Here is a 279,727-nt window from a genome sequence, read left to right as displayed (position 1 = left end):
TAGATGCTGCAAGATGTGTCAATATCAACATGGATACCATTATGCATGGGGACACCTCCCACCATGTATGTTGCAGGTACTTGTGTGACTCAGCCAACTTTGTCTATCTCATACACTGTAGCAAGGATGCCCTGAGGCATGGTGCATTGGCGAGACCAAACAGCTGCTACAGCAACAGATGGAATGGACACCGCACAACAATCAGCTGTCAGGAGTGTTCCCTCCCAGTCAGAACACTTCAGCGATCCAGGACATTTTGACCTTTGGGATCCTTCAGGGCAGGCAACAACGAAAAGTGGCTGAGCAGAGGCTGATAGCCAAGTTCGGTACCCATGGGGATGGCCTCAACTGGGATTTTTGGGTTCATGTCAGACTACAGGTGACCCCATTGCACTAAACACACGCACAGACAGAGGTGCATATACACAGACCCTCTTACTGGCTTATACCCCTTTTACACTCTCGGTCACTCTCTGTCACTCAACCACCATCTCTTTCCCCTCCACTGCCACCCCCCCCCCCCCCCCCCCCCCCCCCAACCCACATCCACACACAAGTTTGTGGGATGAATTTGTATTTGCAGTATTACCTTTTACTTTGCTCAAAAACTGCATGAATCCATGTAAGAATGTGTAAGTCTGTTCTTTTTTGATTAGAATCAGTCTGACCATTGTGGCACAGACAGCCTCACACAAGGCAGCTGATACCTTCAATACCTTATTTGGGTTGACATGGTGCCAACTGTTTAAAGTTCACTTGCGAATGTAACTTTTAAAAAATGTATTGCAATTAACATAACAAAAAACTGAAACTAATCTGGTCATTCTAAAGAATGAGAGACTTAACAAATAATCCAGGTCTTTTTCAATATAAGTTCAGTTGCATCACGCTGTGAACTTTTGCTTTAGATTCTGTCTTGTGATCTTATGCTCCATGGCCACCTGGTGAAGGAGCAACATTCCAAAGGCTAGTGCTTCCAAATAAACCTGTTGGACTATAACCTGGTGTTGTGTGATTTTTAACTTTGTCCACCCCAGTCCAACACCGGCACCTCCAAGTCATATTTTCCTTGAGGCTGCATCACAGCCAAGATCAGACACCCACATTCCCCTTTCCAGTGTGTGGATCAAACGCTGAGAGGTTCTCTTCTATGGTTTAACAGTGGAGTAGAGAGTTAATTTCTGATGGAATATTCATCAGTGTTTGTGGGCTATTTATTTTGATCATGTATAAAGACTGAGCATTATCTTTAAGCTTCTAACAAAGCTACACAAGTAAAATTTGTTTGACTGAAAGTATGTTTTCACCCTATAGGTATATCCTATTTAATTAAATACAAACATTTTCAGCATTAGGTGAGAACAGCAAGGTGGAATGTACCCCACCCTGGCCCACTACTGTAATTAGGTGGAAAGAAAGAAGAAGAAAAAAGGAAAGGGAAAAAAAAACAGGAGAAAAAAAAGGTGCTGCTGTAGTTTAATGAGCTGACCAGCACAAACTATCCATTGGCTTTCTTCTCCTAGGACCATCTGACCTAATGGGGCTTTAGCTTGTCTGTTTTCACAGGACTTAGTAGGTCAAAAAGTCCTGAGTGGGCAGAATATCTCCCCAGATTCTATTAAGTAACACTTGGCCAGCAGAGTGGCTGAAGTTCCGTGAACCTTAAGGGCTCTGGGGAAAAAAGAATTTGAAGGTTTAACCCAGGCTTGATTTTCCATTAAAAACAAAATATTGGAAGTGCTGGAAATTTGAAATTAGAATATAAAATTCCAGTGTAACTCAGCAGGAATAGTCATATGGGATTTGACCTGAACTCTGCAGATCTAGCAGCATCAGTCCAAAGAGAAGCAGAGTTGCTGATCTGATTTTCCATTGTTTGATCTTGGAGTGGCAGTAGCTTACTGACTTACCCTTTCTAGTCACAAGGGGAAAGTCAGTACTTTGTGTGGTGTGGGCCAAGATAGGAGAAGGCCTTTCAGCCTCTAAGTTTGTTGTTCCATTCAGTTAGAGGACTGCTATATACCTTAACTCCATCTGTTCATCTTGGATCCCTAACCTTTAGCACCCTTATGGAACAAAACCCTACATTCAGTTCAGACATTTGCATTTTCACCAGTTTTCAGGATGCAAATGTAATCCAGAAACAAACCTGTAGTATACGGCACCTTTCAGTTCACAGACTGTTGCAAGATATTCCAGTATCAGTTAATTAGTCCTGCAGTTATTGTTGTTTTATGCTCTACTGCAGCGATGGATTGGCAAACTGGAAGGCTGGGTTTTTAAATATATTCAAGGTTGAGTTAGATTCTTGTGATTTATTTACTCCATGGGAAATGGGCATCACTGGGTGGCCAGCATTTATTGCCTGTCCATAGTTGCCATTGAGAAGGTGGTGGTGAGCTGCCTTCTTGAGTCACTGCAGATCATGTGCTGTAGGTGGACCCACAAAACCTGCAGGAGTGGTATTCCAGAATTTTAATCCATTGACACTGAAATAATGGCAATTATATTTCCAAATCAGGATGGTGAGTGGCTTGGATAGGAACTTGCAAGGTTTGGTGTTTCCGTCTATCTGCTGCCCTTGACCTTCCAGATGGAAGTGGTCATGGATTTGGAAGTTGCCACCTAAATATCTTTGAATTTCTGACTATCTTGTAGAAGGTACCTACTGCTGCTACTGAGTGTGGTGGACTAAGTGGATATTTGTGGATGTGCCAATCACTCTTTATCCTGAAGAGTGTCAAACTTCTGGAGTTTCCCCCTCCAACGCTATTTTAATTTAGTCCTTGCCCTCCCCTTCACAAAAAAAAATAAAAAAAAAATCAAACTTCTGGAGTGATGTTGGAATTGCACCCATCCAGGTAAGCAGGTAAGATGCCATCACCCTCCTAATTTGTGCCTTGTGCATGGTGAACAGGTATTAGGGAGTCAGGAAGTGAGTTACTCACTTCAGTATTCCTGGCCTCTGACTTGTTGTAGCCACATGTTGGAAAACCCCATCTAGTTCACTTATGTTCTTTAGGGAAGGAAATTGCCATCCTTACCCGCTCTGGCCTACATGTGACTTCAGACCCACCGCAATGTGGTTGATTCTTAACCATGTTCTGTGCAATTAGGGATGGGCAATAAATGCCTAGCCAGTGGTGTCCTCGCGCTATGAATGGATTTAAAAGAAAAGACTATTTATATGGCAAGTCCAGTTGAGCTCCTGGTCAATGGTAACCTCCAAGATGATGATGGTGGGGGATTCAGTGATGGTAATGCCATTGAATATCACTTCACAAAAGTAAGAATGATAAAAGGTGGGATTATGAACAAGTGGCAGAGGGTTAAAGGGGCATTGATTCCATGCAAGTTGGGAAGTCAGCTCCAACTGGCATTTTCCAACTGGGTTTTACCAACTGGAAACCTAAGTGTTTCACTGAGGCATGATAAGGGAGTGGGCAATTCTAAAGTCGGTTTCAGGAATGCTGTCGCAATTAGATAAGATCAGGATGAGGAAGACAGCAAGTGATTTCATCGCATTCCACATGTGAATACCATTCATTCACCAGCGTTCAGGATTCAGATGGAGTTGTGGATGTGATTGACTGGAGGCCAAACCTGTCACAATCCAGAGTTAAAATTCCATTGTATGTAGTGAAACCCAGGAACTGATCACCCAACCTTACCCACGAATTACCAAAATCAGGTGTCTCATTTCCACGCTGTTCCAGCAGACTACAACTACAAAAATAAAGTACTTTATCTCTCTCCAGGTATGACTCCCTCAATCTGTTGTGAAACTTAGCACTCCAGTTTTCCCACTACTTTATTCAATAAGTTAAACTTCCACACTTGCTCCCCCAAGTGTAGCATACCTTCAATATGATAATAGCTATAATACCGTGCTTGAGTCCTGGCATAGGCTTTGAAGTTAAGAGTTTGTGACTCCAAGGCAATAATCTATCACATGAGCCAGGATTGGACCTTTAAATCTATTTCTAGTCTTGTGCCTTAAACATCATAGGGCTTATTGAGTAGGAAAGCAAATGTTCAAAGACAACACATTATTGCAGCAGTTGTATTTAAACTGGAGCACTGCTATCTCAATAACAAAGGGACCTTGGTACAAAGGTAAAAGTCTGGTTACTAAATGTATAACATTTGATAATCAGTTACCTTATACTTCCTAGGTATCCATATTCAGAACAAAATTGAAGCCACTCTCCCTTGTAAGAGATGGAAGAGTTGATTTTCTGACATTCTATATATGAGCTGGAAGTGCAAACTTGTCAGTGGCCACATAAGAAGAAACAATTATTTGGACAGTTGGTAGGGCATGTAAGCATCTATAAGTATGATTTCGATAGATGACAAAAAGGATTAACACAACATACACTTGTCTCCCTTTTAGCTCCTGCACCTGGAATTGGGAAACCTGCTGTACTACTTCCCACTGAAATCAGCTCATTTAGAAAGACAATGATTCCACATACTGGAATTCTTATGCTGTCCTGTGCTTAAATATTTAAACATTGGCTACAAACATAATGTTAGGCAAAGTATTTGTCCATTTCAATTCAATTGTTGCTTTTGAATAAAGATACAATCAGCTCTTAAACTCTGCTTTTTTTTTGTTTGACTTATCAACAGAAGGTCATCAAACAGATGTGCAAATGAAGCATACTGTAAGTGGAAAACTATTCGCACAAAGAATACTTACTACATCCAAAGGTTGCAAAGTATCTTTTGTGCAGAATTAATTTTGCTTCAGAACAACAGTGTACTGTGATAAATGTAAGCTTGTGGTAATTTGAGCAAGCAGATTTTATTTTACTGTGAAAAGTTGCTGACTCACGGCAGTAATTTCACTTTACAATGTCTTTTTTTTAACTGTTATCAACAGCTGCTTCAGTGACTAAAGAAGGCAGAGTTAGCACAAATGGAAACTTCCAGAAGCCGCCTCCATGGGCAGGAATTTCATTGTCCACTGAATGGACCTATTTGTCCAGCTTTTACAAAAGGATGTCAACATTTGGGGAAAGTGCCACTTATTAGCAAACAGTGGTTCTATATTACCTAAAATGAGTGGCCAAGAACTCTTGCTTATCCCACATTTGTCTGTTCAGAAGGCATTGACTTATGTTGGCACACCGATCCATATCCACTCCTAAAATTTCTTTCCCGAAAGGTGATTTGTGCTTTCACCCATTTATTTGGGGGGAGCAAAACAAAAAAAATGCCTTCCGTATTGGAATACCGGACCTTTGCGTATTCATTTGATGAGCACAGTTCTAAGTGTGTAAAGTGTTCAACTGAAAATTGGGTCAGGCCCCAGGCTCTGCTTGGGTTCTCTAATTGTGAATGTTGTCCTCAGTTGGAGGTGGTTCTCTAAGAGGGGATAGGCGTCTTGCCTACATCTTTTTGAGTACTGGCAGAAATTGAGTTGCCATGCATGGAGTAAGGTACAGTCCACCTCTGCTGAGATTTTGCAGCTGCAGACGTTGCTTAATCAGAGACTATCACTGAAAAAATAAGTTTAATTTTGAAAATAAAAACTAATTTGGAGTTTGGAATTTGAAAATCCTGATAGCCAGTTGGTGAAGGATGAAATCAGAGTCCAGCTATGCTCACCAAAAGTGAAATTTTACAAGTACATAACTTCAAGCTCAACACTCCCTCAGTATCATTTACACTCTTCTGCAAATCAAATTAACCTTGAAAACGAGGTGAACTAATTAACTAAGTAACTAGCCCTTAAAAGGGGAGAGTGTATACAGTTTTCTTTTGAATCATCATTTATTTTATTCAACAAATCTCCAGTGCCAAGTGATAGCCTCCTTACTTGCTGAATTTATGGTGATTAGTTGTCACTTAGTCTGCAGAGGGTACAGACCTTGGTAATATGCAGCATTGCTTATGTCTCTTCATTAGTTCACAGAGAGTTTGTACTGGGGCCTTAGCAGAAGAGACTGGATGACAGAAACGTCTGAATTTCTGTATTATTCTGCACGTGTTGACTCCAGAAATTAGACCATAAGACATAGGAGTGGAAGTAAGGCCATTTGGCCCATCGAGTCCACTCCGCCATTCAATCATGGCTGATGGGCATTTCAACTCCACTTACCAGCGTTCTCCCCTTAGCCCTTAATTCCTCGAGGCAACAAGAATCTATCAATCTCTGCATTGAAGACATTTAGCGTCCCGGCCTCCACTACACTCTGTGGCAATGAATTCCACAGGCCCACCACCCTCTGGCTGAAGAAATGTCTCCGCATTTCTGTTCTGAATTGACCCCCTCTAATTCTAAGGCTGTGTCCACGGGTCCTAGTCTCCTCGCCTAATGGAAACAATTTCCTAGCGTCCACCCTTTCCAAGCCATGTATTATCTTGTACGTCTCTATTAAGTCTCCCTTTAATCTTCTAAACTCCAATGAATACAATCCCAGGATCCTCAGCCGTTCCTCATATGTTAAACCTACCATTCCAGGGATCATCCGTGTGAATCTCCGCTGGACACGTTCCAGTGCCAGTATGTCCTTCCTGAGGTGTGGGGACCAAAACTGGACACAGTACTCCAAATGAGGCCTAACCAGAGCTTTATACAGTCTCAGTAGCACATCTCTGCTTTTATATTCCAACCCTCTTGAGATAAATGACAACATTGCATTCGCTTTCTTAATCACGGACTCAACCTGCACGTTTATCTTTAGAAAATCCTCGGCTAGCACTCCCAGATCCCTTTGTACTTTGGCTTTACTAATTTTCTCACCCTTTAGAAAGTAGTCTATGCTTTTATTCTTTTTGCCAAAGTGCAAGACATCGCATTTGCTCACGTTGAACTCCATCAGCCATTTCCTGGACCACTCTCCCAAACTTTCTAGATCCTTCTGTAGCCTCCCCACTTCCTCAGTACTACCTGCCTGTCCACCTAACTTCGTATCATCTGCAAACTTCGCTAGAATGCCCCCAGTCCCTTCATCCAAATCATTAATATATAATGCGAACAGCTGTGGCCCCAACACTGAACCCTGCGGGACACCGCTTGTCACCGGCTGCCATTCCGAAAAAGAACCTTTTATCCCAACTCTCTGACTTCTGTCAGACAGCCAATCCTCAATCCATCCCAGTAGCTATGTTATGGATTGTTATGGATTTCATCAAATACTGACAATTTCACCAGCTTTAATGATAAGTAGTATCAATAAGCTCAAAAACAATTATGATAAAATATATTTATATCTATATTTTGAGGACATGTCAGCCATGTAGTATACAGTATTAGTGACAGCACCTCATTTGGCCAATGAATTATTGTTCATAATTAGGAAATTAAATTTTGGACATTGTTGTTTTCCTATGGCTTCTTCTGTTCTCCATACAAGCTGAGGCCTGTCTTTTAGACAATGTTTATTAATAATATATACATGAAGCTGATCAGCTGAGCTCCACATTCTGATCTACATTAGTTCCAACCATCCAGCAGATCCTATCACATACCTACAGAGGGCCCCATTACATCACAACACATCTCCAAGGCTCAGTTACATCCTCATTAAATCCCATCTCTTTGACAGTTAATTATTCTGCTAGCATTTCATTAACAAGATACAGCAGACTCTGCATAAAGTCTGGGTTGCTCGCAAATTATAACAGTTCCCCTTTGTTTAAGATGATAATTTAAAATGGAAGACAATGCATAAGAAATTGCTAATAGAACACACCTGTTTAATAACCATGCCCAGTAATTCATGATTTATGTTTCAAAATGTATACAATCGGGCCCAAAATAAATCAGATTACCATTAAACTGTTTCTGCTACTGTCAATCGTCACAAGCATCTGTCTCCTTCTTACCCTTCTTCGTTTGTCTAGAAAGTCAAGTATTAGCCAATAAAATTCAGACCTGGCCCCATAAATGGCATGATATGTTATATTTTGCAAATAGATGATCTATATTTGGGTGGTCAACTAACTGAACGTGCTATTTATTAGAAAGACAGTAATTGTACATGGACAACTTGTACCCCAATTGTGAATCGTGAACATTTTGATGTGAGAACTCAACAAACACACTTAGTAGGGGTGCCAATATGCATAGCTCATGCTCCCTGTGTCTTTATAAATAATTCTCACAGTCACCTAAACCAACCACTGATACTCTAGCAAATGTCAATAAAGTCCTAGTTGACTTCTCTTCAGAAAATATCATGATTATGTTACACTCATTAGTATGAGCTAATAATATTGTGCAATATAATGGTATCAAATATTTCAATTACTTTGGGAATGCTAAATATTTTTTAATTAATTAAGGCCTTTCTAAGTAGAAAATAAGGATTTCGGGCGAGTAAGTGAAAGATCTATGAACAACCTGTACTCTTCCAAACCTGGCAGTTGAGCATCTCGGGCCTCCATTGGTGGCTATGCTCAGCTCACAGGCACCCCAAGATTTGCCTGCATTCTCTAAATATCTCAACCTTTCCTGTTTGAAAATAAACCTTTAACACACCTCTTTGATCAACCTTTTGCTCATCGCCTGAAAATCTACTCATTTGGCTTGGTGTCAAATTTGATTTGATACCGCTCCTATGAAGTGCCTTGGGATATTTTACAACATTAAAAGGTGCAATACAAATTCAAGTTGCTGTAGCTAAGAATAGGGCAATAAGTCCAAACCTAAAGGGACCATGCCTCACAATATCAGAAACAAAAGTTATATTTATAGTACTTTTAGTTTTGGATGTGTAGTGACACACATCTGGGGTAGGTGGGACTTCATCTGTACCTTCCAGGCCAGAGGTAGGAACACTATCACTCAACTCAAGAGTCCTAAATCACGTTGTGATTATAATATTGAGGAATGACAGTACTTTTTGTCACAGTAAAAAATATTGCACCTTCCCAAATTACCATTCGAGATTCCTCCTACACTGGTGTTATCATCCTTTAACACTGGGATATGATTTGACGAGTGATAGCCAGAATTCCAATTTGTTCCTTTGTGTGAGATCTTTTGTGGATAGGGTGGTAGACTGGTATTAACATTAGCATTCAGCTATGATTTTACTGAATAAGAGAATAGGCTCAATGGACCATAGACCTTCTTATCAATGCTCTCAGGAAGTCAACTGCAGTACTTGTCTCCTTTAAGGAGGTGAGGGGTTGGGAGGAGTCATATGACCTGCTAATCCAATCAAGGGTGGAGTGAAGAATCTGAAGGTGGTATGCAGACTTCCCCAGTAGTTGAATTGGAGAGGAAGGAATGTAAAGATCATGTATTGTGCTCAGTAAATAAGTGTTATTAGTTGTACTTAATTGTTGCACTTTATAAATTAACTAGCACAGCCAAACTTTGAACTACTTATATCAATATATTAAACACCCCTGAGGCACCATACTTACAGACTCCTCAAAATAATTCCCTGTATCTGAGAGTAATAATATATTTATCATACTCATGCTCGATCGAATTCCTTCAAAGATCATTGGAACAAATAGAACTATAGAAAAGCTACAACTAGAGACTATTAGAAATAAACTATTCAGCCCATCGTGTCTGCGCCAGTTCAACAAACTAGCCACCCACTGTAATCCCACTTAACAGCACGTGGTCTATAGCCCTGTAGGTTACAGTGCTTCAGGTGCAGAAACAGGTTCCTTTTAAATGAGTTTCCACTTCAACACCGTACTGGGCAGAGAATTCCAGCCACCCCACTACCCTCTGGGTGAAAAAAAACTTTCTCAAGGCCCCTCAAATCTTTCTACCAATTATCTTAAAACTTTAGAGTTCACAGGCTGTGGTCATCAAAATCTATACACAAATGAATAAGTACAAGAGACCAAGTGGCCTCATCCTGCTGTTGTTCTGCAGTTCAGTAAGATCATGGCTGATCTCATTACTCAGCATTCCAGCCTAGCCCTGGTTATCTTTCACCCCCTTGCCTATCAAGAATCTATTTACCTCTGCTTTAACAAACCGGTTGGACTTTAACCTGGTGCAGTGTGATTTTTAACTTTGTCCAACCCAGTCCAACCCCAGCTCCTCCACATTATTAAAAATATTCCATATTTCTGCTGCCTTTTGAGGAAGAGAGTTCCAAAAAACTCCCGACCCTCTGTGAGAAAGAATTCCTTCCTATCTCTGTCTTAAATGAGTGATATCCTATTTTTCAAGTGATCCCTGGTTCTAGATTCTTTCATTTTTAGCTGCTATAGACTCTCCCAACCACTCTTCCTGACAATTTGCTTAAGTGCTGGGAGGATTTAGTCACTTCACTTAAATGTCTTTTTCTGAAGTTCTCTCATTTTCTGTTCATCACCCAGAAGGAAAGCAATAGGAAAGCTGGCACATGAGACATAGTGGTTCAACGTGTCTTATATATTTCAAAACATAGAACCAGTAAATTGATTTCCAAGTGTTAGTATTTTTGTTCTCCAGACAACTATCTTCATAACGAAACTAAAGTTTTCAAATCTGCATCAATCCTAGCTTCCACCCCTCATAGCACACAAACATCAACAGGCAACCTGATACACCTGGGTTATAATGCAACCCTTGACATTGTGGTGGCTCAGCAACTCTTAGAGTTGACAGTCATGTTGTGATATGAATTTTCAGGAATACTTTGTACAACACACATTAACATACTGCTGAATATCAGTTGAGTATACATCATCATAGGAAGTGACATAAGTTAACATGTGGCATAGTAGTTGGAGCAAGATTCATATGCAAGTAGTAGATATACAGAATGAAGTGCTCTCCCAGAAACCTTCAATAATGAATCCTTCATTTAGATTACTGTCAATCATTGGCTGAGTGTTTAGCAGTTATTTTTAATCGACCTGTTCAGACAAGTTATGACACACCTCTGGGACAGGTTAGACCTGAAACCGGACCGCCCAGAGGCAGAGATACTATCACTGCTCCCCAATAGGTGTTGCAACGCATCTTGCCGTCACACAGGTTAGTTGCAGTTTTAGTTATGTTCCAGCCCTCAGAATGTTTGCTACATGTGTGTTAAAAACCTAATATCATATAACAAGTTCCTACTTCCTCATTCATTCCTCTTTCATTGTCTTTTTAAGTTTTAGTTCTGGCTTCCATCCATTACAGATACCATATGGAAACCAACATTCAGTGTGATCTAGTGAGCTGGGAGTAAGAGCAGGTCCATTGACAGTTAACCCAGTTTTAATCTATATCCATCAAATGAGAAGTTTGTTACAACCTGGGTCAATGTGGTGAGTGGTGTTACCATCTTCCTGTTTATAACAGAGATTCAGTTTCATTTTTTGCCATTTGCAATGGGGAAAGTATTGGTCAATCAGAAATTCACTGTAGTACATTCCATGAAAGGCTGGTTACACTGCCAGCACTGAAACTGGTGTTAGAATGATGTAAAACACAAAAAAAATTAAATGGGATCAAGGTGAAATAATATCCTTTCTGCCATCAGTGCAAAGTTCAGAAATCTCTCTTCCTTTTAATAATTTGAAAGTGTTAGCTTCTGAGTAGGAATATTATAGATTTACAGGGTAGGGTGTAGGTTTGCTCGCTGAGCTGTAGGTTTGATATCCAGACGTTTCATTACCTGGCTAGGTAACATCATCAGTGGCAACCTCCAAGTGAAGCGAAGCTGTTGTCTCCTGCTTTCGATTTATATCTTTCTCCTGGATGGCATTCCTGGGGTTTGTGGTGATGTCATTTCCTGTTTGTTTTCTGAGGGGTTGATAGATGGTATCTAGATCTATGTGTTTGTTTATGGCATTGTGGTTGGAGTGCCAGGCCTCTAGGAATTCTCTGGCATGTCTTTGCTTAGCCTGTCCCAGGATAGGTGTGTTGTCCCAGTCGAGTTGGTGGTTTTTTCATTCGCGAGCAGGGCTACGAGGGAGAGAGGGTCATGTCTTTTTGTGGCTAGCTGGTGTTCATGTATTCTGGTGTCTAACATTCTTCCTGTTGTCCTACGTAGTGTTTGTGGCAGTCCTTGCATGGAATTTTGTAGATGACATTGGTTTTGTCCATGGGTTGTACTGGCTCTTTTAAGTTTGTTAGTTTTTGTTTGAGAGTGTTGGTGGGTTTGTGTGCTACTAGGATTCCGAGGGGTCTTAGTAGTCTGTCTGTCATTTCTGAAACTTCTTTGATGTATGGTAAGGTGGTTAGGGTTTCTGGCTATGTTTGGTCTGCTTGTCGTGGTTTGTTCTTGAGGAATCTGCGGACTGTATTCTTTGAGTATTTGTTCACCACGTAATGAAACGTCTGGATATCAAACCTACAGCTCAGCGAGCAAACCTACACCCTAAACTTCAACCTGAGCTACAAACCTTCACAAAGCTTGCATTGTAGATTTATGTCCCTTCTAGGTAATGGGCACATAAAATCTAACCTGTGCTGTAAAAACTGCATACTATCTGAAAACAATGGAGTTTTGATTATTCTGTGTAAACCTGAAATAAGGAGTGTTTTTATTGCTGTTGCTGTTATACAATGCCACCTACTGGCTACAATGAGCTACAGCAAAACTTTCATGTGGAAATCTACTTTTCTCCTAATTTTTGCAAAGATTTTAATCCACTTAATTTAAATGTGTCAATGAGTTGGACATTGGAGTTTGAAACAGAACCCTCAAGCTTGCTCCACCATACAATAGGAACATTGTTGATCTAATCGCAGTCTCAGATTAGAGTGGCGCTGGAAAAGTACATCAGGTTAGGCAGCATCCGAGGAGCAGGAAAATCAACATTTCAGGCAAAAGCCCATCATCAGGAAAGCCCTGCATTATCATCACTATTCCTGATGAAGGCGCGTTTGCCTGAAACGTCGATTTTCCTGCTCTTCTGGTGCTGCCTGACCTGCTGTGTTTTTCCAGCACCACTCTAATCTTGACTCTAAGCTCCAGTACCTGCAGTACCCACTTCCGTCTGATTGCAGTCTCACTCCACCTACCCCTTGTTGATCACCAGTCTATCAATTGAGTCATCAAGATGGCAGTGGAGTAGGGCTCCTGAGCTGGGGCTCCTCCGCTCTGACCGCTGTTCTTTTATTTATGTCTTGTCCTGAGCTTGAACGGCACTGGCAGTGGTGAGGAATCCCAGCACGGACTTGAGCGAACCCAGTGTGGACTTCATAGTGGTGGCAAGTGGTCCCAGCACAAACATTGTGGTGACAACAAATGGGCCTAACGTAGAACTCGTGGCAGTGAGGGTGGGGGTGGGGGGAGGAGGATGGTGTCACAGGTGTCATTGATGATGAGCTAGCTCACAACTAATGTACTCTCTTTACACTAGATGTTTCTATTTTTTTTCTTCATTAGAGTCATAGACCAAGCATATATAGCAAGGAAATATACCCTTCAGTCCAACTTGTCCATGATAGATATCCTAAATTAATCTAGTCCCATTTGCCAAAATTTGGCCAATATCCCTCCAAACCTTTCCTACTCATGTACCCATCGGATGCCTTTTAAATGCTGTAATTGTACCAGCCGCCACCACTTCCTCTAGTAGCTCATTCCATACACGCTCCACTATCTGTGAGAAAAAGTTGCCCCTTAGGTCCCTTTTAAAACTTTTTTCCTCTCACTTGAAACCTATGCACTCTAGTTTTGGACTCCCCCATCCTGGGAAAAAGAGTAAATAGCCAAGATCTATCTATGCCCATCATGATTTTCATCAACCTCTGCAAGGTCACCCAATCCTCTGACTCTCTAGGGAAAACAGCCTGAGTCTATTCAGCTTCTCCCTATAGCTAAAACCCTCCAACACTGGCAACATCCTTGTAAATATTTTCTGCACCTGATGCGCCTGACCTGCTGTGCTTTTCCAGCACTACATTTTTCAACTTTGCTTTCCAGCATCTGCAGTCCTCACTTTCTCCTGTATCCAAATGGCTAGTTCTCCTTGTATTTCATGTGATCTAACTTTATTAGCCAGTTTACCATGTAGAACCTTGTCAAACACCTTGCTGAAGTCCATATAGATAATAGGTCAGGCAGCATCAAAGGAGCAGGAGAATCGACGTTTCGGGCATAAGCCCTTCCTCAGGAAGATTCCTGAAGAAGGGCTTATGCCCAAAACGTCGATTCTCCTGCTCCTTTGATGCTGCCTGACCTGCTGCGCTTTTCAAGCAACACATTTTTAAGCTCTGATCTCCAGCATCTGCAGTCCTCACTTTCTCCATATAGATAATGTCAGCCGCTCTATCTTCATCAATCTTCTTTTTCACTTCTTCACGTATTCTTAAAACTATTTAAATGGGCACCAGATCATAGTGACAATGGAAAAGCTTTTCACTGTATTTTAAAGTTTTTTCACCATAAAATACACATGACAATAAAACCATTAATTCGTTCATTCAGTTTTGAGTGCACTCAACGCCCCTGCCTCCTACTGTTCTCTGTAGCAGAGAATTCCACAGACTAATAACCCTTCGATTAAAAAATTCTCATCTAAGTTGTTGTGGTTCTGTTCTCCGAGCTGGAAGTTTTTGTTGCAAACGTTTCGTCCCCTGGCTAGGAGACATCATCAGTGCTCTGGAGCCTCCTGCGAAGCGCTTCTTTGATGTTTCTTCCGGTATTTATAGTGGTCTGTCCTTGCCGCTTCCGGGTAATCCGGAAGCGGCAAGGACAGACCACTATAAATACCGGAAGAAACATCAAAGAAGTGCTTCGCAGGAGGCTCCAGAGCACTGATGATGTCTCCTAGCCAGGGGACGAAACGTTTGCAACAAAAACTTCCAGCTCAGAGAACAGAACCACAACAACGAGCACCCGAGCTACAAATCTTCGCACAAACCTTCTCATCTAAGTGTTCAGATTCTTTTCAAACTGTTTTTCTCCACAACCAGGGGTCACAGTCGAAGAAGATGGGGTTGACTACTTAGGGCAAGGGTTTTCTTCACCAAGAATGCTAAGCCTGTCAATCATTGTCCTGGCGCTAATCTCCTGTCAATCATTACCCGGAGGCAGGGCTCCTTATCCTGTCAATCATTTGCCGGAGGCGGGGTTTCTTACACTGTCAATCACAGCCCCGGAGGCAGGGCTCCTCATCCATTGAGGATGTAACTCTGAAGATGGACAAGGGAGATCCAGTCGAAGTAGTGTACCTGGACTTTCAGAAAGCTGTTGATAAAGTCCCATATAGGAAGCTAGTGAGCAAAATTACGGCGCATGGTATTGGGGGCAAAGTACGAACTTGGATTGAAAGTTGGTTGGCTGAAGGAAACAAAGAGTAGTGATAAACGGCTCCATTTCGGAATGGCAGGAAATGACCAGTGGGGTACCACAGGGATCAGTGCTGGGACCGCAGCTTTTTACAATATACATTAATGATATAGAAGATGGTATTAGTAATAACATTAGCAAATTTGCTGATGATACTAAGCTGGGTGGCAGGGTGAAATGTGAGGAGGATGTTAGGAGATTACAGGGTGACCTGGACAGGTTAGGTGAGTGGTCAGATGCATGGCAGATGCAGTTTAATGTGGATAAATGTATGGTTATCCACTTTGGTGGCAAGAAAAGGAAAGCAGATTACTACCTAACTGGAATCAATTTAGGTAAAGGGGCAGTACAAAGAGATCTGCGTGTTCTTGTACACCAGCCAATGAAGGTAAACATGCAGGTACAGAAGGTAGTGAAGAAGGCTAATGGCATGCTGGTCTTCATAACAAGAGGGATTGAGTGTAGAAGCAAAGGATTCTTCTGCAGCTTACAGGGCCCTTGTGAGACCACACCTGGAGTATTGTGTGCAGGTCTGGTCTCCAAATTTGAGGAAAGACATTCTGGCTATTGAGGGAGTGCAGCATAGGTTCACGAGGTCAATTCCTGGAATGGTGGGACTACCTTACTCTGAAAGACTGGAGCGACTGGGCTTGTATACCCTTGAGGGCGGCACGGTGGCACAGTGATTAGCACTGCTGCCTCAAAGCGCCAGAGACCCAGGTTCAATTCCCCACTCAGGCGACTGACTGTGTGGAGTTTGCACATTCTCCCCGTGTCTGCGTGGGTTTCCTCCGGGTGCTCCGGTTTCCTCCCACAGTCCAAAGATGTGCAGGTCAGGTGAATTGGCCATGCTAAATTGCCCGTAGTGTTAGGTAAAGGGGTAAATGTAGGGGTATGGGTGGGTTGTGCTTCGGCGGGTCGGTGTGGACTTGTTGAGCTGAAGGGCCTGTTTCCAGTAATCTACTCTAATCTAATTGAGACATATAAGATTATTAAAGGATTGGACACTCTGGAGGCAGGAAACACGTTTCCGCTGATGGGTGAGTGCCGAACCAAAGGACACAGCTTAAAAATACGGGGTAGACCATACGGGGACAGAGATGAGGAGAAACGTCTTTACCCGGAGAGTGGTGGCTGTGTGGAATGCTCTGCCCCAGAGGGCAGTGGAGGCCCAGTCTCTGGATTCATTTAAGAAAGAGTTGGATAGAGCTCTTAAGGATAGTGGAATCAAGGGTTATAGAGATAAGGCAAGAACAGGATACTGATAGAGGACGATCAGCCATGACCGTATTGAATGGTGGTGCAGGCTTGAAGGGCAGAATGACCTCCTCCTGCACCTATTGTCTATTGTGTGGGGCATGTTTCACCAGACAAGGTAACCCACCCCCGGTCCATGATTGTCAGGGAAAGACACCCCGCCCCCAGGGCTATAATTGACAGGGAAAGGAACCCCGCCCCAGTCCATGATTGACAGAGAACGAACTCCACCCCAGTCCATGATTGTCAGGGAAAGAAACCCCGCCCCCAGGGCTATAATTGACAGGGAAAGGAACCCCGCCCTGGTCCATGATTGTCAGGGAAAGAAACCCCGCCCCCAGAGGTATGATTGACAGGGAAATGAACCCCGCCCCAGTCCATGATTGTCAGGGAAAGAAACCCCGCCCCCAGAGGTATGATTGACAGGGAAATGAACCCCGCCCCAGTCCATGATTAACAGGGAAGAAACCCCGCCCCCGGTCCATGATTGTCAGGGTAAGAAACCCCGCCCCCAGAGCTATAATTGACAGGGAAAGGAACCCCGCCCCGGTCCATGATTAACAGGGAAGAAACCCCTCCCCCGGTCCATGATTGACAGGGAAAGGAACCCCGCCCCCGGAGCTATGATTGAGAGAGTAAGAAACCCCGCCTCCGAGGCCGTGATTGACAGGATGCACAGCCCCGTCCCCGGGACAGTGATTGACAAGACACTGCGCCTCCGCCTCCTGGGTCAATGACAGAGAATTCAGCCTGACCTCCACACTGGCAGCCGCAACTGCAGTCAGCGGGTAATCATGGCGTTCGTCAGCCGCCAGTTTCTCCGCTCCATGTCCTCCGCCCAGAGCGCGGCCATCAAACACATCACGGTGATCGGCGGCGGCCTGATGGGCGCTGGCATCGCACAGGTCCGTGCACTCGCAAACGTTAACTCTCTCTCTCTCTCTCTCTGCGCAAATGGGCTAATAGAGCCAGCTGCGTTTCGCCAGCAGTTCTCTCCGGGGGCGGGGAGGAGGTTCGCAAGACTCTCCCCCACCGCCATCCCCCACCGCCATCCCCCACCGCCATCCTGGGCTCCGAATCTCGGTGAGAGGTCATCATCCCGGACTAGGCCCCGCCCCCCCACCATCGCCGGACAGGGCTGCGCCTGCGCGAGCCTCCCCTCACGTGGTCTGCTGGCCAGCACGTGCAGGGAAAGGGGGCAGGGTTTGAAATTTGAATGTCAACGGCATCTGGGCGTGACCTTCCAATGGAGCAGCTTGACCCCTACAACAACAACTGGCCCCCAGGGCAGCTGGGGATGGGGACTGGGACAAGGTGGTACAAAAAGGTGGCATAGCACCACTTTCCCAAGGGCATCTTGGTAGGGGTGGGCAAATAAATTAGGAGAAACTGAGGACTGCAGATGCTGGAGTGCCAGAGTTGAAAAATATGGTGCTGGAAAAACACAGCGGTCCAGGCAGCATTGAGGGCGGCATATGCCTGAAATGTTGATTCTCCTGCTCCTCGGATGCTGCTTGGCCCGCTGTGTTTTTCCAGCACCACATTTTTCAACGTGGGCAAATAAATGCCAATGATGCCCACTTGACGTCCCAGTTATGAATCAGCTTGGCGGATCAGTGATTAGCATTTCTGTGTCAGGGACCCAACTTCAATTCCGCCCTCGGGCCCCTGTCAGTGTGGAGTTTGGACATTTTCCCTGTGCCTATGTGTGTTTCCGTTGGCTGCTCCGGTTTCCTCCCACAGCCCAAATATGTGCACGTTAGGATGGATTGGCAATGAGAAATTGCCCATAGTGTCCAGGGATCTCAGATTAGGTAGGTAGCCTAATGTAGGTTAAGTTCGTTAGCCATGCAGGATTAAAGGGAAAGGGTAGTGTGAAAAACAAAGCTCACGTATCAATAAATTTCAGTCCAAGTCAAATTCTGAAGCAGCGAATTTTATTGAAGCATTCTTGCAAGATGGGTGGCTAACGAGTAGGTACACCGGTCCAAAAGTTACTTCACAATTTATACAGTTTAATTGAGTCTCTCTCGGTACTTCCCTATTTACTCATTGGCCTACCATATTACGAGTCAAACCTATCACTATTCCTGATTGTATTCCGCCCCTGCCTAGCTGCAATCTGCCCCTGTTTACTTCTCCCACTACTCTAAGCCTGGCGCCCCTCACTCTTGTTTGTTTTATCCCTTATTTGCAACTAACTTGGCTTGTTCTGGTGCCTACGTGAGGGCAATCTGCTGAGTTGGCATGGCTTCAGTGTTCTCTTTCCTCCTTATCTACTTGTCCATAACATATTCCATTGTTGCTCATCCTAATCTTAACTTTTGCATGCAAGTTTTAGCTAACTCAGCTCTTTATTTCAGCAAAGAGCTGAAGTTACAATTATACAATTGTGTAAGTTAGTTCATTACCTTGCAGAAGCAATTATGCATTCCCTTCATAAAGTTTCATCTTTGTATGCAAGTTTTAGCTAACTCAGCTCTTTGCTGAAACAATTATACAATTGTATAAGTTAGTTCATTACCTTGCAGAAGCAATTATGCATTCCCTTCATAAAGTTTCATCTTTGTATGCAAGTTTTAGCTAACTCAGCTCTTTGCTGAAACAATTATACAATTGTATAAGTTAGTTCATCACCTTGCAGAAGCAATTATGGCTGCAGAAGCAACACTGCTTTACCTATATCCCACAGTAGGGAGATAAGTCTGGGTGAGATGATCTTTAGAGGGTTAGTGTGGACTTGTTGGGCCAAATGGCCTATTTTCACATTGTGGGGATTCTATGATTTTGATATAGACCAATGATGTACTTGGGCAGGGAATAATTGATGAATAACAGCACCCTGGAAAACACTTAAGGGTCAAAGGGACCTCGGCGTGCAAATGTACCAATGCCTTAAAGTAGGGGGAACAGGTGGATAAAATGGTTAAGAAGGCATATGAGATATTTGCCTTTATTGCAGGAGGCATAGAGTGCAAGAGCAGGGGGGTAATGCTGGAACTATATAAAAATGTTCATTAAACCCCAGCTTGAGTGCTGCGCACAGTTCTGGAATCGACATTGTAGTAAGGATGCGATGGAAATGGAGAAGGTGCAAAGGAGATTCACCAGGACGGTGCTGGGCTGGAGAATTACAGTTATGAAGGGAAATTGGTCAGCCTGGAGTTGTTTCCTATAGACCAGAGGAGATTGAGAGGGGACATAGAATCATACAGCATGAAAACAGACCCTTCGGTCCAAACATAATCCCAAACTAAACTAGTGCTACCTGCCTGCTCTTGGACCATATTCCCTCCAAAGACATGATTGAGATGTATAAAATTGGACAAGAAGGAAATTTTCCAATGACTGGAGGTATATACTTAAGGTATGGATTTGGAGATAATCTGAGGAAAAACTTTTTCACCCAGAACAAAGAATCCCTACATATGGAAGCAGGCCATTTGGCCCATCAAGTCCACACTGATCCTCCAAAGAGCATCGCACCCAGACCCAATCTCTATTTCCTTAACCCCACGTTTTCCCATGGCTAATCCACCTAGCCTGCACATCCCTGGACAATTTGCACAATTTAGCATGGCCAATCCACATAACCTTCTTATTTTTGGAATTTGGGAGGAAACCAGAGCACCTGGAGGAAACCTATTTGGACTACAGGGAGAACGTACAAACTCCCCACAGACAGTCGCCCATGGGTGGAATCAAACCTAGGTTCCTGGCACTGTAAGGCAACAGTGCTAGCCACTGAGCCACCATGCAATCCTAGAGGGTGGTAGTAATCTAGAACTCACTGCCCACAAAGGTGGTAAGAGGCAGAAACATTTATATGTTCACTTGTCATTCCAAGTGCTGGAAAATCAGATTAGAATAGTTAAATCCTTGTTTTTGACCAGCACAGATCTGATGGGCCTTTTTTCTGTATACCTCTGTGACTCCATTGTGAAATCAGCGTCAGCAGTTATTTCGAGTCAGTGTTTTCAAACAGCAAACAAAAAAGTACTTTAGTTCATCATGTTCTCATCAGTTATCAACCATCTAGTCCAATCCTGTAGTCTTGTAGATATTTTCTCATCAGCCTGTTCAGCAATCTCATTGCACACTGCTGGAGCAGATGGGATTTTAAGCCAAACCTGCTGGCTCAGAGGTTGGGACACTGCTGCACCGCATATGCTATAAGATTCATGTTCTCATCTAAAAATTTAATAAGACCACAAGATATAGGAGGATGTGGGTTATTCAGCCCATCAAAGTCAATGAATATCAATTTCAATGAATCCAGTTAACAACTTTAAACAAATGAATCAAAAACACCTGGAATGAAAGCTTATCTCAGTACTGGTGACTGTGAAAATAGTTATTAAATTCAAATTAATGAAAAAAAGACGGAAAACGAGTCTCAATAAAGCTGATCATGAACCATTGTCATAAAAACCCATCTGGTTTACTAATGTCCCTTTTAGAGAATGACTCTTAAATGCTCTCAGAAATTGCCAAACAGTCTACACTGAAATGTGCATCCAGTTTATGTAGCAACTGAAATGTAGCAAAAATCCAACGATAGCGATGAACTAATTGATTCACCATTGATTTTCAGTGATTACTAAGCAGGAAAAGAACTGCTGAAATTCTGAAATAGAAGCAGATAAATTTCAAAATACTCAACAATAGTTTTGGACATCTATGGAGAGATAAACAGAGTGAACATTTCACATCTCTAACTTTTCATCAGAAAGCTTCCTCAATTTTTCTCTCCAAGATGCTGCCGGAGCTAAGTATTTTAATCATTTTCTGCTTTTATCTTTTTCTCAATATTGATTTAGTAGAAATATTAGATGAATACATATGAGCAAAAAACTGATACATTCACTGAACTTCACCTGTCTTATGGTAGAATAGTTTTCAGTGCAGCTATTGTACATAAATTTCAATCCTCAGTGCCCTAATTCAATTTTTAAAAAACCCATAAAGTTAAGTTCGAGAAAAGGTAACTCAAATTCTATTAGGCACTGAAAAAGTGGAATCCTATGGTTCTGCTCATAACTATCTATGTAATTCATATATGGAATTCGTGTGGGTAGACAGCACCAAAGTTTTAAGAACTGCTGTGAGATTTCAATGTCTCCTGGATATTTTACTCTAATTTGTTTAAAAGATTATTGGCTTTACTACTCACTGTTGGATCTGATGATTTTTAAATAAGTTTGATTGTGAAGACGTAATGATCTCCATTTATCAAGGGTTTAGCTCAATTAATCAGAAATAAAAATTGTACACTCTGTGGGAGACAAGCCAGCTTGCAATCTGCAGTGTTTACTTTTAGCTTGAATAAATATTAATTGATTTTTATTTGCCTTTGTGCACTAAATTTTGCTGCCACAGTGAATCCAGAATTCCAGTTTTAAGAAAAAGCTGACTAGTTTGAACTTTAATCTTTTCGTAAGTTGTTTACATTTTGAATGTCCGACTTTCATTTCACAACATTGTAGCGATAGCTGGATGTTAATAGGGATAGAAAAGCAAACTTTGTACTTGTACAGAACTTTATCCTGCTGTAGTTTTCTTTCTGGTAGTTCAGGGAAGAATAATTCGCTGTACAACAGGAAACTTCAGGATGGTGTCAATGTCTGTGTATCTATGGAATTAACATACAGTTGTTCTGTTTAATGTCTCAACTCAACTAAAAGCTGAAATCTCAGTAAAATACAGCACTTCCAAATGTTCAACCTGTCATGTGTTCAATTCTTGGAGTGGAACTTCAACTCATAGTGTTCTGATTCCAAGGAATGGCAGAAACTAGAATACTATATCACAAAAGTCAGAGATGAGCAAAGGCCATCAATTACGTCACCATTCCTGTTCCTCTGTCATTTCAACTAAGCATCCAATTGCATTTTGAACATCTTAAAGACCTCTCATCAGCTGATATATAATTCCAAACATTTGTTTACCTTTCAGCAAAGATTTTGTTTTAAGTCAGTTTTCTGTTTACCCTTCGTCAAGTCAATAGGTCTGACAGCTTCTGTGGAGAAACAGGACTAATGTTTCAGCCCAGTATAACTCTTCTTCAGTTTCACTGCCAGATCTACTGAATTTCTCCAACGTCCACAGTATTTTGATTTTATTAAGGGTAAATGGAAAACTTTAAAACAAAATCTTTGCTGAAAGGAAAACAAATGTTTGAGATTATATCTCAGCTGATGAGAGGTCTTTGAGATGTTCAAAGTGCAATTGGATGCTTGGCTAAGTGAGTTGGATTGACAGAAGATCTGGAATGGTGAGGTAGTTGATGGCCTTTGCTCATCACTGACGTTTGTTGGAGAAACTAAGTAGATTTGGCAGTGAAACTGAAGAAGAGTTATAGTGGGCTCAAAACAATAATTCTGTTTTCCCACAGAAGCTGTCAGACTATTGAGTTTCTACAACATTTTCTGTTTTTACTTCAATTTACTCTTGTTGAAGTTGAGATTTCCTCTTGATCAGAGTGGCTTTAAAGGTTTCTTCTGGATTCACCTTGTGCTTAAACTTTAGATTCAAGACTATAAACTTCTCTCATCTTTCATCATAAATATCCTGTTTACACCTCACATTAATGTATTTGCTTTAATTTACACCCTTTCCAGTGCATATAATGGGGTAACCAGAAATATAGTATTTAAAGTGACATCAGACGTACTTGTTAATATCTGTAAAATAATTTTGTACTTTTCTGAATTTCTAAAAATTGTTTTCTATTCAGTTTTGATTCAAAATAATGCTTTTACAAATTTGCAGCTTTCCAAGTAATGACTAAAATCAGCAGCCAGGATGAAAGCATAAATTTTGTTTTGTTAACAGTTTACTGTATTTTTCAAACTATGACAACAGGAGCTACTGGTCCTGCATTCTTCAGACTTGAGAGGACTTACAGACAAGAACAAAATCACTTATAGCTTGGGAATACTCAATCAGGAGGCTGCCACCAAGCGATCTGCAGCATTTGTCTATAGTGTTGTCCATATTAAGCATTCTATTCAGACATCCACACCAAACAAACCTCATTAGGACAAAATTAAAATAAAATTGAGATATTTTTCTTCCCAATAGTCTAAAGTGTGGCTTGTTTTAGAATGATACTGAGTTCTGTGTAGTATGTGAGTAAATGCATGACTTCATAAAGAAGTGTGTTACTTTTTTTCAGAAAAATACTTGATATTTTAAACAATGCAATTAATAAAGATTGCATTTCGTTTATTTGGTAATGACTAAAATAAACCTTATGGAGGAACTGTTAATAATAAAAATAATTCTTCTCAATTTATTACCTAATCCATTGACAGCCTGCAACAGGTTTAAACCAGTTCTTGTTATTTCGTTCAACAAGTTGGTCTAGTCCTCAATATAGAATTTTTGAATGGCACAGAGAAAACTATGTTCATTTGACAGCTCCATGTTTTAGCTGGTCTGCATTTGTTTGAGAGCTCTTTTTCTTTCATCATGTTCACCAGAATTATTTGGGAAATTCACAATTAAATGCTATTTTGTAGAGGGAAGAAATTCTAAGTTCTTCTTTCCATCAATATTTTGAGCATTAAACCCAAATTTTCGATCGTGCAGTCTATGGTCCAGGAGGCTACATATAGTTTAATACAATACAGACGGCTTCTTTTGTTTCCAGATTAATTAATTCAATTGTTGCCCAGATTCAAAACAGAGAAAACCCCACCCAAATAATACGACTGGAAAAACAACACTGAATCCTGTAAAACAATTTTTAGAAATTCAGAAAAGTACAAAATTATTTTACAGATATTAACAAGTACGTCTGATGTCACTTTAAATACTATATTTCTGGTTACCCCATTATATGCACTGGAAAGGGTGTAAATTAAAGCAAATACATTAATGTGAGGTGTAAACAGGATATTTATGATGAAAGATGAGAGAAGTTTATAGTCTTGAATCTAAAGTTTAAGCACAAGGTGAATCCAGAAGAAACCTTTAAAGCCACTCTGATCAAGAGGAAATCTCAACTTCAATTTGGATGAATTCATCAAATGCATTATTATTGACTTGGGAATTCTATTGATAATTTGAGAGTAGACTCTGTAAAGCAGTTTGTTTTTTTTTGAAGACCACTGTCACTTTCTGAACACAACTAACTTTCACATTTTTCCCCTCTTAATGTTGATCTTTTCTCCATTCAGACCTCATCATTTGAAAATCTGCCTTTCTAAGTGAGCATTTTAATTGTACTCATTCATGTTTTCACTGTGATCCTAACATTATATTCCTCCATGTTGTAGTGCTGGTTTCTTACATTGCAGCAGTGGCTACACTTTAAAAAATGTTTAATTGGCCACAAAGTACGATCAGATATCTTGAAACTGTTCCCTACATGCAAGTTTTCTTTTCTGTTGCCAAGGTATTTTCCAACTCTTAAGATGTTCAAATACCAATTCCTATAAGATTAGATTACTTACAGTGTGGAAACAGGCCCTTCGGCCCAACAAGTCCACACCGACCCGCCAAAGCGCAACCCACCCATACCCCTACATTTACCCCTTACCTAACACTACGGGTAATTTTAGCATGGCCAATTCACCTGACCCGCACATCTTTGGATTGTGGGAGGAAACCGGAGCACCCGGAGGAAACCCACGCAGACACGGGGAGAATGTGCAAACTCCACACAGTCAGTCGCCTGAGTCGGGAATTGAACCCGGGTCTCAGGCACTGTGAGACAGCAGTGCTAACCACTGTGCCACCGTGCCGCCCATAAAAAGTCCAGTGTTACACTTGTTTGTGTCTAATACTAACATAATCGCTAGGATTATAGGCCATCTTTTTAGGAATCAGGAAAACTCCGCAAATGTTTGCAGGTGGGACCTGCCCCATTTCCAACAGATCAAAGCTTTGCTAGTTGGGGAAATTGGAGTGGATGCGAACTACAAATGAGGGAAACCTGACCTCAGCAGGACCATTCAAACACACTGCTGAATTCAAAAAGATACCAAAAACAGAATCTGCTAGAAAAGCTCAGCATTTGTGGAGAGAGCTCAAACTTATAAAAAGAGGCTGTGGGTATTAGTGATAGTTGTTTTTACAAAACACCTGGTGCTGGATTGCTTAGATTGACAGGGCGTGGACAGCACGGTGGCTCAGTGGTTAGCATTGCAGCCTCACAATTCCAGCCTCGGATGACCGTCTGTGTGGAGTTTGCACATTCTCCCTGTGTCTGTGTGTGTGTTTCCTCTGCGTGCTCCGGTTTCCTCCCACAGTCCAAAGATGTGCAGGTCAGGTGAATTGGCCATGATAAATTGCCATAGTGTTAAAAGTATTAGTCAGAGGGAAATGGGTCTGGGTGGGTTACTCTTCTGAGGATCGGTGTGGACTGGTTGGGCCAAAGGGCCTGTTTCCACACTGTAGGGAATCTAATCTAATCTAATTTGGTGTAGATTGAAAATAAAATCATTTGACACCTGCGCATATTATTACAATGGAGCCTTTTTAAATCAAACTATTCAGACATTACGAAACAAATCCAGAGTAGGAGGGAATTGAACTGATCTCTGACCCAGCCGTAAAAGCACAATCACTGCACCACTTAAGGCCTGTTAACATTATGAGTGCTTAGCTGAGTTTCAAAAAGTGGAATTTATTTTAGCAGGTTTACTGATCTCACAGTTTGACAGTTTAAAGATGTTATTAAAGAATTAGCTATCATTTATGTGGGATCTCAAAAAATTGTTTTACAAGAGATTAATCACTCGAGATTTAAATGTTTTGTACAGATTTTATGAAAAGGCATTTTTCCACTGTCTCACTGTGTAGAAGTGAGAACTGTATTAGACTGTTGTGAAAGTTACTTTTCATCTCCACATGGTTCCTGAGGTCAGTCTGTGGTGAATATAATCTGTGTAGCCTATTCAGGTGGCCTGGTGGTGGTTGGGAGCATGGAGAGAATGAAGGGATGAGTTGGTATGGACAATATGAGAACTCTCAAGGGTGGATAAGGCTTTTTAAGTAGTATTCCTCAGTATCTGCTTGTCTCTTGCCAGCACTTCTGGTACCAACAAGCCTGATTCCTTCTTGCATCTGCTGCTCCATCCACTGAGCGAAAATTACCCATATCAGGGTAGTTTTTACCAAGGCAGGACCAGTGAGATGGAAAATTTTCCAATCAAAGCTATCTGTGTCGGTAGCCTAAATCCAGCCCTTCTTTTTTCTGTTGCATCTATTTTTACCAATTTTCCAACCTGCCTCAGCTTCCCTTGTTTGAATCTGAATTTCTTGGTTAATTTACGGGAGTTGGAAGATTGCTGTCTGGGGTTGGTGTGACTGATGCAATGTTGTTTCTGCTTCCATTAGGTAGCTGCTGGAACAGGACACACAGTGATACTGGTCGATCAGGCTGACGATATCCTGAAGAAATCATTGAAGAAAATTGGAGACAGTGTTGCACGTATAAGCAAAAAGAAATTCACAGATAAGCCTGAGGTGATGTTTTGACCTTAATGAACTTTATAAGCATTTGTAAACTAATTTACCAAACGTCTTAATATGTATTGACTATGGTAATTTCAATGTAAGCTTGTCAATCATATTCTTTTAAGAGTTGATTATGAATTTCCATGTCACAAGTAACATAATTGGTCATTTTGAAAAATAATTAATTAAAGGAGACTGATTATCAACCAATTAGCAGTTCCGTCTCATAGAGTCATAGTCGTAGAGTCAGAGAACACGGAAACAGATCCTTTTATACAACCAGTCCATGCCAAACGTAATCCCAAACTAAACTAGTCCCACCTGCCTGCCCCTGGCCCCTATTTGTCCAAACCTTTCCTATTCATCTAGCTAACTAAATATCTTTTAAACATTGCAATTGTACCCGCATCCACCACTTCTTCAAGAAGTTCATTCCACACGTGAACCACCCTCTGTGTAAACAATTTGCCTCTTATGTCTTTAATGTTGGTTTATCCCTTAAATTGGTAATCTTGCAATGATCCTGATGAGTGGAAGATGAAACATTTCAACAAAATGTTTACTTTTTTCTAAAGTAATCCAGCAACAGTGAATTCCACATGTTTGTGGGGTTTGTTTGTTTGTTCAAAATAAATGAAATTTGGAAACCATGTGACCAGTAAATCTCAGCTGGTTGTTAATTGTTAGTAAGGGCTAGTTTTTCTTATTCCCACTTACAGCACAGTTTCTTGTCTGTATTTTATAAACTATCAATGTTTTGTATGTACTATTGGAATCATCTCAGGAGCGATAAACTGAGTTTGAATTTAAAACAGAAGGTAATATTGCCAACTTATTTACTAAATAAATATGTGAATGTATTTAGCTTACTTTAAGAATTAAGCCAGCCCAATCCCTTAAATCAACATGTAAAGAGTTTGTTTTATTTGCAAAGCTGTATAAATTTCTAATAAAGAGTTTGAAGTGCACAATTACATGGAATTACCCACTATTACAAAAAAACACGTACACAATCCATCCAAGCAAGGGAAAAAAAAGACAGTTGAAGATCAAATCTTAAAACTTTGCCAAGTAACAAGTAAAGGTGAGAAAGAAAATCATTTGCTGATTGTGCAGGTACCTGAATACAATTGAAAGGCCACTTTCTGAACAGCAGCTTCTGGTATCAGAGTTTCTTACTGAAGTAGTTATTCTGCAGTTGTGTTTTGGGTGATTTTCTTGGAGACAATAGTATGGATCTGGAATTCTCCATTAAGAACATTTACTTTGCAGCTAGAAAGACTTATTGTAGACTTGCAGGTAATAAACTGCTTTGATGATATTTCAAAGAGAAAGGGAGCAAAGAGAGTCCTGATCCAGTCTTTCTGATACTGAGTTCAAAATCCAACAGTTATTTTTAAACAGCTCAAGAGCTGGGTCACATCACCTGTCTGACAGTTAACCTGTGACTCTACAAAAACAGTTTGTTCTCCACAAATGCAACACTAGCTACTGTCAGACAACATTCTTTGCTTTGAAAGTGTTTGTTTCAAAATTCATATTCAGTTGATGACATTATAGATTATTATTTTAGTTCACATCTTCAAAACGAAGCAGAATTCATTTATCAGGATGCAACAAGGAATGAGCTGTGACGATAATGGGGAAGTTGGCATTATTCTCTTTGGAGTAGAGAAGACTAAAAGGAGATTTAATTCTGATTAAGTTATGAAAGATTAAATAAGCAGGAGATTTTGTGGTGCAGTACATTGTGTTCTTATCTCTGCACCAGAAACTTTGTGTTTAAGTCCTACACCAAGACTTCTCGGCCATGGACGATGCATATATAATGTGCCCAAGCAGATTGATTGTCAGCTTGCAAATCCTTCTAATACAGCTGTTGTTACCAGGAAACTGAGAGGAGAGAGTTTTCCGGTCAGCCTTCTTGTGTAAGGCAATGTCAAACAATTTACTATTAAGTGTGGACCAACCCAATCGAAGCGAGGGCCCAGCACTTGAAAATGTGAATTGTAGAAAAGACAAATAAAACAGACAAAATAAAGGGAAATTGTTTCCCAATTACCTGAATGATCAATGACCAGTGAACGCAGAAACTGAGATTACATACCAATGATCCATTTTACATAATGAATGGTTAGGATTGTCTGATGCATTATCTGATGAGAAGGTGGAGTTGATACAAATTCAAAATTAGTCTTAAAACATGATTTTGGATAAATACTTGACAGGGAACAAATGGGGGGTGATTAACTGGATTTTTCTGCAAGAGAGTTGACATAGATTTTATGGACAAAATGGCTTTCTTCTGTTCTCTGCTATTCTATGATTTTGTTTGGCACTGCATTGACATTGCCATTCTAAACCTTCAATTTGTCTTAATAGGTAAGCAGTTATTCTGTAGTCTCTTATTAGTCACGGTTTGCTGATCTGTTAAACAGTCCAGCATTGATTTGGAAACCACACATTGAAAAGCAACAGAACAAAATTCGTCCTGTTTGGTCTGTTGCCAGCAACACGTACAGTTTCAACAGATTCAGAGACACGTATGAAGGGTAACGTCATCATAGTTTTACTAGTCCAACGGGCTGCTCTCTCTTTAGAGAGAGATGGCTGGTGGTGATTTAACCCAAGGGTCATCATGCCTCAGGTGAAGGAAAGGTTGAGAAGGAGAATCCTTTATGGTAACATTCAGTGCAGGAATTGAACCACGTTATTGGCATCATTCTGCATTGCAAACCAGATGTATACATAAACAGATTAATTAATTTGTAATTTATATTTTAGAGCAGTAGTTATAAATGTACAGTTCCTAGCCAATGTGTTACCTTTTAATGAGATATGATTCCATGGGTTTTGCTCGGAATTATTTTTTAGTCTTTGAATTGAATGTAACTGGGCTGAAGGTATTGCTTTTTACATCACAGTTGATCGTAACCCTGCTCTAGTGTGCATCAATGCGCTTCAGATCAGGAACTGAAATCATGGTGAAATTCCCTGGCTTAACCCCAGGGCGCAAAGACCTATCACCCCACTCAGCACAATTGATAATCATACGTGGTATCATTGCTAATTTGCACAAGTGAAAACTATACAAGTGATGTTTAAATCAATTTTTAGTCTCTAAAATAAATAAAAGAAAAATGCTGGCAATAAGAACACAAAAATCTAAAAAAAACTGAGTAGGTCAGGCACCATCTGTGAAGAGAAATGCTTAACGTTTTGACCTCTCAGTAGTTGAGAGCTGACCTTTCATGAAACACTAACTCTATTTATCTCTCCACATGCTGTCTACCTTGATTAGTTTCTCCAAGATGTTTTTGTTGTTATTTTGTACAAATTGAGTATTTCCTCATTGGTATTTAACTTTTATTTCTTGACAGGTTTGATTTTAGGAAACTCTCTTAATTGTACCACTACTATAAGGAGACATGGATGTAAGAAAATGATTTGATGTTATTCAATTTTATGCTGTGCTTTGGGGGCCTCTGCTGGCAGAAGTCACAAATGCACAATTTCAACTAAAGTTTTAAACAAAAATTCTCTGGCAATTTTCTGCTGTCCTGTCATCTCCTTCAAAGTTTAATTCTGAAATTCCCTTCTTCATCTGTAAGCATGAAGGTGAATGCTGGTGTGCTTTTTGCTGATGGAGGGATTTCAGGCTGAGCTTAGTTATAGTAATGAAACAAGTTATGGTGCCCCATTTCCAATCTCGGTAAAATCTGCTACTTCAGTTCAGATGAGGGATTGAACCCATCACCTTCCTGGACCCAAATGAGTCATGGTTCCCTGACTGCACCTTCTGGATTACGTATGACAATCATTCTTAAAATTAGAAAGTGACCTTGCACTGTGGGTGGTACGGTGGCTCAGTGGTTAGCACTGCTGCCAGGGACCTGAGTTTGATACTACCCTCAGGCGACTGTCTGTGTGGGGTTTGCATGTTCTCCCAGTGTCTGTGTGGGTTTCCTCCGGGTGCTCTGGTTTCCTCCTCGCAATCCAAAGATGTGTAGGTTGGGTGGTTTGGCCATGCTAAATTGCCCATAGAGTCCAGGAATGTGCAGACTAGGTGGATTAGGCATGGAAAATGCAGAGTTACAGGGATAGGGTGTTGGCATGTGTCTGGGTGGGATGCTATTCTGAGAGTCCGTGTGGTCTCATTGGGATGAATGGCCTGCTTCCACACTTTAGGGATTCTGTAGTTCTTACATACATGCTGGATGATGCACCAGCCATTTTATTTTCCATTGTCTTGTGCTAGTTAGAAGGAGCTTTTGGAGCAAATGTTTGTGTGTTAGCATGGCAACATAAAGTTTGGTTCAATGTGTCATAACTGGAAGCCACTTTATCCAGTCACTGTTCTAAATATGTACTGTTCAAGGTTATTCAGTAATTGTAATGCAAAACAAACCACTGGACATGTAATAACATCTGGTGAACAGGTTGATTAGAAAAATAGATTACAAAACCAACAAGCCTGTAATGTCACCAGCGTCTCTTTGTAGAATGTCTGCATTGTCAAACTGACTCTATGGTGATCCTCACATTAAACCACAACTAGTTATCTCTCTCTAAGGAGATAGCATTTCTGTAGCAGCTTTCAATATAGATAAATGTTCCAAGTCACTTCAGAGATGTATTGAACATTGATTTGAAGCCACAATAGAGATATTAGGAGGGTGGCTTTAAGCTAGATGAAAGATGCTAGTTTTAAGAATGGCTTTAAAAGGGCAGCGAGAGATGGTGAGTAATTCAAGTGAATTTGACTAAAGTAGGTGAATAGTGAATTAGAGAGAGGGAAGATCCGTTAAACTTGAGTGAATTTCTTTTAAAGAGTTTGTCCTGCTGAAAGAAGTTGCATTGATGAGGATTGTGAGGTCATGGGCTGACTTAAATACAAGGATTTTAAATAGGAAACATGGCAGTTAATGTAGGATAGCAAAGGTAGGGGTGATTGCAGATCACAAGCTGATACAGGATAAGATACAGGTTATAATGCTGTGGATAAGCTGAGGATAATAGATTGCAGGAGACCAGCTAGAAAACTGGAATAATTAGTCTTAATCTGACAGGAGATTGTGGGAAGCTTTCAGTGGATAGGTGAGGGTTGCAGTGGAGATGGTCATGTTATCGAGATGGAAAAAGTCTATCCTTATGATGACAAGTGGTTACAGGAAGGAGCTTAGCTCAGAGTTAAAAATCACACAACACCAGGTTACAATTCAACAGATTTAATTGGAAGCGCACTAGCTTTCGGAGCGCCGCACCTTCATCAGGTGCTCAGCTCAGCAATGGTTAGGATGCCAAGGTTATAAGCAGTTCAGTTTAACGAGAGGCAATGGCAAGGAAAGTGAAAGAATTTGTAACAAGTCTGGATAAAAGACCATGGTTTGTTTAACTGGAACACATTAAGGTTCATGTGAGTCTAGGTGTTGAATACATAACCTGATAATGTGGAGTTAGCAGATGACTTGAGAGTGGAGAAGTAGAACTAGGTGCTGGGGGTGGACATGTGAATTTTAATCTAATATCTGAGAGGCCATATGCAATGAAGGAAGCTGCAGGAACCAAGGAAGAATTGTTTAGGGAATTTTGGGCCTGAAAGTGAAAGATACAGATGATTCCTTATTAATGGAGTTGCTTTGACTGAAATGATAAGCTACGGTAAAAATGCGATTAAAGCTGGAGTGATGTAAACAGGAAGACGATCAACAGTTTTGTAGACTGCACAGATAACAAAGTTCTGGAAGATCAACAAGGCTATAACTCATTCAAAGACTTTAAAGAGGAAAGAGAAATTGGAGCTCCAGGGCATCATGCAGTAGTATCTCCACATTGTCTTATGTCTAACCGTCTTCAGCTGCTTCATTAATGACCTTCACTCCATCATAAGGTTAAAAGTAAGGATATTCGCTCATGATTGTAGTGTTCAATATTCACAAATCCTCAGATATTGAAGTAGTATGCAGCAAGAGCTGAACAATATCCAGCCTTGGGCTGACAGGTGGTAAGTAACAGTCATGCCATACAAGTGCTAGGTACTGACCATCTCCAACAAGAGAATGTATAACCATTGCTCTTGATATTCAATGGCATTAATATTTCCTGAATTCTCCCAGTATCGATATTCTGGAGTTATCGTTGACCAGAAATTGAACTGGATTGGCCATATAAATACTGCAGCTGCAAGAGCAGATCAGAGGCCTGTAAGTGAGTTACTTACTTCTTAACTCCCCTGAACCTGACTATTATCCATGAGGCACAAGCCAAGAATGTGATGAAATACTCCCCATTTGACTTAATGAGTGCAGCTCCAACAACATTCAAGAAGCTTATCACCGTCCAGGACAAAGCAGTTTGCTTGATTGGCAACATGTCCACAAACTGTCTCTGCCACCAACAACCATTGGTAGCGTGAATCATTTACACAATACATTGCAGAACTTCACCAAGTTTCCTTAGATAGCACCTCCAAACCCAGGACTAGCACCATCTAAATCTAATACGTATGAATACAATAACTTGAAAGTTGCTTCCATCCTGACTCGGAAATATATTGCTGTTCCATCAGTATCACCATGTCAAAATCCTGAAACTCACTCGCTCCAACAGTTTTGTGGATGTATCCACATCATATGGGTCGCAGCAGTTCAAGAAAGCTGCTCACTACTCTTTCTCAAGGACAACTAGGGATGGGCTATAATGCTGGCCCAGCCAAAAACACCCACATTCCCCCAAATAGATAGAGCAATAAATGCAGTATTGCCACAGTCTTTCAGTTGCAAATAACAAATTACAAAAAACCTTCTTCTACTTCCATTTCCTCTCCCTGTGTCCTTCAATGCGTGACCAAAATCAGGATTATCCTTTGTGGTAATAGATGTGTCTGAACTTTCATCGTACTATGGCACTATTTCTTTGGTACTAATGTATTAAGTTAATCATAAATCACAATTCTTTTTGTGAAGGTTTGTTCAGACTCATTATAGTGCTCCATGTGTGGAATTGCGTGTTAATGGCTGTGACTGTCTCGTCTAAAAATTAGACTTTTTTTTTCTTTTGATCTAAAACTTCAAAGCTTAAATTTTCAGCAGATTGAGTGTTTTGGAACAGCCATAATTAAACTTTAAAACTTCCTCTGGTTGTAGTCTAACCCCACTTATTTTTAACCACCATAATAAATTGAAACAGGCGTTATTATCTGGTTGTAACCATTCTCTTTAGACCAGTATGAGGGTTGTCTGTTCAAGCTGGTGTTAACATTGGTGTTCATGAAAATATTTCATTTCTACTTGTTTCTGTTCACAGCTGCAGAGGAAAGAATGTCTTGGGCAGCAGTTTTTTTTAGTGGACCAACAAGTCTGCAGTCTCTTAGGAGACTCGTCTTCAGTTTAGTAACAAATTTTCTTCCCTGTGCAGATTGATTACTTTGTGTCCTGTTTATGCCCAGAGCTGCTCTGATAACATGGTGGGGAACATCTTCGTTCACATATATCTTTAGCTGAATTGCAGGCACACATGCAGTGAATGTTAATAGCAAGATGACACTTCTGTATCATCATCCAGGTCAGTCTGGAGAGCTAGCTTCAGTCGGTACTGCAGGATGTGTGTGGACTGCCCTAATAAGATTGAAGATCCAAGTACTGAGGACAGAGGCAGTATAGTGGCTAACATTCATAGAAGGGAAGATTAATTCCTATTTTACTCAACTTAAAATATACAATTGATGAATTACTTTAAAACATTCAGCATATTGTCTGAATGTAGATATTTTTGAGCTTATAAAGAGAATGAAAATCCACCAAGGCACAAGGCAGCCACCTTATCCATCCCATTACCTTCCTAAAAAGTTTCCGGTAATGTTGTTTTAACTATTATATTATTTTGCAGTTAATCATTTTAGAACAAAACAATCAGTAACCCTACTTGTAAAAAATTGTTTATTTACAACGCTTTGTCTCAGGGTTGCTGTTGAGATTGATGCTGCCCATGAGTGGGAAGCACAGTTGGGTCTTGCTGTTAATGACTGCTCTCTTCCATCACCAGGCTGCTGCAGAATTCGTTCAGGAGACTCTTCAGAGAATCAGTACCTCAACAGATCCTGTTTCTGCAGTGCACAGCACAGACCTTGTCATAGAAGCAATTGTGGAAAATATTAAAGTTAAACAGGAACTTTTTGAAAAACTAGATAAGGTTGCACCAGTGTAAGTATTTGAATTATATTCTACTGTGCCAGTAAATAAAGAAAGACTTGCGTATTATATATAGTGTCTTTCAGGATCTCAGGACATCCCAAAATGCATTGCAAACAATTAAGTACTTCATTGAGATGTGGTCATCTTTGTAATGGGGCGCAGTGAATGCTCCACTATTGGAGGTGTTGTCTTTCTGATAAAACCTTAAACTGAGACCCACCCTGCTCTGGGCAGCTGTAAAATGCCAGGTGTAAAGCAGCAGGAGAATTACCCTCAGTTTCCAGACCAGCATCTGTTCCTTAAGAAAAAAATTCTGGTCATCATATTATTTGTGGGATCTTGCTCTGTAGAAATTGACAAAAATCTGTCTTTGTGATAGTGCAGCACTCTCTATGTCCTGGCCGTTAGTTTCAAGCTGGGGATTTTTTTTCCCTCAAGAAAATAAGCAATACTGTGTTAGTTTGTTAAATACCTGGTAAATTTTGTTTATAAAGTGTCTTTTCTCTATGTTGGGGTTTTCAAGACTAGGTGGCATATTTTTTGAGGTGAGAGGGAAAAGATTTTAAAAAGACATAGGCAATTTTTTCTACACAGAGAGTGGTTCATGTGTGGAATGAACTTCCAGAGAAAGCGGTGGATGTGGGTACAGTTACAATGTTTAAAAGACACCTCAATAACGACATGAACAAGAAATGTTTGGAGGGATATAGGCCAAGCGGAAGCAAGTGGGACTAGTTTAGTTTGGAATTATGATCAGCATGGACTGGTTGGACCAAAGGGTCTGTTTCCGTGCTGTATGACTCTATAAGATGCTGATGAATCCCCAGAGTGGGTGGAAAAAGGATTTTCCTGTATGTCATTTTGATTTGTTAGTGGACTGATGGGAAAAAAAGTTTTAGGGTGTTTCCCTAGTATTTCGCAAATACGTCACTTTTGTTATAGAGTAGGGCTATACTGATAATTCTCTGGTCAGAAATTCTTGAGTATTATAAATGCAGATGCTTCACTGTCAAATTAACATATTGCACAATATGGACTTACATTTTATTATGTTGAAATTGTGCGCTGTGGAAAGAGGACGTCAAGTGAATCTTGAAGAGCTACTGAAAGTGATTAAACTTGCAGCAATGATTTAAAAATTTAGTTACAATAGCAACTGAAAATCAGTAAACAGCCTTTTGTTGTTTTGAAGGAGTAATTCAATTTTCTTTGTTATCCTAATAGGGAAACCATCTTTGTTAGTAACACGTCATCATTGCCAATCACTGAAATAGCAAGTGCTACAACCAGACAAGACCGGTTTGGTGGACTGCATTTTTTCAACCCTGTGCCCTTGATGAAGCTAGTTGAGGTTTGTTTTATTTTATGACCAACAAAGAGATTGAAAGGAATTTATTTTAAAAACCTCGGGTAAAGTTATATTCAGTATTATCTGTTAAATTTAGCCGAGGAAGTCATCAGTCTGTTTTAATCAAAATATAATAAATAAGTTCTTAGTAATGTCACTTGTTCAAGATTACAATATAGAAACAGGCCATTCAGTTTAAGCCAACATTTTTAGGCTCCACATGATCCTCTATCACCCCTTTTCATCTAATGTTAGTAACAAACCTTTCTGTTTCTGTCTCCATTGTGTGCTTATCTAGCATTCCGTATATACTGTTTGCCTCAACTATTTCTTACATTAACATGTTTCACAATCTGACCACTCTCTAAGTGAAGAAATGTCTTTTTCATCACCGATGGGTTTTACGAGTAACAAGCTCACATTTATGATCTCTTGTATGAACTTTCTGCAAGTGGTAGTGCTTTCTGTACAAATACCTTGTATCAAACTCCTTCAAAATTTTAAAGCCCGCTTTCTCTAAGGAGGGTGCCTGTAACCAGAAAGGTGGATTGAAGTGTGTATACTTCAATGCCAGAAGTATAAGGAATAAGGTAGGTGAACTTGCAGCGTGGGTTGGTACCTGGGACTTCGATGTTGTGGCCATTACAGAGACGTGGGTAGAACAGGGACAAGAATGGCTGTTGCACATTCCAGGGTTCAAATGTTTTAGTAGGATCAGACATGGGGGTAAAAAAGGGGGAGGCGTGGCATTACTTGTCAAAGACAGTATCACAGCAGTGGAATGGACGATGGAAGAGGACTTGCCATCTGAGGTAGTTTGGGCTGAGGTTAGAAATAGGAAAGGTGAGGTCACCCTGTTAGGTGTTTTCTACAGGCCTCCTAATAGTCCTAGAGAAGTAGAGGATAATATTGCGAGGATGATTCAGGAAAAGAGTGAAGGTAGCAGGGTGGTTGTTATGGGGGACTTTAACTTCCCAGATATTGACTGGGGGAGCTATAGCTCGAGTTCATTAGATGGGTCGATGTTTGTACAATGTGTGCAGGATGGTTTCCTGACACAATATGTCGACAGGCCAACAAGAGGGGAGGCTATATTGGATTTGGTTCTAGGTAATGAACCAGGCCAGGTGTTAGACTTGGAGGTAGGTGAGCACTTCGGGGACAGTGACCACAACTCGGTGACTTTTACTTTAGTGATGGAGAGGGATAATCGTGTGCCGCAGGGCAAGAGCTATAGCTGGGGGCAGGGAAATTATGATGCAGTGAGGCATGACTTAGGATGTGTGGATTGGAAAAACAGGCTTCAAGAGAAGAACACTAATGAGATGTGGGGAGTGTTCAAGGAGCAGCTACTACGTGTCCTCGATAGGTATGTACCAGTCAGGCATGGTGTAAAGGGCCTTGTGAGGCAGCCGTGGTTTAGTAAGGAATTGGAGTCCCTTGTGAAAGGGAAGAAGGCGGCATATGTAAAGATGAGGCGTGAAGGTTCAGTAGGGGCGATTGAGAGTTATAAGGTAGCCAGGAAGGAGCTAAAGAGGGAGCTAAGAGAAGCGAGAAGGGGACATGAAAAGTCTTTAGCTGGTAGGATTAGGGAAAACCCAAAGGCTTTCTATAGGTATGTCAAGAATAAAAGGATGACTAGGGTAGGTATCGGTCCAGTCAAGGATAGTAGTGGGAAGTTGTGTGTGGAGGCGGAGGAGATTGGAGAGACATTAAATCAGTACTTTTCATCAGTATTCACTCAGGAACAGGACACTGTTGCTGATGTGAATATGGAATCACAAATAATTAGAATGGATGCCCTGGAAATATGCAGGGAAGAGGTTTTGGGAATATTGGAAAGGATGAATATAGATAAGTCTCCTGGGCCTGATGGCATTTACCCCAGGATCCTATGGGAAGCTAGGGAGGAGATAGCAGAGCCATTGGCCTGGATTTTTATGTCGTCGTTGTCAACAGGAATAGTACCAGAGGACTGGAGGATAGCGAATGTGGTCCCATTGTTCAAGAAAGGGAGTAGGGATAGCCCTAGCAACTATAGGCCAGTGAGTCTGACTTCAGTGGTGGGCAAAGTCTTAGAGAGAATGGTAAGGGATAAGATTTATGAACATCTGGGTAGGAATAACATGATCAGGGATAGCCAGCATGGTTTTGTGAAGGGCAGGTCGTGCCTCACAAACCTTATTGAGTTCTTTGAGAAGGTGACCAAGGAAGTGGATGAGGGTAAAGCAGTAGATGTTGTGTATATGGATTTTAGTAAGGCGTTCGATAAGGTTCCCCATGGTAGGCTAATGCTAAAACTTCAGAGGTATGGCATTGAGGATACATTAGAGGTTTGGATTAGGAATTGGCTGGCTGGAAGGAGACAGAGGGTAGTAGTTGATGGATTATGTTCATCTTGGAGCGCAGTTACTAGCGGTGTACCACAAGGATCTGTTTTGGGACCATTGCTTTTTGTTATCTTTATAAATGATCTAGAGGAAGGACTTGAAAGCTGGGTAAGCAAGTTTGCGGATGACACAAAAGTCGGTGGAGTTGTGGATAGTGAGGAAGGAAGTGGTAGGTTACAGCGGGATATAGATAAGTTGCAGAGCTGGGCGGAAATGTGGCAAATGGAATTCAATGTAGCTAAGTGCGAAGTCGTTCACTTTGGTAGGAATAACAAGATGATGGATTACTGGGCTAATGGTAGGCTACTTGGTAGTGTGGATGAGCAGAGGGATCTTGGTGTCCATGTACACAGATCTCTGAAAGTTGCCACCCAGGTAAATAGTGCTGTGAGGAAGGCATATGGTGTACTGGGCTTTATTGGCAGAGGAATTGAGTTCCGGAGTCCTGAGGTCATGTTGCAGTTGTATAAGACTCTGGTGCGGCCTCATCTGGAGTATTGTGTGCAGTTTTGGTCGCCATACTATAGGAAGGATGTGGAAGCTTTAGAACGAGTGCAGAGGAGGTTTACCAGGATGTTGCCTGGAATGGTAGGAAAATCTTATGAGGAAAGGCTGAGGCACTTGGGGCTGTTCTCATTGGAGAAGAGAAGGTTTAGGGGAGATCTGATAGAAGTGTATAAGATGATTAGGGGTTTAGATAGGGTAGATACTAAGAACCTTTTACCGCTAATGGAGTCAGGTGTTACTAGGGGACATAGCTTTAAATTAAGGGGTGGTAGGTATAGGACAGATGTTAGGGGTAGATTCTTCACACAGCGGGTTGAGAGTTCATGGAATGCCCTGCCCGTATCAGTGGTGAACTCTCCTTCTTTATGGTCATTTAAGCGGGCATTGGATAGGCATTTGGAAGTTATTGGGCTAGTATAGGTTAGGTAGGATTCGGTCGGCGCAACATCGAGGGCCGAAGGGCCTGTACTGCGCTGTATCCTTCTATGTTCTATGTTTAGGTTACATTTCTCTTTTCCAGAGAAAATAGCTCTAAACCTGTTTAGCTTTTCCTATTAGGTATATCCTCTAATTCTATTATCAGCCTTGTGAATCATTTTTGCACTTTCTCTAATGCCTTTTTTCTAGAGCAGGAGGCCAAACATGTGCACAGAGTCCAAGTGTTGCCTAACGAATACATCTTCACACCTTTTGTCAATTGGAGTTACTACCTTTGACTTGTTTAGTCTCTGTTTTGTAGTCACCATATATGGAATAATAGGTTAACATCATGTGTTCAAGAGATCATGGTGGAATGATGATGTAATGTCATATGACTAGAGACATAGAGCACCTCAAGGAGGCACTTTGAAGCTCTTGTTGAATTTTAACTGTGTAGATAGAAGCTCAATATATAAAAGGTTCTAGTTGAAATGAACAGACTTGAGTAGAAAGGCAATTAGGCCCCACGCGCACAAAAATAAGAAGATGAAACACTTTACATTATTTCTCCACCATTACACTCCCTCTGCAGAATATTCTTAATATTTAGTTAATTAAAACTCGGATGGATGAGGAAGGAATCACTGCTGTTTAAGTAACACATTAGATTACATGTTTTGTTCCTCAAAAATATAGGATGTCTTCTCGTGAGGACAATTTTTTTGTTAAAAAATTGATTTCAAGGACTATCCATAACCTAGTTCTTCCTTTCCTTTCAAATTCAAAAACCAATGGTGTGAAATGCAGAACACCTTCAGGTGTAAATTATTTCACAACGAGCATCAGGTTGGTTTAATTTTAAAGCTTTGGCTTGTCCCAGAGATTTGCACTGAACATAAAGCACTGAAGCAAACTACTTGGTCCAACGTGTCCATGCCAATGTTTATATGCCAATGGGAGACACTCCTTACCCTAATGCGAAATCCTTCTGTTTCTTCCTCCTTTGTGTTTCTTCAGCTTCCTCATAAATACACTTATGCTGTTCATCGCGGCTTCTCCCCACGTGGTGAATGTCACATTCTGACCATTCACTGAGTTCTTCTGAAATCTTCATTGAATCTATTAATGACAATCTTACGGCACTAATTTTGATTTCCTCAATAAGTAGAATCATGTTCTTTACATTTAAGCTACTAAATGTTCTCAGAATTGGTTAGGTTTCTATCAGGGTTATCCCCTTCCCTTCCTGCTCTTTTCTCAAGACAGGAGCCATAGGCTGGTTGGATCCTTTTACAATGATCATTTGTTCATCATTCTCTTGTTTGTTGCATTATCTTATATGGTTCTTTTATCTATTCCTTCTGTATTGCTTTCTACAGCTGTCAACTATTCTTGAATTCCATGTCTGTTCTAAGCACATGCCAGAAAGGTGGGGTGCATAATTCTACACTGAATAGAAGACTTAATGAGCCAGACTAGCACTTGTAAATTTAAGTGCTATTGAAGATTAGTTTTTAACCAGTGTTACCTCTGGTATGCTCAGTTTTCTTCATCCTTGTAAATAGTCTCTCATTACATTTGTTTGCGAAATCTTTTTGTATCAATTGATTCTAGAAAATATTAGGGTTAAACAGGGAACTTGTTGATAATGGGTTTTATGTTTTATTAGTTTTTAAAACCTATTTCTTGTAATTGTTGTGAATAGGTGGTTCAGACTCCAAAGACCAGCCAGCAGACATTTGAATCACTCATGAATTTCAGCAAAGCTTTGGGGAAGAAACCTGTGGCTTGTAAGGTAGATACCGCTCAGCTCTTGCTTCTTTGGCTAGTCTTTTTTTTCTTAACTTTGGATTTTGTCCAGTTAATGCAGTGATAAGGAGATTGGTGCTTCCTCTTTTGGTGCCTGGTTTCAAAGGCATCTCTGTGTTGTAACACGATCTCCCTTTATATGTGGCCTGTAAGTGTTGTATGCAACATCAATTTGAGCCGTTACAATTCAATTCCTAGGGCTTATAGGTTCTCAGTGCAAAAATATCCCTAATTTGTCAACCTTGCCTCAAAGGCCACCGTATCACTGACACCTTTGAACAAAAGAATGTCAAGAATACAAGTGCTTGCAAGTCATGAGGTGTGTCAATGTTTTTGAGGAAAAATTAAGACATAAACATAGATTCTGAGTTAAAACAGGAAGGGAAATAGTACAATTCTCATTAAATCATAAATATAAGAGAGAACGTTCCACAACAGTTTTGAAAAATATATAACGGAGCAAGTCTAATCCATATCCTTCACTCTAACGTGTCTTCAACTATCCCCACTTCATCACCCTGCCTCTACTATCCCCTTTATATCCAGCTCCCACCCACCCCCAGTCCTGAAGAAGAAGAAATGTCGATTGTTCCACCTCCTGATGCTGCCTGGCTTGCTGTGTTCTTCCGGCTTCCTGCCTGTTTACTCCTGACAGTATCTGCCATCTTTTGCTAATTCATGCCTGTGCTTCCTTGAACCCACATATGGGGCAGGCTTGGATGGGGGGGCAGTGAGGGAGGGGATCCCAAAATGCTGTATAGGATCAGCTCTCAAATGCATTTGCACAGTCAAGGAACTTCCCAGATATTTTCTAATTGTCCTGTTGAGAGATGTTATTACATGCCTCTGGAGCAAGTGAAACCTAAACCCAGGCCACCTGGTTCAGAGGAAGGGACACTTCCACTGCACTGCATGAGCCCACTTCTAGGAGCTTTCCAAGGGTCAACCTAGAATTACAAATCAACTTGATAGTTCCAAAGAGATGAACAACCATTTAAGATTCCCAATCAGTTTTATTGTTATTTATACAGTCTATAAATTCTATAGACTGTATAGAATTGGACTGTATAAATTCTATACAGTTTGAATACCCAATTTTCTCTGCCTTATTTAGTTCTGTGATCCCAAGTGCAAAATGCAAACTGCTCGCTTGCTCATAGAAAAGAAATCTGTACCCAATAGTTCTTAGATGAGTATTTGGATTTGTGTGATATATAAATTAATCACTGTTTCTTTAATTACTGGGTCAAAATTCTGAAGCTCCCTCTCAGATCTATGTAGATATTTTCGATAAATCTGTTCAGACGTCTTATGACACATAGGAGAAACTGAGCACTACTGATGCCAGAGATCAGAGTCGAGAGTGTGTTGCTAGAAAGAGCAGAGCTGGTCAAGCAGCATCTGAGGAGCAGGAGAATCAACATTTCAGGCAAAAGTTCTTCCTGATGAAGGGCTGGATGTTATGACATGTGTCTGAGACAGGTGGGATTTGAACCTGGAGCTTCTTAATCAGAGGTAAGGCCATTGCCACTTGCCGCAAGGTCCCTAAACAGAAGTGTATGTACTTGCAGTAGTTTGAAAAGGAGACTCACCACCATCTTCTCAAAGACAATTAGTTGCTGAGGAACAACAAATACTGACTTTACCATTTATGCCCACATCCCATGAAAGGGTTAAAATAAAGTTAGTCAATTTAATGAGAGCCTTATAAGCATGAAAGCAACTTTCGTATTGGTTGAAGGTTTTATTTAACTTACTGTCTCTCTGTAGGATACCCCTGGATTTATTGTGAACCGTCTGCTTGTGCCATACCTGCTGGAAGCTGTACGGCTACATGAGAGAGGTAATTAAATTGAAAGATATTTTAAAAGTACACATTTAAAAAATGTTTTGGAAGACTTGTTTCAAATAAAGTGCACCTTTCCAAAATGAAGAAAGTAGTGTCTATTTTTCTCCTGTTGCACTGTATGAATGTTGTATGTTTTAATTTAGTACAGGTGAAAAAGTATTTGATATTGTGTACCTATAATCTCTGCCAAAACATACCCCTCTCCCGGCTAGCAGATAGTGAATTTAATAAGGATGTAAACTAGAATTAATTCTTCATACAAAGAATCCAACAAGATCTTTATTTTCTTGGAAGAATCCCTTTGACATTAGAACCTCATTAGAGGTGTTAAATTGTCTCCCGTTTTACAACTTTCAAATCGTTTATGGCAATTTGTACTTTCTGTGTCATCTGAGCCACTGGGAAGATATTCCATTGTCCTCATGCATTCATTTTAGATTGGCAAAACACTTCCCTGGTAAAATTGTTAGTCCAGTTTTTAAATGTCGAATGAGACTGGATTAATAAAATGTTATAGCAAAGGTTTTTTGTGTGCATGTTTCAATTTCTGGCGCTAGTATGGCTATTGTTTAACTTTCAGTCTTAATAGCAACCTTGGTTTTGTATTTTTTGTTTAGAATACATTTTTGACTCTTTTGCCTTTTGAGCAATCTGTAGTTTGATTTTACCTTGTAAGTTAAAAGCATTGCTGTTGAGTTCCTTCTTTACTGTCCCATTCAATGTGTAACAGATCTGTCAGTCAAATCATGAGAGCTGTTAACTGAGATTGTTCTTCTCGAGCAGAGCTTCAACTGCAACATGTACAATCTAGACAGTTGGGGGAAACAGGTGTGAGGTTTGAATTCAGGCTGAGATTATTTGACAAGGCAGGAGGAGAAACTGAACAATAGGAGACGATAATGGAAAATTTCAGCTTGATCATAAAATTAGTGAGAAACTGAGTGAAGAATGATTGTTAGTTCTTTTACATGCAATGAAAAGATTTGAGATCAACTAAATAAGAAAGTAATAACAGGTTGGGACATTCCTAATTTTACGTGACATGTTAAGATGTCTTATAGTTGAAAATGTGTTGCTGGGTAAAGCACAGCAGGTTAGGCAGCATCCAAGGAATAGGAAATTCGACGTTTAGGGCATAAGCCCTTCATCAGGAAAGATGAAGGACATCAGATAAGATGTCTTATACCCTATGGAGGGAGGTGATGTGTGATAGTATTGTCACAAAAGTAACAATCTAGAACCTCAGGCTAGTGTTCTGAGGGGCATGAGTTCAAATCCCACCATGAAATTTGAATTCAATTTTTTAAAAACTTAGAATAAAAATTTTGCCTCGTGACAACCATATAACAACTGTTAACTGTTGCAAAAACCCACCTTGTTCACAAGTTTCTTCAAACAAATGAAATCCAGCTTATAACTGACTCCAGACCCATAGCTGGTTGACTGTTATCTGCCTCTAGACAATTCAGGATGGGTGATAAATGCTTGCCCTAGTCAGCAGTGCCCACATCCCATGTACAAACACAAGAAAAAGCTGTGCTTGGTAATGACATACCCATTAATTAGCATTGAGTAAATTGTGGGACAGAGTAAACAAAAAGAAAACACAAGTTCCCACTTTCAAAAAGTATCAAAAAAAATCTGGTTATATTGCATCTGAAATAATGAATTCATTTCTGAGTATCACACCTTAGAAAGGTTGTCTTGGCCTTGGAGGGCTGCAGTGTTGAATCTCCAGACCGATGTTCATGCTAAGAGAGTTAACTGTGAGGACAGCCTGTATAGGTTAGACTTGTAGTTAATTTCATCAAGGTGTATTGTGATTCACCTCTGGGGCTGAAGCTGGTCCAGAGGTTGGGTCACTACCACTGGTCCACATGATCCTTAAGAGGCATTCCTTATTATTCCTTGACTGTTAGAAAATGAGTAGAGAAATTTAAGATGATCAAAGTAAAGTGGTAGGGCAGATAGAGAGAAGCCGTTCCTTTCTTGGGGAATGCTGGGAACAATCGCACACCGATTTAAAACTGGAGCTAGGCTGTTTCAGGGTGTCATTAGGATGTATTACCCACATTGGGTTGTGAAAACCTGGAACTCTCTCTCAGAAAGCTTTTAAGATGAGGCCAATTGAAAATTTCCAAATTAAGATTACTAAATTGTTTTGTGATAGTATTAAGGTAAATGGAGTTAAGATGCAGATCAGCTATGAACTAATTCAGTTATGAGGGAACTTATGCTTGGAGGCAGAAGGTATGGGTGAGATCCCAAATGAGTGCATTGCGTCATTATTCACCCAGGTGAAGGATATGGGGGATAGTCAGATTTGTGTGGAGCTTGCTAATAGAGCATTTTGAGATCAAGAAAGAAGTGTTGAGTCTCAAAGAGCATTAAGATGCATAAGTCTTCGGGGCCCAATGGCATTTACCCAAGGTTATCGAGAGGGGCAAGAGAAGAGATTGCTGGGGCTTTCACCAAGATCTTTGTATCCTCACTGGCCACTAGAGAGGTCCCAGAGGTCTGGCAAGTAGCCAATGTTATTCCTCTATTCAAGAAGGGGAAATAGGGATAAGCCAGGAAACTATAGACAGGTAAGTTTCATATCAGTGGTTGGGAAGCTTTTGGAGAGAATTCTTAGAGATAGGATTAACATGTATTTGGAAAATCATGGCCTAATTAGGGACAGTCAGCACAGCTTTGTGAAGGGCAGGTCAAGTCTTAGCAATTTGATTACATTTTTCAAGAAGGTGACAAAGACAATCAAAGAGGCGAGAGTAGCAGGTGTCTACATTGATTTTAGTAATGCTTTTGACAAGGTCCCTTATAGTAGGCTCATCCAAAAGCTTAAGTTGCATAGTGATCCACAGTGACTTGGCTGCGTGGATTCATCATTTGCTTGCCCATAAAAGGTAGAGGGTAGTGGCGGAAGGGTGTTTTTCAGGCTAGAGGTCCGTGACTAGTGTTTGTGATATATATAAATAACTTGGATGATAATGTAGATGGGAACGTTAGTAGATTTATAGATGATATAAAGATCGGTGGAGTTGTGGATAGTGTACAAGGTCGTCAAACGATACAGCAGGATAGAGATCAGTTGCAGGTATGAGTGTAGAAATGGCAGATGGAATGTAATCCATATTAGTATGGGGGGTCAAATGTGAAGGAAAAGTATACAGTTACAGTAGGACGCTGAACAGACAGATGTACAGAAGGATCTTGGGGTTTAATTCTGAAGCTCCCTGAAAGTGGCCATACAAGTAGTTAGAGTGGTAAAGAAGGCATACAGCATGCTTGCCTTTATTGGCCAGGGAATTGAGTACAAGAGTCAAGGTGTCACGTTGCAGCTTATAATACTTTGGTTAGGCCACACTTAGAGTATTGCATTCAGTTCTGGTTGCCATATTACAGGAAGGATGTGGAGGCTTTGGGGAGAATGCAGAACATGTTTACCAGGACACTGCCTGGATTAGAGGGTATGAACTATGAGGAGAGGCTCAAAAAACTCAGGTTGTTTTCTCTGGAGTGGTGAAGGCTGAGAGGAGACTTGATAGAAATCTATAAGATTATGAGCTGCATCGATAGAGTTGACTGTCAGAATCTTTTTCTTTGAGTTAAAATGTCTAAAACTAGGGGGCATGCGTTTATGATGACAGGGGGTAAGTTCAAAGGAAATGTGAGGGGCAAGTGTTTTACACAGAGAGTGGTGGGAATGTGCTGCCAGGGGTGTTTGTGGAGGCATATATGATAGGGGCATTTTAGAGACTTTTAGCTAAGCACACACATCTGCAAGGAATGGCGGGTATAGACCAAGGGCAGGCAGAGGGAATTAGTTTAATTTGGCATCATGTTCGGCAGAACATTGTGGGCCGAAGGGCCTGTTCCTGTGCTGGACCTGTGCTGTTCCTGTTCTATGTCCTATGGAAGAAGCTCAAGGGACTTGAATCATCTATTCAAATCCTATGACGAAAAATGGAAACTATTTCAATAATGTATTCAAAGCAACAACAAATTGCATCATTTATTTCCTTGGCATATAATATTTCTTCCAAAAATGTTAGTAGGACAGATACCTATGAAAGTTACCAGTGATTTATAATATTTTCAGATATGAAATTGATAAATGAAATGTTTAAGTAAATAGGTTGCTATCTCAAAAGGTAAGCTGGGAGGTAAAATATCCACAAAATCCAAGGCTTCTCCTGGATCTAATGGAAAAACAAATCTATGTCATGTCCTATTGATGATCAGCTACCTTTTGGCTTTGATATTATTCCTGAATGTTTATGAGATATCAAAAAAATTGGATTGTAATCAGCAGGAACTTCTTGACTGTGGTAGCTTTTTGCCTTGCTGTAGAAAATAATAGTGACAGAGTTTTGACAAAAACAATGATGGTTCCAGTTTTCTCTGGGTTGTGCTTTTTCTTTATTTTCTGATTGAACACAAATGACCTTATATCTAAAATATGCAATAAAACAATCTTTGCATTGATATGTTTTGAGTAGATATCTGATTAGGTTTATATATTGCTTGAAATGTTTTGGATCTTCATTCCCTAAATTAGTAGTTTATTCGGTTTCGTTTACTCTTAAAAGAAACTTTTACTTTTGCTTTTACTTTGTTTCTCAGGTCATGGATCAAAAGAAGACATTGACATGGCAATGAAGCTGGGTGCAGGATATCCTATGGGTCCCTTTGAGTTATTAGATTATGTTGGACTTGACACCTGCAAGTTTATTATTGATGGTATGCAGAAGGAAAAATGTTGTTTCTTATGTAGCCTTTGTCTCTAATTCATATTATTTAGCTGATTTGTTCCTTGTAGTTGAGTCTTGCCATGGCTATATTTTATGACTTTAGTCCCCATTTGGCCTCTCCCTAATATTAGATATCCCTGAACTGTTCTTACTACAATAAAAGATATAGTGCTCAGCAAGTGAACATTAGGTGGAGCTATGGTGAAGCAGAAATCCTCATAAAATAAGTACTCTGGATCTATAAGAACAGAACACTACACAGACAGGCCATTTGGCCCACCATGTCTGTGCTGACCATGATACCATTCCAAACTAATCCCATTTTCCTGCACAAGGTCTGTTTATTTCTATTCTCTGCCTGTTCATATGTCTGTCTAAATGCTTCAAACTTTGCTAATGTATCTGCTTCTACCACCTCCCCTGACAGTGCATTCCAGGCTCTGTGTGTTATCCTCTGTGTAAAAAAAAACTTCCCTTGCACAACTCTTTTAAGCCTTTCTCCTTTCACCTTAAACCTATGACCCTCCTCTAGTATGTGACATTTTCACCCCCAACTCTCCAACCCATCCATGCCTCTCATCATTTAATATACTTCTATCAGGTTACCCTTCAGCCTCTGACACTGTAGCGAAAACAATCCAAGTTTGTCCCACCTTTCCTTATGACTAATACCCTCCAAACCAGCAACATTCTGGTAAACTGCTTTTGCATCATGTCCAAAGCCTCACACCCTTCCTCTGGTAGGGCATCCAGAACTACACACAGTACTCCAAATGGGGCCCAACTGTTCTACTCTTGCACTCATCTGACTTTTTAAGCCAGATAATAGGAACATAGGGACACATTTATAATTGATCAGTTTGAAGTTTTGGATAAATTTGGTAGCCTTATTCTTAATGACTAGGTGGAAATGGGTACTGCAGATGCTGGAGATTAGAATCAAGATTAGAGTGGTGCTGAAAAAGCACAGCAGGTCAGGAAGCATCCGAGGAGCAAGAAAATCGATGCTTCGGGCAGGACCCATTCATCAGGAATCCTGATGAAGGGCTTTTGCCCGAAGTGTCGATTTTCCTCTTCCTCTGATGCTTCCTGACCTGCTGTGCTTTTCCAGACCACTGTAATCTTGACCCTTAATCTTAATGACTGTTGTGCCATTATTTTGGTAAAATGATCTTTATTTCCCTTAATGTTGGTCATGAGATATTACATTGAACCACTTTTGAGAAAAGGAGGAAGAGGACTGGGTGGCAGGGTTTGTTTATTAAAAGTAGGTGAAAGCTGAATTCCTTGTGAATTAAGTTTCAGGTGTAGCTTACTGCATCTAATAGTAAAGCCTGCATTTGATAATCTCTTAAATAATCTTTATTTTCTAGCTGAGGTCAGTTGGTATAAATTGAAAATTCCATTCAGTCTGGGGCATACTTGATGCTAATGGGTTAATCTTGGAATTGCTGCTTTTCAAGATTTCTGTGTTTCTCTCTCCTTTGTGCTGACTCATCATGGGCTTCCGTTCCACTATTTCTGATGTTGGGTGACTCCAGAATGGCTGTTGGGACAATCTGATGATGGTCTCTGTTGCAGTAAATGCATCCTTTCCAGCCTTCTGGCTGTAATACTGTTCATCTGGAGCAGCTTGGTGATCTAAAATGATGGGTTTCCAAGAACTTGAAACATGGTCATATTTAAAATTTGAAACAATTCTCAGACAGATTTAAAGGGAAAGGAATGTTTTAAACACAAAAATTCTCCCTAGACTTTCCTTTGCTTTTGAAGATTCTTAGTTATGTAAAGCAGTGTAGTGACAAAGCAATGTGCATTGGAGAGGTGGAATATAAGAACAAACTCATAATCTCCGTAAGGTGACTTACTCTCTGTGCCATCAACGATTGGAAATATTTGAAGCTGAGGTCTCATCCATTATATTGAGAGAGCAACCAAAATACTTCCCAGAAGCAAGTGCAACAGGGCATAGAAGAAGCAGGCGTCAGTGATTTGTGTCAGGAAGAAAGCTGAGAGCACCTACTGGTTGTGCTACGTAGATTAGGAGCCTATTAATTCTGACCAGATATTGAAACCACCACAAATGTCCAAAGATGTGCAGGTTAGGTGAATTGGCCATGCTAAAATTGCCGTGGTGTGAGGTGCATTAGTCAGGGGTGAATGTAGGGAAATGGGTCTGGGTGGATTGCTCTTCAGAGGGTCGGTATGGACTTGTTGGGCCGAAGGGCCTGTTTCCACACTGTAGGGAATCTAAATGTTAATTTATGTTGTATCTGCCAATTACACATTGCTTCAACTGACAAATGCTGTTAAATATTTGTGCCACATCATTCAGTTTAGCTTATTGTTCCTTTTTTGGGGAAGGCAGTATAGCCATGGGTTTAAGCAGGTTGACCACTGTGAGTGCTAATCAGAATTGAGTCCTGCTGTCACTGGATTGCAGCCATCAATACCCAAATCAAGGAAACCACACACACCCATGCAAGGTTTTATTTTACATGAACTTGTTATATTTGCTCCTGTGAAGCTATAGATCATTTTTGTCCAAAATACAGACAATGTATGAATCCAAATTGCAGAGGTGCAGCAGTTGTGAATTTCTGTCATCAACCCTTGATTGTAATTTTAGGCTGTGATTTAATCGTTTAGGGCAGCTCTGACAAAGCAGTGCAACTTTCATGAATTTCTTTATTTTTTTTCTGTCCTCCCTGAGCCACACCAAAGGGAAGTGTTTTTAAGCATGTCCCGTCACTGATTGTAGACAATTTTCCTCCAACAGGATGGCATGAGATGGATCCAAGCAATCCCTTATTTAATCCAAGCGCTCTATTAAATAAACTGGTGGATGAAGGAAAGCTGGGTAAAAAGACTGGAGAAGGCTTCTACAAGTATTCCTAGAAGACGAGGTGTCTTGCTGGTGCATTTTTTTCAACACTAAATCATGCAAGCTGCCAGACTGTTGCCTTGGTGCTTAAGACTTCTGCTCTGGCACTTAATTGATATGTACACTGTAATATTAATATGTTTGCCAACTGGATAATGCTGACCCAGCTTGATACAGTGATTGTGATAATATAATCTGTAAAACAAGGTTATTTTTAAAATTAATTGCTTCTCGGCAAAGAAATGCCTTAAAAATTATTATACGTACGAAGATATTTTTGTTCTTCTTATTGATACACTTGAGCTTAGTTTCAATTTGTAAAATCTTTTTCACTCGTTAATAAAATGTCACTTGAATTACATAATGCAGTTTCAATTTAAATTGGCATTGTTATTTCTGTTTGCTTTGTGTGTTGCCTAATTCCCAGGATTCATTTAATCCTCAAATGAAATGAAATGACAGATAACCCTCCCACCCCTGCCTTCTTTCATCCACAACCAACCACCTCTTTAAACTTCTTGTCCCTGCCTCTTTGTTCTCAACTCCAACTGAGTTATTTTGGTTTCACTGCTGTGCTGTGTCTGCTTGCTATCATCTCTTCTTCTTCAAACAGACCACTCTTTCAGAGTCCTTGAGTCTTTTACTGTCTCCCAAATCAGTATTCACTGTGGGTGCCTCAAACAGGATCATTTAACTGATTTGGCAATATTATGTTATCTTCCAAAATATAAGAAATTGGATGTGACTGTCATAATATTGAATAATCCATTGGACGTTTATTCCAGCTAGCTATTATGTATTTGCATTACGTTCCTCAAGCACATGAGTGTCTGTGCTAATATTAATCTAGTATGTTACAACAGATATGCAAGCTTTCAGTTATCATGCTTCAAATAATCCAAGCTGAGAATGTGTTGCTGGAAAGGCGCAGCAGGTCAGGCAGCATCCAAAGAGCAGGAGAATCGACGTTTCGGGCATGAGCCCTTCTTCAGCAATCAGAAGGGCTTCAAATAATTTTTCCCTTCAAATAATCCAAGGTAGGGTTGAATAGGAGACATTTACATTGGAAGGTCACATGCTATAATACACTGATGATATCATAAGCATATCTCTTAAAGGAATACTTGACAAAATGATGCAACGCATCTTTCCTACAACTTTCCGTTCAAATCATAATTCTGGTTAGGCTCAAGATATTGTAAAACTCATCCAAGGTTGCTATTTTGGATGCAGATGGCATTTTTCAGGAAACACTTGAAGGGTGATGCAAAATGGTTCTAATATAGGAGATCATTTGATTTGTTCGGGGACAGAGTGGTTAGATGAAGGAGAAATGCTTGATGAAGTTAGAATTCTTTGAGGAGGCAATGAGCAGGATAGCAATGGGTTTAGTATATTTGTATCTTCAGAAGGCCTTTGATAAGGCATGACATATTCGTCTACCTAATAAAATATGACTCCATGGTTTTGGAGGTGGTATGTCAGCATGGATAGAGAATTGGAAAACTAACAGAAGACAGAAAGTTGGGGTAAGGAGGCTATTTTCATGATGGTAACCTGTAACTATTAACAGATTTCAATGCTGGGGCCACAGTTAATTACAATATATAATAACTGGGATGGGGACAGTAGATGCACTAAAGCCAACTTTGCAGGTGACACAAAAATAAGTGGAATAGCTGGTAGGTTAAGTGAGTGGGCATAAAATTGGCAGGATGGAATATAAAGTGGGAAAATAAGAGGTGATGCACTTTTGCAGGAAGAATAGAGGAGTGAAATTTAACTTTAATTGTAAAAACGACAGCACAGAGGAATTTGGAATCCTTGCACTTAAAGTTTGAAAAGATAAAATCCAAGTTAAGCAGGTAGTAGGGAAGGCACATGTAATGTTGGCCTTTATTCAAAAGAAATGGAGTACAAAAATAGGGGAATTCTTGATAAAACTATACCAGGCAGAAATCAGACCACAACTGGAGTACTGCAAGCAGTTTTGGGGCCCCTTGTCTCAGGAAAACTATACTGTCATTGGAGGAAATCCAGAGAAGGTACCAACCCTGATTCTAAATATAGAGGAACTGCCTTATGAGGAGATGTTGAGTAGATTGAGACTGTAGTCATTGAAATTTAGAAGAAAGAGAGACAATCTTATTGAAACATACAGCATTCTTAACTCATTTGAAGGAAGAATTTCTTCTCTCAAAGGTTAGTGAATTTGTGGAATCCTTTACCACAGAATGCAGTAGAGGCTGGGTCATTCAATATATTCAAGGCTGAGATAGCTTTTTAATCTGTAAGAAAATCTAGAGTTATGGGGAAAAGGCAGGGCAGTGGAGTTGAGGATTTTCAGATCAACCATGAATGGCAGAGCAGATTCGATGCCGAGATGTTCTATTTTAACGTCTTATGGTCTCGCTGTTTAATGATGATTACTGGATCAGAAGCCACAAGTGGTGTTGGGAGGAGGGGGTGGGTAGAGAAAATGTACCACAGCCATTTTGACAGATCATTATCAATTCCCTCCAACATCATCTGACCAATAAACACATCTTTCAAATGGACAATTCTTACCATTACATTCCTAGGTGAGACTTGCATCGCACACATCACCTGATCTTTTGTTATTTTCTTGGAGAAGGTCAGGAGATACAACATCCGCCATTGATCTCCTTTTACACTATTTCCAATGGCTGTTTTAACATTTGATTCAGTCATGGGATAGGAACATTGCTGGCTACATTAACATTCATTACCCATTTCTAATTAGCCAGAGTGCAGGTAAGAGAGAACCATGTTGTTGTGAGGCTAGTATCATATGTAGGGCAGACCAGTTAGGAATGGCAGATTCCCTTCTCCAAAGGGCATTAGCAAACCAGATAGGTTTGCATGGTTGACATTGGGTTGGTTTTATTTAAATTTCGAGAGTTTTTTAAAATTTCTTTTTATCTAACATGGTGTGATTTGAACCCATGCCCTGTAATATTTGCTGAAGATTTTGGATCGCTAGCCCAGTGACATTGCCACCACCTCCCAGTTGCAATCACCACAGCTCTTGGCTGAACCAAAGTTTATATCTTCTTCAAGCAACCTAGTGCAGTGCTTCCCAAACTGCATTTCACCAAACTCATCTGGTGTATTGCTGAATGGTTTTTGTAATGATTAAGTCATTTTTATTTAGTCAGGTAAGTTTATCAACACTTTGATAAATCTTAAAAATTTCAATTCTGAATTTGTTTTGTCCTTGACACCCAGTAGGACAGTAATTTGTGTCTGTCGTTGTCAGAAGGCCTGCCTTATAGGCTACACATATAGCCACATTAGTTTCTTGGCCAGTTGCTAGGCATTGATCATGTAACTGGGAAAAAGTGAGGATTACAGATGCTGGAGATCAGAGTCATAAAGTGTGGTGCTGGAAAAGCACAGCAGGTCAGGCAGCATCTGAGGAGCAGGAGAGTTGACGTTTGGAGCATAAGCTCTTCATCAGGAATGTCATGTTACTGTCAATTACATCAGCAATCAAAAGTGACACCATCTGGTCATTCTGATGGTGTTATTCATGCATGATTGAAATTTTGGTTTCCATTTACATAATGAGGAGTAGTCTGGTTTAACTTCATTGATAGTCTTTGATCGGTGTTGTTGATGTATCATGGTTTGCAAAATAAATTTTTGCAGCGAAAAACAAGTTTTTTTTCAAAAATAAAGGTCAGTTAATAATACACTATAATAATAATAATATACAACAGCTATAATTTAAATTAGGGAGTCCAACCTCTGATGGAGTGAGGGCCATATCAACTAAAAGGCAATAAATGACAGACAATATCTATATTAATCTATTTTCCATTTCATGGAATTGCAGACTGGAAAATGCATTGAACACCATGTAACAGTGTTAACAAAAACCATGAACACTGTGACCACAGTGTGTTGGGTACAATGATTAATGTAAGGTGAAGCTGAGACTTTGACTTCAATATCTAGGTGATGTCAGATTCGAGACTTCATGGTTAGAATATCAGCAGGATTGGTGTTGGTTAAGGTCCCAGGCAATTCTTGTTTAAAGTCAACATTAGATAATCTGTTCACAATTATATGTCAAACCAGAAAAAAGACAGGTTTTTGTTTTGCACATCGTCTCAATTGCAGAAATCACCTGTTGTCCAGACACATGTAGATCTCTGCCAAAGTCCTGATTTATATAATTGTACTCATTGCTTATTTAACATACAAGTGGCAGTCTGTAAAAGGCTCCATCTCATACACTAGTTGGAAATGAAGCCACGGTTACATGCACTTTGAAATGAAACCTGTCCTTAAAGCACCCACTCACCTTCAAAAAGGATGGATTGCCTCAAACAGTTGACAGAATGCAAAGGCAAGCTCTCTCATGAGCAGAAGTATAGGATGATGCATCAGGAGACCAGTTAATCTGTTACTGGATTTATTACCAAGGTCAAAAAGCCCCGTACAACTGCTGAAACTCCATTCTGTCATGCTTGCCAGAAAATATTTTGCACTCTGATAGGCAGAGATGCAGTAAAAGAGGTGGAATGACTTCCATCTTTAAATAATACCACTGAAGACATGTAGCAGAAAAGAAACAATGTTCAAGGCTCCAGAAAATTCAAGCATCAGGAAAGATTTCTCTGCAACATTGACAAATCTGCAGACATTGATGGTCATACGCATCTGATTGCAATTGCTTGGTTTGCAGAAGAGGGCAACTTGAAAGAACTATTCTGCACGGAACCTCCACAACAAGCAACAAGGCAGGAGAAATATTCAGAGGGATGATGACAATTTCAAAACAAATGGACTTCTATGGCAGAACTGCAAATGGGTATGCACTGGTGGAGTGACTACAATGGCAGGGCATGAGAGAACTGTTTCCAATGTACAATGTGAAAACCCAGAGGTCCCAATCACTCATTGCTTTCTTCATAGGGAGGCTTTCCTTGTTGTGGCTTGCAAACTGAGCTGAAATCAACACTAAATGAAGCTGTAAAAATTGTCAACTTCTTCAAATCCAGGCAACATTAGCAATGTTTTCTCTTCTATGCCAACAAATGATAGTAGAACATCGATGCCTTCTCCTTTATACTGACGTTTGCTGTTCCTCAAGAGGCAAAATTGTGTCAAGATAGAAGAATTGAAACATATCATGCAGAATCAGTCTCAGCACGCTAACCTGCTGCAAGATAAATATTGGCTGCAAAAACTGGCCAACTTGTCTGATGTACCTGAATGAGTTGAAGAGGAAGCCACAAGGAAAACATAGTGACATGCACAGACAAGCATTCAACTCAAAACTTCACCTTCAGAGTGAAGAAGTAGAGCTTGTCTCAGTTCAAATGTTCAAGTGAACTTCCTGCTGAAACTCACATGAAAGGCTCCTCTCAAGATAAACTCAAGCATTACTTCAGATCTTCTGGGGTAGAGCAGTAGATTCAGATCTTCTGGAGTAGATTGGACCAGAAGAATCAACCAGGACTTTCTCTTTGGGGGAAAAAAAGAGTTTCTGGATCTTAGGATGGATTGCACCCAAACTCATGTGAGAGACATTCCATGGGATCAATTTTGGTTGCAAGTAAGGAATGAATATCCCTTCATCTCAAACCAAGCAATAATTGTTCCGCTATCATTTTCAACCGCTGATTTTTGTGAACTTAGTTTCTCTGCCCTGTCACTACTTGGGAATCGGAAGCGACCGTGTTTAAAATGTGTGGGTCAGGAGCTTTGTGTAGCTCTTTCCAAATATTAAAGTGGCATTCACTGAAATAATCTCACACTTCATTTTGAAATTCCAGTCCAAAAACCAAAGTCAAACATCTCTTATTAAAATTGCAGTCTATTTGTGTTTCAGCTCAAAATAAAGTTATTCCTTGCGATATTTATACTGATTATATTAAAAGCATTTGGTGTGCTATGAACTCAGCCATGATTCTATTGAATACCACAGGAGGGCTCAAGGGGCTAGATGGCCTACTCCTGTTCCTATTTCCTATGGTCTAACTGCCTTCTGGAATAGTTTGGGATATTGAAAGTGTGCTGCAAGCTGAAAGAGTTTGGGAAGCACCTGCGGTACAGTATGTTCCAATCACAGTTTAGTTTCCTTTATATTAAAGAGGGTAAAACTGAGTGCTTTGCCGAGTACATTTATTCTATATGTGAGCACAACCCCATGCTGCCTGTCATTTACAAGCTAACATTCCTGTTCTCAGCTGAGCCCTTCTCATAGGAAGCTTAAGGAACAGTAGCAGCTTTTGCAGTTTTGGGATCTAAATAAACTTCAGCTTTTAGCCATGGCTCCCACTTTCTCTTCAGTAGAAAGAAATTGTTGGAGGATGGATTGAGGCCTCAGCTGGAGCACTCTGATGACAGGGATGATCTGCACCCGCGGTCTCGACCTGATATTTTTGATCCAGTGATTACTTTGTCCTAATTCAAACTGATCACCAACTCAGTATTGAGAAGTTATATTCTGGATTCCCCTAATGAGGACTGTTTGGAACAGGGCTCAAACCCTTCACATTCCCACTCGATGATTAAAAAAAACTCTCCTGAGTCTTCTAGAAGTCTTTGATTTCAATGATGTCACATGATGTTTCCTTTTGTCTTGTGTGATGTTAACATTCTGTCATTTAACAATCACCCATTTTCCACTCAAGCATTTCATCCATCTTCTTTCCTTCAGTGCACTTTTCCACAATATGTTTATTCAATTCATTTCTAAATGCTGTTTCTTAGTTAGAATCCCTTATCCGGTGAAAGGTTTACATTCTCAATGTTGGCTCTCTATATGGCTTGTTTTTCCCACACACATCACCTGCTTTTGTTGAGCATTTCCAGGTTTTGTTGTTTATCGTGCCTTTTCCCACACCCTCTGTATGAAACCTACACAGTATTATCTCTGCTGTTGCTTTCACCTCCTACAACAATCTGCTCTGTTGTGGTACATCTTGCAAATTTGAAAATGCTGTTTCGCACATTACAGAGAATTGCATGTCAGCCTCCAGTGGAGTGGTGCAGGGAGGAGCGTGGCTTTTGTACTGAGACATGAAGAGGAAATTCAAGAGTCTTCCTTGAAACCCAGCAACCAGTCCGTGTAAAATAAATGAAGGACTAATCCATAAATTACAGGTTTTGACAATACAGCGAGGACTTGAAAGCATCTTCTTTCGGGGCCTATCTTGCCTGAAGCAAATACATCAGGTAAAATGTCTACCTTCAATCAGACATGTTAACTTTTCCCCTCCACTTCCAGTCCCTTCAGAATTCCTCCTCGTTGAATTCTCTTCTTCGCCTCTTCTTTCATGATATCTGCATGGGGTCTTGAATCTGAAGGTATGTGCAAGAAACAAAAAGACGAATTGCTGGGAAAACTCAACAGGTCTGGCATCTGTGGACAGAAATCGGAGCTAGTGTTTTGGGTCAAGTGATGCATGCAAGAGATGTTTTGTTACTGTAGAAATATTCATCCACTGTACTGATAAGAGCAGGTGAGAGGCTAAGAATTCTCTGGTGAGTAACTCACCTCATGTCTCCACAAAGCCTGTTCAGCATCCATACAGCACAAGTCAAGAGTGTGGTGGGATACCCTCCATTTGCCTGGCTGAGTGCACCTCCATTAACACGCAAGAAGCCCAACACCATCAGGAAAAAGTCACCTACTCAATGGCACCCCATCCATCGCCTTCACTATTCATTCTTTCCCCCACCGATGCTCAGTAGCAGCTACAAGATATGCTGCAACAACTCCCCAAGACTCCTTCTACAGCATTTTCCAAACACACAACATCTACCACCTTGGAGGACAAGGGCAGCAGATGCCTGGGAACATCACTGCTTGTCAGCTCCCTCCAAGCCACGCACCATCTTTTAACTTGGAATTATATTGCCAATCCTAAATTCCCAAGCATAAAGTTCACTAAAGAGGAGGAAAACAAAAACAAACTGCCATTCCTAGATGTCACAGTAGCGTGAACAGCCAATGGGGAACTTCAAACCAGCATCTACAGGAAAACAACACACACGGACCAAATACTGAACTACAGAAGCAATCATCCCAACACCCACAAACGAAGCTGCATCAGAACATTATCCCAATGAGCCACTACACCCTGCAGCACAGAGGAACCACACAGAGCAGAGGAGAATCACCTACACAATGCTTTCAAAAAGAACAGTTACCCAATGAACACAGTCCACAGATTTCTCAGCAACAAATCCAAACAAACAGACAAAACGCATCCAGTAACCCCAGTCACTCTCCCCTACATCAAAGACATCTGGGAAATGACTGCCAGACTACTCAGACCCTTTAGCATCATGGTAGCCCACAAACCCACCAACACACTAAAACAGCAGCTAATGAACTTAAAAGACCCTATACAGACAACAAGCAAAACTAATGTTATTTACAAAATACCATGCAAGAACTGTAACAAACACTACATTGGACAAACAGGCAGAAAGCTAGCCACCAGGATACATGAACACCAACTAGCCACAAAATGACATGACCCTCTCTGACTAGTATCCTGACAGACAGATGAGGAAGGACACCACTTCGACGGGGACAACACATCCATTCTAGCACAAGTCAAATGGAGACACGCACAAGAATTCCTAGAAGCGTGGCATATCAACCGAAACTCTACCAACAAACACATCGAGTTAGACCCCATCTACCATCCTCTGAAAAAAACAGGAAATGACATCACCACATGAAATGATGTCACCACAGGAAATGACATCACCAGCCTAAAGAAATCCAAACATATAAATAGAAAGCAGTAATTATCAACAGTGCTTCGCCCGGAGCCCCACTGAAGATGTTACCTAGTAGGGTGACGAAACGTCTGGAAATGAACCTTCCAGCTTACCAAGCAAACCTACATCCATTTGAACCTCAATCTGAGCTACAAATCTTCTCAAAACCCACTATTGCCAATCCTATGTTGCCGGGTCAAAACCTTGGTATTCCCACTCAGCTGAACTGTGCATTACTCACAGCACATGGGACTGCAATAGTTAAAGAAGACAGTTCACCACCATTCTTGCCAGGGTAATTAGGGATAGGCAGGAAATGCTGGCCTAGCCAATGATGTCCACAGCCTGTGATTAAATTTTTTAAAAAACTATGTGCCAGTAGTAAATTTCCAAGGAGCAATTGACAATTCTATGTTTTAGTAATGACTGGTACATTGTCAGGTATGCCAGTACAGGACACAATCCAAAGACAACAACAACCTGAATTTATCTAGCACCTTTAACAGCCCAAGCCAAGTTGCTTGGACACCAAATCACTTGAGGAGATGTTGGAACAGATGACCAAAAAGCTTGATCAGTGATAGTTTGCAAGGAACATTTGCTGGTAAGTGAGTTGGGAAAGTTTAAGGAAGGAATTCAATTTTTGACACCATCACATCATGGATTCTGCAACTAAGAGCTCAATGAAGCCTCTGTCAGGTATGCCTCGTATTATCTGCTCGATGTCGTCAAGTTTCTAATTCATGTGATGAGGTTCATCTTTAGAACTTGAGCCAGAATTAATCCTGGCAGCAAGCTATCAAAATGGAGTTCACATTAAATCATAATAGCCTGAATATTTAACAGTTTCGACTTCAGGATTGGATCACCTCTATCTTAGATGAATGTTAGATTGACCTTCTTGAGTTTTGTTTAATTACAGAAGCCACGGATGTTTATAAGAGAAAAGAAAATCACTTAGCCCTTTGTTTCTAGGTTGGCTCTTGCTAAACCCATCTATAAATAATCCATCACCCTACAACTGTGCAGATTTTTCATAAATAGCAAAATAGTTTTCCCTTAAAGCATTCACAATCTTTCAGTATTCCCCATGGCAAAACATTTTAAACTCTGAAAACCCAATGAAGGAAGAGATTTATCTTCATCCCCTTCCTTACCACTGACTTCCAGACCAGAAGAAAGAAAGACCTCTATATTTATATAGTGCCTTTTGTGATCCCCAGGACATCCCTAAGTACTTTACAGCCAATGAGAGGCTTACTGAAATATAGTCACTGTTGTTACATAGGGGACTGAGCAATCAAATTGCAACAACAAAACCTCACAAACAGCAAGAGGATAACTAGTGATGTCAGCTGAGGGATCTCTATTGACCAAGACACTAGAGCAGTTCCTCTATCCCATTAGCGCTGCTCTGATAGAGTCAAGAGGTATAAGGCATAGAAACATACCCTTCAGTCCAACTCGTCCATTCCAATCAGATATCTTAAATTAATCTAGTCCCACATGCTAGCATTTCGCATTTATCCCTCCAAACCCTTCCTATTCCAATATGGTGGGCGGCATGGTGAGTGGGCGGCACGGTGGCACAGTGGTTAGCACTGCTGCCTCACAGCGCCAGAGACCCGGGTTCAATTCCCGCCTCAGACGACTGACTGTGTGGAGTTTGCACATTCTCCCCGTGTCTGCGTGGGTTTCCTCCGGGTGCTCCGGTTTCCTCCCACAGTCCAAAGATGTGCGGGTCAGGTGAATTGGCCATGCTAAATTGCCCGTATTGTTAGGTAAGGGGAAAATGTAGGGGTATGGGTGGGTTACGCTTCGGCGGATCAGTGTGGACTTGTTGGGCTGAAGGGCCTGTTTCCACACAGTAATGTAATGTAATCTAATCTATTCATATACCCATCCAGATGCTTGTTAAATGTTGTAATTGTACCAGCCTCCACCACTTCATCTGGCAACTCATTCCACACACACACCACCCTCTGTATGAAAATGTTGCCTCTTAGGTCCCTTTTAAACCTTCCCCTCTCCCCTTTTAAACCTTAAACCTATGCTGCCTAGTTTTGGACTCCCCTACCCTGGAAAAAAGACCTTAGCTATTCAACTTATCCATGCCCCACATGATTTTATAAACCTTTATAAAGTCACCCCTCAGCTTCCGATGCTCCAGGGAAAACAGCCCCAGTTTATTCAGCCTCTCCCTATAGCTCAAACTCTCCAACCCTGACAATATCCTTATAAATCTTTTCTGAACTCTTATTTGAAATAATTCCATGAGATCTTTTACTTCAACTCAAGAATGTAAATGGGGCCTTGAGAGAAAACAGACAAAATAATATAATCATTAAAACAGAGGAGACTGTTCGTTCTTCATGAACATGGAAGTGCAACTCATCTGGACTCACTCCTCTGTGTTCTGCCCTTAAGCCTGCAATGATTTTCTGTGCTGATAATTATCCAACACCCTTCAGAAAGCTGTGATTGAGCAGTGTGTTCCAGACCCAAACTTCACACTGCGGAAAAAGACTTTCCTCCTGTTCCCTTTGATTCTTATACCACACACTTTAAATGGATGCATTCTCATTTTCAACCCTTCCTCCAGTAGGACTGTTTCACAGGGAGGGGGCTGTGAGCTGATTGGAGAAGGAGGGTCAGAAGCAGGTAGCCCCATGCCTGATATCCAGTCCCTCAATCAGACCTTGGATGGAGGGACACTCTTTCCTACCTTCGAGATGACATGCTGCCTTCAGGGCAGTAGTGATCAGAAACCTGCCATGGTGGCAATCTCTTCTTCACTATCCTATCTACCTGCGACTCCACTTTCAAGGAGCTATGAACCTGCACTCCAAGGTCTCTTTGTTCATCAACACTCTCGAGTCCTACCCTCGAGATGACATGCTGCCTTCAGGGCAGTAGTGATCAGAAACCTGCCATGGTGGCAATCCCAGCTGCAGCCACTGGGAGCCTCAATTGGGTGATGACTTGGGAAGAACAATCATGGGGCCACCTCAACCAGAACCTAATTCTGATGGTAAAGATGTGGCTGAGGAAAATCACCACTCTGTTAATGTTGTGCCCTCCCTGTCTCCAGGCTCACCTCCTCGTACAGCACAAGATTACACCCTCTGTCTCCATTTATAAAGTCCAGAATTCCTTGCACCTAATTAATCGGTCTCTTCATCAGCTCAACCATATCCTATGATTAGTGCCTTTGCTCCTGCAGCCCACTTAGAATTGCATCCCTTGTTTTATATTACCTGTTCTCATTCTTCCTAATAAAACCCATCAACTTGGTATGCTTTTTCATTCTTATTGATCAAGAGAAGCAATGCTCCTAACACTGACCCTGATGAATTCTCACAAAATACATTCCTGCAGTTTGTGAAATAATCGTAGGGTCATGGAGTCATCGAGATGTTCAGCACTGAAACAGACCCTTTGGTCCAACTCGTCCATGCCAGTCAGCTATCTAAACCTAATCTAGTCCTATTTGCCAGCACCTGGCCCATATCCCTTCAAACCCTTCCTGTTCATATACCCATCCAGATACCTTTTAAATGCTGTAATTATACCAGCCTCCACCACTTCCTCTTACAGCTCATTCCATACATGCATCACACTCTGCATGAAAAAGTTTCCTCTTAGGTCTCTTTTAAATTTTACCCCTCTCACCCTAAACCTATACCCCCTGGTTCTGGACTCCCCACCCCAGGGAAAAGACCTTTTCTATTTATCCTATCCACGCCCCTCATGATTTTGTAAACCTCGATGAGGTCATCCCCTCAGCCTCCGACGGTCCAGGGAAAACAACTCCTGCCTATTCAACCTCTCCTTATAACTCAAATCCTTCAACCCTGGCAACATCCTGGAAAATTTTTTCTGAACCCTTTCAAGTTTCATAACATTCTTCTGATAGGAAGCAGACCGGAATTGCACGCAATATTCCAAAAGTGGCCTAAGCAACAAGTAAATCCACAACATGACCTCCTAACTCCTGTACTCAATACTCTGACCAATAAAGGAAAGCATACCAAACACCTTCTTCACTATCCTATCTACCTGCGACTCCACTTTCAAGGAGCTATGAACCTGCACTCCAAGGTCTCTTTGTTCATCAACACTCTCGAGGACCTTACCATTAAGTGTATAATTCCTGCAAAGATTTGCCTTCCTAAAATGCAACATTTCTAAATTGAACTCCATCTGTCACTCCTCAGCCCATTGGCCCATCTGATCAAGATCCCATTGTAATCTGAGGTGACCTTTTTCACTGTCCACTACACCTCAAGATGACATGCTGCCTCCCGGGCAGTAGTGATTAGAAACCTGCCATGGTGACAATCCCAGCTGCAGCCACAGGGGGGCAATAATAGACCCCACACCGATCCTTGTGGCACTCCACTGGTCACAGGCCCCCAGTCTGAAAAACTTCCCTTGACCACCACTCTCTGTCTTCTACCTTTGAGCCAATTCTGTATCCAAATGATTAGTTCTCCCTGTATTCCACAAGATCTAACCTTGCTAACCAGTCTCCCATGGGGACCCTTGGCATACACCTTACTGAAGTCCATATGGATCACATTCACCATTCTGCCCTTCTTCAAAAACTCAACAAAGTTTGTGAGACATGATTTCCCACACACAAAGCCATGTTGACTATCCTGAATCAGTCCTTGCCTTTCCAAATACATGTACATTCTGTCCCTCAGGATTCCCTCCAACAATTTGCCCACCACTGACGTCAGGCTCACCAGTCTATAGTTCCCTGCTTGTCCTTACCACTTTTCTTAAACAATGGTAACCACGTTAGCCAACCTCCAGTCTTCCGGCACCTCACCTGTTACTATCAATGTTACAAATATCTCAGCAAGGGACTTAACAATTACCTCCCCAGCTTCTCACAAAGTTCTAGGATACACCTGATCAGGTCCTGGGGATTTATCCACTTTTATGTATTTCAAGACTTCCAGCACTTGTCCCTCTGTAATATGGACATTTTTCAAGATGTCACCATCTATTTCCCTACATTCTATATCTTCCATGTCCTTTTTCACAGCAAACGCTGATGCAAAATACTCGTTCAATACCTCCCCCATCTCCTACAGCTCCATTCAAAGGCCACCTTGCTGATCTTTGAGGGGCCCTATTCTCTCCCTGGTTACCCTTTTGTCATTAATGTATTTGTAAAAACCCTTTGGATTCTCTTTAACTCTATTTGCCAAAGTTATCTCATGTCCCCTTTTTGCCCTCCTGATTTCATTCTTAAGTATACACCTACTGCCTTTATAGTCTTCTAAGGATTCACTTGATCCCTCCTGTCTATATCTGAGATATATCATTTTTTTCTTTTTCTTAATGAAACGCTCAATTTCTCCAGTCATCCAGCAGTTCCTACACCAACCAACTTTGCCTTGCACCCTAACAGGAACATACTGTCTCTGGGCTTTCATTAACTCATTTCTGAAGGCTTTTCCTTTTTTCCAGCCGTCCCTTTGCCTGCAAACACCAGCCTCCATCAGCTTTTGAAAGTTCTTGCCTAATACCGTCAAACTGGCCTTTGACCAATTTAGAACTTCAACTTTTAGACCTCAGGCCTCAGGCGACTGACAGTGTGGAGTTTGCACATTCTCCCAGTGTCTGCGTGGGTTTCCTCCGGGTGCTCCGGTTTCCTCCCACAGTCCAAAGATGTGCGGGTCAGGTGAATTGGCCATGCTAAATTGCCCGTAGTGTTGGGTAAGGGGTAAATGTAGGGGTATGGGTGGGTTGCGCTTCGGCGGGTCGGTGTGGACTTGTAGGGCCGAAAGGCCTGTTTCCACACTGTAAGTAATCTAATCTAATCTGGTCTCTCCTTTGTCATCACTATTTTAAAACTAATAAAATTATGGTCACTGGCCCCAAAGTGCTCTCTCACATCCTGTTTCCTGTCACTCAGCGAATTTTGTATCCATGTTAGCACCACACCTTTTGTCCCACAGTCTTCCAATTTGCTGCCAAACTTGTTTTGTGGCTCTTTATTAAATTTCTTGCTAAGAAATTCATGTGCACCATATCAACTGCAATACTTTTGTCAATTTACACTGTGATCTCATGAAAAAAACTCAATTAGGTTCTAAATACAGCTTCCTTTTAACAAATCAATATTGGCATTTTTTAAAATTAATGTATATTGATCCAAGTGATAGCCAATTAGTGGGTGTGCATATCAGATTTTGGAGCAATGGCAACATTATCCAATCTTGGAGAACTCCCAAGTAAATATAATAGATAAATCTGAGAGATCATCAGAAGGAAATGTTTTAAAAGTGGGAGCACGCTTTGTAACCTTGGTTCCTGTACTTTCAAAAGTAATAGAACTCTAGCCCCCAAGAGAAAGAATGCATTTTGAAGCCTTCACGCAATGTTCTCGAACTGTATTATCAGCAAATCTGTCTCTTTGGGCCTGGAACATTCATTTCTTATTTTGCTGTAAGTTCTATGATCACTCACAAGTCTTGAACCATCATAGGTTTTTGTGATTGGCATGATGAGTGCCATTAAGGAGACATTAAAAGTAACATTGTGAGATGAGACATTTTGTTCTAGTATGATGTCAGTTATTTATTTTAGAAGGTTGCTGATTGTGTTGGAATGTTGCAATTGTCTTTGCTGCAATAGCGCAGTTTGTCACAGGTGGGAAAATGCAACACAGGTTATTGGATATGGATTGGCCTGTAACCTCTCAGTGAGATGAAAGCACTTCATCAAAAGGACATTGTTTTCCAGTTTTGGTTCTACTGCATCAAAAGAGAAAAACCTCCGATTTATAGGATAAGAAGAGCTTAGATGTCATATGTAATGTTAACACAATTTACTACACTCTCCTGAACTTTGCCTTCTCTTGCTGAAGTCATATCATGAGTTAATATTTTCCTTACTATTTAAAACCAAATCCCCATCAGGAACCCACTTTAACTTAAAAAAGAGCCCAACCTTGTACAATCATCTCAGTACATAGCCCTCAGACTCTTCGGTATATGCTTCAGGACTCTTCACAGACCTGGCTCCAGCTCTCAATTGTCTCCCTTATTTCTCTGTAACCAGAACTGGGTACAACTGTCAGAGCGTGATCTGGCCACAGTTTGAGCAGGAGTTTTTTTCTAACTTGTATACAACTATTCTAGCTGTCATCAACATTATTTTTGTTGGTGGCTGGATATGCTAAGCATTGACTCTATTCAGACTTCAAGACGTTTTTCATCTTCATCCCAATTGATTTTCACTCAGTGTCTATGTCACCCACTTCTTCCCGATACAGAAATAAGGTTTGCTTTTTGGTACCAAGACCTTTTTGCACAGGAGATTTCTGGGTCCTCTTTTGTTTGGCATTTATATAAATGATTTGGATGAGAATATGGTTAGTAAGTTTGTGGACAACATCAAAATTGGTGGCATAGTCGACAGTGAAGAAGATTTTCAAAGATTACAAAGGGATCTTGAACGAAAGGGTCAATGGGCTGAAAAATGGCAGATGGAGTTCAATTTGGATAAATGCAAGGTATTGCATTTTGCTATTCGGTGGGCGGCACGGTGGCACAGTGGTTAGCACTGCTGCCTCACAGCGCCAGAGACCCGCGTTCAATTCCCACCTCAGGTGACTGACTGTGTGGACTTTGCACGTTCTCCCCGTGTCTGCGCGGGTTTCCTCCGGGTGCTCCGGTTTCCTCCCACAGTCCAAGGATGTGCGGGTCAGGTGAATTGGACGTGCTAAATTGCCCGTAGTGTTAGGTAAGGGGTAAATGTAGGGGTCTGGGTGGGTTGCGCTTCGGCCGGTCGGTGTGGACTTGTTGGGCCAAAGGGCCTGTTTCCACACTGTAAGTAATCTAATCTAATCTAGCAAGGGTAGGGCTTACACAATTAAAGGTAGAGCTTTGGGTAGTGTTGTGGGACTAGGGGCTCAGGCATATAATTCTTTAAAGTTTGCATCACACATAGACAGGGTGGTTAAATAGTTCTATAGGTAGTTTCTTTACTCAGAGCGTAGTTGGGCGTGGAGTGCACTGCCTGCAACAATAGTAGACTCACCAACTTTAAGGGCAGTTAAATGGTCATTGGATGAAAATGGAATAGTATAGGAAAGATGGGCTTCAGATTGGTTCCACTGGTTGGTGCAACATTGAGAGCCAAAGGCTCTGTACTGCACTGTAATATTCTATGTCTATGTTCTGAAACGGCATTTGGCATGCTTTCTTTCATTGCTCAGTCTTTTGAGTATAGGAGTTGGGAAGTCATGTTGGGGTTGGACAGGATATTGGTGGGGCCTCTTCTGGAGTAATGTATCCAGTTCTGGTCACCCAGTTATAGAAAGGATATTATTAAGCGGAGAGGGTTCAGAAGAGATTTATCAAGATGTTGCCAGTTATGGAAAGTTTGGGTTATGAAGAAAGGCTGAATAGCCTGCGACTTTTTTTCACTGAAGCGGAGGAGGAATAATAATGAGGAGGTATAAATAAAGTTCCTGGTAACTGCCTTTTCCCTTGGATGGGGAATTTCAAGACCACAGGGTACATTTTTAAAGTGAGAGGAGAGATTTAAAAAAGACATGAGGGGCAAAGTTCTTACACAGAGTGGTTCGTGCATGGAATGCACTTCCTGATGAAGTGGTAGATGCGGGTACAGTTACAACATTTAAAAGACATTTGGATAAGTTTGCGTATAGGAAAGGTTTGGAGGGATATGGGCCAGAAACAGCCAAGTGGGTTTACTTTGGGATGATGTTCTGCAATGTTGGTCCATGCTGTTTCCATGCTGGATGACTCTATAATTACTTATGGTCCAGTAAAGTCAGTATGGAGAGACACGTAGCCAGAAATCGTGTGTGCACTCAGGATTTTGAGGCAAAGTCAACATTTTGCAATTAGTTTGGAAGCTTTAATTCTATTATGTTTATTCAATGTTCTAAACTTTGATGTTTTTCTTTACACGAAAATGTTGATCAAAAGCATACCTTGCTGGGAATTTATAAAGGTTGAATTCTTTGTTAGTACAATAGCGCTAACTGATAGTGCACCCACACTTCTCCACATCACACTGCAAAAAAGCTTAACTTCAATAGACTGAGTGGGTTGGGAAAACTAGTTACAACATTCCACCTTGTGTGTGGTTTGTATTATCTTTGTGTGGCCCTGACTTGAACTGGCATGCTTGCACATTTTACAAAAAAAAAATTTGTTTGATTAGATGGGAGATTTAGATACATTGGCAAAGTGAGCAACACACACACACACATACACACAAAAATCCCATATGACAGTATCAAGGGAAAGTGGTCAAAATCAATTAAAATGTCACTCAGTTGGTTTGAGAATGAAAGTGCATGCATGTAAATTTCACTGTTAACTGCAAATACTCAAAACGTTTTCTTTGAACTTACGAATGTGTTCAAATGTATTTTTAAAAAGCCCTGATTGACCTATCAGTTCAAAGCATTTTGGTTTCTATGACAGGCTAATTCTAGAACCCCGACAGTGTGGAAGCAAGCCATTCAGCCCATTGAGTCTACACTGACCCTGTGAATAGCGTCAAACCCAAACCCACTCCATCCTTGTAACCCTGCATTTCCCATGGCTAATTCACCCAGCCTGCACAGTATAGGCAAGTAGCATGGCTAACCTACCTAACCTGCACATCTTTGGACTGTGACAGGAAACGAAAGCACCTGGAGGAAACCCACACAGACACGGGGACAATGTGCAAACTCCACACAGACAGTTGCTCGAGGCTGGAATTGAACCCAGGTGCTTGGCACTGGGAGGCCACAGTGCTAACCATTGAGTCACCATACTACCCTTGAAGGGTTGTTGTGATGCCTCACTGAATGAGTTTATTACACCCCAAAACAGACTAAAGGTTGACGGGATGGCAAGGAACTAATAATCTCATGATGATAGGTTCAAATTATGCTACTTTTTTTTAAATGCAGGGTATTAAATGCTCACTTATAGATTGACATCAGAATACATGACAATGAAAGTTACAGACTGTTGCAAAATAAAACCCCGAAAGACATAGACACTTGGTTAATGTTGCTTCAAATTTCCAAGTGCTCTGCAACCCTACCTGTCCCCTTTTCCTCTCTGCCTGTGTTGAAAATACAAAGGGTTCCAGATGTGAGTGGGTACTGCATCTTGTAGGCGAGAGTTCTTGGTGACAATATCACGCCATAGTAAGACACAAAAGAGGGGAACATAGGGGTGCATGTGCAATGCTGCACTTAGGACACAGTTGCCAAAATGTGACACTGATTGATTTATGTCACACCTCACTGTGTAACACACTAGAAGTCATGCCTGATTATTCCAGCATATCTAGATTAGAGTGGTGCTGGAAAAGCACAGCAGGTCAGGCAGCATCCTTCATTGGGATGAAGGGCTTTTGCCCGAAACGTCGATTTTCCTGCTCCTCAGATGCTGCTTGACCTGCTGTGCTTTTTCAGCACCACTCTAATCTAGACTCTGGTTTCCAGCATCTGCAGTCCTTGTTTTTACCTATTCCAGGATGCGTCCCCCAAGATTTGATAAAGTACAGAAAGATATCTCAACGTTTGTGTCACTTAGACCAGGGTTGACAAAAAGCATGAAGCGGGTTTCTGTACCTAACAAAATTTATAATTTATTCCAAGTAATTAAACTCAAGCTGGAATTAAAAAATTATGAATCATTGACATTTGGCTCTACTAATTGAAACTCTAATACTCTTGTTATCTCTCCTTTAAAGGTACACATACACAAAAAGTATGTGTATGTTATGGGTGAAGGGAAAGATTGGGAAGGCAGTTCAGTTGTTTAGGTTCACAGGAACATGAGGTGATTCTCAGGATTCTTGTGTTGGTCTAAACATTCCTTCACAGTTTTTCTTCTCCACAGGCTTTCACTGGTTTGTATGAAACATGAGATTAGAAGAAGTCTCTGTATTGTTAATTAAAGTAACAGCTTATAGTAACTGCTGGAGGACAGATCTACAGATTTCCTTCAGGCGTAAAATAACTTTTACTGCAGAGAACAGAGAAACTCACTGAGGCAGTGGAAGCCTGCATCTTGTTCCCATCCCCAAATGATCTGGCTACCTGAGAAACAATCACATAGTCATTGACAAGAAGAAAGCATTTGTCACCAATAATTGGTGCTAGCCCTCAAATCAATCAGTCACTCATTCCCAACTTCTTCATTGAAGAACCTTGCAGTTCTAGCTGGTTTACAAACTGTACTTTAACTTCTGTTTGAGCAAGCAGCAGTGTAAACAGTACTTACAACATGTCAGGTTACTTGCTTTTGAAACATGCAACAACCCTCCAGCAATCCTTGATTCTAAAACAATTCTTTTCTCATTTTAGTTTACAATAATACAAAACAAACACACATGCTCCTTACATTTGGAAGCACCCTTTCCAACAAACTTCAATGGGATAGAGTCATACAGTGTAGAAACAGGCCCTTTGGTCCATTATGTCTCCGCCGCATCTGCTCCCAGGAGGACCAGTTCCAACACTGCACAGCCCAGATGGCCTCCTTCTTCAAGGACCGCAGATTCCCCCCAGACGTGATCGACGATGCCCTCCACCGCATCTCCTCCACTTCCCGCTCCTCCGCCCTTGAGCCCCGCTCCTCCAACCGCCACCAAGACAGAACCCCACTGGTTCTCACCTACCACCCCACCAACCTCTGCATACAACGTATCATCTGCCGTCATTTCCACCACCTCCAAACGGACCCCACCACCAAGGATATATTTCCCTCCCCTCCCCTATCAGCGTTCCGCAAGGAGCACTCCCTTCGTGACTCCCTCGTCAGATCCACACCCCCCACCAACCCAACCTCCACCCCCGGCACCTTCCCCTGCAACCGCAGGAAATGTAAAACTTGCGCCCACACCTCCACACTCACTTCCCTCCAAGGCCCCAAGGGATCCTTCCATATCCGCCACAAGTTCACCTGTATCTCCACACACATCATCTATTGCATCCGCTGCACCCGATGTGGCCTCCTCTATATTGGTGAGACAGGCCGCTTACTTGCGGAACGCTTCAGAGAACACCTCAGGGACGCCCGGACCAACCAACCCAACCACCCCGTGGCTCAACACTTTAACTCTCCCTCCCACTCCACCGAGGACATGCAGGTCCTTGGACTCCTCCACCGGCAGAACATAACAACACAACGGCTGGAGGAGGAGCGCCTCATCTTCCGCCTGGGAACCCTCCAACCACAAGGGATGAATTCAGATTTCTCCAGTTTCCTCATTTCCCCTCCCCCCACCTTGTCTCAGTCGGTTCCCTCAACTCAGCACCACCCTCCTAACCTGCAATCTTCTTCCTGACCTCGCCGCCCCCACCCCACTCCGGCCTATCACCCTCACCTTGACCTCCTTCCACCTATCCCACCTCCATCACCCCTCCCCCAAGTCCCTCCTCCCTACCTTTTATCTTAGCCTGCTTGGCTACTCTCTCTCATTCCTGATGAAGGGCTTATGCTCGAAACGTCGAATTCTCTATTCCTGAGATGCTGCCTGGCCTGCTGTGTTTTGACCAGCAACACATTTTCAGCTGTCATCCATTATGTTTATGCCAACCAACAAACATCAAACTGCACTAATACTGTTTTACCTGCATTTAGTTTATAGCCCACTTCGACCTGGCATTTTATTCTTCTTAAGTCACGAAGATTTTAAAGTTGCTGGTTTAGCGGCTGAAATGCTGTCAATGTAACAGTGGAGAATTGAAAGAAATAGGAGACACTTCTGATGCAGTGCGAATTTGTAAATAGCAGAAAACGTGATGAAAGAAGCAAGTATGTGAAAATCTGAGGAATAGGCTGCAATAGCCCAGGAGCCTGGGAAAGCAGAAAAGTTGGCTAATATTAGGAATGACATAATGGAGTTTTACGACTGCACACGCTACGTTCCCGCTAGTACTATCTGCCGTGCAGAGAGGTGGATGCTGCAGTTAAGATCATGAAGAGATGCTGAGTACAGTTCTCTCCAGTCCCTGCTCATAATTACTGTCCAATTCAAAGTTGACAATCAGAGTGCATTCAGTTATGATGCTTGCTGCAGTTGAATGTCTACTTTGGGCCCAGAGGGGAAAAGTCTACTTTGCCTGTTCAACTCTAAGGGGGCAAGGGACACAGAGAAGAGAAAATATTGTAGTGAAGAAAATAAAATGGAACCTGACAAACAAGCCTCACCTTGTGTCTATGTTTGACATTGTTTCTTGTGTATCTATCAGATTGATCTGCAGCTCTGTGTGTGGGTTGCTCTGCAAGGATAACCTACTTTTCAATTATCTCCCCATCACCTCAATGTACACCAATGCCTGCTGAGATAACTTTACAAATGCCATCCTGTACTTCATTCAGATACTCACTCTCCGTGTGAGGTCAGGCAATGTGTCCCACCTGGGAATTCATCACTGCCACTCATCCTCACTATTCCTTTCATGTTCCCTCAGAATGAGTGATGCTGGCCAGCCTCTGTCTGCTGCCTGTTACTTGTTTGCCCTGAGATGACCTTCTCCCTGCCTCAACACTACTCCCATAGTGGCCTTAAGTAGGTCACTCCAGGATTTTGATTAAGGATTACTGAAGGAACAGCTGCACGTCATCTTGATATTTTTCCATTTGAAGGGCACGGCATAAATGTAAGTTGTTACTCTACGTCTCCAATTCGGGATAGTGTGTGACTCGACACGGAACTTAGTGACGGTAATGGCTCTGCTCTTGACCTTCCTGACAGTAGAGTTCATTGGGTATGTTGAAGTAAGCCCGGTTAGTTATTGCACCCTGTAGATAACTCATACCAAAGCTAAAGATGGAGAGGTGGGCATGAGTCACATTTGTTGATTGCAAATCACAAGACGCAGTGAAATCAAAGGAGGCAGCTCAGAAATGGTGTTGGGCGGAATTTTGTGAAGTCTGCAACAAAAAAAAGGGGGAGTCAGTAAAGAGGAACAAGTAACCATACTTCTCATGGCTCTAGGTGGTTCTTCAAAGTCCAGCAAACCTCTGCAACAAGGTAGAAAAAAATCTAATTGTTTTTGTTTGATAATGGTAATGAGGATTACTAAATTATAGGCAGGTAAAATTGGGGCGTTCAAGAGGTTGGCTATGTGAATGGTAATAGGAGAGCAGGAATGTAGGGGACAAAGCAGGAGCTTGGTCTGAGATCATTGAACAGGCACAATGGGCCGAACAGCCTCCTTCTGCACCAGAATAATTCTGTGAGTTAATTCTTATTCTCCATAGACGCTTCGGATAGCCGTTACAGAACAATATCCAACACATTGTCTTGTGTCTGTTGGCAGTGATATTTACATCAACTAGGAGAAAGTGAGGACTGCAGATGCTGGGGCTCAGAGTCGAAGACTGTGGTGCTGCAAAAGCACATTCGGTCAGGCAGCATCCGAGGAGCAGGAGAATCGATGTTCCAGGCATAAGCTCTTCCTGATGAAGGGCTTATGCTCGAAACATCGATTCTCCACCTCCTCGGATGTTGCCTGAGCTTACTGAGACATCACATTGTCTTCAGTAAAAGTGAAACACTGGATGCTGGAAATCTGAAGTACAAACAGAAAGTGCTAGAGAAACTCAGCAGGTCTGGCAGCATCTGTGGAGAGTGAATGTGGAGTTAATGTCTTGAGTCCAATGTGACTGTTTTTCCTTTCTGGAAGTCCTGAACAAATACTTTGTTGATAGAAATTTCACACAATTTACTAAGTGGTTCACAAGCTTGGGAGAATTTTTGTGGTTTCTTTAAAATTAGGGCATTTCTTTCTGCCAGTGCCCTACATTAACGTATCAGGAAGGGTTCTGAAAGGAGCACTTTAGGACCCTAAGACTTAAGAATGCTTCAACAGCCAGGTTGTCTCCAGGAGTGACTGGCTGTGGATTAAAAACACCAAATCATTAAAAACACCGGATAGACTCCCAAGCCGAAGACTGAGATGTTTCACTCATTCTTCAAACCACACTCTTAACTTCATTATCTTCTTTAAACATCTCATAAGTTTTAGAATTCAATCTTTGTCTTGTGTACTTACAACAAGAAGTAAAAACAATTGATATTTATCGAGCAGCTAAAAAGTTCTAAGGTGCTTTATAGAGTGAGAAAGGTCACGTTGAGTGATTCACAGCTCCTCAGGTACAGAAGCAGACCATGCAGTAAGACTTAGACTTAGGTTCGTAAAGGGCAAGTAATATTCAAGCCAAATAAGGGCCTGAGTATAATCATCCTCAACAAGATGTCTCACCACCTTTGTCTGATGTTCATCAGCATCATCATTATAGAATCCCACCATTAACATCCTGGGGTTACGACTGAGCGGATGATTAACAGAATCAGTTATATAAATACTGTAGCTACAAGAACAGCTCAGAGGCTAGGAATTCTGTGACAAGTAGCTCACCTCCTGTCTCTCTACCATCAACAAGACGCAAGTCAGGAGTATGACAGAATACACTCCATTAGCCTCCATTAGTATCTCCAAATCCATTAGCCAGAATGAGTGCAGCTTCAATAACACTGAAGGATCTTGACAAAGCAGCCCACTTCACTAGACTGAATGTTCACTGTGTCCTGGCTGCTAACACACATATATATTGCTAACTTGGCCAAACAAAGGAATGCTGGGTACATTGGCCAAGTAAAACTCTGAAGTCACAAAATCCTCACACCAGACACAGTGCAAACTCAGCACCCAGGTGCTAATAACATTAACATAATGTAAAAGGCAGCAGGTAACCAGTACAGATGTATCCCCAACTACTTATCCATTAAACAAAGGAGGGCATAGTCAGAAAGGCAACAGGTCCTGTTCCACAAAGAAACTAACAGTAGCAAGACATCCGAATGATTGACACAGTGTCAAACTATTATGTGAATCACCTTGATTGGCCAGAATTATAGAAAGATCCAGAAAACCATCAGAAAGGTTTAAAAACAGGGTTCACCTGCAGACCGCTCTCTTGAATCCTCTTGGACCTTCTAGCCAAAAGCAGAGAGCAGCTGACCGTCCAGAGAGAGAGTGGAAGAGAGAAAGCAGCTTGCAGCCCCACAAAGACAGCAGCTACACCATTCTACAGGAGACCCAGGAAGGATTGTAAGCTTGAAGGCCAAATAGGATTAGAGATAGCATTGTTTTGTAGTAATCGCTAGTGTAATTTGTCTCCTAATAAAGTTGGGATTGCTTTGCATTAGTATCGGCTCATGTGTGTAGTAATTTGACCGCTTCAGTAGCATGGGACACATGGGCAAATTCATTCATAACATTCTGGTTGGAGCTGTCCCACTTGTTTTAAGGGGGGATGAGACGACAAGAGGCATACAGCGGCAGCAGCATGTGCATCATAAAAACAGACTGCAGCAACTTGCCAAACTTCTTTTAACAGCGTCTTCCAAAAACACAGCCTCCACCGTTTGGAAGGACAACACCATGACTTGAAACCCTCCAAGCCATCCACCACCCTGAGTTACAGATATATTACCTCACTCTCACTGCAAAAATAAAACAATCCTGCGCCTCCCCTCCTAACAGCCACGTAGGTATACCCACATGACATGGTCAGCAGCAGTTCAAGAAGGCAGATCACCATCAGCTTTGAAAGGGCAAACAGTAATAGCTCATGAAGCCAGCCCAGCCAGTGACATACATCCAAAGAAATAAGTGACAAGAACTGTTACACTTACCAAGTATCTTCTCTCAAATCTCAAATTATTCACACTCTGAATCCTGAAATGTTATCTATAATTTGTGTTTACATTAATCATGTTATCTGCTTCTACCAGTTCTCTATGCAACTTGTTCCACTGATCAACCACTTCCTCCTTTTCTATAACACAAGCCCAGGCCTTCCGGCCTTCGAACAGTTGGAAATCTGATATACCTTGAAAGCTGTGTGCTGAGACCACTCAGAGGCCCCAGTGCACTGACTACGCTGTATTTGCTCAGGAAGTTAAAATCTCTGACAGACAAGTACCCTCTTTCAAAACAGTCCCCGCCTCTGGTTAAGGTCAGAGACTTTAGAGGGTTCTGACTTACTTAATTAGGCAGAAAATGCTGGATAATTTAAGAGCAAGTGACCCATGGACTCACCACTGGACTGTGTCAGAATTCCCCAAACTGAATCCCTCCTCTACCCACCCTTATGGAAAACCCTACAGTCCCAACCCAACATCTGACCCACTTACCCATCAGCCATACTCCCTCACCTTCCCTGAGTAACTTTGGGATATTAAAGCATTGTTCACATAGAGGAATACAGCAGCTTTTATCATGAAAAGTGGATCACGGTTTCTGCGTGTTTTGCCGTGTTAGGAAGGATCACACATTCTGAAGCAGAGATTCTGACCCAGATCTCAAATTTGGGCCAAAGCTTTCGCGGTGACTGTGGTCTCTTCGTTGCTTGTGACTGTCAGGCAAGAGCCATCGGTGGTGAGATAGCTCAATGTAATTGATGGGCATCTCCTCGCTGGTGGGGTGGCAGAGCTCCTCACTTCGTGTGACCTAAGTTGGTATGTCAGGGAGGCTTTATTGGTCCTCTCAGTGGCTCTGGGACCCAGCAAACAGCAACTGAAAAATATCTCCTGATCCAAATCAGTACAGGCCCTGCATTGCTGTAAGTGTGGGATAGCCACATGATGGCAGTATGAGATAAACATCTCTCAGTGCATCTGAAAAGCAGCCATCCATTCTCCTGGATAAAAGCAAATTACTGCGGATGCTGGAATCTGAAATCAAAAGAGAAAATGCTGGAAAATCTCAGCAGGTCTGACAGCATCTGTAAGGAGAGAAAAGAGCTGATGCTTTGAGTCTAACTGACCCTTTGTCAAAGCTGCTTCTCCTGCTTATGTCTCTCAACACCCAGCTCAGCAAGAGGTCAGAAGTCACACAACACCAAGTCATAAATCGACAGGTTTATTTTAAATCACAACCTTTTGGAACACTGCTCCCTCGTCAGGTGAAGGGTCAGCACTCCGAAAGCTTGTGATTTCAAGAAGCTGGTTGGATTATAGCCTGGTGTCATGTGACCTCTGACCTTGTCCGCCCCAGTCCAACACCGGCACCTCCACCTCAAATGAGAGGACAGATTCTCTAGATGTTGCTGGATGCAAGGAGTTGGATTGTTGGCTTGCGGTCTGGACATGAGAGTTGGAATGTATCTTTCATGTTCTTAATAAAAACCAAAAGAACTGCAGACACTGTAAATCAGAAACAAAACTAGAAATTGCAGATACTTAGATGCTGCCCGACCTGTTGGGCTTTTCCAGCAATTTCTATTTTTGTCCCTCCACATTGGAGGCATGGACAGGCAGGGTTTGGGAACCTGAACTCCTGAGGTAGTGTTCATGCTGTACGGTCTGTAAGTAATTTAGCACGTTACCTGGCCATGTCATTATGCCCTGAGTGAAGTTGGTGTCCACAAATTCCAACCGGGAGTACTGGACAGAGATGTGGAAATGATCAAGGCGAAATTGTGTCTGAAGTAGGTACCTTCTTAGGTCATCTGATACCAACTGCATCCATAAGAGCATTTTACATTTGTAAGAATTAACTAACAATGCCTTCATATCCTTTTGTCAGGATGCGTTTAAGAGACATGCTGATGAAATCATAACTGCATCATAACAAGTGAGCTCAAGGTGTAAAGGAATCATACTCCTTTTTACTTAGATCACTTGAAGCATGCCATCCTATTCAAACATGCTCTTCTGTTGTAAAATATAGTTTCAATAGTAGCCCAGATAATTTTGTGCCTGAGAAATATAATGTTTGCAGACCTTCCCGTGGCTTGCCACTTCACCACCCAACCCTGCTCCCATGCCCACATTCTGTCCTTGACCTGCTGCAATGTTCCAGTGAAGCTTAACGCAAACTGGAGGAACAGCATCTCATCTTCCGACTAGGCACGTTACAGCCTGTTGGTCTCAACATTGAATTCAACAACTGCAGATGATTATCCCATCTCGACCCCTCTGCTTTCATTCTGCTCCGTAATTTTATTTTATTTAGACAAATTTTTTTTTCACTGTTCTGTATCTCTTATTTCTTGATTGTCTCTCTTTCTGTCACTCCCCACTCTCTCATCACCTTCTTCCTCTCTTCTTCCTCCTTTGCTACCCTTCTCCCGTTTTCCATTTTGTTTCTGCTTCACCCATCCCCCACATATTTTGTCACATAGCACTGGCTTCAGCCTTGGTCATTCACAGTTCCTAATCTCCCTATAATCTCTCTGTGCACTCTCGTTATCACCTCTTTATTGCTACCTTTGCTTCTGGAGCCATGACTCACCTTCTCTCAGCCGAGTATAAATACCTCCCCATTTCTTCCTTCTTTTTAGCTTTGACAAAGGGTCAGTTAGACTCAAAACATCAGCTCTTTTCTCTCCTTACAAATGCTGCCAGACCTGCTGAGATTTTCCAGCATTTTCTCATTTGGTAATGTTTATATACATCGGTTATTTGTGGCAAAGGTCTGTTAGATGCACATTTTCCCCACATTTCATCCACAGCCACTCACCAGATCTTCATAATGGTTAGGCCTCAGGAGTCATGTAAGAGCAACTTAAAAACTTCTGAACCATTAGAAATTATACCAAACACCAGAAAACATAGGAGTGGAAGCAGGCTATTCAGCCCATCGAATCTGCTTGAGCCAACTCGAATAATTTAACATAGCTGTCCATCAAAACACAGCCATTCATACTGAACTGGGAAACCTTAGATCCACTGAAAATCCGTTCCAACAGGGAATCAGTTGAAAAAAAACAAACATCTATTCAGTAACTACATCAAAGACAGCTAATTGTTTAACTATTAAAGTGGTCAATCAAGTGGACAAAATCACCTCTGAGATAACTGGTTCTGACTATGTGAAACTGAACTAAGCATTCATAATGGGCTCAGCTGTCAAAATAGTCGAGTAAAAAATGAGGTCTGCAGATGCTGGAGATCACAGCTGCAAATGTGTTGCTGGTCAAAGCACAGCAGGCCAGGCAGCATCTCAGGAATAGAGAATTCGACGTTTCGAGCATAAGCCCTTCATCAGGAATAAGAGAGAGTAGCCAAGCAGGCTAAGATAAAAGGTAGGGAGGAGGGACTAGGGGGAGGGGCGATGGAGGTGGGATAGGTGGAAGGAGGTCAAGGTGAGGGTGATAGGCCGGAGTGGGGTGGGGGCGGAGAGGACAGGAAGAGGATTGCAGGTTAGGAGGGTGGTGCTGAGTTGAGGGAACCGACTGAGACAAGGTGGGGGGAGAGGAAATGAGGAAACTGGAGAAATCTGAATTCATACCTTGTGGTTGGAGGGTTCCCAGGCGGAAGATGAGGCGCTCCTCCTCCAGCCGTCGTGTTGTTATGTTCTGCCGGTGGAGGAGTCCAAGGACCTGCATGTCCTCGGTGGAGTGGGAGGGAGAGTTAAAGTGTTGAGCCACGGGGTGATTGGGTTGGTTGGTTCGGGCGGCCCGGAGGTGTTCTCTGAAGCGTTCCGCAAGTAAGCGGCCTGTCTCACCAATATAGAGGAGGCCACATCGGGTGCAGCGGATGCAATAGATGACGTGTGTGGAGGTACAGGTGAACTTGTGGCGGATATGGAAGGATCCCTTGGGGCCTTGGAGGGAAGTGAGTGTGGAGGTGTGGGCGCAAGTTTTACATTTCCTGCGGTTGCAGGGGAAGGTGCCGGGGGTGGAGGTTGGGTTGGTGGGGGGTGTGGATCTGACGAGGGAGTCACGAAGGGAGTGCTCCTTGCGGAACGCTGATAGGGGAGGGGAGGGAAATATATCCTTGGTGGTGGGGTCCGTTTGGAGGTGGCGGAAATGGCGGCGGATGATACGTTGTATGCGGAGGTTGGTGGGGTGGTAGGTGAGAACCAGTGGGGTTCTGTCTTGGTGGCGGTTGGAGGAGCGGGGCTCAAGGGCGGAGGAGCGGGAAGTGGAGGAGATGCGGTGGAGGGCATCGTCGATCACGTCTGGGGGGAATCTGCGGTCCTTGAAGAAGGAGGCCATTTGGGCTGTGCGGTGTTGGAATTGGTCCTCCTGGGAGCAGATGCGGCGGAGACGAAGGAATTGGGAATATGGGATGGCATTTTTACAGGGGGCAGGGTGGGAGGAGGTGTAGTCCAGGTAGCTGTGGGAGTCAGTCGGTTTATAATAGATGTCTGTGCTTGGCGGTCTGTCAAAATAGTCAATTCAAAGACATTAGAGGGTGTGTGCAGAAAAAATTCACAAGAATGGCTCTTTGAAGAGTGACTTCAAGTACATGGATTGATTGGTATAAGCTGGGCAGTTCTCGTAGAGAAGGGTGAAGGGAGATGCGCTCGAGAGGTTTAAAGCCATGAGGGGCTTAGATGATGTGCATTTTGCCTTCAGCAGAATTGCAGCAATGTTAGTGTTATTCCCTTATAAGACAAGGAACCAAGACTTGTCAAATGCTGTATTATAATGAGGAGAAAGTGAGGTCTGCAATTGCTGAAGATCAGAGCTGAAAATGTGTTGCTGGAAAAGCGCAGCAGGTCAGGCAGCATCCAAGGAACAGGAAATTTGACATTTCGGGCATAAGCCCTTCCTGAAGAAGGGCTTATGCCCAAAACGTCGAATTTCCTGTTCCTTGGATGCTGCCTGACCTGCTGCGCTTTTCCAGCAACACATTTTCGGCTGTATTATAATGACCCAACAGATATTTATTAGAGCTCATTTATATGTACACATATGAGGCACATTTGTGTCTGGGCTTACATTAAGGTAATCAGTTACAAAGAGTAATGTGTTTCCATGAGAGTGACCTGCTTCAAGTGGCCCACTTTAAGGTAGAATCTGAGACCATTCTACCCTTGGGTCAAATGCAATGACACAGTGATAATATCATGAGTATGTCCTTAAATATATACCGATATCCTGGTGGAGATATGATAGCACCAGGCAGCTGGGGATAGACATTAGTAGGAGGGCTGAGAATGAGAGGATGCTGATTTAAGATGCAGAGCAAATAACTGGAAAGTGAGTTAAGAGAGTACTTTTATGCAACAAATAATTAGGGTCTGAAATGCATGGCCTGAGATTGTGGTGGAGGTTGATTCAATAGTGGCTTTCAAAAGGGCTTTGGATAATTAGCTGAAGAGAGGGCTATTTGAAGGGTTATTCAGCAAAAGTGCAGGGTAGTATGTCTATTTGTGTTACAGTTGTGGGTAGTCATTGGCAAAAGGCCAAAGTGCCTCTTTCTCTGTTCTGATCGACTTCTGGTCTATGTGAGAAAGATCAGCTGCTGGCATTTCAGGAAGGCCTTGATTTGATGCTGGCATGTTCTGCTTCAGGAGTGTAAGCACCTCCCACTACATTGCCCAGGTCTTTCGAGGTTTGTAAAATCAGGAGGGCCATAGCTAAGGTGAGTGACAAGGGTCTTTTGTGTGGGCCGGGGGAATTTGAAACTAGGGGGTTTTAAGGTGAGCGGGGAAAGGTTTCAAAAAGGGACGGGACAACATTTTTACACAAAGAGTGGTTCGTGTGTGGAACGTGCTGCCAGAGAAAGTGGTGGATGCAACATTTAAAAACCATTTGGAGAAGTTTGTGAATTGGAAAGGTTTGGAGAGATGCAGGCCGTGTGCACACAGGCGGAATTAGTTTACTTTGGGAATACAATCAGTGTGCATTACTTGGACCAAAGGGTCTGTTTCCATGCTGTCTGACTCTCTGACTCAATGTTGCACTGAACACTGGTGATTTAAGAAGCTATTTGGTTATGTTTGAGGATCACAGCAAAACCTCATTATGCCTCAACTGAGCTTGATCTCCATAAACACAAACTGGAAGTACTGGATAATGATTGGAAATGGACGTATGACCATTGAGACTTTGTAAAAACAATGACTGCAGATGCTGGAAACCAGATTCTGGATTAGTGGTGCTGGAAGAGCACAGCAGTTCAGGCAGCATCCAAGGAGCAGCGAAATTGATGTTTCAGGCAAAAAGCTCTTCATCAGGAATAAAGGCAGTGAGCCTGAAGTGTGGAGCGATAAGCTAGAGGAGAGTGGGGGTGGGGAGAAAGTAGCATAGAGTACAATAGGTGAGTCGGGGAGGGGATGAAGGTGATAGGTCAGGGAGGAGAGGGTGGAGTGGATAGGTGGAAAAGGAGCTAGGCAGGTCGGACAAGTCCGGACAAGTCATGAGGACAGTGCTGAGCTGGAAGTTAGGAATTGAGACTTTGTGACCATTGTGAATTTGTGTCTTAAGTTGGTACCTCCTTGGGTTATCTGATGCCAACTGATTACATAAGAAGCATCTTACATTTGCAAGAATTAACTAACAATGTCTTCACATTTTGTACTAGAATAGCACCCAGGGCACAACAATGAAGTTGCTTTGTTCTCTGGCCTGGATCTCCATGGCTTTTTATGCACTTATTTCTTCAACTTTATGAAAGGTGGAGTGGATTCCAGTAAATGACTTGTGATTTGCTTGGTATTGCTGGCTCCACTGTTCTTCAGTCAGGTTCGTGCACAGCTGTGATCAGATTCATGTCACCACATGAAAACACTGCACTGCCCCACTTCTGACTGTTGTCTGGCTGCTGTTGGTAAAGGCTGGCTGTCCAGAGTCGTCCAAAACTGAACTTTCTGGCTTTGGCCGACTATTTCTGGCTGATTGCCTGCGCAACAGACTGTTTCCCAAAAGCCAGAGTGCCTACTGGTCACCGTGCCTCTGGTCTTAACCCCTGATTCACTGACAAACAGAAGATCAAAGATTTGCTAACACAATGGGTGAGAGATGCTTTCCAACAACCTGGATAAATTAACAAATTGTTTGTTGCGTAGCCCCTACCAAGAGCTAGCTCTGATTGGCATATTAATCAGCTTTCATCTAACTTCTGATCTGCAATCCAAGTCCTTCTAGAGATACTAATCCCTTTGATGATTTAACTGAAAAGTGCATTTTGTAATTTAAACTAACCAGTGATTAGTTACTTGTCATGCAAAGAATTATTTCAAACATCCAAAAACATTAAAATAGATGGCTTATTCAAGAATCCATACCTAGGTACCTTTATACTTCAGCTTGCACCGTAAGTGTTGACCTGTAAACTTTCCATTGTACTCATTTGAGTACAGGTGACAATAAAGCTCATTCTATTTGCTAGCCAATCCAGCTCGCTGTATAGGGCTAAACTTCGATATTGGTAGTGGAGGAATCAATATTTCAATTACAGCACAAAGCACAGAACATAATCAGATAACATTGGGGCCCTGCTGTCATCCAATTAACAGCAGCTCACTCAGTATAGCCCACAGCTCTACTTAAACTCTGTCTGGGTTTGGGACTAAACTAGCGACTGGCTCAATTTTGTATCTCAAATGTAAATTCAAATCAATTTGGAAATGCATTCCTTTTAGTTAAATGGAAGTGTCAATTTTAAACCTCTACCCCAGGCCAGGTATGAAGTGCTGGACAGCCTAAAATATTGGCAGCATGAAACGTCTTTACACAGAAAGTGAAGAAGCTACTGTGACATAGAGTAACTGAGTCAACGATCCACTTTCAAAATGCCACTCACAGGAAGAGGATATCACCGGCTGGTCAGCATGTGTTGCCCATTGCTTAATTGCCCAGAGGGCAGTTGTGAGTCAAACTTTGACTGTGGGTCTGGAGTCACATGTAAGCCAGACCAGGTAAGGATGGCAGATTCCTTCACCTAAGAAGCATTTGACCCTGATGATCAAGAACAATTCCATGGTCATTAGACTCTTAATACCACATTTTTTGTCGTACGCCCATCTGCCAAGGTAGGTGTCAAACCCAACTGACCAGAACGTTTCCTGGCTCACTGGATCAACAACTTGGCGCTATTACCACAAGGCCATTGCCTCCACTTTTTATTAGGTGAGGCCAGAGGGACACACGAAGGAGGGAGGAATAGATGACTATGTTGGGTGGGGTGAGCTGAAGAAGGATGGAGGATGCTTGATTGTTGTATGAATATCAGAGCAGTCCTACGGGGCTGAAAGCTTTATTCCTGTGCCACAATTACTCTATGATATGCCACTCACCATATCAGCAGCACCAACCTGCACTATTTAAATAGCTGGCTTTGGCAGGTCACTACTGCAAACATTTCCCTGAGATTCCAAATCTAAGAGATAAAAACAATGACTGCAGATGCTGGAAACCAGAGATGGTCCAGGTAAATTTAAGGTCAGGGTGGAGTGTGTTGGTGAAGTTGATGAATTGCTCAACCTCCTCGCGGGAGCACGAGGAGGCGCCAATGCAGTCATCAATGTAGTGGAGGAAGAGGTGGGGAGTGGTGCCGGTGTAATTACAGAAGATCAACTGTTCTACGTAACAGACCACACCCCTCCAACTGTAACAAGGACAGAATGCTCCTGGTGCTCACCTTCCACCCTACAAACCTTCGCATAAACCAAATCATCCGCCGACATTTCCGCCACCTCTAAAAAGACCCCACCACCAGGGATATATTTCCCTCCCTATCCCTTTCCACCTTCCGCAAAGACCGTTCCCTCCGTGACTACCTGGTCAGGTCCACGCCCCCCTACAATCCACCCTCCCATCCTGGCACTTTCCCCTGCCACCGCAGGAACTGTAAAACCTGTGCCCACACCTCCTCCCTCACCTCTATCCAAGGCCCTAAAGGAGCCTTCCACATCCATTAAAGTTTTACCTGCAGATCCACTAATATCATTTATTGTATCCGTTGCTCCCGATGCGGTCTCCTCTACACTGGGGAGACTGGGCGCCTCCTAGCAGAGCGCTTTAGGGAACATCTCTGGGACACCCGCACCAATCAACCACACTGCCCCGTGGCCCAACATTTCAACTCCGCCTCCCACTCTGCCGAGGAAATGGAGGTCCTGGGCCTCCTTCACCGCCGCTCCCTCACCACCAGACGCCTGGAGGAAGAATGTCTCATCTTCCGCCTCGGAACACTTCAACCCCAGGGCATCAATGTGGACTTCAACAGTTTCCTTATTTCCCCTTTCCCCACGTCATCCTAGTTCCTAACTTCCAGCTCAGCACTGTCCCCATGACTTGTCCGGACTTGCCCTACTTGCCTGTCTCCTTTTCCACCAATCCACTTCACCCTCTCCTCCCTGACCTATCACCTTCATTCCCTCCCCCACTCACCCATTGTACTCTATGCTACTTTCTCTGCACCCTCACCCTCCTCTAGCTTATCTCTCCACGCTTCAGGCTCACTGCCTTTATTCCTGATGAAGGGCTTTTGCCCGATTTCGCTGCACTTTGGATGCTGCCTGAACAGCTGTGCTTTTCCAGCACCACTGATCCAAATTCCAAATCTAAGGCCTGATGAAAGCATTTTGACTGTGTTCCCAAAAGTCTCACATCTGGTAGCAGCCTCTGTGCCAAGGAAAAGGTCACAAAGGTAAAAATCTAGAGCCTGAGATCCATTCCCTTGGTTGCGACCACTGTTTGTAGGAATTAGCTCTGGCTGAGTTCTTAGCTGCAACCTCCTGTCACTCTGGGGATGGTTTCTATCCTGATTGTTAGGAGGTCTCTGTCCTTTCTCTCTGAACTTAGCACCCTGGGGAAAAAAGTGGCCTTCAGGTATAACCATTACCTCGATTAGTGTGATATGCCTCTCCTTAGGTATTACTAGGGAAAAGTGACATGTTGTAAATGCTTTTCATCAGGACAACCGCAACATTGCCACATGGCCAACTATCACAACACTTTATACTGCAGGAGAGAAAGGTGCTGATTGGTTGGCATAAGATTGACTGAAGTGTTGTCACGGGGCAAGCAGGAGGTGCTACTGGCTCTGCAAGCTGCTGAAATGTGGCATTTGTGTGTTTGCCCTGACAAGCTCGAAACACAGCACTGCAGCAACATTGACCAAGTGCCTGTTGGTGCATCTGCCTTTATAAAACACAATGTGAGCCGTGGCTTTGGAAATCTGTGATCAGTAGCTTTCATCAAAGGGGCATAGCAGCATAAATAATAGAAGCAGTAGGCCATTCAACCCCTCAAACCTGCCTGCCATTCTACAAGATGCCAACTGATTTGCACTAGGACTCGCCTGCACTTTTGTACCAGGTCCTCAAAGCCCTTAACTCCCCACTATTTGAGAAATCTATCTCCACGTTCAATATTTTCAGAGATCTAGCCTTCACAACTTTCTGTGGTAGAGAATTCCCTCTATTCTCCAAGGAAGACATTCCTTTGCATTTCAGTTTTAAAGTGTCCCCTTATTTAGTCATCATTTCCCTATTTTGAGATTCCTCCACTAGGGGAAACATCTTCTCAACATTTGTCTTGTCAAACCCTCTTTGAACTTTGCAAGTTTCAGCAACTCATATAATTGCCCATTCCTCTTAAACTTTAATGAATAAAAGTCTAACCTACTGTCTGCTCTCTATAAGCCAAGCCCTTCATCCTAGGAAATAGCTAATGGATCACTTTTGAATTGCCACCAATGAGAGTTGATCATTTCTCAAATACAAGGACCAAAACTGTGCATAGTGCTCCAGATGTGGTTTCACCAATGACCTGTAGAGTTGTAACAAGACTTCCTTATTTTTAACCTCTGACTCCCAGCAATGATGGCCAAATTCCATTTGCCTTCTTAATTACTTGCTGTACCTTCATACTAACATTTTTGTGTTTCATGCCCAAAAATATCCAGATCCTTCAGTGCTGGTCTTTTCTGGAATCTTTATTTAAGTAAAGATTCCATAGGAAAGTGTATGACTTTCCTACATTAATTACCATCTGCTAAGCTTTTCTCCTGATTCATTCAAAATATCGATATCCCTTTGCAGATTCCTTATGTCATCGCAACATACCCTCCCATCGATTTTTATACCATCAGTAAATTAGGTTACATTCCAATCCATCTCTACAATCTATGTGCAGGTTCTTTGGGTGTCTACTTTTAGAGTATGAGTCTTCTTTTCTTGTTCTTTATTTCCACACAAACTGATTCCTCATCACGATCCACTGAACCTATGTCATTACTCACAGTGCACTGATAACTTCCTTGATTAACAATGCTACCTCATCTTCTTTCCCTTCCTACATATTTTTCAGGAATGTTGAATATTCTTAAATATCATGCTCCCAGTTTTGTCTACAACCATGGCTCTGTCATTATTATCAAGTCATATTCATTTATTTATATTAGTGTCATCAACTCATCTCTCTTGTTACAAATAATATATGTATTCAGATAAAGAACCTTAAACATTGACCTTTTACCATTATTACTTATTCAGGTTTGAATTTCTACTGCACTCTTCTGTTTGCATATTCTACCTCTTCCTGCCACAATTTGATTATTGTTGACCTCTTCACTATCCTGCACCTCCGTTCTCTTATTTCTTGTTGATTTATTAAACTTACCTTCAACTGAACCTTCTTCCCACTCTCAAGCTTCAGCAACAACCCTCGTTAAATAATTCACTAGGTCATTGGTCCCAGCCTGGTTCAAATGAACCCAGTCCCAAAAGTACAGTTCTTTTTCATCCATGAGTTAGAACCCATTTCTCCCACACCAATCTTTGAGCCATGCATTTACCTCTCTAACCTTAGTTACTTTACTTTTTTTAAACTGAAAGTAAAGCTCCCTCTACTCTCTTAAACAGGAAGGCACAAAATAATTAAACAACCCTTGATGGTGCGTGTAACTAAATTACAAGTTAACTCTAATGAAAACTTATATTAGAAAATGTAATTATTTACACTCTAACAATTTGCACATAGGTCAGCTAGTAATCCTGAGGTTCTGCCTTTAATTTTGCTCCAAGCTGCTCATAATCTCTCAGCAAAACTGCTCTTCCAGTCCAACCTTTGTCATTGGTACCAACATAGACCATGAAACTGGAGCCTCCTCTCCTGTTTCAAGTTCTTCTCCAGTTCAAAAGAAATGCCCTGAACGTTGGCACCAGGTAGGCAACATGGACTTCAAGATTCTAGCTTTACTGCAGCGAACACTTCCTATTCCCCAAACAGTGCTTTCCCTTACTGTTATTACAAAGCTCTTTCCTCCCTCTACTAGAATGGTACGCAATATTATGGAGCTGTGAACATGTCACTCTTTCTCCTTGCAGTTTGTGCCCTTGTCTACATCAAGAGCAAGAACCTTGTAGCTATTGGATTTGAATGTCAATACAGCAAGCACGGTCAATACATCTGCAGCTGACACTGTTGTGGGGAAAACCACCAGCCTTTGTGTCAGAGTTGGGGTTCAGTGACAGAGTTTATTGTACAAGGAAATACCGGAGCTCCGGGGAGAGAAAGACACCAACAGCACAGTGGTCAGCTCAACCTGGAGCACGTCAAGATACTTCTATACATTTTGTGACATAATAGCTCAGTGATGAGGCTATTGTCTCTGCAACATGGTTTGTTATTGTAAACATTGCAGAATTGTTAATAGTTTCGGTGCAGTCATTGTCAGTTCCAGGGCAGTTTTTGTTAATTTCAGCGCGGTCATTGTCAGTTTCAATGTCTGCATGGAAATCCATTGCTGTAGTAATGGGTGCTAATCGCTCTTCCTTAGAAGGATGATTACTGCAGGCCTGGCTACTACCATTCTGTATTGAGCCCATATCAAGCTGTTAGATTAGATTAGATTGTGTGGAAATGTTAGCATTTCTATCAAGCATGATGGCTGGACCCAGACACTTCGATGGGCAGTGTATGCTACTCATGTCTATTCTCTCCCCCACCTGCCTTAAACTATCTGTGTTTGCTCTGCTGTCTCTCTCCATATTGTGGTCCGGCGGCCATCTTGTGTGTCCGTGTGCCTTACGTCACCCTGTCCCGTGCCATCTCCCATTTCAACAGCAAAATAGGTGGTGTAGTGGATAGTGTAGAAGGTTATCTCAGAGTACAATGAGACATTGATCAGATGGGTCAATGTTCTGAGCTGTGGCAGATGGAGTTTAATTTAGAAAAATGTGAAATGTTGCATTTTGCTAAGGCAAGCCAGGGCAGGACTTACACAGTTAATGGCAGGGCCCTAGGGAGTATTGCCATGCAAAGAGATCTAGGAGTCCAGGTGCATTGTTGCTTCAAAGTGAGGTCGCAGGTGGGCAGGATGGTGAAGAAGGCATTTGGCGCTCTTGCCTTCAGTGGTCAGTGCTTTGAGTACAGGAGTTGGGTTGTCATGTTATGATGTGGTAGGCAATGATTATGATGTGGTAGGCATCACAGAGACATGGTTACAGGGGGGTCAGGACTGGCAGTTAAACCTCCAAGGATTTTCAACTTATCGAAAAGACAGGGAGGTGGGCAGAGGGGGTGGGGTTGCCTTGTTAGTTAAGAACAAAATTAAATCTATGGCACTGAATGACATAGCGTCGGTGATGTGGAGTCTGTGTGGGTGGAATTGAGGAACCACAAAGGCAAAAAAACCATAATGGGAGTTATGTACAGACCTCCTAACAGTGGTCAGGACCAGGGGCGCAACATGTACCGGGAAATAGAGAAGGCATGTCAGAAAGGCAAGGTCATGGTGATCATGGGAGACTTCAATATGCAGGTGGACTGGGTAAATAATGTTGCCAGTGGATCCAAAGAAAGGGAATTCATGGAATGCTTACAGGATGGCTTTTTGGAACAGCTTGTCATGGAGCCCACAAGGAAGCAGGCTATTCTGGACCTAGTGCTTTGTAATGAACCAGACTTTATAAAAGATCTTAAAGTAAGGGAACCCTTAAGGAAGCAGCCCCCTCTAATTCTAAGTTTGGGAGAGTTCAGTCTGCAGTTTGAAAGAGAGAAGGCAAATTTGGATGTAATGGTGTTACAGTTAAATAAAGATAATTCTGAGGGCATTGGAGAGGAACTGACAAAAATAGACTGGAAGCAGAGGCTAGCGGGGAAGACAGTAGAGCAAAAATGGCAGGAGTTTGTGGGTATAATTGAGGACACTGTACAGAGGTTCATCCCCAAGAAAAGAAGGATTATCCGGGGAGGGATTAGACAGCCATGGCTGACAAAGGAAGTCAGGAAATGTATTAAAGAAAAAGAGAGATCCTATAAAGTGGCCAAGAGCAGTGGGAAATCAGAAGATTGGGAAGGCTACAAAAACAAACAGAGGATAACAAAGAGAGAAATAAGGAAGGAGAGGATCAAATATGAAGGTAGGCTAGCCAGTAATATTAGAAATGATAGTAAAAGTTTCTTTCAGTACATAAGAAACAAACAACAGGCAAAAATAGACATTGGGCCACTGATGCAGGAAGCCTAGTGATGGGAGATAAGGAAATAGCAGGAGAAATTAATAAGTACTTTGTGTCAGTCTTCACAGTGGAAGACATGAGTAATACCCCAACAATTAAAGGGAGTCAGGGGGCAGAGTTGAGTATGATTGCCATTACAAAAGAGAAAATGCTAGAAAAGCTAAAAGGTCTTAAAATTGATAAATCTCCTGGCCCCGATGGGATACATCCTAGAGTTCTGAGAGAGGTGGCTGAGGAAATAATGGAGGTATTGGTTGAGATCTTTCAAAAGTCACTGGAGTCAGGGAAAGTCCTGGATGATTGGAAGATCACTGTTATAACCCCCTTGTTCAAGAAAGGATCAAGACAAAAGATGGAAAATTATAGACCAATTAGCCTAACCTCGGTTGTTGGTAAAATTCTAAAATCCATCATTAAGGATGAGGTTTCTAAATTCTTGGAAGAGCAGAGTCTGATTAGAAGTCAACATGGATTTAGTAAGGGGAATCCTGTTGGAATTCTTTGAAGAGGTGACAAGTAGGCTAGACCAGGGAAACCCAGTGGATGTGGTCTATCTAGACTTCCAAAAGGCCTTTGATAAGGTACCACACGGGAGACTGCTGAGCAAGGTGAGGGCCCATGGTGTTCGAGGTGAGCTACTGGTATGGATTGAGGATTGGCTGTCTGACAGAAGGCAGAGTGTTGGGATAAAAGGTTCTTTTTTGGAATGGCAGCCGGTGACAAGCGGTGTCCCGCAGGGTGCAGTGTTGGGGCCGCAGCTGTTCACGTTATATATAAATGATCTGGATGAAGGGACTGGGGCCATTCTAGTGAAGTTTGCTGATGATACGAAGTTAGGTGGACAGGCAGGTAGCACTGAGGAAGTGGAGAGGCTACAGAAGGATCTAGACAGTTTGGGAGAGTGGTCCAGGAAATGGCTGATGGAATTCACCGTGAGTAAATGCGAGGTCTTGCACTTTGGAAAAAAGAATAAAAGTATAGACTACTTTCTAAATGGTGAGAAAATTCATAAAGCCAAAGTATAAAGGGATCTGGGAGTGCTAGTCAAGGATTCTCTAAAGGTAAACATGCAGGTTGAGTCCATTAAGAAAGCGAATGCAATGTTGTCATTTATCTCAAGAGGGTTGGAATATAAAAGCATCGTTGTGCTACTGAAACTTTATAAAGCTCTGGTTAGGCCCCATTTGGAGTACTGTGTCCAGTTTTGGTCCCCACACCTCAGGAAGGACATACTGGCACTGGAGCATGTCCAGCGGAGATTCATACGGATGATCCCTGGAATGGCTGGTCTAACATACGAGGAACGGCTGAGGATCCTGGGATTATATTCATTGGAGCTTAGAAGATTAAGGGGAGATTTAATAGAAACGTACAAGATAATACATGGCTTGGAAAGGGTGGATGCTAGGAAATTGTTTCTGTTAGGCGAGGAGACTAGGACTCGTGGACACAACCTTAGAATTAGAGGGGGTCAATTCAGAACAGAAATGCGGAAACATTTCTTCAGCCAGAGAGTGGCGGGCCTGTGGAATTCATTGCTGCAGAGTGTAGTGGAGGCCGGGACGCTAAATGTCTTCAAGGCAGATATTGATAGATTCTTGATGTCACAAGGTATTAAGGGCTACGTGGAGAATGCGGGTAAGTGGAGTTGAAATGCTCATCAGCCATGATTGAATGGCAGAGTGGACTCGATGGGCTGAATGGCCTTACTTCCACTCCTGTGTCTTATGGTCTTATGGTTATGGCTGTGCAGGAAATTGGTGACGCCACTTTTAGAATATTGCTTTCTATTCTGGTCTCCCTCTAATAGGAAAGATGTTAAACCTGAAATGGCTCAAAGATTTACAAGGATGTTGTTGAAGCTGGAGAGTTTGAGCTACCAGGAGAGGCTGAATAGGCTGGGTCTTTTTCCTCTGAAGTGTCAGAGACTGAGGGATGGCCATACAGAGGTTTATAAAACCATAAGGGACATGGACAGGGTGAATAGCCAAGGTCTTTTTCGCAGGGTAGGGAAATCCAAAATTAGAGGGCATAGGTTTGAGGTGGGAGGGGAAAGGGTTAAAAGGGACGTGTGGAGTACCTTGATCACACAGAGGGCAGTATGTGTATGGAATGAGCTGTCAGAGGAGGGTGGTAGAGGCTGATACATTTAAAAGGCATGTGGATGGGAAGATGAAGAGGAAGGGTTTAGAGGGATATGGGCCAGGTGCTGATAACTGGGATTGGATTAAGTTAGGACATCTGACTGGCATGGACGAATTGGTCTCCCTCTGTACTGTATAACTCGATGACCAGGGCACTGAAAATCAGACAGCCAGCAGTGTAACTATTGTTAAAGATTCTCTTTCTGTTCTACCCATCTGCATTGTACACACCTTATAGTACAAAGCCAAATAAGTCACGAGCTACTCCTGCTGCCCACTCAATCTAGATACCATTCTTTGTCGGATGACAGTCACTAACCTTTAACTGTACCTGTCGCAATCACTTGCAATGGTAGCAAGTGCTAACCAAAACCAAGTGATTATTTGCAGCTATTACTGCTGGAAGTTTGGCAGGAACATGTCAAGTGAAAGACAAGATTGCGAGATTTTTTCCAAAGGTTACCCTTGTGTTTGCTCATCTGTCTTCCTTCCGGAGAATAAAGAATTTAACATAACGATGGGTTGGCAGTGATATGACTCTTCTTCATAAATACAAGTCCAACTATTCAAGACATGGGAACAACATTGAAAATGTAACTGTCTTCTAAAGAGAAAAACAGAAGGCAGCGTTTAATGCTGCATTTTCACTGACTGAATACAAACTGCTTTAGCAAACAGATGACAATCCAAATAAAGGCACATTGGTCTTAGTATGTCCGTGCTCCCTTGCCTTCTGATCCAATGCAGTTCTACTCCCAGTTTATAAAAGTGCATTTATCCTTGAAATGAATGTGGCTCACTGGTTTTAAAACTCTTGTAATTCCTTTGTGCAGGAGCCTTTGTTCAAATGCAAAGAGTTGCTCGATTTTTGTTTTTCAAATGTTAGGCTTGGCTCAGTTGGTAGCACACCCCTCTCAGACAACTGTGGGTTCAAGATCTAATTCAACACAAATATCAAGGCTCCCTTGGGTGAAGTGTTGGATTGAGGTCCTGCCTACCTTCACAGGTGGCTGTACAGAGGAGGTAAAGTTCTAGTTGATAAATTCACTTGACTAGTAATCCAGAATACTAGACTAATGTCTTTCAAATCCCACCATGGCGGATGGTGAGATTTGAATTCCATTAAAATCTGCAAATGAGAAAGCTAGCCTAATGATGACCGCTGTTGATTCTCATAAAAATCCATCGGTGTCCCAAGAACAGATTCGCTGGTCATGGTATGCAAATCAGCTGTTGCCTTTCCTACGCAGTCAGAAGTCACACGACACCAGGTTATAATCCAACAGGTTTACGTGAAATCACAAACTTTTGGATGAAGGAGCAACGCTCCAAAAGCTTGTGATTTCAAATAAACCTGTTGGACCGTAACCTGGTGTTGTGTGACCTCTGACTTTGTTTACCCTAAACCAACACTGACACTGCCCCATCATGTCTTCCTTCAGGACAATGGTTGCTTACCTCCAAAAATGTAGGTTGTAAAGTACTTTGAAAAGTCCCGTGGTCACGAAAGGTGCTTTACCTCTTAGTGAGCATGTGTGGTTTACTTCCAATGCAGGCAATGAATAAGAGAAGGCAGGGAGATATTGAAACCTTGAATAGACCTTTGGGTGGTGTTGCCAAGATATCCGTTGTGATGAGAAGTCAACATATGAATACACCCCTCATGATCTATTGTGTACAGTATGATATGGTATTCCTTTCTTGCATGTTAGGAATGGTGATTAGGGATGATTAAGAAGTAACGAGTGCAGAGTGTGAGCTTAAAACTATTGTTGCACCCAGTGACACTATCAAGCACATTTATGAGAGTGATATGGAAGGTTGCTGGTCCCCAACACAATCTCTCAAGAGGGTGCCTGAAGCATAACACCATGTCTGTGTTACACTTTCAATTCGCATACCACCTGCCCTTGTGCTGCAGAGGGCTTAGAAATTTAATTTAATTTAATTTAATGCCATTTTTATGCCATGAAGCTCACCTCAGAAAAATTAGATCAAGTTTTGTTAAAGTTTAATTCAATTATGCCCCTCCAGCATATTCCACAATTCAATTAGACCTTTCTGATCTGGTTCAACTCAACCTTTGCTCCATCACTCTTTGTCTTGAACACTGTAATTGCTGAGAAAACATTTCCCTCAAAGGGGAAACTCCAACTAGGGGGCACAATCTAAAAGTAACAGATCTCCTAGTTAAGACTGAGACAAGGAGGAATTGCTTCTCTCAGAAGGCCATCAGTCTGTGGACGTCTCTTCTCAAAAAGTAGTGGAGACTGGGTCATTGAGGATACTCAAGGCTGCATTGCACAGAGCTTTGATCTACAAGGCCCTGTCTATACTCCTCAGAGAGACACTGTCACACGTATACATACTTAAGATGGACGAACATGCAGATGAATAAATACACATATAAAAACACACATTTAAACACACTTTCAAGTTCAACTTAAGGTTACTGTGTAACAACTTGAAGCATTTGCCAAAGTTGATCTTCCTCTCCAACTTAGATCAGCAGCCAAAACTGATTGCCCCCAGAAACACAGTGCCGAATTATAAACTCACTGTGCAGTCTGAGATCAGCTAACACCAGCCTTCAAAACCATGTCACAGACCTTTCTCATCTCATATGTCTTCAGTTACCATTTGGGCATCAGGACATTTTAATGAAGTGATTAAAGAATTCTCAGTGTGGAACTCAGACAAATTGGAAAGTGATTGTCGCTGGACTCAAGACTTAGCTTTTGAGAATCCTTTAATATGTTCCGTCTTCATTTTAACTGCACTGTATTAGAAATGAGTGAAAGATGCAGTGGAGTTAGTGATTGAGAGTTTTTAAAAATTCACCCATGGGATGTGGGTGTCACTGACTGGACCTGCATTTTTTATTGCCTGTTTCCCAATTGCCCGTGAGAGGGTGGTGGTGAGCTGCCGTCTTGAACTACTACAGTCCACCTGCTGTGGGTTGATCCCAATGCCCTTAGGGAGGGAATGCCAGGATTTTGATTTTTGGTTTCAGGGGCTGAATTGCCTACTCCTGCTCATAATTCTTATGTTCTTTTGACTCTTTATAACCCCAAACCTTAAAGAAAGCTTACATCTAACATGAAGTAGGAGCAAATTACTGTGGATGCTGGGGTCTGTACTAAAAACAACAAATGCTGGAGATCACAGAGGGCCAGGCAGCATCCATGGGGAGAAGATTCTGCCTGACCCGCTCTGATCTCCAGCAATATTTGTTTTCAGTATATCTGACATGACTGTTGCTTCCTCTGTCATGGATACTGACAGACCTGCTGGGTTAATCCAGCGCTTTCTGTGTTTAATTATCCAAAATCGTACCACTCTCTTGGTCATAGTCATAATCACAGAGATGTACGGCACAGAAACAGACCCTTTGGTCCAACTCATCCATGCCAACCAGATATCCTAAATTAATCTAGTCCCATTTGGCAGCATTTGATCCATATCCCTCTAAACCCTTCCTATTCATATGCCCATCCAAATATCTATTCAATATTGTAATTGTACCAGCCTCCACCACTTCCTCAGGCAACTCTCTGAAAATATTCTCTCCCCGGCACCCTCCTTCAGGTCTTGACATCTTTCCTAAATTGTTGGACATGCTTCTCTGGTTGGAGTTTAAGCAGTGATTTGCAAACCTTCAGTATAACCTCCTTACTTCCATACTCTATGTATTTGCTCCAAAAAAAAAACAAGAACCTGCTAAAGGAACATCCTTTTCAACTTGCCTGCCACCTTCAAAGGTTTGTCGACAAGCACCTGAGGTTTCTGTCGGTTCCCTCACCTCCTTTAAAATCAAATTTATATTGACCCTTCTTTCTTCAGAATGTGCTATTTTACACAAATCTGCATTAATGTAGTATGTGCATGTCCATGTCACCAGCCTACTTTACCCTCAGCTCTGTGACTATCCCAGCACTGTTTTGAGTCACCCATTCTGTCCTATATATCCATGAGTAGGTCATTAATATCAATAAAAAGAGATGTGATCTGTTGAGGATTCCATTGTATGCTTTGCATCAGTTTGAAAATCGATCATTGGTCATTGCTCCCAGGTTAGTGACTTTCAGTAGCCAATGTTACATCCAGTCTCTCTCAGAGCCTCTCTAGCCAATAAAGTACCTTTAAAAGTTTGCAGAACTGCTGTACATCGCTATTGAATGGGACTCCATTGAAGGCATGAGCCCAGGCTATTTGGAAACAAAGAGCTGGAGAGATAGGAATAGGATAACTGACTGCAGCAAGTCCATTCAATCTGGTGGCTTCATTTTGGCAAGATAAAACCATTGAAACCGATTTGTTCAGTTGAGCAATGATAAGGCCAGCAATAGGCTAGATTTTCACTGCTGGTTGAGGTAAGAATTGGGACCTTAAGAGGTCTTGCCCATTCCAGTGCAATTCAATACATGTTATAATCAGTTCCATATCCGATAATATGGACCCCTTATTATCATGAATGGAAGCTTACACCACTGTTGGGAGCTTTTCTAAATCTTCTCAAGAATGGATGGTACAAAGATTGGTGGAGTTGCGGATAGTAAGGAGGATTGTCAGGATATAGATCAGTTGGAGGCCTGGGCAGAAAAATGACAGCCGGAGTTTAGTCCAGATAAATGTGATGTGTTGCATTTTGGAAAGTGATACACAAGTGGAAATTATCCAGTGAATGTCAGAACCCTTAGGAGTATTGATATGCCGAGGAATCTGGTTGTGCAGGTCCACAGATCACTGAAGGTGGCAGCGCAGGTAGATAAGGGAGTAAAAAAGGCCTATGGCATGCTTGTCTTCATTGGAAGGGGCATTGAGTACAAAGATAGACAAGTTATGCTGCAGCTTTATAGAAGTGTAGTTAGGTCATACTTGGAATACTGCATACAGTTCTGGTCACCACGCTGCCAGAAAGATGTGGATGCTTTGGAGATGGTACAGAAAAGGCTTATCAGGATGTTGTCTGGAAAGGGGACTTTAGCTATGAAAAAGGTTTAGATAGACTGGGTTTGTTTTCACTAGAACGCAGGCGGTTGAAGGTCGACCTGATAGATGTTTATAAGATTGTGAATGGCCTGGATAGAGTGGAAAGTATGAGGCTTTTTCCTAGGATAGAGGGATAACTTACTAAGGCACACAGGTTCAAGGTGCAAGGCAGTTTAAGAGATGTATGAGGCACGTTTTTCATACAAGGGGCAGTGAGAGCCTGGATCATGCTGCCAAAGGAGGTGATGGAAGCAGACACAATAGCAGCACTCAGGAATCCATGAATAGAAAGGGAATAGAGGGGTATGGATCCTCTAAGTGAAGATTAGATTGGCGCTGGAAAAGCACAGCAGGTCAGGCAGCATCCGAGGAGCAGGAAAATCGATGTTTCGGGCAAAAGCCCTTCATCAGAAATGAAGGCAGAGAGCCTCCGGGGTGGAGAGATAAATGGGAAGAGGTTGGGGGGGGGAGCTGGGGAGAAGGTAGCCAAGAGTACAATAGGTGGATGGAGGTGGGAATGAAGGTGATAGGTCAGAGAGGAGGCTGGAACAGATAGGTGGGAAGGGGGATCGGCAAGTAGGACAGGTCATGAGGATGGTGCTGAGCTGGAAGGTTGGAACTGGGGTAAGGTGAGGGGAGGGGAAATGAGTAAACTGATATACCCTAGTTCCAACCTTCCAACTCAGCACCATCCTCATGACCTGTCCTACTTGCCAATCGTCCTTCTCACCTATCCGCTCCACCCTCCTCTCCGACCTATCACCTTCATCCCCAACTCCATCCACCTAGTGCACTCTTGGCTACCTTCTCCCCAGCCCCATCCCCCTTCCCATTTATCTCTCTACCTCGGAGGTTCTCTGCCTTCATTCCTGATGAAGGGCTTTTCCCGAAACGTTGATTTTCCAGCTCCTCGGATGCTGCTTGATCTACTGTGTTTTTCCAGCACCACTCTAATCTAGACTCTGATCTCCAGCATCTGCAGTCCTCCCGTTTGCCTCCTCTAAGTGATGACAGTTTGAGTATGGAAGGGAAGAGTGTGTTGGCGCAATCTTGGAGGGCCAAAAGGCCGGTTCTTATGCTACATTGTTCTTTATTCTTTCTTTTTTTTTGCATTTTTCATTTCCAGCATATGACTTTATTTAAAATCAGTAACATCAAACTGTGTTGATCTTATCAAAAAGATTTGAGTCGTGATGGCTTTGGTTGAGAATGGGAACCAAGCAATTTGACCCTTTCATGGAAATGAATGTACAAATTAAGAGCCAACCTTGGCTACTTGGCCCCTTGAGCCTGCTCTCACATTTTCTAAAAAGATCAGCTGGGGTTGTGTAAAGAGTGGCTGACTCACTGTTGTTTGTTTTACACAATACAATGTTATCTGATTGTGAGCCTGGTTGGTAAACCCTGAATTTATTCCAGCTGCAGGCTTTCCCCATCCCTCCCTGTTTTGGTCTAACTGCCCTGGGTTTGCTGATTGCAGCAACTTAAACTCCGGTTGTGCACAGTAATGTAATCGATCTGTCTAGTCACACATAGCGTTCAAATAATATTTAGTTGGTTCTGCAGGTTTGAGGTTACAGACAGTGGCAAAAGTACTGTATGGTTATTTCTCACAAAAGAAAACACGCAGAAGTTGTGACATTTCTGATTTTGGCAAATTCTGTACAGAAAAGATTTGACTCATTGTGACATTTTTTTAAAAGAAAAGGCAATGGCTTGAACCCATTACGCCATATTCAATTACTCAATTGATAGCAAAAACAAAAGTAACACTAAGACGTGACTAAGAGATAATTACAAAGTAAAGAGACAGGCACACGACATATAACTATAAGTTCTTTTTTAAAGAAACATTTCAAATGCAGAGATGTGTGATGGCATAGCTTATACAAGGTGCGCAACATCTGATGATGTCAGTTGTACAGATTGGCTCCCAAGATGATGCCTTGTCATTGTGGAGTAAGGCTGGGTATTTTCTATTAGGATTCATCTTCAGCAACTAACTTCAAGAACCAAATACAAGCTTCCAAACACCAGGGAAACTGTGCTTTCCTTCAATGTTATTTTTCTATGTTTCCACAGCATTTCCATCAAGGTTATCATGGGCAAGGGAGCAATACTCACAGATTTGGAGATGTCGCTGTTGGACTGGGATGTACAAAGTTAAAAATCACACAACACCAGGTTATAGTCCACAGGTTTATTTGGAAGCACTAGCTTTCAGAGCGCTGCTCCTTCATCAGGTGGTTGTGGAGAATAAGATTGTAAGATAGAATTTATAGCAAAAATTTACAGTGTGATGTAACTGAAATTATTTATTGAAAAAGACCTGGATTGAAAAAGACTTAACAAACAGTCCAGGTCTTTTTCAATATATAATTTCAGGTACATCACACTGTAAACTTTTGCTATAAATTCTGTGCCTTACGGTCTTATACTCCACAACCACCTGATGAAGGAACGGCGCTCTGAAAGCTAGTGCTTCCAAATAAACCTGTTCCACTATAACCTGGTGCTGTGTGATTTTTAACTTTGTAATCCTCACAGGCATTTCCCATCCTGCGTTGACCAAGCTCCAGAGAGCAGCATGCAGAAGCTCAGAGCTTGGTGTTTGGTATAAATCTGACAACAGGGACCATTTCTTTCTTTAATACCTTCTCCAGCAGAAATAAAAGCGTCTTGTTTTGTTTTTAGAAACTTTCTAGATTCTCTAAGTTTAATTAAAATAAAGTAAGTGGCACGGTGGCACAGTGGTTAGCACTGCTGCCTCACAGCGCCAGAGACCTGGGTTCAATTCCCGACTCAGGTGACTGTCTGTGTGGAGTTTGCACGTTCTCCCCGTGTCTGCGTGGGTGTGCTCCGGTTTCCTCCCACAGTCCAAAGATCTGCGGGTCAGGTGAATTGGCCATGCTTCATTGCCCGTAGTGTTAGCTAAGGGGTAAATGTAGGGGTAGGGGTGGGTTGCGCTTCGGCGGGTTGGTGTGGACTTGTTGGGCCGAAGGGCCTGTTTCCACACTGTAAGTAATCTAATCTAAAAGTAGGTATCCCTTAAAAGTATACTAAGAATTAAATACAATGGAAAGTAATAAATGGAAAACAAATGATTTCAGCTAAGGAAAAATTATATAAAATTAAATTATTTACACTTTCTTGGATAAATGGCCTAGGAAGTCATTTTCTGTGTGTGACCCCTTTACTACGATTTCCTGTGATGTTTGCTTCTTATATTGGCCACAAGCAACCTGGCACGAATGAAAACATGCCTTTGAATGAAAATGGACTTGCATGGGTTAGATGTTAATCCAAAATGCGAGAGTAAATACAAATGGTCTGGTAAAAGTGGATGGAGTTTGGCTGGTGATCGTGTACAGTGCAGGTTCTGGGCGAGGGAGGTTGTGCTGGGTGCTACCATGTGCCACTCTGCGCCAGAGCGAATCCAAATAGAAACCATTGTTGTGATCACGGCGTCCACACAACCGCCTGGGGTGGAAGTCATGTCAAATATGGATTCCAGAGACATCGAAAGGACAGCAGAAGCTCGGGGTGAGGTCAGGGTTGTCAGCACGCCTCCATCTCCAGCAGTGGCCCTGGTGTCGCTGCTTTTGCTTTGCATGTTGAGAATGCGTTTTGTTTTCCTTAAAAAGAAGGAAGAGGTTATTAGAAATCTGAACAGCTCCAGACACAAAATCTTCAGCACAATGAGACATTGCCGCCCCACTCGTACGGAAGGAAGTCACTTCGTTAAGGTAATAAATCATTGATTAGATAATATGGTAGCTGGTGCTTCTCAATCAGAAGGTTATGTTCAAAGCACAGTCCATAACGTTGACTACGTCATTATGGTCAGAGCTACACTGAAAGGGTGAATTCTTTCTGATGAATTATTAAACCAAAACTCTGCCTCCATACTCAAGAAGACATGAAAGTTTATGTATTCCACGACTCAGAGTGGGAATGTGCGCCTGATATCCTGGCCTGACTATTAAACGTAACGTTCATTTACTTGTTGTTGGTGGGAGCTCTTTGTGTGTGAATTGACTGCTGTGTTTCCCCACATAGATGGAGTGACCACTCATCAAGATTATTTTGCTGGCTGTGAATTGGTTTGAGATGTTCTGATATTGTGGAAGGTGCTTTATAAATGCAAGTTCTTTCTTTCTGTGTAATCCTGTTTCTCAAATAAGGGTCAAATGTGCTACTATTCTTGGTCGCAAATTTGTCTTTCTTTCTTTTATGCTATCCAAAGATGACAAACTAACAGCTTGAGTAGAACAGCAAATTGCTACATCAAAAGGTAAAACATTATAATGGGCTTGAGCTAAAGGAACTGAAACACATTACTTTTCAGGAGACTGGCATTGAAGCCAATGTCCCAATATATTGGAAAGGATCATTAGCCAATGATTCCTACTCTACAATAGCCCATTATTCTGACTTGTTCATTTTAAATAATGGAATATCAGGGGCCCTGGACAGCTGAAATATTAACCTTCACCAATATTACCTCCTTGGTTGGTTTCTCTGTTACTGCATAGTGTTATGAAGTTGAAGGCGCATACTGTACCTTTAAGAGAGAGTGAACGTTCTGAACTGAGAGCTTATGGGCACTTGTGTATATGACTAGATGGCAGTCCTGGAGTGTACTGGAAAATTGAAAATATGTTAAGATTTGGCTGTGAAATGGATACCTGAGTTTTGGTTGCTGTTTTCACAATAATTCAAATTACACCAATCAGTTTAAATTATGCCCAGGATACCAAAACCTAATTGCGTTTGAATTTATTGTTTTGCCAACATCAAACCAATGAGACAATCCGATGTTGGGGGATGTAAAAATGCGGACATTTTGAAAACTGGAGACAGAGAAACTGCCATCGAGATAGATCCAATAAATTAGGGAACCCTCTCTATCAAAGGTACCTTTTCATATGAAACATGCTCGCAGTAAAAAGAACGAAGATGAACCAGGAAATTCAGCAGCTGGAAGAGATGACAGTGGCTGAGTGGCTTTGAAACTAATTTGATGTAATTTTAATAAGTGCTTTGTTGGAACAGTAAATTGTTATAGAGTTGGAGGCAGGTAATAAGCAGTTAAGAGAAAGGGGGGATTCGAGTTGTGAATAGTTGTTGTTTCATGTTCATTTTTAAAGTTAAAAAGTAAATTGATGTTATTTTCTTTAAATAATTGAGTTTGGGAGTTTTCTGTCACTCATATTTTAACAGATTATGAGACGCGGTGAATTTTTCTGGGTGTTTGGTTTAATTAACAGAGGGGTTCATCGCTGTGACATAACAATAGAATCATTGCAGGATAATTGGGGATCATTTGACTCTTCCAGTCTGTGTCAGATCTAAAAGATCTAACCAAATTAATCCCACTCCCCCTTCCTCCCCACAGATTAGCACACTTCAGATACATGTGCATTTGCTTTCAGACAGTCCTAAGTAAACCTACGTCCACTGCTCTTTCAGATAATGGGTTCAAGACCTTAGATCCCTGGGTGTGTGAGAAAAAGGATCCGCATCTATCTCCAATTCTTTTAGCAACTATTGTACCATCTTGAAGGACAAGGGCAGCAGGTGCATCGGAATACCACAAGATCCTTCAGACAATTCAGCCTCCTGACTTGGAACTGAACTGGTTGTTCCTTTACTGTGGCTGTTTCAAAGTCCTGGAATTTGCAGAAGATGGATTCCACAGAACTAAGGCAGGTTCAAGAAGGCAGCTCTCCACCACCTTCTCCTGGTTAATAGGGACTGGCAACAAATGTTGGCCTTGTCAGAAACACCCATATCCCATGAATGAATTAAATCTAATCCATACTTATCATCTGGAGGAGAAGGTGAAACAGGGACATGCTTAGAAACACTATTTAGGGTGGAAAAGTTCCAGCCAAGATGTCCTTACCTCTCTCATAGTAACAGAAAAAAGAAGCAGGAGAAGGCTTTCAGCCTTTTGAGGCCTCTCTGCTGTTCAGTATGACCATCCAATGTACTAACCTACTCCTGTTTTCTCTCCAAACCCAATGATTCCTTTTAGCCCTAAGAACAAACCTATCTCCTTCTTGAAAATCATCAATGTTTTTACCTCAACTGTTTTCTGTGGCAGAGAATTCCATTGACCCACCACTTTCTAGAAATTTCTCCTCATCTCTGTCCTAAATGGCCTCCTCCATTTTCTTAGACTGTGACCCTTGGTTCTAGATTCCTCCAACATTTTTCCTACATCTATCCTGTTTAATCCTGTAGGTATTTTGTGGGTTTCTATGAAGTTCCTCCTGAACTTCTAAAATTCAAAGAATACAGCCCTAACTGACACAGTTCCTCTTCATACATCAGTGCTATCATCCTGGAATCAGTCTGGTAAACCTTTGTTGTACTCCTCCTTAACAATAAGAAGGCCAAAACTACATACAGTACTCCAAGCGTGGTCTCGCTAAGGCCCTGTACAATTGCAGCAAGGCATCCCTGCTCCTGTTCTCGAATCTTCTCACAATAAAGGCCAGCATGCCATTTGCCTTCTTTACTGCCTGCTGCACGTGCATGCTTACTTTCAGTGACTACTGGATGGGTATATGAATAGAAAGTGTTTAGAGTGATATGGGCCAAATGCTGGCAAGTGGCACTAGATTAGGTTGGGATATCTGGTTAGCATGTTTGAGTTGGATCGAAGGATCTGTTTCCGTACATCTCTATGGCTCGATGAATAGTGTACAAGGACACCCAGGTGTTGCTGCACCTCCCCCCTTCCCAACCTATTGCCATTCAGATAATAATCTCCCTTCTCTCCCCCTCATTTTTGGCAGTTACAGTGAGAGCAGCCTCAATCCTACCCAAGAATATTGTCATTAGACAGGAATCACTGTGCAGCACTGGGTACCTGCTCTGGTAAAACCTGAGGGCTCTTTTACAGGCCATTGGGATTGTGAGTAATCACGGAAGCAGAAAAAATCTTCGCTGAGCCACATTCACAAATCTGTCTCCCTTGAAAGTCTTGGTTTTGTATTTCTGAAAACTCCATGTCCTTTAAAACCAGAAAGTGACATCAGTGGGAAAATACAAGCAGTGCACTGATGCTCTTTCAAGATTGAATACCTCGTATTTCAGTGCATTTAAATTTCCACCGGAGTTTATTCAAGTTGCCTTTGTCTTATCTTATTTTGCACCAACTGTTATTCATCATCACAGCACCACAGTTTGTTCCTCATGACTTGTCTAGTGCCCCTCCTTGAGTCAGATGTATGCTGTACTTTCTTGATCAGTCTTCCTGTTCATTGTTAGCACTGGCTGCTCTCAATCTGTTATTCCCGCTGATTCAATCACTTCGTCTCAGCCTCTCATCCCTTGCCTCAAACTTCTCTCTCCTCCCAGTTCCCCTCTATTCTATAGTTGCTTATTTGTACTCAGACCTTTTGTAGATCATAATTCTTGGGCATCGTTAGCAAAGTTTGCTCTTGTTGTCCAACTCCAGTAAGTTGATAATAGTGGGCTCTCTAGCTCAACATCTCTAACAACTTAACACACCTGAGTGACATACCAAGCCACTCAGCAATCAGCCTTGGGATTTGCTTGTATCTTGGATGTGGTCCAAAGGAGGTTCACAAGAATGATCCTAGGGATGAAGAGCTTGTCATATGAGGAGTGGTTGAGGACTCCAGGTCTTATTCCTGATGAAGGGCTTATGCTCGAAACGTCGAATTCTCTATTCCTGAGATGCTGCCTAACCTGCTGTGCTTTGACCAGCAACACATTTGCAGCTGTGATCTCCAGCATCTGCAGACCTCATTTTTTACTGTAGTCAATGTAGTTTAGAAGGATGAGGGGGGGTTCTGATTGAAACTTACAGAATACTGAGAGACCTGGGTAGAGTGGGCATGTAGAAGATGTTTCCACTAGTAGGAGACTAGCAGCTGAAGAGATGACCCTTTAGAACTGAGATGAGGAAGAATTTCTACAGCCAGAGGGTGGTTAATCTGTGGAACTCATTGCCACAGAGGACTATGGAGGCCAAGTCACTGAGTATATTTAAGACAGAGATAAATAAGATCTTGATTAGTAAAGGGATCAATGGTTACAGGGAGAAGGCAGGAGAATGAGGTTGAGAAACCTATCAATCATGATTGATTGGTGGAGGAGACTCAATAGGCCGAATGGCCTAATTCTGTTCCTATACCTTATTGTCTAATGGTTGGGTGTCACCTATTGACCAGAGCAGTGATATTAGTTAACCAATTGGGGTTCTGGTCAATCCGACAAGTTCTCTCACTTGAAAAGACAGAGCTTTCCATTTCTATATTTTTTTTCTTTTTAAGAACTGAGTTCAAATTCTCAGAATGCCTTTGAGATTAGATCTGCTACTCATGGATTATTAGTTCAGGCTTTCGTCGCAAGAATTAAACAAAATGATTGTGGACACTCTCATTCCAGTTTTCAACCTTTAACTTCACCTGTCAGAGAAATCACTTCAATGCAACAGGAAGTGCTTTATACTGATGTGATAGGGGTCATGTGTGAGAGATGGTGCAGAGTTGACTCAGTGGGTTGTTACCTGGACTGGAACAATTCAGCTCTGAAGAGAGAATAAGAGACTGGGATTGTTTCCCTCTGAGCAGAGAAGGCTGAGGGGGAACCTGATTGAGGTGTACCAAATTCTGAGGGGCATTGACAGGGCAGTGAGGGAGAAGTGTTTCCCTTAGTAGTGGGGTCGATAACCATGAGGCACAGTTTTAAGGTAAAGATCAGGAGATTTAGAGGGAATTTGAGGAAAGTTGGTTTGATCCAGTGTGCAGTGGGTATCTGGACCTCACTACCAAAAACAGCAGCACAGAGGCAGGAACCCTCAAGACTTTTAAAAAGTATTTAGATGAATATTCAAAATGACATAGAATACAAATTTACACACCAAGTGCCTGATAATGGGATTAAAGTAGATAGATGTTTAATATTGGCAAGTGCTGTAAAAGCTCTATAACTCCTTTCCTGTCCATTGTCAGTGCATTGCTCCAATGGCCACTATTGTTAGATGTGTTATACCTCACCTCCAAGGCACGTGAGACTTGACCCCAGACATCCTGACCCAGAGGTAGGGACCAGTACCACTGTGCAATAAGAACCCTGAGTTAGCTTGTTTATGTTAATTAATAATCATAGAATCTGTACAGTATGGAAGCAAGCCATTCAGCCCATCAAGTCCACAGCAACCCTCTGAACAGCATCTCACCCAGACCCACCTCCCCACCCCTACCCTATCCCTGTAAACTTGCATTTCCCTTGGCCAAATGACCTATCCTGTACATCTTTGGACTGTGGGAGGAAACTGAAGCACCCGAAGGAAACCAACACAAACACGGGGAGAATGTGCAAACTCCACACAGACAGTTGCCTGAGGCTGGAATTAAACCCAGGGGTCCTTGGCGCAGTGAAGCAGCACTGCTAACCACTGAACCCATGCCACCCCATGGAGAGGGTGGGTCTGGTCCAGTAATTCACTTTTCAGCAATTGATTAACTCTGTGGATTGGTTTATTTAACACAGTAAAACACAATACAAGTCATGAAGCAGACATTAAACAGTAAACCCACTGATTTCCATGTGTGCAGTTTGGAAACCCAAAACAGATTAATTGCCAGGCAAAGTCACAACATTGTGCAGACTGCATATGGCATCCTTAAAGGTGATTTATGTTAAAGGCAATGCACATGTACGACAAGCTACAGCAACACTCAACAAGCCAGTGACAACTTTCCTGTAACTTCAGTAAACAATTGCCACAGACAGCAATGGAATTTGCATTTATACAGCATCTCTAATATGCTAAATGCTTCATTGTTGATTTATCAGGTTCAGAAAGGGCATAACCAATTGCCCTCAAGTATTCCCGCTGCAGTTACAGTGCGAGATTCGAACAATCCAGTGAAATGCCAACCACAAACAGCTTCTATTCCCGTCTCAGACTGTGTCCTGTCTCTGAGGGCTGACAGCCAAACAAATGGATAGCAACTCTCCAGCCCCTGCAGCGCCTTCTGGAGTGATGGCCATTACTGGAACTGCAGCCTTTGCGCCATAAGCAGCAGCATTGGAAACCATGCTCAGATGTGAGTTGCAATGGGGCCAGTCGGACAGGCCAAGGCTATCCTGACATATTGGTACCTGGGCTATGGTGAAGATACCAGCAGGAGGTTCTCACAAGGTGGTCTTGATTGACCTGAAGATGGGTGGGTCAGACCTATGTGTCTGACTTTAGGAAAACACCAGAAACAGTAAGTAGATAATGGGCACAGTGGCCCAGTTTAACATCCAGCCTGCCAATCTCAGCCATTGTTCTCACCTAAGGTCTCCCAATTTGGAATGGATATATTGACTTAAAGTGCATTGTCACAGCTGTCAGTCAAGACTCAGCTGGTAACACTCTCATCTCCTGAGTGAGGAGGTCGTGGGTTCAAGTCTCATCCCAGGACTTGAACTTAAAAATCAAGGCTGATACTCCCATACGCTAAGGAGTGCAGTGTTCATTGAATCCCTACAGTGTAGAAACTGGCCACTTGGCCCATCAAATCCACACCGACCCTCCAAAGAGTAACCCACCCAGACCCATGCCTCCTCCCCTTTTGCTCTACATTTTCCGTGACAAATGCACCTAATCTACACATTCCTGACCACTATGGGCAATTTAGCATGGCCAAACCACCTAACCTGCACATCTTTGGACTGTGGGAGGAAATCTGAGCACCCGGAGGAAACCCACGCAGACACGGGGAGAACGTGCAAACTCCACACACAAGTTGCCCGAGGGTGAAATTGAACCCAGGTCCCTGGCGCTGAGAGGAGCAGTGCAACCACTGAGCCATCTTAGTTCTTAATGAGCTGTCTGCACTATAGCAGGATAATAACTCAGGAAAATGGCTTTGGGGGGGTGGGGGGAGATGTTGTGTAAGGGTTTGAAAGGATTAATGTCTGTAGAAGTGTGAAAAAATTAACGGTGATATTGATAACCACTGAGCCACCGTGCCATCCACTGTTGTTGGCGCTGCTGCCTTCTGGATGAGGCATTTAATCATGGCCTTGCCTGCCTTCTCAGGTGGATGACAAAGATTCCTGTGGCTCTATCTCAAAGTCCAGGCTGGCTGTTCTCACCAATGCTTATCCAATGGCGATCCCTCACACATCGCTGGTTTTGGGAGCTGACTGCAAATTGGTTGCCATGTTTCCTGCACTACAGCAGGGACTACATTTCAAAGAGTGTTGCAATGGCCATCCTGTGCTTTGAGTTGTCCAACTGTGGTCAAGGGCGCTATACAAGTTTGAGTATTTATTACAGAGAATCGAACAACAGCTGGGTAGAAGGAGATGAGTAATGAGGAGAGACCAAATAATAGCACTAGGATAAATTATCTTGAGGTGATGGGGTGAAGGCTTAAAGTACCAGAGGGAGCTGACAGGGATTGGAAGGGAATATCTGCACTTCACAGAAAATCCTGGGTAAGTGGACAGAATCCCTGTTAAACTAGTTTAAAATGCATACTGGAAACAAAAACCAACAAATAGTTGTGAGGTTGAGGAACCCACTCCCTCACATGGCCACAACCAAAAATTTAAAGCTTGGCTTGGTGGTCGCGCTAACGGGAGACCCTACTCCAGGGCCTTAATCACACCATCAAAGCTGACACATCCAAAGCTGTATTGTTGGAGGAGTCCTCGTTCAGAAATAGATTCACAGGGGCACGTAACAAATCAAAGAAAGAGGTAGAAAGCTACCCCTGTGTTTTGGACAACAGTGATCCCTCAACCAAAACCATCAAAGGGAGATTATTTGAATATGCATTTTCCTTTTTTTTGTTGTAGGAACTTGCTAAGCATAAATTAGCTGCCATGTTTGGGTAATGCAAGACTGACTACACTTCCAAAGTACTGTAAAATGTGTTCGGGCTTTCAAAGGATTTGAAAAACACTTTCTAAGAGTTCTTTCAATACTTAAAAGGATCTTAGATTGTGTCGGGAAATAGGATTAAGCATGAGAGAATGCTGGAGAAACTCAGCAAGTCTGGTGGCATCTGTGGAGACAGAAACAAGGTTAATGTTTCGAGGTCAGTATTACTCTTCCTCAGAACCGAAATGTTCTGAAGTAGTTATATTGGACTCAAAATGTTAATGCTGCTTCTCTCTCCACTGATGCTGCCAGACCTGCTGAGTTTCTCCAGCACTTTCTATTTTTTTCTTTCAGATTTCCAGCATCAGCAATATTTGAGGTTTAAGCTTGTGAGTTGTTTTCAATTAAAACCTAGCTAACCGGTACCTAAACTCCATTTACCCACTTTTGCTTCATATCCTTTTGAATGTCCTTAAACTATCAAAAGCCTATTGAGCTCAGGTTTCAAAGTTTCACTAACTCAGCATCCACAGCCTTCCAGGAGAGCAAGCTACTGATCTCACTATGCTTTGGGTGAAAAGGTGCAGTGTCTGAAATTCCATGAGGTACTCTAGGTGGAGTATTAATAAGGTTCTATACACATGAAGCATTTCATTTTCATTGAGCAGTTCCAATCCCTTTGATACAGAGGCTAACATTCTCTCAGAATCCCTACAGTGTGGCAACAGGCCATCAGATCCACACCAACCCTCTGAACAGCAGCCCACCCACACTCACCCCCTACCCTATCCCTGTAACCCTGAATTTCCCATGGCCCACCCACTCAACCTGCACATCTTTGGATTGTGGGAGGAAACCCATGCAGATATGGGGAGAATGTGCAAATTCCACACAGACAGTCGCTCAAGGGTGGAATCAAACCCGGATCCCTGGCGCTGTGAGGAGCAGTGCCAACCACTGAACCATCTTAGTTCTTAATGATCTGTCTACACTGTAGTAGGATAATAACTCAGGAAAAGGACTTGGGCGGGGGGGGGGAGATTTTGTGTAAGGGTTTGAAAGGATTAATGTCTCAAAAAGTGAAAAAATTCAATCGTGATAATGTCAGTGATGACATGGGAGAGGGATCTAACATGGACCCTGGAAGAGGCAGGCTGTTTGAGGGATTTGAATGTAGTTTGTACTGGTGCAATAAACTGCTTTCTGTTAACTTTATCAATGACTTGGTGATCTATACTAGCCAGAGTCAGGAGGTGGATTATTTCCTTCCTCATCCTCCGACAGTACACATTTTTGCTCCTTCACACTTGCTGGCATTACGGAAGGATTCTAATTTGTCTTTCTCTGATTCAAAGTCGATAACCTTAGACCTGCCCACAGTGTCACCTGACCAGTTGACTCTGGTTCAAGCCGTGAAAATGCACTGACCAACAGTCTCTGCCCCGGAAAAATGTCCACACCTCCGATGCTCGCCTCTGAAAACGAGGTGGCTCTCAAATGGAAAATGAGTCAGCATAAAATGAAGCTGAGAGGACAGCGTTTGTCAGTGGAATTGACTCTACACTCCTGGAATGTGAAATCAATGGGCTAATCTTTCACTTAAAGCAGAGAGGGGCAGCAAGCCAAGGCCTTGAGGCACATCATGAAATTTCAAAAAAGGAAACTCAAAAGACTATTCCATTCAGATGTAAAAGTAAAGCAAGGCCTCCTGCACCAACAAGGTGCCATTGCAACTGTTTGTGGATAGATTTGTTAAATTTTAATTCCTTTCCTTTTATAGTGAGTGATCAGGAATGATTTGGTCCCTCCATTTTATTATTTATGCTCAACTATTCACTTACAGCACCCCTTCTCCTAGCAATCTTCCTCAACATGGGCTGGATGTTTACTCAGGAAGAGCTCACAGAGTCATAGAGATGTACAGCATGGAAACAGACCCTTCGGTCCGACTAGTCCATGCTGACCAGATATCCTAACCTAATCTAGTTCCACTTGCCAGCGATCAGCTCACATCCCTCTAAACCTTTCCTATTCATATACCTATCCAGATGCCTTTTAAATGCTGTAATTGTACCAGCCTCCATCACTTCCTCTGGCAGCTCATTCCATACACGCACCACCCTCTGCGTGAAAAGGTTGCTCCTTAAGACTTGACTGACAAGGCTTTTCAAGTGGACATTAACTATAAGACATGAAGATGCATCGAAGAGAACCTAAAAGACTGTTTCAACATATTATTTATTTCATTTTTAACTTTATTTTATTAAATCTCTTGCTATAAAGAACAATTTTGGAATTTTTGAATTATCTTCAAGCGATAGAAGCCCTGTGTCACAAAATGAAACATCATCACCAGTGACTCCGATAGCAGTGAGAAGATGACATCAAGATGAAAACTCTCTTGAATTATGGCTCTGATGCTTCACTATGTGCTATTGTAAAAGCACAGCTCACAGGTTTGCTGGGTGCGTAGTAACCATTAGTAGCAAGCGACTGGTACAAAATCATGCAGTCAAGGCTTCACAGGGGATCCAACTGGAAAAGAACCACAAGATATCACAACCTTCCCCCCCACTCCCCCCACCAAAACCCTGACACATACAGTGACAGTGTGTGCTGGCGGAGATCAATGAGTGCTGTAGGTCACACATGTTGGTGAGCACGTAACTGAAGCTTTGCTTTCGGATTTCAAAGCCGACAAGACATTGGAGATGAGTTGATGGTAACAGTTTTAGTTTATTGTATCTCTTACGATTCCAAAGAAATGCCAAACGGGGGGGGGCGCGTTTCTCTTGCCAGGAAGGCTTTCCTGTCTGCTTCAAATAAAAACACTTGGCTTCCTGCATAGGAAAGGCCCTTTAGGCTTCAAGCCAGCAAGTTCACAGCAATAAGGCAACACACACATTTATATAAAGCTGCTTCCCATTAGCAGCAAGGAGTGTACTTCCTCACTGGAAGAAATGTGATTTCTGTCAGAATTTTCACATCTTCTGCACCCAGCAACGCTGCCCTTCAATGTCAACGGGTAGGTCTGCTTCTTGAACTGGAGCCTTTGTTTCCTAAACAGAGCCCTAACCTTGAGCAGGATCAAAGTGCATTGTGCCAGTTGTCTCCGGTTTATTTTTTGGGTTTTGCAATGATAAGATGTTTTCGCTTTTCTTGCCCACCATCAGGATTTGGATGTCACTGATAATGCCCATCCTGGCACTCTGAGCCCCCTAATAAAGGCCACTTCAGAGGGCTGGTTTGAGTCAACCACAATGGGTCTGGGATTGGAGTCACGTGTGAACCAAAATCCATACAGAAGAGAAATTATCTTCTTTCCAGAGCATTACTGAAAATAGTTGGATTTTTATGATAATCCTAACGTTGTTTGGTCACTTTTATTGACAACTACTTGCTAATTTTCTCAAATTGTCACGACAAGCTCTAAATTCCCGGCGTCTCAGATTAATTGAAGGTCTCTAAATGACTAACCCAGTAACATAACCCTCTATACTCCCTTATGTCACAAAAGCAACATTATAGTGCCTCCATGTGAACAAAGGATAAACCACACTAAAATATTTAAAAAAAAACAGCTTTTGACTTTATTTTTTAAAATTTCAAATCTGCTTTAAAAGGAATAAGTATCATGATACAGCTCCCGAGAAAGCTTACTTAAGAATTCCCGCTGTGTCTGCAATGTGAAAGATATTTCTTTGCTACAAATCTGTCCCTTCAGTTCAATCAAAACACTCATTAAATGAAAAGACACCATTTAATATTCTGTTCCAGTTTTTTTTTCCTTTCTATCTTTTTAAATAGAACAATGTCCTGCAGCAGTTCTGAAGGAGTATTGGTGTCCTAGAGTGATAGAACCTGGTCCATAAGCCCTCGATTGTAGGTTAATACTGAGGCCCTGACCTTACAGGGCCACTGTGTGGACCAATGCACCTTCTGGGAGCATGGGTGGGGTGGGGGTACAACATTGGCTGCCCCGAATCAACACCCATTGAAGCGCATCTCCCATTACCATGGATGTTGGTATCACCATCCTGTTAAGTGCAATCATGGTCACAAGTGGATCAGAACCAAATAGAGCCAGGGCGTGATAGTGGACAAAGTGGGGGACTGTATAAATGTCCTTTCAGTCAAACAAGGTCATGGACGCCTATATTACACATTGGTCTTAGCTTACTGCAATCTCAATTTAGGTCGCCTTTCTTCTTAAAGTCACATGTACGTGCACTGTAGCAGGGAGTTGAAAAGCCACTTGGGGAATAGAGCTTCCACATCAAAACAAAAAGTATTTCCTTAATGAAAAAAAGGAAGACCCAACTCTCAATTCCGCCCTACAGCACACATGCAGAGTGACTCCTTGGATGGAGCACAGAAAGCCCGGCACTCTGCTCTGTGTTTAAATGAAAACTGGGAACAGGGTGCATTGCAAAAACAAAAGCATGACCGATGTGGTGAGAGGCTCCCGCTTCGAGTGGGAAAGAGAGAAGGGGGGAAGGTGGGGGTCATCTGGAGTCGAACTGGGCATGTCCAACAGCATGATCAAATGAATACAACAGTCTCGGCAGCAGCCCAGTTGCTCAAGTCATTGAGTGATCAAGTCCCCAAACACAAAGCTCCCAAAATCCCGAGTCCTGGAGCTTCCTGCCACTCAGAATGGACGGCTTCAGTCGGGCGAGTGTTTGTTTTTTTTTAATTATTATTCTGATTAAGTATTTGGTGCTTGCGTGTGTCAGTTTTCAGGTGGGCTGCTAGATGGAGCACCACTTGGAAGTGAGACGTTCCATCTCTGGTGGAGGAGGGAAAAAACTGACATCGTCGGGCTCGGCCCACTTGGTTTGCGCCTTCTGCTGGCTGATGATGGAACAGCGCTGCTGACAATCGCGGAGTAGTCTGTGCCCCAACCCATCCTGCTCTCCTGGCTGCAGGAGCAGGAGCTTTGGTGAGTGGCCTGTGAGAAGGAAATAAACAAGTGAATATTCGGGGAGGCAAGAGTCATCCAAGAAAGAAAATACAAACTTTAATCACTTCTTTTCTTATACCGCCGGGGAGGGGAATAAAGAAAAAGAACACCCCGCAAAACTCCCCACCATTATTTTCAGAAGCAGAACGGGGGTCAGGATTTTGCCCTGCTACCTCTCTGCTCTCCCTCTAGTTCTTCATCTTCATCTTCTTCCTCTCCTTCCGTCTTTTCCACTCCAATGTCCTCCTCAGCCACTGTCACAGGCTGAGATAAGATTCCTCAGGCACCAACGGCTGGTAATTGTGTGAGAGGGTGGGGGGGCTATTCCTTCACCACAGACATCACAACATAGTCCAACCCCGGTCCGAAGGCACGCACTTCCCAATAGGAGTCACTGGAGAATGTTGAGGAGCAATGAGAGATCAACCAGCAGCAGGAGTAGGCCATTCAGACCATTAAGCGTGTTCCACCGTTCAGTGTGATCTTCAGCTTCAAGTCCACTCACTCCCCATATCCCTTTACTCTCTGTGAAACCAAAATGCTGTCTTGGAATATGTTTCAGGCTATGATTTGGCATCCACAACCCTCTGAATTCAGAGATTTGCACAACCCCTTGAGTGAGGGAATTTCTCATCTCAGTTCCAAATTATCCCAAGACTGTGGCCTCATAGTCTAGATTCCCCAGTTAGGGGGAAGCAACCTCTCAATGTCCACCCCCTTAATAAGACCCTCTCTCATTCTTCTATACACTAGACAACATTGGCTAAACTGACTCAACCTCTCAATATACAAGGATGCTCACAGACCAGAGACCAACCTAATGAACCCTGACTGATACCGTCCTGCACTCTACAAGCCTAACCTGAGGTTAAGTAACTCAGCTCAAGCAGCAGATTTGAATATTAAACTGAGATATTTCACAACGTTCCTTAGTAGGAGATCATGTCTCAATACAGAGTCACACAGTAAGCTAGCTTTGATTAGTTTTCTGGTCTCTGTCAGGATAATTAGACTATAGGGAAAATAACATGCATCACTGCAGGCCCGACCATGCATTTCACCCTCTGATTCATTTGTGTGGCTCTGATCTCTTGTTAATTAAGAGCCAAAGGGACAAGGAAGGTCCAAGGTTCAGATCCTGGTTGTTAAGAGTCGGTTGCTTTCTGCAGCTGTTAGTGGAGCTGTTTCAATTAGCCTTGACATCGCTGGGCTGGCAATTCAGCCAAGGCTCCTGCTGCTGATTACACTCCTTCCGCTGTCCCGAGGGGAGTGCTGCATTGTCAGAGGTGTTGTGTTTCGAATACGATGCTAAACTAGGCCACGCCTCTTCTCCCAGGTAGATGCAAGGACAGCAGTCGACCTGACCAATACCAAAGTGGTGGATTGAGGGAGGGGTCAAGTCAGTTCTCCCTCTCATCCCAGTAAGCATTATTTGAAAAAGTGAACCTTCCAGCTTTTTCTGGACAACATTCCCTGCCAAACCAACACCCAAAACAAGTTATTCAACTTACTGCTGGAAAGCAGTTTGTAACGTCCTGAGGATGTGAAAGTTTATATATAAATGAAAGTCTTGGTGCATGTCCCACTGTTGACAGCATTTGAGGATTGGATAGACACATTTCTGATCTTTCAGAAGGGGCAGGAAAGTGGAATTAAAGTCCAAGATCTGCCAGGATGGGACTGAATGATGCAGCCAACTCAACAGGCTGGTCTACTCCTGTTCCTATCTCTTGTAGTTTTTTTTTTATTCATCCACCCATTGATTCTCCCCCCCCCCACCCCCCAACCCTCGACAATATCTCACTGCGCGTTTGCAAGTGACTGTTAGAACATACAGATTTAAGGTTTTCAGTGGAAGCCTTTCATAGACCTATAGCCTAACCTCTGCCATCACTTACCTTAGAAAGCCATATGCAAATAGGGCAAAGACACAAAGTAGGACACAGCTACAGTGATCACTAAAATTATTAATCAGATCAACCAACTCATTTAAAAGAACAAACCAAATAGCAAGGGTTCATTACTCAATTGAGATGGGGGAGATTATGATAAACCTGATCAGATCTTCATTCGACTGCATTTGTACAGTTTTGGTCTCTGTCTGTTTAATGAGAAAATATATGGAGGCATTGGAAAGATTTTTTATTATTATTCATAGACGGGATATAGGTGTCTCTGGGCCAGCATTTGTTGCCATTCTCGAATTGGCCTGGAGAATGCTGTGGTGTGCTGCCTTCTAGAACCCATGCAGTCCATGTGACGTAGGGACAGCCATAGTGTTATTAGAGGGGATTTCTAGGATTTTGACCCAGCGACAGTGAAGGATTTATTCCCAAGTCAGGACAGTGTGTGGCTTGGAGGTGAACTTGTGGTGGTGTTTGAATATGGACACTGTCCTTGTCCTCTTTGGGGGGTGGTAATGGGTTTGGAAGTTGCTCTCAAAGGAACCTTCAGGAGTTTCTGCAGTGCAGCCTGCAGATGGTACACACTGTTTCCAGCATGCCTTTCTGGTGAAATGAATGAATGTTGAAGGTGGTGAATGTTTGACTAATCAAGCAGGTTGCTTTGCCCAGAGGATAGTGTGCAGTTTCTTGAGTGCTGTTCGAGTTGCTATCATCCAGGCACGTGGGAAGATTCCCTCTCAATCCTGACTTGTGCCTTGTAGATGGTGAGCTAACTGCTGGGAAATCAGAGGGTGAGTTACTCGCTGCAGGATTCCTAGCCTCGGACCTGCTCTTGTAGCCACAATATTTATATAATGCAAAAAGGATTTCAATGGTTGGTATCAGACCTGAGTGGATCTAATAGTCAAACTGGGTTTCTTTTCTTAAGACCAAGTTGAGAGATGACCTGATTAAGAGCTCTTTAAAATATTGAAGAGGTAGACATAAAAATATTTCTGTTGGTAGGGATTTTGAAGAACACAGGCCAACATCTTATATCCTTACTCATAACTCAGTGGAAATTCATGTTGTCACCCAGAGACTGGTTAGAATGTGGATCTTGTGACCACTATAAGCAGTCCAGGTGAACAGCATAGATGCTTTTCAGGGGAAAGTAGATAAACTAGACTCCATTGATATTTGGATGAAGTACGGTACAAGGAGGTCTGTGTGAACATAAACACTGGCATTGACCAGATGGACCAAATGGCTTGTTTCTCTGCAGTTAGAGTCATAGACGTATACAGCATGGAAACAGATCCTTGGTTCCAACTCATCCATGCCGACCAGATAGCCCAACCCAATCTAGACCCACCTGCCAGCACCCGGCTCATAACCCTCCAAACCCCTTCTATTCATATATCTATCCAAATGCCTTTTAAATGTTGTAATTGTATCAGCCTCCACCACTTCCTCTGGCAGCTCATTCCATACATGTACCACCCTCTGTGTGAAAACGTTGCCCCATAGGTCTCTTTTATATCTTTCCCCTCTCACCCTAAACCTATGCCCTCTAGTTCCGGACTCCCCGACCCCAGCGAAGAGACTTTGTTTATTTATCCTATCCATGACCCTCATGATTTTATAAACCTCTATAAGGTCACCCCTCAGTAGCTTGAAGTGATGCATCAATGCTTGTCAGGGAAGACTTATTAATCAAAGACTCCTCTCCCAACAAAGGATCGTGTCTTGGGGATAGATGAACATAATGAAGGGCTGTCACTAATGAAGGAAGGAAGTGAGTTTTGCTCACCAGTCCCACTGGGTGTCTTAAACCCCTTCAGCTGTTCCACACATTTCTCAGCTTCAGTGCGAGCTGGTGGGAAGCCTCCGGTATTTTTGGATACTTAAGAGAAATGTGTCTCAGAAATTCTTGAACCTCCCTGGCTCTGGATTACAAAGAACATTCCTTCAGGAGAGCTGTCCCAATCAATACCCCTCCAATTAAAAGACAAGAAACCTTCAGCCTCAGGAACTAAAGTATCCCTGATTAAACCAATGTTTCAGCGAGACCAGGATGGGAACTTTTACACAACTAATTCACTAGAGTCCGAACCATTGTTGGAAATTATAAACAAATCTCTAAAAATGGCTGCCATGCTTTCTCTTTGGGATCATATTTTCATTCTTAGGTAACGGACTGGTCATCCCTGGCCCTCTATATTGCCCTCCATCAGCCCAATTCAATTATTGTGTAGAATTGCCCGTAATTCGGAATTAAGTTACATCCCTGATCAACAGTTCAGTTTTATTGCTGCAGTGTTGCTGCGTTCTGCAGGCTCTTACATATTCGTTCAGTGTAAGTAGTCCAGGCTGATGCTCCAGTGCAGTACAAAGGGACAGTGATGCCAGCCTTTCAATGAGGGGCGAACCCAAAGGCCCTTCTCCTCTCTCACGCAGGTAAAGACAATCCCAAGTGTGAAGAACAGCAGGTTCTTCCTGGTTCCTTGGCCCACATTTATCTCCCGACCAACATCACTAAACATTGCTTGTTTCATCATTCGCCCATTTTCTCTTTGTGGGGTCTGGTTTGCACAGACTGACTGCTGTTTACAACCCTGGCACTTTACTGCAAGTACAATTTGTTGGCATTCAAGTAATTGAAATCATGCAAGTCACCATGTAAATGCCAGGTCATTCTCAATGCTACAATGGTGACGATGGAGATCTGAAATGTCAAGGCCATCCCACCAAAGAGCTGAAAGGAGGAGCAAATTATTGCAGATGCTGGAATCTGTACTGAAAACAAAAAAAAAATGCTGGAGATCACTGTGGGTCAGGCAGCGTCCATGGAGAGAGAGCAAGCTCACATTTTGAGTCTAGATGACTCTCCATCAGTGCTGACACGAAGTGTGGCGGAGGCAACATTTATGCCACCGTGGGGAGGGGGAATGGAGTGCTGCTGGGGGAGAAAGGGAGTTGATGGAGTGGGTTATGTGATCAGAATGTGAGAATGGTAGAACAATGGCGTGTCTAACTACCAGACTGGAAAGAACAGACAGTCCCATTGGGTTGGGGGGAAGGCAGAGAGGACATGGTGACAGAGAATACAACAAGTAAAGCTAAAAGAAAGGGAAGGAATGGGAGTGGGTTCCCAATCTGAAAGTGTTGAACCCAATATTAAGTCCAGAAGGTTGTGAAGTGCCTTAGTCTGAAGATGAGATGTTGTTCCTCCAGTTTGCGCTGTGATTCGCTGCAGCATTGCAGCAGGCCCAGGACAGAAAGGTCGGCATACCAGCAGGGTACTGTGCTAAAATGACTGGCTACAGGAAGGCTGGGGTCTTGTGCATGAACTGCAAGTGTTCTGCAAAGCTGTCACTCAGTTTGAATTTGGTTTCTCCAGTGTAGAGCCACATTTAGTGCAGTGAACACAATAGAACACAGAATCAGAGAGATGTACAGCACAGAAACAGACCCTTCGGTCCAACTCGTCCATGCTGACCAGATATCCCAACCCAGTCTAGTCCCAACTGCCAGCACCCGGCCCATTTCCCTCCAAACCCTTCCTATTCATATACACCTCCAGATGCCTTTTAAATGTTGCAATTTAACCAGCCTCCACCACTTCCTCTGGCAGCTCATTCCATACCCGTAAGACCAGATTGGAGGAGATACAGGTGAAATGCTGCTTCACGTGGAAAGATGTGAAAGGACCTGGGATGGGGGGTGGTCACCAAGAGATTTAACATTTTCCTTTTGACCTGAATGCTGCTGCACTGCTTAAAAAAGGGGTGGCTCAAGCTGGGCAAGTGCAGGATGTGCTTGATATTCTGTTGATCTTTGGGCTCAGGGCAGCTGCAAGTTTGAGCCTCCAATCAGACCAGGAATCAATCGCAGGGGGGGACAAGAAAGAATCTGTGACATTTAAGTTCCCCGATTGGCGCCTGGGTCTTCATCAAAGCATCTCCAGCCAGAAAGAAGTCGGCAAGCTATCAGTCACAGTGTTTTTATATAAACACCATATGTGATATTTCTAAATTATTTTATACATATTTAATAAATGATTCAGTCTCGTTTTAATCGTGTGAATCAATAACATTTTCCAAATACAGTTTGCCTAAAGCATTTTGAAATTCACAAGCTAGTTACTTAAAATGCAAATGACATTTTCTGCAGATTATAAATCGGCAGGAAAATAGATTATAAATATACTATTCTTTAAAAAAAAATCTTTGAACAGGACAAAATAGTTATGTGGGGATTATTTATCTCAGTTATTAGTTTGTTAATTGGAAATCCCTGTGCTGTAAAGCTGTTTGTTTTACATGTAGCTCCCTTTATCATAAACATCTCGCCTTGGAACAGCTCCAGTGCCAGTAAACCTCCATCACAGCTCAGTATTGACTGATCATTGTCATTATTACTAATCATCATCAAAATTGTGTGTACCATTGAGGTGGGGTGGGGAAGAACTGTACGTACATTTACACACGTTGTTCCATGCACTAATTATGCTTCATCATCTCTTGTATGTTTCCTATAAATAGTCATGGTGTACAGCTCATAGATAGGGGTGGCACGATGGCTCAGTGTTTAGCATTGCTGCTTTACAGTGCCAGGGACCTGGGTTCAATTCCACCCGCGGGCGACTGTCTGCGTGGAGTTTGTATGCTCTCCCCGTGTCTGCGTGGGTTTCGTCTGCGTGCTCCGGTTTCCTCCCACAATCCAAAGATGTCTAAGTTAGGTGAATTGGCCATGCTAAATTGCCCAAGGATGTGTAGGTTAATCAGGGGTAAATGTAAAGTAATCGGGGAATAGGTCTGGGTGGGTTACTCTTTGGAGGGTCGGTGTGGACTTGTTGGGCCGAAGGGCTTGTTTCCACACTGTGGGGAATCTATTATTCTAACTGCAGGGCCTCCATGCTATGGAAGTGTTGGGGTTGGACTGGGATGAACAAAGTTAAAGGTTACAGTCCAACAGGTTAACTTAAAATTTAAGATGAAACACCAGCGGTCCAAAAGCTTGTGATTTCAAATAAACCTGCAGGAAGAAAACCTGCCAAGGAAGGTCTTTGTCAAGAGGCTTGAATCCAAAATCGAATGTACCCCTGGATTTCAGCAGTACTGTTAAACTGAAAGAGTCACAATTCCAACAATCCTGACTGAAGCAATGGACTGCTTCAGAGAACCTTCTTGTTAATTCCTCTCTAGATCAAAACTCCAGCAAACATGGTGAGCCACCAATGATTCCCTAACACACAAACAGGTAAAATAGTAATGGTAAGCCTTTCGTTATTTGAATAGACTGCCAAGAGTATCTCCGAACTGTGGAATTTTGTGCCTTTGTTCATGACCTCTAAACAGCCACTTTATTGTGAGGGTTGGAGGGTTTGAGCTGTAGGGAGAGGCTGAATAGGCTGGGGCTGCTTTCCCTGGAGCCTTGTAGGCTAAGGGGTGACCTTGTAGATGTTTATAAAATCATGAGCGGCAGAGATAGGGTAAATAGACAAGGTCTTTTCCCTGCGGTGTGGGAGTCCAGAACTGGAGGGCACAGGTTTAGGGTGAGAGGGGGAAGATATAAAAGGGACCTAAGGCGCAACTTTCTCATGCAGAGGGTGGTCCATGTATGGAATGAGCTGCCAGAGGAAGTGGTGGAGGCTGGTACAATGACAACATTTAAAAGGCACATGAATGTGTATATAAATAGGAAGGGTTTGGAGGGATATGGGTTGGGTGCTGGCAAATGGGGCTAGGTTAATTTAGGATATCCGGTTTGCATAAATGAGTTGGACCAAGGGGTCCGTTTCCACGCTGTACATCTCAATGACTCTATCTGTTTACAGGGGTTGGTGTGCTGAGGTACATTCTAAGTCACACAGGCGTGTGTACAAATGCAATTCAAATTAATCATCTTACCACTTAGCAGTGGAAGAGGGCTCAACGCGTCCCTGTTTCACACATTTGACATCCCTTGTATCAACCAACCAGAATAATCAAGAAATATTTCACCGAGCACAAAACAGGACCCTGTTCTCTGCAAATTAGCTTCTAAAAGTGGGGGAAGGAAAGCCGGGTGACACTGTTTGCAGTCATTATGAATAGTTGCTCCAATAAGTGTTCTTGTCCACTGTTTTGTGATCTGCTTGTTAGCTTCGGGCTAGTGTCACAGACCCAAAATGAATCAGCCAGTGAGCTCAGTGTCTGAGCCTCGACAGAGAAGCAGCAGCAACCAAGCTGATCCAATCTTGAAACAAAAAGATATCATTACAGCAACAATTGCTGCCATTCACGCAGGAAACAATGAGCCTTTGATTGTAGTCTGGGAGCTGTCGAGACGACTAAATAACAATTACACACTTACAGACTTCAACTGAGGATGACAGTGAAAGTCCAGGAACAGAGCCCTGTACTCCCCAGTTCGGAGAATCACAGGATTGTAATGACACAGTTTAGCCAACTGTGCCTGCACTGGCACTCTGAACATCGGTGCCAATCTCGTGCCTTTCCTCTGTTCTTATTTAAATGCCCTCTTGGATACTCTGATTGAACCTGCCTCCACCACACTCCCAGACAGTCCATTCCAGACCCTAACTCCTCGCTGTGTGGAAAACTGCTTTCTCACCTCACATCTGCTTCATCTGCATAACATTTTCAATCTATTTACAAATGGGAACAGCTTCTCCATATCCACACTGTCCAGACTATTCCCGACTTGGAAAACTTCTATCAAATCTCCTCTTTGTCTTGAACGCTCCAAGGACAATGGTCCTACAATGTGTCCATTGAATTCCTATAGCACCCTTCCAGAAAAGACACTCATACTTTTAATTGCCTGCAAAACGAACAATTCCAGTGCAGTATTTACCATAACCTTACCTTACAGCAGAGCTGGCTTATCAGGTAGAAGAACTGAAAAACCTCCATTTACATATTGCCTGTCAAGAACTTAGTAGAAAGTGAGGACTGCAGATGCTGGAGATCAGAGTCGAGAGAGTGTGGTGCTGGAAAAGCACAGCAGGTCAGGCAGCATCCAAGGAGATGGAGATCGACACTTCAGGCATGAGCCCTTCATCAAGAATGAGGCTTGTGGGTCAGGTGGCTGAGAGATAAATGGGAGGGAGGGTGGGGTTTGGGGGAAGGTAGCTGAGAATATGATAAGTAGATGAAGGTGAGGGAGAAGGTGATAGGTGGGAGAGGATGGTGGAGCGGATAGATGGGAAAAGTGATGGACAGGTTCAGGAGGGCGGTGCTGAGTTGGAGGCTAGGGACCTGGATAATGTGGGGGAAGGGGAAATGAGGAAACTGGTGAAATCCACATTGATCTGACATGGTTGCAGGTTCCCAAGGTGGAAGATGAGGCGTTCTTCCTGCAGGCATCGGGTGATAATGGTTTGGCGATGAAAGAGGCCCAGGACCTGCATGTCCTTGGTGGAGTGGGAGGGGGTGTTAAAGCATTGGACCACGTGTTGGTGGGGTTGGTTGGTGTGGGTGTCCCAGAGATGTTCTCTGAAATGATCTGCAAGTTGGCGTCTTGTCTCCCCAATGTAGAAGAGACCACATCGGTTGCAACGGATACAGTAGATGACATTGGTGGAAGTACAGCTAAGTTCAAGAACTTCATCCATTTCAAAGAACGTTACAGCCCTTTTGGAACGTAGCTAATAATTTAGGGGAAAAAAAACTGCCAATTTTCCCACAGGAAGATCCCGCAAATAGTCATACAATAATGACCGTGACACTCCTACATTTGTCAGTGGGTGCCACCATGTATTTTACTGGCAGGACAGTTCATAAAGTGTGCTGGCTCTGAACTTTCCACACGCTATCAGGAGACACAGCCAAACCCGGAACATCTCTAACCTCGAAAGGCAAGAGGGCTGTCAGTTAGCTACTGACTACTATTACCAAGATTTCCACAGTGTACACAGCCTGAATATTGTTCATCCCAACCGTCACTATTCAGAGCAGTGGAATTGATATGAGCGCTTTTAAAGAGTAGGCGATTTGTGAACAACACAGTGCTATCAGCAGAAGTAAGGCAGATGATGAGGTCATTGATGGATAGATATTGGCCGTCTTTTCCATCTGAATTACACGCTGCAGCATAAAAATAGCCTAGTTAGGGAAGATCATGGTTTATTAACGATGTCACTGAACTCATAGCACAGAGGGCCAGGTGGAATTTGAGTTCAACAAGTAAACTTGGAATTGAACATCGAACACAGAACGTAGAAAAGTACAGCACAGAACAGGCCCTTTGGCCCACGATGTTGTGCCAAGGTTTAATCCTAATGTAAAATATAATAACGTAACCTACGCACCCCTCAACTCACTGCTCTCCATGTGTCTGTCCAGCAGTCGCTTAACTGTCTCTAATGACTCTGCTTCCACCACCACCACTGGCAACACATTCCATGCATTCACAACTCTCTGCATAAAGAACCTACCTCTGACATCTCCTCTATACCTTTCCCCTAATATCTTAAAACTATGACCCCTCGTACCTGTCAATCCTGCCCTGGGAAGAGTGTCTTGCTATTGACTCTATCTCATTACCTTTTATACCTCAAGCAGGTCTCCTCTCTTCCTCCTTCTCTCCAGAGAGAAAAGTCTGAGCTTTTTCAACCTTTCTTCATAAGGCAAGCCCTCCAGTCCAGGCAGCATCCTGGTAAACCTTCTTTGCACCCTCTCCAAAGCTAATTGCAATGATGGTAACCATGAAAATACCACTGTAAAAACCCATCTGGTTCACTAAACAGCCATGCTCCCTCAGAAGTGTCTCTGGACCCATCACAATATAGTTTCCCTTCAGTTTTCCCCTGAAATAGCCTCTCAAGGCACTTGGTTCAAGCGCAGTTAGGAATTGGTAACAAATGCTGGTCTTCTCCATGATCTTGTCCACAATCCATGAAACATTAAAGTGAAATAAAGCTTTGGTAGTCGCAGTTAGTTCCTGTGCGTTTTCCATGCAAGCATGCCTTTTCACAATCCCAGAGGGTACCTCACCTGTGCTAAAGGTATTCCACACCAGGTTTAAATGGGTACCTAACCTCTCAAAAAGGGGCAAAATATAAACCATTCCTCCAGCCCTCACGCCTCCTCTCACCTTCCCTCAGCCTCAGCAGAGTGCAATGCTCATCAGCTCGCCAGTTCCTTTCCTATCCCCTTTGTTTTTTTCTCCACTTTGTAGCATTTCTTTCTTCTCCTGCAACCCCCACCCTCACATTTTGACTGCAAAGGATCCATGAGCCCCCCCCCCATAGAAATGGATCACTGACCCCCACCCAAATGGATCACTGACCCCCAACTCAAAAGGATCCCTGGCTCCCAATCCAAAATGATCCCTGACCCCCAATCCAAAAGGATTCCTGACCGCAACTCAAAATGATTCCTGACCCCAACCCAAAATGATCCCTGACCCCTAACCCAAAATGATCCCTGACCCCCAGTCCAAAATGATCCCTGACCCCAACCCAAAATGATCCCTGACCCCAACCCAAAATGATCCCTGACCCCCCCAGTCCAAAAGGATTCCTGACCCCAACTCAAAAGGATCCCTGGCTCCCAACTTAAAAGGATCCCTGACTCCCAACCCAAAATGATCTCTGACTCCCAAGCAAAAATGATCCCTGACCCTTAACCCAAAAGGATCCCTGAATGCCAACCCAAAATGATTCCTGACCCCTAACCCTCAACTACAAAGAATTCCCCACCCCCTACTGCAAAGAATCCCTGACCCCCAAACCCAAAAGGATCCCTAAACCCTTGTCAGGGAATAGACATGATCGCATCTGATCTAATCTCCACACTCCTGGTTCCAGACATCAGGGATTCCAAAGACTGATTTCAGTGGGAGGCGACTGGTCATATAAATAGTCCACTGCCTCCAGGAACTGAGTTTAGCTGAGTGGCCGCTGCTGCCAAAAAAAGGCAAAACGCTGGACTTGAGATTCCCACTGGCCTCTGTCGTGTCGAGAATCAATGGTGGTGACCATGAAATTACCATTGACTGCTCTAAAAGCGTATCTGCCTCACCACTGAAGAGAATTGACCATCCTTACCCGGCCTAGTCTATGTTGGACAAGAGAGTCACAGGCTGGCCTAGCAAGCCACTCACCTCGAGGGCAATAAGAGATGGACAGAAAACACTGGCCTTACCAGTGACAGGTACCTCCCATAAAAAAAGTTCAAAAGATGAAGAAGCTAATGCCAAGTTTTGCAATCAAGTCTTTCACACCCAGTTGATACAGTCGATACACATAACGAAGTGCAAATAGATTACACAGGACAGGAGCTGTACTATATTCCTGAAGATAGGCTCCAACAGCCACCTCCCGTGCCCACAGGAGTGGTTGAGTGCTTTCAGCTCTGTCATTAACTATGGTACACAATATCTCACCAGGTTTCCCTTCACAAATGAGCCAACATGAGGATCACTGCTAGTGAGCGAGCCTGTATTTACATTAATAAGCACTAACGAGAGACAATGTTCTGGTCAGAGCTAAGATTCTTTCCTTCTCTCCGCCACTGTTCTCTCATTTGATGGTGTTTCACAGTTATTCCTTCGCCATCCACCATATTGATCACATTGATTACTAATCTCACTCTGGCTAATTTCTTGGCTGGCCTCAAGAAGCTGAACAGTGTGTGAAGTAAATGCCATGTATAGAGTCCTTTAATGTTCGATGTAACAGCTCACCCAGAAAGTCAGCACCTTGGTACATCGACTTGAGTGTCTGCCTTAACGCTTACACTTGAGCTTTGTTTTGGTGCTTGACCAAGGAACCTTGTGACTTGGAGGCAAAAGACTCAGCCGCAGGATTGGCTGCTGAATGGTTGACTTTAAAATGAAATCAAACAACGATTCATGAACGTTTGACAACATTGGCTTACGACAGTTCTAAAGTCACAAAGATCGTCAATGTTTCCACCTTGTGGCAATGGGAAGCAAAGGTACATGCGGGAAATCTAGCAAACACATAATATTTCCTTTCGCTTCTTGATAACGTTCTGGGAGCATTGAGATTTTGTAACCAGTGGGGAGAAAGCCAAAATACAGAGACAGATATAGAGAGTGGCAAGCATCAAAGTACAATACAGGTGGCATCAGGACACAGCTCACTGGGGAGACTGTGACAGCTGTAGGTAGAGATGAACATCAGGAACTTTGCCTGTGATATAAAAGAGGCCTAGGGGACAACATTTTCACACATACAGGGACATGTATGGAATGAGCTGCCAGAGGAAGTGGTGGAGGCTGGTACAATTGCAATATTTAAGAGGCATTTGGATGGGTATACGAATAGGAAGGGTTTAGAGGGATATGGGCCGGATGCTGGGAGGTGGGACTAGATTGGGTTGGGATATCTGGTGGGCATAGATGGGTTGGACCGAAGGGTCTGTTTCCATGCTGTACATTTCTATGACTCTATGATTCTAATGGGCGAGGTGTTGGGGGTGTTGGGGGGGGCAGGGGGATGGTAGGTGGGTGGTACAGCTGTCTAGCTAATGTAGAGTATAGGATAGGAGAATGGGTCTGGGTGGGTTACTCTTTGGAGGGTCGGTGTGAACTTGTTGGGTCAAAAGGCCTGTTTCCACACTGTAAGGGTTCTGTTCTATTCTATTCTAACTTCTGGGGTGAAGAGATGAGCTGAAGAATGTTTGCCAGCAAGTTGTTTATTTTTTTCCCGTTGCCCCCAGCAAAGAACAATCAGAAATTCAGCTCATAAACCACAACCACTGAATGCACTCACGCCCCAGCAGAAAGAGGGGCTATTTGTAAATCACCGTGTACGTAAGTGGCCCCGAAAAGTGAGGGGCTAGGTCAGGAGAGGCCAGCTATCACCGTTCAGATCAGTGGGTGTGTAAATACTGAGCTTCCTGTTTGCATGAAACAATCTACCTGACACATTGTTAACCACTCGGCTGTTTGTTTACAAGTGAAGGCGCTCTGAGCTAGCAGCAATAACCCAGAGACACGGGGTAGCTTAGGAAAAAGCTTTCTGTGCTGTGATCGCTGAGTCTCATCGAACCTAGCAACAATCTAAACATCGTCTAGCTTTAGCCACAAAGAAAAGAAGGCACACCCCGGGCCCAGACTGTCTTCCTGACAGAGGTAATGAAGGTTAAACACTGCTTAGAGTCATACAGTCATAGAGATGTAAAGCATGGAAACAGACCCTTCGGTCCAACCTGTCCATGCTGACCAGATATCCCAACCCAATCCAGTCCCACCTGCCAGCACCCGGCCCATATCCCTCCAAACCCTTCCTACTCATATACCCATCCAAATGCCTTTTAAATGTTGCAATTGTACCAGCCTCCACCACTGCCTCTGGCAGCTCATTCCATACCCGTATCACCCTCTGTGTGAAAAAGTTGCCCCTTAGGTCTCTTGTATATCTTTCCCCTCTCACCCTAAACCTATGCCCTCTAGTTCTGGACTCCCTGACCCCAGGGAAAAGACTTTGTCTATTTATCCTATTCATGCCCCTCGTGATTTTATATACCTCTATAAGGTCACCCCTCAGCCTCCGCACTCCAGGGAAAACAGCCCCAGCTTGTTCAGCCTCTCCCTGTAGCTCAAATCCTCCATCTTGGCAACATCCTTGTAAATCTTTCCTGAACTCTTTCAAGTTTCACAACATCTTTCCGATAGGAAGAAGACCAAGATTGCACGCTGTAAAATTCTTCTCAGGAAGCATGCCTCCAAATCTTCTCAAAACTCACTAGCATGCCTACAAGTTCATTACAGAACAATTTCAACAGAGAATGAGGCTATTTGGCCCATCAGCTCTCTGCAAGCACAACTTCTCTTGATCACCCCCCCCCCGAGTTTTCTTCGCCCCACACCCCCCCTTGGCCAATTCCCCCTCTTCAGGAAATTATCCAATTCCCTTTTTCAAAGTCATGGTTGAAGTTGCCTCCCTTATCCACCCAGGAAGTGTGTTCCAGATCCCAACCCTTCGCTGTTTAAAAAGGTTTCTCCCCTCTTTTTTTTTGCTGTTCACTTTTCAAAACATTGTTGTTGCATAGAGAGCTGGAGCAAAATCCCCCCGTTCCCCACGAGCTGCCAGAGAAAGTGGTGGATGCGGGTGCAGTTACGCCATTTAGAAGACATTTGGACAAGTTCATGAATTGGAAAGGTTTAAAGGGATACAGGACAAACACAGGCAGGTGGGACTAGTTTAGTTTGGGAACATGGTCAACCTGGACTCATTGGAGCAAAGAGTCTTTCTCCATGTTGTATAACTCTATGGTTGCAGTGGTTCCAGAAGGCAATACGCTACCACCTCCTACAGGGGAAATTAGGAATTGCAACAACCACTGGGCTTGCTGATTATGGACATATTCCATGAAAGAACGAAGACAAAAGTTGCATTAGATTAAGTGGATGTAGGAATAACTGAAGTGAGGTCAGTGGGCAATGGGAAGATTTCAAAACAGGCACCAGCAAATTCATTTCCCCACCCCCATCAACCCTTCCCCCCCAACTCTTTCCATTGCTGTCAAATGGCAGCTTGGAAAATAGGCATCAATTCACTGCTGCCTGCGCTGTGTCATTAGTCAGAGCAAATTCGAACCCTAAAAATGTTTCATAAATCTACTTTCATAAATCTACATTCATTAGATAACAGCTTCCAAACCTGCTCCCACTATCCTTTAGAAGGACATGGGCAGCACCCCCTGCAAGTTCCCCACCAAGCCACTCACCGCCCTGACTTGGAAATATATCGCTGTTCCTTCACTGTCACTTGGTCAAAAAGCTGGTACACTCACAAAGTGGCATTGTGGGTCGACCTACAGCACACGGACTGAAGGTAGCTTACCACCATCTTCTTAAGGCCAACTAGGGATGGGTAATGATACCTGGACTAGCCAACCACACTCACATCCCTTGCCTGAATCTTTTAAACATACCCCTAAAAAAATTGATTTCAAGAATATTAGATTACTTACAGTGTGGAAACAGGCCCTTCAGCCCAACAAGTCCACACCAACCTGCTGAAGCACAACCCACCCATACAGGCAATTTAGCATGGTCAATTCACCTGACCCACACACCTTTGGACTGTGGGAGGAAACCCACACAGACACAAATGCAAACTCCACACAGTCAGTCACCTGAGGTAGGAATTGAACCAGGGTCTCTGGCGCTATGAGGCAGCAGTGCTAACCACTGTGCTACCATGCCACCCTGACACAACTGCACTTTCAGACCATTGAAGAGAGCCAGTGGCAACATCACGGAAAATGCTCAATCCAGAGAGAAGATATGCACACTATTTTTCAGAGCTGGTTTCTTTTGTGGAAACTGTTGACTGACTTTCGCTTAAAAAAATAAATTCTAGGTCCCAATTCTGGACCGATGACTCCTCATTTGGATGCTGGGCCATGCTTGAGTAAGTTCCAGCAACCCCAAACATGTCCTTGTTACCTTCAGAGGGAGACACATTTGCATAAACTCAGGGACTGGAACCAATCCGTGGCATTCTCAATGGGCAGCCACATTGGGTAAGGCTTGAGGGGGAATGACAGCAAGAGAAAAGACAGAGAAACATTGAAACAAATAGCATGTCCGGTGGAGGGAAGCAATAGGTGACCATAAGCTTGTAGATAGTGCATAGGGAAGGCAGAATCACAATATAGAATAAATAGGAGAGGGAAGGAAAGAAAACAGAAAGAACAATAAACACACTAGACACCTCCCTTCCAAAATACTGTAATGTGATAGTCGATACATGAAAATAAATCCTCAAAAAATGTCACCCCGTGACACCCAACCTACAGCTTTCCGTCTTCTAGCCTGGGCATCAGGCAACAGGAACAAGTATCCTTATGTCGGCTAATTTCCACTGATGTACAGACACAAAAGCCAATGCTCCAAGATCATTTCACTGTGCAGTTTGAGTCCGGATGTTAACAGGGCAACAACCTCGATGGATAGTACAATATGCATTTGTTCAGGCATTTTCAAAGAACAGGGAGGCTTTGAAGGGTGAAGTGTTCAGTGCGGAAAAAGGGGCTGGATTCTTTCTCATCTCAACACAAGAAATCTTTAGTTCCAAAAGCAAAAAAAAACAAGGCAAAGAGATTTGTCCATTTATTTGTTCTTCAGTCAAACTGTGGCTATCAGAAACTAACGAACCATTATTCTACCTAAAGTAATGTGCCTTTCTCCATAAGGTCAATTTTCCAAGTCTTCCGTCATCCCAATTTCTCAGCACTATTCTCTGCCCTGGAAAAGGGTCCAGCCTGTTTAAGTGATGCCCTCCTTGGTCAAATAGTCCATCTGGATTTAACAGCTGGGCAGGATGGGTCAAAATCCACCTTGCTAGAATATTTCAGAACAAAGGGCAGGGCTGAGCTCAGAAATAGCAACTTGGCCTATAGTTGTATGTTGTCATTTCTGAACAATTTTATCAATATTAGAGATTTAAATAAACACCTCCCTGTTATGGCAATGGTTCTGAAAGCAGCAAAGTGCAGAAAAGACCATTACTTTCAGATTAAAGGCTGTTTTTACGAGTTGATTTACTTTTCTCTCCTATCACCTGTTTCTATTGTCCTAAACATTCTGATGTCTGATTGACCAAATAGGAATGAATCTGATGCAATGCAGTGTTGCAATTTTTGTATTTATTACGGTTTTTAAAATAATGTTTAATTCATGGGATGTGAGCATCACTGGCTGGGCCTACATTTACTGCCCGTCCCTATGTGCCCTTGAGAAGGTGGTAGTGAGTTGCCTTCTTGATTGACAGCAGTCCATGTATTGTACAAGGACCCACAATGCTGTTAGGGAAGGTGCATTAGGATTTCAATCCAGCAACAGGCGATATATTTCCAAGTCAGGGCGATGAGAGACTGGGAGGGGAATTTGCAAGAGGTAGTGTTTCCAAGTGTCTGCTGCCTTCAACCTTGTGAGCTAGTGGCCACATCTCTGAAAAGGGTTAGCTGAGGAGGCTTGGTGATTTGCTGCATCACACCCATCACACACAATGGAGTCTCGGAGAGAGAGTAGTGATGCTAATATGGTGAGAGCGGCTACGATGATTTTTTTTCTCATACGGGAGCTTTATAAATGTAAATGGGCACAAGGAGGGTAAAGGGTCAAGGAAAATAATGTACAAAAACTCTCTGAATGGCATACGTCCCCCACTATAAGAGGAATGTCTCTACTTCAGACCCTGCTTTCTATCTGATCACTCCTAGACTAGGGAGTACTGGAACCATGGAACTTTCTGTTGTGTTGTGTCTCACAGCATGGTATTCAGAGCTATGCTCATGATATTATGGTACATGACCTTATGATCCAAAGGTCTCAGTCACCATCTTACTGGAGATCACCTGAAGTATGAGCTGCTGATGGATGAATGCTACTGTTTGTAACTGAATATCTTAAGTGTTATCCCAGACTCTGAAGTGAATGTAATTTGTGTTAATATCATGAACTGTAGTAAATATCTATTGAACTTCTCAGTCAGTACTAGATTCCCCAAACCTGGTTCTTATGTTAAGGGAGCTAATGTAAGTATTGCCTCATTAGGTACAAATACCCTGTTGAAGGCAGAAATCCACATGGGGGAACAGATCACTTATATGCCCAGCTGCCATCCAAAGTGGATATGAAAGGAGCAGCCGTTGCTGGGATGACCTCCATGGTTAGCTCATTTATATTTAGCAAAATACAGGACACTCTATATTTTGGCATTCAATTTCACAGAATGGTTAGATGCTGTTTTCCATGAGAAGGTGCAACGCTGTATGGTGTGAAAGCAGTTCAAGAAAGGATCTGTTTGTAACTCTCCACACTCCAAGGCTCAGTAGTCATCTGGCAGTCGAAGATTTCCCACTGCAAACTGAGAAAAAGTGAGAAATCACGGAGGGCCATCGGTCGCTCTCTCATGAAAGAGAGAAGACTGGTGGTGAGTTTAACCTGAACATCCTCAAGCCTCAGACAAGGAATGAGGTTTAGACGGTGATGGTATTCCTCAGCCAGTTCAGAATTTGCAAAGCCCCTTTTCATTTTGCAAAGCCCCTTCCTTGTTAGCACACATTTAACTCTGGGACATCGTAAAAAATAGGAAGTTGCATAAAGTTGCTATACTTTTGGAAAATGAGTAAGTTAACAATCCATTGCATGTGCTGAAATAATGCTTGAAACCAAAAATGATATTTTGAATTGACTGGCTGGAGGGTACTAAAAGACTTGACCCACATTTTAGTGACTTGAATTACAGCCAAAGATAGCTTAAGATTTGCATCTTCCAAAGCCATTACAATGGAGACAACCTGAATGCAGACTCACCAGAAATAATTAATTTGAAAGCGTGTGAATGGGGACTATCTTCTAGACTCTTAGCAAAGCAACCTGACCGTCACTTGGATACTCAAATGGGTGAGGAGAAATCACGAGAGTCATAGAGATTTCCAGCATGGAAACAGACCCTTCGGTCCAACCCGTCCATACCGACCACATATCCCAATCCAGTCTAGTTCCACCTGCCAGCACCCAGCCCATATCCCTCTAAACCCTTCCTATTCATTTACCCATCCAGATGCCTTTTTAAAAGTTGTAATTGTACCAGCCTCCACCACTTCCTCTGGCAGCTCATTCCAAACATGCACCTCTCTCTCTGCATGAAAAAGTTGCCCCTTACGGCGGCACGGTGGCACAGTGGTTAGCACTGCTGCCTCACGGCGCCTGAGACCTGGGTTCAATTCCCGACTCAGGCGACAGACTGTGTGGAGTTTGCACGTTCTTCCCGTGTCTGCGTGGGTTTTCTCCGGGTGCTCCGGTTTCCTCCCACAGTCACAAAGATGTGCAGGTCAGGTGAATTGGCCATGCTAAATTGCCCATAGTGTTAGGTAAGGGGTAAATGTAGGGGTAAGGGTGGGTTGCGCTTCAGCGGGTCGGTGTGGACTTGTTGGGCCGAAGGGCCTGTTTCCACACTGTAAATCTAAAAATACGACTCTTTTATATCTTTCCCCTCTCACCCTAAACCTATGCCTTGTCGTTCTGGGCTCCCCCACTAGATGTAATCACTTGAAGAACAGGACTGTGGATATGAAAGGATTTATCCAGATGTAATCCAACAAGGGACAATTTCTCTCCCACGCCCTCCAACTCCATTTAACCCAGGCCAGGCAAGTGGAATCTTTCAGCCATGACCACACTTGGATCGCTGGCTAGTTGGAGAGAGAGGATTAAGTCACACTTCAGTTAACCTTCTTTTGTGCTTAAGAAACTGCTTTTCTGTAGAGCACAGAAACTGAAGAGATGGGCCAGGTGCAAGATGTGTAAGTGGATTTCTTTCTCTATCCATCCATGTCTTCAGGTTTGAACCCTTTGTGTGTTCCTGACTATCCACATGCTGCATAAGGAACTCAGTCCTACTCCAGAAGAATAGACAAATCATCTTCTCAACCTTCCAACTGCCTTGGTGTTGAATAGAGGAACTCCTGTAGCCAGCTTGGACTCACCCAAGTCATCAACCAACAAGAATCGTATCACTTTAATCTTCACTGTATGTTAAAATTATCCCATAATCTATCCTCCCACTTTGTAATCTATTTCTGTATGTGTGAACCTGAGAATATATGTGTGAAAGTTGGACCATTTTTATTATCTTAGATTGGATTAAGTACAATAAATACTACCCTCTTTTTGAAAATCTCAAGATAAGCTATCTATTTATGTCACTTATAGTAACTTCATTCAAACAGTTTGCACATGCTGAATTATCAAACATATCCTTTCTTTACAAGACCTGTTCAGTTAAATGAGCAGTGGGAAAAGGCAGAGCCATTCACCATCCCTTCTATCCTGGTTGTAATATTCATTGACATTCCAAGGTCAGTTCAATTTTAGAGAGTAATTGTCTGTTGAAAATGTGGGTCCTGAGGAGACAGGGTAACACTACGTTTTTGCATTGTGTCCACGTTTATCATTTGATTTCTTGCTAACAACCTCAAAAATAATCCTCTTTCTTGGCACTGTACATTGTGTGCACCAAGTTTGATGTGATCAGATCCCACATCTGTTTAGAACTCCCCCATTTTCCTTCAATCCAAAATCCCTTTGAGATATCTGCACTTCCACCACTGCTAATGTTTTTCCCCAATTCACATCATATCATGGTTTGTGGCTGTAATTTCAGCTCATCTTGCAAAGTTTCCCTAAAACCTCCATCTCCTTTAAGTCTCTCTTTAAAACCTACCTTAGTGACTAAACCTTCATATTCATTCCCTCCTGGTATCTCCCTATTTTGACAACGTCAATTATTTATTTTTGTCTGATTCCACATTTAAGCAGCAAAAAACCTTCTTGATGTTGTGATCCGTAACAACAGGCACTAAACAGCAGCTTCTTTCTGAGACTGACAAGCATTAATATAAAAGAGTGATTTTAATCTGGACTTCATCCATTCAAAAATTAAAATATTAATTCTTGCATAAAAATTAAAGGTGAAAGAGCAAATTTGTTAAACTTAACTCATGCAAGCAAATCAAATCAAAACATCATTCTTCACAAGAATCTATTGGGTTTGGATTTTTAAACACAAGAATATCTCTAGGTGCTGAAGTTCATTGTCTTTATCTCGATTGCAATTAGAAGCATTCAGCAGCACAAAAGTATGTTAAACAACAACTCAGAAAATTAAAATTTCTTTAAAACTTGTTATAAAGAAGCGTGAAACCTTGTCTTATATATAAAACACTGAAGAACTTCAGCTTCACAACAAAACTCAGTCCTTAACAACCTCACAAATCATTTATTTATTCATTGCTGTTGTACCCAACAAGTGGAGAGACACTGGGCATTTTGAAAGGCAGGTTTTACAAACAAAAATCTTCAAATGTGCGCTCGCAGCTTCCCAAAACAACAGACACAAACAGACAGAAGTGTTGATGGTTGTGTTATCAATTCAGAGCTGCCTGCATTCTGCGAAAACAGAGGTTCGGGGTCTGTTCAGCGTTTCTCAGCAGCAGAACTACCACAGCGGGTAACGTTTACAAACCCAGGAGCGATGGAGGTTGTGGTCGTTGGACTGTGAGTCTAGATGACTTTATCAGTTGCCTGATCTAACTGTAAACACACATATGCGCTGCTGTCTCACTTTAGCAGATACTTTAGCAACTTCCAGTTCTCATCTTACCTGCACATGAGCTGCAGTGCTGCAAGAGCAAAATACTCATTTTCCCTTCTCCTGCCCACATACCACCCCCTCCAACCCAGCCCAGTATCTCACTGACACATCATAAACAGCAGGCACAATGTATTTTGTAATTGAATGCTACTAGTTTCCATTGAACCACCTTGCAAGCTTGAATGCAAAATATACACAATGGCAAAAGACAAATAAATCTTTGTGCATTTAGCACACTTCTCTGACATATTATCAAGAGCATAATTATTGTCAATTTATTGGTTTTTTTAATCATTAAAATGCTTGGTGCTTCGTTTAAGGGAATGAATTGACTCAGAAAAGAGAAAAATAAATGGGGAATCCAGTGAGGCTGCCAAGTAGGAGGAGACATCTATATTACTGAACTCGACGCTATGGTCTGCATGGGGTATGAATAAAGAAACAAAGATATTGCCCCATGCTAATACGGGAGGCGAGTTGCTTACTGCTCCAGGGAGCTAATTCCACTAATCCCCAATCCACTGCAGCTACTGGGATCTGCATACATTTGCCACAGTAGGAAGACAGCAGTGTGCCAGCTATTAGACATGTCAGAAGAACAGCAATGTTTTGAGAAAATAGCATTTGATTGACACCTACATGCTCAGTTTACAATCTTAACAAAACCAAAACAAAAACACCACAATGGTTGACAATTTGAGTGTCTGGCTGTTTTGAATCCTCTTGCCAATCCTTGCTCCGGTCTGGGAAGACTGAGAAATGAAAGGCTTGGACAATCTGTTTTACATTGTTAAAAGTCACAACGCAGAGGCTCCGGAGAAATGCAATAAAATAGGGGTTGAGGTGTAGAGGCAGTTATGTATCTTACTATTAAACTGTGTGAAAGCACGATGATACAGGGGACGGCTTTGTAATGAGGGAGGAAGGGGGAGATGATGGAAGGCTTCAGTGGGGAGATAGTGGAGTGTGAGAGAGTGTGTGTGTGTGTGTGTGCGCGCGCGTGTGTGTGTGTTTAGTAAATGACAATATCTTGTCCAGTAAGGCACTAAACCACTGGAATGATAGGGCCACATTATAGTCTGGTTAAAACAAATGCCTAACAAATGATAACACAATTTCCTTGAAACATTGAACCCTGATGCCATCAGCCCTGTCAGGTGGGCATAAAAGAGCCTTGGGCACTCTCCCAGGCATTCAAGCGGGCACAGCATGATTATTTGGATAGAAATGGTATAAAGGCAGGAGATTGCCATGGGCGATAGAACCAGTGCTGGCATGACAGACCGAACAGCCTTCTGCTGCAGTCTAACAACTCTCAGGTTCCAAAAAACAGGCAACTCTTGAAGAATGTTGTCCAACATTTATCTCTTAAACAATGTAACATTTATCCCTCAAACAATATAAATAAAACAAATTATCGGAGTGCACTCTCATTTTAATCTGTCGGAGCTTGCTGTGTGCAAATGGTTGCTTTCTGACAATATAATAGAGGATATGCTTTAAAGGGATACCAATGACTGTAAAGCATCTCGGGACACCCTGAGGCTGTGAATGTCGCTATGTAAATGCAAGTTATTCTTCGATTTATAAATATACCCAAGACAAAAAGTCAACAAGGAAATCATATAAAACATCTAACAGATTGAAAATACTAGAGCAGAGTTAGACCATTCAGCCCCTCAAGCCTGTTCTGCCATTTGATAAAATTATAACTGATCCAACTGTGGTGCCAATTCCCACACTGGCATTTACCCAATAAACTTTATATGACTCTGCTGGTGAAAGGTCTTTTGGTCTCAGTCTTAAGAGTATTAAATGACCCAGCTTTCTACTGCCATCTGGGGAAGAGATTTCCACAGTTATGATCTTCTAAAGGAAACATTTTTCTTCACCTTCATATTAATTTTGGAGACCCCTTCTGATTAAACAGTGTACCCGTAGGTTTTGCACAAGAGAAAAAATCCTTTCAGTGCCCACCCTGCCAACTTCCCTTTGGAACTTGTACATCTTAATGAAATCACCTTCCAGCAGATATAGGTCCAACCTGTATGTAGTGAATTTATTTAGTGCTTTTCATCCAGTAAAATGTCAGGTGGGTAAGTGGAGCTGAGGCCATGAAAAGATCAGCCATGATCTTACTGAATGGTGGAGCAGGCTTGATGGGCCAGACGGCCTACTCCTGCTCCTAGTTCTTACTTTCTCAGTGCGAGCAAACACAGTCACTCAGAGTTAGGTTTCAAGGACTTCTTAATAGGTGGGGAGAATGTAGAAAGAGACGGGAGTTTTGGAATAGAGTCACAGGATATAGCAAATCAGACATCAAAGGGCATGAGGTGTACCAGACACGCCACTTTGTTGCTTAATTGGTGTTGAAGTATAATTTGAACATTGAACCAATTCTTCTGCATTGACAGAGAATTAAGTAATTGATACGTGGGTCAAGGAAGGAACGCAGGAGACATTCATTTGGTGGATGGCTGCTGTCTGTCTACTGACTGCACAGAATACTATTTTTAGAGGTGCAAAATGCACCCCATTTTTCGTGAAATGATACCTGTTCAAATTGCAACAGTTCAGCAGTTGATACTGTTTCCACTTTCATTCCCTTTACTGTTCCCTCTGCTAAATTCGGGGCCATTTTAATTATCAATGTCATGTTATAATGGGTGGTGGCCATCTTAAAGATGCTACAGAAGATGTTGGAGAAACCTGTTCGTGAGCAGGTTTTAAGGTGCTTCCAACAGTCTCCGGCAAACACAAAAGCTTTTTAAACAAATTAAACCAATGCGGATGTAATAAAACAAAAACTGTGGAGATCTGAAAGATACAGAAACACAAATTGCTGGAGAAACTCAGCAGGTTTGACAGTATCTGTCGAGAGTAAACATTTCGAGTCCAACGACCCTTCCCCGGGAGAAGTATAAAGGTCACTCCTCTCCATGTTCTTTTATTCTTTCAGGAGATGCCCATTCCTCATTAGCGCTGGGAGAGGATGGCCTAGCAGGCCATTTCAGAGGATCACTCAGAGTCAGTCACATTGCTGTGGGGCTTGTGTCGGCCAAATCAGGTAAGGATAGTAGATTTCCCTCCCGAAAGGACATTTCATGGCAACCAAAGATAGTTTCATAGTCACCACCACTACTGAGGCTGGTTTCCCATTCCATATTTATCAACTGAATTTAATTACCCCATAGTCTCCTGCATCCCTACAGCACTTTACCAGGAATCTCTGGATTACTAACCCAGTGACATTAACACTGCCCCAGCCCCACTCCCAGTGTCTGAACTCCCTTGTACTCTGGGAAGACCACAGGAGCAGCTGGAGGCCACCTGGTCCATTGAATCTGTACCGCCATTCAGTGACGTTATGGCTGATCTGATCATTCTCAATTCCTGCTTTATCCCCATAACCCTTCATTCCCTGACAGGGCAAGGCTGGTAGCTGTAAGGAATTCTGGATGACTAGTGAAATTGAGGTGTTGGTCAAGAAAAAGCAGTCATGATTTGGAGATGCCGGTGTTGGACTGGGGTGTACAAAGTTAAAAACCTGGTGTTATGTGATTTTTAAGAAAAAGAAGGAACCACATGTCAGGTACAGACACCATAGAGCAAATGAATCCCGCGAAGTGTATGACGGCAGTGGAGTATACTTAAGAGGAAAATCAGAAGAGCAACAAGGGGACATGAGATAGCTTTGGCCAATAGGGTTAAGGAGTATCCAAAGGCATTTTATACATACATTAAGGTCAAAAGGGTACCTATGGAGAGAATAGGGCCCCTTAAAGATCAGTAAAGTTGCCTATGTGCGGAGCCACAGGAGATGGGGAAAAATAATAAACAAGTATTTTGCAGCAGCGTTTACTGTGGAGAAAGAAATAGAAGATATAGCACATGGAGAAATAAATAGCGACATCTTGAAAAGTGGCCATTTTACAGAGGACGTGGTGTTGGATGGCTTAAAATGCATAAAGGTGGATAAATCACTGGGATATGATCAGGTGTACCCAAGAACTATGTGGGAAGCTAGGGAAGTGATTGCTGGGCCCCTTGCTAAGATATTCGTATCACTGATGGCCATGGGTGAGGTGCTGGAAGACTGGAGGTTGGTAGTAAGGTGGTAAGGAAAAGCCAGGAAACTATAAACCGGTGAGCCTGACGTTGGTGGTGGGCATGTTGTTGGAGGGAATCCTGAGGGATGAGATTTATGTGTACAGACCAGTCTCGGTTATCCAAACGTTAATTATCCATATTTCGGATTATCCAAACAAGATCTCAAAGTCCCTTAAAAATTTTATCCATTATCCGAACAATCAGTTATCCAAACAACCAGTGATCTGAACAAATTATTCCCTGCCCGTCTCATTCAGATAAACGAGATTGTTCTGTATTTGGAAAGGCAAAGACTGATTAGGGATAGCCAGCATGGCTTTGTGGGTGGGAAATCATGTCTCACTGAATTGAGTGAGTTTTTTGAAGAAGTAACAAAGAGGATTGATGAGGGTAGAGCAGTAGACGTGAACTATATGGATTTCAGTTAGGCGTTCAACAAGCTTCCTCATGGGAGACTGATTAGTAAGGTTAGATTTCATGGAATACAGGGAGAACTAGCCATTTGGATACAGAACTGACTCGAAGGTAGAGGGCAGAGAGTGTGTGCTTTTCAGATTGGAAGCGTGTGACTACTGGTGTGCCACAAGGATTGGTGTTGGATCAGCTGCTTTTCATCATTTATATAAATTATTTGATATGAACATGAGAGGTATGGTTAGTAAGTTTGCAGATAACACCAAAATTGGAGGTGTAGTGGACAGCGAAGAAGGTTACCTCAGACTACAACGGGATCTTGATCAGATCAACCAAATGGGCCGAGGATTGGCAGATGAAATTTAATTTCAATAAATCTGAGGTGCAGCATTTTGGAAAGGCAAATCAGGGAAGGACATATACACTTAATGGCAAGGTCCTGGGGAGTGTTGCTGAACAAAGAAACCTTGGAGTGCAAGTTAACTTGAAAGTGGAGTTGCACGTAGATAGGATAGTGAAAAAGGCATTTGGTACGCTTTCCTTTATTGGTCAGTGCATTGAATACTGGGGTTGGCAGGTCATGTTGTACCTGTACAGGACATTGATTAGGTCACTTTTGGAATATTGAATGCAATGCTGGTCTCTTTTCTATTGGAGGATGCTGTGAAACTTGAAAGGGTTCAGAAAAGATTTACAAGGATGTTGCCAGGGTTGGAGGGTTTGAGCTATAGGGAATAAGCTGGGGCTGTTTTCCCTAGAGCTGTTGAAGGCTGAGGGGTGACCTTATAGAGGTTTACAAAATCATAAGGGACATGGATAGGGTAAATAGACAAGGTCTTTTCCCTGGGGTGGGGGAGTCCAGAACTAGAGGGCATAGGTTTAGGGTGACAGGGGAAAAGTTTAAAAGGGACCTATGGGGCAGCTTTTTCACGCAGAGGGTGGTGCATGTATGGAATGAGCTGCCAGAGGAAGTGGTGGAGGCTGGTACAATTACAGCATTTAAAAGTTATTTGGATGGGAACATGAATGAGAAGGATTTCGAAGGATGTGGGCCAAGTGCTGGCAAATGAGTCTAGATTAATTTAGGATATCTGGTCAGCATGGACAAGTTGGACCGAAGGGTCTGTTTCCGGGCCGTACACTTCCGTGACTCTATGAGTAAAAATCTGTGGAAAATAATTCCACTGATTCAGAGAACAAATACCTCATCATCAATATCTTAAATGTGTGACCCCTCATTGTGAGATGATGCCCTCTAGATCTCGACTGTCCCATGAAGGGAAACATCCTTTCCATACTTACCCTGTCAAATCCCCGAAGAATCCTATGTGTTTTGGTAAGTTCGCCCTGATTTCTCACAAGAATCCCCTTGAACGACCCCAGGAAAGAGACTGCGGGGATGTGACAGGCTGAAGATGTGAACAAAGTTTAATGCTCAATATTCAAACTAGCCTCTGTGCTTGCATTCATGCTGCTGGCACAGTGCCAAGTCCTGGTCCAATAAAACATGCCCTGGCTATATCTTCCAGCCCGTAACGTCTGCTTCAAGTCTAAAAATAAATTACCCGCTATCCTTCAAAGGACCATTTTATTTATCTTGAAACCAAGAGTCTGTCTCTCAGTGATCTGCACATCAAAGGGACTGCATGTGTCTCAGGAGTGGGACTGGCTGAGCAAAGCAGCAAAACATCAGTACAAAGAGCTTTCACCCTGTGCACCTCCATTACTGCTCTCGCCAGCCGTTCATGCAGGATCAGGCGAACAGGGCGATGCTGGGGAGGGGCGGACAGAGAGAAACCAATGGGGGGCAGGAGGGACGGAAGTGGTTCCTTTTTGATGTGGGGCACCTTTCACTGAGACCTCCCCACCCCCCTCCCCACTCATGCTTCAGAACGAGAGGTGGGATGACCCGGGAAATTTCCCAGTTTTGTCAAGGTTATGGTGACCGCCTGTCCAAATCCTCACCGGGAAACGTGCCCAGTGCGTGCATCACCCCAAACCTGCTTGGCCCAAGTATTGTGACATCTGCTGGTTTTTGGAACCTGTTGGGTGTTCTGTACCAGGAACACACCAGCTGTGGTCGACCTGAAGGCAGGGCAGAGGGTTTTCTGAGAAATGTTTCGCTTGACTCACTTTTGACCGATTTTCATCAAACATTGGGGAGAGGCAACCAATCATTGCTTCCAGATACTTCGGTGCTGTGCAAAGGTGGGGGGGTGGGGAGGGCAGGTTTGTGAGCAGGTGGCTGCATAGTTTTAAAATAGCAAGCATGAAGAAATAACACCTCGCTAGAAACGAAGCTTCCTCAAATGTTCTCAGTAAGGTTCGGGTGATGGCACGGTGGCATTGATATTCAGCTACTCATCCAGAGACCCAGCTTATGCTCTAGGGACCTGGGTTCAAATCTCACTGGGGTACAGGGTAGATTCTGCCTTTTTTACAAACTTGAATTCTAAGAATAACCATTGCCAATTGTTCAAGTAGATCACGTATGATCTTTACGGAAATAAATCTGCCATCTCGACCAGATCTGTCCCCCCGTGTGACTCTAGACACACAGCAATATGCTCACTGCCATGAGTTTTAACTGTCGTCTGAAATAGTCCAGCACACCATTCAATCATGTTAAACTGCTAAAAAGACTCAAATGGAATGAAATCATTGGAGTACCTGGCATCAATCTAGGTACCGGAAACGACAGTCACATTCTCATCCCTGCCAACTCTGTAAAGTCCTCCGTTACTACCGTGGAATTCCTGCAGTTTGGAAACAAGCCCTTCGGCCCGACAAATCCACACCGACCCTCCAAAAAGTAACCCACCCATACCCATTCCCCTACCCTGTTAGCCTATATTTATCCCTGATTAATGCACCTAACATACACAACCCTGAATACTATGGGCAAGTTAACATGGCCAATCCACCTGACCTGCACATCTTTGGATTGTGGGAAGAAACTGGAGCACCCGGAGGAAACCCACGCAGACACGGGAAGAATGTGCAAACTCCACACAGACAGTCACCCGAGGTTGGAATCAAACCCGGGTCCCTGGTGCTGTGAGGCAGCAGTGCTAACCACTGAGCCACCATGTCGCCCCAAAACTAGAAACCCCAAAACTCAAATTCGGATAGAATTGTACTTTAGACACAACGTCCCAGACAACATCATCGCCAAGGCAGCAGGGGTGATGGCACAGTCCGGCAGGAGTAGCCATGGGAGCCCTCAACATAGACACTGCACCCCAGGAGGAGTCAGGACACCAGGTCAAACATGGGTAAGGGAACCGTCTGTTGAGTAACATCCACAACCTCCCGTCTCCTCTCCCTCACTCAATTATTGAATCAAAGCACCTTCATGCTGAATACCTTTTGGTGGAGTGTTGAGGGTGGCAAAGACGCAGAGTGTGTTCTGGGTGTGGCACTTCAATGTCCATTACCAAAAGGGGCTCAGCAGCACCACTAATGATGGAGCTGGTCGAGCTCTGAGGGATACTGCTGCTAACCTGGGTGCAGCAGGTAGTGAGAGAACCAGCACCGCCACTTGACCTCATCCTCACAACCCAGTCTGTTGCAGATGCATCTGTCCATGACAGTATAAGTAGCACTGATCACCATACAATCCTTATGGAGTTGATCTTGTGATGGTAGTGATTGCGAGTTAAATATATTTTAATGCCATTTATTTTAGAGTTTGGAATTCAGGTAGTGACATGTGCATTTTGGTTAAATGATTAACTTGTAAGCATTCCTGTAGCCATGGTGACTGATTTTTTGTTTAAAAAGTATGAAAGAGACAACACTTAGAGGCCTATGGGATTTGCTTACACTGGAGTTTGTGAGTGAACAAAGTAAATAGTTGAGAATTAGGTTTTCAGTTTAGAATGTTCAGGGAGAGATTTTCTGTTTCTTTTCATTAGGAGAAACACCTATCACTTGAGAAAAGCTGTTTGGGTTTGGTATGGCAGTTTTTCAGAAGTCTTGTCTGAAGCTTAATACCGAAAGAAGAGAGACAGTTTAGAACTGTTAATAACGAATCCTCTCGGTGTAAGGAGTTTAGTTTTGCTATTCCAGAGTAGAATTGCTTGGTTAAAGCCCTGAAAGGTTTATTTGAAGCTTAAAGAAGCTAAGCTCAGTTTAAAGGAGAATTAAGGAAGAGGCAATCTGTAGAAATTAGGCCCCTGTAATTGTTTCGGATCTGACCTTCTGAATTTATTTGCCGTTGTTCAATCTTCAATGCAATCCTGAATTTTTGGCATTGTCAACTTTTTGATGACACCTCAAACCAAGACCCTGTCTGCTTGCTTAGCTGGTCGTAAAAGATCAACCACCAAAGAGGACCAAGAGAGTTCGTGGCTTAGTCAACACCTCTTCCTCACCCAAAAAAACACCAAATGAATGATCACGTCATTGCTCCTGACATTATGATGTATCCAATGTCTCTATAAAAATAACTGACCTTTAAAAACAGCCAGTAACTGTGAAATGCTTTCAGAAGTTCTGTGCAAAAGATGGCCATGTTGCTAGATCGTTTCTTTGCTATCATCCAACAGAAACAAGCAGCATTTGTATAGCACCTTTACCATAGTAAACACTTCATGGCGTGTTATAGGATAGCATTCTTTTAACACAGAAACACAAAAGCTGACCAAGAGCTTGGCCCGAGAAGTAGTTATCAATAAGTATCTTAAAAAAAGTAAAGAGGTTTGGGAAGGAATTTCCAACCTCAGCACTTCCCGGCAGATCACCAAAGCAAAGCAATCCCAGGGATTGTTAAGAGGCCAAATTTCGAGGACCTGCTAGAAAGGTCATATAGCATGGAAACAGACCCTTCGGTCCAACCAGTCCATGCTGACCATAACCCAAGCTAAACTAGCCTCATCTGCCTGTGCCTGGCCCATATCCCTCCAAACATTTCTTATTCATCTACTTATCCAAATGTTTTTTAAACATTGTCACCTGCCATTTTCTCTGGAAGTTCACTCCGCACTCGAAGCTGCCAATGTAATACCTTCATTCAAAAAGACAAGGAGACGAAAAACACGCTAACTATAGGCCAGCTAGTTTAGCACCTGTCATTGGAAAGTGTTACCTGGGCATGTTGGTGAAACTTGTAAAGTCTGAGAGGGTTCTCAATGGCTGATTCTTCAAACTTGCAGGATGAAAGCATCATTTGTGAGATATTTGCCTCAAGACTTGTGAGCGGCTGTGCCTTTTCTGTCAATATATCTGTGGAGAAAGTGAGGACTGCAGATGCTGGAGATCAGAGTCGAGAGTTTGGTGCTGGAAAAGCACAGCAGGTCAGGAAGCATCCCGAGGAGCAGGAGAATCGACATTTCGGATGATGAAGGGCTTATGCCCAAAATGTCGATTTTCCTGCTTGCTGGATGCTGCCTGGCCTGCTGTGTTTTTCCAGCACCACACTCACATCAATATGTCTGTCACAGCCATGGAATTACTGCAAGCACTGATGCCTGGATGAACATAGGGGAGTTGCAGAATGAAATGCTACTGGTAAGTTCTTGGCTCATCTTTTAATCTGCATCATGACGGTGTCCTCCATGGTAAATTCCTCCCAGGCCATTCTCATCACAGCTAGAATTTCTAGCCTTTTGTTGCTGATCTTCAGCACCTACTCAATGAGGACATAACTCCTCTTTATCCATACAGAACTCCCAAGTTGCTTGTGATACCCTATTAGTCTTACGTTTTGGGTTCTTGGACAGTGACCCGGAGCACAATCCCACTGTTTATCTCCAATGTGAAGGGCTAAAGTAGTAATGACCACTTGCCTGTTCTTGTCCTTGCAAATAGGAATTAACCAATAGCTATTATTACAGTCTTTTATCAAATTGCCTTTCTTGCAATATTGCCAAGATAAACCTTATGTCCAAAACTGCCAAACTTGATGGGATAATCTTGCATAAATAAATGAGCAAATAAAGTGCCATAATGTCATAACATATAAACACTAGTACAGAAATTAGAGATGGAAAGCAAATGAATCTGAACTCTTATATATCAATATATACAGCTTTTAAAATGCATTTTTTGTATAAATTGTGTTTCAGCGCCTACATAATAAAGGCTTTCAGGCTGGATTTCCATCTTATTGTAGGGGATGGTTAGAAAAGCTTGTGGAACTAATTTTAGTTTCTCTGCTGCTCCTTTCTAGGCCAGTGAGGGGGTTAATAGGTGCTGACAATTGAGCAAAAACATTGTTCAGTTAGCGTTTCCTGTCACAGACCTTCCAGTTCCGACTTTCGTTCAGTGACTCCCATCACAGGTGCTTGTGAAAGGGGTGGGCTGCTTTCGAAACCCTGATCCCTTATTCATTTCCACTCACACTGTCACCACCAGTTCAACCTGCTCCAAAACCACAAGCAGTACAGGTCAGTGAGGGGCGGTCTATGATGGCACTTAGTATGATCGAAAGGAGTTTAAATGGTTATTGTACCAGATAAGTAATCTTGATGTAGATTTATTCCCTGAGCTGGAAGGTTCATTTTCAGATGTTTCGCCACCATAGCACTCCAGAGGCCTACTGAAGATGTTGCCTGGTTATGGTGACAAAACGTCTGAAAATGAACCTTCCATCTCAGCGAGCAAACCTACATTCAGAACCTCAACCTGAGCTACAAATCTTCTCAAAAATTGCGAAGATCAATAATATAGCCTGAGTGAGTTAGCCTAAAAACATATCGAGCTCAAATCCCACCATGACATTGTGTATATGAGATATCTTTCTAATTCTGAAATGGCGAATGCTATCATGTAGATCTGAAGGATCAGGATTGTCATGAAAGAGTACAAAAATGTGTAAAAACATGGTTATTAAACTAAAATAATCAAATCCGTATGTTTCAAGAAAACTAGCAGCAAAAGTTGGGGAGGTGGGAGTCTGGGTTTGTGGAAATGAGAGGGTTTTTCACACAATGAGTGATCGTGATCTGTACTGAATTGCCTGATACAACACTGGAAGTAGACTCAATCGTCTACAGGGAGCTGGATAAATATTTGAAAGGAAAATATATGGAGGTAGCACAGGGCAGTTAGGTGGCTCTTGAAGAGGCATAACGGGTTGAACATATTCCTTCTCTGCTGCAAGGTTCAAAGATTTTCAGGCAGCGATCTCACTTTAAGGCTGCAATGGCACCATGAGGTTGAATGGCTGGCTATGGTTATTATGATGTTTGTGATCCAGTGCAAACATGACACAAAATTCCAATCCTGGTTAGGAGCAGGAATAAAAGCAATAAGGATTAAAAGCAAAAGCAATGCACCGTTCAGATGAAGGCCTGCTCGAAGCAATTAGCTGCAACTTCACTAAGTTGGAAAGAGAATTTAAATGCTCGGTCCTGCCAAATTCACACAACGGGAACAAGCATCTTCCAATCTGAGATACACAGGTCTCCACTCCACAAGATACTATCAGGAAAGACACCTTGATAGTTATCTAGTCACAGGTATAACAGTGTTCTTCCCACTGTGTCCATCAGTGCAGTGACTGCACTAAACCCAGGGGAATGAAGTCCAATAATTAAAATCCCACGTGCCTTTTGGAGTGTATTGAGTTCTGTTAGCCTCCTCCATGTTAATTCAGGTAGCATCCTACCGAATCACTTACTACGAAGCCCACCGTGACATTTCATGTATCAGATGGTTTCACTTCCCAAATAGCAAGTCTCACACTGCCCTCCACTGGTTTCCTGTCCACTCACCACCTCCTCCCACACATTCGCCAACTGACGAAAACCAACTGGCTGTGGTTGTAAACATTCGGTGTGTGCCTCACTCACCCACACCGTAATGACCTGTCCAACCACTGCTCCCCCTCTCCCTCTTGCTCCCATATGAAGTGACCTCCTTGAGCAAGGCCACCGGCAGACACCCATTGGGTCAAAGAATGGGAAACCTGGATATCACCAACAAGTTCCTTGTGACAAGCCCCCATCTGTCAATTGGTAGGGTTTGAGTTTTGACGGTGAGTGTGTTCCTTGCTAAACAAGGTCAAGAAAAGCCAAGGCCCCCCACGCAACTAACCATGGGGTGTCAGGAGAAACCCCTTTTGCACTTGTGGAGAGAACATTGCTACTTGTTACCAAGGAGTGACCCCTCTACAGATTAGTTGCCAACTATTCATCTCAAACTTGGCAAATGAGGAGGCTATTGTTTGGCTCTGGGCACGTGTACTGACTGACCAAAAACAATGAAGTAGAATTGGGTGGCACGGTGACTCGTTGGTTAGCACTGCTGCCTCAGAGCACTAGGGACCTGAGCTCAATTCCACCCTTGAGTGACTGCCTGTGTGGAGTTTGCACATTCTCCCCGCGTCGGCATGGGTTTCCTCCGGGTGCTCCGGTTTCCTCCCACAGTTGAAAGATATGCAGGTTAGTGGATTGGCCACGCTAAATTGCCCGTTGTGTCCAGGGATGTGCAGGGTAGGGTCAATGGGTGTCTCAGAGGGATGCTCTCCAGAGGGTTAGTGCAGGCTCGATGGACTGAGTGGCCTCTGTCTGCATTGTAAGGATCCTATAGTCCTTCATGTCTAGATCAACTCTCCACAAAAGCATCCCAGTTAAGATCATTAAATTAGGAAAAGTAGGCCATTCGGCCCATCAAACTGCGCGGTACCATTCAGTAAAATGATGGCAGATCTGATTATGCGGCCTTCAACTCCGCTGTTCTGCCTGATCCCCATCCTCCTCATTTCATTTGTTGATGAAGACTCCATATAACTCAGCTGTGAATCAGATCCAATGACACAGATTTCCAAACATGCGTGACTCTCAGAGGAAAGCAAAAATCCTCATCTTAAATGGGGGCACCTGTTATTTTGAAATGCTCCCCTGGTTCTGGGCTCACTGATGAGGAGCAACATCCTCCCAGCAATTGCCTTGCAGTCATTATGCAAAATATTTCACAAGTTAGTCCCACTCTCTCAGTGTTTCCCAGGACCAGGACTCATCTGGTGCCCCTCTAATTCTCTTTTGGAAACTCTGACTGAATCTAACTCCACCACACTCTGAAGAGAAGAATTCCTGATCAATGAACCTGCTGCTTTAAAGAGTTTCTCCTCCCATTTTTTGGTTGGTTCTTTGAACAGCTTCAGGGACCTGCGTTCAATTCCACCCTTGGACAACTGTCTGTGTGAAGTTTGCACATTCTCCCCATGTCTGCTCTCCTGTCCTCCCATCGACCAAAGATGTGCAGGGTGGGTGAATTGGCCATGCTAAACTGCCCACAGCATCCAGGGATGTGTAGATTCGGTGTGTTAGCTACGGGAAATGCAGCATTACAGGGGAAGTGTAGGGAATAAGTCTAGGTGGAATAATCTTCAGAGGGTCAGTGTGGATTTGTTGGATCAAATGGCCTGTTTCCACACTGTATGGATTCTATGGAACCATCACATCTTTTCTGTAGTATGGTGTCCCCACAAATGGTCTCAAAACTCCAGCTGAGGCCAAACCAGAGAGTTTTACAGAGGTGTACCATTACCTCCATGCTTTGGACTTTATTCCCCTATTTATAAAGCCTAGGATCGTATAGAATCAGCGTGGAAGCAGGCCATTCAGCCCATCAACCGTCCAAAAGGAAATCCCACCCCATCCCTGTAACCCTGCATTTTCTGCAGCTAACTCACCTAGCCTGTACACTGTGGACAATTTAGCAGGGCCAGTCCTTCTAACCTGAACAACTTGGACAGTAGGAGGAAACAGGAGCACCTGGACATAACCCACATGGGGACAAGCTCAATGTGCAAACTCCACGCAGACAGTCGCCTGAGGATGAAACTGAACCTGGGTCCTTGGCGCTGTGAGGCAGCAGTGCTAATCACTGAGCCAACATGCCACCCTATGCTGCTCCTCTATACTTTCAACTACTTTCTCAATCTGCCATCTCCAATGATTTGGCCAAATGCACAGCCACGTTTCTCCATTCCAGCATGTCTGATCAAATTCGACTCTTTATATTATGTCGCCTCTCCTCAATCTTCCTGCCAAAATGTTTCACTTCACACATCTCTGCATTAAATTGCACCTGCCAAGAGTCTGCCCATTTAAAAAGCCAAAGTCCTCTTGAAGTTTATCATTACCAACTTTTGTCTAGGCACGAGCAGAGATATGCAAGTTCTCCACTGGAAAGGAGATGAAGTTAGTTAAAAAAAAGTAGTTTAAACTGCTTTCCCTGTGCCGGGGGTGGTGAGCTAACTCAGAACAGATATGCAGACACCTTAGTGCGCCTTAGTACTCAGTGCAACTTTGAACAGAGTGCTGGGATTTGGGAGCATAAGGGAGCTAGGGGAAAGAGATACTCCTTTGCTTTGCTGAATTCTGCCGTCTTGTGGGAGTTATTCGACCACCGGGAATACTATTTGTTCTGTGGCTACCAGGTCTACGTGGTCAGAAGCCAATAATGGACAGACACAATAGGTCAGCCTTTGTCTACTGAGGTGGGTAGTTCACACTGAGAAGCTTCCTGACTCGCTGCACCCTCATACCCTCCATGCCAACTCAATGTCTACTCATGCACCCATCCACCCCCACGTGCCCTCATAAGCTCCATATCACTCAGCCGGTGTCTGCCACCGAACTCAGGAGTCATTTAGAGAGAAGAAAAAGCAAACCTTTGAAAATCTAGCACAGCTTTTACTCCTTACATATTTAATAGTGAAAAAAAAATCCCATTCATAGAACCCATTATAAGCTTTCAAATCTCGAGTGGTTAATTACTTACAAAAAACAAATCTCTATTCAGACCTACATCAAAGACAGCCAACAGGTTCTTTAACTTTTCAACCAAGCTGGAAACGCAGAACCGAGAGCCTGGTGCTGGGAAAGCACAACAGGTCAGGCAGCATCCGAGGAGCAGGAGAATCGACATTCCGTCCATAAGCCCTTCATCAGGAAAGATCCTGCTAATCGGATGCTACCTGACCTGCTGTGCTTTCCCAGCAACACACTCCTGATTCTGATCTCCAGCATCTGCAGTCCTCACTTTCTCCTAGGGAACTCAGAACCCTCTGCTGAGCTAAATACAGCAGTTGAAACTCAGCCAAGCATTCATATTGGCAATGATAAAACCCTCGGGGTGGTGTCAACAAAGTGTTCTCCTGAGGTTGCAGACCAGATGCTATTCTCTTTCCAACATACACCTGTCAATCAAAGCAGTCGGCAACAGCTTACTTTTCTCAGCTCTCACTGCCAGTTACAAATTTTTTTAAAGTTTAAAGAGCAGAGGCGTGTAAGAACTTCAGCTCATGGCCGTAATAGAGATTTTAACTGTTCTTTAATTGCATTTGCACCAACTCTATCAATTTTGATTTCCACTTTGTGACCAAATGTACTTGCAACAGTCAAAATGGGATTTCTTTGAACTCAGCATCAGGTTCAAATTGGTTGGGTGAGTTTGAGTTTCTCCCTCTCGTGGTAAATAAGATCTCTTTCCTCTTTTGGCAAAACAAAACTAGACTTGTGGAAGCGCGATGTCTCTGTCTGGTTCCTGCCTGTCATTTTTAAAGCTCCATAACTCTGTGAAGATCTGCTCCAATGATATGTGAAGCTGTTGTATAACTTCTGTGGCAAAACACAGGATCAAAAGCACTAATGTCGTGTGAATACAATTATGAATAGGACAATTCATTGTGTTCTTCTGCTTGAATCAGCTGAAACTCTCAATAAGTCACTGTAGAAATTTCAAAGTATGACCCCATTAGATACCATCCATATAACTCAGCAGGGAAACTCACACAGAACAAAATCCCCACATGCCATCACTATCCCAACCCCAACGACCTCTGACATCAAAACTCCCTCAAAAACAGGCAGTGTTACTCAACTGAGTCTGTTCAGGAGAGAGACGTGCTCCAGAGGTGAAAGGTCAAGGGTGATGCATGGTATGATTGAAGTCATGAGACCCAGAGAACGAACACAGCACATGAAACTGCCCAATAAGATCTGTGTGGGAAGCATCTCACTGCTGCAGCTCAGGAAGATACTGAATGGATGGACACTCCATTCTAATGTTCTCCATCAAAAAGAAGCAGTCAGAGATATGCTTTGTTAAGAGTTGCACCATGAACCCGCTACAGTCTCAAAAATTGCTCTGTCTGATTTTGGAATGCAAAGTGCAGTGGGGAAGGGGCTCAGAGAGGGGTCTGACAGAAAACCCATTCCCACTGTCAAACAATTGGATAGAAAGGAGATCAATTCAACGCAGCAGGACTGCAACGAATGACAGTCTTGATATTGACCGCTCACAGAAGTACAAAGTTTTGCTGAAATAAGTTACAATATCTTGGAAAAATATCATTTTAATTCTTACCTGAGGTGGTTTCCTGCATCTTTTCACGTTTCCTCTTCTTCTTCTTTCCCTTCAACATTTGAAACAAATTCAAGATATTTTATAGATCAGTTATGTATACGAACGGAACAACAATTGTATGCAATCCCACAAAATAAAAACAGTGGGGGGTGATACCTGTTTTGGCAGGCAGTACAAAATGGTCAAGCGTTCCATTCTGATTATCATTAACATTCACAATTCATTATCACCAACTTTGTGCTACTGCCAAATGCCAATTTTTATCAATAATGTCATTATCAATACTGTTTCAATCACATAGATACAAGATATGCACAGCACAAGATATACAATGCACAAGGTATGTAATACACAACAATGGGAACTTTGTTCCTCATTGGCAGAGTATAGGTACGCAGTGCAGGGAAATGAAAATAAAAAGATGTGCACCAATGCAGTGATTTTAGCAATCATTGTTTGTTTTAAAGTGCTTCACAGTCAATGAAGCACTTCACAGGATGGGCACAGCACAGAAAGAGGAGACAGTGAGGTCTGCAGATACTGGTCATCAGAGTTGAGAGTGTGTTGCTCAAAAAACACAGCAGGTCAGGCAGCATCACAAGAGCAGGAAAATCGATGTTTCGGGCTGAAGCCCTCCATTCCTGATGAAGGGTTCCGGTCCGAAACATCAATTTTCCTGCTCCTCTGATGCTGCCTGACCTATTGTGCTTTTCCAGCAACACACTCTCAACAGCACAGAAAGCCATTGTAGCTGTGCTGACTTGCTGAAGGAACAATTTACCTTCTGCCTCACCCCCAAGCTTCTCTCAGCAGCCGTCCCCATTCTCCCTTTTTAGATAATAATCTGATTCTTTCTTGAATGGCTCAATGGAATCTGCCTCCTCATTAATATTATGCTGCCCTTCAGATCACCAACTACTTGCTGTCTGAAGAATTGTCCTAATTTTTCCATTGGTTCTTTTGTCATAAATCTATGCTCTCTAGTTCTCAATCTTTCACCAACGTGAACATACCTTTCCCTCACTACTCCACCCAGAATCCTTATGATTTTGAGAACTACTACTATCAATTCTCTCCTCCAAGGCAAACAACCTAAATTTCACATCACGCAAGTTCCTTATTCCCGAAACCGTTATTGTGAACCTTTTCTGCACTCTCTCGGATGCTTTCACATCTTTCCGAAAAGCATTCGTGCCCTGAGCTCCGTGCCCTGAGCTCCCTGCAATACACCAGTTGAGGCGAAACCAGTGCTCCATACAAGTTTAATAATACGTTGGCACTGGTTGACTCTCATCAATGAAAACAAAGCAAAAAAAGAAGCTCAGGAGAAATTGGATGAAGACAAGTGAAAGTTCAATTATTGTCAGTTCACTGCTGCTTTGTGGGCGGCACAGTGGTTAGCACTGCTGCCTCACAGCGCCAGAGACCCGGGTTCAATTCCCGCCTCAGGCGACTCTCTGTGTGGAGTTTGCACATTCTCCCCGTGTCTGCGTGGGTTTCCTCCGGGTGCTCCGGTTTCCTCCCACAGTCCAAAAGTGTGCAGGTTAGGTGAATTGGCCATGCTAAATTGCCCGTAGTGTTAGGTAAGGGGTAAATGTAGGAGTATGGGTCTGGGTGGCATACGCTTCGGCAGGTCGGTGTGGACTTGTTGGGCCGAAGGGCCTGTTTCCACACTGTAAGTAATCTAATCTAATATGGAGAAATTGCAAATTCAAATTAACTTTGGTTGATGTGTCCTAGTCACTGAAAAACAGAACCAATCAAAGCAAGCCTCAGTCTAAAACAGTGTGACAAGTGTCGACTGTGCTTTGTGACAAGACTCATATTACAGTGTGGGTACTGTAACAAATGACATGGAGACATAGGGAGCCAAGGTCCAATAGCTTTCTAACAGAGCGTCTATTCACAACTTCACAATGAGACAGTGGGTGTGACTCAATCTGGGAAAAGGATGAAATGTCCTTGGAACTCTACCTGTTTAAAATGTTAACCTCCCCTTTTGAATGCTCCTGCCTGAAATTTAATACTGGATTTTTTTTAACGTGGCTTTGACCTTCTGCAAGGACATAATCAAATGGCTTTATTTTGATTCGATTTCAAACATTGCTTTATGCCCCGGGTTTAATTCTGTGCAATGTGGTTTTTGTGACATCTGCCTGAGTTAAACTGGAGTCAAAATCCAACTTATGACAGAATGGCAGGACGTAGAGCAATCTGGATAGAAATGAGCAGGGGCTTCAGCTTCCACTGTAAAGATTCTCAGTGCTCCAAAACGCTTCGGTTAGATGGAGTTGGAGTAGTTGAACCCCAGCAAGGATTCACGACCAACCCTCAATTGGTTGGTCTCAGTTGGACAGCTCGTAGAATGTCTGTAACCAGCCTCATGGCCCATGGCTTACTGAGGGGAGGGATGGATTCATAGAGTCATAGCCTTAGAGATGTATAGCACGGAAACAGACCCTTCGGTCCAACTTGTCCATGACAACTAGATATCCTAACCTAATCTAGTCCCATTTGCCAGCACCCAGCCCAAATCCCTCTAAACCCTTTCTATTCATTTACTCGAGTAAAACCTTTTAAATGTTGCCGTCTCCACCACATCCTCTGGCAGCTCATTCCATACACACACCACCCTCTGCATGAAAATGTTGCCCCTTAGGTCTCTTTTATATCTTTCCCCTCTCACCTTAAACCTATGCCCTCTAGTTCTGGACTCCCCCACTCCAGGGAAAAGACTTTGTCTATTTATCCTATCCATACCCCTCATGATGTTATAAACCTCTATAAGGTCACCCCTCAGCCTGTGAAGCTCCAGGAAAAACAGCCCCAGCCTATTCAGCCTCTCCCTGTGGCTCAAACCCTCCAACCCTGGCATCATCCTTGTAAATCTTTTCTGAACCCTTTCAAGTTTCACAACATCCCTGTCATAGGAAGGAGACCAGAGCTGTATGCAATATTCCAAAAGTAGCCTAACCAATATCCTGTACCGCCGCAACATAACCTCCCAATTTCTATACTCAATGCTCTGACCAATAATGGAAAGCACGCCAAATGCCTTCTTTGCTATCTTTGGTGATTGTTTGTGCCAATAATGGGGGGTCTTTTACCTTCACCTTGTGATTGAACAACTTGCAAAAATGTGACTGCCAAAATCTTTGTAAATAATTAGTCCCGTAGCCAAGGCAAGAGAATCTTGTGTGATGTCATTCAAAATGGTCAAATTGCTCAGGAAAGTAAGATAAGGAGAAAAGTGATAGAGCAAAGGGAGGGATTTGCTCCACCTTTATCAGTTTAAAAGACAGTGAAAGAATTGGCGCAATCTCCATCACCAACGCCCGAAACCAGCAAGGATGTTTATTCCACCTGGAACCAGAGCCAATAGATTCTCTTCCCTAACAAACACAGCGATTGCTGGAGGAACTCAGCATCCGTGGAGAGAGAACAACAGAGTTAATTTTTTCGAGTCCGGTATAACTCTTCCTCAGAAGAACCATCATCCCAGACATGAAACGTAACTCAGTTTCTCTCCCCCACAGATGCTGCCAGACCTGTTGAATTTTTCCCGCATTCCCTCTATTGGCTTCAGCATTGCCAGTACTCCCCCTTTATTTGGGATTTTCATCCCCGCTGATGGATAATGGACCAGCGTGCCAGCTGAATGTTGAGGGGACAGCCACTCCCTGAGATCTGGCGAGAGGCGTGAGCTGTTGATTTGCAAACAGGCGTCAATCCCACTGACTGTGCTGATAGCAAGTGCATGGGGAAATTACACCCAGTTCTCGTCCTTCATAGGTTTGCAGCCCCTTGTCCACTGGGCACGATGCTCCTTGAGCAAGACTTGTCCTTCAGCACCGACACAGATGCCAATTGGAGAAGCTGGAAACAATTTGCTTTCAGTGGTCACTTCGAGGTTTTGCAATATAACACAAGCACTGGCTGCAAATGATTCACAGCTGCAGAGTCACATCATAAAATATTGACAAATGAGCTGAATAAGTCATAAAGAAGATTAAAAACAAACCACATGGGACTCGGAGTTGTGTGAACCTCACACTTGTAGTCCGGTGATGTTACCTATTGGCTTAAGCTTAATGAGCTTGAACAGGAGAGAGTGCTTTACAAAGGCATAACTGATGCTCATAAAGATAACACTCTCTGTACCCGCGAAGCTGAGTTATTTCAAGCTGGAAATGTGTTTCTATGTGGACTGCGAACTCCCTCATTGAGGGACGTAAGGCCTCTGGAAGTGCCCAGGTAGAAACATTAGAAACTTACATAGTTATCTCGTGCAGACCAGCCGGGGTAGAGCTGCATGTGGAGTTGCCGCTCCTTGCGTGCCAGCTCATAGTACTTCGCTTGTTCTTCGCGAGACAAAGCGTGCCACTGTAATAAGAAGAGATAGGAGGAGATTACTCAAACATTCACAGGTTAACGGGGAGGGGGACGGAGTCCAATCCTACTGTAGGGCGGTCCAGGCTTCAGGGACCGAATGGCCTACTCCTGTCACAGTTCACTGCAAAGGAATCATTTTGTTGGCGGAAAGGAATCGATACAAATGCAGGCCTGTAGCCTAGCAACACATCACGAGGCATCCTGCTCATACGAAGGCGGAGTGGAAACTTGACCTTGCTCAATACTCTAGGAGAAAGTGAGGACTGCAGATGCTGGAGATCAGAGTCGAAGAGTGTGGTGCTGGAAAAGCGCAGCAGGTCAGGCAGCATCCGAGGAGTGGGACAGCCAACGTTTTGGGCATAAGCTCTACGTTAGGAATGAGGCATCAATCCTGATGAAGGGCTTATGTTCGAAATGTCGATTCTCCTGCTCCTCGGATGCTGCCTGACTGTGCTTTTCCAGCACTACACACTGACTCTTGCTCAATATTCTGTCTACACTGCCCCCTCACCTGCAAATGAACCCAATTTCTGCTTCTATGGAGGAAAATGGGAATGGAATATGAATCACCATACAGTCATGATATGTACAGCATGGAAACAGACCCTTCACTCCAACTCCATGATACCCTAAATTAATCTAGTCCCATTTGCCAGCATTTGTCCTATATCCCTCTAAACTTTTCCTATTCATACGCCCATCCAGATGCCTTTTAAATGTTGTAATTGTACCAGCCTCCACTACTTCCTCTGGCAGCCTATTCCATACATGAGACTGTACCCACAACCTAGACACTTTCTAACAAACGTCTCCAATTCCTGTTCCTACCCACTGACAGACAAATCGCAATATCACAGCAAACACTTGAGGACACGAGTATCGACTGAAAGATTGTTTTACTGGAAACTGTCTCCTTTCTTTATTTTGAAGATGCCACAAATGGGAAGAAACACTTGACAGCCAATCAGGTAATCCGGTTGAGTCAGGAAGACAATGCACTCCAAAAATGGACGTGTTTGTTGACCAATGGCAGGAACTGGAGATCTGCTGGAAATAAATCATTGAACCTGAATTGCCGACTTGATGTTTCCCCGTGTCACTGCGGCATGTACTGTTAGCTCCTCAGACAACAGTTCCTTTGATTCATTTTCAATTCTCTCTGCCTCTGCATTCATCCCTTTTATAATAAAGGAAGCTGTCGCTCATACATACCCTTCAGATACAGCCTGCAGTGAAAACTTGTCAAACCTAAAAAAGGGGGTCATGAGAGACACTTTTTCTTGTTATGTATCAAATGACAGAACAAAGAAGGACAGCCAGAGGCAATGGTAACTGTAGGGGCAGATATCTCTTAAAACTGACACTAGTGACTTGTGTGAGAAATGAAAGACAGGGATTATTCTCGTGGGAATGTCAATGGGTGAGCACAGGACCTTTTGATGACCTATGGCCAATTTCCTGTGGTTTACCTTTACACCGTCAATGTTGGCTTCCCTAACAGAGTAACGAGCACAATCCTGACTCACTGGAAATATGCCCAGCACTGATATGGTTTAGAGAGCGAAAGAGAGACAGTGATGAAGGCTGTTGCCGACATGATGCATATTTTGCAGGAGTCTTCAGGAATTAAAGTCAGCCGTACGTCAATCAGAAGAGACATTAAAGAAGACCGAGTGTTTTGTTTTATTCATTCACGGGACAGGGCATCGCTGGCTAGTCCAGTGTTTGTTGTCCGCCCCTAATTGCCCAGAGAACAGTTCAGAGTCAAACCACCTTGCTGTGGGTCTGGAGTCACATGTAGGCCAGACCAGGTAAGGATGGCAGTTTCCTTCCCTCAAGAACATTAGTGAACCAGATGGGGTTTTCTGACACTGGATAATGGATTCATGGTCATCATAACACTCTTAAATCCAGACTTTTAAAAAAAAATTGAATTAAAATTCTATCATCTGCTGTGGCAGGATTTGAACCCAGGTCCCCTAGAATATTACCTGGGTCTGTAGGTAAACAGTCCATCGATAATACAACTAGGCTGACACCTCCCCCCCTGCTTATTTTGTATTATTTTGTTTGAACACCTTCGGTTCCCATTTTTGAAGTACTGGTGGTGTGAATAAAAGCTGTTTGACTGGGCGAGGCAGTTGTGGAGCAAGGGGGGCAGGGTTGGTGGTTATGGACTGAAACCTCCAGGAACACAACTGACCGAATGGGGCAAACATGGGAGAAGAGAGAAAAAAAAATTAAAAATGAATTACACTAGAATATGGAGCCACTCCCAATAAACTGTGACCACGCAATGGTGGTGTAGTCGTAACATCACTGAACTATAATCTAATGGATCCAACTAATATACTGGGGTCATTGTTTCCAAATCTTCATTGGTCACTGGTGGAGTCTGAATTCAACTGGAATAAAAAAGTGAGTCTCAGTAATGGTGGCAATGACAGCTATCATCAATTATTGGATTAGATTAGATCCCCAACAGTGCGAAAACAGGTCCTTCGGTCCAACAAGTCCACACCGACCCTCCGAAGAGTAACCCGCCCAGACCCATTACCCTCTGACTAATGCACCTAACACTAGGGGCAATTTAGCATGGCTAATTCACCTGGACTGCACGAGGAAATACATGCAGACACAGGGAGAACGTGCAAACTCCACACAGACAGTCGCCCAAGGCTGGGATCGAACCTGGAACCCTGGCACTATGAGGCAGCAGTGTGAACCATTGAGTCACTATGCTGCCCCAGTCAGTTGTGGGCTTGTACTGGAATGGTAATGCGTCTGACTCCAGATCATAAGGTTGCGTGTACAAATCACGTCAGGCTCATGGCGTTTGACAAAAGGTCAGCCCCGGGGTCTTACAGTGTAACAGAGGACAGGTTATTGGGAAGGAAAACTGACATCTTTACATGGTCTGGTGTACTTGCGATTCCAGACCTCAGCAGTGTGGTTAACACTTAACTGCTCTCTGAAATGGCCTAGCAAGCCATTCAATTTAGGGGCAATTAGGGATGGTCAACCAACACTTGCCAGCACTGCTAAGTGTTCTTATCTTTGCACTCATGCAGGAAGATGAACAGCTGCAGATCAGAAAGGGAGAGTGAAATGGATGTATCAATGGAAAACACGCCCTGCCCAGCTCACTTAGCATTTAATAGCCAGCACTGTGTGGCCACAAATCTAATAAATATCCAACTCCATGTCACAAAACACAGGAGATGTTGCGTTTGATTATCACTCTATTGGCTACTCACCCTCCTGCCGAGAATTTGATTGATAGCTGCACTCTCTTTCAATGTGCACTCTGCCACCACATTTGCTCTCATCTCCTTCATGTACAACATAAAGGCATTGAGCGGCTTCTTGATGTGAGGTTTTTTGGCCTCTTGTTCCTTCCTTGTTTCGTGGTGAGGTTTTCTGTAGACAAAAACGAGAAGGTACATCTAACCAATTTCAATCATTCCCATGGTTCAAGCAATAATTAAAACACAGAATAACACTCTCTCTGTAATCTGACACCTCCTCCCCCACCCCTCCTCATCAAGAAAGGAGAGTCAGAATTTAGACATCTTCCTAATATAATATGCAGCATTGGAACAAAGGAGGCCATTCAGCCCCTCAAGCTTCTTCCAACATCCAATTAGATGCTAACTCAACTCCATGTACCTGCCTAAAAAACAGCTGCTAAACCGAGTGTTAAAATTTTGAACAACCAGTACTTTTCCCAAGAAATAGAATTATCAGCAATTCTTCAACTTGACAACCTACACGTCCATGTGCTCAATCTCGTTGTGAATGGGTTCTTGCTTGATTTGGTGGTTCACAATGGCTGGGTGTGGAATACCAGTGGTAGGAGGATTCGGGTTCCCATGGACCATTGGATGAGAGAACCTGGGGTGTGGAGATAGAGGAGAAGAAATTAAATTGGAAAAAAGCACCAAACTCACTAAAATCACATTACACTGTTGTCATGTGGCATATTGAGCTTCATTGAATGCACACCAGACAGAGGAAAGCAGCAATAACAAAGGCTGGATGGAGTAACAACCATAGTGTACACATTGCAACAGTCTTACAGACCAGAGGGCTGTTCTCCCATTAGAGAGAGATGACTGCTGGTGGTTTAACCTGAGGGTCACCATCTCAGGCAAGGGCAGAGGTAGAGAAAGGCAGCCCTTCATGGTAACCTCAGCTGCTCTTGGCAATTAAACTTATCCTGCAAATCATCATTGTATTTCAAACCAGCCACTGAGTTAACCAGCCACCTGGCTGTGTACAGAACACCCTCGGTTATCCAAACATCAATTATCCAAATTTCAGATTATCCGAACAAGATCTCAAGGTCCCGTAAAAACGTTATCCGAACAATCAGTTATCCAAACAAAATACACCCCGCCCGTCTCATTCGGATAATCGAGGTTATTCTGCATAAATATGGACCAGTGTTTCAAAAGTACTTTCAAACAATATTGGACAGAATACTGAATCCAAACAATGAATTATTAATGCTGTTTTTAATGATATAGCTGCCTTTAATTGGAAAATAGTCAAAAAAAGAAATTATTTTGCAATGCTGAAACAGAGTCAATCATTTGGTTAAAAGTTTGGGACGTAGCGTGTGTCTTAGCTGATTTGCAACATACAACTCTGCAGAAAGCCAATGCTTCTTGACAATAATCCGAGCTGCTCCCTGCACAGCCGATGAGAGAGAGGTGCTGGCCGAGGCAATTACAATCAGAACGGTGCTCCTTAACCGTGCCACTGTGCCTGGTACCAACCGGGTCGCAGCTGCTAAGTGTCGGGTTAGTTCCAACGCCAGACCAGGACCAGGGAAGAGCTGGGTCTGGAAAGATCTTTGGGATCAAGGAGAGCGTGCTTTCCAGATATCAATGCTTTGAAACCTGTAGCTGAAGGTGCATTATTAATGCGGGAGCCTCATCAAAGGAGGAACTACTGCAGTCCGGAATACTGTAACAAACCCAGAAGGAGCTGTGTGCTCTGGACTAGGGAGCTGGATCATGTGAACCGACTGAATGTGGCTGAAGCTCAAGTTTCATTTGGGTACAAAGATCCTTAAAACAGCCGTGCTTTATTGGGAAGACCAGCTGGGTTAATTAGCCAGTGGGATCATACTTGAAAGGGAAACAATTATCATTGTGTACTAAAATATACTTAATGGGCATTGCCCCTTGCCAAACATTAATAAGGGGAAAATTCCAGAAAAGAGTAACAGACCCTATACTTAACTCTTTGCTGTCTGACATGCACTTGGGCTGATTGCTTTAAAATGTTCCTGCACCTACACTCTGGTACAAAACACCTTTGCCTCTATCAAAGGATGGTCACCAGGTTTCAGGAACGTTTACACTTTTGCTGACGGTCAAATTAGATGAAAGCTCAGCAGCTATGATCCATGGGAGGGGCCCAGGATCCCAGGTCGCAAACATTAACATTACAGTCGAGAATTACCCTTTGCGTAATATTTCATTTTTAAAACTACAGAGGGACCGTCTTGAAAATAAAGCTCTAGTTATCTAAATGTAACTTTAGTCGCATGGGGGAAGTTAAAGAAAGACTGAGGGGAAGGAAGTGGTGATTTCTGCTCCTTTTAGAACATAGAACATTCCAGCGCAGTACAGGTCCTTCGGTCCTCGATGTTGCGCTGCCCTGTCATACTAATCTGAAGCCCATCCCACCCACACTATTCCATGTACGTCCAATGATGACATAAATGCACTTAAACTTGGCGAATCTACTACCATTGCAGGCAAAGCATTCCATACCCTTACTACTCTCTGAGTAAAGAAACTACCTCTGCTATCTGTCTTATACCTATCTCCCCTCACTTTAAAGTTGTGTTCCCTCATGTTTGCAGTCCCCATACTTGGAAAAAGGCTCACCCTGTCCACCCTATCTAACCCTCTGATTATCTTATATGTCTCTATTAAGTCACCTCTCAACCTTCTTCTCTCCAACGAGAACAGCCTCAAGGCCCTCAGCCTTTCCTCGTAAGACATTCCTTCCATACCAGGCAACATCCCAGTAAATCTCCTCTGCACCCTTTCCAAAGCTTCCACATCCTTCTTATAATGCAGTGACCAGAACTGTACACAATACTCCAAGTGTGGCCGTACCAGAGTTTTGTACAGCTGCAGCATAACCTCCCAGTTCCAGAACTCAATCCCTCTATTAATAAGGGCCAAAACACTGTATGCCTTCTTAACAACCCTGTCAATCTGGGTGGCAACTTTCAGGGACCTGTGTACATGGACATCGAGATCTCTCTGCTCATCTGCACTCCCAAGACTCAACAATTTAAAGAGCGTTTGAATTTAAACAGACACATGTCCAAAGCTTATTGTCTTGCTCCCATCAGGACAAATGCAAGAATGTTAAATGTATTACAAGCTGTAATACATTGCTGCCAATTTCAATTCTGAGAGGTCTATCCTTGGAAGGCACAGTATCTAAAACATCAGAATAACAGATTAAGGCCAGCCCTTCCATAGTGCAAATATGCATTGGCGATAGGAGCATATACTTCATTAACAGGACACTGCCATCAATGCAAAGAGACATTCTGCCTACCACATAACTGAGCGACATTCTGTGACTGATCAAACAGCATATCCTTCTGGCTGGTTGTAACGGAACATTAATGCCTGCACTTGCAAAACCCAAAACAAATCTACTATAAAATGTTGAGTGTCTAATTGCTGAACAATTCTGAGCGTGCTAATAGCTACACTAAGAATCAACCCAAAATAGTCAATTGAGTACACTCATTGCTCATCTCCCCTCCCTTCACACAGAGGGACCTATAAGTGTTAAAGTCTTGCATTTTTTTTGAATTCCAGCAAGATCCGGGAGCCAATAATTCCCTACTGTTTATAGACATGCTTACAAATGTATAAATTAGGAGCAGGAGTAGACCATTCATCCACTTGGGATTGCTCCAACATTTAATATGATCACGGCTGATCTGACTGCAGCCTCATCCCCACATTCCCCTCTGTCTCGGATAACTTCCCTCATTAGTCAACAACCTATCTACCTCAGCCGTAAAACATATATACTCTATAGCTCTACAATAATGCCTTGGGGTACTCAAGTGGCTTGTCAATTAATCCGCACGCTGTCTCGTACAGCATGAATTGTAGTGAGCAGTTGAAAGTTGGTTTTCTTGCAATTGTCCTGATGAGTGCAAGACAGAAAGCTTCAGCAAGTTTCGAGTTCTGTGCTGCCAAGTGACAATTTAAAGGGTATGATGTTTGTTTCCTCTCAGAACTGTCAAACTGTGCAGAAAGGTGTGATTACCACAGGCTAAAAAAAAACAGTCACAGCTACAAGGACTGAGTGCCAATTGTGGAAATAAGCAAGCGCCAGAAACACAGTGAAAGTGCGCTTCTCGCAGTGAAAAGCCAGGTGACACTTTCCACATAAGAAGCCCAGGAACTGTCGGATGCACACGTGCAGCGGTTATTTGGGAATCACAACCCCCCATCCCAGAGCTGAGTGAATGCGCGGTTTGTCCCATATTGGTGAGGTTCACAATACCATGAGGAGCTCCAGCACTTCTGAACACCAGCTCCAATGATCCTTTTGTATCTTATTACTGCAGCAGAAGCTTGGATATGTTATATCTGGAATAGATATTTCCCATAAATTGCTCCTCATCTAGTCACATGTCCAACAGGATCCCGGTTCTCAGTCAAGGTGGGGGCTGTGGTGAAGGGGTTGAGGGAGGGTGGGTTGCTGGCGGGGAGGGTGAGGGGAGCTCTGAAGGAAGTGGGGAGCTGGTCACCCATAGGGCTGGGGAATGAAATTCAAACCCCCTCCTGAAGGCCTTTAGCACAGTGGCAGTGCAGAAAAGCAGATTGACTAGAAAGTGCAGCGTATCAGATACAAGGGAAAGTCACACTCTCTGACCCAAAGGGTAGGAAAACAAGAATATGAAGGATCCTCATGTAGGCACAACACACTGGGTTGAGAGTTAGCAGGGCTGCCATCATATTATCTATCTGCGCCGATGGAGCATTGAATTGATTATTTGGTCCCCACAGATTCTTCCCTTTTCTCTACATCTGACTGGGAAATGGATCAGTTCAATTTGAATACATTCATTTAAACAGTTCAACTTGCCTGCAATTTTATGCCACCTGCTAATTTCCTGTCTGTCAGAATACACAAATGTTTATATAACTCTTATTTTTGAGCAAAACTTTGAAGGTTGCATTTAGATATTGAGTCCAAATCCTCTACACTGGCTATGTTCATATTTGCTGCAATTTAAAACGTGAGAGATGAGCAACAGTAAAAGCTGTTTTGATCAATTAAAAGCTAAACAACATTGGTGTTTTGCTGTTCTCTGGTTAAAATGGATTAAACTGCAATAATTGTGCTCTCTATCAGATAAAACATTCTAATTAATTTTTTAAGTTAGATGCTCACAGCAATTGAAGTGTCTAAACAGTTGAATGTGAGATATTCCGTGTTTCCAATCCAGTTTCTGAAATGTATTTTTTTTCTAATTGCCTGGTTTATTTTTAAATTCTAATTTGCTAGGGTTTTTTTTCCAGTTTCTGAAATGTACTTGTTTCACACAATGTTATCATAGAATCATCATCGGAGAATCCCTACAGTGTGGAAACAGGCCCTTCGGCCCAACAAATCCACACCGACCCTCTGAAGAATAACCCATCCAGACCCATTCCCCCTACCCTACCTTTATCCCTGACTTATGCAGCTTACCTACACATCCCTGAGCACTATGGACAACTTAGCATGGCCAATTCACCTAACCTGCACATCTTTGGACTGTGAAAGGAAACCACAGGCTGAATTAGTTCGAATTATGATGGCAATTAAGTGGCCAATTGCAACATGATGCACCCAAAGTGGGTACCATACCATGCCACGTGCATCGACACACAGGTCTCTATCAATGTCACTCCAACAATCCACTTCCATTCCTGACGGCAGAGTTAAGATCCGCACGTTGTCTTGGGCTTCAGACTATCTCCACATGTCATCCTTTTCTTGTAGTGCATGGAGAAGCAGCATGACACTGTCAAAACCTATGAAACTCTTGTTAGTCAGTCACTGTCTAGGCATGTCATTTTATCATGGGAAACTACTGAGTACTAACCATCCAAATGGCAAATTGCAGGGTGCAGAGGAAATTCACCAGGTAGTTGCCTGGCCTGGGGTTTTAGTTGTGAAGAGAGATTGCACAGACTGGGATTGTTTTCCATAGGGAAGGGGAGATTGAAGGGGGCATGACTGCACTGTGTAAAATTATAAGGGGCCGCTCCCATTTGGTGAGGGTATCAATGACCAGGGGGCATAGGTTTAAATTTAGGGGCAGGAGGTTTAGAGGAGATGTGAGGAAAATCTTCTTCTCCCAGAGTGTGGCAGAACCCACTGCCTGTAAGAGTGATAGAGACAGAAACCCTCATACCATTTAAGTAGGATTTAGATGTACACTTGCATTGCCAAGGCAACACAAGGCTACAGGGACGAGGAGAAAGCGAGAGCTGCAGATGCTGGAGAGTCAGAGTCGAAAATTGTGGCACTGGGAAAACGCAAGAGGTCAGGCAGCATCCGAGGAAGAGGAGAGTTGACGCTTCAGCCATTAACCCTTCATCAGGAATGGGAGGCGGTGGGCTGTGAGATAAATAGGAGGGTGGGGAGGGGGCTTGGAGGGGAAGGTAGCTGGGAAGGCGATAGGTAGGTGCAGGTTGTTTGGGACCAGGGGTGTGGGAGGGGTGTGGTGGTGGTAGTGCTGACACATGGCTACAGGCCCAGTGGTGGTATATGAGATTAGAAGTTAGGCAGTTGCTTTTGAATGGTTCTGTCCCGATGGGCTGAAGGGTGTTTTTCTGTGCTGTGAACCTCTATGACTCTGATCTTTTAAGCATTGTAAAGATCATGTACAGTCATGGCTCAATTTATTGGTAGCCTAGCTAAACCATATTCAATTATTTTCCTCAACCCTTCCGTTACCTTTATTTCGTCTGTTTTGTAGTCTGCAAAAATAAATGATTTACACCTCAAAGAAACAGGGTAATAATGATTTTTTTTTGTTTAACCTGTTAACTAACACACAAACACACACACTGATTTCAATCCACAAGACTATATTTGACTGAAAAACGTACACCAAAAGAGTCTGGCTTATGGTGCTTGCTTTAATATTGGAATCTTTCATTGAACAATGAAAATCTGACATCGAACAGTCACATTGTTGAATAAGCTAGAGCTTTATATGGTTTAAGCGGTGTTTTCATATTTTATATTTAGATGAAGACTAAGTCTGATCGTACAAAAGGGCCTCATTAGAGACACAGAGAGAGAGAGAGAGACGGCTGATGCTGCGTTTAACCTGAGGGTTACCACGCATCAGGCAAGGGCAAGAGGTTGAGAAGTAGGGGGCCTTCATGTTGAAAATGTGTTGCTGGTTAAAGCACAGCAGGTTAGGCAGCATCCAAGGAACAGAAAATTTGACGTTTCGGGCCGGAGCCTTTCATCAGGATTCCTGATGAAGGGCTCTGGCCCGAAACGTCAAATTTTCTGTTCCTTGGATGCTGCCTAACCTGCTGTGCTTTAACCAGCAACACATTTTCAGCTCTGATCTCCAGCATCTGCAGACCTCACTTTTTACTCGAAGGCCTTCATGTTGAATTTAGTTTAGTTTCACATCTAACAGGCCAGTGAAAGGCCACAGATGATGCCAATTCTGAAAATGTGAACAGATATTTTTGGCTCTACCTACATGGAACTTCAGGCAGGATGCAACCACAGTGTGGGATGGCACGGTCTCAGTGGTTAGCACTGCTGCCTCACAGCGCAGGGACCCGGGTTCAATTCCAGCCTCGGGTGACTGCGTGTGTAGAGTTCGCACATTCTCCCCGTGTCTGTGTGGCTTTCCTCTGCATGCTCCGGCTTCTGCCCACAGTCCAAGGATGTGCAGGTGGATTGTCCATAGTATCCAGGGATGTGTAGAGGGGGTGGGTTAGCCATGGGAGATGCAGGGTTACAGGAATAGGTTGGGGGGTGGTGGGGCTGAGTGGGGTGCTCTTCAGAGGGGCAGTGTAGACTTGATGGGATGAATGGCCTGCTTCCACACTGTAGGGACTCTATGGTTTTAAACTGAGCAAAAAACGGATGCTCAGGAGTCATTTCCAAAGCATGATTAAGGGGCCAGGTCACAAAGTGAAGTCACAGGTCCTATCAGATGAAGATGGAGGGCCAAACACAAGACCAACTCGTATTGTTGAGCCCTGATATGCCTGTTGCAATCTTGACATTCCTGGCTACAACAATGCCTCTTGCAGCACTACCCAGGATGCATTTTGACACCAATTTGCTTCGTGCTCGTGTGAAACTGCAGAGTCGATAACCCACTGCAATCTTTTCCCCAAATTTAGCAATTAAAGTCTCACGACACTTCTGAGGCAAGTTTCAATTTCAAAGTCTTGACAGAGCTTAAAAAGAAAGACAAGGGTCTTGCAGCCGACTTGCTAAAGTTCAAAGGGAAACAAAGGCTTACCAGTTGAGAGGGGGCGTGAGCTGTCCAACAGCACCTGGAGACAGGGGATAGAAGGAGGGGATATCAGGACCTGCGGGGTGTCTCTGCATGCCTGAGAGGAGGGGAGCAAGGGTCCAGGTGAGAACAAAACACAAGCATATCAGATTACCACAAGTCACTTCAATATAATTATACAAAATGTAAAGGATGTGCATCAGACAGGAAATAATTAGAAATTACCTTTTCAGCTTTTCTTTTAAAAACGCCAAATCTTATTATTTACTCAAGATTAACTAAATTGCTTGCATTTCAACTTTGTTAGGATAGAATCAGTCATAAATAATCACAGAAATTAAATCTGGCAATATTTTTCTGATTTGAGGGTCGGATGATAAACGTTTTGATAAAAAAAATTAATAATGAAATTGCCTCTTTGACATTTCATCTTTAACCACAGCACGCTCATTTGCTATTCCCCATTTGACAATAATCTCTCTTGTACACCTGAATGAGGGAACAAGAATTAATATCTTATAATTTTTTGGATTAATTATTCCTCTCTTGTCTGAATGTGATCGCTGTCTGCTGTCAAACTGTCCGTTTTCAGTATTTCAGCTCAAAGAGCCTCTGAACACAAGCTCAAGACTGAAATATCTTGACTAAAATGGGATAGCACATGAAATGTAGTTCAGGATGTGGTTATCTTTTAAATTAAATCATTTCTAGAAATCTTTAGTCTCATTTAGTATCAATCCATATGGATATCGGTTTGGCTTTAACTGTCTCATTCAAATTATTTAAAGTAAGGATCTGCAAATTTATTAAAATACAAAAGATAAGATTAAAAGGATATTCTCAACAACAGCTTTCCTTAAACGTAGCAAAACATTTAAATGTGCTTCCTTGATAAAAGTTGGGTCTGTGTTGAAGAAAGGCTAAGAGTTTAATTGTGTTAAAATGGTTGGTAAGCTTGACAAAGCGGGTTTATAAACGTATAACTGAGACATTTGTGAATGGATCTCTGCTCCTCCACTTGATCACACCCAAAACTAGGACCCCTAACAAGTTTCCCTAAAACAGAAAGTGGTCCAAACTGAATGTCCGTCGAACTGCGGCCTTGGGGTCAGCAGCACAGTCCACAATCTGCCCCTCGGACAGTCAGCACTAAACTTTCAAGGTGTTGGTTCATCTTGATTTAAAAGGCTAATCACTCTGAAGCTGTCTTCTGATTGGATCTTACATGGCAGTGTTCCCTGTTGGAGATATATACATCTGAGAGAAATCACAGAATCCCTACAATGTGGAAGCAGGCCTTTCAGCCCATACTGACCCTCCGAAGAGCAGCCCACTAAGATCTATCCCAACACTGTAACTCTGTATTTCCCATGGCTAACTCTTGTATCCCTAGATGGAATGGGAAATTTCCCTTGGCCATTCCACCTAACCTGCACATCTTTGGACTGTGGGAGGAAACTGGTGCTGTGCAGAGGATACCCATGCAGACAGAGAGAATGTGCATACTTCCCACAGTCACCTGAGGGTGGAATTGAACCCAGGTCCCTGGCGCTGTGAGGTAGCCGTGCTAACCACTGAGCCACTGGGCTGCCTTCCAGTAATCAATTCTGGGGAACAGGGTCGACAAAGACCTGATGAAGGAGCAGCGCTCCGAAAGTTAGTGCTTTCATATAAATCCATTGGACTATAACCTGCTGTTGTGTGATTTTTTTTAGCTTTGTCCACCCCTGTCCAACACCGTTACCCCCAAATCTGGGGAACAGGAGCTTTCAACAGCCCATTTCAAGCTTTTCTGACAACACACCTTTTAAAATGAAATATGTAAGTCAGTAAAATTAACAACAGCAGGGGAAAGATCGACTGACCCTTGAAGCGAGTGTAGCTCAGATTTACCAGAATGCTACCTGACTCCATGAGTTAAGTTATAAAGAGACAATGTACATATTAGGCTTTTGTTTCCTGGAATTTTGATGGCTAAGGGGTGGTTTGATAGAAGTTTTTTTCAGATGTGAAGCCAGAACAGAGGGGGTAAGATAAGGTAAAATTATTTCTGCTAGATGGGGAATCTGGGATTAGAGGAGTAATCAAAGACACTGGACCAATACCTTTCAAGAGTAAAGCTACACAACAATTATACACAATGTGACCGGGAGACGTTTGAAACTTCTTCCATTGGCTATAACTGATGGTGGATCAATCGTCCATGTTAAATCTGAAGTTGATTAAGGATGGAAAGGGATATATGACCAAGGTGGGGAGGTGGAGTTGGGTCATAGCTCCCCCATGATTTGACTGAATGGGGGTAGAGGCTTAAGGGGCTGAGCCAGTCCTTCCTGTGTCCCAGAAAAACAGCAGAAGATTGTTCTCATCTGTACAAACCAAAGCTGGACCAAATTTTTATCAGATTCAACCATCCTCTGTTCTCTCCTTGATCGATGTGATTTGTTAATCTCTACTGTGAAGTATGGCAGCTTATTTGAAAATAAACAAGTGCATCAATCTGGATTTAAAGTTCCAGCAAAGTTGCTCAGTGGAAGGTGAAATACTCTGTAATTTTCTTTGCCGGTATGTCCTGCTCTGCCATGGTGGCTCAGTGGTTAGCACTGCTACTTCATAGTACCAGGGGCCTGGGTTCGATTCCAGCCCTGGGTGACTGTCTGTGTGGAGTTTGCACATTCTCCCCGTGTCTGTGTAGGTTTCCACCAGGTGCACTGGTTTCTTCCCACGATCCAAAAGATGTGCAGATTAGGTGAATTGCTCATGCTAAATTGCCCATGTATAGGCTAGGTGCATTAGTCAGGGGAAATGTAGAGTAATAGGGGAATGAGTGTTGGTGGGATACTCTTTGGAGAGTTGGTGTGGACTTGTCGGGCCAAATGGCCTGTTTCCACACTGCAGGGATTCTATTCCCTTAGGATTTGAAATTAAAATTTTCCGTTTCTCTGGCTTCAAAAAGAAAGGAGCCAATGACAGTGGTATCTTGACAGTTTGATTTAATCTTGTGTTGACTATCGTGGTGCATCCTTCCCCACCCAAACACCCCGGACCTGAACTAAAATAAACAATTTCAATTTCTCAAGTGCATAAGAACCATATTGTTTCCAGCGTTCTGTGCTCAGGATTCCTAGACTGACAGAAAATAATACACTGTAGCTACAAAATATTCCAGGGCCTGTTCTCAGCTCTCTCCCTCTTTCTCTCTCTCTCAAGACACAGGGTTTTCCAGCATCTGCAACTTTACAGGATCAGCGTGTTAATTAAGAATAATTTTCAGCCCCTTAATGCTCACACTTGATATGATTCATTTGCCTCACGATTGTCACTCCAACTCAAACTAAGCTCTTCATCACGCTGATTCCTTAGGGCTTCAAGGTCAAATAGTTCTGCATGTGTCGCATTTAACAACCAAAGCTATGCCAGGAGAACTCTCTCAACTGACAACCTGCGAATATGAAGCCCTACAGCTTTCCAAAGTGCCTGGCAGGATTAAACCAGAGTTTTAACCCCAAATAGCCCTTTGCATTCTACAGTATACCTGAAAATATACCCTGACGATGTCTCTGCAAACTCAGTAAAATGCATTGGGGCTTTCTTCCACATTAAGATCCCCCTCCCCCTTAAAGCAGATAGACACTCCCCATCGGGCAATTGCTAACACAGCATTATTGCACTGCCTTTTAATAACTGGAATGTTACAGCACGTAAATACAATTAGACTTGTGAACCTCTCACACTGCATTGAGTAAAATGACCTGGGCAGCTTTCCAACCTCGAGGCAAGTAACCCCACATTGGACAGCCTGCAAATACCCACAAACGGTCAATCTACACAGAGCGGAGGCCAGTCGCTACAGAAAGTGAACAGTGCAGCTCCAGAACTAAAGCAAAACATTGCTGACGCCACGCTACAGAACCATCAGCCTCTCTCCAATTCAAAGGCTGAATTCTTTGTATAGCATCACTGCTGAGTGAGAGAACACTTCCCTCATTTCAGTCCAGTCATTTCTTGAGACCACAGATTAGGCTGACATTCCAGTACAGCATTGACAGAGTGCTGTACTGTTGGAAGTGCTGCCTTTGAGATCAGATACTAAACCAAGAGTGTTGTGACCAGTGCTGGTCGCTCTGTTGTAGGAAGGATATTATTAAGCTGGAGAGGGCTCATAAGGGTTTTACCTGGATGTTGCTGGGAATGGAGGGCTTGAGATCTGCTGGATAGGCTGGGACATTTTCTCACTGGAGCCTCAGAGGTTGAGGGGTGACCTTATAGGAGTTTACAAAATCATGAGGGGTATGAGGTGAACTGCAGGTCTTTTTCCTAGGGTGGGGCATTTCAGACTAGGAAGCATATCTTTAAGGTGAGAGGAGAAAGACATGAGGGACAATCTTTTTTACACAGAGTGTGGTTCATGTCTGGACTGAACTTGCAGAGCAAGTGGTGGATGCGAGTCCAGTTACAACATTTGGAAGACATTTAGACAAGTCCGCAAATAAGAAATGCAGGGATACAGGCCAAGCACAGGCAGGTGGGACTAGTTTAGTTTCGGATGATGGTTGGACCCAAGGCTCTGTTTCTGTGCTGTATGGCACGATGACGCTGTCACTCTCTCTAGTGGATGTGAAAGATTTAATGGCACTATCTTGAAGCAGGGTAGGGGCGTTTTTCTAATCAATACTTAATCCTCCAGCAACATCACTAACATGTCTGCCCATTGTCACACACTCACATTTCAGGGCTTGATGATTTTGTGAGATTGGTCACAGGTATCTTGCTGAATCTCTGTTACCCCCAATTTTGTTAAATCTGTTGGGACACCGTTTTATCTTTATTCTTTCACAGACGTGGGTACCACAGGCAAGGCCAACATCTACTGACAATCCCTAATTGCCACTTGAATTGACTGGCTTGCCGAAGTCATTTCAGAGGGCAATAAAGAGCCAACCACATTGCTGTGGGTTTGGGGTCACATGTAGGTCAGGCCAGGTAAGGATGGCAGTCTCCTTCCCTGAAGGAGATCAGAGAACCAGGCAGGGTTTTACAGCAATCAGGTCACTATTTCCAAGACTAGCTTTCAATTCCAAGTTTATTTTTGTTGATCATTAGAATTTAAATTCTACTGCCTGTCATGGTGTGAATCAAACCCAAGCCCCCAGCTGGGTCTTTTGCTTAGGAGTCTTGAGACATTATTGCTCTGCCACTCTCTCACTGAAGCGACAGTTTATGGGCTTTTATGCTTCTTCAAATCCTTCTTACACACTCTGCTCGCTCTCTGCTTTGTCCTCAGGTATAGAGACAGCTCCAAATATCGGAACATCAGAAAATGGCTCCTTTCTGACCTTTGACCAGACAGAAAGCTAATTTTTTTGCATCAGCCAAGGACCAGTCTTTATCAATTCTCCAGCGTTTGAGAAGAGAGAAAGCGATGGCTGGAAAAGAGAAGGAATGAGAGAAGCTGTGTACAGCGGGTTACAGAAAGAAGGAGTGGTTAGGAGAGCTCTTCCTTGACAGCCCCCTGTGTCCCAACTTCCTTCAGAAAGAGAGGGAAGATGGGATCATTACCCTTCAGGTCAGTCACCATGGATGACAGCTGAGCCATCAGTAACTCAGTCTCCTGAAAGTTTATATCACTCTCTACTTCCACTGCCTCCTTCAGTACCCAAGTCCACAAGCTAGATAGAATATCTTCACTTCCCATCACTCTTCTGTTTAAGGCACTCCCTCAGACAGTTCCATGGATGCCAGTTTTCTGCCAACACCACAAGCCATCTCCAATCTCCCCAGGCCTGCCCAGCTGCTGGACCAGGTGAAGCAGCTTGTGTCAACCTGATACTGTGTTCCTCAAGGACGGACTCCCGGGATTCCCTGGACACCAATCAAGGCAGGAATCGGGCTGGGATTCCTTCTTCAACAACTAACTGGGACTATCAATACCCACATCAGGGGGTGTACAGTCACCCAGTGAGTTTCCCTGAACTATGTCACTTTAAACAGCCACACACACTTTCACACAGACACACATGGAGAGACATACACACACACACACACACACAAAGATACAGACACAGGCACACAGAGAAACACTTACTCTCACTCACACACACACGGACACACACACACACATTTCACTCACACAGACACAAACACACTCATAGTTACTGATGCACAGACATGTACATACATAGAAATTCAGGCACAGTTACAAACAACCCCAAGTCACACGTGCACACACAATTACACATATTCATTCTCACACCATCTTTCATGTACATGTACACACACCATAAATATACAGCCTCACACAATGAAGCACATGCACACACATACATGCACAGGGTCACACATAATGCATTCTCTCACACGCTCCTTCATGTACTCTTGCACACATGCACGCACAAAACACACATACAATCTCTCAAACCTAATAGCAAGAAGGCAATCCTGCTTTCAGTTTAGCTTCTGCATTAACATTCCTTCCTTCCTGTCTGATGGAGACACACAGTCTTGATGTTTGCTGAGCTACACAGTACACCAACAAGTATTGGTGCCATTCACCATGTCTGAATGCAGTGGAAATGGAGTGATGGGCTCAGGAAATAACTATGAAAAAGTGAGGACTGCAGATGCTGGAGTATCAGAGTTTAAAAATGTGGTGCTGGAAAAACAGAGCAGGCCAGGCAGCATCCGAGGAGCAGCAGAATCGACGTTTCGGGCATAAGCCCCTCTTCAGGAATGAGGCTGGTGTGCCAAGCGGGCTGAGATATAAGGTAGGGGGGAGGGAATTTGGGGGGGGGGGTGCGCGCTGGGAATACAACAGGTGGAAGGAGGTGAGGGTGAGGGTGAGGGTGATAGGCCGGAGAGGGGGTGGGGCGGAGAGGTCGGGAAGAAGATTGCAGGTCAAGAGGGCAGTGTTGAGTCCACAGGTTGGGACTGAGTTAAGGTGGGGGAGGGGAAATGAGGAAGCTGGAGAAATCTACATTCATCCCGTGTGGTTGGAGGGTTCCTAGGCGGAAGATGAGGCGCTCTTCCTCCAGGCGTCATGTGGCCAGGGTCTGACGATGGAGGAGGCCAAGGACCTGCATATCATTGGCGGAGTGGGAGGGGGAGCTAAAGTGTTCAGCCACGGGGTGGTTGGGTTGGTTAGTGCAGGTGACCCAGAGTTGTTCCTGAAACATTCCGCAAGTAGGTGGCCTGTCTTCCCAATGTAGAGGAGACCAAATCGGGTGCAGCAGATGCACTAAATGGTGTGTGTGGAGGTGCAGGTGTATTTGCGACGGATAGAGAAGGATCCATTGGGGCCTTGGAGGGAGGTGAGGGAGGAGGTGTGGGTGCAAGTTTTGCACTTCCTGCGGTTGCAGTGGAAGGTGCCAGGAGTGGAGGTTGGGTTGGTGGGTGGTGTGGACCTGACGAGGGAGTCGCGGAGGGAGTGGTCTCTCCTGAATACTGATAGGGGTGGAGAGGGAAATATATCTCTGGTGGTGGGGTCTGTTTGGAGGTGGCGGAAATGACGGAGGATGATACGATGATAGGTTAGTGGGGTGGAAGGTGAGGACCAGTGGGGTTCTGTCCTGATGGCGATTGGAGGGGCAAGGTTCAAGGGTGGAGGTGTGGGAAGTGGAGGAGATGCAGTGGAGAGTGTCGTTGACCACGTCGGAGGGGAAATTGCGGTCTTTGAAGAAGGAGGCCATTTGAGTTGTTCGGTAGTGGAACTGGTCCTCCTGGGAGCAGATATGGCGGAGGCAGAGGAATTGGGAATATGGGATGGCGTTTTTACAGGGGGCAGGGTGGGAGGAGGTGTAATCTAGGTAGCTGTGGGAGTTGGTCAGTTTATAGTAAATGTCTGTGTTGAGTTGGTCGCCGGAGATAGAAATGGAGAGGTCTAGGAAGGGGAGGGAGGTGACTGCGACAGTCCAGGTAAAGTTGAGGTCGGGGTAGAAGGTGTTAGTAAATTGGATGAACTGTTCAACCTCCTCATGGGAGCACAAGGTAGCCCCAATACAATCATCGATGTAGCGGAGGAAAAGGTGGGGGGTAGTGACAGTGTAGCTGCGGAAGATGGACTGTTCCACATGTCCTACGAAGAGACAGGCATAGCTGGGGTCCATGCGGGTGCCCATGGCAACTCCATTGGTTTGGAGGAAGTGGGAGGATTGGAAAGAGAAGTTGTTCAGAGTGAGGACCAGTTCAGTCAGTCGAAGGAGGGTGTCAGTGGAAGGGTACTGGTTGGGTCAGTGGGAGAGGAAGAAATGGAGGGCTTGGAGGCCTTTGTGCTGGGGAATGGTAGTGTACAGGGACTGGATGTCCATCGTGAAGATAAAGCGTTGGGGTCCAGGGAAGCGAAAATCATGAAGGAGTTGGAGGGCGTGGTGGTGTCCCGAACGTAGGTGGGGAGTTCTTCGACTAAGGGAGATAGGACAGTATCGAGGTATGCAGAGATGAGTTCGGTGGGGCAGGAGCAGGCTGAGACAATGAGTCGGCTGGGGCAGTCGGGTTTGTGGATTTTGGGCAGGAGGTAGAAACGGGCGGTGCGGGGTTGTGGGACTATGAGGTTGGCGGCAGTGGATGGGAGATCTCCTGAGGTGATGAGGTTATGGATGGTCTGGGATATGATAGTTTGGTGGTGTGAAGTGGGGTCATGGTCAAGGGGGCAGTAAGAGGAGATGTCCGCAAGTTGGCGTCTAGCTTTAGCGGTGTAAAGATCGGTGCGCCAAACTACCACTGCGCCTCCCTTGTCTGCTGGTTTGACGGTGAGGTTGGGGTTGGAATTGTGGGAGTGGAGGGCTGCGTGTTGTGAGGGTGAGAGGTTGGAGTTGGTGAGAGGGGTGGACAGGTCGAGTCGGTTAATGTTACGGCGGCAGTTGGATATGAAGAGATCGAGGGCGGGTCAGATGCCAGCACGGGGCGTCAGGTGGATGGGGTGTGTTGGAAGCGGGAGAAGGGGTCGTCAGAGGGTGGGTAGGAGTCCTTGTTGAAGAAGTAGGTGAGAAGGCGGTGGGAGAAATGCTTGATATCTAGCCGCGTGTCGAACTCATTGATCCGGGAGGGTAGGGGGAGGTCTGGAGAGATAGTGAAAATACAGCAGGGCTGGGAGTGAGGACCTGGGATAGTGAAAATACAGCAGGACTGGGAGTGAGGACCTGGGATGGTGAAAATACAGCAGGGCTGCCGCCTTCGCCTCCGCGTCTACTTTTTCAGGCACTAGCCTCATTCCTGAAGAAGGGCTTATGCCCGAAACGTCGATTCTCCTGCTCCTTGGATGCTGCCTGGCTTGCTGTGTTTTTCCAGCACTATATTTTTCAACTCAGAAAATAACTATGTTCAGATACAAAGGATTCAGCCAATTGGTTTCTGGAGCTGCAGCTATAATGGATTGCGATGACTGTTTTGCTTCCTACCTGGTGGACATAGTGTTTCTGTGTGTGAAAGTGTGGACCTAACAGTAGTGAGAGAGCAGCCTGTTTTATGCCTCTCCTTTGAAGATCAGTCCAAGATTACTCGACAAAGTCAAAATCCACCCAATTGTTTTTTAACAAAGGCAGCAAACACTGCATGAGGTATACACGGCTGATGAGGCATCAGCAATGATGGGCTGAATGGTCTCCTCCCATTGCAGATACTCTTTGAAAAAAATAACCAATTGCAAATATTTTTGCAGTGGCTGAATTTTCCAGTAAAAGCCATCCGTTTCTTTGTAGCACGGTCATGGAGTTGGTTATGACCAACCAGCGATGTAACTCGCTCACATGCATCCACAATAAATGCTGAGGTTTGAGTAGATGCTGTGCCGTGATTTAATCGCAGAAAAACAGTCCAGTGAGGTTTATCACAGAGCTGAAAAACGATAAGCGAAGACACGTGACTCACGTTTCAAATTTGCCAGGCTCGGGTTCAATAAGTGTGAGTGTGCGTGCGCGTGTGAAAGACTTCTCACCTCTTTTGGAGTTGATGTCTGTGGGGATTTGTGTGGGGTGTGATCCAGGGGCGAAGTGCTCATCGCTGTAGGTGATGAGGGGCGTGAGCGGGTGAACTGCATGGCACGGCTGCACCACCGGCACCTTGTTGGACTGGAAGAGACAACAAAGAAAATCCTTTGAGAAACTTTTCACCGTCAGAGCTGAACCGCACGCAATACAAGTTCAGGGCCACGGCCAGTAAACTGTGACACCGCATGAGGAATCAGGAACAATGAAATGTAACAGCAACCACATAACCACTGCCAACGGTCGTCAAATCTCATCCGGCTCACTTTCAGAAATTTGCGATACAGTATCTCATTTTAGACAATAGACAATAGGTGCAGCTGTAGGCCATTCAGCCCTTCGAGCCTGCACTGCCATTCAATATGATCACGGCTGATCATCCTCTATCAGTATCCTGTTCCTGCCTTATCTCCATAACACTTTCCTAGCTACCATCAGTTCTGAGGAAGAGTCACTGGGCCTGAAACGCAACTCTGATTTCTCTCCTCAGATGCTGCCTGTCCTGCTGAGCTTTTCCAGCATTTTCTGTTGTTGTTGCCATCCTTGTCTGATCTGGCCTATGTGTGACTCCAGACCCTCAGCAATGGGGTTGATTCTTAACTGCCCTCTGGACAATTGGGGATGAGCAATAATATTGGCCCAGTCAGTGACCTCACATCCTGTGAACAAATTAAAGAAAAAACAAAAGGGGGACGACAGGGAGGGTCTTCTGCATGTGAACAATCCCACTGTCGCCAGGAAAAAGAGAAACAAAGCTATTGCCCACAGCCAAATTTATACCCAAAACTTTAAAAATCACTCAGTTCCCTTCATTGTTTTGCTTCAGTGACTATGATCAAATTTACCATTCCCCCTTGGTATGCTGTGGGAAAATATACCCAGCAGCAACTCAATGTCACCACACCGTGCAGGCATGCGCACACACACACACACACACACACACACACACATACATGTACACACATACATGAAAGACATACACACACACACATAATATGCACAAATACAACACACATACAAAACATACACATACACACAACACAGTCATGTACACATGCACACACAGGCACATACACACACACACCCACACAGAGACACACACACAAACATTGACACACACAAACACTGACACACACAAACACTGAAACACACAAACACTGAAACACACACAGTCACACACACAAACACTGACAGACACACACACACGCACACACACTGACACACACACACACAAACACTGACAGACACACAGAGACACACGCGCACACACAAACACTGACAGACACACACACACACATACACACACACACAAACACTGAGACACACATACACACATGCTCACACACACACACACACACAAACACTGACAGACGCACATACACACACACACAGAGTTTGGACCCTCTTTTCTGAGAGAAACCCAGATGAAAGTCTCTCCAATGCACTCAGCCTCATGGTCAGGAGGTATCTCACCATCTGCGTCAGTTCTGGTGAAGGGCATTTTGAGTTCCAGGTTTTATGGAGAAACTTGGGATTGTTCCTCTTCAAGTCAGGGAGGTTAAATGGAGATTTGTTTAGTGCAGAAACGGGCTTGGATAAGGTAAACCTAGGGAAGCCTGTTTCCAGCAGCACATAAAGGACTACGGTGCATCGATCTAAAGTTTTAGGCAAGAGGCACGGAGAGGATTTGAGAAAGAGCCTTATATTTGTACATGACCATAACATGTAGGTGCAGAGCAGATGCAGCCCATCAGGTCTGCTCCACCAGTCAATGAAATTGTGGCTAATCCTCAAATTCACTTTCCTGCCTTGTCCCCAAAACCTTCCTGATTAAATACCTATACTATAGAATTCCAGCAGTGTGGAGACAGGCCATTCAGTCCAAAAAGTCCACACTAACTCTCCAAAGAGCATCCCACCCCAACTCAGCCCACAACCCTATCATCTCACATTTCATATGGCTGATCCACGCTCCCTACATATCCCTGGACATGGTTGGCAATTTAGCATGGCCAATCCACCTAACCTGCACATCTTTGGATTGTGGGTGGAAATCAGAGCACCCAGAGACACGCGGAAAACGTGCAAACTCCAAACAGGCAGTCGCCTGAGACCCCAATCAAACCTGGTCCGTGGCGCTGTGGGGCAGCAGCGCTAACCACTGAGCCACTGTGCCACCCATCAATGATTGCAACTCCTCTGGAACTCAGTGTCCATGAGGCTACAGGAAGTGGAGACTCTCAATGATTATAACAAGAAATTGAATGGGCACTGGAAGGGAATATTGAAGATCACCTGGGACAGGTGGGGTCCTCCACCAAGGCATAGACCTGATGGGCCAAATGGACACTTTCTGTGCCATAAATGACTGCATGGCTCCTACAATGATACAGCTTTGAGATCCACAAGCATGGGGCTTGGCATCACGATGTGCAAAACAAACTCTCGTCATGGTGACACACTCTCTCGGTGCCAGGCTTACCACCTTCTTCACAAGGTGACCCACACTACAGCTGACTGGAATGGGAAGTCAATTATCGGGCAGGTGTGGTCCTGGAAGAATGTTGCGGAGGTAGAAAACCTTTGTTAATGTACTAAGAGGCAGCGACAACAATTGAATTGATACATAGACCTCTCATCTTCACTTTCTAAAGTCAACATTACACCCCTGACCTTCCGGTTCTAACCTTGTCCCAACTCAGAAGTCCTGCCAAAGTTGAAGAAATGGGAGGAGAGAAACTGCAGCAGTAACCCCCTCGAACACTCAAAGCACTAAGTGACTCTGATCTAATCTAGCCTCAATCCCACATCTGGGGAAAACGGTGCACTGAATCCTCATAACACTGCAATCAAATGCCACAAATATATTTTATCAGTACAACAAAGGTCAGATCTGTAAATTCTTTTGCTTACTCATTACCCTTTTCCTTAAATGAAACATTTAAACACTTTTACTCCTTTGGTTTTCCCAGGCTAACTGTACATGGGGGAAATATTTAGCTGCAGGAAGGGTATTTTGTTTTAATCCTGTCTGCTTCAAGCCATGTCTGGGCTGGCACCGTTTTACCACAGATGGAGACGGGACAATTTTTGATAAGCTGTGAGAAAAGGTCAAAGTGGGAAAGTGGTCCTGCACTGTGCCAGGAGCAGCCTTTGGCCTGTCAGGAACCTTATGCTGTGCACCTGCCTGTGATTTTAAAACAACAAAAAAGAACTGCTGGAGAGAGATCAGCAGGTCTGGCAGAGAGGGAAACATGACAAGTTCAGGAGACGAGTCATTGAGGCATAAAGATGTACAGGCACGGAAACAGAACTTTCGGTCCAACCCATCCATGCCGACCAGATAATCCAACCTAATCTATTCTCATTTGCCAGCACATGGCCCATATCCCTCCAAACCCTTCCTATTCATATATCCAACCAAATGCCTCTTTAATGTTGCAATTGTATCAGCCTCCACCACATCCTCTGGCAGCTCATTCCATACACATACCACCCTCTGTGTGAAAAAGTTGCCCCTTAGGTCTCTTTTATATCTTTCCCCTCTCACCCTAAACCTATGCCCTCTAGTTCTGGACTCCCCGCCCCCAGGGAAAAGACTTTGTCTATTTGTCCTATCCAGGCCCTTCATGATTTTATAAACTTTTATAAGGTCACCCCTCAGCCTTCAACGCTCCAGGGAAAACAGCCCCAGCCTGTTCAGCCTCTCCCTGTAGCTCAAATCCTCCAACCCTGGCAACATTCTTGTAAATCTTTTCTGAACCCTTTCAAGTTTCATAAAAATAGGAAGGAGACCAGTAAAAACATTCGCTCTGTTCCTCTCTCCATGAGATACTACTAGATCTACTGAGTTTCTCTGTCGTGTGGGTAAAGTCACCAGCGTGCTACCAGACCGGGGGCCTGCTCTCCCGTTTGAGAGAGATGGCTTAAACTGACAGGCCCTGCTCCTCAAGCAAAGGTGGAGAAGCAGAGTTCTCCATGGTAACCTCAGGCAGTGCAGGAATTGAACCCACATTGCCAGGGTTAGTAACTGCATTGCAAACCAGTCATCCAGCCAAGCTAACTAATAGGAATAGACATAACAGCCAAGATGTAGATACGTATCTCATCATGCAACAGTCACTAGATTAGTGAGAGGTTATGAAGAGCATTCCAAATTAGTGCCAAATTCCCGCCTTTTCCGTACAGACGTTATCACTGCGTGTGTATTTAAATAACCACCCATTGTCCCCTTGAAGGCCCCTGTTTGTCCTGCCTTTCCCACACCATCCATGCGGTTCAATCCCAGCCTCATCTCTGTGAAGAAAGTCTTTTTATTGCCTCACATTTACTTCTTTCACAAAGCGGTTTAGATCTGTGCCCTCCGGGTTGCAATCCTTTTAAAAGCAAGGAATACTGACTTTCCAAAGAGATTTCAAACTGAGGCTCTGTCTGCCATCTCCAGCGCACAGACACACTCCCAGGACAGGCAAACTCCCAAGACAAACAGACAGATTCCAGGGACAGACCAGCTCCCGAGACAAACAGATTCCAGGGACAGACCAAATCCCGAAGCAAACATACAGAATCCCAGGACAGCTGGGATTAACTCCCAGGACAAAAAGTGTGGCGCTGGAAAAGCACAGCTGGTCAGGCAGCATCTGAGGAGCAGGAGAGCTGATGTTTCAAGTGGTGCTTTTCCAGCACTCCACATTTTGACTCTGATTTTCAGCATCTGCAGTCCTCATTTTCGCCAACACCTGGGACAGACAAACAGATTCCCAGGACAGACAGACAGATTCCTGGGACAAACAGACAGACAGACTCCTGGGGGCAGACAGACAGATTCCTGGGACAGACCAACTCTGGGGACAGACAGACAGATTCCTGGGACAGACAGACAGATTTCCCAGGACGGACCAACTTGGGGACAGACAGACAGGCTCCCAGGGCAGAGACGCAGATTCCTGGGACAGACAGACAGACTCTGGAACAGACTCCCAGCGACAGTGAGACAGATTCCCAGGATAAACAGACTCACAAGGACAGACAGACAGACAGACTCCCAGGGACAGACAGACTTCCCAGGAGTTATTGCAAAGAGGAGCAGCAGATAATCCCTGATATTTTATCCAATATGTACTCCTCAAGAACTACCTCCTCCCACAGCAAAGGAAAAGCAATGAAATAGCCTTGCTTCTCAGTTGCTGTTTGTGGCACCTTGCTCAGTGTTGATTGGCTGGTGTTTCCTCTCACAACAACACCAAGTACAACGCACAATGGCTTCATTGGGTGGGAAGTACTTTCTGGCATTCTGAGGTTGTGAAAGATGCTATATAAATGCAAGTTGTTTTTCATATCACAATATCAGCTTTGTCATAACTACAAGAATATTTTACACTTCAAACAGAATAAAAATACACTACGTAAAAAGAAACCTGTTGTATGCATCTGGAAATACTCATACAGAGGTTATTTTAAAAGCCAATGTTTTACGTTCTAGGCCAAGAAAGTGTGTCAGACAGATGGCTCTAGTGAGCTATGCTACACCAAACAAAAGCATTGATGTGAAGGCACTTTATACTTAACTGCAGAGGCAAGGTTGGACCAAGTTTTGCAAGAGGGCAAATAATATGTAACACCATTGTAATGACATTGTACTAATTAAAGCAACAAGGTCTTGCCAGGAAGTGATGCTGTGATATTACGTATGGTCAGTGAAGGCCTCAATCTCTTGAGAGGAAGTGGCCCCCATGGAGCTTTATTTTATTCTAAATCTTGTGGGCTAGGAAACTTCAAACAGGCCCAGCCGCCTACATCACCAAGACCTAGAATGGCTGCTCAGTAATGGGTCCCATCAGGAGGTTAGCCTTAAGTAAGGAGCCAGTTGAGAAAGTACTGAGACATCCAGGTGCCAGGTGTTCGATGTCTGACTCACTTCATCTCTTCAACAACATCGCTAATGATTCACACGTTTAGCAGTGAACGACGACAGCTGAACTGAGGCAATACAAGGCCACCTGACTGCCCTGACAGGGCCGAGATGTTCAGAGAAATATTCACTGACATTACAGCTCGATCATTTTCCACAAAGGCTAACTCAGCCAAAATCAATTTAATTTACTTCTCAGGGCTAGAGGTTTCTCCAACCTCCTCAAAAACAATCTGGACCATATCCTTATTCACTTCTTCCTCAATCACTTGTCCCACCAGATTCACTGTATCTCACTGTTCTTGTGAGAATGCCAGGGAACTTATGGTAAAAAAAACTGTACAGTCAGCTCTATTATAACACATGTTTCTTCAACACAAATTGGTTTTAATGCAATTTAAGAATTCAGACTTTGATTTGTAGAATGTGAACTTTCCTTATCTGTATTGGCTATAACGCAATTCTGACCCCATTAGTTTAAATAGCGCAACTATTGCACAATTTTCTTATAACGCAAGATCACACAAGGACAGAACTATAGTAAAACTGACTGCATTTTAAATACTTTTCTATATGTTTATACAGTAGACTGAAATGGGAAAAAAGGATTGCTTTCAAAAGCAAGGATTGCGGAAGGAATTGCTGCACTATTTAAATGCAAGCTATCAAAACTCATTATAAGTGCTGTTTACACTGTTGCTGGTTCAAACAGTGACAGGGAGGGGCAAGTTACTGCAGATCAGTTAGCACTGGGTGGGCATCCAAGATGAGATCTAGTTGGCCACAACTAGCTGATTAGTTTGTGGAACTGTGAGCAGTTGTTGTGGTCAAAGGCTTCTGCCTGCCAACAGCTATGCGATTGGCACTGATGTAGCTCAGCAGCTTGTAGGTGTGAACGATGTGGCCAGATGCCTTTGGACCTTCTGAAGGGCAGGTAGTATCCTTTTCTCGGAAATAAAAAAACCTAATGCCCGAATAAAGCCAGTTTGTTTTCCCTCACCAGTTGTGGTAAAATGATGTTTTTAGCCACTAATTCAGAGACTTTATAAGTTGTGAACCAACCAGTCCTTGCCTCCTGCAGTCAAGTGAAAGTACATGGAGAAGACAGATCTAGGAGCAGCAAAGCATGGCAAACCGAAAGGATTCAGCAAACCCTGTGGACAGGGATCATTGAACTGCCTTTCCAGTTTTTCACTCCACCCATAACACCAATTTTTTTTTTGTCTATCTGCATAGGTGCGTAGTGGGAGGTTATAACAGGGTTAGAATTTAACCAGGCAAAAGTGAGGACTACAGATGCTAGAGATCGAAGTCAAGATTAGTGGAAAAGCACAATAGATCAGGCAACATCCGAGGAGCAGGAAAGTCGACGTTTCGGGCAAAAGCCCTTCATCAGGAATAGTGATGGTAATGCAGGGCTTTTCTGATGTAGAGCTTTTGCCCGAAACATTGATTTTCCTGCTCCTCGGAAGCTGCCTGACCTGTTGTTCTTTTCCAGCACCACACTAACCTTGACTTAGAATTTAACCAGTAGAGTTTACACATTTATAATTCATTTACTGTAGCTAGAATCCAGTATTTGTAATGAATAGCAATTTCTGTTACGTACAGAAATGTAGTCTGTACTTTATGTTAACCGGAGTCTTAAAAGACAGGTACACTTTGCATACTTGGATAAAAATATTTAACTTTTGTGATGATTTCAGAAATAGGAGAGTTTGCTTGATTTCCAGAGGACAGTCCCAGTCAAGGATGAAAGTATTTTTCACTGGCAGGAGCCAGCTTTGAATATTAAATTTTAAAATTTCCTGGGTGGTTTAATGACATTAGTTCAGTTTTTGCATTACTTGAATTATAATTTTTAATAATATGCCAGTTGATTAGTCCCGACTTATTTCACTGGTGTTTTGAAAAGTGAGGCAAGTACATGAGACCCAGAATGATGTTGAAAAGGTGGACATTGAAAAGATACTTCTTCTTGTGGATGCATTAGAACTGGATGGAGGAGGGAAATTGTTTAAAAAAAATAGGATCTCCCTTTTACAACAGAGATGAGGGAAACAATAGACAAAAGGTGCAGGAGTAGGCCATTCTGCCCTTCGAGCCTGCACCACCGTCCATTATGATCATGGCTGATCATCCTCAATTTTCTCTCTGGGCATCTTTAAAACTCCCTGCCCCAGAGGATGGTAGAGATGGCAGTCATTGAATATATTTGAATAGGCATGGATAGGTTCTAGATTGGCAAGGGAACTGATAGGTTTTTGGGGCTAAATGGGAATGTGGAATCTAAAGCACAAACAGATCTAAATGAATGGCAGAGCAAGCTTGGTGGGCTGAATAATTCTGCTCCTCGTTCTTATGTTTGTAGGAATTAATAATCTAATTGCTAAGTGGTCTGGAAAGATCCACGATGATGGACGGAATCAATTGAGGAAGATATCATGATGATTTGAAATTTGATATTCTTATGTTAGGTCCTACTAGAGGAAGACAAAAGGTTTTGGCAACCACTCTTCCTTCCCAGCAAGATTTGATTGGATAGGTTAAATTGTTGATCAAATTGCTGGTCTTGAGGTGGATGAGTTTACCTGAGCAGGGAAATAGCATGATGGTTCCCACCTAAGCCAATCGAGAAAGCATGATACTCAATTCTACCTGCCTCTGCCCAGTGTAACATGTCAGCATTGAATGTGTGGTGTGCCAGAAGCAAGGTATTTTAATGTTATAGATAAGTGCTGGAAGGAGACTCCTGGAGCTATCTGAGGCCTGAATGTTTGACATTCCAAAATATTCTGCAAGTAAAAGTCTAATGATCTATTGCCAATTGTTGGGAACATCCATCTGTTTCCCTAATGTCCTTTAGCGAAGGACATTGCCAACCATACCTGGTCTGGTCTACATGTGACTCCAGATCCACAGCAATGTGATTAGATTCCCTACAGTGTGGCAACAGGCCATTCGGCCCAACCAATCCACACCGACCCTCCGAAGAGCAACCCAGCCAGACACATTTCCCTCAGACTAACGCACCTAACCTATGGACAATTTAGCATGGCCAATTCACCTGACCCGCACATCTTTGGATTGTGGGAGGAAACCGGAGTACCCGAAGGAAACCCACGCAGACACGGGAAGAATGTGCAAACTCCACACAGACAGTTGCCCGAGGCTGGAATCAAACTTGGGACGCTGGTGCTGTGAGACAGCAGTGCTAACCACTGAGCCACCATGCCGCCCGTTGATTCGAAACTGCCCTCTGGGCAATTAGGGATGCGCAAGAAATGCTGGTCTAGCCAGGAACACCCTCATCCCATGAATGAATAAACCAAACAATCCCATTGAGAGGTCCGTAGTCAGGGGTAGCAGCATCTAAACCCCTTGCTGTGATCTCCATTTGCTGAACAACAGTACAATGAGTGTGTATCTTAGAATTACAATAGGCAAGGATGGGGAAGCCTGAACACAAAGCAGCAGAAGCAGCCTGTTGCAATGAGGCTTTATGCAAATAACAGATCTGAAACAATCCTGCACGTGATTAAATTGCATCGTCCTGCATAAAAGAAACTTGGTGCAGGCAAGTGGGGGAAGATATCTAAACCAACAATGCCAGGTTCAGAGATTCCGCTCTCTCCACTCTCGCAAATCCTACCTTCAGGCAAATTCAATCTACCCAATACTTTAATATTGTAGATCTTCTCTTTTGCGTTTGGGAACTACACAAGAATCAAGAAAGACCAAGAGGTATATTACTTAATGTCGGCATTATTGAATTCTTACTAAAGGCTGCATCTTATGTGCAAGTCAAGTATAACTTGCAGAGATTATAGATACACGGCTCATTACCACTCCAGAGCAATTAAGGATTGGCAGTGTATGTTGCATGAACAAATATATTGGAAAAAAAATCATGGAAGGCATTTAATGGAACATAACCCCCTTCCTAATTGTAACGTCTATCAATAACTGGGGCTTGCTTACACACACACACACACACACAGATTAGCAACTCTGGTCTTTCAGCTCACATGGCATCTTACCCTCTTGTACGTCCACCATCAGACTGTCTATCCTCACGGTGCACTGCCTTCCCATTCCGATTGAGAAGGGGAAGAACAAGAAACAGGGAAATGTGTTTTTTTCCATGTTCTCAGGATGTCCTAAAGTACTTTCCATCCACAATAAGAGAGTCTGTTTCAGGGATGTTGGCTAAGCATTGAACATTGGTGAGGATACAGGTGGAATTGCTATCCTGCTCTTCAAAATGTTGGTAAAAGATCTTTCATGTCCAACCTGAGTTGACACACAGGACCTTGATTCAGCATCTCATCAAAGATGGCAACTCTGACAGTGTGGTACCCTCATATCTCTGCACTGTCAACTAAACAGCCGGCATACTTTCCAAATATTCATCAATAGTCAATTCATTTTCCAACTCCCAGGTTTCCTATGTTTATCCCAGTGCTGGTCAGAAGCCTGTCATAAAAGCTAATCAACAATACCCCGACACTATACCCCAGTGGCTACAACACTCCACCTTTGCCAATTAGCCTTCAGGACAGAAACCTGGACTGTACATCACCAACCAGGGTGGCATGGTGATTCAGAGGTTAGTATGGCTGCCTCATAGCACCAACGACCCAGGCTTGATTCCACGTTCGGGCGACTGTCTGTGCGGAGTTTGTACATTCTCCCCGTGTCTACGTGGGCTTCCTCCAGGTGCTCCGGTTTCCTCCCACAATCCAAAGATTAGGTGAATTGGCCATAGAAAATACAAGGATGGGGCTGAGTGGGATGCTCTTTGGAGGGTCAGTGCGGACTCACGCTGGTCTGCTCTCACGCTGTTGGGGTTTCTATGAACTCATTCAAAAGGATTTGGAAAATCAAAATTCGACACAGTAGGTAGGAATCCAATTCAATGCTAAGGGCATAGCTATTGGAAGAAAGAATAGATTTCATTGACATTAAATTAAAAACCAAAAGAACTGCGGATGCTGCAAATCAGAAACAAAACCAGAAGTTGCTGGAAAAGCTCAGCACGCCCGGTAGCAGCTGTGAAGAGAAAACTCTGGTGCGGCCACATGGACTATTGCATACAATTCTGGTCACTGCATTACAGGAAGGATGTGGAGAGAATTCAGAGGAAATTTACTAGAATGCTCTTTGGTATGGAGGGGAGGTCTTACGAGGAAAGGCTGAGGGACTTCAGGCCAGTATTTGTCACTCATATCAAATTGGAGCTCGGCTGAATGGTTCGGTCACCCATTTCAGGGAGCAGCTAAGTTGCCGAGGGGGTCTGGAGTCACAAGTAGGCCAGACCGGGTAAGGGTAGCAAATTTCCTTCTCTAAAGGACATGAATGAATGAAATGAATTCCTCTTCCAATAATCAATGATGGCCGTGATATTTCATATTCTAGAGTTATTTTTAAAATTGATGGTGCCTCCTGGTGAGGCGTGAACCCAAATTCCCAAAATTTGAGTCACCAGACTGCTCACCTGGTGGCGTCATCAATAGGCATCACAGGAAGATGAATTTTAAGACAAGAGATGAGGAAATGTTTCCTTCCTCTCAGAGATTTGCGTGATTTTGGAATTCCCTTCCTCAAAGGGCAGAATCTTTCAATAAATTTAAGGCAGAGGCAGATCCTTTATTGTCAAGGGGCTGAATGATTGTTGAGGGCATGTAATAATGTAGAGCTGAGGTCAAAACCAGGTTAGCCCTGATCTGACAGCATACCAGAGCAGGGCTGAAGGGCTGAATGTCCTCATCTTGTTCCTTGTTTGTATATTTCCATATGGTCATATGTACAGTGGCCAGTATGTTCACAACTAGCTCCCACAAATGGCATTTAACAAATAGGAAGAAGGGGTGGGCTGTGGTGTTATTGCTACATAGTTAATCCGGAGATTCGAGTCATGTTCTGGAGAGCTGGGTTCAAATCCCACCACAACACATGGTGAAATTTGAATTCATTAAAAATCTGGATTTAAGAGTCTAATGATGACCATGATTCCTTTGTCAATTGTTGGAAAAACCCAACTGATTTCCTAATATCCATTCTCGCTTGGTCTGGACTACATGTGACTCCAGGCGCATAACAATATGGTTGACTCTTACATGCTCTCTGGGATGGGCAATAATAAATGCTAGCCTGGACAACAATGTCCTCATCCTGTGAATGAATAAAACAAAATGAAATAGTAATTTGTCTTAAGCGTTGATTGATGGTGCAACAGAGATCTCCCCTGTTCTTTTGCACCATCACCTTTGGAGAAAGTAAGGACTGCAGATGCTGGAGATCAGAGCTGAAAATGTGTTGCTGGAAAAGCGCAGCAGGTCAGGCAGCATCCAAGGAACAGGAGAATCGACGTTTCGGGCATAAGCCCTTCTTCAGTTTGGATCCTCTGTACTCATCTCAGAGGGCAGTTGGCGGGTTTGGGTTTGATTGTTCATTTGGGGGAAGACGAAACAAAAGGAGGAACGAGAAGGGAAATGCACCGGGAAACTCCGAGTCTTTAGTCAGAGGGTCTGAGTGCAATCCCAGGCAGGAACAGCCATAACCTGAACCCAGTCCAAGCCGTCACGAGTCAAAGGGAGGAAATGCAGAAGCAACAGGAGGACAGGCAGGCAGGAGTGAAATAATCAGAACAAACCTAAATTCAACCCAGTTGTGAGAACAATGAGAAATGCACAACAATGCTGCTGTCTGTAACATATTGGGCTGGAGGAATTGATATCTAAATCCGACACGAAATAGACTCAGAAATCTACCATCAGAGATATTCCATCAGCGTTCTAAATACCAACAGCCCTTGCACCCCTACCTCCCTCTAAATGTAAGTACAAATGCTTCGATGTGAAAAGCAAATTGATAGCTTGCACCTTATTAGTGTCTATCTGACCCCTTTCCTCCCTCCAGTCACACAGACTAGAAGCCGAACTGATGGATTTGCTGAATTAAACTATCCCCGATCTTCTCTTAATTTTACGGTTTTCAACTCAGATTTGCCTTCATGTGGGAAGGAGATAAGAAACTGCAGGATTTTAATTTAAGCTCTGGCCTTTTCTTCTCTCCTGCAGGATGGAAACAGAGAGAAGCAGCAGTTTGTGAGTGAAAGACAGCACGCCTGTAGAATCAGGTCAATTCTGCATCTGCAATAATATGTCTCTTCACAGTATCCCCTCTCCACAGTGAGGAGCAGTCTCTGAACACTCAGCTGATCTGGCAGGACATTACCATCTGTAAATACAATCACCACACATCTCAGCAATTGCCAACTTTTCTTTTTAATCCATCCCTGGCATGTGGGCAATCCTGGCTGGGCCAGCATTTATTGCACATTCTGAGGAGTTGGCTTTATGTACTTCTGCAAACGGCAAAGGGTAGGAAACAAGGCCCAGGATTTTATCCCAGTGATGGTGAAGGAACAGTGATATCGTTCCAGGGTAGTGTGGGGTTTGGAGGGGAACTCTGAGGTGTTCCTACGTGCCTGTTGCCCTTGACCTTTGTGATGGTAAGGGTCACAGGATGGGAGAGTCTCGTCAAAGGAGCTTTGGCCAGTTGCTGCAGTACACCCTGCAGACAGTACACGTGGCTATGACAGTCCACTGATTACAGAGGAATTGAATGTTGAACATTTTAGGCAGGCTCAATCGAATGAGTTGTTTTGTCCTGGATTGTGATGAATGTTTTGAGTGTTGTTGGAGCTGCAGACAACCAGGTTGGTGAAGAGTATTCTGTCAAACCCCTGATTTGTGCTTTATAGATGGTGGGGAGGGGCCAGGAAACTGGCTACTCACCACAAGATTCCACACTTCCACTTGCTCTGATGGCCACAATATTTATGTGGCTCATTGAGTTCAGTTTCTGGTCACTGCTAACCCCAAGAATATTGATCAGTGGGAATTCAGTGATGGTAACACCCTTGAATGTCAAGGGAAGATGGTTAGATTGTCTCTTGCTGGAAATTGTCATTGCTTGGTATTTGTGGCCTAAATGTTGTCTGAGTTTAAAAGTTGCCCAAGTTATGCTGCAATTAGACTTATCTGAGGAATTGCAAACAGAACTGAACACTGAAAAATTATCAGCAAATATCACCCATTTTGACTTGATGATATTCATGGGGAAGCTGGAAGTTGGATTTAGGACACTACTCTGAGTAAGTCCTGCAGCAATGTCCTGGGAATGAATTGACTAAACTTCAAACACCACAACCATTTTCCTTTGTGTCAAGTGTGACTCGAGCTAGTGACAACTTTACCCTGACTCCCACGGACTCTAGTTTTGCTAGGGCACCTTGATGCTACACTCGGTCAAATGTGGCCAAGATGTTAGGGGTGGTCACTCTCGGCTCCCCTCTTTTGTCCACATTTACAACGAGGCTTTGGGGAAGTCAGGAGCTGTGTGCCCCTGGCCACAGCCAAATGGAGCAGTGATAGATTACCACTAAGTGACAGCACTGTGGAGCTTTGATGTGACCCAAGGGTATGGAATTACTCAGTTCTCTCCACACCATGTTAATTCCACTGTTTGCATTAAATCCTTTGCTGTAGCTTCGTAAGGTTGGCCCCTTACTGGTTTTTTGAACTCCACTTGGCACTTTTCCTGGCATGCACTTCTTTACTCCAGGGCCAGTCCCTGGCTTGACATTAGCAATTGAGTATGGGATGCGCCATAGCACTGGGCATGGGTTGCCTTTCTGCCAATTTGGCTTAACTCTAGTGCCTCAGGAAGCCCGATTTTAAGTTGCAAGTTCCGTCCTGAATCACATTTAACCCAGTCAATGTCATGAACCACCATTGTTCTCAGTGGGGAGCCATTAAAAATTCCTGATGAAGGGCTTGCGCCCGAAACATCAATTCTCCTGCTCCTCGGATGCTGCCTGACCTGCTGTGCTTTGCCAACACCACACCCTCGACTCTGATCTCCAGCATCTGCAGTCCTCACTTTCTCCTACTCAGAATACAGCAGCTCACCTACATCTGCAACAGGTCAGACAAGGTTCTTCCCTCTTGTTGATTTCCTCACCACTGACTGCAGACACAAACTGGCACAGCTGCCCTTCTGAGCTAGGCCACCAGTGATGTCACTGAGCCAGTCTTGGCGCTGGGCACTGATGTCCCCAAGTTCGCACACATTCCATGCCCTAGCTGCCCTGGAAGCCTCTCCGAGTGATGTTCAGCAAAGAAGGGTACTGATTCACTGGCTGAACACTCCCCACTAAGCCGTGCACCACGCTAACTGGGAACTGTGCTGCTTGCTCCTGAGGTGTTTCTCAGTCCCAGAACTCCCTGCCTTACAACGTCCTACAGCACACAGACTGCAGCAGTTCAAGAAAGCAGCCTTTCATCACCTTCGCTGAGGCAATTAGGAGTGAAAAATAAATGCAGGCCGTGGCCTGTGACACCCTGTGAGGGAACAAAGAAGGAGGAAAAGAGACTACCAGAAGAGGTGAAGATTGCACAACAATCACTCAGACATTTAAAAACCATCAGCAATTCTGGGTTGTTTGATGGGTTGTACATTCACATGCCTGTTTCACTATTTGTGTTCAGATTGTCTTCAGAGACTCTAGCTGTCACCTAGCATTTTTGCCTTGGAACTCTAGTCAGGGAGATGGTCCCTGATAGTGTGTGTCTTGCACTCAGTCCTGACCCTGCTCTGTCAAGGCTGACCCACAGCAGATTGACTAACCCTTCGGATCAAAGTCTTTCGTGACAGTGATCAGGAATTATTTGGACAAGTTTATTAATTTTCTGGTTGAAACGTAACCTCAAGGTCATTAAAATACACCAAAGGAAAGCTGCATTATCATTACAGCCAGCAATGTTATGCAAGGGCAAAGCTCTGGAATGGTATCTTTTACGCTCAGGTCCTTCAGCGCGTGGATTATTTAAAGTTATTAGGCACTGTTCCGGCTGGTGACATTACATTTTATCTTCTTGGATAAGCGAACATAAGTTTAAAACAGAAGAAATCTATCGTCTTGTTCTTACCCATTTAATACATTAAACAACTCGGCCATACGCATAAATATCATTTTCATTTGAGAAACCCTCACCGAGTGGAGATTTTCAAATAGCACAGTTGGGTAAAAGGAAACATGGAAGTCACCAAACTAAAACTAAAATCCACCCCATTGCGCCATGCACCACTAATTCCCCCAGTGTTCCCTTCCCTGCTCCATGCCCATTTGATTCCGCCAATGATGTACTTTGCTAAGTAGCTGAATCTTCAGTTACAGTCAGTTCTTCTATAATGCGATGGTTGTGTTCCTGTGCAACGCCACATTATAGAAAATCGCGCTTTGGAAACAGCGCTTAAAGTGTTGGGGATCTAATCGCGTTACGGCCAACACGCGCTTGAAAGGTTTGCACGGTGGAAACAGTGCCCTCATTCGTAAATTGCATTACAGTGTTGTTATAGCAGAACGAGCTGTCCTCGTGCAAGGGTGAGAGGAGCGAAAAGTGCTCCTTAGAGATTCTCAGTTTGGGTCTCCGCGATCATGCTCATTGTATTGATCAGTCCAGCCTCCATTAACCAATCATGTGCAGGCAAAGCAATCTTCACCTCTTCTGGTAGTCTCTTTTCCTCCTTCTTTGTTCCCTCACACGATGTCACAGGACACAGCCTCATATATTTTTCACTCCTAATAGTCAATACCACTGATTTCTTTTGAGGTTAGCAGTTTGGGAGGTGGTCTAATCGAGGGTGTTTAAAATACTAAATGACTTCAATAGGGTTGATACTTCCTCTGTGTGAACTTGGGGACAGTCCACAACAAAGCCGAAATATTCTTAACATTGAATCTCCGTTACGATGGTGTGGGCTCAGTGTTATCAGTGACTGTGGTCACATAGTCTTCTGACCATTAAGACAGGGTTAGTGAGCCCTGGGCTTCTTTACTGGATTATCCACATCAGCTGACTTGTTGACTATGGCGACTGGGTCACATTTTGCAAGCCGAGGATTGATTATTTCAAAGATGAGCTCATCCACCCTTTGATGGTACCTCCTCCATCATGGGTCTCATTGACTAGACACAGATCTCCAACTCATCTCTCCACCTCCTCTCTCACCCCAACCTCCCAAGTGAGACTGTCCAAAGCTGTGGATCTATAGTTGGGTCAGTTTACCATGTGCCCTTTGGTGTTCACCAGTCATGGGCGGGATCATATGCTGTTGGTTAGGAAACTGCACTAAACTCCGGACCTGAATTTAGGGGAGAAATCTTAACCCAATCTGACGGTCCAAAGGCAGTTTTGTCAATGAGTTCAACAGAGAAATGAGTAGTCGTGAACTTGTCTGTTCGCAGCTGTGTAGGTTTCATTAAAATCCAAACCCTCCCCCCACCCACCCCGTGCTTCTGATGACTTCTAACTAAGGCCAGGATGTCTTCACTTCATATTGGCAGCTAAAACAGTACGTTCAGCTTTTGAACCTAGATCTGTGAATCTATTACAAACGTGTATTTTTAGAGGTTTCCTTTGAACCGTGGAGTAACAATATTGGACTTTACGTGGAGCAGGTCAGGCAGGTGAAAGTGTAGATAAAATAAGCCTGAGGTTGTGTTTCCCTTCCACACTTTGCTGTATGGATTCCAGGGGCTGGCAAACAAAACGCGATCAACAGCATGGAACTGTTGGATGACAAAAGCCAACTGCCCACCCAGTTTGCCGTCCATCATCCTGGTCACTGCACGATCTACCGGGAAGATTGCCAATGGAACATGGGATAGCTGCAGCTATCTATGTCCTTCCTCAACAGAATCAATCACATTCAGATTGAACCACAACTGAGAAGCATGAATTAACTTCCAGTGGCAGGCACCCTTTGCAAAAATAATTCCCACAAGAATCTGGACGGTGGTTCTAACAGCTTCTTTTGCGGAGGGGTTTCCCCTGGAAGGATTGAGCATTAATGTAATCGGCTGTTGGCGGGGTTTATCCCCTGCTATTATGTAACACAATAGGACACTGCTCTTGATACCCCCGTTAGCAGTGCATTTGGTAAGAAATGGCCTGCAAATGATTTTACAATGAAACAACATTAATGATGCTGGAGATTAGTGAAGCCAATATCTTAGTCTTCAGGGGATTGGAGATCAGGCCATGAGTCTAACGCAGTGCCGTAGGCGGTGGTAAACGGGCAATCTGAAGGTTTCCTGCAGATCGTGATAGTGCTCCATTTGTGCTTTTGTTTTTGACATGGAATTTGGTTGACGGCTTTAATTTTGCTTGCCGTGTACGCTTTGCATTAAATCCTCGCTGATGAATATTCAATTGGAATTGTTGAAAATCGTTCAAGACGCAGTTGGCAGTAATTCCGGCTGTTTACTCACTCAGAGGACAAAGAGCAGATTACGGCAACTCAGCTCCTAAAAATAACAGACACGGTGGCCATTTTGGAAAAGAAAACAAAGAAGGAAAACATAGCCCCACAGATAAAGCGTCGGCAGAAAATGTAATTCCCTGGTGTTTCTTTCAGTTGAGTCAACCGATAAATTATTTGCCAGGTAGCTTTATATTTGAAATGAAAGGTTCCTTTGACTGGGTTGTATTCCTTGAAACCATCAGCTGATGAAAATGATGTGCCTGTAGGCGTCAAGCTATGAAAGCGGATTCAATGCCTGACAGATTAGAACCAGCCACCTCCCCCCACTGCCGATGGGATCAAGCGAACTGGAATCAGTGCCGGAAGCTTCCATGCGCCATTTTGCCCGACAGCCATTGGAGAGCTTAGCAGCTGAAAAACAACCTGTGATCCGCTCACCAGCTTACAGGGCAAAAATCAAGTTGCTCCCCCTCCATTTTGTTTGCTCGACCCCCTGCTTCCTTCTTCCCATCTTGCCCTCAATACTGATTATCCGTGCCCATGTTAACATGACAAGAGAAGGCATACATTCACTGGGGAACTGATTAACTCACTCCCTCTGTTCATTGCTTCCATAAACATTGCCAACAAGGTCGGGGCTTCATGGGTCCAGTGATGCTGCAAAATTGATAACTCCCATGGAGGGTGACATGGGAGTGGCAGAGGGAGAGATAGAAAGAGGGGCAAGGAGCGAAGATAGGAGAAGGGAAAGGGAAAAGGAGAGGCAATATGAGGTGGGAGAATGAAAGGCAGGAGAATGACGAGGGAGTAGATGGGGAAGGGAGGGAAGGGAAGGGAGGGGAATGGTGTAAAAATAGGAATGTGCAGGAAGAAATAACAGTACTGTGAAGCGAAAGGGGAACAAAATTGTGCACGAGAAGGAGGGACTGGAGAAAGGGATGAAAATCAGAGTGAGTGACAAGACAGAAAGATTGAGGAAGGAGGACTGGAGAGAAGCTACAAGAAGATAGGCAGCCATTTTGCTTCAGTTTGCACGTGCAATTGTATTTTTGCTGGTGTTCTCTGAACGCAATATCAAGGAAAGCAAGCATTCAGCAGAGGGTCAGGACCACGATCCAGTCACTGATTTGAGTTCATCAGAAAAGATGCACGGGTGAGTGAGTAGAGTGATCCAAATGTGGAGGTGGTTAGGGAATGTAGGGGAATGACAGAAGCTTAACTCCTTGTGGTCAAGCTGAGGCGGAAAGGGAAATCTCATCGAGTTGTATATAATATTAGAAAGAATGATGTTAAGAAAATACCTTAAATTACCTCTAAGTCAATAAGTGGGCTTATAGAACAGAAATTTGAATAAGTGAAAAGTAAACAACTAGGGTCAATCGAGGTAACCTTGCCTTTGCGGAACGATTCCAGTGGGAATCGATAAAGAGAGCTTCATTCATTAACCATTATTTCAAACTATTGGCCAAGAGTCAAATTAAGCTCAATATTGTCAATCAAAAGGGATGAATTTCAAGCTTGTGAGACACTGTGGTGTCGTAGTAGCATCCTTTCCTCTAGCCTAGATGTTCTGGATCCAAATCCCAGCTGCCTAGACACATGTCCGAATAAGTCAATTAAAAAAGTAGGGCGAGAGAGATGCCCAGCGTGGTAACGCTCCTCACTCTTCTTGTTGCTCTTTCCCTATTCAGGAAATGTACAACTGGCTCACATCACCCATATCAAACCAGCCCACAAAGCCACAGTTCTCAAAGGGCCTGACAAATGCATGGGACAGCTCCAAAAGTTTCAGAGAATCAATGAAGAAATCTTGAATACTGTGACTGTCAAAAACTTAACCCTGCTCACGTGCTGTTGCATCATGGCTTGGGTGGTAGTGTTCCAGCCTTGGGATCAGGAGGTGCTGAGTTACATCCTTAAGAGTAAATGAGTATTGAAACTCCAGGGGCCCAAAAAGGAAGGGAGGGCTGCATTGTTGGAGGGGTTGTCTTTCAGGTGAGATGTTGAACCTTCTGCCTTGTCGGGGGAAGACAGAGAATCCCGAGGAGCTATTTCGGGGAACAGCAGCGGTGTGGTGCCCTGTCTAATACTTAATTCTCAAACAAAACAGACCAATTAGTCATTACCACCAGATAGTCATTACCACCAGGAGCACACTGTGAGGCATACTGACTGCTGCATTTCCCGAATTACAACAGTGAATGTGCTTCCAAAGTACTTCATTGGTTGCAATTGTAACTACTTCTGATGGCTGTGAAACACACTCTGTGAATGCAAAGGTCAAAATCACGGAACTCCCTTTGTACCGGCACTGTAGGTTTCTCTGAACCCAAAGAACTGCAAAGGGTTCAAGAAGGTAGCTCACTACTGCCTCCTCCAGAAAAATTAGTGATGGGCAATAAACTCTGGCCAAGCCATTGGTGGCCACATCCTGTGGATCAATTTTTTTAAAAAGCTTGTTAAATTGCTTTATATGACCAGGTGATCCTTACCTAGATAATCCAACTTTAAACCACATCATCTGAAGTTTGAGCAAAAAGTTCAAATCACTGATGAAATTCTGAGGGAGTGACTTTCAATATCACCGTGACGAAACACTGTCCCAGCTCTTAGTTAATCGAATCGCTTCTGCCTTTTGTTTGCTGAGGGTGGGTGGAAGAAGTCACACACTGGTATGGAGGCAAGATCTAATGGGGAAAGGCTGAGGGACTTGAAGCTGTTTTCGTTAGAAAGAAGAAGGTTAAGAGGTGACTTAATTGAGACATATAAGATAATCACATGGTTAGATAGGATAGACAGTGAGAACCTTTTTTCTCAGATGGTGATGGCTAACACGAGGGGACATTGCTGAGGGGTGATAGGTATAGGACAGATGTCAGAGGTAAGTTCGTTACTCAGAGAGTAGTAGGGGCGTGGAACACCCTGCCTGCAACAGTAGTGGACTCGCCAACTTTAAGGGCATATAAATTGTCATTGGCTCAATATATGGATGAAAATGGAATAGGGTAGGTTAGATGGGCTTTTGATTGGATTCACAGGTCAGCGCAACATTGAGGACCGAAGCGCCTGTACCGTGCTGTAATGTTGTACACTCTAAACTAGAAGCATTTCAGTTTGTTTCCATGCAGTACAAGTGGCAGCCCACTCTCTCCATTGCACATCTGTGGAAGGATGGGGACGCACTGACAATCACTCGGGGTTGGGCCTCTTAGCTACACTGGGCCACAGACACAAAACTGACCAGAAGCCACTGTGGGCCTGCATTCTACTCATGGCTTGTCAGACTGTTAATACGCTGTGGACCTCTGTTCACCATTTCCTGACTCACTCCCATCACCCCTAATCTCACTAATCTTCGAGCTCACCAATGCCCGAGTTTTAAAACTCGCATTCCCCCTGCGGCCTTTCCTTGCCCACCTTTGTGGGCTATGAGCATCACCAGCTGGGCCATCATTTGCTGCACATCTCCAGTTGCCTTTGGGAAGATGGGGGTGAACTGCCTTCTTGAACTGCTACAGTCCATGTAGTGCAGGAAAAACCCAATCTATTAGGGAGGGAGTTTCCAAATTTTGATCCCATACTGAACAAACGGTGATGTATTTCCTCTACGAGATGTTTTACCTCTGGCCCTGAAATCCTCCCATAATTTGATTTTCATCATTTATTTTATAAAAATCATTCTTCCAAGGGATGTGGGTATTGCTAATAAGGCCAAAATTTCTGATCCATTCCTAACTGGCCCTGAACTGAGTGGTTTGTTGGGCCAATTCAGAGAATGGTGAAGAATCAACCTTCAGGGTCTAGAGTCACATGTAGACCAGACCATGTAAGATTTCCTTCCCTGAAGGACATTAGTGATCCAGATGGAGTTTTAGTTATCATTCTCACCGATGGCGAGACCAGATTTAAGCTCCATATTTCTGAACTGAATTCCAAATTCTACTAGGTGCCATGGTAGGATTTGATCCCATGTCAATAAAAGTACTCGCCTGAGCTGTACCATTACGCCACCATCTCCCCGGAATCCTGACCTCTCACCTACCTGACGTCCCAGAAGCCACTTCTGGTGGCTGTGGTTTCGGCCATCTCAGTCCAAATCTGGGAAATTCCATCCTTTAATCCTTCTGCCTTTCCGTAAGATAGGCAAAAAATATTCAGTAACCTAGCCTAAGGTTCTTTGATGATGTTGGGCTCCATCTGGAAACTTGGGGGGTTTTGGTCCATTCGGGTCTTCACATCTGAGAGCTCCTGGCTCTGTTGACTCCTTCAGCTACTTATTCACCAAAGGATGGAGAATTTCACATTGACTGAAGATTTAAAGAGTCAAATACCTCAGGGCCATTTACTGATAAACATCTCTTCTTTGTGGATCTGACTGGCAGACTGTGTTGTAGAAATGATGCCAATTCCTATACTGCTGCAATAGTTCATGGTAAACCTACCTCCTTACCCTGTCTCATGCTCAATGCCCCTCCAGCTATGTAACTGACTGCCTCCCTTGAATACAGAGATTTCATTATGGTTCGTTGTGGATTGTAGCTAATTACTTCCAAGTTAGAGGAATTTTAAAAAAAGACTTAAAATGGCCATTCTACTTTTGGTGCCCAGTTTAACTTTGAGGATAATTTTTAGATTAGAAAGCAGTGTACATCAGGTAGTCACCAATTTAGAAGTCAACCCAATCTGTGCAGACTTTGGTCAGACTGCTGAATGTACAGGGACTAGATTTATTCCGGACATCTGGTTGGCATGGATGAGTTTGACCGAAGGGTCTGTTTCTGTGCTGTAGCTCTCTGTGACTACGACTATGATTGTACAGGGGTCCTTTCGATATGCTGTACCCTGAGCTCAAAAGCTACAGGCCCTCACCTCTTCCTTAAACCCTTCTGCATCTCCACTTTCTCCCCTCCCCAAAGGAAAGCAATAGCCTAGCAATACTATCGCTGGATAACCCAGTAACCCATGTAAAATCCTGAGGACCCAGGTTTGAATTTTGCCATGGTAGAATTTGTATTCAGTAAAGAATCTGGAATTAAGGGTCTAATGATGACCATGAATCCACCGTTGATTGAAGGAAAAACTCATTTGGAACACTAATGTCCTTTAGGGAAGGAAACTGCCATCCTTACTTGGCCTGGCATATATGTGACTCCAAACCCACAGTAATGTAATTAACAATTTGGGATGGGCAGGAAATGTTGGCCAAGCCAGTGACACCATCATCCTGTGAATGAATAATTAAAAAAAAGCATGTGTCTTAAAACCACCTTCTTTAAATCAAGCTTCAAGTCACTAGTTTTATTCGAGATGGCAACGGTGGTTCCACTGGTAGCACCCTCATCTTTATGTTGGAAAGTTATAAGTTCAAGACCATCGTCAAGCTAAAGGTCGAGGCTGGTACTCTCAAATGCAGAACTGAGTGAGTCCTGCGCTGTTGGGGGTACCATTTATTGGATGAGAAGCTGAAATTCTGTCTGCTGTGTTGGGTAGACATGAAAGATCTTGTGATGTTATTTCAAAGAACAGCAGGGGAGTTCTCTGTACTGCCCTGGCCAATATTTAACCCTCAATCAATATCGCTAAAACAAATTGTCTGGTCATTAACTCTATCCTGTTCACGGGAGTTTTCTGTGTACAAACGTCCTGACATATCCACACAGCAAGAGACAACCACTTTCTTCGCTGGCTTTGGGCTGTCCTCTGGCTATGAAAGGCACTAAATAAATGTAAGTCTTCCTCTATCCTCAGATGGTTCTATGCTATATTTTGCAACACCTTGGGGTATTTTCTTACTGCAATATTTCCAAGTCACTGCACACTATTATAAGAAGTTGCAATGACCAAATCCAATTCTGTGGCTATGTTGGCAGAGGTCAAAAGGTCCATCTGAATAATTAACCTCAAGGGGAAGGGCGGAGGCAGAAAAACTGAAGGAAAGATCAAGAGAGAAAATAGTGGTTGAACATTAGGAATTATTATTATATCTTATATCAGGTTATGAATCAGCCAGAATTAACTCAGTTAATTCCGAGGTGATAGGTTGAGGGTTCAAGTCCTATAACAGGCATTTGGCCAGAAAGTCCTAGGCTGCCGTTCCAATGCAGTACTGAAGGAACACTGCACTGTTGAAGATGCTACATTCGAATGAGTCATTCAATCAAGGCCATGTCTGCTCGCTCAAGTGAACCAAAAAGATCCCATGCCACTCTTCCAAATAAGAGCAACGAGTTACCCCGGTATCTAGGCCAATCCCACAACCAACTCAACTAAAACAGACGATCAGTGTGCTGTTTATGGGATCACCAACTGTGCGCACCAATTGGCTGCTGAGTTTCCTACAGCATTGACACGCCTCTCAAAAGCATTCCATTATCATTAAAGTACTTTGGGATGTGCGAAGGAAGATTTTCTACACACAGGATGCTTTTCAAATGGTTCTTTCGACCAGGAGCAGTGCTGGCTGGACCAGCTTTTCTTGCCCATCCTTGGGCACTCTCAGTCAGATAGTTCTTTTTGAAGGTGTTTTAGGAGTGGGCACTTTGTGGGCACTTTCAGTGAATGAACAAATTACTGCAGATGCTGAAATCCATACTGAAAACAACAAAAATGCTGGCGATCACAGAGGGCCAGGCAGCATCCATGGAGAGAGAGAGAGAGAGAGAGAGAGAGAGAGAGAGCAAGCTAACATTTTGAATTTCAATGGATGCTGCCTGGCCTGCTGCGATCTCCAGCATTTGTTGTTTTCGGTCACTTTTAGTGAAGGACTGTGTCAAGTAGAAATTAAACCTCGCAGCCAGGATGACCCTCAAAGAGAAAAGATGCTGGTTTATTCATTTAAGTAAAAAATGAGGTCTGCAGATGCTGGAGATCACAGCTGCAAATGTGTTGCTAGTCAAAGCACAGCAGGCCAGGCAGCATCCCAGGAATAGAGAATTCGACGTTTCGAGCATAAGCCCATTGCCCTCCAAGCCCCAAAATCCGAAACTGATGCTTTCAGAAAAATGTACGCAAAGAGCAAGATTCTGGACATTTGCTGGAAATAGTGTACAATATCAGGAGACTAAACAGGAGACGTAACTCCATTGCTACTGAACGTACGAGAACTTGAAGAACAAACACAGTGACTATTTGGAAGTTTTTCTCACAGGAACTTCAAAATGCAAAATATCATTCCCTTCCCCCCAAAACCTTCCCCCCCCCCATCACCCACGACCACCACTTCCCCTTACACAAACACATTCAACCCATACAAGGTAGCTTAGAGCTTCTTTCCCACAGCCGTGTAATAATCAACCCTTAATAATTAGATGTCAAATTAAACAACCCAAAACCTGCCACGATGATTAGCACAATGTTGTTGTGTATAACCAACAGAGCACCAATCTCCTGTGATATCACAGGCAATTATCACCCTGCACTAAGTGGGAAAGAGGAAGAAGAATTTTAATAATTACTTCTCACATTAGTAATTTATATGCAATGAGGCCTGTGCGAGCCCTAGGGGACAAAGAAACGCCACTACTGTATGTGTGTGTGTGTGTGTGTGTGTGTGTGTGTGTGTATGTGTGTGTGAACTGTCCTCTCACAAGAATCACTTTGCGTATAGTCTTTATCAGGAGCTCTACAATCAATGGAAGAGGTCCCTGATCTTTCCCCACTGGAGTCAAAACTGCCTCTACAGTGAAAGAAAATGAAATTATATTTAGCGACAAAATCTACCAGGTTCCAAAAAGTTATTTGCAGAATGTACCCACTTTGATCGTACCTCTGCTCTCAGTTTAATAAAACCACAACGTATCCTCAGGTAATTCTTGTGACTGCACCACACATTCCGTAGCTCATCGCTGTGTGTAACATGCATTTGCTACTTCCGTGGTATTTCACACGTGCCAAGGGCTTGTTTTTTTCACTTTTGTTTTCCCCTTCAAATTAAAACCTTTAATTAGCAAAGAGGAACAAGCAGGAAATAATAGCAGCCAACCTGTCAGAACGAATCCACTAGCTGTAGCTGTGTGCGTTGTAAACACCACTCTTAAAACCAGAAGATACCGTTCCATTAACCTCAGCTCGATATAGCCCATCAGCTCCGGTGCCAAGATAGCAGCCTGACAGCAGTCAAAGACTTTGTAACAAACTTAATTACAATGTTGCTCTACAAATCAATTTTATTTTAAGCACAGTATAATACAGCAGTGAAGCTCAGTGCTGTGGCTCAATGGCTTATTAAACTGTTTAGTAAACATGAGAACCTGAGTTCAGATTACTGTGATTATTTGGAGGTTATTGTGACACAATGATATTGTCCCTACCCCTGAGTCAGGCTCAACTCACAGCCCTTGGAGATGGGGCACAAACATGTCTCCACAATACTGCAGTGTTTTCACTCTGAACAAACATTTTTGCAGTGAGGCTTTTTTTGAAAATGTTTCACTCGGGGAACAGGCAAACGTACAAATAAGGATCATGAGGAGTCCATTCAGTCGCTCGAGTCTGCTCTGTCATTCAACAAACAATGGCTGATCTGAGCGTGACTTCACTCCACACTTTCATCTGTGCCTTGTAACCTCAGACTCCCTTGTTAGTTTAGAACTTGTCCACATTTGCCTCAGAAGTGTTAAAAGACCTTGCTCCCTCCACTCTATGGAGAAGTGAGTTCCAAAGACTCTCAAACTTCTGAGAGAAACAAATTCCTCCTCATCTCAGTTTTAAAGTGGGAGCTCCTTACTTTTAACCTGTGTTCCCTAGTTTGGGTTTCTCTCCTCAGAAGAAATATCCTGTCAGTATTCACTCCCTGACCAACAACATGGTGGCTAGGCAGCCCACCATCTTCTATAGTGGACGCAGAAAATGGCAGTGACAAACATTGCACAAATGAATCAGAAGAAACCCTGTCAAGTCTCCTCAGGAGCTTTCATTGTTAATCAATCTGTTTCAATGTGTTAAAACACACACAGTTGTGACCTGAACCTGGGTCTTCTGGCCTAGAGTGGGGACACTACCACTGCGCCACAAGGGCCCCAGTGTGGAGGCTTATATGTTCAAATATAATCACTTCATCTAAAATCCAATGGATACATCCCAACCAATCCAACATACCTCCCACCTTTTCCTCTTGATTCCTTGCAACCCATGTAGCAATCGAGTGAATTCTCTGTAGGAAGGAGAACTGAAACCTTTTCTTACAACATTTTAATTTATCAACCTTTCATAGGTCACTTATTAATTCCGTATTTTGTTCAACGTAATAGCACAAGCCAGTGAGGATGAGGGCACAGATTCGGTCACGCGAATGGTCTTTATTACTCCTCTGGGCTCACTGCCATTTGTGGGAGCTTGCTGTGTCTAAATTGGCTTCCAAAATTCCCAAGGTACACACTTCACAAGCGCTTCACCGATGTGGGCTGGCCTGAGGCAGTGAAAAGGGAGATGGATCTTTGACTTGTGCTACCTTCACACCCAGCTTCACAGCTGGGCAGCCAGGGAAAGTTAAAATAAGTGTTCACCAGAAATACAGTGAGGAAAGATCCACATTGACCACATCCAGGACTGCAGTCCCCTAAAGGAGCGTTTAAAGTCAGGCTGAGGTAACTCCACAGAGGCTGGTATCCCATCACCAAGTCACCCTTTACTTAAACACAGAGAGTCCTTGACACTGATCCAGCTTCCTTAGAGACAGGTATCAGAGTGAACAGAACCTCTAACACTCCTAGTTATAACTGCCAGTCAGGGCTCCCTGATTGGACTGGATTAACAGCCCCAATCAGGGAGCCCATATTCTATGAGGTCCAATTGGCTGACCCCATTACTACAGAGGCATTCTGACAACAATGCACAGAAACTTCAGTCTTGCACACTCCGCGCAACTTAAAGTCATAGAGATGCACAGCAAGGCAACAGACCCTTCGGTCCAACTCGTCCATGCCGACCAGATATCCCAACCCAATCTAGTCCCACTTGCCAGCAACTGGCCCATATCCCTCCACACCCTTCCTACTCATATACCCATCCAAACGCCATTTAAATGCTGCAATTGTACTAGCCTCCTCCACAGCTGGGCAGCCAGGGTAAAGTTAAAATATCAGAGTATAAATGTTCACCAGAAATACAGTGAGGAAAGACCCACACTGACCACATCCAGGACTGCAGTCCCCTAATGCAGCATTTAAAGTCAGGCTGAGATAACTCCAGAGGTCAGTATCCCATCACCAAGTCACCCTTTACTTACACACGGAGAGTCCAGAAGGAGATCAAAATTGCACAATATGTTCCAACAGTGGCCTAACTAATGTCCTGTACAGCCTCAACATGACCTTCCAACTCCTGTACGCAATACTCTGACCAATAAAGGAAAGCATACCAAACGCCTTCTTCACTATCCTATCTACCTGCGACTCTTCTTTCAAGGAGCACTCCACAAGCTTTCCTGCTGTGGAAACCTGCACTCCAAGGTCTCTTTGTTCAGCAACACTCCCTAGGACCTTACCATTAAGTGCATAAGTCCTGCTAAGATTTGCTTTCCCAAAATGCAGCACCTCACATTTATCTGAATTAAACTCTATCTGCCACTTCTCAGCCCATTGGCCCATCTGATGAAGATCCATATTGTACCCTGAGGTAACCTTCTGTGCTGTCCACTACACCTCCAATTTTGGTGTCATCTGCAAACTCTTATGCTCGCATCCAAATACTTTTACATATTTTGAGAAGTTCTCCACTTTAATGGATTTCAATCGAAGGTTTTTCTTTCTGTTCATGCAAAGGACCAACATTTCCGTTCCTGGGATGGGTTTTTTTTTCTCTTCACTCATGGGTTGGGGATGTCAATGGGTGACCCAGCATTTATTCCCCATTCCTCGCACACCCTTGAGAAGGAGGTAGTGTCCTGCCTTTTCAAACTGCTGCAGCCCGTGATGCTGTAGGGAGACTCATAGTGTCATGAGGCAGAAAGTAACAGGATGTTGATCAGATACAGCGAAGGAACGGCAATATATTCGCAAGTCAGGATGGTGAATGGTTTGGAGGGGAACTTGTAGGTAGTGGTGTCCCCATGTATCTGCTGCCCTTGTTCTTCTAGATGGAAGTGGTCATGGGTTTGGAAGGTGCTGTCTGAGGATCTTTGGTGAATTTCTGCAGTGCATCTTGCAGATAGTACACACTGCTGCTGCATAGCCTCAGTGGTGGAGGGAGTGGATGTTTGCGGATTTGGTGCTAATTAAGTTTGTACTGGATGGTGTTCAGCTTCTTTCGTGTTGTTGGAGCTGCACCCATCCAGGCAAGCAGGGAGTATTCCATTTCACTCCTGACCTCTGCCTTGTAGGTAGTGGACAGGTTTTGGGGTCAGAGGGTGTGTTACCTGACTTATATAATAGAAATAGAATCCTTACAGCATGAAAATAGGCTATTAGACCCAACAAATCCACACTGACCCTCCAAACAGTACCCCACCCAGAGCCATTCCCCATTATTTTACATTTCCCCTGACTAATGCACTCTGAACACTACGGACAATTTAGCATGGCCAACTCACCTAACCTACACATCTTCGGACTGTGGGAGGAAACCCACTCAGACACAGGGAGAATGTGCAAACTCCACACAGACAGTTTCCTGAGGCTGGAATCGAACCCGAAGCACCAGTGCTAACAACTGAGCCACCGTGCCGCTGTCACTTCTTGACTGTTGTTTTAAGTTTGAAGTTGTATTGCAAGAAGTGCTTCGCTTGATCCCACAGTCCATGCAGTACCAGGTTCCCATCACTGTTAAATGACCTGGGATAAGTTAGCCCTAGCCAGTCTTGGACAGCAAGAGGCAAGATTCTCACTGATGACTGTCAGGAGCTACATGAGTTTGACATCAAGGCAGCTTTCCGAAAATCACCTCAAAAGTTGAAAGAACACAGGATGAGGAGTAGGCCATTCGGCTCCTCAAGTCTGCTATGTCACTGTATTAGACCACATTTGTCCCACCTTTGTTCCGTATCCAGATTACATTACTTACAGTGTGGAAACAGGCCCTTCGGCCCACACCCCACCCAGATCCATTGCCTAACACTATGGGCAATTTAGCATGGCCAATCACATAACCTGCACATTTTTGGATTGTGGGAGGAAACCAGAGCACCCGGGGGAAACCCACACAGACACGGGGAGAATGTGCAAACTCCACACACAGAGTCGCCTGAGGGGGGAATTGAACCTGGTCTCTGGCACTGTGAGGCAGCAGTGCTAACCACTGTGCCACTGTGCCACCCATTCATCCAGTGACAAAATTTCAATTGTTCCATTTCCCACAGGCTTTTGGGGAGATGTTCCCTTGACTCCAGCACTTTTTGTGAGAAAACTTAATTCCTGAATAACTTAACTCTAACTTTTAAGGTTTTGCTTCTTGTTCTTGAATTCCCTACAAAAGGAAATAGTTTATTTACATCCATCAGACTGAATTCATTTAATACTTTAAACACCTCAATTAGATGGGCACTTCATCTTCAAGATTCTAGGGAAGATAGACTACATTTTTATTCAAAATTTGCAGCCTGCTTCAGAGTTACAGGAAATACCTGTCAAGACAGATAAATCTGAAGTTTAAAAATGTCCATGTGATTCATACTGAATAATCAGCAACTGAATATTCATGTCATGTTTTCAGAATGGTTCAGAACTGTTAAATTATACATAGGTTCCCTTGTATGAAAGAGAAATTAGAATTTGGTAATGATTAAGTTCTGCTTATGCTGGAGTTTTATGACAGTTTTAGCAAAGGCTTACTCTCCGTAACCAACAATGAAAACAGAACACAGGTACCAAAATACACTGGGTACTTACACCACCAGCAAATAGACCCTGGGCTTGAATAAAAACACACAGTGCAAGCGTTTCAATAGAACGTTGCAGCTTTGCAGTTGGGAGTTTGCTGATCAGTTCGGCATTCTACTACACATCCTTTTCTTCCACTGCGATTAATCCGAATAGAATGCTTTTCATCAAGAGACCAGTCTCTTGGCATGTGGGTCTCGAGATTGTAGGCCGCCCAATTAGCTGAGGAGAGATGTCCCCACACAGTTAGGCTGGCGTTTGCCTTGGGTAATGAGATGGGTTATAGGATTGCATGTGTATTAAATTTCAGGAGGAAAATTAATGGAGAGTTAATACCGTAAAGCGTGCCCCAAAGTAAAAGCTAGAACAAAAATCTGCATAGTAAACCCCCCTAGAGAACATATTAAACCAAGATAAAACAGCTTCTGTGGGACGTCTATGCAGGAAGTGTATTTAACTGATTAATCTAAGGTTCAATCCATGCAGTGAAGCTTCAGTTACATGAACTATAAATGCTGTTTTATCAAATCATCAAGATACTTGCAATTGGCCAACAATAATGTTGAAAATCTGACTGTGTTCCAGCTTAGAACATAGAACATTACAGCTCAGTACAGGCCCTTTGACCCTCAATGTTGCGCCGCCCTGTGTAACTCATCTGAAGCCCATCTAACTTATACAATTTCATTTTCATCCATTTAAATGCCCTTAAAGTTGGCGAATCTACTACTGTTGCAGGCAGTGCATACCATGCCCCTCCTACTCTCTGAGTAAAGAAACTTCCTCTGATATCTGTCCAATATCACCCATCAATTTAAAGCTATGTCCCCTCATGCTGGCCATCCCCATCTGAGGAAAAAGGCTCTCACTGTCCACACTATCTAACCCTCTGATTATCTTCTTTGTCTCAATTAAGTCACCTCTCAACTTTCTTCTAATAAAAACAGCCTCAAGTCCTTCAACCTTTCCTCATAAAACTTTCATCCATACCAGGAAGCATCCTAGTAAATCTCCTCTGAACCCTTTCCAATGCTTCCACATCCTTCCTATAATGTGGTGACTAGAACTGCACGCAATACTCCAAGTGTGGCCGCACCAGAGTTTTGTACAGCTGTAGCATGACTTCATGGTTACAAAACTCAGTCCTTCTACTAATAAAAGCTAAGATACCACATGACTTATTATCAGCCCTATCAACCTGGGTGGCAACTTTCAGAGATCTATGTACATGGACACTGAGATCTCTCTGCTCATCTACACTACCTAGAATCTTACCATTAGCCTAATGCTGTGTATTCCTGTTATTCCTTCCAAAGTGAATCACCTCACATTTTTGTGCATTAAACTCCATTTACCACCTCTCAGCTCAGCTCTGCAGCTTATCTATGACCCTCTTAACTGACAAGATCCTTCGCCACTATCCACAAATGTACCTACCTTAGTATCATCCACATCCTTCTACACCCTCATCCAGGTCATTTATAAAAATGACCAACAGCAATGGACCCAAAACAGATCTTTGCAGTACCCCACTAGTAACTGAACTCCAGGATAAACATTTCCCATCAACCACCACCCTGTCTTCTTCCAGCAAGTCAATTTCTGATACAAGCCACTAAATTGCCCTCAATCTCATGCCTCCATATTTTGTGCAGTAGCCTACCATGGGGAGCCTTATCAAATGCCTTACTGAAATCCATATACACCACATCAACAGCTTAACCCTCATCCACCTGTTTGGTCACCTTCTCAAAAAACTCAATAAGGTTTGTGAGGCACGACTTACCCTTCACAAAACCGTGCTGACTATCCCAATCAACTTATTCCTATTAGGTAATTATAAATCTTTTCTCTTATAACCTTTTCCAATACTTTACCCACATCTGAGGTAAGGCTCACTGGTCTATAATTTCCAGGGTTGTCTCTATTGTCCTACTTGAACAAGGGATCAACAATTGCTATCCTCCAGTCTTCTAGTACAATTCCTGTAGATAATGACGATGTAAAGATCAAAGATTTGGCTCCTCTCTGGCTTTCCTGAGAATCTTAAGATAAATCCCAACTGGCCCAGGGGATTTATCTATTTTCACACTTTCCAGAATTGTTAACACTTCCTCCTTGTGAACCTCAATCCCATCCACTCTAGTAGCCTGTTTCTCAGTGTTCTCCTCGACATCATTGTCTTTTTCCAGAGTGAATACTGATGAAAAACATTCATTTAGCACCTCTCCTATCTCCTTTGGCTCCACACACAACTTCCCCCTACTGTCCTTGATTGGCCCTAATCTTACTCTATGTCATTCTTTTATCCCTTATACCCCGAGAGAAAGCTTTAGGGTTTTCCCTGATCCTATCTGCCAATAACTTCTCATGTCCTCTCCTCACTCATCTTTTCTCTCTCTTTAAGTCTTTCCTGGCTACCTGGTAACTCTCAATCACCCTAACTGAGCCTTCACATCTCATTCTAACATAAGCCTTCTTCTTCTTCTTCTTGACAAGGGATTCAACTCCTTTAGTGACCATGGCTCCAGCATTCGACAAACTCCTTCCTGTATGACAGGTATAAGCTCTGCATTTCTATTGTGCCCATCCCCTGCAGTTTCCTGCCACATCCTATGCATCCTAAATCTTGCCGAATCACATCATCATTGCCTTTCCCCCAGCTGTAGCTCTTGCTCTCCGGTGAATACACCTACCCTTTCCATTACTAAAGTAAACATAACCAAATTGTAGTCACTATCACCAAAGTGCTCACCTACCCCCAAATCTAACACCTGGCCTGGTTCATTACCCAGTACCAAATCCAATATGGCCTTGCCCCTTGTTGGCCTGACTACATACTGTGTCAGGAAACCTTCCTGCACAAAATGGACAAAAACTGACACATCTAAAGTATTTGAACTGTAGTATTCCTGGTCAATATTTGAGAAGTTGAGATCCCGCATAACCCTGTCATTTATTTGTAAACTATACAGACAGTTCACATTTTCCAAACATGTTGTTCTGATTGACTTGGCAGACCATTGTTTTTAAGAACACACAGCACACTCTCCCCATCCCAGTGCGATTCCCTTACACACTCCCCTCACCATCCCAGTGCGATTCCCTTATACACCCCCTCCCCATCCCAGTGCGATTCCCTTATACACCCCCTCCCCATCCCAGTGCGATTGCCTTCCACACTCCCTCCTGGATCGCAGTGCGATTCCCTGACAAACATCCCGTGCTGGCTGGTGCACATCTCGGACATAAAGTTAGACGAGCTTCTCCAAAAGCCATCTCCTCACAAACAGCTCCAATGTGGAGAAGATGGCATTCAACACTAATATCCTGCATTTACATAGCGCCACTGACCCCATTAAGTTGCCCAAGCTGTTTCACAGGCATGCACACAGGTACCAAATTGACAGTGAGCCAAAAGAGGCGACAACAAGGTAAATGACTAGATGCTTGGTCAGGAAGGCAGGCCTTAAGCAGTCTAAAAGGGTCCACAGGAATATGGAATATAACTGGACCATCTTGGAATGCAACTAACTCAGCCCACAGGCAGATTCTGGGGATGGCTGGACTGATGTCTGAGGAGAGATTGACTAGGTTAGGATTGTTTTCACTGGAGTTCAGACGAGTGAGGGGGGGGGGAAATCTCATACCGATAAACATCTAAGGGACTAGACAGGGTAGATGCAGGAAGTATGTTCCTGATGGTGAAAACATCCAGAACCAATGGTCACTGTCTGTGGATTTGGAGTGGACCATTTAGGACTGAGATGAAGAGACATTTCTTCACCCAAAGATGGTGTGCCTGTGGAATTCATTACCACAGCAAGTAGCTGATGCCAAAACATTGAATGTATTCAAGAGTTGGCTAAATGTAGCACTTGGAATGACTGGGGTCAAAGGTAATGGATAGACAGCAGTATTAAACTATTGAATTGGATAATCAGCTATGAAGGCGATGAATGGCAGGGCAGGCTTGAAGGGGCCAAATGGCCTCCTCCTGCTCCTATCCTATATGTGTATGTTTACCAGAAAAAGCCAATGTTGGAAGTCATGACAAAACCAATACAGAATACCGCACATCCAACATCATTTGCCCCTCAAGCAAATGATGGTAAAGAGGTATCAATGTTAAGCATAAAGTCACCCACAGGCAAGACACTAACAGTTGATTCCCATCCCAAGAAATGTCCAGGGGCCAGGAAATTTATAAATCACCAGTTGGCACCCGGCTGTTTCCCTGGTGCTGCAGGCAAGCCTTTTATGAAACACTTAATTAAAAAAAAAGACAGAGCTGCAACACACTGCACAAATACTCGCCCTTCAGTAACTGCTGCAATCTTAGGAAAAATGCACACACTGATGCCATGTTATAGGCATTACACTTATCATATATAAGGCACTCTGTTGGAGAGTGTAGTAAGCTGCTTAGCTGAATATAAATAGCTCCTTCAACATAGCTTCACCAAGATGGAGTGCTGCAATAGCATTGTCGCACAGCTCGAAGTTTGAGAGTCTCCCGATACCACAGTTGGAAGGTTAGGAGACTCCTGACAAGTGCTGGCCCAGTCAGTCAGTAATGCCCACATCCTTGAAATCATAAATATCAGAACACTACAGTACCAAAGTCCGCACAGCTTAATGCTGGCAGATGCACAGAGGCTGTCACACATCAGTTAGCGACTGTCTCAACACATCTCTCCTTCCACTATCCAATCCCTTCATCCTGCCACCCAATGATAAAGATCTCCTCATTGCCAATTCCATTCAATTCAACATCAAAATAACCCCCAGCTTCTTTTTCTACATCATATCGCCAAGCCCCTGAAAGCAGACAGGGTTGCAAGACGGCATACGCGAAAAAGAAGAAATTCAGGAGGTAAGAATGTTCATGAGAAAGACACAAAGGAGGAATGGGAAAATTAAGAGAAACAGCCTTGTAACTCAGTTCTAGATTGTGTTTGGTCAGCTTAGGTCAAACCAAATGTAAGTATCTATGTAGATTGTCTTTATTGTTCCCTTCATAGCATGTGGGTGTGGGGGCCAGCACTTACTATCTGCCCCTAGTTGCTCTTGAGAAGATGGTGATCAGTTTCCTGCTTCAATTGTCACAGTCTAGGTGGCGTGTACAATCCCACGGGGGAGGCAGTTGCAGGTTGTTACCCTGTGTGGGAGAATCACAGAATAAAGGGTCACCCATTCAAAAACAGGAACGAGAAGGAATTGCTTCTCTCAGAGAGCAGTGAATCTGTGGAATTCTTTACCACGGAGGGCTGCAAAGGCTGGGTCATGAAGAATATTCCAGGCTGTGAAAGACAGATTTTTAATCAGGAAAGGAAGCAAGGATTGTAGGGAAAAGGCAGACAAGTGGAGTTGAGGATTATCAGATCAGCCATGAGCTCACTAAATAGTGGCCCAGTCTTGATGGGCTGAATGGCCTACTTCACCTTCTTTTGTCTGATGGCTTTATTTTGACCCAGCGACACTGAAGGAACGGAGATATATTTCCAAACTGGGATGGTGAGGGGCTTGGAGGGGAACTTGCAGCTGGTGGCATTCCCATGTACCTTGTCCTTCCAGACGGAAGCGGTCGCGAGTTTGGAAGGTGCTATCTGAGGATCTTTCTCACTACTCTTTGATGGAGCAGTCTCAGATTAGTCTGAGACCTTAAGATAACCATCAACAGCCTGTCGCACGCGTACCTAACTCATCTCCCTTCGATTGGCAAACATTAACTTACGGTGGCTCCTTCTCTACGACAGAACCATCTGGACAATATGTTGAGTATTCACTAACATACGTGACAAGCAGCCATTATCCTGCCACATCTAGAATGCCCAGACTCAGTACTGCTTCCCAACAGGGTCAGCCCGGTGGTTTCACCTGCTGCATGAACTGTGGCTTTGGTCACACCCACATTCAACACAAGAGAAAATTGTGAAGCCTGGAATGAAATTTGGCTTTATCTTATTTGGCATTGTCAATGGTGAACTTGGTGCAAATATCTCAGTAGTTAATCATTCTTCATTCCTCACTGATTGAACCAGTTCAAGAAGATCTTGGACACCCACTCCATATCTCAGCTCCCACTGCCCTTACGCCCAAGTGAAGCACTTTGCCCCGTTGTCTCTGTTAAAGATAGTCCATAAATACAAATAGTTTTGTGGTAATAAAATGCAAGGCCAATTCTTGCTTCCACAGCCTGACCAATGTGAACATTTTTCATAATGATGCTTATGTGCCGCAGGAGGTGAAAGGAAGGTGGGGGTAGGTGCAGAATGCAACATTACAAATGCATCAGACTCCTGATAGAGCAGTGCAAAGCAATCCCGACAGGATGCTCTCTGTTTCTGGATGGGACCAGGCTGGCTTTTACGTGGAAGGATTTGCACTTTCTAAAGCACAGAACAGACACCAGTTCCCTGAAGCAAAAAAGAGAAGCCCATTTTCTCAACCGCTGGATGGTGCAGAACATCGGTAGTGCTTATGTCGCCTCAAACATGCCCCTCTGAGCAGTACATTGAGACTGTGTGGCTAGAGTTGAAAAGGCAGCATTTGCATTGAAGGCACTCCTTCCTGAATGGTCCATGTCTGTCCCCTTGGCAATTAACTGCTTCTCACCGTAATGCTGCAAAAGCAGCAGCCAAATTTCACATAGCAAGACCCCACAAACCAACACTGAGAGAAACAACTAATCTGCTTTTAGTGATTTTGGTTCAGCACTAAACATCAAAGAAACCTCTCTTGCTTTTCTCTCAAATCAGGCTAAAAGAATCTTAATTCCAAATAAGAGGATAAGCAGGCTCTCAGCCTAACGTCCTGCCTGGCAATGCAGCACTCCCTCAGTATTGCGCTGGAGAGTCAGCCCGGCTTACAGTGGTCAAGATGCTGGAGATGGACCTGAATTCACAACCTCATGGTTCAGAAGAGAGCAGTGTTTGGTCAGGAAAGGACTGCAATCCGACATTCAGAGTCTGCAACATGGATAGAGCAACTGCACGTGCCGTGAGCCACATTCCTAACGAAGGGCTTATGGCTGAAACGTCGATTCTCCTGCTCCTCAGATGCTGCCTGACCTGCAGTGCTCTCCCAGCGTCACAGTTTTTGACGCTGACTCTCCAGCACCCGCAGCCCTCACTTTCTCCTGAGTAACTAGAATCATGTACGGTTCAGCACTTGGGGTGAAAAAGATGCAGGAGTTGGGATAAGTTAAAGTCCCAAATTTTTACACAACCAGCATGGTTAAAGTTGGGGCATTTCAAACTCCATTTGCAAATAATGAATGATTTTTTTTAGTGTTCCAGCATATCTATCTCAATGCCTTCCTGAGCTTTTGAATTTTTAAGCTCATTCAGTCAGAACAGTCGCTCCACGCAGATGCTGTATTCATGGAGTAAGCACAGCCTGACACTGGTATCAGTCTCCTGAGCTGACAGTGTAACGAAATGAAGCAAGAATCTAATTCAGGGTTTGGGATTTGTTACCCAACTCACATTGTTCCAGCACCATAGCTGGACAAAGCTCACTCAGGACCGACCAGCATAATCACCCACAGCCAAATCTGCATGAACTCTCAAATAGAATACAAAATACAAACTAACAATGCATAATAAAAATTACTTTCCAGGTCCAAAGAGTCATATTGGACTCAAAACATTAACTCTGGTTCTCTCTCTCCCAGAGGAGAAAGTGAGGACCGCAGATGCTGGAGATCAGAGCTGAAAATGTGTTGCTGGAAAAGCGCAGCAGGTCAGGCAGCATCCAAGGAACAGGAGAATCGACGTTTCGGGCATGAGCCTGAAGAAGGGCTCATGCCCGAAACGTCGATTCTCCTGATCCTGATCCAGCAACACATTTTCAGCTCTGTCTCCACTGATACTGCCAGAGTTGCTGAGTTTTTCCATTACTTTCTGTTTTCACATTGTATATAATCAGAATAGCGTGCCTTATTAAACATATTCCTTGCTCTTCTTAAAAATATTGTTAATATTTCTCTCAGAGCCCCTGGCTAATATGCAATTTGTAAAATGAATTCAAAAGCTCTGTAACTCTCACATTGAAAAGGTGGATGTAATTACCTTCCTGCACCTCCTCACCCCTTCTTAAAAGCATGTGGAAATCTAAATTGTTTTCGGATGGTCACACACACACACACACACACACACACTTGAAAATCACATCTCTGCACCAGCAGTCCATGAATTGTTTTGATGCGCTGTGCGAACTGTTAAGGTTTAACATTGTATTGATGTGCTCTCAGACACAAAACTCATAAATAACTGATCACCTTAAATTGTGCCGGTGCACCTTTTTGCATGGTTTCTTTTGTGAAATTCTGCAACTGTCAATAGTCCACCTCAATATGAACTCAACTCACTTTCTTCAGGGACAACCTTAACACTTTGAATGACCGGTCTCTCCAATGAATCCATTGGGATTGTTTCACTCACTGATTTAAACAGGTAAAGGGGTTGATATTATGGATCTTTGGAGCTACATCTGCTGGAAAGTTAGAAGGAAATTCAGGTGCAGGGGTCAACTGGCGAACTTAACGACATGACAACATTGACAACACTTCAAAAATATTCCGCTGGTTGTAAAGAGCCTGGGGATGCCCTGAAGTTGTGAAAGGTGCTACATAAATCTCAAGTTCTTGTTTTCCCTTTCATGTTCAGGTTAAACTCGCAAACGATGAAGCCCAAAGTATAACGAAAGCAGACATATCCAGAAATACCAGCACTGGCATACGGCAGCTCTGACACATTGCTGCAATGAATTCTGTTTGTGCCTGTATAAAGGAGACATGTACAAAATGGTCACCCCTTTGGGTGCAAAGCAAACACCCTGATTCACCTCCATTACCTTCAACTGCTGACTTTACGTTGCAAACGTTTATCTCAAATGTTTTATTTGTTCTTTCCAAACTGCTTTTCTGCCTAAACCTGGTTGAACGCAGGGTTTCCTGACTATGAAGATTGTGCTCGTGCTAATCTGATGAAGCTCACCTCGAGGATCGTGACCCAAATTCAAGAAGGAAACAAATCTGCAAACCAAAAGGCTTCACTCTTGGGCATTCTCCCCCAAAGACACATGCACAGACTCATTGCCAACAAAATACCTGCTTCCAAAGCACAGAGTTTCTTGCCCAAACAAGCACACACTCCTCCATTCAAACACATTCTCCAACAACGAGACGCCCTAGTCACTGCGATACACTCCCACACTTACACTGACAAATGTACTCACCCACTGCAATCACCTCCCACCTCACACAATTATATATAACTCTGTCCCAAACAAATATATTCTGTATCTCAATACACAATCCCACACAAAAATACATTTTTGAAAAATCCTCACTGTCTCACACATGTACAGACGTCTCTCACATACACACACGTACGGACATCTCTCTTGCACACACACGTAGAATCTCTCTCTTACACACACACACACATCTCTCTCACACACGCACACACATACAAACATCTCTCCCTCTCTATCACACACACAAACACACACACTGACATCTCTCTCACACACACTTACACACACAGACATTTCTCTCTTTTTCTCTCTCAAACACAGACATCTCTCTCTTTCTCTCTTACACACACACACACATCTCTCTCATTCTCACACATACAGACATCTCTCTCACACACGCGCACACATACAAACATCTCTTCCTCTCTATCACACACACAAACACCCATACTGACATCTCTCTCACACACAGACATCTCTCTCTCTTTCTCTCTTTTTCTCTCTCACACAAACACATACACAGACATCTCTCTCTCTCTTTTACACACACACACACACACACACACACTTTGAATGAAACTTATGGCTGAAACATTCTCAGGGGCAGAAATAGAAATGTTCAGGAAAATAAAGTGAACTCACTAAAACCTGTCAGGTTTAGCTCAACAAAGAGAATTAGCAAAAATCAAACAATAAGAGCATGAACTACTGCAGGTAGGTGACTGGATATAAAAAGATATTCATGATGAGCAACATTTGCACAGGTTTCGGGTCTGTCTGGCATTCTTCAGATGTCTATTCACAAGTTTCCAGATGCTTTGAAGTCTACCAGGTGATCTAATAATGGGGAGGAAACAGGAACATGTAGCGACAACTTGGCAGTCATTTTCCATTTCATGGACACGCCAACCCCTTCGATCACGTACACTGAAACTTCCTTTGTTAGTTTCCTCTGAATTTCTGGATCAGGTCTGTTCTCCAGCAATAAAGAAATTTTAAAATGTATGTCTTAAAACAACCTTCCTCTTTGTTTGTAAAGTTTAAGGAATATCATTGCCTGTCAGTTTCCAACTCCAGGATAATAAATCCTACACTGCATAAAAGTCCTGAGTAATAGGATCAACGAAACATAACGTAATATATGCAACAACTCTGAAATATGGGACCCTGAAATATGTGTTAAACATTGTACACTGTATTGCTGTGAAGGTCTAAGAGAAGTACAGTACTGAGCAATAATGAAAAGAAACATTCTGACACAGACTCCAGGTCTGACTGTACTATGATTCATCATGTAGAGAAACAAGACAGACTTCAGGTAGGGATTCTGCATTTATGGATTATGTATGTTACTTATCAGAACTGTACAGTATATCTGACAATGTTTATTAAGACTGTATTTTGCAAATAGATTTGATTAGGACTGCACTATACAGTCAACATGCTTTATCAGGCTGTATTTCAGCTGTGAAACTGACTCTGTCCAGTGTAGATCCTCAAAAAAAAAGCAAATGTAAAAGTGAAACAAGGAGAGTTGATAGCCTTATGCTTCCCTGATAAGATTCCATTTGTTGATGTTGCTGTGGGTCCACTTCATCCTCACACTTGCCCTCTTGCATTCCCTTGGCTTTCATTCCTCCATCAGCTTCACCATTCTTATACTTTCTCTTTCATCTTCAGATAACTGCACCCGGGGACTGAGTGGATTGATTTTTTTTTGTTTTGACTCATTGTTTGAAGATCAGCACTCAAAGTGACTCGCTGTCTCTGATGTCTAACCTTAAACAGCATAAAAGACTTACCTGATTCTATAGACCATCAGCCGGGAGACTGTATAGCCTTTTAGGTGTCATTATCCACTGTTTCTGCTGAAGGTACATTTTGCAGATAAAAGAAAAATGTATTCTTCCCTAGTGCTCTGACTAAAATGCAGGATGCAGACAGTATTAGAAGGCTTATTATGCTCCATACCTTACATATAAGAGAGTTAATCATATCCCTTTATTTTTCAATTATTAACCCTCTCTCATAAAACGTTTCATAATAAGGCTGTTCACCAAGAATAATTTTTTTTTCAAAAGGTATAAAAACATTTGAGTAGATTCATGTAACCAAGTTGAGTTACAAAGCCCTGGATTATCAGCAATGCAGATTTCATTACCTACACCCCAAAGGCTACAAAAGCCCAGAAGAAAGCGGATTTTGGCTACAGGATGACAATGTTTGAATAATTTACAGACAGCAGAGCCCTCTGTTACCCAGCTCTTCCAATAAGTGGAGAATCAACATTTTGAAAAGGAAATCTACAAGTCACTGACAATTACCAAAGGCACAATTTTTCATTTTCTCATTCAGTCCTGGGCAAACCTCCTGGTTTCCAGCATCAAGAAATGTATGTTCAATCAAACCTCTGCCGACTGGTTCCAAAACTGCACAAGACCCACTCGCCTAGTGCACTTGTACCTCTACATTAGCTCCTGATCAAGCCTTAATTTTAAAATTCTCATTATTGTTTTCAAATCCCCTATTGGCTTTGTCCCACATTCCAGTTTCTGTGACCTCGTCTGGTCATAACAACACTCCGAGATATCTCTCCTCCTTCAATTTGTGCACCACTGCCTCCCTTGATTCTGATGCTGGCAGTTCTGTCTGTAGGTGCCTGGCCTCAAAGCTCTGGAATTCCCTCCCTCAGTGGTCGCCCTAAAGAATGACATTGTCAAACCAGACCATTAAGAGTTAATGGTTAAGGGTTAACTGAACATGACAATCAGCAATTGAAGTAAAGTGGACTAGTATATGAAAATCAGGCCTGATGTAAAAACAGTCTGCTTTGACTGGGCGGGGAACCTGCCTGATCTTGAAGGTCAGTGGGAACTGTCTGCTTGTGCGGTCTACACGCAGCCTCTGGATTTGTTTGCCACCTGTTTGCAGGGGCTGGGAAAGTGCTGAGGTTATGACCAAATGGGGATTCAGCATGTAACCTGGGATTCAGAATAGCAATACCATCAGAGATGTTGCCCCACACATTGGACCTGGCACCATTGGGCTGGGATTTGTGAGGCTGGTGCCATGGAATTGGAGATAGTACTCTGAGTGCCACTATCACCAAATTCCCTGGAGGATAGAAAGGTAGTCTGAGACTCACTTGTTTATAGGAGGGCTTATGCCCGAAACGTCAAATCTCCTGTTCCTTGGATGCTGCCTGACCTGCTGCGCTTTTCCAGCAACACATTTTCAGCTCACTTGTTTATATCCCAGTTGTTTAATACTGTAACTATATATGTTGTTTAATTATATAACATTATAATGCGTATGTGTATCGGTAGTATAAACTAACAATTATGAATTCATATATGTATTAAGGATTTTAACCCAATAAATTAGCAACATGTTGATTTGCATGTGCCTTCTTGCACTCATTTTGATCAGACCTTAAAGAACCCATTAGGTACTTTTAGCCTGACAATACACTCCCTGAGCCCCTCCTTTTCATTTCTTCTCTCCCCTCCTTTAAGATACTGCTCAGAAGCTAAATCTTCTACCAAGTGTTTGGTCACTTGTCGCAACTGCCCTTTATGTGGCTCAATGTCAGATTCTATTCGATATTGCTGCCTTGCGGTATCTTCCTCCATGAGAGAGGCTAATTCTAGTTGTTGTTGTAGTTGTTCCAATGTTCTCCATGTTTTTTTCTGAAGGCTTTTCTTCACCTCAATATGTTCAACTGAGGCTGTGGGCAGCGTTACACTGCGCCTGGTCCAGAGTCCAACCAGACCTTCCAAAAAGGGAGAAACTCTGACAGTTGGAACGGGGAGTGTTGCTGGTCCCTCTCCAGCCCCTTCCTTCAAGCTCAGCACCTTAACAGATTCTGACCAGAATCTCAATCACAAAGCAGGAATCTAGCCTACCAAAACAGATCTGAACTTGAACCAAAAAGCACAAAGTACTCAGCAGCTCAGGCAGGAATTCAACCTCGATTTTGCATCTGGTCAGGAGGGTGGACGTTAAAGGGACTTGGTATTTATTAGATTATTTACAGTGTGGAAACAGGCCCTTCGGCCCAACAAGTCCACACCGATCCTCCGAAGAGCAACCCACCCAGACCCATTCCTCTACATTTACCCCTTCACCTAACACTACGGGCAATTTAGCATGGCCAATTCACCTGACCTGCACATTTTTGGACTGTGGGAGGAAACCGGAGCACCTGGAAGAAACCCATGCAGACACGGGGAGAACGTGCAAACTCCACACAGGCAGTCGCCTGAGGTGGGAATTGAACCCGGGATTCTGGTGCTGTGAGGCAGCAGTGCTAACCACTGTGCCACCGTGCTGCCTGTAGTATTGTAAGTATATGCTTCTTTCCAACTGGAACTAATCAAAGTCCACCTACGCTCCCGACTGGACTTAAAATATCCCACAACACTATTCAAAGAGCAGCAGGGGAGGTCTACTATGTGTTCTGATCAATACTTCTTCCTTATCAACACCTAAACCAGAAGATTTGGTCACCTATCTCAATGGTTCATGTGGTATTACTGTGTGTGAATTGGTTGCAATTGACTATTTCTTTAGAGTCATAGAGATCTACAGCATGGAAACAGACCCTTCAGTCCAACCCGTCCATGCTGACCAGATATTCCAATCCAATCTAGTCCCACCTGCCAGCACCCAGGCCACATCCCTCCATACCCTTCCTATTCATATACCCATCCAAATGCCTCTTAAATGTAACAATTGTACCAGCCTCCACCACTTCCTCTGGCAGCTCATTCCATACACACACCACCCTCTGTGTGAAAATGTTGCCCTGTAGGTCTCTTTTTCTTGAAGTGATTCATACAAACCTCAAGAGGAGGCCACTCAGCCCTTCAAGTGTGCTCTGCTATTCAATAAGCTGATCTAATTCTAACTCAATTCTCCATTCCTGCACACCCCCAAGAAGCTTTCACGCCCTCGGTAATCAAGAATCTCTGCCTTAAAAATATTTAAAGATTCTACATCCACTGCTTTTTGGGGGAAGGGAATTCCAAAGACTCAGGACAAACAAAAAGTTCTATCAGAGAATGTCATACAATGTTTGGGGTTGTACATCCTATCACAGAGTCTGGCCTCCTACTTGTGTGGAATCAAACTGAGCCATGACAAAGGCCATGAGAGGCTGAACAAGCAACAGCAACACAACCAAACTCCAGCTCCCATAGTTCGGCACTTGACTACAATGGATCCCACAACCAAACCACCTATCAACGGTCTGGTGGAGACTAGTGTGTAATGACTTACTATGAGCAAGAGGTCAGGGGTAGAGTCTCAGGAGTAGATATAGCATGAAATATACAGCAATATGCAGTCACTATTTTGCTGCATATTTCACTTGCAATCACTGCTGCACAGCAGTGAACTGACATTGACACTGGACACTGGGTTTAGCGATTTCGTTACTTGTGGAATAGCTCACCAAGCACTCCTTGTGGGAAAGGAAACAATGGCTTATTCTTCTGTTCCTGTATCTGTCCTGACAAAAGCCCACTTCTATTATCCTTACAAATGGCTCATCAGCAAGGACAGAAAAAAGATTTAGCCACAACGCACAGAGACCACTGTCCCTGCTGTGAAATTTGAAAGGGTGCGGAAAGGATTTACAAGGATGTTGCCAGGGTAGGATGGTTTGAGCTGAAAATGTGTTGCTAGAAAAGCGCAGCAGGTCAGGCAGCATCCAAGGAACAGGAAATTCGATGTTTTAGGCATAAGCCCTTCCTAAAGGCTTATGCCCGAAACGTCGAATTTCCTGAAGAAGGGCTTATGCCCAAAACGTCGAATCTCCTGTTCCTTGGATGCTGCCTGACCTGCTGCGCTTTTCCAGCAACACATTTTCAGCTCTGATCTCCAGCATCTGCAGTCCTCACTTTCTCCTCTAGGATGGTTTGAGCTATAGGGAGAGGCTGAATAGGCTGGGGCTGTTTTTCCCGGAGCGTTGGAGGCTGAGGGGTAACCTTATAGATATTTATAAAATCATGATGGACATGGATAGGGTAAATAGACACGGTCTTCTCCCCAGGGTACGGGAATCTGAAACTAGAGTGCATTTGTTGAGTGAGAGGGAAAAGACTTAAAAGGGACCTCAGAGGTAACTTTTTCATGCAGAGGGTGGTGCATGTATGGAACGAGCTGCCAGAGGAAGTGGTGGAGGCTGGTACAATTACAACATTTAAAAGGTATCTGGATGGGTACATGAATAGGAAGGGTTTAGAGGGATATAGGCCAAATGCTGGGAAATGGGTCTAGCCTAATTTAGCATATCTAGTCAGCATGGACGAGTTAGACTGAAGGGTCTGTTTCCATGCTGTATATCTTTATGACTCTATGTTACATACACAAACACAGAGACATTGACACACACCACTGTATAAACAGACACTGCTGTACACACTCATGCAAGGCAAAGCACATTTGCTATATGTATATACAGTTGTACACACCATATCCAAATCTATGTTTCCAGGACTAGGTTGGTTGTATACTGTAATAGCTTCTGATGGCACTTTGGAGCAACATCTCACATTGGCGTTACAGGCACAATCATCCAGTTCCTAAGTAGCCAAATGACTGTAATATTGAGTTGAAAGTGGAGGCACTCAAAATCCAACACTAATAATCTGAAGAAAACCAATTCCATAATGAAGCTTTTGCAGTGTGTGGAAAGCAAAATTTGCTGCTGGCAACATAAACTGACGGGAAGACAATACCTTTACCCAAAGCTCTGCACTCAATCTTTCAAAGGAAGTGTTGCTGATTTCACATGATTGTGTCAAGTTCAGATCCGTGAGTGTGAAAGGTCATTCTGAGGTTGGACGCTGGTGGCAAATGCACACTATTGGTCAGCTGTGATGAACAGCTGCCTGATCTAACTGCTCTCCATTGGGCTGACACACAATGTCCTAACTGCCCCATGGCGTTTAAACAATTGGACTGAGAGCTGGAGTAGCCTTTTATGAACATATGAATTGGGAGCAGGAGTAGGTCATCTGCATTCAAACCTACTCCACCAGTGAATATAAGATCATGGCTGATCTGTTGTGTTCTGAATTCAACTTTCCGAACAAGCCCCAGGAATTTTAGATTCTCTGCTCTCACAGGAACCAGTTACCTCTGTCTTATAAATGTTAAATTACCCCCACTTCCTCAACAGGTCCAAAGGGGAAAAAAAATCCCCACAGCTCTGTCCTAAAAGGGTGACCTCTAAATTTTAAAACAGTGCCCCCTAGATTTGGATTCACCCACAAGAGGAAATAGCCTTGTCACCTTGTCAAGGCTGTTCAAGATCTGGCAAATTTCAATCAAATCACTCCTTTTCCTTCTAAACTCGAATAAAAATAGGTCTGCTTTTGCCCGAAATGTTGATTTTCCTGCTCCTCAGATGCTGTACTTTTCCAGCACCACTCTGACCTAGACTCTGGTTTCCAGCATCTGCAGTCCTCACTTTTGCCTTGAAAATAGGTCTGGCCTACCTTTCCTCATGTCAAGCCACTTACTCCACCAACTATCTCCTAAACCTTCTCGGAACACTCTCCAGTAAATTTACATCCTTGCTTAAATCAGGAGGGCAAAACTGAACACATCTTTTCCCAAAGCGTCCATTGCTGGCCTTGAATATCTGCAGTATTGACAAGCATGCTGAGCATATAGTGACCAATTGGTTTGCTCTGTCAGAGAGCTAGCACAGACTCCAGGGGCCAAATGGCCATCTCTGTTCTGCGACTGGTTAAATGGCTCCAGGTCGCTAGCTGTCGTCAGCTTGTCCTTCATTTCCACAGATTATACAGCACCCTCTTAATGGTTATTAAATCACTGGAACGACCCTGATCAATTTGAAAATTGTTGCCGGGAAGGGAAACCCACAGATCATTAGGAAGAGGAAACATCGTTGAAGTGAACGTCAGGTTAGAACTGGCCTTGGGTTAGAGAGAAATTTTATCAGCAGGCTGATATCAAACCTAATCAACTCTACACCGCATGCCTTTTTCACAACACAGGGCCGAGAATTAATTTCACACAAAGGGCTTTTTAATTTAAATTTTAATTCCACATTACAAATGGAACCCCTTGGCCAGTGTGTGCTGTGAGAACACTTGCTCCCTCGAGAAGGGGATCCTTCAAAAGGGAGGGAGGTGGTCTCCGTGAGAGCACTGCGTGTTGGATCGGCAGGTCTGATCAGATCACTGCAGCGATCCAGCTGGTTGAAATAGGGTTACATGTGAAAGCTTAATCCCCAATTGTAACCACATTTTCTGCTCAGTTGGATGGTGCGACCAGCATTTGTCACCGTCCGTCCTGCCACATATCTATTATTCCCATTGAGACTGTGAGTGAGTGTGTCAGCAGGATACTGGAGCTTGCCAGCTCCATCAGCGCACGGTTTCTCAGTGAACAATGTCCCCTCCCTAATCTCTGCCTTATTTCCATGCAGGTTGAATTACACGTAATTGTGCGGTGATGGTGTGTGTGTGTGTGTGTGTGTGTGTGTGTGTGTGTGTGTGTGTGTGTGTGTGTGTGTGTGTGTGTGTGTGTATGAATGTGTGTGTGGGGTGGGGGTTGGGGGGGAGGTGTGTGTGAACTGATTGATATCAGGCTGAACAGAAGACTCTTCCCACTCAGTCAGCCAACCTGAAGGCAGCTCTTGAAGATCAAAGCCAAGGCTGGGACCATAGAGAGGCTTTTAAACTCAGACCCCACTCTCACTGTCTTGGCTCACCATTGTACTGCGTTCCCCAGGCTGCCAGCCGAGGTTACCAGCTGAACGATAGCTAACTCAGAGAGGAAAGCTGCAAAAGGTGATTTCTCTCTCTCAAACACACTGTACCCACCCTCCCTCAACCCCTGACCCATTTACTCCAACAGCGTTTCTTGATCTTTTCCAACAAACCCGCTCACAAGTGAAAATGTATTAATTTCAGACTTTAACAAGAGTAAGAAGCAAATCACTTGATACTCTAATTTTATATTATTCCTCTTTTTTTACTCTTTATTGAAAGGAAACGTTTTTCGGTTGGTGTGGGCTCATTTGAACGGTGGAAGTTGGGGGGGGGGGGGGCGGCGTGCAATACAAGATTATTTGGGGCCACAATAGGATAATTACTTGACTGACTGGGGTGTTCAGGAGGAGAACGGACGCTGCAGATAAAACCTTTAATTACGATGACCCGTTTTGCTTTACAAAACACAAAGTCCGCTTTTGTTAACTAACCCAAATAAGTCACATATGTTTCAACAGTCAGACATTTTTGTGAAAAAAAACCCAGCCGAAACCACAACTATTTCTTTGAGTTCGGCTCCAATCCTAAACCACTGACATTTTTATTTCTTCTATCAGGAAGATTTGGAAAACTGCAAGCGGAGACAGACTAAAAGTGCATGTGGATATACTACAAATCTTTCCAAATTGAAACCATGTAATGCAAAAACACACAAATGTACAGAGTGTTTAGAGTTACTGATTCTTATATATATCTAGATACATCAAGACACAGGCAGGCTGGGCAGATACACACAGACATGCAGACTCACAGATTGGACAAATACAGACAGAGTCATGGTCATACAGAGTAGAGACACACACACACACACACACACAGACATGCAAACTCACAGCGTGGACAAACACAGACAGAGACATGGTCATACAGAGCAGAAACACACATACAAAGACATATACAAAGACACAGACACACGCACACAGATGCTGAGTCACAGGGTGGACAAACACAAAGACACAGACATTCAGAGCAGAAAGAGATACATATACAGTTTTACACACACACACACACACACACACACACACACACACACACACACACACACACACACACACACACACACACACACACACACACACACACGCACAAATAGAGCAGACAGATAGATGCAGAATTGCATTAAGCCTCAATGGACCAATTTAGATTTATTCTGAAGAGAGGGTAAATGAGACTGAGACCACGGAACTAATAGCAAACAATCTGCATGAGCATTTCCAATTTCTCAAAATCTAAAAGACTCATTCCACTCATTCACAGGTTATATTTCACCATCCCATCACCTTTAACTCATTGTTTCAGCCCGGATCCCATCAGAAAAAGGAATGTTACTCACGTTAATATTCCTCCTTTGTTGACCCTTTCTACAATTCAATCAAGCAGTGCTGTCCCTTTTCAAGACCTGGCGCCCAAGAATTACTTCCATTTGATCAGGCACCATTACACTTGATAAGGGATTGTTACAGCTGGGCATTTTGGGGTTGGAAGGGAGGTTGGGATTCTTCCAACCTTCTTCTTTTCATACAATAACTCCTGATACAAGACAAGGTAGCATGGTGGCTCAGTGATTAGCACTGCTGCCTCACAGCGCCAGGGACCCGGTCTCAATCCCAGACACGGGCACATGTCTGCATGCATTTCTTCTGGGTGCTCTGGTTTCCTCCCACAAAGATATGCAGATTAGGTGGACTGGCCATGCTAAATTGCCCATGGTGTCCAGGGATGTGTAGGCTGGGTGAATTATCCATGGGGAAATGTAGGGTTACAGGGATACGGTAGGGAGGTGGGTCTGGGTGGGACACTGTTTGGAGGGTCAGTGTGGACTCGTTGAGCTGAATGGCCTACCTCCACACTGTTGGGATTCTAAGAACATGAGTGAACTCGGGAGGTTCCACCCAAAGGAAATAGAACAGCTGATTGATTCGCTCCACCACCCCAGGAGCTCTGAGCTGAGGTGAGTCTCACTGCGATCATAAGTAACCCCCAGGAAAACACCACACGATGCCTTCCAACAGCCCACTTAGAAACCCACTTCTCAAAACAAAGACAGGAATTTGGCCTTTAGATGCCCAACAACTGTTCACACAAATTCTTCTACTGGAATCTTTCAACTGTGCAGGATGGAGATGGATAAGACTCGTTTTAGATATGAATGAATAGGTGGGTAAATGAGGAAGTGCAGTTTCACCATGAGTTAACGACATGGTTAACCAGGCTTGAGGGGCTAATTGATCTGCTCCTATTCAATGCTCCTTTGTGTTTTCATTAAACAAAATAAAACAGATGGAAAATCCTTGAGAAGGGAAGTGGGAAACATCCATTTGCATGAATCTTCAACATGAATCATAAGATTCCCTACAGTGGGTAAGCAAGCTATTTGGCCCATCCAGTCCACACCAACCCCTCTAAAGAACATCCCATTCAGATCCAACCCCCCTTACCCTTTAAAGATCACATACTGGAATCCCCAGCAGATAAAGGTAATGTCATTATCGCCTTGCCAGAACACAGGGCTGCTCTCTCATCAGAGAGAGATGACTGGGAGTAGTTTAACCTGATGGTCACCATCTCAGGTGAAGGGAGAAGGAGGACAGTCCTTCATGGTAATCTCAGCTGAGGCGGGGATTGAACCCACACTGCTAGAATCACTCCATATTGCACACCAGCCATCCAGCCAACTAAGAGAAAGTGAGAACTGCAGATGCTGGAGATCAGTTGAAAAATGCAGTGCTGGAAAAGCACAGCAGGTCAGGCAGCATCCGAGGAGCAGGAGAGTCAATGTTTCGGGCATAAGCTCTTCATTAGGAATGTGGGGGGTGAGGGAGGTGGAGATTTTCCTGCACATCCAAACACCTCATCTACTGCATCTGTTGCTCTCAATGTAGTCTCCTCCACATTGGGGAGGCAGGATGCCAACTCATGGAATGGTTCAGGGAACATCGCTGGGACACAGGCACTAAACGACCCCACCACCCTGTGGCCGACCACTTCAACTCCCCCTCCCACTCAGCCAAGGACATGCAAGTCCTGGGCCTCCTTCACTGCCAAATCCAAGCCGCCCGACACCTGGAGGAGGAACGCCTCATCTTCAGGCTTGGGACCCTCCAACCACACGGCATCAATGTTGATTTCACTGGTTTCCTCATCTCCCCTCCCCTCCCCCCCAATCTCATCCCAGATCCAATCCTCCAACTTGACACCGCCCCCTTGAACTGTCCCACCTGTCCATCTTCCTTCCCACCTATCCACTTCACCTTCCCCTCCGACCTATCACCATTACCCCACCCCCCCGCATTCACCTATTGCCTTCCCAGCCACCTTCTCACCAGCCCCACCTTCCTATTTATCTCTCAGCCCCCTTCACCTCCCCCCCAACACTCCAGATGAAGGGCTTATGCCTGAAATGTCAACTCTCCTCCTCAGATGCCACCTAACCAGCTGTGCTTTTCCAGTGCCACACTTTTCGATCCAACCAACTGAGCTAACTGACCCCAGCACCCTGACAGACAAATGGGTATTATCTTTGGTGTTGAAGCTCCACACATAATAGACGATCAGCTCAGCAGTCGCACATTCACACTGCCTGAACTTACATGACACTTGTAATGGGAAGCAAACTAAGGAAGGAACGGTCAACTTCCTGCCGGGTGAGTTATTGCCAAATTATCCCCTTTAAGGTTAACAGAATATAAGCCACTAAAACCTAGTTGGCTATTTGTATTTACCCTGCCATAGTAACAAGCAATTTCTGTTATCTTTAAAAACAAAATCTCACTCCTGCCATTAATTTGAACACCATCCTCCCTGAGCTGCCGGTGCGTTTTGTGTGATTATCCTCATCTGAGAAAAGATGACAAGACGCCTTGTCTAAATGATTCTTGGTTGTTTCTGTTCTCCTCCTGCACCAAGATCCTTTTTTTCAGGCAAACAACCACTCTACACTGGCTGCCATCAACCTTTCGTCAAAAAGCTATAAAATTGGATCCAACTTCATTTCCAATTTCAAACTGTAGAAAAATGAATATAGCTCCCAATACTTTGTTGCTCATCCCTCTCCAACCCAGCAGACAAAAATAAACGATGTTAATGTGACACGTTGCAGTTATATTTTAACTCTTGAGTTAGCATGAGAAAAAAAACGCTAGGTGACATTTTAAAAGAAACCCACAAGTAAGTAAGTGAGTAATGTAGTGTAAAAAATGAGGTCTGCAGATGCTGGAGATCACAGCTGCAAATGTGTTGCTGGTCAAAGCACAGCAGGCCAGGCAGCATCTCAGGAATAGAGAATTCGACGTTTCGAGCATAAGCCCTTCATCAGGAAAAGTAATGTAGTGTGCCTATTTTCTCTGACTTGGTGCATGGATGGGGAGATAGTAATTTAATTTTTCACTTTTAAATGTAAACTCACAAGTTTAACCTAAACAGGAAACAATCAAGTGAAAGTGTGAAATGAGACAGTGCTCACTTGTACTGCATTTCAGCAATGGAGGCAAATGCACCAACTCACACATTTTACAATGCTGCTACACTCTTGCCTTTAGTCAAAACGCAGCAGTGTGTAAGCAGCTGATGAGTCAAAATTCATTCAAGGGAGCTGAGGGTTTATTAAATGGAGCAGGTACTGCCAGCCTCAAACTCAACCACAGTGAGACACCACACTTAGATAGCACCCTCACTGCAGGAGAAATGGGCACTGACAGAAGGATCAAAAAGGAATTCCAGGATTCTCAGTGAACATTCATTCCATTAGCTCAGTTGGCTGGGTGGGGCCTGGCTTGCAGTACTGAGTGGTGCTAACAGCATGGGTTTAATTCTCACACCAGCTGAGGTTATCATGAAGGACTCTCCTTCTCCACCTCTCTTCCCTCACCTGAGGTGTGGTGACCCTCAGGATAAACCACCAGCGGTCATCTCCCTTTAATGAGACAGCAGCCCTATGGCCCAGGAGGACCACAGAGGCTTCATCTTCAAAATTCGGCAGAGAAATCCTTCAAGCTGTGAGGCGTAGGAGCAAAAGTAGGCCGTTCGGTTTTTATTGCCCAGCCTATACTGCAGGGGATGGGGGAGTTGCTGGTAACATCTTGAAGAGCCAGGTTGGTGCCCTGAGATGATCCCACTGTCTGGGCCATTACAGCAACAACGGAACAAATGCAGAGAGACCGCCTAGTCTGAGGGAGAAAGGAACCACTTGTCCTTTATAAGCCGTCCACTGAGGCACAGGATGATTTTCCGTCATTAGAGGTGAAATTAGTCACCATTTTAACCGGGTCTTGACAAAATAGTGAATGGCAAGTTCAGGGGAAAAACAACAGAGAATGCTGGGGAAACCCTATTCTAAAGTTCTGAAGCAGAATCATACTGCATCTAAAATGGTTTCTCTCTCTCTCTCGCTGCTGCATTTGTTTCAGACTTCCAGCATCGGCAGTATTTTGCTTTTAAAGGTAAGTTTAGGCCTGAAACTCGGAAGTCTGGGTACTTACTGCATGAATTTCAAGCCAAAGACTCAAAAGAGGAAACTGATCCATCCATGGGTAATTAAAATGGGGAAGCATAGCACTAGTTTAAACAGAGAGGTTAATAATTTTAATCAGTAAGATTGGTCAGCCTGACAACTGTGAGATTTTAGAAACATCAAAGGGTGGTCAAGTAAACGACAAAACGTTTGCCGGTTGGAAAATAAGAATAAACTGTCTGCGAGGCGGATTCAAACAGATTGCAAGATCTTCCACAAGTTCATAAGAAGGAAAAGGGCAGGGAATGTGAGTGAGCAATAGGACAGGTCCTGGATCTGTGGCAGGGCAATTTGTTCAGATTTCACTTTATCATCCAAATGGAGCGAGGGCCACCATTTTTAAAAAAAAGGCAAGTAAGAAAATAAGCTGCACCAGATTGTAACAAAAGGGCTACAGTTGAAAATCCAGGTCATTAACATCTCGCACAAAGTAATCGTTCTATCAGGAGCGGGAGCCACTTCCACTTTCTACCCATCCACAAGACGATACTGGAACAGGACAATCAGGCACTTGTGGTACATGGTCGGGGAAAGCTGCTTCAGGCCTATGTTTTACTAGCTTCAGATCACGTCACACACACAGCTTTGACTGAGATCAGTGAACAATGTGGTGCTTGACTGTGGCTTGAGGCATGTGTTCTGTGCATCGGGAATCATTTAATTTGCAACCAGGGTATGGACAATGCTAGTAGTGACAAGTTAATTATTTTCCACAATCTGTCTCTGAGGTAACTGTGCTTTTATGTGCTGTTTCCCTCTTGTACTTCCTCTTCATAGGCCAGTGTTCTTTTGCACTATAAGTGATTGTGCTACTCATTCCCTTCCAAGCTACCTTCTCAAAGAGAAGAGCGTGGAACTGAACAAACCACTGGCTTTTCCATGGATAACAACTTGTTAGGGACAACGTAGGAAGAAATCATTACATTTTCTGAACACCTTCCACCTTCCCCACTCCAAATGGCTCAACAGACCCTACCAAATTATATGACATATGGCAGATGGTCTAAGGAAAGTTTTTAAGCAGTAAAACAAAGTAGTGACTTGAAGAAATTCCAGGGCTTAGAACCCAAGCAGCTACGACTGCCCAGAGCTACAGGGGATTTGGGGGGGGGGAAAACGCCACTGACAGGTGAACAGGATGTGTTGGGAGTTAGCACACCATTATCAATACCATCAGAAGTAGGGTGAAATGTTAGTTAACACTAGAATGTAACCACATTGCAGCTTTAACCACACGGGAGGTGACGGCCTAGCGATATTATCGTTAAAACAGAGACCCAGGCAATGTTCTGTGGATCTAGGTTTGAATCCTGCCATGGCAGGTAGTGGAATTTGAATTCAATACATATCTAGAATTTAAGAGTCTAATGATAATTAATCCACTGTGAATTGTCAGGTAAATCCACCTGGCTCACTAATGTCCTTTAGGGAAGGAAATTGCCATCCTCATCTGGTCTGACCAACATGTGACACCAGACGCACAGCAATGTGGGTGACTCTTAACTGTGTCGTTGGTAATAAATGCTGGTCTAGCCAGTCTTCTCATGAATTAATTTTTAAAAAAGTTAAGAACTGTAGTTTTCTAGCACTCTAAACAGATTTATTATGAGTCTTCAATGTTACTGGGCTGCCATTGTCCCCATCTCCTCCATCCCAGTTAGGGAAAGTAGACCCCCTTCTGGCACTCAGCTGCTGACATTTAAAGCTGGGAGCAACATTGAGTAGCTTGAGTTTGGACATCCTCCCCGATTCTTTCTGGAAGAAGTCATCCCCACTTCAGACAGCCACTGGCCAATCAGATGGCCAGTAGCCCTGTAGTTCCAGCAGCGCCACCGGAGTTGGTGGTCACTGCAGGGACTGCAGGTAGATCCACCACAGCAAGGAGCCTGGGTAAAATCCCAACTGGGATTCCTCCAGCAGCAGATTGGCAGGCACTGGAAAGGGGTGTGATGAGGTGGTGAAGGGTGGGGTTATGGAAGGCAGAGACAGAGTTAAATGGTTAACAGGGACTGGGAGGGGGGGTACAGGGCTAAACATGTGCAGGTGGAGGTAGGGTGGGGGGGTGGTGTTGACTTCCACCGATGGGTTTCCCACCTGGCACTGACCAAACCCTCCTCACCTTGGCCTTTAAATTATTTGCAACTAACTGGCATCAATAGACTAAAGGATGGGAAATCCATCAAATCACTCCCCACGCACCCCCCCCCCCAACCAACCTAGTTTACAGTGGGTGAGTAGGTAGAGAGCACAATACTTAATGTCTTTCCCTTCAAGCCTGAGAGCAGGGGGCTATATTATCATCCCCTTCGTCCCCAATAGTGTACAGTGGTCATGTCCAGCAGAGGTTCCTGGCTGCTAATGGTGGTCACTTCCTAAATCAACACTCACTTTCCCATCAATTCCCATTCTACACCAATCTCAAAGAGGTTCTGACTAAAGGTCACCAACTTCAGAAAATTAATCTTCCATTCTTCTCTCCACAGAGGCCTGTCGAATCTTTCTGGAACTTTGTATCCTGGTTTCAGAAAGCATTTTTTTTTTGACACACTGACACCTCTTACTTTCTCTATCTTTCAATATAAAAGAGCAGTTAGGACCGAACTGGATTATTTTAGCTGCCTGGTAAATGTTTTTCCAAAAAATAATGCTTAATTTTCCTGTCATCTCAAGTACAGGAACCTATACTATGGTTATATCTCCCACTAAACTTTAATCTGAAGAAGGGTCATACAGGAATTGAAATGTTAACTGTTTATTTCTTCTCAAGTTGCCATGCCTGCTGAGTTTCTCCAACATTTATAGTGTTTAATCCCAATTCTCTTCCCATGCCCTGCCCTTTTTCTCAATTTTGGAGATTTAGTCATTTTTTTCTTTAAAAGCTCCTGTTCATCACTTCTATAGAGTCATAGAGATGGACATCACGGAAACAGACCCTTCGGTCCAACTCATCCATGCTGACCAGATATCTTAAATTAATCTTAGTCCCATTTGCCAGCACTTAGCCCATATCCCTCTAAACCCTTCCTATTCATGTCCCCACCCAGATGCCTTTTAAATGATGTAATTTGTACCATCACTTCCTCTTGCAGCTCATTTCATACACACACCACCATCTGTGCTAAAAGGCTACCCCTTGAGTCCCTTTTAAATATTTTCCCTCTCACCCTAAATCTATGCCCTCTAGTTTTGGACTCCCCCACCCTGGGAAAAAGACCGTGGCTATTCACCCTGTCGATGTCCTTTATGATTTTATAAACCTCTATAAGGTCACCCCTCAGCCTCCAATGCTCCAGGGAAAAGAGCCCCAATTATTCAGCCTCTCCCTATGGCTCATACGCTCCAACCCTGGTAACATGGTCATAAATCTTTTCTGAACCCTTTCAAGTTTCACAACATCCTTAATATAGGAAGGAGACAAGAACTGCACACAATATTCCAAAAGTGGCCTAACCAATATCCTGTACAGCCGTAACATGTTCTCCCAACTCCGATACTCAATGCTCTGACCTGTAAAGGTAAGCATAAAAAAAAGCCTTCTTCACTATCCTATCTACCTGCGACTTCACTTTCAAGGAACTATGAACCTGCACTCCAAGGTCCCTTTGTTCAGCAACACTTCCCAGGAACTTACCATTAAGTGTATAAGTTTCTATGAATTGCAGTTTTAGGAATGTCCACCTTCTGAATGGGCCAACAGTTAATTGACCAAAGTGAAGTCGTTATATTACGATTCAAGTGAAGAATTCGTTCCCTGGGACCCACACAGGTAAAAGTTCTTTACTTTCTAAATTATGACAAAGCCCCAAAGATATGTTGCTTTTCTCAGTTATTGTCACTCAAGTGAAAAAGCCAATTGGCCACAGACCAACACAGCAATGAAATGATGGCAGTTTAACATTCATTCCTTACTCCTCTTTTGATCATCTGGAGAAATAGGAGCAAAGGAAATTTAAGACTCATAACAAAAACATGTGCGAGCAGCCGTAATGGACAGTCAGCTATGACCCCTCTGTATCCTGATTTGAATTCAAGTAATTTATGACAATTATGCAAATGAAAGATGTATACAAGTAATTTTTGCAAAGTCTCTCACATGTTTACCTTCCTACATAAAAGACAGAACCAATTCTATCAAGTAGACATGAATGAACTGAATGATAAGGGATCTGAATTAAGCAGTACAACATCAGTGTGACCTCAAACCCCATGTACATCACCAACACATGCACATCATGAAAAGAAACAGCTAAGAAACAAAAGACCGCCTCATTCCCGGTGTGTGTGTGTGGGTACTGAGGGAGAATAAAACACCTTCACAGCAATTGTGCTAGAGCAAAGATACCCCTGAGACACCATAGGGGTCTTTTTAACACTGAATGATGGTGTAAAAATGGGTGATATTGAATCAACTACCAGTACATTGCATGTCCAATTGAAGTGACTTGAGAGTTAAAGAAAAGTGTTCAGGATGATGTGCAAATACCATTTTAAACTTTTGCCCAAAGTTATAATCACCCCAAAACTTTTGTCTTTCTCTTTATTAATTCTCAGGACATGCACGTTGCATTTATTACCTGTATATAGTTATTTATTACCTGTATGTAGTTATTTATTACCTGTATATAGTTGCTTTTGAGAAAAAAAAGGATGGCTTGCAAGATTATAAAATACTCAGAATTCTTGCATTGGATACAGCAGCTTTAAAATCTCGTGTCTACTTGTGTTTTCTGCACATTTCTATTGACAATGCAGGAAACACACAAATTGTTATGACTGCCCTGAACTGCAACTTCAGAGTACCTTACTTTATTGTAAAAAAAATGTCTAGAGAGAACCTAACCGTTTGCCCTTGATGTTCAGCAGCATTAACACTGCTGAATCCACATCCACAACCATCAACAGGAGTCACCAAAAACCTAACGGTCTAGCCATATGGATACTGCAGCTACAAGAGTAGGTCAGAGGCAAGGAGTTCTGACCAAGTAACTCAGCTGCTGCCTCCCCGAAGCATGTCCAACATCTATGAATCAGCAGTGTCATGGAATATCCTCCATTTGCCTGGATGAGTGCAGCTCAAGAAGCTTAGCACCATCCAGGGCAAAGCATTTCCAATGATGGACACCCCATCCATCACCTTTAGCATTCACTGCTTCCATTAACGCTCAGCATGTGCCGTCTCCAACACCGGCCAGCAAACGGTTAAATTTAAAACGAGAATCAAAACAGCAATATTAAGACTTCTAAATAATGGGACTGTGTCCTGGAAAGAAGTTAGTTTCCCATCTTGGCCATACCCATCTCTGTCATAAACCAGAAAGGGGAAGGTTAGAGGTAGGCTAGGTTCAGATTTGACATTTTTTGAAGTTTTACATTCCACTCAGCCTGAAACCTGCCTTAGTGGGGGTGGGGGAAGGGGTGGTCAAAACTGCTCTCCTCTGGCTTCGGTACCCTATAGTTCCCCCCCTTTACACTTCTGTGAAGCCCTTCTGCATATTGTTACTACAGCAGATTGCTACTCAAAGCAAGAGATCGATCACATCTATCATGCTAAAGGCAGGTTAAAGGTAGGTTCAGTTTCACTAGAACTGCTCGGGATGTTAATCACAAAAGAAAAAAAGCAATCTTGCTTAAACAATATCACTACATGAAGGACGCTAACAGTGCCATACCCGTGTGTGAGCTTAATCTCAGTGGGAAGGCAGCTGCAGTGTGTACCAGCTATACAAACACACATGCACACATACTAGACAATAAAAAGCAAAGCAACTCTTCTGCAAAAGGTCAAGCCAATATGAACAGTATCGCCAGGTGCTACTGCGGTTAACTTTATTTTCTGTGTTAGTGGAGCTACCTGAACTTTCTTATCTCTGCATATCTCATACACACCAACGCACTACACCTCCTTCTCCCACCTCCCATCGCACCAACGCATCAGATAAGATATCTGCTCAGGTACAGACGCTTGGCTTCTGCATTGCAAGACACAAACACACACACAAACAGACAAGCGCACACAGGCGCGCGCGCGCACACACACACACACACAGACAAGTGCACACAGATAGACAAGCGCACACAGACACACACAGACAAGCATACACAAATGCACACAGACAAGCGCACACAGACACACACACACACAGACAAGCATACAGACACACACACATACATACACACACAGACAAGCGCGCACACACACACACACATACATACAGACACAGACAAGCGCGCACACACACACACACACACACACAGACAAGCGCGCACACACGCACACACAGACAAGCGCGCACACAGACACACACACAGACACAAACAAGCGCACACCCACAGTTTCGACCATTCCTGGAGCAGCTGATGGCTGAGGTAACTTTTCCTGTTCAGTTGCCAACCTATTGGATTCTCTCCTTTCTGCACCCAACAACACACTGTGTAAAGGTAGCTAGAAGTTACATCTTGACTGCATAAGGAATGTATCCAGTGACTAATTGCACTCAGGACATGAGCTCCCTCACCCTAACCTTATCTCAATGCACCACTGAAGCGTCACAGAATTGTGACAATGCAGAAAGAGGCCATTTGGCCCACTGTGCCTGTGATGGGCCTACCATATGACTAATTCATTTGGTGCCGTTCTCCTGCTTTCTCCCCAAAACCCTGTGCTTGCTTCCTTTTCAAATAACAATCCAATTCCCCTATGAAAGCCTCACTTGATCTCCCCGTCCCCCAACGCACTCTTAGGAAATGCATCCCAGATCCTGGCCACTCCTGTCATGAGATTTGGCCTCAATGCCATCAGCGCTTGCTTTGCCAATTACCCTAAATCTCTACCCTCTGGTTGTCAATCCTTCCATCAGCCAGAACAGTTTTTTGCTTTCCCCTATCTGCCCTTTCCAGTCCCTCATGATTTTGAAAACCTTGATCAAATCTCCTCTCAAGATTGCGTGGGTGTCGAAACAGATGTCAGACTCATTCCGACCAGACGGGTGAGGTTAAAATCAGGACTTTGGTATGCAAAGTTCCCTCAAATATTTCTTTGTTGTGTGCGGTCATTGCATTAGTTCCTTTAAGGTGGGTGCTTGGTTGCAATTCTTGAAAGGAAGACTGGAGATGTAGAACATTTTTGTTACAATGTTGAGTCTAGACCAGATCAGTGCAGGTCCAGCACAGTTTAGAAAGGTGGTAGTAGTATGTGGCTGACTTAGTCATGGAGTCATAGAGATGTACAGCACGGAAACAGACCCTTCAGTCCAACTCATCCACACTGACCAGATATGCTAACCTAATCTAGTCCCATTTGCCAGCACTTGCCGCATCTCTCTAAACTCCTCCTATTCATAAACCCATCCAGATGTCTTTCAAATGTTGGAATTGTACCAGCTTCCACCATTTCCTCTGGCAGCTCATTCTATACACGCACCACCCTCTGTGTGAAAAAGTTGCCCCTTAGGTCCCTTTTAAATTTTTCCCCTCTCACCCTGAACCTATGCCCTCTAGTTCTGGACTCCCCTACCCCAGGGAAAAGACCTTGTCTACTTATCCTATCCAAGCCCCTCATGATTTTATAAATCTCTGTAAATCAGCCTCTAATGCTCCAGAGAAAATAGCCCCTACCTATTCAGCCTGTAGCTCAAATCCTCCAACCCTTGTAAATCTTTCTGAACTCTTTTAAAGTCAATCCTGTTAAAGGGATCATTTACAAAACACTAAGCAAGGTTTTAAACAGGCTTCTCTTTTTCTCGCTGCCATCCCACCAGCCCAACTTCAGCTGCTTGCTGTACCCCATTCATAGTGCAAGGCAATTTTACCAGAAGTGCAAGAAACAAGACAGAAAAAAATAAGACACAGCTCTCACTAGCTCTCCCACTCCTTCCTGTGTGAGTTCTAGAGCAGCACGTCTCTACATAAAGCTTGCTTCAATGATTGGAAATAAACTCTCCCAGCAATCTATGGTTTTAACTTAACGTTTGCCATTTACCTCTAGACTCAACTATTGCCATGAACCCTTATGGATGTCCCCCATCCCTACAGTATAAATGTGAGACCATTCGAAATTCTGCTGCCTTTGATCTAATCTGCCCGATGACTCACTCACCCACCACCACTGCACTGCCAGACCGACATCAGCTCCCGATCATGCATCACCTTGAGTTTATCATTTCCGTGCTTGTTTCCAAGTAACCCTGACCACAGTTGCAACCCTCTCACACCTGTAATCTCCTACAACCACATAACACTCCTAAGGTGTCGCCACACCTCTGAATCCTCAGTTTTCTGATTTTCTTCAGTCCAACACCTCCAACAAATTGTCTGGATTTCCCACTTTCCTCACTTTAAGATGCTCCTTAAAACCTGCGCCTATCACCAATGTCTTTAGTTACAACAGCTTCCTGTGGGGCAGACTATCAAAATTTGCTTTCAAATGTTTTAAGGTGAAGGGGCTTGGGTTGTGTAACAACATCAAAGGGGCTACATAAGTGCAAGCGACTTCCTTTCTCCAACAATTACTACAGATAGTTGGCAGATGGGGTGACAAGGTGTGTGGTAAAATATCGCTTTTTTTATTCATTCACAGGATATGGGCAGCTCTGGCTAGGCCAGCATTTATTGTCCATCCCTAGTTGCCCAAAGGGCAGTTAAGAGTTAACCCCATTGCTGTGGGTCTGGAGTTAAATGCACGTCAGACCAGGTAAGGATGGCAGTTTCCATCCCTAAAGGGCAGGCATTAGTGAACCAAAGGGATTTTTCCCTCACAATCAGCAATGGACTATGGTCATCATCAGACTCTTAGCTCCAAATTTTGATTGAATTCAAATTCCACCATCTGCCGTGGTGGGATTCAAACCCATGTCCCTAGGACATTACCTGGGCCTCTGGATTAACAGTCCAGCAATAATATGACTAGGCCATCATCTCCCTGCATATGGTCACTTCATTCCATTCATGTCCCTTTCTTTTCACATTATACTTCAACTAAAGCCCTGATATTCCAACACTCCAAAAAAACCACACCTGACAACAGTACTATTGATGGTAACAAGAATTCGTCACATTTATGTTGGAAAACAGGAAGTTGAGCTGTCTTCTTTTTAAACTCTTTTCAACACTTTTCTCCTCTGTGTGTCTTCTCCTGATGATGTGACTCCTTACTAAGTGGTGGTGGGGGAATGGGAGTGGATTTCTTGGTGTCAGTTTTGGTGTCGGGTGACAACAGCTGGATGATACAAGGTAAGTCACATCCAGTCATCCATCAGCTCACAATAACTTCACTTCAACAGGAAAGTGAAAAACCAAAATGGGTGACAGTGAATCCCAGTCCACAGTTTTCTTCCTTCCACTGTATTGTTGCTGAGGTGAAGCTAGTCAGTCAACCCTTCAGTCATTTTACATCCATATTCTACAACTGCATACAATCATCTTCTGAGGTTTTTTTCCCCATAAGTGATACATACATGGAAACAAGTCAATGGTAAGACATATCGGATGAGGTGTGCCAGGTGAATGAGCCCCAGTATGCCAGCACATGGGGGCACTCATATCTGAGTAAGGTAATGGCCCCTTCCAGAGCCTCCCCGTTAAAGATAATTTATCTCAAGTTGGAATTGCAGGAGACTTTCCCACCTAGCTGACCATGAAAGATGAGGGTAAGGATATCAAGGATCTGAAGAGTTGAATCGCTTACTTTGTGTGTTATGCATTAAAGGTTGTTTGGAACTTGAACTGGTCAAGGGAAATTGCTTGTGAGTGAAAGAAGACTTCAAGACAAGAAGACCATAGAATCATCATCAGGAAGTTACAGAGTTAACAGGCAAATGGCCTTTCCTTGTTCTGTAGTCAATTGTCGTGATTCCAAGGGATGATTCTTCAAGATGCTGAATCATGTAGAGCGTGAAGCCATTTGGTCCAACAGGTTTATGTGTTTGAATGCCACGTATATCTTTTCTCACCTTTTATTATCTCACCCCATTAGTTTAAACTCAAGGGGACCTCGTGGTTCGTTGGTAGGGTCAGAAGGCCCATATTCAAGTCCCATCTGCTTCTGAGGTATGGCACACTACAGATTGTTCAGAAAGATACCTGTCAACATATCTTCCTATTCTTATGCCAACCTCCCTGATACCTCCAAACGTGGCTTAATGCCAAATTGCTGGTGAAAAGCAACCTTGGGATGCTTCACTGTATTGCAGGCAGCACACAAATGCATCTTCCTATTCTTCTCTCCTTCCTGGATATACCTCGAGCATCCCTTAAAATGTATCTATGCTATTCACCTCAACCATTTCATTTCACATATAAACCCTTCTGCAGAGAAAGACATTTCTCCTGAATTCCTTATTGAAACTGTTACTTTATGAAGTGATTCACTTCTGAAACCATGAGCCAGTTTCACATGTGATCTGGACCTTTTGATAAACCCAGTCATCCTGGAGCACCTCACTCTGCACAGACATGGGGTCTCACTTTCAGTCAAGGGGTTTAGACTGTGGTTTTGATTTTGTCTGTCTTAAATGAACAAGCAATTGAGAGTCTTCCACCAAAAGAAAAGGGTTTAATCCTCGCCAATCACAAAAGTCTCACAACATCTTCAGTCTAAAGAGCCTGATACAGATCCAAAGTAAGCAAAGTTAAAAATATTTGCTGATCTTAAATATTGTGACGCATATTTAACAAAGTGTTGGTAATCCAAGGCCTAATGAATATCTGATAATGTAGTGATAGAGTCTCAGATTTTTTTAACAGTGGGGGCTTGTCAAATTGGACACGAGCCCAGCAGTCTCTCGTCCTTCCTTTTGGAAATCCTGTTGGGGTTTGAAGCCTGAATGCACCAATGTGCCTCAGCTCTGCCAGCCTTTGGCCTGGAAGGCTGGATCTCACCAGGGGCCTGTCATATTCAGGTGCCAAATCCCCAGTACAACAGCCAGCTCTCCAAACAGTCAGGCAAAGGGGTTTACTAGGAGTTCTCAGTTCTCAGTCCCACTTCAGAGGCCTGAACCCATAATCTATGCTGGCACTTTAACGTAGTACTGCAGAGGGGGAATAGCTGTTCCCTATTAGAAGCCCTGTCTATCAGATGAGACATTGAACTAAGGCCCAATTCTGCCCTCCCAGGTAGGCATTAAAGATTCAATGACACCATTCAAATAAAAGCATTGGAAATTTTTCCGATGTCGAAAGCAATGTTCATATCTCGACAGACATTATTAAAACAGAGTATTTGATCATTTTATTTTCTTGCTATTAGTTAGACATGTAAACCACAATGTATTCCATTTTTTGACTGACTAATGAGAGTTGGGAAATCAAGCAAAAAGGCCTGCCAATCTCAGTTACCAAATTCTGCCCACACAGCAGAAAAAACATTTCTATTCATCTGGGTTTCACTTGGGAAAAGGGCTTTGCTTATAAAAATCAGGAGTACTTCTGCATTTAAAAAAAAGACAGGCCTTGTGAGTCACAAAAATCAATGGAAGGAGACAGAACAATGGACAGCTTACAGGCTTCCAAGGATCAACACTGAAGTCATAGGTAATTAAAAGGTCAAAGATTTCAAAGCATCATGTAGGTTGAGTGTCATCTTATGATCCATGTGTAGATTCTACCTGCCTTGGTTCAAGTCTATACCTCCACACCAAGGCCAGATGGAAAGGGACAGAGGACATGATGATGAGTCGCTCCACCCTCCCACACCAACACAGGAAAGACCGGACTCAAACCAGAGATAATCCTGCACAAAGCATCAACTCAAAAATAACAAAATGAGTTGTGTGTCAAACACGTGAAAGGTCATTTTCCCTTTTATTCATTCATGGGATGAGGGTGTCACTTGCTAGGCGGCATTTATTGCCCAGAGGACAGTTTAGCATCAACCACATTGCTGTGGGTCTGGAGTCACATGTAGGCCAGACCAGATTTATGGCAGTTTCCTTCCCTAAAATACTTAGAGTAAAGGAAAGAGCTTTCAGAACAGACATATGGAGAAACATCTTCAACCAGAGAGTGATGCATCTTTGGAATTCATTGCCACAGAAGGCTGTGGAGATCAGGTCATTGGGTATATTGAAGACTGAGATTGGTAGGTTCTTGATTGTCAAGGGGATCAATGGTTATGGGGAGAAAGAGGGAGAATGGGGTTGAGAAACCTATCAGCCATGACTGAATGGCGGAGCAGACTCAATGGGTTGAATAGCCTCATTTCTGCTCCTATTCTTATGGTCTTAAGACATTAGTGAAACAGATGGATTTTTCCAACAATCGACAATGGTCATCAGACTTCTAGGTCCAGATTTTCCTTTTTTTTTAAATTGAAGTAAAATTCCACCATTAGCAGGATTTGAACCCATGTCCCAGAACATTACCTGGGTCTCTGGATTAAAAGCCCAGCGATAACACCACTATCAACTCTCCTGCCTCATCTGTCTGTCCACCTATTAAAAAAGTGGTCATTACCATCTGGCTCAGGGGCTCGTGGATTGAGTCTAAGATATTAAGGGTTGAGACAGACTGGGAGTGGAAGAGTCCCAAGGCTCTGATCCCTGACTAAGATTACGGCCCCTTTAAGAGCAAATTTTAGACAGAAAGTCTTTCAGCTTCCTGTTTTCCGATGTGAATGGAATGAATCTTGTCACCTTCGTCCCTCCTGTCAGGTATGATTTCTGTTCAAACACCAGAGTTTTTGTTGAAACTTAAGCTTTAAAAGGGGATATGGAACAGGAAGAGCTTGATTGCATAACGTCACCCCATTCCACCACAGAATTCTCATGTAGCAATCCAGCCTGAAGTCATGGTAATACGAAAAGTAATGTGTTTATCCTGCTGTCACAGCTGATAGGTTCAGGTGGCCAACCTCACTGTTATCTCCACATGGGGCTTAATGCCAAATTGCTGGTGAAAAGCAACCCTGGAATGCTTCACTGTATCGCAGGCACCATATAAATGCACATTACCATTGTTGGGGTAAAGAGTTCAACCTGTAGTTTCTGTAAAGGCCTAGGCGAGGCGTGCCAGGCCAAAGAGCATGCTGCATCCTGACAGGTTTTTCAACAAAACAAAATGAAATGGATAGAACTGGTCTGATATGATGATGAATGTCAGACTTTAAAACACTACAAGTAATAGATTCAGAGTTAAGAGTGTGGTGCTGAAAAAGCACAGCAGGTCAGGCAGCAGCTGAGGAGCAGAAGAATCAATGTTCCAGACATAGGCAAAGAAATCCTGATGAACGGCTTATGCTCGAAACCTCGATTCTCCTCAGATGCTGCCTGACCTGCTGTGCTATTCTAGCACCACACTCTCAGCTCTAAGCTCCAGCCCTCACTTTCTCCTGAATAATAGATTCAGTCAATAGCAAGGCACAACCAGGTTGTTTTTGAAAAGGTATGTTCTTGTACACTGCCTGAAAGAGCAGTGGAAGCTGGTTCAGCAGATAAATACTTGGAGGGCAAAGACCCACTGAGCAATGTGCAAAGGAACTTGTTCGACTGTTCTTTTGCAGTGGAAAGATGGGTTGAATGGCCTCACTCTGTGCTGATTTTGATTCCTATATCACCGATAGAATCCCAAAACCCCCTTCAATAATTCACTGTGATTTGTCACAGACTAGTTTAAGCAAAGCTCTGGGAAATGGCATTGTGCTGAGAAACACTTATCATTACAGTCAACTTAATTCCATGGACTCATGCAATGATGAGGTTTATGAGATCTGATTTGGGACTGTATTTAAATTTACGATAAAGAAAAGGGTTCATCTGACCAGTCCTGAACACTGCCTGACTACAAGCTTGGTTAGTTTGATTATTAAGAGATGACAGCAGCGTTATATTGTTTTATTTTGGTGTTGTTGCCTATCCCATTTTGGTCTTGAACTGAGTGACTTACTAAGCCAATGAGATCAAGGTATTCACATTTGCAAACAATGGCCATGGAACTGTAAAGCCAGTGGAGAGTCTGAGGGTCTCAAAAGCCACAGAAAGTTGTTGATAATTTCGGTTGTAAACAGTTATGCGTTAAACTGCCCATTTAGTACTAACAGGAAAAAAGAGTTGGGATGTTAGGGATAGCTAATGCGCATGTCTACCCAAATCCATTGCTCAGATGGATTGAAGTGGGAAGGTATGGAGGAAGCCATTGTGGTATGGATCACAGGCTTTCCTAAAATATCACCACATCTCACAGGCAGACTTGTCAGGGTTCACGAGACAGAGGGTACAGCAAGAAGGTCAAATGTTACTATGGTTCATCGTGTCAGCATTTGCGTGGAAGTATGTGCTTGAACTGAAAAGATCAAATTTATGAAAAATTGAAACAAAGTTGGAAGATTAATTTTATTTGCACTGAAGTGAAGATTTCTAAGCAAATTGTCACCAGGAAGGTCCTGGCATTAGAGATTAGCAGACAGAAAGGAAAAAGACAGGAGTAAACCCCTTTAAAATGGAAAATAATTTTGCATCAGTTCTATTAGAACTGAATGCCCACTGAGCGTGTTTATCAATTGTGCTAATTATAAAAAGTGGGTATTCATATCTGTGATTTAAAGTACAAGTTGCCAGAAAGGCAATGTTTAGTCAATAGTGTTTTTTGTCTTCTTGTTACAGTAAATATCCTAAAACATTATATCTTGATGTGCCATCCTTTCAACTTTTAACTCTCTATGGTGACCATAATAACACCATTTTGCAAGTTAGATATTTTCTTGGTGTATCTGGGCTGTCTGGCAGGTATGAGAATGGATAAACATGTTTAAAAGACTCTAAAACCAAATTGCCAAGAAATCTCAGAAACATTTTGCAATTCTTGGTGTGCTGTCCCCTTGTGGACATACCAACCACAACAAAGCCTCCAAAACTGAGTCAACAGCCAAGGCACATGCTTCCACCTAGCAATGATGTTGGTGCAACTCAGCAAGCTGAAACCAAGCAGCTATCAAGTGGAACATCGGTAAGGTTCCAAATGCATCCCTTCCAGAGTCATCCTATCTTTCCATCATTGGCTTGTGGAGTTATTCAGAGCAACATTAGAGGAAGTTCAGTCTACAGCAACAGAGCCATCCCATTGTGTTCCTATCTTTTAGAATGAAAAAACTAGGAGAGGTTGTAACATAATAGTAATCTCACAGGACTAGCAGGCTCAAGGCCCAGTCTATTGCTCTGGGTTTGCCCAGAACAGCTGGCAGAATTTAAATTTGCCTACTAAGTCTAGAATGTAAAAATATCTTCAGTAACGGTGACCATGGCAACTATCATTGTTACAAAAAGGACTAGGCAAAAGTAAGGACTGCAGATGCTGGAAACGAGAGTCTAGGTTAGAGTGGTGTTGGAAAAGTACAGCAGGTCAGGCAGCATCTGAGGAGCAGGAAAATCCTGCTCCTCGAATGCTGCCTGACATGCTGTGCTTTTCCAGCACCACTCTAACCTAAACCCTGTTACAAAAAGGAATCTGGTTCATTTTTTAAAATTCATTCACGGATGAGGGCATCACTGGCTAAGCCAGCATGTATTGCCCATCCCTAATTACCCAGAGGGCAGTTAAGAGTCAACTACATTGATGTGGGTCTGAAGTCACATGACAAAACCAAGTAAAGATGGCAGTTTTCTTCCTTAAAGGACATTAGTGAACCAGATGGGTTTTTCCCAACAATTGACAATGAATTCATGGTCATCATTAGACTCTTAATTCCAAACTTTTAAAATTGAATTCATATTCCACCATCTGCCATGGTGGGATTCAAACGTGGGGTCTCAGCTGCATCTCTGGATTAACAATCCAGCGATAATCCCACTAGGCTATTTAGAAATCACTGAATCCCTACAGTGTGTGAACAGGCCCTTCGGCCCAACAAGTCCACACCCTCTGAAGAGTATTCCACCCAGGCCCATTTCCCTACCCTACAGAAATCTGCCGCATTTACCTGATTTGATCTACATGGCTCTCCTGACCAATCGCTGTTTGACTAACTCTTAACTAGTCTTGAAAATGGTCTAGTAAGTCACTCAATTCAAGATTAAAAAGGGATAGGTAACAAATTCTGGCCTTGCCAGAAACATCCGTTTTCATAAATGAATTTAGGAAAAAGCAGTTGCATTATCAACTCTGCCACAAGGTATCAGTTTGGTCCCATCGCTACCTTGGACCATTTTTGACCGCCCCCGCATTGAATGAGTGCTACGTTGCCAGTGATACTACATTTCAGATCAGTTACTAACCAGGGATGCATCCGGCAAAGCAGTTGATTTATAATGTTCCTTTGTCACTATTTGAAGAAATAACAGAGGTCAACATTCACTCAACAGTACAAGACCAGGTTAAGTGATTATTAAACAAAAACAAACTGTTTTCCAAAGGTTGAAAGGTTGATAATCAGAAGGCACAGATTTATGATTATTGACAAGACAACTACACGCAATGTAAAGAAACGCTTTATGCAATAGATGTCTTGGATCTGAATGATGTGACCTGACAGGGCTGGTACAGATAGTCTGGTAGCTTTCAAAAGAGATTGGGATAAATACTTGAACTATAAAAAAAAATTAGATGGATATGAGGAAAGGGCAGGGAAGTGGATTTCTCTGTAAAACGGTAAATGCGGATTCAACGATGTGAATGAGTCAGTCTGTTCTGTGAATTCCTGTTTAGTTTGTGGGATCTTGCTGTGCCATGTTTGCCAACATAATTGACTACACTTCAAGATCACTTCACTGACATTGAAGAATGTTAATGCATCTTGAAGCATGGAAGGAGCAATATAAATGCAATATCTTTCTTCTTTTTGCACTATTATACACAATAGTGCATTCCTGTTAATGTGAAGGGCAAGGCTGGTAGGTTCAGGGAATACTGAATGACTAGAGAAATTGAGACTCTAGTCAAGAAAAAAAGAGGAGACATACACAAAAAACAGAAATCAGGAATGCAAAAAGAGGACATGAGATAGCTTTGGCAAATAGAGTTAAGGAGTCATGGTGACAAAACATCTGAAAACAAACCATTTAGCTCAGCAATCTAACTTACATGCTTACCATAAACCTGAGCTACGAGTCTTCTCAAAAATTGCTAGGGTTAAGGAGAATCCAAAGAGATTCTACAAATATATTAAGGACAAAAAAGTAACTAAAGAGAGAAAAGGGTCCCTTAAAGATCAACAAGTCCATCCACATGTGGAACTACAGGACATGGGTGAGATTCTAATCAAGTATTTAGCCTCTGTATTTACTGTGGAGAAGGACATGGAAGCTAGAGAACTGAGAGAAATATGTAGTGATATCTTGAAAAGTGTCCCTATCACAGAGGAGGTGGAGTTGGATGGCGTGAAACGCATAAAGGTGGATAATGCCTCGGGACTTGATCGGGTGTTTCCTAAAACTTTGTGGGAAGCTAGGAAGATGATTGTTCGGCCCCTTGCAGAGATATATCTATCATTAATAGCCACAGGTCAGATGCCAGAAGACTGGAGGTTAGCTAATACGGTGCCATTATTTAAGGGAGGTGGTAAGGAAAAGTCAGAGAACTGTAGACAGGAGAACCTGACATCAGTGGACATAAGTTGTTGGAAGGGATTCTGAGGGACAGGATGTACATGTATTTGGAAAGGCAAGGACTGATTAGGGATAGTCAACATGGCTTTGTGAGTGGGACATGGATGTAAGAGGAATACTTGGTACATTTGTAGATGATAACCAAAATTGATGGTGTAGTAGACAGTGAAGAAGGTTATCTCAGACTATAATGGAACCTTGATCATATGGACCAATGGGCCAAGGAGTGGCAGAAGGTGTTCAATTTAGATAAATGTGAGGTGTTGCATTTTCCTAAGGCAAATCAGGGCAGGATTTTAGACACTTTATAGTAGGGTCCTGAGGAGTGTTGCCAAACAAAGTGACCTTTGGTTGCAGGTTCCTATTGCCTTGGAAGTGGAGTCACAGGTAGATAGGTTTGGTGAAGAAGGTGTTTGGTACACTTGCCTTTATTGGTCAGTGCACTGACTATAGTCGTTGGGAGGTCATGTTATGCTGTACAGGACATTGGTGAGGCCACTTTTGCAATACTGCATACAATTCCGGTCTCCCTGCAATAGGAAAATTGTTGTGAAACTTGAAAGAGTGAGAACAGATTTACAAGGATGGTGCCAGGGTTAGAGCTATAGGGAGAGGCAGCTATTTTCCCTCGAGCATCGAAGGCTGTAAAGTGACCTTATGGAGGTTTATAAAATCATCAGAGGCATGGATAGGGTAAATAACCACAGTCTTGTTCCCACGGTAGGCAAGTCCACATTTAGAGGGCATAGGTTTAAGGTGAGAGGGGAAAGATTTAAAAGGGACCTAAGGGGCAACATTTTCACGCAGAGGGTGGTGTGTGTATGAAACGAGCTGCCAGAGGATGTGGTGAGGTGAGTACAATTACAATATTTAAAAGGCATCTGGCGGGATACATGAATTGGAAGGGTTTAGAGAGGAATGAGCCTAATGCTGGCAAATGGGACTGGATTAATTTAGGATACCTGGTTAGCATGGATGAGTTGAACCAAAGGATCTGTTTTCATGCTGTACGATTCTGTAACTCAATATAAAGCTCCATATAAATAACGCTATCTATTTTACAACTCAGCAAATTAGTGCTCACTGTCCCTTTAGTTCTGTTAACAGCACAACAGTACATCCATTCACTTGATTAAGAGAGAAAGCTGTATCTCCTCATCCAAAACCTCCTGTTGCCAAGAAAAAAAACGCACGAAGGACAATAAAAACTGATACACAAAACTTCAATCCGTAGATGATAAAGAATAAAACAGATGATGTTGCAGGATGCTAACATCTCATGACATTGCAACAGACCAGGAAACTTGCAACACCTTTTAAGCATCTTACAACTTCATCTCAACTCCTAGCTGCAATTCTACATCGCAACAAACTTCAGACTGTGCGGTGTACTACATCAGATTCTTGTTCAATGCAATTTCTTAGTAATAAACCCAAGCTTCTCAAAATGTTCAATAACAGCTAACAAGTGAAACATAAAAGGCGACACAAATTATTTCCAACAAAAACAGAAATTGCTGGAGTTAAACTTTACGTTTCAAGTCAGGTGACTCTTCATCAGAACTGTTCCCAACTAGGAAAAAGTGACTCTGCTGATAGCGTCACCGGACTTGAAACATTAACTCTGCTTTCTTCCCACAGTTGCTGCCAGACCTGCTGAATTTCCCGAGCAATTTCTGGTTTTGGTTCAAATCCACAGTTCTTTGTTTTATTTTGGTGTACAAACCATTTCCATTCCTTGTACAGAGTGCACACTCTTGCACTCAAACGGCACAGACTCGCTTCACTTTCCCCACAATTTGAATAAATTTGTTACTCATCAATAAAATTAAAACAAAGTAAGACACAGTAGAAGCCTTTATTAAATATTTGCTTGTTGGCTGTAATGATCTGAAGAATATTCAGTGGGGACCAAGAAAGTCATACTGGAAAATAAGAGAGTTAATGTTTTGTATTATAGTTCTGCGGGATCTCTCTTCATTAGTGGTTACCCTGCTATATTTTCTTCTTTGAAGTTTTGGTCTGTCATTATAGCAAACCTTTGAAGCTCTGTCTGTCGTTAATGCTAACAGTAGGGGAGCGAGGTCGGGCTGACAGGGGTGTCGGGTCAGGACTAATGCAGGCAGCACCTTCGTGAAAGGCAAGTCAACAGGACAAGTTGGCTAGCTGACTAGTACACTGTAGTATCTTATATATTTCAATAAATGTTTCATGTAATGAGAAAGCTGCATAAAGGCAGAGAACACCCACATTTATGGGTTAGCATGATAAATCATTTGGTTCCTTTTTCTGAATACTGTATTGCCAAACAGCAAGAAAAAGATTAAACACCAAAAAAAATCACCATAGCTTTCACTGTTCATAGTTAATACAATGAAGATTGCATTTTAAAAATTGAAGAAAGTAGCCTTGTCTACCTAAAATGGTGTTTTACAACTAAGGGTAACCATTGTGATTTACTACTATAGTACACAAATCTACTAAACACCTTATGATGCAATTGCACTTGATGGTAAGGGGATTAAAGACATAACCCTAGAAATTATGTTGTGCAATATTTAGTCACCAACATTTAATGTGAAAATGACTTTGTTCCCTATTTTAGCAGAGGTGTTAACCTACTAGAAAATAAATGGATTAATAATTCCACAATGATTCAATATGAATTATACAAGTGTTTAGATACATCTAAATCAAAGTGCAACTTCTGAACTTTTATAAATGTATGTTTAAAAATAAAACCCTGTATTCTCCATCAAATTGACATGCTGTAACTTAACCCAGAATTATCTGCTAAAATTCTATCAGAAATATGACTTGCTGTGGGAGAAACTATAATCACCAATACCTAAACAAAATAAATAAACCACCATTATGAATATTACATCCTATTTTATTTTACAATTATGTGTCAGAATTATTTGATGCTGTTAGATCTTCCAAACGTAGATGAGTGATATGCAGGAATGTGCTGCATCTTTTCCTTTTGATCTCAGAACATAAATATTTCACTTCGGAGCAGATGTGATATTCTTTAACCCTTTCACTGGTTACACTGAGGAAGACACACTTATCTACTTCAAATTGTTTTGAAGAATTTTTTTTGTTTACAATGATTCAGTAAAATTGCTTGTTTGATATTGCTTCTCTGTCACGAGAGCAAAATCTACTTGTGCAACAAGGAACAAAAAATGTTTATTTAACCACCCCCATCAAATAAAATCCTATGCGGGACAAAGGGAAGGGACCTGAGGAAAGCAGAGTAAGATATGCTTCTGAGTGATTCAGTGCTATGAAACTGCCTCATTCCCACAAAGTGAATCAGAATGTAACATCTCCACAATCTGGGAGATATTGCAAAGTGAGTCTTTGGAAATGTGCTTATGTTTGCTTGGCTACCATTCAACTGGAACCAATCACTAGCCTTGGCTGAACAATTCAACTGCATGAGATATCCTCAGCAATTGAGCTTGTCAGGTGTGCTTTCCACTAGAGGTTGATGGAGGTGAATCACTAGACAGTAAACTTCACTGGGGACCCTGGGCGATCGTTCCCTCACTTAGTCCTAAGGTGGCTGTGCCCTATTCTATCACTCTGAATTTTGCTGAGCTGGTCAGATGACATAGCATAACATACTTCCATCAAAAAAACACTAGGAGATACGGTGTAAATCTTTTATGCCGTTTTGGTGTTTCAGACCATCTGTCTAGACCTAGACAAAAGATCATTTCTCAGATAAAACGATGCTGCAATCTCTCCTGACAAGTTAAGAAATGATAACCAGTCTATCAAAACAACAAGCAGGACAAAATTTATTTACCACATTTCGCAACAGAGGCGACACTGTTGGATGTACAAACGCAAGGCTCGATTGTACCCTCTCCAAGAGTCATCTCTCACCTCACCAATGTGGGAACAGGACTGGTTTGAACATGTGTTCACACAGACAGTGAGAAAAAGTTAAACTGTATGTTTCACTATCTGATAAAAGTGAGCTTAGTGGTGAGAGAGACCCATCTCTCTCAACAGTTGCTACCTCTAATGGTTGACGATTAACAGTGTGCTTACCATAGAAGATGTGATGAGGCAAATCAGCTCCCTGATGTCAATATTATGATTACCATCAACGAACAGGCAGCTGCAGTATACAACGCAACAAGAACTTTAAATTGACCATTTAAAGTTTAAAGAGGTACCAGATAACCGTGGTTGAAATAGAGAGGGCTCTAACAGGCAGGACACAGCACAGAGCTAAAAACAGCAGAACACAGGCAAATGACAATGCTACAATACAATTATATAGCACTTCTACATGATAAAACATTCCAAGGCATTTAACAGACATAGACATCAAACCAAACAAGGGAATGTTAGGGAACGGGACCCAACACTTGGTCAAGGAGGTAATATTTAACCTGTGTCTTAGAGAGAGGAGTGAGATATAAATTGGATTTAGATTATCCGAGAGGTTAACCCTTGGAGGGCTCAAAGCAAAGCCACCAAGGCTAGGTATAATGAAGTTAGGTTGGGTGGGCTGACAACGAGTCAGAGTTATCGAGACCCACAAAGTTTTCATAGGGTTGTGGGACTGGGAAATGTCACAAAGCCTCTGAGGAGTTACGTGAGGCTTTGGAGGGATCCAAAATCAAGAACACCAATTTTAAATTGATACATTGCCGGACTGGAAGCTAATGTAGGTGAGTGAGGGGTGATGGGAGAACTGGAATCTGGCACAAGTTGGGAGGGATCGTCAACATATGGATACGATAATCATAAGCTGCTGGCAAAAGTAACCATTTGCAGGTTTTTGCTCTTGTGAATAGTGTAAATCAGAATTAGTAAAACACATGGGGCCACTGAACATTTGCTCATTCACAAGATTCTTTGAACAAGCTACATGAAATTGCAACATGTTTTTACCTTGCAGCATAAATCCTACCGCAGACCACAGTGAGGTCTCTGGACTTGCAAAACATGAGCCTGACTTTATTTTTGACTGTATCTGTTGATCACTATCCTGCACCTACACAACACCGTAAAAACAAAAGTCCTATTCAAGCTCTCTTCTTCTGTCAGAGATTGTTTACAAGAAGCTTACAGCTTTTCCCTCCATTAATGAGGGTGAGACACACATCTTCACTCCCCACATTGATTATCCAAACCACATCAGGTAATAATTGCATCTATCTGTTCCAAAACCCTGAGGAGCGCAAAGCTCCATTTCCTTGCTCTCCAATATTAGTATAATTTTCCACTTGCTTGAACAAAATAATCAAATGGTGATTTTACATTTTCTATGAACCAGGTGAGAGGGAAGACCGAATCCATTCATGTCACATTGTCACAAAGGCAGCGGAAACTGGCAACTTCAAGATAACCATAATTAAACCCAGTTTGGCAAACTTTTTCCCAAAAAAAAATTAGCTTTACGAATAATTTGCTTAGAAACAAAATTTGCAAATGTTGTGAACATTGGGCAAGCAGGCTCGAGGGAAAAAAAAGTATAAATTTGCTCAGTACAAGGTCAGGCTAGTACCTTGCTGTCTGACCTACTGAGTATTTCTAGCATTTCCTGTTTATAATTCAGCTTTCCAGCATTTGTAGTGTCAACCCTTTTGTATTAGCATCTCACGCAGCCAAACTAAACCAAAGCTCAATGTGTGAAATGCATTTGAATCCGTTATTGCCCTAACACCCCTATCTTTTTCCTTATACTTCCAACCTCTACGTAATTCATCCCGCTCACCTGTCATTTGAAACCGACCAAGGCATGTCCTGCTTCAAAGGCACAGTAGCATGTAAATAACAGAACAGATTCTACATTGTTAACACAGTATTATGTGTAAATTCTGTAAGAAATTAACTGCAGACCCATCCATAATTACAACTGCATAATACCTGGTATCTCTTTGGATGCTCTCATATACATACACTCCCAATTGCAAGACACTCATTGTAATTAACGTTTGCTCAGAAAAAAATTGCCAACATTAAGATGCAGATTTGAAGCTCTGGTTTTCGACTGCAATACAGGATTAGCTAGTCAGAGAATCAAGGACATGTCATATTCTAATGGGAAAGCTCATCAGGGAAAGACGTTGTGTAATTGTAAAAAGAGATAAACTCTGACTTGGCTGACAGAACTTGGGTTAGATTTGACTCTTGGTTTAAAAGGACTTGAAGTCAAAGAAACATCCATATCAAATAATGCAAAAAAAAGGGTACTCCACTCCAATCTACACCTGCCTACACTCTAATTATAGGATGCTGCAAAACTGTGTATGCCTGACATCCCAATTTCTAGTTTGGGCAGCAGGCCTGCTTGCTTTTTACCTGGCTTTCCCTGAAGCAGCATCGCAGACATACAGCAGTCACCAGGAATTAGGAATTGATGCAGATAGAAGGCAAGAGGACATTGGGATGCACAATGTTGCAACACTCTCAAATATTGTGACATTATTGAAGTCCACATTAAATCAATGCAATTTATAGACAATAGACAATAGATGCAGGAGTAGGCCATTCAGCCCTTCGAGCCTGCACCGCCATTCAATATGATCATGGCTGATCATTCCTAATCAGTATCTGCTTCCTGCCTTATCTAAACTGAAATCACCGAATTACATTACATTGGCTACACAGCCTTTACAGCAGATAATTCAGCCTAACAGATTTCTGCTGGTATTTACACTCCACACAAACCTCTTCCTGCTCTACTTTACCTCACATAACATACCAACAAAACTTTCTAGTCTGACCTCCTTCACTTTCTTATCCAGCTTCTCTTTAAATGTATCTTTGCTATTTACATTGTCTTTATCATATGGTGTGCAACCATTGTGAGGAGAGGTGTGTTATTCCAGAATTTTTGACATCTTATTGATGACCATTTCCAAGTTTTGAACTTGCCCCCATCAAGTGGAAACTTCTTCTCTATCTCTGCTCTATCAAATTCCTTCATCATTTGAGAGATCTCTATTAGTTCACCTCTCCCATGGTCTCTACAGGAAAGTGTCCCTGCTTGCACTGTCTGTCCTGACTCTCAGAGCTGCTCGATATGTATTTTTTTACTCTAGGTCACAAACACGCAATTGTGCCGCAGTTGAAAGTGCTCTTGGTGCACTGTATGAAAGCTGACCGGCATAGGACTCACTAGCTGACAATATCATGGCTTGTTGATAGCAAAGTGAAAACCAAGGCTGGGCTTAGAAACCACTCTGGGCAGAATCAGAAAACCCCTTGGAAAACAGGCTGGCTCCAAAACTTAAAAAAAAATCCACGGTTTGAAGGAGGACAGAATTAAGGATGATTAAGTTAATGCTATATTAAGACCTCAAAACCTACATATACGCATGTCAAAGACAGGCATCAACAAAACCTGTAGGCCCACACTTGTGTCTCAGGCAGGTCTCTTCACAACTGTGGTATAAACCACAGCCAAAATATCATTTTTTTTCTAAGGTTTAAACATCATAGCATGCTTTGCACCTGCAGTGAAAGTTTAACCCACATTGGCTCTGGGATGGAACCTTGTAGCCAATTTGCTTTGGAAGAAGCTTTGTGGTTTTTCGGTCAGCATCGCAACATAGGTAACCAATTTCAAACTGCAGATTTACATGACATCAGAGCTGTGGTCATATAGCACTGGACTCAAATATTCTGTTATAAAGAATACTTTTGTAACCTCCCTTGATTCCATTAAATCTTAAATCCACAGACATTCTCTTTTTCCCTTGGTGTTTTTAAGTGTAGGATTCCTTCAGGCACATGCAAACAAAACTGCAGTCTGACAATCAGCATGCACTCTCCCAATGACAAACAGCAGAGACTCTGCTCCTAAATCAACAGACCTCTCTCACACCCCTTCCCCCTCAAACCGCCATCCCCTTCTCACCCTGGGGGATGGTGAAGAGACCGAGACAGTAAACAACTGCCCCCACTCTGCACCTTCTCAGTCGTGTTTTTAGAAAAAAGCAGGGCCCTGCTGGTTTGCACATCTCCTGGCCTGTTTAAACTTAGCGGTTTCAAGCTGCCTTGTGTTTATTTGGCGTGCTCTGAGGCGGGTTAGCTTCAAGAGAGAGAGAGAGAGAGAGAAATCTCTGATCTACCAGAGAGACAAGCTTCTGGAGCTCCTGCGAGTCAAAACAATCCGAGGTACAAGAGAGGTCAAACAACAGCAAAAAAAATCATGTTCTTCTCTGAATTAGTTTTTAAAGTCATTGGCAAATAATTTTAACAAAATAAAAGTTGACTGTACTCTGATAGTTTCTCAAAAGGTGACGGCGCTTAACTATGGGAAAGCTTAATGCAAGGAGAAATAGGGGTTGAGTTTGTTTAATTACCTAATACCCCTTGGATCTGTACCTGTGTAACACCTCGGGTATGGTGGGAGATGGGATTAAGGGGAAGGAAGGGGTTTAATACACTGTTGTTTACTTATATCCGGCAGTGCTCACATTTTCCTGTAAATAATCAATTAACAACAAGCAATACTGATGGAGTCTTGTGACTCACCGTTCTGGGCGCTGGAGGTGAGAGGGAACCGTTGTTCAGGTAAGGGTCGTCGTTCATGTTAGGCACCATGACATAACCTGGCTGGTAGGGGCAGTAAGCCGGACCTTTGAAGATCGCCGTATCCTGTCTCTTCCCTACTGAAGAGGGGGGAGGGGGGAGTAGGAAAGAGAAAATGAGGGAAAGGGGATGGGGTTTTAGAGAAGGGCAGGTGGGATGGAGAGACAGGACCCAGAGAAAGGGGATGAAGTTGTGGGAAATGGGGTTAAGAATGGGTGACACCAGAAATTACACACACACACATGAATCAATGAAATGCAAAAGTTGACTCGGAAGAGACGTAGAGTCTGCTCACCCTCCTCGATACCGGTTCTCGCTTTGTCCCGAAAGGGCTCCTCGTTAACTTGTGGCCGTCTGCCTACCTAGAAAGTCAGTAACAAGTAGTTTTCATATCTGTGTGTGTGAGTGCTTTTATAAATATGACAAAGGGACGAAGAGGAGAAAGGGAGATGGAGAGGGAATGACTGTCCGCGGTTTCGCGCTGTCTGTGTGTGTGTGTATCTGTGTATGTCTGTCTGGCTGTGTATCTGTGTGTGTGTGGTCTCTGTGTGAATGTTTCTGTGTCTGTCTGTATCTATCTGTGTCCTGAATATGTGTGTTTATAGGTCTGTGTGAGTGCTGTCTGTGTGTATCCGTGTATCTGTACCTGTGTGTATCCGTGTATCTGTACCCGTGTGTATCTGTGTATCTGTACCCGTGTGTATCTGTGTATCTGTGTGTGTGTATCTGTATCTCTGTATGTGTGGGTGGGTATCTGTCTGTGTATCTGTGTGTGTGTGTGGGTGGGTATCTGTCTGTGTATCTGTATCTCTGTATGTGTGGGTGGGTATCTGTCTGTGTATCTGTGTGTGTGTGTGGGTGGGTATCTGTCTGTGTATCTGTGTGTGTAGCTGTATCTCTGTATGTGTGGGTGGGTATCTGTCTGTGTATCTGTGTGTGGGTGGGTATCTGTCTGTGTATCTGTGTGTGTGTGGGTATCTGTCTGTGTGAGTGCTATCTCGGATGTGTGTGTGTCAGACATTACTGTGTGTGATAGCCGGATAAGTTTACCTCCTGTTCGGCCGGGTTACTGCCGCCGCTATTGCTGCTGTCGCTGCCCGCGTTAGTCTCCGTCTCGTTCACCAGCGAGGACTTCAGGTCGGCCAGATCCCTCTCCTCGGTGGCGCTGATCTCCGCCAGGATTTTATCATCCTGCTCCCCTTCGTCCTTGAACGAAATCATCTCGTCGTTGGCTCCGAGCTCCGGGTCGCCACCGCTGTTTAGCTGCGGCATCCCTGCTTTCTGAAGTTTCAACAGAACCTAATGATGCCTCCCCCTGTTCTTTAGCAGTGTTTGGGGGCAACACGATCTGGAATCTTGAAGGGAGGGGGGTGGGGGGAACTGACTATTGACAAAAAAGAAGCCAGTCCTTTTTTTGTGTTACTATAAATCGTTACTTTTCAGAAAGACGTTTCAGCCTGCTTCAGTGCAAACTATTTGTTCGCCTACTTTCTGCTTTCTGGGGACTGTAGCTAGTTAAAGCAAGCCCAAGAAGACTAGTTGGGAGACAGCAGAGAGTAATGCAGCTCAGGAAAGAGAGAGGAAAAAAAACCAGGCTGGAAGGAGGGAGACTGGGGGAGATCAAAGCCTTGCCGCCAGAGTGATTGACAGCTCTGATCGACAGAGAAAGCTTTACAATTGTCCTTCTGCAACTCCTAATGAGATGCAGAGCAGCCTCTGCAGGCAAGGATCGAGGAGGGATTTTGCACACAGCAAGAATTGCACTCACCCCCGCTCCCCCCCCCATCCTCCCTCCACCCAATCAATGCACAAAAATAATTTAACCCCCCCACGTTCTGTTTGTGCAGTTACACAGGGTCAGCTAACCCAATCTTTGGATTAAAAAAAACACACACACAGATCAAACTGCAAAAAGTACACCAGGGATTTTTAATCAGTAAGCTGATTTAACCCTTTCCCACCCCCACCCCCACTGCCCCAGATTTAAAATTGACTGAAGGTCTGGAATAAACGTCCCACGACCCAAGTCAACTTGACTCTCTAGATCAAAACACAAGATCCAACCAAGTGGAGGTACAGTAGGGGTTTCTCTACAGTAATGCCTCCTTTGCAAAAAAAAAGTTCTGTTTTCAACACACATAGACAGGAAAATAATATTATGCTTAGACCGGGGAAACATTTCAAAGCAACATTTAAACAGTCCCCACTACAAACGTGCACCCTCTCTCTGTTTATTATTTATACTCGGTTTTGGTCTGAATCTCAGCTGTCCTGAACCGAGTGTAAATAAATATGTGTTTGAAATTCTGCAACTTCTGCCCGAGATAAAGAGACGGCAGGGAGACCATGGGAAGTAAACATTCTCAGGACGTCCTGAATATGTCATGCTTAGTAATAATGAGGAAATACTATTTTTTTTATTTTAAATAAAAGTGGTGTCAAAAATGCTTCGCCCATCTTAATTCACAGCACATCTAAGGTTAACACGGGAAACCTAAATGTGCTCTCGACAGAATGCCTAGTTAGGTGCACATTAATTGCATCAGATACACGGACAAGGGATGTGAACTTAAAAAGACAGGTCTAACGTGCAGGGCAATATGATTTTTAAAGGGCCAGTACGGGCACGATGGGCCGGATGGCAGCGACTGTCATTGTTAGATTACACTACTCCGTCTGTGTGTCACGTTTTCCACAACTGACCCTTTTAAAGCACTACAAACCGTTGCTGTTCTCTTGAGGTGTAAGACTATTTAGGAAGAGTTGGGGTATTCCTAAGAATTTCATCAGTTCCTGTGATCTGTTTGGCGCTTTATTAAAGAAAGAAGAGGGGGTGGGTGGGCAGAAGGGAAGGTGGGGCGCAGTGGTGTTGATTGATGCCAAACCCCATTAGCTGGAAAGCTGCTACTCCAACGCAGCATTGAGACAGCCAACCTGTTAGACCGAAATGAGTGAGATTGACGCACAGAAAATAAGCGAAGTGCAAGTGATAGGGGCACTCAAACTGTCTGATCTGACCGACAGAGCCTCCCTCAGAGTTAAAACACACAGCATCAACAACTGACAAGACATTTTCCTTCCCCTTTCTCTGGCGTTTTACGTGCCGGTGTAATCTGTAGCGAGCGTGAAGCGGAATTTAATAAACAAACCCGTCCAAGTCCCAATCCCACCCTTATGGGGAAGGTCTAAGTGGTGGGTCAGCGAGGATAGACAGAATCCGGGAGAGGGGATGGGGTTTAAAGAGGGTGAGCACAGTCTTTGATCTGACCGACGAGCCCAGAAAGTCAGGCACAAGTCCCCAGCAAGTGAGAGAGAGAGAGATTTAAAAACAACTTTCAATTCGGTGTGGGAAACTTTCTTTGCTAAAGTCACTTTCATTTTGCCGACGGGAAAACTCCCAATCATGTTTTTTTTTGGGGATGGGGGGGGTTGCAAGAAAAGGGTGGGGGGGGGGAAGAAGTGAAAGAGAGATAAATCACAATTGTCCGATTGCTCTCATAATAAGAATGTCAGAGAGAGAGAGAGAGTCGGTGTAAATAAATGCTGCCTTGTAGCTGCAACACAGATTTCTGGGCTGCATATTGCGTGAGACGAGGGTTAAACACGGGGCTGGAGGTGGAGCCGGCCGTGCCTTTGATCTTTCGACGGCCGCTTTCTTCTCTCTGTCCTCCATCCCCCCTCCCGCCACCACCACCAAACCCTCTTGCCTACATTTGGAAAAATGCCGAACCAAAGCGCAGCTATTTCCACGTGTGCTAACTGAGGCTGGCCCGCTTCACTTCCGGGTAAGGGGAAGGCAGAAAGACGCGAAATGAGACACACAGGGAGATCAAAGGCTCGGGATCTGGACCACAGTATGGAGGGAATCAGGGCTGGAGCGGATCCAGCGTTTTTAAAGCAACAGAACTTCAAGAGGGGGGGCGTGAATAAAACTCTGAATTTCATAAATCTAAGCTATAGCTTGTCGACATTTCAGATTCAATAAGGAGATATACTCTGAAATGTTGTATGCTTTTCATCAGAGCTCTGTTTAAACTGACACATTGACCCTCCACACGTTTTCACTATTATTTTCGAACTCTCTCAACACTTTGTACTTGAGTATTTGCGCATTTTTCGTGTACTTTGCGATCATAATATCAAGCCAGGCGTCTGAAGTGCATGTCAATGTGACACCGTTCTACAAGATCATTCACACACACCCCCACCCCAGCTATGATTTCTTTTAAACGTTCCTATGCGCGGCCAATAACTCGCCCTGCTCCCTAAAGCCTGACCACTAGCTATATCGCACAAGTCAGGAGTGTGATGGGATACTTGCCTGAGTGCAGCTCCAACAACACTCAAGTAACAAGACACCATCTAGGATAAAGCTACCCACTTGATTTGGACCACATTCATAAATGTTCACTACTCCAAAATCAACATTAAAAGCAACAATGTGTACTGTCTACTCTAGAAATTCACCAAAGATCCTTAGACAACACAATCCAGACAAGTCCTACCTGCCTATCTTCTTTTCCACCTATCCACTCCACCGTCCTCCCGCCACCCGAGCTATCACCTTCATCCCCTCCCCCTCTCACCTATTGTACTCTATGCTATTTTCTCCCCACTCCCACCTTCCTCCCATTTATCTCTCCATCCTTCAGGCACTCTGCCTGTATTCCTGATGAAGGGCTTTTGCCCGAAACATCAGTTTTCCTGCTCCTCGGATGCTGCCGGAACTGCTGTGCTCTTCCAGCACCACTGATCCAGAATCTGGTTTCCAGCATCTGCAGTCATTGTTCTTACCAAGCTCAATCCAAGTCCACAACAACTAGAAGGACAAGTGCAGCAGATACACTGGAACACCCCTGCCTGCAAATTCCCCTCCAAGCCATTCAGCATCCTGACTGCTGTTCCTTCATTGTTGCTGGGAATCTTGGAATTTCCTCCCTCATGGCATCATGGGTCCACCTAGAGCAGACCTAGCCTGGTCTGCAGTGGTTCATGAAGGTAGCTCACCCCAACACTTCAACTCCCCCTCACACTCCACCAAGGACATGCAGGTCCTTGGACTCCTCCATCGCCAGACCATAACGACACGACGGTTGGAGGAAGAGCGCCTCATCTTCCGCCTAGGAACCCTCCAACCACAAGGGATGAACTCAGATTTCTCCAGTTTCCTCATTTCCCCTCCCCTCACCTTGTCTCAGTCAAATCCCTCGAACTCAGCACCGCCTTCCTAACCTGCAATCTTCTTCCTGATCTCTCCACCCCAACCCCACTCCGGTCTATCACCCTCACCTTGACCTCCTCCCACCTATCGCATCTCCAATGCCCCTCCCCCAAGTCCCTCCTCCCTACCTTTTATCTTAGCCTGCTCGACACACTTTCCTCATTCCTGAAGAAGGGCTTATGCCCGAAACGTCGATTCTCCTGTTCCTTGGATGCTGCCTGACCTGCTGCTCTTTTCCAGCAACACATTTTCAGCTCTGGTCTCCAGCATCTGCAGTCCTCACTTTCTCCCCACCTTCTCAAGAGGCAACTAGAGATGGGCAATAAATGCTGGTCTAGCAGTGATGCCCACATCCCACGAGTGAATAAAAATCAATATTCTATAAAAGGTGAGGGGTGCAAACATCCTTTACAGTAAAGCAAATGTGAGAACAATGCTGCTCAGAAGATTTGAGCACTTTACCAAGGATGACACTTGGATGCTGAGTGGCGTTCACTATTTCAGGAGCCCAATCTTCCCACTCAGCTTAAAGTAAAAGATTCCATGTTGTAGAAGAATTGTAGAAGATTTAGAAAATGTCCCAAAGATACTTTAAAATTTTTTATTAGATTAGATTCACTAAAGTGTGGAAACAGGCCCTTCAGCCCAACCAGTCCACACCAACCCTCTGAAGAGTAACCCACCCAGACCCATTTCCCTCTGACTAATGCACCTAACACTATGGGCAATGTAGCATGGGCAATTCACCCGACATGCACATCTTTGGACTGTGGGAGGAAACTGGAGCACCCGGAGAAAACCCACGCAGACACGGAGAATGTGCAAACTCCACACAGACAGTCACCCAAGGCTGGAATCGAACCTGGGACCCTGGTGCTGTGAGGCAGCAGTGCGAACCACTGAGCAATGAAATATCACCAGCAAAAAAAAATGTAAGTTGACCATGGTCCACTATCACATAAGATTGGGAGACATAATTGGTAGTGGTTTAACCTGAGGATTGCCATAACTTAAGCAAGGAGAGAGGTTCTGAAGGAGATTCCTTTACTGAAACTTCAGCCAGTGCAGGAATTAAACCCACGTTATTAGCCTCACCTGGCAGCACATGCTAGCTGTCCACCCAATTGATTCCACCAAACCCAGGAAGGTGAAGAGAAAACATCTCCAGGAACTGATGGCCTGCATCAGAGGAGCTTAAAAGAAATGGCTGCAGAGATGGTTGGGCGGCACGGTGGCACAGTGGTTAGCACTGCTGCCTCACAGCTCTAGAGACCCAGGTTCAATTCCTGCCTCAGGCAACTCTCTGTGTGGAGTTTGCACATTCTCCCCGTGTCTGCGTGGATTTCCTCTGGGTGCTCCGGTTTCCTCCCACAATCCAAAAATGTGCAGGTTAGGTGAATTGGCCATGCTAAATTGCCCATAGTGTTAGGTGAAGGGGTAAATGTGGGAGTATGGGTCTGGGTGGTATGCGGGTCGGTGTGGACTTGTTGGGGCGAAGGGCCTGTTTCCACACTGTAAGTAATCTAAATCTAAAAGATAGTAGCCACAATTGTACTCTTTCAAATGAAGGTATTGGTGTCATGGTATTGTAGCTAGATTAGTAATCCATTGCCTGAGGCTAATGTTCTGGGAACATGGGATTGAATCACCACTTGGCATGTGGTGAAATTTTAACTCAAAATAAGATGGCTTAATGGCAACCATGTAACCACTGTTGATCTTAAAAAAGAAATCTGGTTGACTAATGCCCTTTAGTGAGGGAAACCTGTCATTCTTACCCAGTCTGGTCTACATGTGACTCCAGACCCACAGCAATGTGGTTAAGTCTTAACTGCACTCTGGGCAACTAATGATTGGTGAATATCCCGTGAATTATTTTTTTAAAAATCCTGAAATTCCAAGCAGTTTAGAAATTAGGTAATGTAACATCTTATTCAAGAAAGGAGGGCGATTAAAAAGCAGGAAACCACAGGCCAGTTAGTCTAACATCTGACAGAGGAAACCTCTAGAATCCATGATTAAGGAGATTATAGCAGATACTTTGAAAATCACAGTCCATCAGGCAGAGTCAATTTGGCTTTGTGTAAGGAAAGTCATATTGAATTGAGTTTTTTGAGGAAGTAACACGCAAGGTGAACAAAGGGGAAGCTGGTCAATGAAGAAGGATCATATTGGACTCAAATACTATTTTGTAAACTCTGTTTCTCTGTCCTCAGGTGCTGCCAAACCTTTTGAGTTTCTCCAGCATTTTCTGTTTTTATTTCAGTCCTTCAGCATCATAGGTGCTTAGCTTTTGTGAAAGTGTAGACATGGCGTAGTTGGAATTCTAAAGCACATATGGCAAGGTGCTACATCAAATATTACTACAGAAGATAAGGACGCATGCTGTATTGGGGCTAACACATTCACCTAATTAAAGCATTGTTTGGTTAACTAAAAGGAGGAAGAAAAATAAGTGGCTGGTAAACAGTTCCTCATATGATGCCACAAGGATTTGTGTTATGGACCAGACCAGGTCCCCTCAAAATATTTTAAGAAGGTAGCATATAACCTAACGTTTTCTTATTTTAAAGGTAGACGTGAAGTGTCATGTTTCAGATGTGATGCAGTCAGTCCAACTACTCAACTTTAAGCAGAACACAATTTATTTAAACACTGTAGTTAAAATACAAACAAAAGAAAGAGAAATTTAGAATAAGTTAACTATTGGAAAACTTAACTGAATAACAGATACGGTAACTATTACTAATTAACAGCTCCAATATAGTACCAACCCTTGGCAAAAAGGCCAATTCAGACACACATTCTCACTTGCAGTTCTCCAACCCATGAGGGAAAACAAAACATCAAGAGAAAATTCAGAGAAAAAAGCAGCCAGGAGACATTCACTGAAGCTTCCAACTCTTCTCAAACCCGAAAGGCTTCTTATCTTACTGAAGAAACCAAAACCCAGAAATCTGGATCTGAGAGAGCTGGCCACACCCATTCAGGCTGTTAAACAAATCCAAAGTCTCCCAAGCTGTTTACTCAAGTCGTCTTCAATACCCAGTTTGCTACCTCTACCTTACAACCTCCCTTCAAAATAATATTCAGGACAAAATAACTTGTTAAAGTGACAGCATCATCACATTAGTAATAAGGTCTCAACTATTTATAATCTAAAGTAATGGTTCATATGAAGGAACAAAGTGTGGGGTAATTAAATTTGATTATGACAGTAGGAAGGCAAATTTTCAAGAGGAGGTAGGGAGTCTGCAAATGGATATAGACAGATTAATGGAGTGGGCAAAATATTGTCATTTAGAGTAAACTGCGGGAAAATGTAAATTTTTCTGCTTTGGCAGTAAGAATAGAAAAGCAGTATACCATTTAAATAGAGGAATATTGTAGAATTCTGTGAGATTTAGTTCTCTTGGTAGATGAATCACAAAAATATTATTTTGGAACTCGGTGCATCGGCTAACAGAAAGGTGAATGGAACATTGGCATTTATTGCAAAGGAAATGGCATATAAAATGAGGAGAGTTTTCCTGCAGCTGTACAGGGCCTTGGCAGACCAGAGTGTATAGTTTTGGTTTCTATTTTGGAAAAAAAATCTATCATTGTATTCAAAGCAGTTTAGATAAGGTTCACTTGGCACTTTGGGGATGAAGGGCTTGTCTGATGAAGAAAGTTGAAAAGGTTGAGTTTAGAAGAATGAGAGGTGATCTAATTGAAAGAATATATGATCTTGGAGGGGCAGAGTGTGGTACTGGAAAAGCACAGCCAGTCAGGCAGCATCCAAAGGAGGAGGAGAATCGACGTTTCAGACATAAGCCCTACATCAGGAATGAGGCTCCAGCATCTGCAGTCCTCACGTTTTTCTATGGTCTTCCCTAGGGGACTGGATGAGGTGGATGTCTCCTCCTGTAGAAGAGACAAGCATGAGAGGACACAGTTTAAGAATCCCTTTTAGGTTAAGATGAGCCGACATGAATATTTCTCTCAGAGATTCAATAGTATTTGGAATTGTCGTCCCCAAAAAAACAGTGGAGGATGGTGCATTGAATTTATTCAAGAAGGAGTTAGACAGATTGACAAGGAAGCCACAAGTTATGGCAATCAGATGGAAAAATGGAATTAAGATCAGAAGCAGTTAGCTATGATCCTGTGTGGTAGAGCAGGTTCAGGGGACCGAATGGCCTCCGCCTGTTCCTATATCCTATATACCTGTACTCACTGAAATTTAGAAAGGGAAGGGGGTATCTCATAGAAACATATACAATCCTGATGGGACTGGACAGGCTAGATGCGGGAAGAATGTTCCCAATGTCAGGGAAGTACAGAACTAGGGGTCAACATTTAAGAATGAGGACTGAGATGAGGAGGAATTTCTTCCCTCAGAGAGTCATGAACCTGTGGAATTCTCTGCCACCGAAAGCTGATGAGGCCAGTTCGTTCGATATATTCAAGAGGGAGCTGGGCATGGCCCTTGCAGCTAAAGGGATCAAGAGGTATGGAGAGAAAGTGGGAGTGGGATACTGAGATTGCATGATCAGTCATGATCATATTGAATGGTGGGGCAGGCTCTAAGAGCTGAATTTCTACGTTTCCATGTAACAGCAGGAGCATTTGCCAGTTTTTTTCTGTCCATTAAATCTCAGGAAAATATGGTTCAGTGCAACCATCTTCAGCTGCTTCATGAATGACATTCTCTCCATTATTTGCTATAAAAAGATGTGTACTGATGCAGTTCCACTCGCTTGTTTCCAGTAATGAAGAGACCCACTGCAGGGCACAGTATCCAGACCTAAGCTGGCAAATGCCAGGAGACATTCACAGCATTCTAGTGGGTGGATATTGACCTCTTTAACAGTGCCTCCCTTTGACCTTCAATGACATTGATCTGAGCAAGATGTTTATCATTGGTATACTCTGGGTCAGTGATCAGAAGCTGAACTAGACCAATTAGGCCTACACTGTAGTTATAAAAGCAGAACTGAGTCTGTGTGGTCTGCCACTTCTGGATCATCTCATGGTCTCTCAAAGTCTCCCCAGTGAGTGAGGATTCTGATGGAATACTCATTGTTCATCACAGTAGATATCAAAGGCAGAATTGTTGGGACATGCGCAGAGATTTTATGTCGCAGATAGGATAACTTCACTGGGCACTGGGCAAAAATTCAGATAAAAGTCACTATTGCAACAGAGAGTCATAGAGATGTACAGCATGGAAACAGACCCTTCGGTCCAACCTATCCATGCCGACCAGATATCCCAACCCAATCTAGTCTCACCTGCTAGCACCTGGCCCATATTCCACCAAACCCTTACTATTCATATACCCATCCAAATGCCTTTTAAATGGAATTCATTGGCACAGAGGGCTGTGGGGGCCAAGTCATTGAGTGTACTTAAGGCACAGATTGATACATTCTTGATTAATAAGGGGATCAAGGGTTAAGGGAGAAGGTAAGAGAATGGGGTTGAGAAACATATCAGCCATGATTGAATGATAGAGTAGACCCAATGTGTTGAATGGCCCAATTCTGCTCTTTTATCTCATATTCTTATGGAGTTGTTGGGTGTTGTAGCTTATTTATGTTTTTAGTGTTTGCCTGAGCAGATGTGTGAGAGGCAGTACTACTGTGGTGCCAGGAATTACAATGAAGTGACAGCCATTAACTGCATTTGAGACCCCTGTTGCTTGGCACCTGATCTCCTGTGTGATAGTCTCTGTAAAAGCAATGTTACATTACTAACTCACATACATAGGAGCATGAACCATTGAGCAGACGCTGGCAAGTGCCCTGGTGGCTCACAGCAGATCATTCATGCTCTTGTGACACTAGAGCTAGATTCTCTTGAGCTGTCCCTGGGTGCTGCCCTCTACAACCATGTCTGTCCACGCTGCCTTTGCCAATCAGGACAGCCAATCACTGCCATCCATCGGGAAAATAATGCCCTTTCTCTCTTGCAGAGAACTTAACTGGATGCATCACTAAAGTTTGATGGCTTATATTTTGCCCAGTCCCTGATATCTCCAGTGGCGAGTAGAGTTAATGAACAGAGATAGAGTGGTGCTCTTAGAGTTCAGACAGTGAAGAGACACCTGGGTGTCTTTTAAAACTGGTGCCCAAGTGTTGGAGCCTGGAAACTTTCGGTGGGATTCAGAACCTTCTGTCCATAAACTTCGGCATTTGAGTCACATGTAAGTATGTATTGAGCTATGAAGAATGTGACTGCATAGAAAAGCATGACCTTCACCCTGAGGAAAGTCCCTTCCATTATTAAACCCACCTCCAATACCCTGTGTTTAAAAAGATTAAGAAAATTCCACCCCACATATTATCATGAAGCAGGCTGTTGGTTATATAGCACTATTACTGCACTCAAAGGTCTACTCAGTTCACTAGTGTTGCACTGTGGCATTGTGTATAATCTATGCAATGAATGAATAAATGAATGTTTTTATTGTCACATGTATGTTACAGTGAGTAAAACAGCAAAATACAGTGAAAGGCTTTTTCACTATTGCCACAATCCAGTGGCACTTTGAATAGTTTGAGAATAAGAACAAAAAATAGAAAGGTATAGCTTGAAGAGAGTCCATTAGTCCTGAGCCAGCTCATCATCAACAAGAATGCTTATGCCCGAAACGTCGATTCTCCTGTTCCTTGGATGCTGCCTGACTTGCTGCGCTTTTCCAGCAACACAGTTTTCAGCTCTGATCTCCAGCATCTGCAGTCCTCACTTTCTCCATCATCAACAAGGCCAGCATGGCTATCCCTCCTCTAACACCTCACTGCTATCAACACTAGACTCAACCAATGTTGAAGTTGCCCACTCTTCAGGCGCCATATTTCGCTGCTGGGCGTATTCTCCTCCATTACTGTCTCACCAATACCTGCGACACACCCACCCCTGTCAGAGTCACATCCGGCACGGAGGCACAGTGGTTAGCACTGCTGCCTCACAGCACCAGAGACCCGGGTTCAATTCCCGACTCAGGCGACTGACTGTGTGGAGTTTGCACATTCTCCCCGTGTCTGCGTGGGTTTCCTCCGGGTGCTCCGGTTTCCTCCCACAGTCACAAAGATGTGCAGGTCAGGTGAATTGGCCATGCTAAATTGCCCATAGTGTTAGGTAAAGGGGTAAATGTAGGGGAATGGGTGGGTTGCGCTTCGGCGGGTCGGTGTGGACTTGTTGGGCTGAAGGGCCTGTTTCCACACTGTAAGTAATCTAATCTCTCGCTACTGGGCCCATCTCATCGATGTCACTGTAATGCCCTTCCATTCACGCTTCACTGCCTCCAGCACCGGACCAGACCAACAAGGAAGATACCAATCCTCAGGCTCCATCTTTCACCGTTGGGCCTACCTTGCCAATGTCATCTCCACTGATATAGCAGCTCAACATCTCAACTCATTCTCAATGGCAGTTCACTCCACAGCCATCTCCAGCAAAAGAAGAACAAACAGCAACATTATTGGAGGAATATTATCACAACTTTATCATGTGACTGTTCCATCATCGCTGCAGCTCACAATTCCTGACAAACACATCATGGGCATACCATGTCCACAAGAACGACAAAGGATTAAAAAGAAGGGCCTTCTGCAACTTCTCGGATGGATGGGGCACGGACAAAAAATTTAATGTTGTCAAATACTATTCGAAATGGTGCTGGATCGCATTACCAATGGAAAAGCATTTCACTGTATTTTATTGTTTTTCTCACTGTATAATACATGTAACAATAAAATCATTTATTTATTCATTTATTGCATAGATTGTACACACTGCTGCCACAGTGCAACATTGATAAACTGAGTAGACTGTGAATCCTGTAGTAGTGGTACATAACAAATTAACTGCTCCATCCTGGTATATCTATATTCCAAGCTCACACTCTTTAAAAAGCTAAAAATCACACAACACCTGGTTATAGTCCAACAGATTTATTTGGAAGCACTAGCTTTCGGAGCGCTGCTCCTTCATCAGGTGGTTGTGGTTCTCCGAAGGCTAGCGCTTCCAAATAAACCTGTTGGACTATAACCTGGTGTTTTGTGAGTTCTAACTTTGTCCACCCCAGTCCAACATCGGCGTCTCCAAGTCTTTAAAAATTATCTGCATTGATGGCTTTCAGTTGCTAAGACCCCCATCTAACACCATCTTTTACAAGTTAGGACAGGGGTTCCTTGGAAATGTGTTAATATTTGACACAGGCACACACAAGTTTGGAAATCACTGGCGCAGAGGAGTTCCCATTTGGAGTTTAACTCAATCTCATGCTGTTAGCATGAAAGACACACCCATACCCTTCAGCTCAAAATTGTCAACTGCACTCATGTGTTCAGATACTGCAGTGCATTGACCATTCGTGACTGATATTTCGTTCAGTAAAGGTACACAATATTGTAGCTTATTCAAGCTGGATTGGTGAGCATTGAGGTAGGTGGAACACAAACAGAAATTGTTGGAGGATCTCAGCAGGTCTGACAGCATCTGTGGAGAGACAGCAGAGTTAATGTTTCGAGTCCAATGAAGAAGGGTCAGCACTTTTTGTTTATGTTTCAGAATTCCAGCATCCATGCTGCTTTTGAGGTAAATGAGTTGCATTAATGCTAATAGAACTATGCATTCTATCACTATTAATCATTAAGGAATTCACAATTGTTCTCACATTTCATTTTCACTCAAATAAACATACAAAATACACTGGATGCTGGAAAAATGAGATAAAACCAGAAGATCGTGGCAAAGCTCAGCAGGTCTGGCAGCATCTGTGGTCAGAGAAATGGAGTTAATGTTTCAAGTCCCAAGACACTTCTTCAGAACTGAAGAAGCCCACATTTACTCACGAACTTTCCAGACAGTCCTTGTTTTAGACAAAGGCAAAAAACTGCAAATGCTTGAAAACCAAAATAAAAATATAAAATGGTGAAGAACACTCAGCAGGCCGGGCAACATACGTGAAGCGAGAAACACCATTAAAGTTTCAGATGGATGACGTTACATCAGAGTTGGCAGATATTAGCATACAAATCTGGGCAGACACTCGAGGGCAGTACTGAGGGAGTTATTTGAGAACGTGACAAATGGCTGCCCTCATAGGACTATGTAAAGAATCCTGTGACAGACTTTGGAAGAAGTTTCAGGAAGTTCTCTCAATTTATTCTTCAGCTGACAACACTAGCATTGATTATCTGGTCATTATCACCTTGCAATTTGTAAATAGGCTGGCGTTTTTTCTTACATTATAACAGTAACTGCACTTTAGAAATCCTTCATTGGCTATGAAGTGCTATTGGAAGCCCCGAGGCTACAAAACAGGCTAAATAACAATAAGTATTTTTTGTTTATTAGGCCAAAAGACAGGCAATAGCAGGGGACGTGGGAAATATGGAAAATCTGTGAAAATGACCCATAGCCTGCGAATATAAAGAATAAACCTCATGGAACAAGCCACATTGCAAAAGGTTAATGACATCTTCTGGCAAACGCTTACAGTTTGCTTGTAGGGATTTAATTTTCACACTTTGTTCGCAAAACATTTATTTAGACTTTAAAACGCACTGACTGATGGAACTGTGTGTTGCTGTGGGTTCTTTCTCACTCACTCAATGTCTTGAGGTTTTGGATGCCCAACTCAATCTGATATTAAACTTCAGGCATTCCTACTGATAACAGGAGGGTATGCTTCATGTTTGTGTGTGATAGCTTTCTATCACTTTATTTGGAATGCGAAAATGACTCTAAGCTGAGGGGTGTCATAGAGTCATAGAGATGTACAGCATGGAAACAAACCCTTCGGTCCAAACCGTGCATGCCGACCAGATATCCCAACCCAATCTAGTCCCACTTGCCAGCACTTGGCCCATATCCCTCCAAACCCTTCCTATTCATATACCCATCCAAATGCCTTTTAAATGTTGCAATTGTACCAGCCTCCACCACATCCTCTGGCAGCTCATTCCATACACGTACCACCCTCTGCATGAAAAAGTTGCCCCTTAGGTCTTTTTTATATCTTTCCCCTCTCACACTAAACCCATGCCCTCTACTTCTGGACTCCCCAGCCCCAGGGAAAAGACTTTGTCTATTTACCCTATCCATGCCCCTCATAATTTTGTAAACTTCTATAAGATCACCCCTCAGCCTCCGATGTTCCAGGGAAACCAGCCCCAGCCTGTTCAGCCTCTCCCTGTATCTCAAATCCTCCAACCCTGGCAACATCCTTGTAAATCTTTTCTGAACCCTTTCAAGTTTCACAACATCTTTCTGATAGGAAGGAGACCAGAATTGCATGCAATATTCCAACAGTGGCCTAACCAATGTCCTGTACGCCGCAACATGACCTCCCAACTCCTGTACTCAATACTCTGACCAATAAACGAAAAGCATACCAAACGCTGCCTTCACTATCCTATCTACCTGCGACTCCACTTTCAAGGAGCTATGAATCTGCACTCCAAGGTCTCTTTGTTCAGCATCACTCCCTAGGACCTTACCATTAAGTGTATAAATCCTGCTAAGATTTGCTTTCCCAAAATGCAGCACCTTGCATTTATTTGAATTAAACTCCATCTGCCACTTCTCAGCCCATTGGCCCATCTGATCCAGATCCTGTTGTAATCTGAGGTAATCCTCTTCGCTGTCCACTACACCTCCAATTTTGGTGTCATCTGCAAACTTACTAACTGTACCTGTTATGGTCGCATCCAAATCACTTATGAGGAGAAAGTGAGGACTGCAGATGCTGGAGTACCAGAGTTGAAAAATGTCGTGCTGGAAAAACACAGCAGTTCAGGCAGCATCCGAGGAGCAGGAGAATCTGCATTCCGAGCATAAGCCCTTCTTCAGGAATGCCTGAAGAAGGGCTTATGCCCGAAACGTTGATTCTCCCGCTCCTCGGATGCTGCCTAGCCTGCTGTGTTTTTCCAGCACGACATTTTTCAACTCCAAAGCATTTATGTAAATGACAAAAGGTAGAGGACCCAGCACTGATCCTTGTGGCACTCCACTGGTCACAGGCCTTCACTCTGAAAAACAACCCACCACCACTACCCTCTGTCTTCTACCTTTGAGCCAATTCTGTATCCAAATGGCTAGTTCTCTCTGTATTCCATGAGATCTAACCTTTCTAATGAGTCTCCCATGGGGAACCTTGTCGAACACCTTACGGAAGTCCATATAGATCACATCTATTGCTTTGCCCTCATCAATCCTCTTTGTTACTTCTTCAAAAAACTCAATCAAGTTTGTGAGACATGATTTCCATGCACAAAGCAATGTTGACTATCCCTAATCAGTCCTTGCCTTTCCAAATACATGTACATCCTGTCCCTCAGGATTCCCTCCAACAACTTGCCCACCACCGAGGTCAGGCTCACCGGTCTATAGTTCCTTGACTTGTCTTTATGGCCCTTCTTAAACAGTGGCACCACGTTAGCCAACCTCCTGTCTTCCGGCACCTCACCTGTGACTATCGATGATACAAATATCTCAGCAAGAGGCCCAGCAATCACTTCTCTAGCTTCTCACCGAGTTCTCAGGTACATCTGATCAGGTCCTGGGGATTTATCCACTCCTATTTCCTTTATACTTTTCTGAGGATTTACTCGATCTATCCTGTCTATACCTGATGTATGTTTCCTTCTTTTTCATAACCAAACCCTCAATTTCTTTTGTCATCCAGCATTCCCTATACCTACCAGCATCCCTTTCACCCTGACAGGAATATACTTTCTCTGAATTCTTGTTATCTCATTTCTGAAGGCTTCCCATTTTCCAGCCGTCCCTTTACCTGTGAACATCTGCCTCCAATCAGCTTTCAGAAGCTCTTGCCTAATACCGTCAAAATTGGCCTTTCTCCAATTTAGAACTTCAACTTTAGATCTGGTCCATCCTTTTCCATCACTATTTTAAAACGAATATAATTATGGTCACTGGCCCCAAAGTGCTCCCCCACCGACACCTCAGTCACCTGCCCTGCCTTATTTCCCAAGAGTAGGTCAAGTTTTGCACCTTCTTTAGTAGGTACATCCACATACTGAATCAGAAAATTGTCTTGTATGCACTTAAGAAATTCCTCTCCAGCTAAACCTTTAACACTATGGCAATCCCAGTCAATGTTTGGAAAGTTAAAATCCCCTACCATAATCACCCTATTATTCTTACAGATAGCTGAGATCTTCTTACAAGTTTGTTTCTCAATTTCCCTCTGACTATTTGAGGGTCTATAATACAATACCAATAAGGTGATCATCCCTTTCTTATTTCTCAGTCCCACCCAAATAACGTCGCTGGATGTATTTCCGGGAATATCCTCCCTCAGCACAGCTGTAATGCTATCCCTGATCAAAAATGTCACTCCCCTCCTCTCTTGCCTTCCTTTCTATCCTTCCTGTAGCATTTGTATCCTGGAACATTAAGCTGCCAGTCCTGCCCATCCCTGAGCCATGTTTCCGTAATTGCTATGATATCCCAGTCCCATGTTCCTAACCATGCCCTGAGTTGACCTGCCTTCCCTGTTAGGCCCCTTGCATTGAAATAAATGCAGTTTAATTTATTTGTCCTACCTTGTCCCTGCCTGCCCTGACTGTTTGACTCACTTCTGTTCTCAACTGTACTGGTCTCAGATTGATCTCTTTCCTCACTGTCTCCCTGGGTCCCACCCCCACCCGCCCTCCCCCACCTTACTAGTCTTGGACGTATAGAGGTGATATTATAGAGGTTTATAAAATCACGAGGGGCATGATTAGAGTAAATAGACAAAGTCTTTTCCATGGGTTGGGGGATCCTAGAACTAGAGGGCATAGGTTTAGGGTGATAGTGGAAAGTTATAAAAGAGACCTAAGGGGCAACCTTTTCATGCAGAGGGTGGTGCATGTGAGGAATGGGTTGCCAGAGGAAGTGGTGGAAGCTAATACAATTGCAACTTTAAAAGGCATTTGGATGGGTATATGAATAGGAAGGGTTTGGAAGGATATGGGCCGGGTGGTGGCAGGTGGGACGGAATTGGGTTGGGATATCTGGTCGGCATGGATGGGTTGGACCGAAGGGTCTGTTTCCGTGCTGTACATCTCTATGACTCGAAATGCTCCTGTCAATATGCAAGTCACACAAAGGTGCCAAATTTTCATCCACTAACAGTCAATATATCTCATCTTGGGGTGGAATAGGACTAGAAAAATAGAAATATTGCGTTGAATCTTTCCTGATGAAGGACTTATACCAGAAATGTCAATTCTCCTGCTTCTCAGATGCTGCCTGACCAGCTGCGCTTTTCCAGCATTCACTCTCAACTCTGATCTCCAGCATCTGCAGTCCTCACTTTGTCCTGAAGCTTACCACGTTTTGGTCAAGTGTCACTTGCATCCGGTTTCTTGGAGAATTTCTCTCTGAGGGACCTAGCAAATATTCTCACGCGATTATCCCAAATTTGCCTCATTAACTACCTACAATAACTCTGTGGTACTCCTGGTATTTAATGCCTACCCAATGCTCCAGCTTGGCATAGCCCAAAGCATTAGCCATGGGTAAGAGTGCCAAGAAGAAGGAAGGTATGAACAGGATAGATCGAGTGAATTCTTAAAAGAGTATAAAGGCAGAAGGAGTATACTTAAGAGGGAAATCAGGAACGCAAAAAATGGACATGAGATGGCTTTGGCAAATAGAATTAAGGAGACTCCAAAGGGTTTTTACAAATACGTTAAGGACAAAAGGGTAACTAGGGAGAGAATAGGACCCCTCAAAGATCAGTAAGGTAGCCTTTGTGTGAAAATAGGGGAGATACTAAATGAATATTTTGCATCAGTATTTACTGTGGAAACGGACATGGAAGATATAGACCGTAGGGAAATAGATGGTGGCACCTTGCAAAATATCCAAATTACAGAGGAGGAAGTGCTGAATGTCTTGAAATGCATAAAGGTG

General features: G+C 43.3%; 2 protein-coding genes across 7 annotated transcripts; one reads left to right on the top strand and one right to left on the bottom strand.

Moving 5' to 3' along the window:
* Positions 1 to 17,137: 17,137 nt before the first annotated feature.
* Positions 17,138 to 51,447, top strand: hadh (hydroxyacyl-CoA dehydrogenase). The gene is made up of 8 exons (XM_060851327.1): positions 17,138 to 17,368; positions 26,811 to 26,939; positions 34,974 to 35,131; positions 36,347 to 36,473; positions 41,493 to 41,582; positions 43,367 to 43,439; positions 48,072 to 48,188; positions 50,979 to 51,447. The coding sequence occupies exons 1-8, from the start codon at positions 17,258 to 17,260 to the stop codon at positions 51,095 to 51,097; spliced, it is 924 nt and encodes a 307-aa protein (XP_060707310.1). The 5' UTR covers positions 17,138 to 17,257; the 3' UTR covers positions 51,098 to 51,447.
* Positions 51,448 to 100,719: 49,272 nt separating this feature from the next.
* Positions 100,720 to 262,281, bottom strand: lef1 (lymphoid enhancer-binding factor 1). Of its 6 annotated transcripts, none has more exons than XM_060851401.1 (10): positions 261,637 to 262,281; positions 260,882 to 260,948; positions 260,530 to 260,666; positions 179,797 to 179,929; positions 169,875 to 169,965; positions 162,092 to 162,214; positions 161,578 to 161,740; positions 158,204 to 158,311; positions 153,929 to 153,980; positions 100,720 to 101,854 (listed from the first exon to the last, which is right to left on the bottom strand). In XM_060851401.1, the coding sequence occupies exons 1-10, from the start codon at positions 261,856 to 261,858 to the stop codon at positions 101,778 to 101,780; spliced, it is 1,173 nt and encodes a 390-aa protein (XP_060707384.1). In that variant the 5' UTR covers positions 261,859 to 262,281; the 3' UTR covers positions 100,720 to 101,777. The 6 variants fall into 6 exon arrangements, with proteins under 6 accessions (XP_060707384.1, XP_060707385.1, XP_060707380.1 ...); XM_060851402.1 differs by having other exon boundaries at positions 100,721 to 101,854; positions 153,929 to 153,977; XM_060851397.1 differs by lacking the exon at positions 100,720 to 101,854 and adding an exon at positions 112,802 to 115,036 and having other exon boundaries at positions 261,637 to 262,279.
* Positions 262,282 to 279,727: the final 17,446 nt, after the last annotated feature.

This window comes from Hemiscyllium ocellatum, chromosome 36, assembly GCF_020745735.1.
Source record: "Hemiscyllium ocellatum isolate sHemOce1 chromosome 36, sHemOce1.pat.X.cur, whole genome shotgun sequence".
Taxonomy (NCBI): Eukaryota; Metazoa; Chordata; class Chondrichthyes; order Orectolobiformes; family Hemiscylliidae; genus Hemiscyllium; species Hemiscyllium ocellatum.
Note: the sequence above shows the minus strand (reverse complement) of the source record. Positions and strands in the feature narration are given on the sequence as shown.

Bases quoted from the DNA above. Each gene is read 5' to 3' on its own strand.
- hadh (XM_060851327.1), top strand. From the start codon at position 17,258: ATGGCGTTCGTCAGCCGCCAGTTTCTCCGCTCCATGTCCTCCGCCCAG. The intron at 36,474-41,492 runs GTTTGTTTTATT...TGTTGTGAATAG, and splicing joins CCTTGATGAAGCTAGTTGAG to GTGGTTCAGACTCCAAAGAC. The intron at 48,189-50,978 runs GTATGCAGAAGG...TTCCTCCAACAG, and splicing joins CTGCAAGTTTATTATTGATG to GATGGCATGAGATGGATCCA.
- lef1 (XM_060851397.1), bottom strand. From the start codon at position 261,858: ATGCCGCAGCTAAACAGCGGTGGCGACCCGGAGCTCGGAGCCAACGAC. The intron at 179,930-260,529 runs GTGAGTCACAAG...TGTCTCTTCCAG, and splicing joins CACCTCCAGCGCCCAGAACG to TCCAACAAGGTGCCGGTGGT. The intron at 115,037-153,928 runs GTAAGAATTAAA...TCCTTCTCACAG, and splicing joins GATGCAGGAAACCACCTCAG to GCCACTCACCAAAGCTCCTG.